This window comes from Pinus tabuliformis, chromosome 6 (genome assembly GCF_031772625.1).
Source record: "Pinus tabuliformis cultivar Carrire ecotype Pingquan chromosome 6, CPIR1, whole genome shotgun sequence".
Taxonomy (NCBI): Eukaryota; Viridiplantae; Streptophyta; class Pinopsida; order Pinales; family Pinaceae; genus Pinus; species Pinus tabuliformis.
Window position 1 is genome coordinate 996,127,054 of NC_142292.1, and position 288,358 is coordinate 996,415,411.

The window sequence follows — 288,358 nt, forward strand, 5'->3', positions numbered from 1 at the left end:
TACAAGGGCTTCATTTCCTAGGAAATTAAATGTTCGCTAACTGAAAGTACAAACAACAAAACCTGGAAATTTTCTAGTGGATAAAACCTTCAAAACATGTCCTTCGACCTTGCTGGTTGTTGGATCCTTCTCCCTTGTTGCCCCTTGTTCTCTTCCTTTGGAATCTGCACACTTGGATGAATTTCCTTCTCCACCCAAACACTGATATCTCACTCTCTCATTGTTGTGTGCTCTCTTGATGTGTCTTTTCCCTTAGCATAGCTTTCATATTATAAGTTTGAGTTATTGATCGAATCCACAACCCTAATCTCCTAAGTGATTGAAGGTTGAGATAGATCTCATATTTCACTTGAGATCAATGGTTGAGATTAATCTAATTCAATAATGAAAATAACCATTGCATTTCATTCGATTAACTCATTTTTTCTTTTAACCGGAAATTTATTTATAATTCCTTTAATTAAAGTATTTTTCTAAGCTTAAATGTCCTTGGATAACTTCCACATGTATAGACACTTAAACTTGCACAGAAGTACATGCCTGATGCTACTGTCATCCACATTGCAACTATAAATCAATTATCGAGAAGGAGCTACAGTAGTTAGAGGGTTTAAAAACTAATTTTTATGTAGTACATCTCAGAGATAGCATCAATGAGTCTCGAGTTTGAAGATAGATTGGATGATGCCTTGAATTTAATATCATGGAAGGTGAAGGTTAAACTCTTACTGGAAGATAATTATCTATGGGATATTGCCAAAGTTGTTCACCTATAAATTTGTATAAATTAGCAACTCACAAGAAGAGGGAAGTGAAATCCATGTGAATGATCTTGAATTCCATAAAGGATATCCCTCGTATATTTGAGAAGAAGATAATGAAGGAGATATTCAATGCCCTAATAACTCTACCAAAGTGAAAAGATAAATAGGAATATGATCTTGTGTAACAAACTTGGATCCATAGAGATGACAAGATTAAACCCAACCACTAGTGACCTTATAAAATTCACACAAATTCATGATCAATTTGCAATAGTTGGGTAGAAGGTTGTAGATGAAAAGCTAATGAATATGGAAATGAATGGATCCCCACCTTCTTGAAACCATTTGCCAAAGGGAACCAGCCTAAATTTGAGAGATTGTGGGATGAAAATATCCAAGAGACTCAGATGAATTCAAATGCGAGCAAGAAGGTCGCTGATGAGTACTTGTCTTTATTTGGTCAGTCAAATAAGGGCAAAGGTAAAGGACCCAAAAAAGGTAAGGAAAAAAATGAGGAGTCAAACTCACAACTAGGAAAGAACGAAAGTGTTTCATTTTTCATAAACATGGTCATGACGCATCATGGTGTCCAAAAAATAAATAGGGTAAAGGGAAGCAACAACAAAAGCAAGTAGCAAGCTCTACAAAAATTCAAATGGATGAGTTTCCTACCAAGTTTGTGAAGGATTTTTTGATCATATTTTTCCGTCTACCAACACAGTTTTGAAGGATGTATGGTATTTGGACAGTAGGGCATCTCAACATATGACACTAGCCCAACAGTTACTTTCTCGTCTGAAGATGTGGGAAACCAGTGTACAGGTTGAGCTTGGTGATGACGCCAAGTACCCAATTGCAAGACTTCTATTATTCCCTTCCAACTTAATTCGGGGAATTCTTTAGATTTTCACAATATTGTGTATGTTCCAAATCTCAAGAAGAACTTGCTTTCATTGGTCATGGAGGATAATGGGTTTGTAGATGAGTTCAAGAACTAGCAATTCCTCATCATATCAAAGGAATATAGCCTGAATACAACTTAGGTAATACGGGTTAGAGAAGGTAATTTATAAATATTGCAGGGTAAACCTATTTGAGCATTGTGCATAACAATGACAACTTGTTAAGGTGTGGCATAAGATGATGGAGCACCCGCATCACCAGGCATTACCTATTTTGATTGAGATGTTCATGGGTCCTCCAAAGTTCTGTATTAAGCAACATGGCATAAGATGAAGGTGCACGCTCCACAAGCATGCCAAGGTTTCTTTCCTAAGTAGCAAGAACAGGTCTAAGGAGATTCTAGATCTAAACACATTCAGATGCTTGTGGAGTGATGTTGGTAGCATCAATTCCAAGAAGCAAGTACCATGTTTCCTTCATTGATGGTCTTCTCTCGCAAGACTTAGATCCACTTCCTAAACACTGAGGGTGCATGCTTTAGCAATTTTTCCAAGTTCAAAGCTATAGTTGAAAACCGCACATAAAAGAAGATCAAAGCCTTGAGATGGAACAATGGTGGAGAGTATACCTCAAAGGAGTTCGCATTAGAGGAAATTTCAGCCTAAAAGTGCCCATGTAATTTTCATGTAATTTCCATGTCATAATATGTAAACCAATCAAAATCCTTTAAATTTAAAAAGAGGTTCATGAAAATATTTTGGAGGGAAAAGAAAAACACTATTTTTTTTAATTATATTTTTAGCTTATCTCCTTGTAGGTTTACTCAAATTTGAAGTGTAGACACTCGCTGGATGTAGAATTAAATTTTACATTCAGCAAGTACCCATTGTGCATACTTTTGAGAAGACCCGCATTGATAAAAATTGAAGATACATTAAAAAAATGTGTTCAACACATTTTTTTAATGTAATCTTGAATTTTTATCAACATGGATCTTCTCAAAAGTATGCATAATGGGTACTCATTGGATGTGGAATTTAATTATGCATCTAACGAGTGTCTACACTTGAAGTTTGAGTAAACTTATAAGGAGATAAGCCAAAAATATAATTCAAAAAAAAATAGTTTCCTTCTATTCCCTCCAAAATGCATAACTCTTATTTTATTATTTTAACTATTATTTTTCCTTAGGAGGTCACTTTTAGGCTGAAATTTCCTCTAATGAGGGTTTCTACAAGGATACAAGAATCAAGAGGGCATTAACTATTCCCTACAACCCACAACAAAACTGGGTTGCAAAGCAAAAAGATTGATCCATCATAGGGGTTGCTAAAGCCATGACACATGACCAAGACTAGCTAATATATCTTTAAGCAAGTGCATGTAACACAACAATCTAAATCCAAAGCGGGTGTCCTCACAAGACATTGAAGAACAAGACATCAAAAGAAGCATTCACTAGTGTGAAGACAAAGGTGAATCATCTCCACATTTTTGGTTGTCTAAACTATATCCATATAATGATAAAAAAGAGGACCAAGTTGGAGCCCCCCAAAAAGAAGGATTTATTTGTGAGTTACAATGAGACTTCAAAGGCTTACAAGGTTTATATTCCAAAGTAGAGGAAGACAATCGTGAGCAAGGATGTAAATCTTAAGGAAAACTTTGCATTCAAGAAGTCCTATGATCCCATTCCAATCACAAAGGATGAAAATCAAGAAGCTCTAAAGGTTGAGCCAAGGTCACAAATAATTTCTAGAGCAATATAGCAACAGAAGGGTAGCAATGGCAACTTCCACTTTTGTTAAGAGACCTTGATGGTTCACTCAAAAATTGAGGGATACTCAAGAATATCTTGAGACTCCTAGGAACAAATTTAAATAGAATAAACCTTTGACGAAGTTTCCAAGATAGATGGACATTCTAAAATTATGAACCTTCCAGTGTTCAAGTGGTAGTAGACCTATAGGTATGGTGAGATGCCATGGCGAAGAAGTACACTTCTATTATGAAGAATAATGTTTGGCACATAGTGCCAAGACCATAGAGGAAGTTAGCTATGAGTTCCATGTGGCTCTACAAAATCAAGCATGCAACATATGTCAACATTGAAAGGTTCAAAGCAAGGTTTTAAGGCAAAAGGTTTGTCTCAGAGAGAGGAAATGAACTATAAAGAGATATTTCTTCCAATCGCCAAGTACAATACACTTATATTAGAGTTTTTTTCCTTGGTTTCATTAATGGGATGGTGAATACATCAAATGGATGTGAAGACAACTTTCCTTAATGGAATCATCAAGGAAGATGTGTACATAGAGAAACCTTAAGACTTTGAGGTAAATGGGAAGGAGTCCCATGTTCGCAATCTTATGAAAGACTTTTATGGACTCAAGCAGACACTAAAAAAAGGGTATTTCGATATTGATAAATATCTACAAATTATGGGCTTCACTAAAGGAAAACCAGATCCTTACTTATATTACATAATTGTTGGGGTTGATTTGCTTGTTTTGGTTATGTATGTCAGCAACTTGTTTCCTACAAATGCAAAGTTCATTGTAGGGTGAAAAAAAAACATGGCAACTAAGTTCAAAATGAAAGACATTGACATGAAGCATTACTTCATGGATTTGAAGGTTTCACAAAGACTAGAATAAATTTTTCTTAGGTATGTTGTGTTGAAATTTGGGTAGCTTGGAAGATATTTCTGAGTGGAGAAAACCCACAAAAAGTGAGTGTGGGGAAAATTACCCAAGTTTGGGGTTTTGACCCAAAGGAGTGGGTTTGGAACCCAAGATAATCAATTTTATAATCTAATTAATTGTTGAATGGTGAAGTGGGATCTTTTGAGGGACCAAGAAGGCTCCTAAGTCGCCTAAAGGAAAACTATAAATACAAGTCAGTGGAGAGGCTAAGATATCATCACAAGTGAAGAAGGACATTCATCTTACAGAGTGAGGCTAAAAGGGGCCCAGGCACAAATTTAAGGAAGAAGGGTAGTTGTAGGAGCAAAGGATAGCAGAAAGAGGTGAGTTTTATGTGTTTTGGTATGTCAAAGGAGTCACAGCGAAGGAATAAGACAAGCTAAGTTCTATGGTTGGAATAAGGCCAAGTTGAGGTCTATTTTGTGAGCTAGAATAGGCAGGGTTGAAGGCCTATAGCAGCAAATAGACATGGCCAAAGTTTGTGTTATAGATAGCTCGAGGTCTAATATGAGTATTGTGGCTTGGTCCCAGATGTGCTAAGGAGTGGGCCTATATCAGGGCTGGTAAAGGAGCCCTGTAATAGCTGGAGAAACTAGCTGAGTGATACAGGAAAGTGGATCAGTGAACTAAAGGAGTAGTCTACTAGTAGATAGCAAGTAGGCAAGTGGACAAGGTATAAAGGAGTAGATCTTGTGGATTGAAGAGGACTGAAAGGGTTGGTTTCCAAGGAAAACAACAAGTAGTATATTTTTATATTCTTTGTATGAGGGCAGATGAGAACCTGATGGACTAGGCCTCAACCCTGGTTATTGGTTAAAGTATTGATTGTGTATTATAGCATTTTACTGGGGTTTGTAAAGGGCCATAATCCCTAGTACGAGAACCCTATGGTTTCTTATTAAAGGACAAATAAGGAATGTGTTTTGGGCCAAAAAATAGCGTATTGTTATTCGTCTAATTGTTGTTATATTCCATTGTGCAAAGTTGTTTAAATTTGGGAATCTCTAGTGTGTTTGTGTTCCTAGTTAGGACATGGACAAGACCAAGGGTGCATGGAAATTCCAACATGGTATCAGAGCTACTTTGAAGGGAAGTTAGATCAGAGTGTGCACAAGTGTCAGTTCTAGGAACGAGTTGTCAAATTGTTGCAAGAAGCAGTAGTGTTGCCAAGTGAGTTGGCTAGACATGGAGCAAAAGGTTCAATAGAGAACATGGAGATGTGGTCTTGACTGGTTTGGTGATGAGATCATATGGGAGTTTTGGTGGATTGGTGGAGAACTCAATGCACAACAATATATTGTGTGGTAGGTTGTTGATGATGGACTTCCATTAACTTGTCAAAGTATGTTAAGACAACGCAGGTGCCTTGGAAGGGAGTGCTTTGGCATGGACGAGGTAGCTCTATGTGGATGGCAGGTTTATCATGAGACAGTGTCTTCATTGGTTGCAGAGTTGCGCATCTAACAATGGATCCATGTGCATATGAAGTATTTGACCTGGGAGGATGAGGACACTTGCATGGTTGAGTTGCAGTGGTCTAGAGTGGACTAGGCCCAGTTTTCAACCACAACTTGGGACTGACCTTGAAAGGACACAAGTTCAGTTGCAGCACTTTCCGAGAGGGAAAGCAGAGTGATCCAAAAGGAGGTTGTGTAGGCTCAAAAGGAGTTTAACTTCAAAGGGAGATTGCAAAGAAAAGTCAGTCACCCAATGGAAGTCTAACCCTTAGGGTTCAAGGAGAGAGTGGAGCCTTCCAAGCCATGCAGAGAAAAACACAGGCCATGCGAGGACAATTGTGGTGGTGCAAGGAAAGTCGTAGACCATGCAAGGACAATCATGGTGCAGGCAAGGAAATTCATGGTACATGCAAGGATATCCATCCACCATGCAAGGAAAGCCATGATCATGCAAAAAGAAGGCATGGCACATGCGAGGACAATCATGCCCATGCAAGGAAAAGTCATAGTGGAGATTTCAAGGAGTATGGTATCTTCAAAGATCTAAGTCTTCTAAAGGGGAATGGTTGTAGATCAAATTCAAAGGTAGGGCTACTTCGAGGAACTAGTGGAAATACCTTTGTCACTAAGAGGGAGTGTTGAAATTTGGGTAGCTCGGAAGGTATTTCCGAGTGGAGAAAACCCACAAAAAGTGAGTTTGTGGGCAAAATACCCAAATTTTGAGTCTTGACCCAAAGGAGTGGGTTTGGAACCCAAGATAGTCAAATTTATATTCTAATTAATTGTTGAATGGTGAAGTGGGGTCTCTTGAAGGACCAAGAGGGCTCCCAAGTCACCTAAAGGAAAGCTATAAATACAAGCCAAAGGAGAGGCTAAGATATCATCACAAGTGGAGAAGGACATTCATCTTGTCGAGTGAGGCTAAAAGGGGCCTAGTTGTAGATCTAAGGAAGAAGGAAAGCCGCAAGAGCAAAGGACCGCTGAAAGAGGTGACTTTTTTGTGTTTTGGTATGCCAAAGAAGAAGACAAGCCAAGCTCTGTGACTAGAAGAAGGCCATGTTAAGGTTTGTTTTGTGAGTTGGAACAGGCAAGCCCGCAGACCTGTAACAACAAATTGACAGGGTTGAAGTTTGTGTTATAGAAAGGCCGAGGTCTAATACGAGTGTTATGGTTTGGTCGCAAATGTGCTAAGGAGAAGGCATGTATTGGGGCTAGTAAAGGAGACCTGTGACAACTGAAGGGACTAGCTGAGGGATATAGGAAAGTGGATCTGTGGGCTAAAGGAGCATTCTATTGGGAGACAACAAGTAGGCTAACTGGACAAGGTCTAAAGGAGCAGATCTTGTGGATTGAAGAGGACTGAAAGGGCTAGTTGCCAAGGATGGCAACAACAAGTACATTTGTATATTCTTTGTATGAGGGTAGATGAGTACCTGATGGACTAGGCCTAAGCCTTGGTTATTAGTCAAAGCACTGATTGTGTATTATAGCATTTTATTGGGGTTTGTAAAGAGCCATGATCCCTGGTACGAGAGCCTTATGGTTTTCTTATTGAAGGACAAATAAGGAACGTGTTTTGGGCCAAAAAATATTGTGTTTCTTATTGATCCTATTGTTGTTATCTTTTGTTGTGCAAAGTTGTTTAAAGTTGGGAATCTCTAGTGTGTTTGTGTTCCTAGCTAAGGAATAGACCAGACCTAGGGTGCATGGAAATTCCAACAGTAAGTATGCAGTTGAGAGCTTGACGAGGTTTTATATGGAGAATTACAAATGTATGGCCATAGCCATTATCCCTAATCTTAAAAAGGTGGCAACTTCCTATTCAGAATTGGTAGATCCCACTTACAAACAATTGATAGGCTCCTTGTTGTATTTGGTCAACACCAAGCGAACTATATGTTTTATAGTGAACACCTCAAGTTAGCTCACGGTGGAGCCAAGGCAAGAGCATTAGGTAGTAGCAAAACAGGTGGTTAGGTATTTGACGGGTATAGTAAAGTATGGTCTAAGATATATTGGAGATGGTGAATTGAAATTGTAAGGGTACTTAGTCTCAAATTGAGTAAGTGCAATAGTCAAGAAGAGAATCGTACGGTCTTGGTCTAGTTTGAGATCAAACATGATATCCTAGTTCAACAGGGTGTAGACTTTAGTGGTGCTTAGCTCACAAAGGAAAAATGTGTGCCAGTATGTACAATTGTTTGTGAGGCCATCTAGCATATTAAGTTACTTGCAAGATCGTTTGATCTGGAGTTGGGTCCCATAGTCACTTATTGTGATAATTAGAGTTGTATCAAACTTTGAAAATCCAACGTCTCATGATAGGTTCAAGCATATAGAGATCAAATATCACTTCATATGAAATAGAGTTCAGAAAGGAGCGGTGAAGCTCCATTATATTCCCATAGATTTGCAGGCAATTGATATTCTACCCAAGCCCTTGACGAAAGATAAGTTTGATGCAGTCTGAGACAGTTGGATTGGTGCAAAATCCCTTCCTCACTAAGAGGGAGTGTTGAAAAATATAGCTTGTATAAGAACTTTCACACAAGTTCAATATGAACATGCACGTAGATTAAGATACTTTCTATTTTCAAAGAGTAGTTACATTTTGCAAATCACTTTACTAAAAAATTCGAAAATGTTATATTTAGTTGTTAATGTAAAGTATCTCATGCATGACTTAGACTATGAGTAATCTCAAACATATACTAGGGTTTTGGTCTCAAGCAGTATTACCAAAACTAGAATGGACAGGACTGAACCGACAATTCCAAACTAGTGTCACGGACCAAAAAACCTTGGTTCGATACCGAACTTACCAGCTATGTACAATGCTACCAAGGACCCTTTGAACACAAATTTTATTTTTAAACACTAACTTATGAGTGGGGAAGCCTAGTATTTGACCATATTTCCTTACTAATGTTATGCAATTAATGGTAATGTTAAATTCTTAAAGTAAAAGTGACATTTTGTTTTATTTTCATTTTCATCATTTTAACATTACCATTAATAGACTCGGGATGTTTGAGTGTGGTTCCGACCTCATTGGATTTCATATCGAGAAAGTGGAATTTTATATCCCACTCAAATCTAGCAAACTTAATAGTTTTTCAGGATTTCAGAATTGGGGCAAATGCAATGTTTCCATTGGATTGTCATGTACGAAGGTAGAACTAGCAATTAATCAAGAGCACCAAGCCCTCTATGTACCTTTATGTTAGTGGCATTGATTGTTGAACTCCTCTATCATGACACTACTAAATGTAACCATCACTCAAACAAAATATTAACTTGACATGCTAAGTTGTTTGTGCCTTATTTTAATGCTTGGATGGTGATATTGATGACGAAGATTCCAATATAGGCAAAGATTTTGTTGATATGTAGGTATTTGTTGTATCATGATGTTTTGTTGATGCTAGAGGCCATCTAGGGCATATTTGTTGATGTATTTTCAGTCCAAAGATGGATTGCACTCTGTCCTATTTTGGTTATGTGCATCCTTACATGTTATAAAAATGAGAATTTCTGCATATTTGTGTATAAATGGTTTAGAGTCATATGAATATATATATATATGTTTTTCTTTAAAATTTCAATATTTTGTGTTTTTGGTTGCCCAATTCTTTTACCAGTTCAGTCAACAGTTTGGATCTGATAACATTGGTCTCAAAGATAGGACAAGATAGAGCGTTAGACACAGTTGAACAATTGAATAGGTTTAGCAGCCAGGGGTGACAGAAAGAGCAAAGGTGATTCAGAAAAGAGGCAGTTGTACAGGAGCAGGTTCATATACGTTGTACAAGCTTACCCATGTAGGCTTGCAAATCCATATAAACAGATCTGCGCAGTTCTATATACAGGTTTGTATAAACGTACAATTAGGTTGTACAGTATGTCATATAGTAAGTTTCGGGATGTTTTGCTGATCATGCAGCCGCCAGTTTTTAGCAGATTGTGAAGGTCTCCTTGTAAATTTTTCAAAGGAATGAAAAGTTGATTTGGTGTGTGTCTGAAACTGTTTATGCTTCCACTATTTAGTTTCCAGCTATTGTGTGATTGATTCTATGATCTGAAATTTCATTTCTAGTAAATTAAATTCAGCAATTTCCTGCTTAATTGATTTCATAAGGGCATCAGTCATCTACGCTTGGAATTTTTACAATCGAAACAAATAATGATGATAAGTGAATTTCTATATCTATGGTCAAAGGGTCAACATGCATAGACCATCATCAAAAAGCCCTATAAATGAAGAGCAGTTTCTAGATGTATTTCTAAGAGAACTTTGATCATAAGAGACGATAAATGTTTTTTAATGGAAAACAATTTCATTACTTTTAAATATGCGCTGGGGCAAGCAACCAAATAATTGAGCTCAACCTTTTTCTCTTTGGCCACTTAATATATTGTAGATAAAAACATAAGCAAAGTGCAGATTCTGGCATGCTCTAAACTATTAATGGACTGGGAAAACAACAAATATCAAATGAAGAACATTACTCACAGTGCAATTATGAACAGGATTTTGCAAGTAAGGAGAGTTTTCATAAATTTCCTCTCATTATTATAGAGGATTAATGTTCAAGCTGATCATCTTTCTAAAGAAGTATTTATCTTTGCATGAAGAGACTCTTGAAACAAGAATTCATTGAAGATTAATTTGTTTTGGAATTTATTTGATCCTTTTACAATATTCAAATCTAGTCTAGTAAGAAGATAGACTCTTTGGGTCTAAATTTGCATGGAAATCTAGAGCAATGATATGTAAAGGCTTTCTATGTTTCTGATGTAAAGATGTTTAATAGCAAGCCAAATAAGGCTATGGAAGACTGTAATAAGCAGGCATAGGATAAGATAGGCAGATCAACAATATCCCTTTTTGTGAGTTGAAAGGAAAATATATGTATATTTTGATTTCAAACTCTGAAATATCAGATATAATGATTTTTTCCCTAGAAAATAAAAGAGAAGATACAAGGAATTTTGGGGAGGAACACATACTATTTTTTCAAATTGGTAAAAATAATAGATAAATGCAACTACTATAATAGGCATTCCCATGAAACATATCGATGATCACAAGCACACCAAGAAAAAGAAAAAGAAAAAGTAATTATTATTTGCATCATCGATCTATTCTCTGACTTCCTTCTGTTGTTTGGACAGATTTATATGTTATAACATTATACTTCGTTGAATATTAGAATTATGTACAAAACATGCATTGACATAACATTTTCATGTCCACATAAACTCTGTCAGTTATATTACTAACATCATATAAAGCCTTTCTCTTCCAAGTAAGCAATTACTTGTTCTCCCATATCTTTTGGCGTTGGACAAATTCCATTGATTAGTTGCATGACCATCTGCAGACACCACTCCATCAGCTCTAACAAAAGATAACCTCAAGTGACTAATATTTTAACAATCCCAACAAAAAAGAAAACTTACAATATATTACAATGAAAACTTATATATAACGCTCACTTCAAGACTTCAACTTTTGAAAATTGAAATAGCAATCATGGCCAGGAATTAATATTACCTTATCACAGTAAAATCAATGATGCATCTGGTAGACAGAAGCAACATGGTACACCTAACGGACCATCCAATGCAAAGGTGGAATAATTCCAGTAATACAAGACAATGCATTTAATGAATGCATTCAAGTAATATGGAAAGTTCCCCAATTGACCATGTCATGACACTAATGGGGGTAGGTTACAGCACTCTTAACTATATAAGTATTACAACAGCAGGTTCATCACACCTTGGGATCTTTTGTAGACAGTCAGTCAATAGTTGAGAGTTGATGAGGAGAGTTGACAAAGAGGTCAACTGAACATTCAACTGGTCAAACACGTCAACCATGGTTATCAACGAGCGTGCCGTTCCATGCAAAAATCAAGGAGTTCAGTGCATACCCTAGCCAATTAAAGTTGACCATGACTTCGTCACTTCGTTACACTTTAGGGCCCTATGTAGATGGTCTCATGGATCAATCTACCATGGAAGTTTTTGTGTTTTATGTGTTTCTATGTATGTTGAGCTATGCTCACTTGTGCTTAAGCATTGTAACAGTGCCTTTCGAGTCTGGACACCACCTCTTTTTGGAATTTATGACTCCTTGATCTTTTAATTCATGGTTCCCCAACATGGTATCAGAGCTATTGGTTTGAGAAGTAGCCTCTTGCCTACAAGTCTTTTGGAGGCTATCACTTGCACGTGCTCCTATTGAGTCGGAACTCTCTAGTAGATTGACTCAGGGTTTCAACTTGAAAATTGAATCAAGGTTTAAATACGTAGATCAAGATCATGTGTTCCAAGCAAGAACGTGTGGTTCTGAAAGACCACAATTATGGAATGTGGGCACAAGATATGGTAGCACTATTAAAGAATAAAGCATTTTCGCAGTTTGCAAAGTCTGCAGTTCCATAATAGGGGATGGTTAGCAAAAGTTTGTAATTGAGAGGAAGAAGGTCACGGTTGTGGGAATTATAACAACCTAAATCTCCAAAGAGATTCTCATAAAGTAGGATTGATTGTCCAAATCAGGTCTAGAGGAAGTTGAAGACTCTATTAGATAAGACAGACAAAAGCTAGCTTATGCAAATTTGATTCTGTTGATCCTCTCTCCTTTGACAGAATTGAAGATTACTTGGCTTATGTGAAGGAGATACAGTTGAAATTGGGTGAATGTGGAACAAGTTTTCAAAGAAAGATTGTCAGCACTTTGAACTGATGTTGATGAATCTGAAGACATTCTATGATGTATTTTGTTCGACATTATATGCTAGTTAGGTTTCTAGAAAAGAAGATAGTAAGATTATTCCTTTGATTCTTTCTATGGTTTGCTAATTAAGGCACAAGAAAAATTGCTTGATGTCGGAAACTTGAAGTTAAGCAATGAGCCCATTTACTTAAGTGAAAAAGTCAACAAAACTACAAAGAAAGAGGTCAAGCAAGCAATCATGAGAAAGAATGGTATTGCATCGACTAGACTATTAATAGCAAGCATGACAATCAGACATCAACAAAGAAAGGTAAGAAGAAGATGACCTGCCAATATTGCAAGAAATCAGGACATATGGAGAAGGTTTGTTTAAAGCCAAGACGCTTGAAGGAGATATGTCAACCAGACAGACGACCAACTTGCAGCACTGAATTTCAAAAGGTAAGGCAAAAAAATATGTGTTCTATGTCAGTACTTCTCCTGACTTTCATGCTCACACTTTAAAAAGAAAGTGGATAGTCGGTTGTACCCCTCATATGGCTAAGGATGATTTTCTTTTTTCTTCATTAAATAAAACTATAGAATAAGAAACCTTTGTTGTAAATGATTATGCTCTTACAGTTGTTCACTGTTAAGTGAATGTCAAAATGGTGTGATCACCAATGAGTGTCATGTACCAACTTTCAGTGCTAATTTGTTGTTTGCGCCCCAACTAACCCAAACTGGCAAGAAAGTTGAATTTTGACTATATGGGTTTATTGCGAAAGTTATGAACTATAAATTTGTTTGCTGTTGTGAGTGTATTCTCCACCCTAAGGACAGATTGTATTTCCCAAGAAAGATCCAAGGCCAACTGCATTCATAGCAAAGGCCAGTGACTAGAGCAAAATTTGACATGAAAGACACAAGGATCTCAATTTCCAAAGTAAGAAAGTGATGGTAAAACAAAATATGGTTATTGGACTACCTAGGTTTGTTTCCCCAGTGATGTGTGCGAAGGACGTCTGCTTCAAAAGCATCACTAGGCTGCATTTGAAACAGGGAAGGGTTGGAGAGCAAAGACTCAACCGGTACTTGTCCATAGTGACCTATGTACCCTTAACAAACCATCACTAGCAAGGTATGATTTGACTTTGACAGATGATTTTTCCACATATACTTGGCTATATTTCTTGAAAAATAAGGATCATGTCTTTGAAAAATAAAACAAATTTAGGGTACTAGCTAAAAAAGCAATACAACCAACCTATAATATGTTTAAGATCAAACAATGGAAAAGAATATGTGGTTAAGGCATTTGAAATCTACTTGTCATAGAATGGTATCTCTTGGCAAAGATTTGTACCTTACACACCTCATCAAAATGGCAATGCTAAAAGGAAGAATCGAACCTTGACAAGCCTTGAATAACTCCAACATGAAAAAAATTATTAACGTGAGCTATAAATAAATGCATTGAGATTAAACCTTTAATTTCATCGTCCAAGAGGTTTGATAATTGTTCCTATTCACCTATGACTCTTCATATTTGTCCAAAATAAAAATATTTACAAGACACCATAATCCCTATGATTAGGAATCTAACATTTCCTACCTTAATCCAAATTGGTGTTTGCGAGTCCAAGCATCATTTTGAACATTTCAAACTTTTCTCTTATAAGCACTTTGGTGAAGATGTATGCAATTTGCTCCCCTGTGGAACTATGTATCAAATGAATGCTCTTGGCCTTTACATGAGGACAAATGAGATGGTACTTTATGTTGATGTGCTTTGTTCAATCATGGAATTTAGGATTATTGGCTAACTTGATTGCAAAAGTGTTGTCAAACAAAAATGTAGTATTCACCTATTTCTCCTACAAATCCTCTAGGATATCCATGAGCCACACAATCTCTTTCATTGCCTATGAAGCAACCACATACTCTACCTTTATAGTGGAATCCGTCAGAATGGACATTTACGTAATCTCCAAGAGAGGGTTGTTGATCCAATACTCATGAGGTATCCTAAATTAGACACTCCACTCTCCTTATCTTCATCAAAGTGTGAATCTGTAAATGGTCTAAATTCCTCCACATTAGAGTATTTGAGCCCAAAGTCTTGAGTTCCCTTCAAGTACATTAGAACTATCTTTACAGCACACCAATGTCCTTCACAAGTTTTTTGCACAAACCTAGAAAGGATCCCAACAGAAAATGAAATATCCAGTCTAGTATTGGTAAGGTAGATGAGACTCCTATTGATGTTTGTAGCTTGGGTAGGTATTTCTTCCAGGCCTAAGTCTAGTAATGTGGAAGTGGCCTAACAGACCCTTAACCTTAGCAATTGTTTTAGTGATTAAAGTAATTTTTTTAATAACATAAAGTGAATTAATCTAATGAAATGCAACGGTGTTTTCATCAGTGAATTAGATGAATCTCAATCGTCAACCACTTTGGAGATTAGATTTATGGATTTAGTGAATGACTCAAACTTCTAAAAGGAAGGTTGGCTAAATTAGAAAACATCTAGCTATGTCAAAAAGACCCATCCACCGCCATAGGCAAACCGCGGGGTTGAGGAGAAAAGGTGTGAAAATTTGGAAGACCCAAATTTCTACTGCAACAACTGATTAACTATCTTCTATTTGTTAATTTACTTAACAAATTATTTACTGCATCTTACAGCAAATACCAAAACTAATACACTGTAGCCTTCACCAATTAAATTTAATGCGGAAGCAAGAAACTGAGCAAGGAAGAAATACACAACACATGACACAGTTATTTTTGGACAAATGTCCCTAGAAAAACCCAATGCGGGAAAACCGATGCAGCAGCTGAGGGTTTGTATTATTAAGCAGTAGTTTTCTGAATACAATCTTTGGATGCCTTATTGGCTATCCAATACAGAGAATCTGACTGGCAAAAGATTAGTGAGAAATATCTCACACTATCACTGGCGATCCAACACTAATCTAGGCCCTGGATGGCTCGCCCCACACTGTCTCTGCGCAGCTACTGCGTCAGCCTCTTTGGGGATCTGCGTCATCTCTTCCCGGATCTCCTACTATCTCGAGCTTCGTTCCTCTGTCTCTCTGGTCTCACACCCCGGCTTCTGGCTCAGGAACTCGACTTCCCAGTTGAATTTTGGACTCTCACTGAAGCTATGTCCTGCCTCTGGGCTTACGTTGCCCAGCGTGGCCTCTGTGCTGCCTCTTCTAGATCTCTCTCTGCCTCCTCTGCGATGTATTCCCAGATCAGGAAACTCTCCAACCGGAACTATCCCTACCCCTCACTGCAAGAAATCACTTTGACTTCTCTCTAGCAACTAATGCACTACTCTCTCTGAGAATTCAATCTCTTGATCTCTCTCCGATGTGTTTTCCAAATGCCCATCGAAGTCCTTATAATCCTCTAGTTGAGTAATCAACGGCCCAGATTAGATTCTAATCAATGGCTCAGATCATTTGGACTCGATCTTCGTCTTCTTCTAGAAGTTTCACCCTCAGTTTGATTAATACCCTTTAATTATTTTAATTTTCTAAGTTTAGACTTAGGCACCCATTAAAAATAATTAATTATTTTAATAAAACTGTCTCCGGTTAGAATTTCCTAAAACAATTTATGGGTATTGTGGAATACATGTGTCCTAGCCTCCCTGCAAATTTTGAGGCTTAGAGCACATCCGATGCTACCAGAAATCAACACTCCCTCTTAGCGAGGAATATGCTTTAATAATGCAACCTGTTGAAGCATTACCCTTCTCTGTAACATCTCCCTCTGTGATGCTGAGGTTTGACATCGCTGCCCACCAATTATTGCGCAAATGTTGCATCTGTATTGTTGTAGACCCTGCCACTGCCAACACTGCATCTATACTGCAACCCTCATAAGTTATGCATCTGTGTTGTTGCTGGCATTGCCTGTGTTGCTGCTGGCACTGGCACTGCCAACACTGCAACCTTCTCCAACTGCTGCTGCTATTGCACGAACAACAGAAAAGCATCCAAAATTACTGAACAAGTGTTCAGCATGATGCATTTGTTGTTGGATTTTTGGCTGCTGCTAGTCTCTGCAATGACCCTCTGAAGCCTCTGCGTTTTTGCTAACTCTGCACTATGACAACTGCACTGTTGCCAACTGTGCTCTACGCTGCTCAGTCTCTGGCACTCCTAGCCACTACAATTGTCACTCTGACACTCCTCTACATCAACTAATCCTGGTCCATCCTGCTACTTTTGATATGGGCTCCTGTAGCAAGGTATTGATCCAAGAGGTGGACTCCTCAAGGATCTTGCCCATCAGCAGTTCATTCGAACTACAGTACTAGATCACCCCACCTCTCCCCTGAAGGTCTCTGAGTAACCATGGCAAACTCCTCCTCCTCCTCGATCTTTGCGGATGCAACCTTTGGATCATGCTTCTTGTCTTTGTCCTTCTTCTTGAGAGGACACTATGTAGCGTAGTGACCGAATTCACCACATTGAAAACTCTTGATCTTCGAGACGTCCTTATTCTGCCTCTGTTGCTCCTGCTACCCCTTGGATGCAAGAGCTGCATTCTCTTCCCCCTCCTTGGGCTTCGTCCCATCGTTGTTGCTGCTATCAAGTTTGCACTTGACTAAGTCTCTCCTCATTTCTTCCTACTGAAGAGCGACCCACATTCCTTCCCAATCCGACAATCTCTCTCTGCCCAGGATACTCTAGACAAACACTTGCCATTCTTCTAAGACTAAATTCAGGGCCAGCCTCACCATCTCACTCTTGTACTTCTTGAGTGGATATGGATCTGTGGGTACAGCTACTGCACTGTCAACAAAGGTTTTGAGATCGTGCTCATCCAGAAGGCATGAGATCCTTGGCTTCCAGATCACATAGTTGGATGCACCCTCCAACCGATCCTGATCTCTTAACCCACTAGCTGCCATCTGTGCCAACGAAATGTCGAACTGCCTCCTCTCTCCTCTGTGCAGCACTAGGCTAGCCTACGCATTCCCTGCTGGAGTTAGTAGATCTGCTCCTCTCTGCTACTGCTTAGCAATAGAGAAATCAAATTCTTTGGTTAGGAATTCTCTGAGGAAGAAATTCCCTCAACAGTGTCTCCTTCTTCCTTCTGATGCTTTTCTACCCTAGCAACTGCTGCAGAAAAACTACGTCTCACCAGAAAACAACTTTGAGCTTATGCTTCTGCGCTGCTCCCTTTGACATTGGCAAACTTCGATCTACAAATCTCTCTTTGTCTACTCACTCGGAGAGAGATTTTCCATGAAAATTTTGCCTTCCTAGCCTGGACTACGCAATCCCTCTAGGATTCGATTTACTGCCTAAGCAGCACTCAACTTCCCTCCTTCTCTTCAACGTTGGTTTCTTCTGGCTCTGCTCTCTTGCTTCACTTGCGCTCTGATACCATGTGAAAATTTAGAGGACCCAAATTTGTATTGCAGCAACTGATTAATTATCTTGTATTTGTTAATTTACTGAATAAATTATTTACTGCATCCTACAACAAATACCAAAACTAATACACTGCAACCTTCACCAATTAAATTAAATGTTGAAACAAGAAACTAAACAGGAAAAAATACACAACACATGACACCGTTATTTTTGGACAAATGACCCCAGAAAAACCCAATGCGGGAAATCCGGTGCAGTAGCTAAGGGTTTGTATTATTAAGCAGTAGTTTTCTGAATACAATCTTTGGATGCCTTGCTGGCTATCCAATACAGAGAATCTAGATGGTAGAAGATTAGTGAGAAATACCTCACACTATCACTAGCGATCCGACATTGATCCAAGCCTTGGATGGTTGGCCCCACGCTGGCTCTACACAGCTACTATGTCAGCCTCTCTGGGGATCTGCATCACCTCTTCCCAGATCTCCTATTGTCTGGAGCTTCGTTCCTCTGTCTCTCCGATCTCACACCCTGACTTCTAGCTCAGGAACTTGACTTCCCAACTAAATTTCGGACTCTCTTTGAAGCTCTGTGTTGCCTCTGCGTAAATATATGCTGCCCAGTGTGGCCTCTGCACTGCCTCTTCTGGATCTCTCTGCCTCCTCTGTAATGTATTCCCGGATCAGGAAACTCTCCAACCAGAACTATCCCTGCCCCTCACTACAAGAAATCACTTCGATCTTCTCTCTAGCAACTGTTGTGTTGCCCTCTCTGAGAAATTCGATCTCTTGATCTCTCTCTGATGTGTTTTCCAAATGCCCATCGAAGTCCTTATAATCCTCCAGTTGAGTAATCAACAGCCCAGATTAGATTCTAATCAATGGCTCAAATCATTTGGACTCGATCTCCATCTTCTTCTAGAAGTTTCACCCTCAGTTTGATTAATACCCTTTAATTATTTTAATTTCCTAAGTTTAGACTTAGGCACCCATTAAAAATAATTCATTATTTTAATAAAACTGTCTCCGGGTGGAATTTCCCAAAACAATTTTTGGGTATTGTGGAATACATGTGTCCTAGCCTCCCTTCAAATTTTGAGGCTTAGAGCACATCCAATGCTACCAAAATCAACAAAAGGAACCGCGAAGAGCTAGACAAGCCATGGGTGCAAGGTCGTTAGTAGCACAAGAGTAATGCAAAGTCATACATAGTCATATAAGTTCTATGATAGTTGTAAGAGCACAAGCAATGTGCAAAACAACAACACAACCATATTTGACAACTGATACAAAGGACGGTGCCAATGCAGCCAACAATATTGGTGGTCAAAGGTAGAGAGGGAGACAATATCAACGAAGGGTTTAGTAGCAAAAAAATATTTCATGGGTTTTTCAAAGGACTGACGCACAAATCCACAAGAACGATCCTAGCGGATTATAAACCAACATTTTTTATTCCTAAGGGTGCTAGAAGGACTTAGCATAAGGCAAAGTATTAGATTTAGAAATGGCGGCATCTAGTCCCATATTTGAGCACCGGTTGGATGGAGCATTAAATTTCCTACCTTAGAAGGAAAGGGTTGCCTTGTTGTTGAAGCGGAATGACCTTTAGGAGATTTTAGATAAGGAGATCCAATTGTCAATTGGTCCAACACAGTTGGCAACCCACAAAATGGACATTGGAGCTCAATAAGTCATCATGGATGTTATGAAGGATCTCCAGATTCCTCACATGGCAGAAAAGAAGACAATCGAGGAGATATTCAAGGATCTAGTGGTCCTATTCCAGAGTGACAACAATGAACATGAACAGGAAGATGATCTTGAAAACAAAGCTTAGATCCATCTAGATGTCAAGGTCAAATAATGTTACCAATTACTTCATGATGACCACCCAAACACAGGATCAACTTACAGCCATTGGGAAGAAAGTTGAGGATGTAGAGCTTGTGAATGTAGCAGTGAATGGTTTTCCCAAGTCATGGGAATCATTTGTCAAGGAAAATTGCAAAGGAAGAGATTGAGGAGGAGTCTAAAGCTAGCAAGGAGGGAGATGGAAAGGATAACCTAGCACTAGTTAGCATGGCCAAGAAGGAAAGGGAATGATTCCAAAGGTAACAATGAGGGGACAATCTCTCAGCCAGGAAGAAAGAGTTGAGCAAGCTCAAGCGCTTCATCTGTTGCATGACTGTGCATTATGCATCACAATGTCTAGAGAAGAAGGGTAAGGGGAAGTCACAACAGACAGCAATCAGCAAAGATGTTGCTTGATCAGTTAGTAGTAAAGTTCGATAATGAGTTCTCATTTATCGCCTTTCTATCTACCAGCACCATCACAAGGAGTGCTTGGTATTTGGATAGTGGTGCATCACATCACATGACAAAGGCATGGGAGCTATTTAACAGTCTAACTGAGAGTGACTCGAATTTGTCTGTGTTGAAATATGCAACTAGGTTCGGTCTTCATAATAGCATATGTAATCGCGATTTTATGTATTTAATGAAAAAAGAAATATAAATTTATTATTTGTATTCTTGAGGCATGGGTTTCATGCTCAAGGGAAATTTATTTTTAGGTCAAGCACCCATTGAGTGCTTCTAGGTTTTGTAAGTCAATTGAGTCATTGTGTTAAAGTTGGCAACTAGAGCGAAATTCCACCTTGGGATAGCTCATATGATGGAGATGATTATTGCATTCGATTCCTGAGGTCCAAGTTTGATATAAAGATCATCTCATTCGGACAAGTAGAAGTGTGATTTTGAATTTATTCTCTCACATGTACAAATTGTTAAGGTCAGCCTTAGCTTAATGCAGGCTCAAGGAGCCCAATAGATGTGTCTCTTCACCCACATCAAAGTGTATAAATAGAAGAGACCTCTCTCCTCATTTGGAAATCACTCACTTCATCATTCTTCTCTCTCTACTATAGATGGGTTTGTATAGCATGAGAATCTTCTCTCTCTCTCTCTCTCTCTCTCTCTCTCTCTCTCACATGTGCCACTAGGAGAACTGTTTTTCTGGGCTGAAACAGGACGAAAATTTTACACTGTTGACCTATGTTGACCACTGTTGTTTTAACTGAGTTTGATTGCATTTTTTGGGGCTGAATTTCGCTCTCTTGAGGCTGCATTAATTGGCACAAAAATCGAGGTGTTTGGGACTGTTTGACCAGCGTTGACTTCAAGGTTGTTTGATTGCAGGGTTGACAGCTATTTGACTGAATTTGCCTAGCATTTGTGGCATTGTTTTGGGTTGACTTTGACTCTTGATGGAGGCCGAATTAATCTGCCTTTGACCGAGCTTCAAAGGAGATGACTTGCTGTTGATTTGACCAGCGTTGACTTTCTGGTTAGGGCTGAAGTTTGACTGCAGGATTTGACAGGGCTGATTTGACTTTGTATTGGGCTAATCTATTTGACTTTTGTACTCTCTCTGTGCTGAATTATTGAATAATAATAAGAAGATTTGATCAAAGGGTTTTCCCCACATTGGGGTTTTTCCCTGGCATCCACCAAATCTAGTGTCCTCTTGTCTTGGCTTGTCTTCTGCATATGTTTTTATGTTCTATCTGCATATACTGTCAATGTGATTAATGGTTAATGTGATTTCTATTGGAAATTATTGGAAATTGTCATTGGGTTGCTAAAGGAACATTGAAGTAAATTGTGCTAAGCATAGAACATACTATTGTTAACTAAAATTAACACATTGTCATGTATTGAAGACCCATTTGGGCATGTTACATATTGTAAAGAAAATTTTATTGAGTCAAAATAGAGTCAAAAGACCCTCCAAGGCCTTGTCATGGCACATAGATCAAGTCAACCTACATGAAGGGAAGAGTCGGCCTCAAGATAGCAATTCATACCCCTCACAAGCCTATAAATAAGAAGGAATTCGACCACATTTGTACACTCACTTAAGCAAGTTCGATCTCCTCAAGATAGAAGTTGGAAAAGGGCGAAGAAGAAGATCAAGATCGAAGATTTTGGGCCTCTCTCCCTCTCTCTCTCTCATTACGGTTTCTACAGTTTATGTGCTAGACGAAATTCTGAAGTTGCATCGTAGTTGTGAAGCTGCAAGGTCGAAGCTGTTAAGTTGCATCGTAGTTGTGAAGCTGCAAGGTCGAAGCTGTTAAGTTGCCTCTAGATCAAAGTTGTGAAATTGTTAGGTCGAAGATGCTTAAGTTGCATCAAGGTCGACACTGTGAAGCTGCTAGGTCGAAGTTGCGGAAATTGTTGTTGGGGTTGAAGTTACTAGAGAAGTTGTCGGAAGGCCAAAGTTTGTTGCTAGAAGTTGTGTAAGGAAAGCTCATCAAGAAGGAAGGATGATTTGTCTAGAAGGGTCTTGTTCAAGGGTCATAGGTCTTGGAATTTGTCAATTGAAGTTCTATAAGAAGAGAAGGATTATGGGTGGGTTTTCCTCACAGTTAGAGAGGTTTTGGCCCTGGCTGATCACCTATATCTTGAGTCCTATTATCTCATTTTTCTTTATGATTTGGTAGTTGTTTGATGATAGAGAACACTAATAATAATAAGGAAAGAAGACGTTAATCAAGTAAAGTAAAAATACATCATAAGTAATTATCAAAGTAAGAGAAATCACCTACACTTGTTGACCCCCCTAGATTTCTCAACATGGTATCAAAGCTAAGGTGACTACATCAAGGAAGGGCACAGCGAAGGAGGATACTCTAGGGCTGAAGTATAAAGAGCTCATCTTGAAAACATCAAGAGCATCAATCATCAAGAAGGACTAACCCTCTCATCATATTGAAAGAGAACAATTAAGAGCATCAAAGAAGATCTCAAAACCCTAGCTCATCCAACGAAGGGTTCCACACTTGAAGTGTTTTTGGGAAACTCACACTTTCTACAATCATTATAACAAGGAAGGAAGAGCAAAGAACTTTTGGGTCTGTTTTTTCTAGGCTATATTCTCCACACATACGAATTATTAAGACATCCTTATGCAGCAGCAAATATCGAATTGCAGCGACCATCAAGGATCAAGTTTTGTGCAAAGAAAGGTCTCCTTTGCAAGATGAAATAACTAGAAAAAGAAGTAAAGTCAAGAGAAGTAGAAAGAAGGAAAATTTTTCCATCTTCTAGCCACACATGCGAACTAGGGTTATTGCAGAAATGGCTAAAATTACATAACTGCTACAAAAAGCCAAAATTCTAAAGAAGGGCCGAAATTTGAGGTTGTGAAACAATTTTAACTAGTGTTGTCTTGGAGGAAGAAAAGCAGGAAAAATTGTTGTCATCATCATCAAGGAATCAATGTGATCTTCCTTTGAGCCAAGGATCACTTTTGAAGAAAGACATTTTCACCAAGAAGACATCTTCTATTATTTACATTATCATCAAAATCAAGAAGGCATCAAGTTGAAGATTTCATCATCTAGGAGTATCTTCACTTGACAAGTAAGTATTTTTCTATCTATATTTGAATATGTCAAAATGCCTTGATATTGCAAGGAGACGAACAAATAGGTTGGGTCGTCAAACTTTCTTGCATGGAAGAATAGGATAGATTTGATCCTCATAGAAAATGAAGTCGTTGGTCATGTTAAGGGTTTAATTGTCGAACCGCCGAAAGAAGAAGCTCAAGCTCTACAAGATGAAGATATCAAAAGAAGAAGGAATAGCCTCATACTTTATGAGGATGTTAGAATAAGAGACCAACTCCAAGAGTTTGGAGAAATAATGTCTTACAAGGAAATGACTACCATAGTACTCAATGCACTACCACAGGAATGGGACAACTTCACAGCAAGCATCTATGGGAAGAAGGAAGCTACTCCATTCAATGAACTATGGTCATTGTGCAAAATCAAAGAAACAAGGTTGAAGGAAAAAACGATGTAGGATCAAGCGAGCAAGCTCAAGCATTTGTTGCCATGGCTAGAAAAAAAGGGAAGCTTGGGAAGCTTGGTCCTCAGAAAAAGAAGAAGAACATGTCGAAGGTTCAATGCTATGGTTGTCATGAATATGGGCACTACAAGAGAGATTGTCCAAAGCTCAAGAAGGAAAACAACAAAAGAGGAAGGGAAGAAGCCCATATCACTGAAGAAGTGGAAGAAGCTGAAAAGAAGAAATTCAAGGAGGAAGTAAAAGATCTCTACTATGATTGAGATAGTCTTCCTCACTTAGTTCTTTTCAAGTTTCTGTTTCAAGTTTTATGTTGTAAAGTATAACTATCATGGTAGGAATCATTAGAAGCATGATAGGATGCATCATGTTAGGAGATGGCATCATAGAAGCATACGATTGAAAGCAAGAGATCGTGACATCATCATAAAGAAGCATGAAAGATAGTTGAAATAGAAGTCTATGGTTGTCACCTATAGAAGGATGTAGCTCTTGGTAACCTCATTAGAAGCATAAGTAGTACTTATGGGAAAAGAAAGTCATCTAGTATAGAGTTCATCATACATCATTCAAAAAGGAGCATTTGCAAGATGAGGATGATCAAGATCCTCCATTGGAATCTTCATCTGAAGGTTCACCTACTGGAAGAAGCGTCTTGCCAAGAATCCCACCTTGTATGGGATTCATGGAATGATGGTATGATGTCAAAATAAGTGAATTGAAGCAGGTCAAGGTGATTGAAGTTCTTTCAATCAAGAAAGCTATTGAAGAAAGTCTAGATGACCAAAAGAAAGAGATGAGATCTTTATGCTTGTACTTGATAAAATAGAGTCATGTCATATGGTTGCAGATACCATGAATGAGTACTCTACCTCAAGAGCATGATCAAAGGAAGGATCTCCTCCTGTGAAAGGATGCATGAAGGCAATCATTGAGAGTTTTTGTAGCATTGGATGTGTTCTAGCCTTGAAATTTTGTGGAGAGGTTAGAATACATGAGATCTCCAAAACCCAGAAATCGTTTCTGGAAATTTCACCTAGAAATGACTTAATTAGATTATTAACCGGTTTTAAATATTTCCCAAGTCTAAACTTAGGGAATATGGTTAATTAATCAGTGTTAATTAAGTCAAGGCGAGAATCATCTAGAAACTCACACGGATAGATCCAAGATGATCCTAGCCATCAATTATGTTTTAATCATTGTTGTTGGTGCTCCAACAGAGGATTATAAGAGGAGGTTGATGTGGTGATGGAGAAGACACTTGAGCAATTTGATTTCCTTGGCAGATCGATTTCCTAAGTAGCAAAAGTCAGTTGCCGAGAGAGAGCTAGAGATCGAAGCAGTGAGAGAGGGGCAGAGACAATGAGGTTGGAGGATGCATTCCAGATCTAGCGAGTGCATTTGCAGAGAGGCAAAAGAGCCATAGAGAGGCTGACATTGGGGCAGCACAGCAGCCTCTAGAGGCAAGATTGATTTGCTGAGAAGGAGGGACGTCTTCAATTCCAGAAGCCGGGAAGGAGTCCCAGAATGCCGGAGAAGCATCTTGCTAGCCAACGGAAGGCAGAACGACTTCATCAAAAACCGGTTTGAGGCTAAACGTCCAACAGGCTACATAGAGTAGCGCAGACGCTTATGCAAAGGGTCAAAGGGCCAAATTTCTTAAGGCAAGTCGTGTCAAGAGTTTGCCTGTGGGTGAGGAAAATTCCTCACTAGATTTTTGCCAGTATTTTTCTCTATAGGATTGTCATATTTTGGCATCCAGTTGTACTCAGAATTTCTCACTGTTGCATGATAATAAAACCATCAATTGATGCACTGATTTTCCCAAGTTGGGTTTTTCCGGGGACTTTTGAACAAAAGTAATTGTGTTATTTTTATGTGTGTGTGATAGCATTTCTCAGATTCCAGCATTTTATTTTTCCGCAGAATTTTATTTGTGAAGGTTGCAGTGTATTTATTTCAATATTTGTCATAGCAGATAAATTGTTAATTAATTAACAATTAGGAGAAATAATATCAGTCGCTGCAATAGGATTCTGGTTATGGAATTTTCACATGGTATCAGAGCACAGTTGATCAGCCGGAGAGCTTAGAAGCGAAAGAAATAATTTCATTGCTCAGTGTGGGCAGAGGGTCGAAATTCCCAAGGGCAACGCAGTCATTCTGCCAGGAGGCCGAGTTACTTGTGGAGGTTCTATTTTTTCTAACTGAGGGGCAAGGAAAATTCGATCTTTCCAAATCGAGTGATTTCAAAAGCAAAGGGAGCAGCTCAAATTTTTTCGTTGAGCAGATCTCTAGCTGGACGCAATGGTTTTGGCAACAGTTTGCTAGAGCAGATCTAGTGTCGAGGTGGAAGAGAGAAGAGCACACACAGAGGGAAAATTTTCCCCAAGGAACTTCTAGTCTCAAAAAGTTCAATTTTCCTTGCAAATCGGTAGTCGTTGTGAGCAAATCTTCTCACTCCAGAAGTGAGTGCGAATAGCATAGCAGCGAGCGAGTAGAAGGAAAGACGAAGTTTCGACAGTTCGTTGAGATGGCCACTGCTAGGCTTCATGATCAGGACAGGTTGGATGGAGCTTCCAACTACATCATCTAGAAGGCAAGGATGTCCTTCCTTCTAGATGAATATGTCCTGAAAGCCTATATTGATGTAGTGGTGGCAGTTCCTCAGGATGCAAATCAACTGAAAGAGTACAAAAAGGAGATGGTACGGGCGAAGCGGTTGATCCTAGACGGAGTCCAGGATCATATAGTCTCGCATATAACTAGCAAAGATACTGCCAGCAGATGTGGGATGCTCTCGCCACACTATATTAGGGTACTTCTGAGCAGCAGAAGATGTACCTTGAGGAGAAGATGAGGCTCATCCGGATGCAAAGGGGGAAGGCATAGACCCCTTCCTCACCAGGATTTAGGAGGTCCGAGACCAGTTGTCAGCTGTTGGGGTAGCGCCTCAACCCACAAAGCTAGTGAGATTGGCACTCAACAGTGTCTCCAAGGACTGGCAGGTCTTTGTCCAAAGCATATTAGGCAGAGACAAGTTACCAGAGTGGGAAAAGATGTGGGCTGACTTGCAGCAAGAGGAATCGAGGCGAGCTCTTCTAAAAAGCTCCATTAGTGGCAGCAGCAGCAGACAGAAGTCGGTGAAGGAGGAGGAGAATGTGGCCCTTGCATATAAGGGTCCCAGTGAGGGACAAGGGGAGCAGAGAAAGAATAAGAAGGACTTGTCAAATGTCAAGTGCTTCAAGTGTGGTGAGCTCGGTCACTACAGTACCTAGTGTCCTCTCAGGAAGAAGGCCAAGGAGGAGAAGCGGGACCAGCAGGCAGCTTCTGCAGCGATCGATGGGCTTTCCTCCAGGCTAGAGGAAGACTTCGCGATGTTTGTTGATATACCTCCAAGATTGAGATGGGGTAACTTGGTGTTGTAGCCCCAGAGCGCTACAAATGGGTAGGATCCTTAAGGAGTCCACCTCATGGATCATTACCTGGCTACGGGGGCCCATAGTATTTAGTAGCAGGATCGATCAGTGGCAGTTGATGCAATCAAAGACAAAGTGACAGTTGCAGAGACTAGTAGTAGTCAGATGTTGAGAAGTGCAGTGCAGAGTTGGCAGCAGTATAGCAAAGTCAACAGCAGCGCAGATTCTTCAGTGACAGTGCAGATGCTAGTAATACTCAAGACTCGGGTGACAAATGCATCACACTGATCACAGTTGATTCAATATTTTGGATTCTTTTCAGTTGCAGATGTTATAGTTGCAACAACAATAGATGAAATGGAGTTGCAGTACTAATGCAGTGTTGGCAGCAGTATGGCAGTGTCAACAGCGACATAGATGCAGCGTATATCAGAGTTGCGCAGTGGTTGGTGGGTAGCAGCAGCGAAACATCAGCAGCATGACAAGAGATGATGTAGAGACAAGAGTGTTGTTGCAGGATATGCAGCACTAGAACACAGTCCTCGCTAAGAGGGAGTGTTAGTTTTGTAGCATTGGATGTGTTTTAGTCTTGAAATTTTGTGGAGAGGCTAGAATACATGAGATCTCCAAAACTCATAAATCGTTTTTGGAAATTCCACGTAGAAATGACTTAATTAGATTATTAACCAGTTTTAAATATTTCCTAAATCTAAACTTAGGGAATATGGTTAATTAATCAGTATTAACTAAGTTAAGGAGAGAATCATCTAGAAACTCACACGGATCAATCCAGAGATGATCCTAGCCATCAATTATGTTTTAATCTTGATCATTGGTGCTCCAACAGAGGATTATAAGAGGAGGTCGATGTGGTGATGGAGAAGACACTTAAGCAGTTCGATTTCCTTAGCAGATCGATTTCCTGACTAGCAGTCGTCAGTCGCCGAAGAGAGAGCCATACATCAAAGCAATGAGAGGGGCAAAGACAGTGAGACTGGAGGAGGCATTCCAGATCCATCGAGTGCATTTGCAGAGAGGATAAAGAGCCACAGAGAGGTTGACGTTGGGCAACGCAGCAGCCTCTAGAGGCAAGATCAATTTGTTGAAAGAGAGAGACGTCTTCAGTTCCAGAGGTCAAGAAGGAGTCCCAGAGTGCTGAAGAAGCATCTTTCCATCCAGCAGAAGGTAGAACGACTTCATCAGAGACCAATCTAAGGCAAGCGTCCAGCAAGTTGCACAGAGCAGCGCAGAGGATGACGCAAAGGGTCAGAGGGCCGAATTTCTGAAGGCAAGTCGTGTCGGGGGTTTGCTTATAGGGTGACGAAAATTCCTCACTAAATTTTTTCCAGTATTTTTCTCTGTAGAATTGCTAGATTTCGGCATCCAGTGGTACTCAGAATTTCTCACTGCTGCATAATAATAAAACCCTCAGTTGTTGCACCGGTTTTCCCAAGTTGGGTTTTTCCGAGGACTTTTGCCAAAAATAGTTGTGTTATTTTTATGTGTGTGTGCTAGCATTTCCCAGCTTCCAGTGTTTTATTTTTCCGCAGAATTTATTTGTGAAGGTTGCAATGTATTTATTTCAATATTTATCGTAGCATATAAATTGTTAATTAATTAACAATTAGGAGAAAGAATATCAGTTGCTGCAATAGAATTCTGATTGTGGAATTTTTACAATCATGAAAAATGCAACTATGGAGAAGGCAATCAACATCCAAGGACTAGAAGATTTGATTATGGTATCTCCATGGGAAAGATATGAATATCCTGATAAAATCTGAAAAAGAAAGGGACCCTTGACGTTGTATATATTTTTGGAGATGTGTCAATATATATGCAAGATGTTGATGCAAACAAGGAGATGTCATGATGAAAGACCATCACAAAGGTATTTTTGATTTAATGTTCATTTTCTATTTTTGAACAATATCTGGATGGGCTAATGTAGGGCTACCAAAGGAAGAGTTGTAGATGTCATCTACAACTGACACTCATGTGGTAGGATGAAAGATCCTAAAGGAAACATGATGCGAAGAAGGTAGCAAGGTATGAAGGAAAGGCCAGATATGGACTAATGGATCACTTTCCAATGAAAGAAAGGATGACATGACTGACATGATTCATGAATGAAAGTGATGGATGGTCAATGCCCTACGAAAAAGTCCCAAAAAGATGAAGACTCTTGAATAAAGAAAAATAAGTTCATGACATCGAAAGGAGGAGCTCTTCAAGCAGCTGGTTGTCCCATGATCTCCACCTAAAGAGTTGTTGGAAGCAAGTCCCTAGTCAAGAGGGAGCTTGGTCAAGTCCCTAATTAAGAGGGAGCTTGGGTACATTCCTTCACTGGAATGGGCATATCCTCCCTAATTGAGAGGGAGAGATAGACACATCATTCTTGTCTTCACCTGGGAAGATAGAATGGAGGATTGGGTAAGCATCTGACATTCGATACTCTTCGGGGATGTGGTAGGGCATCCAATATAAGAGTAGTCGTAGAGGACCAATATTCTTTAAAGACTAGGAATCCAAGATAAGAATAGTTCTGGTGGAACATACTCTGAGATAACACGGGTTGGGTATGTTCTGAGAGAGACAATGACGAGGGTGTCTATAAGTCATTGGTTTCGCCAACAATATGCTCTGATCTTTTGGAGAGATAAAGTTGTTAGTCAAGGCCTTGCTATGTGACAATATTGGATGATATGATGCTAGACAGATGGGTTACCAATCCAACTATTCTTATGAGAATTCTTCAAATTGAGAATGTCCAAGTACCTTGTATGGATTATGAATACCTCCCTAGTTAAGAGGAGTGTTGAAATATGTAACTAGGTTTAGTCTTCATAATAGCATATGTAATCGTAATTTTATGTCTTTAATGAAAAGAGAAAAATAAATTTATTATTTGTATTCTTGAGGCATGGGTTTCATGCTTAAGGGAAATTTATTTTTAGGTCAAACACCCATTGAGTGCTTCTAGGTTTGTCATAAAGTCAATTGAGTCATTGTCATGTATTGAAGACCCATTTGGGCAAGTTATATATTGTGAAAAAAAAATATTGAGTCAAAATAGAGTCAAAAGACCCTCCAAGACCTCGTCATTGCACATAGATCAAGTCAGCCTACATGAAGGGACAAGTCGGCCTCAAGATAGCAATTTGTATCCCTCACAAGCCTATAAATAAGGAGGAATTTGACCTCATTTATACACTCACTCAAGAAGTTCCATCTCCTCAAGATAGAAGTTGGAAAAGGACGAAGAAGAAGAGGAAGATCAAGATTGAAATTTTTGGGCCTCTCTCTCTCTCTCACTCTTTTCCGTTAGGGTTTCTACAGTTTCTGGGCTAGACGAAATTCTAAAGTTGCATCAAAGCTGTGAAGCTGCAAGGTCGAAGTTGTGAAGCTGCAAGGTCGAAGCTGTGAAGTTGCCTCTAGATCGAAGCTATGAAACTGTTAGGTCAAAGTTGTTGAAGTTGCATCAAGGTCGAAGCTGTGACGCTGCTAGGTCAAAGTTACAGAAATTGTCGTTGGGGTCAAAGTTGCTAGAAGGTCGAAGTTTGTTGTTGGAAGCTATGTAAGGAAAGCTCATCAAGAAGGAAGGATGAATTGGTCTTGAAGGGTCTTGGTCAAGGGTCATAGGTCTTGGAATTCGTCACTTACAGTTTTATAAGAAGAGAAGGATTCTGGTGGGTTTTCCTCTCAGTTGGAGAGGTTTTGACCTTGGCTGATCGCCTATATCTTGAGTCCTATTGTCTCATTGTTCTTTATGATTTCGTAGTTGTTTGATGATAAAGAACACTAATAATAATAAGGAAAGAAGAAGTTAATTAAGTGAAGTAAAAATACATCACAAGTAGTTATCAAGTAAGAGAAATCCCCTACACTTGTCACCCCCTAGATTTCTCAATAGTCTGTGGAGCTTGGTAATGATGCTAGGTATGCAGTGAAGGGGGTTGGAACCTTTAAGTTCCAACTAGAGTTATGAGGGATGTTAGAGGCCAAGGACATGTTATTTGCAGCAAGATTGAAGAAGAATTTGCTCTCAATCTTAGTGATCGAGGACAAAGGATATGTAGTTATTTTTAGGAATGGGAAGGTGATCATTCGTCTAGAGGAGTGTAGCCCAAACACAATAGTGGCCACCAAGGTTAGAGAGAGCAACTTATATAGGTTGACAGGTAAACATCTTCGAGTATTGGTACATGAAAATGACAACCTGTGTGAGCTATGGCATAGGAGAATATGACATTTGCACTACAAGGCGTTGTCAATTCTAAGGGGATTGTTATCGGCCTCCTAGAGTTCAACATTGAGTAGCAAGGCATCTGCAAAGGATGTGCATCTGGCAAAAATACCAAGATTTCTGTTCTCAGCAACGAAAGTAGATCCAAGGGCATATCTTGGATCTCAATCACTCAGATGTATGTGGGCCCATGATAGTGGCATCAACACAAAGAACACAATACTATGTCATGCTTATTAATGACTTTTCCAAGAAACGCTGGATCTTCTTCATGAAGAACAAGAATGAGGTTTTTAGTTGGTTCTGGGAGTTCAAGGACCAAGTAGAGAACTAGACAGGGAAGAGGATCAAGGTCTTGAAGTCAAACAGTGGGGGAGAGTACACCTCCAATGACTTATGGATTTTTACAAGGAGGTAGGGATCAAGAGAGACATGACAGCCTCATATAACCCTCAATAGAATGAGGTTGAGGAGAGAAAGAATCAATCCATCATTGTTTCTTCCAAGGAAATGATATATGACCTGGAGTTGCCTACATTTCTTTGGGAAAAGGTGTGTAACACAATAGTATATGTGTAGAACACGAGTCCCCACAAGATATTGGGCGACAAGACTCTTGAGGAGGCATTCACAAGGGTCAAGCTAGAGATAGGGCATTGACAAACCTTTCATTGTTAAGTATGCATACATGTTCCTATGAAGAAGAGGATGGCGTTGGAGCCTCCAAGACAAAGTGGAATTTTATTAGGTATAGTGAGACCTCAAAGGCTTATAGGATCTTCATACTAGGCTCTAGCATAGATAAAGATAGTTGTGAGAAGGGATGTAAGGTTTGAAGAGAACTTAGCATCCAAGAAGTCGTCACATGAGTTGCCACCAACAATGATAGAGGATGAGGAGCAAGAAGCTCCGAAGGTGGAGCAACATGCAGAGGCTTCTAGTTATGGGAGTCAACCTTCAAGTGGGCAGTGTTACCGCTCAAACTAGCAAGGGTCCTAAAGGTTATCCTAAAGGGGCAACTACTAGGCCAAGGGCAACAATGGAGAATTATCCCACTATCACCTCAACTAAGGCTCCCTACTTTTTACAGACTTTCACTAATGGGAGGAGACCCAGTATGAGGACTCACTTACAAATAATATATCAATGTAATGGATAAGAAGTGATTCCAATCACCATTTCCAAGGAGAAACTCAAAATTAGGGCTTGCTTGCTTTGTAAGCAAGGTGTAGGGTTTTTCTAGGAAAGGTTGATGAGGATTTGAGGGTTAGGTTTAGGGAGTATGTCATGAAATGGAGCTTCCTATTCCTCAAAATCCTTATGGAACTTGGATTCCTAAGTGATCCTTGAAAAGTTAGCTTTGATAGGAAATAGGACCACACAGGACCAAATGGACCCCAGGTTAGGTCAGGGGGGAGGGTTTAGCAACCAATGATGAGCTTGACCTAATCAAGGAAGAGAAGGGGATCAAAGAAAAAAATTCAATGAAAGGTGGCACAATGATCCCTATGAGGTAACTAGCTTAAGGAAAACCAAGGGCAAGAATTGGTCTTTGAGCTAGGGCTTGCAATATCTCAAGATCCCACTGTCGGAATCTCATGAAATTTGGAGGGCTTCTTGAGGACACACCAGCATCGTTGTAGACCAGAAATCGAAGTATTTGGATGGCTAGATTGTGAGATATTCGATGCCCTATGTGACCTATGGGGCTAGACCTAGAAAGAAGAGGAGAAGGTGAAGAAAAATAAGTTTTAGGGTTATCATCTATTGTAGACCAGTGCCTAATCCTTTGGGGAGATTGGAGTCAATAATGATTATGAATTTGGATTTGATTTTCTTGGTCAAGGAGGCCTTAAAGGCAACTTCACTTAGCACTAGGGCAAAAGAGAGCAGCTTCAAAGACTTTATACTTCGTTTTGCAAAATAGATGGCTTATCAAGATAAATTTCAACCATGAAATATCCCTAGGAACATTCACTCATCATACATGGCCCATACATGAAGCATCACTATCTAGAAACAAAATTTCCACAACTTCAAAATAATAAATGCAGCAAATTAGCCCTAGAATAGCGAAATCCCAACAACAATGTATGTGACAAAAATAGAGCAAAGAATAGCATTAAAATTGCACTTACATGTATTAGAATATATCCAACCATCAAAAATTTGCCAAACAAGAAGCTCCAAGACGAGAAAATGATCCAAACATCAAAATTCATACCATGCTCCAAAATTTCGTCCACCAAGAAGGATAGCAAAGTTTTCTAAAGAGATACAAGTCCAACCAAGTGATGATGCTAAAATGAATTCACATCACTTGTATTTATACACTTCTAATGAGTTTGATTTAGCTAATTAGGCCTACATTAGCTCCTACAATAAAATAATGTGCAAAATAACTAACCTTTGGTGACAAGCCCACCAAACTAGCTCATAAACAAATTAATAAGCCTCTCAAGAGGTCGAATAATGAATAGTGCATGTCATTGGGCGTTGGAGGAGGCCTAATGAATTCCATAAGTACCATAATGATGAACAGGACTCCCAAAAGCAGTGGACAAGGGGTTGGCCCCTTGTTCTCCAAATAATAAACTTGTTGTGCTCCCAATGGGTGTGGGGGCACACAAGTAACCTCATGGGTCTCCAAATAGATCAAAGATGCATGTAGATCGCCTGCAAGGGCTAGGATGATGGTGTAGGGATGCCACATCATCATGCAAGTCCTAGATCATCTACCAAGTGTATGGTGCAACTTTTGGGCCAACTAGGCATGATGGATCAAGTGCATCTTCCTTGTCTAATACGTGAACCACGAGCAATCTTTGAATAGATGTGGGGATCCATGGAGTGTTGTCTACTATTATGGAGGCCATGGCTCTCTAGAGTCTACACACACCCTACATGTGCCAATGTAGCCTTTGCGTTCAGGACCCCGTATAGGGAGACCAAACCCAAATGGAAACCACCTGCAATCCTGCATAAGATCCAATATGTCCCCGTGCCTTCCAGCACACCAAGTCATTAAAGAAATCAAGTAAAAGATTTTAAAAACTATGGATAACAAGTGAGCACTTCATAATGGCATGCCCTTCCATAGAGGGCTTTGGCATGTGCTAATGTCTCCCAGCTCCAAATAGGGTAAACCAGGCATCCTATTAGGTGGTTTCTAACTCTAAAGGGGGGGGGGTATGTCCGTGATACATCATTCAAATGGTGGTGGCATGTGGCGTAATGATGGAATGGAGTAGAGAATGAAAGGAGGCAACCTCGATCACATGCCATGGTACAAGGGTAGTTAATAAAAGGGAAGCCCACACTTGGGTAAATAATGTGTCGGAGTGCATGAGTTTCCTTGGCCTTGATTTTTCCACCCTTCTTCATATGCCTTTTTCCTTTTTATGATTTTCTTTGGTTAACTGCTCAAGGCTCTAGGTAATGAGAGCATGATGTGTAGAGTATAGCAATGAATACCCCCTTATAAGGTGGGTAATTTCATCGCCCACTGAGGGTTGGGACAATCATGGGTTCCTAAATGATAAAGGAGGCTCATCAAGGGCCATGTAGGAACCAGGGTGATGGCCATGGAATGGGGTAGAGCTCATGTCATGGATTTTGCCTACGTGCTAAATGCTTTTGTCCCAACCATCTTTTGCATTTTGTGGTACAATTTCCTGTTGATTGTGGCCAATTATACTTTTTCTTTTTCTTTTAGCTGCATCAACCTTCGGGCATCATTCTAGGCTCAACCCAAGATGTGGGGCAAGGGGAGGGGGTGGCTAACCCTATGTGGACCCAGTGGAGGAATGTGGACCCAAGTGAGAGGAGAGATGACTGGGGGTGTAATGAGCAAAAGGGGAGTAATATATGCAAATTGAGGAGTGGGACCAAGCAACCAAAATTAGCGTTTCCCATGTAATACCATCCCTAAAACCAATAGGTTAGTAAAAGAGATCCCACGGGACTAGGGTGCAAGGTTAACATCCCAAAAGAGACCTAGGGGACAAGAGCACAGACCTAGACCACTCTTTCCACCAAATCCTCCCATTAATCCATGCCCAAAGTTTCCATGATAAATAAACTAGAATACTCAATTACCAAATAACAAGGCATACCTTTAGGTTTGGGACGCCCACCTTCAAACATACGATCATTACAGACGGGTGAGGGACCACATGGCTGGCTTAGGTGGCGGAGAAATGGCACATCGAGCTAGTTGGTCGTTGTGAGGGGATGCTAGCTGTCAGTTGAGGACCATTATGGAGAAAAATTTTCTACTAGGGATATCACCCACAAAATGGTGGGTAACGGGCAGGAGTCAATAACACCTTCCAATTCTATCAAGAGACCTAGGTGGTTTGAGTAGACATTGAAGGATGCTCAAGAGCATGTGGAGGCTCTTAGGAGAACATTCAGGAAGAGAAAGCCTTTGAAAAAAATTTAGAACTATATGGCACTGATAAGTAGAATCCTCAAAGAGGCAGTAGACCAAGAGGTTTGGAGGAAAGCCATGGTGAAGGATGTTATGTTGGATTGTAATTGGACCAGAGGAACAACCAATTCCAAGTGGCTCTTCACAAAGTACCTCTCGCTAAGAGGGAGTGTTCATCTCTATAACTAGGGTCGGACTTGCGCATAGGCCTAAGTGTCTCGGCGTGTCGAAATTGCTTAATAGAGCCTTAACCTTAGCAATTTCTCTAGTGATTAAAGTAATCTATTTTTATAATATAAGTGAGTTAATCTAATGAAATGAAAATGTTTCGCATTAGTGAATTAGACAAATCTCAATCATCAATCACTTTGGAGATTAGGGTTGTGGATTCAATAAATGACCCAAACTTATCAAAGAAATGTTAGGCTAAGGGAGAAGGCACACAAGACATACAGTGAGAAAAATACATCAAGAGAAGGACATCTTAGTGATTGTGCAGAGGACTTCCATTCAAGTGTGTCAAGTTCAAGGAAGGTGCAAGGGTCAACAAGGGAGATCTAAATTAGACAAGCAAGATCAAAGGACAGATCTAGGGCTTGATCAACCTTATCAGTTCCAGGTTCTTGTCTGTATTTTCCTCAATGGACCATCAATCCCCTTGTAATTTTTGAGTTGTTCAAATAAAGAATCGATTTTGAAGGGAAAAAATCTATTTGCATGAGATTTTGATATTCATGTATTTAATTTTTCTTCAATTGATTAATTTGTTTATGTTAAAACTCTAATCGTGTTATTATTCAGTAGATTTGATCTGCTAGTAAGTAATTAACCAAGTGCTAGGGTTACGGAAATTTAGCAACTCCACACAGGCTGTCTATATTTAGTTGCATCCTCAAATTCATTCCCTTCTTTTGATGTTAGTTTCAATTTTTTCTCTAGTGGAGTAGAGAGAGAATTACAATCGATCATGCCAAATTTATTCAACAACTCTCCAATGTACTTCTTTTGGGAAATGAATATATACCTTGGATTCTAAGTTACTTCAATACCTAAGTATTAGTGAAGATTTCCCATGTCTGTCATCTCAAAACCCTTCTTCAATTCTTTCTTTATGGATGCAATATATGCTTCATTGTTCCCTGATACCATAAGATCATCTACATATACCACAAGATATACAACAATTTTTCCAACTTTCTCGTAAAACAAAGTTGCATCATCAAGATTAGAGGGCTTGAAATTGATCTTCAAAAGATGTTCAATTACCCTTTCATACGATGTGTGAGGTACATTCTTTAGGGAATGTAAAGACTTGATGAGCTTGCATACCATATGTTCTTGACCCTTTACAAAAAATACTTTTGGTTGACATGTAGACGTTCTCTTTCAAATGTCCATTCAATAAAGTTGTCTTCACACCCATGTGATGAATCTTTCATCTATTATGCAATGCCAAAGCCAACAAAGAAATAATGATAACCCATTTTGTTCTAGGGGAAAAAATCTCCTCATAGTCTATGTATTCTTTCTATGCACATTCTTTCACCACAAGCCTCACCTTATGCTTGTCAAGTGAACCATCTAATTTGTACTTGTTCTTATAATCCGATTTGCAGTCAATTGATTTGGTTTCAAAAGGAGGATCCACCAACATACATGTCTCGTTATCGATGACAGCATCATACTCCTTTTGCATAGCTTCTTTCCACTAATCAATGGTTCAAAGGAAGTTGGTTCAAAGCTAGTAAATAAATTCAATTCATGGTCATATGAAATTTCCATATCATTCACATCATATGAATCTAAAATTCTAAATCATCTACTTCACCCCATCATTTTGTGTTGCTAAACTTCTAGTTCTTGTCTATCCAACCTCATTAGGACGAACACTTCTTTCCAACCTCATTAGGACGAACACTTTCAGATATCTTCATGAACCATTTTGGACATTTTTGTGATGGTCCCAGTTGCTCCATTGATTGAGATGGGGTTGCATTCCCTTCAAGATTCAACTTTTCAATCTTCTCACATCATCCAATTGAACCTCGTGTTCTAATGAAGTTCCTGGATCTTCTACATGAGGGGGAGATGGCACTTCAAAAGGAGATTCCAAAGATTGATCCAAGATAGGGATCCCCCCTTCAAGATGTGGAGCCTCATTTTTAAACTCATGGCATGTCTTTACATGGGTAGATTTATCAAGATGATTAAGCTACAACACAACAATCTTGTCATTCATAGTGGATTCTAGAAAATCGCATATTTCGAAAGAATGAGTTTCTTATTTACCTCATCATAAAGATGATATGCCTTAGTGGTATATGAGTACACCAAGAATATGCACTTTCAACTCCTGGCACCTAGTATGTTCTTTTGCTCCTTGGGAAATAAGGCATAACAAGTGGAACCAAATAATATGAGATGCATCACCAAAGGAATGCAGTCATACCAACATTTCATAAGGAGTATTGTTCCCAAATGCATGAAATGGACTTATGTTTCTTAAATACACTACACATAGAACTGCATCAGCCCAAAGCATCAATTTTTTACATTCTTGAAAAATAACATTGAATGTACAATATTCAAGAGAGTCATGTCCATTTTTTTTTGCTACACCATTCTGATGAGGATTGTATGGAATATTGGTTTGATGTTTAATCCCATGTTGGCGAAGATAACTTTCAAACTCATCAGATTTTGGCTTGAGAGGATTGAAGAGGCACTTTGATTGTTGGTTTTTTGAGTGAAAATGGGATTGGCGAGAACCAATAACCAGTGGATGGAAAACCCTAGGAAGATAGTTATGGACGCGGTGGACAGCACGTGGGGCAAGCAACTTCAGCCTTAGAGGCGAGTCAGTTTTTGGAGGACCCCGTATGATCGGCCGCTCGCGGACCACCATGCCCCTACTGAGCTCAGAAATTCTAAATATAATGGAGGCAGCAGTTGGTTTTTGAAATCCCTTATTCCCATAGAAAATAGTACGGGTAGGTTCCTCTCTAGCAGGAGTCGGTCGAGATTTCTTCTCTTTATTATTCTTCAATTGATGGCAAAGATGAGAACTATTTGGGTTGGGGTCTAGCATACTCGGGGTGTTCGCAACAGGAGATCTCATATGGGTTGTGGTCCGAACTTCGCTTTCTTTCTACTCTGGGCTCTTCCACTTGCTCTGCCTTGCTGGATTCGAGGTCAGAGGAGTTGAAGTCGCTAGCACTCAAGTATGATTTGACCTCACAACGAGATCCCTCACTCATTCCCATTTATGAACTGGACAAAAGACAACCAAAGTCAGTCCAGGAAACCTTTCACATTTTCATCAAAAGTATTAATGGGAAGTCCACCCTCTTCTAGATTAGGGGCTCGAACTTGGTGGAAAATCTGAGGCAATGCATCGAGAATAGATTGGGCATCTCTGTAAAATATCAATACATGTCTTTCAAAGGGAAGATACTCCAGGACCCCTTAAAGATAAGGAACTATTGTATCTCACAGAACTCTTCCATTATATTGAGCCTGAGAATGTGTGGAGGAGATTTGGGTCCCTGAAATTCTAGCAGATCCGCCTCTTTCAAGGATGCGATGCAAGGGAGGATTAACAACCCTGCAGATCAGTTTCCTTTCAACCCAACTCCCTATATTGTAAAACAAATGGAACAAGCACCAACCATGGAGGTTAATCATCCAGAGGTAAACTCTCTTTTTTCTGCTCTCCAATCTAAGTTTGTAATATGTAGGACCAATGGCTTTTGGCCTAGATCAAATGCTTTACACAAATCAATCTTTATTGTTAGGAAATCAGAAACGCAGAAAAATTTTCTTATGTTGATAATTACTTGTGTTATTCTTGTATTCTTGTTATTTTCTTTATGTTATTCTTTTATGTTTTTTTCATCAAGCAATCATCAAATTAAAACATGAAGATCAACGACACAAGATGTAGTCACTCAGCCAGGGCTGAAACCCCTCTCTAGGGGAAAACCCAGTCAAAATCTTCCACTAATCAAATTGAGATAGACCAAGACCTTAGACCTGATCAAAAGAACTTCCTCCTACACCAAGTCAACCTTCCAATATGATTCAGCAACCTTCAGTAGTCTCTTCTTGTCTAGCAGCTACAGCCCAGCAACAACCCAGAATTTCGACCCCCTACAACTCTAGAATTTTAACCCAGCTACAATATTGCAATTTCAACCCTTCAAGCAACCCAACAACTTCGCACATTTGAAACACGGAGAGAGAGTATTCGACTTCTTATGCTTGACAAATACTTCCTTCTCCTTCGCTAGGGTTTCCTTCCTCTTCCTTGAATTTCGCACCCATTTTCTATCTCCAGCAACTACAGATCGAACTTATTGTGGATGTGTACCAAATGAGTCGAGTTGTTGCCCTTTTATAGTGGTTTATGCCTCTCTAATTAGGTCGACTTGTCCAAGTTGAGGCTGACTTGGTGGAGGAGGCCTAAATGACCTACTTTACATAAAAATAAATTTCTTTCTTGATTGACAAAGCCCAAGAAGGGTCTTTTACATTATGACATGGACAAGGACACTTGACATAAACCCTACAAGCCTACAATGGAGGCCTTGACCTAAGAACCATTGACCCAAGCATGGAACCGATGCTTCAATAAGTCAATTTCTTTTATAATAAAATTTATTTTTCTTTCTTTTGACAAATACATTACATCATAATTCAAATACAATTAACAGACACTAGTTACATTCGTCAACACTCCCTCCTAATTAGGGAGGTATTCATAATTACATATATACAGAGGTACATGGAAGTTCTCAAAGTGATATAATCCATGAAGAGTTCACAGCACACTCAGTGCTACAGATTAGATACCTAACCAGGGTACTCTAATCGGGTGGAACTAAGGTGTACTCAACCTTTAGCCACTCTAGCTAACATCAGGATTTTAAGCTCTAATACCAACCTAGGGATACTAGGGATCTAGGTGTGTATCCAAGGTCGGAGCTCCATGACCAATGCCACCCTCCCTACTTTGGGATCTAGACATCAACACATAGACTGGCCAAATGTCCTCCCAAGCATCTTGTTTCCACAAGATGCTTCATCTCTCCTTATCAACTAAATCAGATATACCTACCACTCCAAGCATGCTTCAAACATCCAATTTTTTTTACGAAGAGATCCTGCACAATCACAACCCCAATCAATAATAAACCTTAAGTATACACACAAGTAAATGCAAAACTTCAGGGTCCTCAATCATTCTAATGCTACTTATATCATCATCAAGTTATCCATATACAACTTGTCGAAAGCTTTCTTCTTCTTTCACTTCTTCAATAGCACCAAATATAGCTTCAGTACTTTTCAAATCTTTTGTTTTCAAATCCATCTATAGTACTTTCATTCATTCTTCATTTTCGTTTTTTCTTTAAGGTATTTACTTATGACTGTCATAATATGCCTTCCTTCTTAACTGGGGAGATATACCCTTTCTTTCATCCAAGCTCCCTCTTAGGTTAGGAGATCAACAACATCATAACTTTGGAGAAACTTCATCCTTTGAAGGCTTCATTTCTTTCTCATCGCATCAAGCTCATCTTAATCATCAACATTCTTGTAGCTTCCTTCATCATGCTCATCATTATTATCTTCAACTATGAACATCTTCAACATCTTGAAGATCATGTACCTGCAAAACTTTAGTAGAAAGTACAACCAAATACAAATATACGAAAGCATGTATCAATCAAAATCATGTCATTACAATGGAAGCACCAAAGCATTCAAACTTTAGACATCAAATACATAAACCAAGTTAGGTTCATAATCAACAATGGTTACATCTTTTATATACCAGACTTCATCATCAAGATAGGGTTTTGTCATAAACCCTAGACTCCATCTTCGAGACACAAGGCCTTAGATTCAACCAAATAACAATCCAATCATAGTACTAAGGTTTCAACAATATGCTTTTAGAATTACATGTCAGACTCTACTAGGGTTTGTTAAAAACCCTAGATTTTATCATCAAAGCTAAATCATATCAATAATCAAAAACAATATCATCATGTCCTAGAATATCAATCTCTACTAGGGTTTTGTTACAAACCGTAGATTTCACAAACTAAAACATGAGTATCAACAATTAAGTTAGCATATTCACGTATACATATCTAGAATACGGTAGCATTTCACATCAACATCTACTAGCGAAACCCAAGATCAATACATCAAAGAATTTTGACCAGGCCATGGTTTCGATCAAATAGACGAATATACACCTAGGGTTTCATTCCTAGGATCTTACTTTAGTTACAAGGGTTTTGTTTATTAACCCTAATTCACCAAACCCTAAAAATCTAGGGTTTCATTATATAACCTAGACATTAATAGTAAAGCCTAAAGGACTAGGGTTCTTACCATGACATTATCAAAACCCTAAACTTCAAAAGAATAGGAATTCAAACAAACCCTGGGGTTTCATTATACCCTTAGCAACAAGAGGCTAGGGTTTTACAGTGAACCCTAAAGGTTAGGGTTTCACAAGAATAGCTAAATAACAAGAGATAGTATAACAAGGGTAGATTCAATCTAATGATTAATCACTCTAACAAGAATATTTAAGATTCAAAACTCTAGACATAACAATGTTAGTAATGTAAAGCAAATTTCAAAAGAAGAATGATCATGCCTTTTGTATGAAGAGAACCTTGTAACAAAACTTGTAATCTACGAAATACCTTGAGTTGTTCTTTAACAAACATTGTAGGACTTTAGTTCTTGAAGGGATTCCTTTGCAACAGAACTTCTTCCATGCTTCAAGTATAACCTTTGTGCATTCTACAAGCTTTCCTAACCAAGGAAAATATAAGGGAAAGATTATTATTATAATACAAACAAATCTCGATGTGAGGAGAAAAACAAACATGAAAGATGAAACAAAGGAGAATATACTTATCTTTTGGTAAAATGGTGAAGGCCTCCTCTTAATCCAATCATTCTGAGGGATACCTACAACTTAAACTAATCAAAAAGTTTTAACAAGATATATCTATGAACTCTAGAAATCAAAACATAAAAGAAAATGTTGTAGAAATTAAAGTAGAAGGATATGCAAGGGATAGTATCCCTAAGAGTCTCTAGAAAATAGATCTTTGACTTCAGATTCTTCAGTCTTGTTCTTCTTTGGTGGAGCTTCATCAGCAACATTTGCATGTCCTCTTTCTCTCTTCTTATTCCTTGGATCTTCAAGGCAATGAATTTTGTAATGACCCATCTTATGACAATTGTAGCATTCAATCTTGGATAGGTCAACTTTCTTCCTTGACCCTTTGAACTTCTTGTATGTTCTCTTCTTCTTGTGATGAGCAGGGTAGGCATTTGAAGTGTTGTCTTCTTCATCCTCCTTGTTACTTACTAATGAAATGTGGGCTTCTTCTTGATTCCATGCATTCCACATTTGTTCAAAGGTTAGTGTATCCTTCCAATTGCTAATCCCTGAAGCAAAAGAGCTCCAAGACTTCGGTAGACCTAGTAGTGCAGCAATCACAAGTTCTTTCTCAAGTATATCTTCATCAATCGCTTGGAGTTCATTTCTTATTCTATAGATCCTTACAAAATATGATGACATAATATCATCTTTTCTCATCTTTATTGTTCTTAGCTCATTCTAGAGACTAGTTATCTAACCAATATTTTTGATGGTGAACAACTTGGAGAGGGCTTCATACATTTCTTGAGAGGAATCTATATTGGATATGTATGGGATTAGATTGTCCTTCATTCCATCTACTATTAGATTCATGGCCAAGAAATCGGTTTCCCTGAATTTCACCTTTCCTGCATCATTTGTAGGTTTCTTAACTTTTCCTTGAACAAGATCCAAAACTTTATGCTTAGCAAGAATAAGATCTATCATCTTCTTCCATGCTCTGTAGTTGGTGGCTCCTTCTAGCTTGTTTTTAGACTTAATTGTCATGTTTGCTTTTCTTGATATAGATAGTAGACGGTTAGACCTTCCTCTTATATGATCCTTTCTTTTAACCCTTTCAGTAGATCTTCAAGCTTCCTTTTTCTTCGTTCTTCACCTTAGCTCTGATACCATGTTAGAAAATCAGAAAGGCAGAAAGATTTTCTTATGTTGATAATTACTTTTGTTATTCGTGTATTCTTATTATATTCTTTATGTTCTTTTATCTTCTTTTCATCAAGCAATCATCAAATCAAAACATGAAGATCAACGACACTAGATGTAGGCACTCAGCCAGGGCTAAAACCCCTCTCTAGGGGAAAACCCAATCAAACTCTTCCACTAATCAAATTAAGATAGACCAAGACCTTAGACCTGACCAAAAGACCTTCCTCCTCCACCAAGTCAACCTTCCAATATGATTTAGCAACCTTCAGTAGTCTCTTCTTGTCCAACAGCTACATCCCAGCAACAACCCAGAATTTCAGCCCCCAGCAACTCCAAAATATCGACCTAGCTACAACACTACAATTTCGTCCCTTATAGCAACCCAACAACTTCACACGTGTGAGACAAGGAGAGAGAGAATTCAACTTCTTATGCTAGACAAAGATTTCCTTCTCCTTCGTCAGGGTTTCCTTCCTCTTCCTTGAATTTCACACCCTTTTTCTGCCTCTAACAACTGCAGATCGAACTTGTTGTGGATGTATTCCAAATAAGTCGAGTTGTTGCCCTTTTATAGTGGTTTTTGTTAGAAAATCAGAAAGGCAGAAAGATTTTCTTTATATTGATAATTACTTGTGATATTCTTATGTTTTCTTATGTTCCTCTTTTATCTTTTAGTTCATCAAGCAATTACCAAAACAATAGCACAAAGATCACAGACACTAGATGTAGGCGGACAGCCAAGGAAAAACCCCTATCTAGGGGAAAACCCAGTCAACAACTCTTCCTTAATAATTTCACGAGATGATCCAAGACTCTTGACCTAGACACGGACTTCCTCCACACCAAGTCATCCCTTTCTTCCTTTTGTAGATGATAACCCTTTCAACAATAACTTCGACCTAGCAGCAACAACTTGTAACAGTGACAAAACTTCGATCTAGCAGAACTTCAACCCAGTAGTAGCCCAGCAACAACTTCGACCCAACAGTTAGCCCAGCAAAAACTTCGACCCAATAGTATCTTCGTCCTTCCAGCAAATATCCCAGTAAATCCACACGAGTGAGAGAGAGACAAACCCAGAAACTTCGATCTTCCTTCTTCCAGCAACTTCACACTTTTTTTGCTCTTCTTCTCTTAGATATCGAACTTGTGTGTGTGAGTGTTCCAAATGAATTCGAATTGCTCCAATATATAGGCTTCTGGTGAGGTCGAATTACCCTGTTTGAGGCCAACTTGGTGTGGAGGTGACAAATAGCTTATTTGACTCAATAATAAATCTTTTTACATGATTCAAAAGCCCAATAAGGGTCTCTTTAAATGGACAATGACTCTAATGACTCAGTATAAATCCTAGAAGTCCTCAATGAGGACTTTGACCTAAAACATGATGACCCAAGCATGAAACCCATGCTTTAATAAGTCATATTAATAATAATAATAATAATAAATGTTTTTCTTTCTTTTGACAAATACATTTCAAATATAAGTTATGAAGACCGAACCTAGTTACATTCTTCAACACTCATTCTTAACTAGGGAGGTATTCATACATACATATACAAGTACATGGAAGATCTCAAAACACATGAACCATGAAGATTTTAGGCACTTACGGTGCAAGAACTAGATTCCTGACCAGGGCAACCTATTCGGGTGGGACTAAGATGGACTAAAGCTTTCAGCCAGTCTAGGTACCATCAGGCTTACTTGTTAACCATCAACCCACAGATCTAGGTGCGTATCCAAGGTCAGAGCTCCATGACCAATGACACCCTCCCTCTTCGGGATCTAGGCATCAATACATATGCCAGCCAAATGTCCTCCCATGAATTTTACACACATAACACCACAACACATCAAATCTCTCTAACCTAAAGCATGATTTTCAAAAAAATTGAGAGATTTACCTGAACAGTCGCAACCCCAATCAGTAACAACCTTTCAAATAATCATGAGTAAACATAAACCTTCGGGGCCTTTTGACTTCTTGATGCTGCTTCACAATTCATCACAATAGGACTTCGAGGCTTCCCAAACGAATCTTGGCAGAATATTCCTCTATCATTCAACTTCCTTTCCTACTTCACATGCAGCAACCAAATCTTGCTTTCTTTCTTTCATCAACACCTCAATATTCATTCTCCAATTTCTTCTTCAAGGTATCCATCATAACTATAATATGCCCTCCCTCTCAACTTGGGAGATATCCTTCCTTTTATCTCGACTTCTCTTAACTTGGGGAGATCAACTTCTTTCTATGACATTGGAGAATATTTCATGGCTTCCATCCTTTTTTATCATCATCATTCATACGACTTTCTTCATCATGCTTATCAAATCAACTTTGCTTATGAACATCTTCATCATCTTGAAGATTATGTACATACACAACTTAGACAGCAAGTACAACCAAACATATGTATAGAAGCATGAACTTAACTATATCAGAATCATACAATAATGGAAGCGTTAGACTCTAAACTTAGTTAGGTTCACAAACAACAAGAGACATACTTTTATACTTCAACTTCTTTTGCTCGGGTTAGGTTATAATCCCTAGATCACATTAGTAACTCAATCAAGATATCAGTCTCATTATATCTAGGGCCTCAATATTTCTTCCAAAGATATGACATGCTCTACGATAATATATTGCAAACCCTAATTCAAACAAGTACACTTACAATGCATCTAACAACTTTAGAGTTCATATGTTAGACTTCTACTAAGATTTAATGCAAACCCTAGATTCCATTTTTGAGACACTAAGCCTTAGATATCAAAAACCAATCATAGCACAAACTAAGGTTTCAACAATATGACCAAACCCTAGATTTCATCATCATAATCATATCCTAGAATATTAAACTTCTACTAGGGCTTAGTTACAAACCCTAGAACAATGAGCATCAAAAATTAAGTTAGCACATATACACACATAGGACTTCATAGTCATGCACAAGCATATCATAACAACATATATCAGTTGAACCTAAGACACAAATATCCAAACATTAAAGTTAGACATATAATGGTTCCAATTAGGCTAGGGTTTCGATCAGACGGACAAGCATACACCTAGGGTTTCATTCCTACGAGCTAACTCTCGATACATAATGGTTTTACTTATAAACCCTAATTTACCAAAACATCAAGGTCTAGGAACACATTACCGTCCCACCCTAAAGGGCTAGGGTTTCCATAACAATACTAAGACACCAAACATGACATTATCATCAAAACCCCAAAACATCAAAAGAATAGTATTTTCTAGACTTAATCAGTAACCCTAAGTAGACTAGAGCTTTCACATTAGCATTGACAGACCCTAAGGTTAGGGTTTTACTTATTAGGGTTCCACAAACATGATTTTTTTAATGAGGGTAGATTCAATCTAATGATTAATCTCCCAAACAAGAATCTTTATGATTCAAAGGTCCTAGACATAACACTTGTTAGTAATGTAAAACATATTCATTTAGAATGAGTGAGTATACCTTCATAACGAAGAGAAACAAAACTTATAATCTAAGACATACCTTTGATTTTAGACAAACCTTATAGGACATCAATTCCAATAGGACTTCTATGCTTTGCCTTGTGAAGTCTTCTTCATAGCCTTCTGAGCATATCAGCAAGCTTTTCTTAAACAAGGAAAATATAAAAGAAATGTTATTAGCATCTAGTGTAAACATATCTAGATAAGAAAGGAAAACCAAATATAAAAGATAATACAAGGAGTAAGATACTTATCTTTGGAAAAATGGTGAGAGCTCCCTCTTAATCCAATCTCGAGGGATACCTATATCTTTTGCAAAACAATTCAACAATATCTTTCCAAAGAATGTTAAACTTATAAGTGCTAGAAATCAAAATACAAAACAAATCAAAAACTAAAGTAGAAGGGCTTAGTAGTATAAGTCCTTTATTTCTGATTCTTCGGTCTTGTGCTTCTTTGGAGATCCTTCTTCAACAACATTTGCATGATCTCTATTTCTCTTTCTATTTCTTGGATTTTCAGGACAATCACTTTTATAGTGACCCATCTTGTGACAGTTGTAGCATTCAATTTTGGATATGTCTATCTTCCTTCTAGGCCCTTTAGACTTCTTGAATGATCCTTTGTTCTTGTGATGAGCGGAATAGGCATTTGAAACTTTTTCTTCTTCATTCTCCTTGTTGCTTACTAGAGAAATTTTGACTTCTTCTTGACTGCATGCATTCCATAGTTGTTCAAATGTAGGAGTCTCCTTCCAGTTGTTGAGACCTGATGAGAAGGCACTCCATGATGTTGGTAAACCTAGAAGTGCAGTGATTACAAGTTCCTTCTCTGGTAATAACTCATCAATTTCCTGGAGTTCATCTTTTATTCTGGCTATTCTCACAAAGAAAGATGCCACAGTGTCTTCCTTTGTCATCTTTATAGATCTTAGTTCATTTTTAAGGCTTTCTATTTGACCAAGATTCTTGATAGTGAATAATTTTGATAATGCCTCATGCATCTCTTGAGCAGAGTCTATGTTGGATATATAGGGGATGAGGTCATGCTTTATTCTATCCACCATTAAAGTCATGGCCAATATTTTTGTTTCCTTGATTTTTTCATTTTCTGCATCACTTGACTCATTAGTAGGCTTCTTTACTTTTCACTTGACTAGATCCAAAACTTTATTTTCTCGAGGATGAGGTCTATCCTCTTCTTCCATGCCCTGTAGTTAGATGCTCCTCCTAGCTTTTTTTCTCCCTTCATTGAGTTAGACATTGTCCTTGAAGATGATAGACTTGACTTCTTATATGTTCCTTTTGATGACCCTTATTCAAAGCTTCTTAAAACTCCTTATTCTCCTTTTAATAGATATTTGAGCTGCCTTCTCCCCTTCTTCACCTTAGCTCTGATTCCATGTTAGAAAATCAACTTGGCAGAAAGATTTTCTTTATATTGATAATTACTTGTGATATTCTTATGTTTTCTTATGTTCCTCTTTTATCTTTTAGTTCATCAAGCAATAACCAGAACACAAAGGTCATAGACACCAGATGTAGGCAAACAGACAGGGAAAAACCCCTATCTAGAGGAAAACCCAGTCAACAACTCTTAATAATTTCACGATATGATCCAAGACTCTTGACCTAGACACAGACTTCCTCCACACCAAGTTAGCCCTTTCTTCCTTTTGTAGATGATAACCCTTTCAACAATAACTTCAACCTAGCAGCAACAACTTGTAACAGCAACAGAACTTTGACCCAGCAGTAGCCCAACAATAGCTTCGACCCAGCAGTTAGCCCAGCAATAGCTTCGACCCAACAGTTAGCCCAGCAACAACTTCAACCCAGTATAAATCCTAGAAGTCCTCAATGGGGACTTTGACCTAAAACATGATGACCCAAGCATGAAGCCATGCTTTAAAAAGTCATATTAATAATAATAATAAAATTATTTTTCTTTCTTTTGATAAATACATTTCAAATATAATTTATGAAACTCGAACCTAGTTACATTCTTCAACGGTTTTTGCCTCTCTAATTAGGCTGACTTGTCCAAGTTGAGGCCAACTTGGTGGAGGAGGTCTAAACGACCTAATTTACATAATAAATTTCTTTCTTAATTGACAAAGCCCAAGAAGGATCTTTTACATTATGACATGGACAAGGACACTTGACATAAACCCTAGAAGCCTACAATGAAGGCTTTGACATAAGAACCATTGGCCCAAGCATGAAACCCATGCTTTAATAAGCCAATTTCTATTATAATAAAATCTCTTTTTCTTTCTTTTAACAAATACATTACATCATTACTCAAACACAATTATGAAAATCGACACTAGTTAAATTTTTCAACATTTACATCCTAGACCTCCAACTGACACATCTATTTATGTTCCAAAGATTTTTTTATTGTTCAATTCGATACACAAAAAGATTTGGAGAACATCCTGAATGATGGGCCCTGGTTTTGGGGAAGAGTTAGGCTCTTCATCACCCCATGGTTCACAAAGTTTGAAGCCACAAAAATGGTGGTCTCAACAATGTCGGTATGGGTGAAACTATCAAATCACCCCAACAATGTCGGTATGGGTGAGACTGCCAAATCTCCCCCTCCCCTTCTGGCATCACAAAGTACTAGAGGAAATTGGAAACACCCTAGGAAAATTCACAAAAATGCACCATGAAATATTAGAGAAAGGAATTTTTTCCTTTACCATAATATGTGTAGAGATAGACCTCACCAAATGTCTAACTGATCATATTCAACTGAAACACAAAAGTTTTTGTAGACCCAAGTAATATATTATGAGAACACGACATTCAGATGTCGAATTTGTTTCCAAACAAGACATTTGCAAAATGTGTGCCCATAGACAAAAAAGTATCCCAAAAATAAAAAGAGGCAGACCCATAAACCAAAAGGATGGCAGTCTTCCGATCCCCACCTCTCAAAAGAAGAAGAAGAAACCATGGAGAACCAACCAAACCAAGCAAAAGTGGATGCATCAGTCCAGCCTAGTATTGTATCCCACATCCAGAATGACATTGAACCACAAGAGACCCAAACCCCAAATCAGCAAGAAATGAAGGCCCTTGCAGAAAATGGGATGGGGGGTACAAAGAGAACTTATGTTTTGGAGAGTTCAGACTCAGACAAAGAAGTCCCTCAAAAGACAATAAGTTGGGAACTAGCAATGGTTCCAGTTGGTCTGAACTCAAGGGGATGGTAGAAAGTACAGAAAAAGAAAGGAAAGAAAGAGAAGTTAAGTGATTATTATCACACTTAACTTTGATGTTTCATTTGTATCTTATCTCAGTTTTTTCTTTTTAGCTCATAAGCCGAGAGCCTTAGTTTTTCAGAATGTTTTTTTAGCATATGCAGAATGTAATTTTGTTCTTTGTTTCACGATGAATAAAATTATAGGTCTTTTTTCTTCAGACCAAAAGAAGAAAAAAAAAACTTTCAAACTCATCAAAAACGTATATCCCCCTCCATTATCAGTATGAAGAGTGCCAATATGGCGTTGTGTTTAATTTTCAAGCCATACATGAAAAATTTTAAATGTTTCAAATGCTTGAGATTTTTATTTCAGCAAATAAACATCACACATCCTAGTGTAGTCATCAATAAAATGCATGATAAATTTATTACCAAAAGCAAATGTAACAGGGATGGAGATACACATATCAGAGTGTATCAATGTTAGCTTTCTACATGTTCTCAAAGTGGAATCATCATAAAAATATTTGCTATGTTTACCAAGGATGCATGATTGCTTCAAATTCTTTAAAATTGATGTTTGTAGCTCAAGCAGGTACTTCTGCACAGGCCTAAGTATCTAGGCATGCAGAAGTCGCCTAATACACCCTAAACCTTAGCAAATTACTTTAATAAGATAAAGTGAGTTAATCTACTAGAATGCAGAGGTTTTTGCATTAGTGAACTAAATGAATCTCAATCGTCGATATCAAGTGATGTTGAGATCTAATCCCAATTGTCAATCACTTTGGACATTAGGGTTGTGGATTCGATTATAACTCAAGCTTATAAAATAAAGGCTAGGATAAAGGAGAAAACAAAACAATGAGTGAGAAAAAGACATTTAGAGAAGGACATCTTAGCAGTTGAGTGGAGAAGCAATTTCATCAAGTGTGCTAGGCTAAAGGAGTGCAAGGGGCAGCAAGGGAGATCCAAATCAGCCAAGTAGTGTTTGGTCAGCTAGATCAAATCCAGGTTCTTGTTGTATGTACTTTTCCTCAGTGGGCCATTTTCCCAGTAAGGGAGCCCAAGTAGGTTCTAAAGTAATTTTTAATATAGAACAATGTGATGTGAAAATTCCTGAATCTAACACATCAGAAAACCATACTACAATTTCTGGTTTACTATCTCCTACTTGTTTTTTACATTAACAAGTTATTGAATTGCATAAATATCGAAGTAAACACAAATGCAGCGTTCACAGATACACAGATCATGCATTGAAGTAAACAGAAACAATAACACAAGGGACACCATTATTTTGGATAATCGTCCCCAAAAAAACCCAATGCGGGAATACCGGTGCAGTATATATGAGGATTTGTATTTTTCAGCAGATTCGTGAATACAACTAGGGTGCCAAAAATGGCTCACCCAACAGAGAATATCCTTGGCATTGGTACCTCTATCTAGAGACAGATATTCCAACAAATCAACAACCAGATGATCAAACCCACAGTGACTCCGATTGTTACTTGTGTTGGACAGCGAAAGCTGCTCCAAGCACTGCCTGCGTCACTCTTTGGGAACTGCGTCACCCTCTCCCGGCTGATCTGCTCTCAGTCTGCCCCACAGAATCTCCCAGCGCTGCCTTTGAGGCCCAGCGTCAATCTCTGCAGATTTTGCGCTGCCTGCGTCATCCTCTACGGCCTTTGCGCTGCTTGCATCAGCCTTCTGCGTCCCCTGCGTCAACTTTGTTGGCATCTGTGTCAGCCCTTCTAGGGCCTGCGCTGTCTCTCCTAGCAATGTGCTACCTCTCTCCTATGTATTCTTCAACCTTGGATGGAAATCCCTTACTAAACTGCCCCTCGCTGCAACTGATCACTAACCCGCACCTAATCACTAACTCGATTTCCTCAACAAACCTCGCCCCAGAAAATCGAATTCTTGATCTCTCTTGGTGTGTCTCCAACTAACCCTCTAGCCTCCTCTTATACTTTTCTTGTTGACGATTCAACAGCCGATATTAAGTCCCTAATCAACGACTAAGATTAGATCTGGCTTGATCCTCGTTATTTAGAACTTTCTCACCCATTTTATATTAATACACATTAATATTTTAATTTTCCTAAGTTTAGACTTAGGAACCCCATTAAAAATATTAATTATTTTAATATATCTTCATTCGGGTGGAATTTCTCCAAACGATTTCTGGGTCTTGGAGATCTCATGTGCTTTAGCCTCTCCACCAATTTTCATCGCTAGAGCACATCCGATGCTACCAAAAATCAACACTCCCTCTTAGCGAGGAATGTGCTCTAGTAATGCTTCACCATAGAAACATCACACTAATCCTCCGCATCGGTACCTGTGTTGATGCTTGGCCTGCTGCCTCACATCCACTACACTGTTGCTTCCTGTACTGTTGCCCATGACACTGCCACTACCACTGCTACATCTATACTGCATCTCCCTCCCAACATGCCACATCATGTTGCCCATAGCACTGCCACTGCTAACTTTTGCACTGCAACTCAGTTACCGAGAAGTAGGTAACTCACTTCCCCCAAATACTGACATCCCGGTCAGTCTAGAAGCCTCGTGATGCTGAAGATGACCCTGCTGCTATCATGTGCTCCCTCTGTTGCAATTGCACTGCTGCAAACACCTTTGTGCCTCTCGCATTGCTGCGCTGCTACAGACTTCTGCACTCTAGCACTACCTTGTCGCTCCATCACACCTTGCTCCACTCGACACCTGTCACCATGTTACTGTCATTAAGGGCTCTCGTAGCCGGATCTGATCCAAGAGTTTGGGTACCTCAAGGATCCTGCCCCTTTTTTGTAGTCCTCTCGACTACAGCTCTATGTCTCCCCACCTCTTCTCTAGAGGCGCATGAGCACTCATGGCACAATCATCATCAGTCTCGACATCCTTCTCCGCCTTTGTTGGAGCAGCCTTTGAGTCGGAAGCTTCTCCCTTGCCTTTCTTCCTGGGGCACTGAGAGGCATAATGTCCCAACTCCCCACAATTGAAGCACTTGACCTTGGAGATATCTTTCTTCTTCCTCTTCTGAACCCCCTGTTGTCCCACAGATGCTAGAGTTGCATCCTCCTCCTCCTCTTTCTTGATTTGAACTCCCTTACCGCTACTCCCCACCTTGGTCAATCTCTTGAGCTCTTCTTGTCGAAGAGTTGCCCACATCTCCTCCCAACTAGGGAGAGTTGCTCTACCCAAAATGCTTTGGAAAAATGTCTCCCAGTCCTCGGAAACTGCATTCAAAGCAGTCCTGACCATGAACTCTGGATCCAGTGTAGACCCCATGGAAGTAAGCTAGTTGTGAATTCCTTGCAACCTGAGAAGGAAAGGATCTATCTCCTCTCCTTTCTGCATCTGATATGACCTCAACTGATTCTCTAATAACATCTTCCACTGCACAGAAGAGCCCTAGTATAAGGTGGTCAACGTCTGCCACATTTCCCTTCTTGTGTTCTTCTCAGCAATATGTGGTATGACATGATCCTTGACCCCATTTAGAATCATGATTTTCACCTTCGCCTCGGCCTCCTCATACTTCTCATTTGCATTAGGGTCAACTGGGGCAACAACTGTTTTCAAGGCATAGTCCTTGATGCGATGTTTATCCAGTATTGCCAGGATCCTGGCCTTCCAAATGACAAAATTGGAAGCCCCGTCCAATCTGTCTTGATCCCTCAATCCGTTCATTGCCATCTCTGCTCTTCTTTTCTGTACTCCCTCTGAATCCTTATTTCCCTCTCAAAAATCCTCCCACCAACTGTCGAATCACTCCTCTCCAATCCTCCTTTGTCGTTGCAACTCAGATCTAGATTTCTTGGCTAGAAATCTGTCGAGGTAGTGCTTCTCTCTACCTTGGTTCAGTCTCCTTAGACATTTTTCTGCACTCATAGAAACAGTGTCCCACCAGCTCCACAAATCCAAATCTGCTCAGCTCCTTTATCCCCCGCAACTAAAGAATCTGAACCCTTCTGGCTCTGCGCAATCACAGTGAAAGTTGGATCAGGTCCTCCTGGCCACTGTGTCAATCCGTCCTGGCTGAGAAAGATGATTTGGCACTACGTAGGCCTGATCTACCCCCCTCTGCCTCTGCACTGGCCTGGATAGCTGACGCAGCTACTGCGTGGGCCCCTCCTAGCTACTGCGCGTCTTCCTCTCCCGGCTCATAATGCTGATGCAGGCACTGCGTGAGCCTCCGCGTCAGACTCTCTGCCCTGCGTCACTCCTCTTGCCTCTTCAACTCTAGAACAGCGTTGTCTCTCGGGACAGTTGCTTCTCTGCTGCAAATTCTTAGATTTTCTCGGCTAGTGCCTTCAGTCGCCTCAGATCTGCAATCGTTCTGATTCCATGTGAAAATTCCTAAATCTAACACATCAAAAACCCCTACTACAATTTTTGGTTTACTATCTCCTACTTGTTCTTTACATTAACAAGTTATTTAACTGCATAAATATCGAAGTAAACACAAATGCAGCCTTCACGGATACACAAATCATGCACTAAAGTAAACAGAAACAATAACAGAAGGGACACCTTTATTTTTGGACAATCGTCCCCGGAAAAACCCAATGCTGGAAAATCGGTGCTGCATATATGAGTGTTTGTATTATCAAGCAAATTCGTGAATACAACTAGGGTGCCAGAAATGGCTCACCCAAAAAAGAATATCCTTGGCAGTAGTACCTCTATCCGAAAACAGATATTCCGGCAAATCAGCAACCGGATGATCAATCCCACAGTGACTCTGGTTGTTCCTTGTGCTGGGCAGCAAAAGCTGCTCCAAGCACTACTCTGGAACTATGTCACTCTTGAGGAACTGTGTCACCCTCTCCCGGTTGATCTGCTCTCAATTTGCCCCACAGAATCTCCCAACGTTGCCTCTAAGGCCCAGGGTCAAGCTCTGCAGCTTCTGCGTCAGCCTCTACGGCCTCTGCGCTGCCTACGTCAACCCTTCTAGGGCTTGCGCTGTCTCTCCTTGCAATGCGTTGCCTCTCTGCTATGTATTCTTTAACCTTGGATGGAAATCCCTTGCTAAACTGCCCCTCGCTGCAATTGATCACTAACTCGATTTCCTCAGCAAACCTTGCCCCAGAAAATCAAATTCTTGATCTCTCTTGGTGTGTCTCCAACTGACCCTCAAGCCTCCTCTTATACTTTTCCTGTTGACGATTCAACAGCCGAGATTAAGTCTGTAATCAACGGCTAAGATTAGATCTGGCTTGATCCTCGTTATTTAGAACTTTTTCACCCATTTTATATTAATACACATTAATATTTTAATTTTCCTAAGTTTAAACTTAGGAACCCCATTAAAAATATTATTTATTTTAATATCTCTTCATTCGGATGGAATTTCTCCAAACGATTTCTAGGTCTTAGATATCTCATGTGCCTTAGCCTCTCCACCAATTTTCATGGCTAGAGCACATCCGATGCTACCAAAAATCAACATGTGGTTGGGAAGAAAACTTGTATAATGTGTCATTGAGATTGGTTGTGCTTCTGCTGAATATTTTTGTTTATGTTAAGATCCCAGTCGTGCTTTTATTCAACAGATCTAAGAAAATCTGCTAGGAAATAAATTAGCCACATTTACTAGATTCAGAAATTAACATTTGTATTGGTAGGAAAACTAAAAATACCATTTTTCCTCAACATAAGAAGACTCTCATAATTGATGTGCCCAAATCTAACATGCCACAAGAGATTAGATGACAATGTACCCTCATCATGTTAAGAGAGGTTTGCAAAATTATGTGCCCATTCAAATGTCCCTTTAAGCTTCAACACTCTCGTTCACCCATCCTATCATGACAACCATGTTGTCAGAAAACCTCCTTATCAACTTTTCCATCAAACATGTGAATAGTATGACCTAGCTATTGAATGTGCACAAGAGCCAACAAGTTCCTTTGCAACTCAAGAAGATAGAGAACAACATGCAAATCAAATATGAAAATCCTAATAATTTGAGCATCATGGTGCCAATTCCTGTAGGTTTGAGGCTTTTGCTATCTACAAACTGTATAGCACCCTCTACATTGTAATTCAATTCCTTAGAGTTGTTGAAAAATCTAGGGGCGGCTAATTCTTTGACTTTTAAAATTGCTTGTGATGTATTTTCACTTAACTTTATTATCTTCTTCTTTTACTTGATTATAATTAGTGTTCTTATAATCAAACAACTACCAAACTGTAAAGAACAATGAGACGAGGACACAAAATATAGCCTATCAACCAGGGCCAAAACCTCTCCTCTTAAGAGGAAAACCCGCAAGAACTCTTCTCTTCTTCTAGAACTTCAAATGACAAATTCCAAGACCTATGGATGGAAATCCCTTGCTAAACTGCCCCTCGCTGCAACTGATCACTAACTCGATTTCCTCAGCAAACCTTGCCCCAGAAAATCAAATTCTTGATCTCTCTTGGTGTGTCTCCAACTGACCCTCAAGCCTCCTCTTATACTTTTCCTGTTGACGATTCAACAGCCGAGATTAAGTCTGTATTCAACGGCTAAGATTAGATCTGGCTTGATCCTCGTTATTTAGAACTTTTTCACCCATTTTATATTAATACACATTAATATTTTAATTTTCCTAAGTTTAAACTTAGGAACCCCATTAAAAATATTATTTATTTTAATATCTCTTCATTCAGATGGAATTTCTCCAAACGATTTCTAGGTCTTGAATATCTCATGTGCCTTAGCCTCTCCACCAATTTTCATGGCTAGAGCACATCCGATGCTACCAAAAATCAACATGTGGTTGGGAAGAAAACTTGTATAATGTGTCATTGAGATTGGTTGTGCTTCTGCTGAATATTTTTGTTTATGTTAAGATCCCAGTCGTGCTTTTATTCAACAGATCTAAGAAAATCTGCTAGGAAATAAATTAGCCACATTTACTAGATTCAGAAATTAACATTTGTATTGGTAGGAAAACTAAAAATACCATTTTTCCTCAACATAAGAAGACTCATAATTGATGTGCCCAAATCTAACATGCCACAAGAGATTAGATGACAATGTACCCTCATCATGTTAAGAGAGGTTTGCAAAATTATGTGCCCATTAAAATGTCCCTTTAAGCTTCAACACTCTCGTTCACCCATCCTATCATGACAACCATGTTGTCAGAAAACCTCCTTATCAACTTTTCCATCAAACATGTGAATAGTATGACCTAGCTATTGAATGTGCACAAGAGCCAACAAGTTCCTTTGCAACTCAAGAAGATAGAGAACAACATGCAAATCAAATATGAAAATCCTAATAATTTGAGCATCATGGTGCCAATTCTTGTAGGTTTGAGGCTTTTGCTATCTACAAACTATATAGCACCCTCTACATTGTAATTCAATTCCTTAGAGTTGTTGAAAAATCTAGGGGCGGCTAAATTAGGTGATTTCTTTGACTTTTAAAATTGCTTGTGATGTATTTTCACTTAACTTTATTATCTTCTTCTTTTACTTGATTATAATTAGTGTTCTTATAATCAAACAGCTACCAAACTGTAAAGAACAATGAGACGAGGACACAAAATATAGCCTATCAACCAGGGCCAAAACCTCTCCTCTTAAGAGGAAAACCCGCAAGAACTCTTCTCTTCTTCTAGAACTTCAAATGACAAATTCCAAGACCTATGACCCTTGTCAAAGTCCCCTCCAAGACCCAGTCAATCCTTCCTCCTTTATGAGATTTTCTTCCAACATTTCGACCCCAGCTATTTCTGCAACTTCGATCCCCAACAGCTTCTTCTGCAATTTTGACCCCCAACAGCTTCTTCTGCAATTTCGACACCTTGAAGCTTCTTCTGCAGAAATCCTAGTTGGCACATGTGAGATAATTTGCTTCCTTTCCTTCTTCACTTGGATGGCTTCCTCCTTCTTGATTACTCAGCTTGCAAGCTTAGTCTTTTCACACTTGATTTTAGTCTCCTAAGGTAGTTGCAATTTCAGTCTTACTGTTGCAATTGATGCCCTAATTTCCTCGCACGTGTGAAGGATATTAGCCCAAAATTAATCTCCAAACTTCGCTTTCTCCTTCTCCTTCTTTATTAGGTATTTATCTTACTTTTTCACCCTCTTCTCTTCTTAGGTCAAACTTCTTGAGAGTTGGATAGATGATCTCCAACTGAGGTCGAAGTCTCTTATATATAGGCTTCCTTCTAGGTCGAATTGTTGCTTTTAGGCCGACTTGTCCACTCATGAAGACCGACTTGTTCTTTTGATGATGTCAAGGTCTTGGTTGGTCTATTTGACACTTTTGACTTTATTTAAAAGTTCTTTACAAAATGTAACATGCCCGAAAGTGTCTTCCATACATGACAGTGACTCAATTGACTTGTAGACTCAATGAAAAGCCCTAAAAGCACTCAATGGGTGCTTGACCTATAAATAAATTTCCCTTGAGCATGAAACCCATGCCTCAAGAATGACAATAATAAATTTATTTTTCTCTTTACATTAAGCACATAAAATCATGATTAAATATGTCATTATGAAGTCAGAACCTAATTACATATTTCAACCAAAGTCTCTCTAAAAATTCATGTGGTAGGTAGCACCAATCTTAAGCAACCATGAATCTCTCCCAAAAGCAAATGAAGTTTTGAACAAACCTTCATTTATGCCAACATTGCAATGAGCAATGACAATGAAAATTAAAGAGCTTTACTTTTTTCTTCGTTTTGTTCCTACTTTTCTTTGATCTTCTCCCCTGAGATCCTACATGCCTTTGCATCATGTTCATTCTTTCCACAACAAACAAAATGGAGATCAAATCTCTCACCTTGATTATGCCTACTCCATGTCTCTGAAATAGTTATATCCATGTCCTCTCTTACTACCCTCTCCTCTCGAAGAATCATGTGATTGATTCTTCCCTTTTTGAGCAAGGCTCACAGTCTCTCTAGTGGGATGAACTTTCTTCTTCCTGAAATATTTCTCGTGTTCTGCAATTTTCTCCACCAAAAATTCAAAATTGAAGGACTTCATTTGGCCAATAGCTTGAAGTGATTCAAGATAGTGAGAATATGTGGGGTAGAGAGCCTTGATGAAGGCCATGAGAGCAATGTCTATCTTCAAACCAGAAGAGTCTACATCATGCATGATGCCTTTAATTTCAAATGCTAAAGCCATGGGATCATTATCCTTCAACTCTAGGTTGAAGAGCTTCAACAACAATTGAATTAGTTCCAATTCTAAATGTGAATCATACAATTTTTTCAACTTATTCAAAGCACACCAAGAATCTTTGATAGATTTGATGTGATGACTCACATCCTCACTTACAAAAGTAGCCATAAAGGCATATGCTTTCTTACCCTTATTCATCCATATTGCAAGCTCTTTATTTATTGTAGGTGATCTGGATCTTCACTTCAAAGATGCAAATAGAATTGCTTTTAAAAGGGCATGTAACCATAAGATGCATATACATAAAAGAAGCAGCAATAAACGACAACCATAAGAAGCAAAGACACAAACAAAGTTTATAACGGAGTTCACCCAGTGTGGGTTGCGTCTTTGGGCCCTGCTCAATGTGGGGAGGCCTCTTTCATTAATCTCCAATGGAATCAAATTACATGCATGTACAAAAGACACCTTATACCTCCACTTCCGAGGATGGAATGAAATTGCACACCACTGCTAAAGAAATGGACTACACTGCTGAATTTATAGCAAAAAATCGTGAAAAATGACTGTAAACTTGACCCTTCTCTACTCAGGTCAAAATTTGGACCCTCGAGAATCTCAAAGATTCCCCAAAGATTCCTTCTCACGAGTTGACTGGAATTCGGCTACTCAAATGAAGGATCTAATCACACCATCACATTCTTTGTGAAAAACTAAGAAGAATGAGTATAAAGTCGGCTTGGTTCTGCAATTGTCAATTTCGGGCGCCCAGGGAATCTCAAAGATTCCTCAAGATTCCATAAAGATTCAGTTCTGTAGGGTCACTGAAATTTTGCTACTCGGATCAAAAAACCGATTGCGCCATTAAACACCTGGCAAAATTCTAGTTCGTTTGAGTATAAACTTGGCATGAATCTAGCACTTTGAAATTTTGGCTACAAGGGAATCTTAAAGATTCCTCCAAGATTCCTCTGCTCTTGGTTCCACCTCCTCAGTGTACGTGCCAGGCATGGTTCCCCCGCCTCGGTTTGTGTGCGCACTCTTCGTTCCGGTTCGGTCCTCACGGTCTCCCCCATTGAAGGAAATGAGCATGGTTCATATAAAATCGTGTCGACGGATGCCCCAATGTTTGCCTCACTGGTAGGTTGGTTGATTGTTTGCAATTAAAACATATTGTTCAATGGGTCGCAAGTTCGGGCCTCCCACCGATCTATTTTGAAACAACTTTGAAAACCCATCGTTGAAACTGTTAACAATTTTAACATAAAGTTTGTTTGAAACGGATATGGGTAACAGTTGGATTTTAATGGCATATATTACCAACAACTATGCCATAAATATTACATGCACATTTGTTTTTAATACCATTCTTTTATGTTAAATTATTTTTTTTTTGTTTTTATATGATATCCGTTGAAAATCATAATGGTTATAACTTATAACATATGGTATGAACCACTTTTATAATATGGTTATTTTATTTTAATAACCATATTTCTTTAATATATGCTTTTTGTTATAACCATAATATATTAATAACCACTTTTTAAATATTGTTATTTTTTTAATATTTCCTTTTTGTCTTTTATGGATTTTGTTTTCTATGGGATTTTACATTATTTTATTTTTGTCTTTTCTATAGGGACAAGTGTTAAGAAATCTAGGGCATAACAATTAGGTGATTTCTATAAAATATAAAACTGCTTGTGAATGCTTTTTACTTCTTAGAATAGGATCTTATTTTACTTATGTTATCATAGTGTGCTTCATCAAACAGTTACCAATGCATAAACCATAAAGAAACAAGAGACACAGAATATAGGCTATTATTCAGGGCCAAAACCTCTCCCACTTGAGAGGAAAACCCAAAAAATTCGTCTTCTTATAGAGACTCCAATTGACGAATACCAAGACCAAGACCCTTGAACTATTTTCCACTCCAAGACCAAGACACAAAACTTCCTTGATGAGATCCTTAGTCAACGATAGTCAACCTTCTGCTCCTTCCTCCTTCTCAGCTTCTCTTCAACTTCGGCTTCCTTCTGCTTCAGACCTGCAACTTTCTCGACCTCCTTGGAAACCCTAGTTGCAGCACATAAGAGAGATATATGGTGAATTAACCCCTCAATCTTCTTCGCTTGGACTGAATGGCCTTCTCCTCCAACTCAGCTAGATGAACTGACTTATATCCTTCTAGAATCGACTTCTATCACAGCAAGACAGAATTCATCCTTTCCTGCAGCAATAGCAGTCCTCTCCTTTGCACGTGTGAGGGGAGATCAACCCTAAAACAATCCCAAAACACTCCCAAAGACTTCACTCTTATTCCTTCATTCTTCATTGATGATTAGGCTTCTTCTAAGTGACGTTCGCACTCCTTATTTGAGACTTGACCTTGACCGGAATTTTGCTTCTGAAATGAGGCCAAGTTACCCTATTTATAGTTGTTCCTAGTCAAATTAGGCCGACTTCACTGAGGATTAACCGACATGTCTTTTGGGGGAGATCTTTTATTCCATCTTGTAGTCGACTTGTAGGAGGTGTCTTTGCTTGGTCTTGGAGGGCCTTCCTATACATTTAATGACATACAAAAATGTAACATGCCCAAGAAGGGTTCTTCATGCATGACATTAACTCTCTTTGACTTTTATGACTAGATGGAAAAACCTAAAGGTTCACAATGGGAACCTTAACTAAAAAAAAATTCCTTGATCATGAAACCCATGATTCAAGTACTATAAAAATAATTTTATTTTCTTCTCTTCATCAATTACATAAAAATCACAATTACACGTCATTATGAAAATATAACCTACTTACACTTTTCAACACTCCCTCTTAACTAGGGAGGTATTCATAATGGTACTTGGTCATTCTCAATCTGAAGAATTTCTCATAAGAAGAGTCTGATTGGTAACCCATCTGTTTAGCATCATATCAACCAGCGTTGTAACATAGCAAGGCCTTAACTAACAGCGCTATCTCTCGACGAAATCTAAGCTCAATGCTGGCGAGACCAATGATGTATAGACCCTCATCATTGTCTCTCTCAGAACATACCCCACCTGGGTTCTTAGGATGTGTTCCACTAGGACTATTCTTATCTTGGATTCACAGTCCTCAAAGAATATCAGTCCTCTACGAGTACTCTTATCTTGGATGCCCTAACTCATCCTCAAAGAGCATCGGATGCCAAATGTTTACCCAATCCTCCATTTTGTCTTCCCAAGTAAGGACAAGAATGATGTGTCTATCTCTCCCTCTTAATTAGGCAGGACATATCTATTCCAATAAAGGAATCTACTCATTCCTATGGAAGGAATGTACCTAAGCTCCCTCTTGGCTTAGGCATTTTGCTTCCAAGTTTCTTCCAAGTAAGAAACGTGTTTCCAATCTCCCTCCTAATTAGGGACCTACAGCAGCTCCTCAGGTGGAGATGATGGGATAACCAGTTGCTTGAAGAACTCCTCTTCATGATGTCATGAACTTCTTTTCATTATTCAGGAGTCTTCATGTTTTGGGACTTCTTTATAGGGTACAAACCATCCATCACATTCATCCATGAGTCAGTGATGTCACCATCAAAAAGTGATCCATCAGCCCATATCTTGTTGGAATTTCTAAGTCTAACTGTTAGAAATCCTTCCTGTACTTTCTGATTTATTTCTTCCTACTTTTTCTGTTAATTAACAAGTTATTTACCATGTAAATACTGAAAATAAATACAAGTACAGTCTCAACACACCCAGATCATCAACTGAAGGAAAAACAAGCACACAAGTGACACCGTTATTTTTTGACTAATGTCCCCGGAAAAACCCAATGCAGGAAAACCGGTGCAGCTATCTAAGGGTTTTATTATTAAGCAGTTTCAGAATACAACCTGGGTGCCAGATATGGCTTATCCAACAGAGAATGCCCTTGGCAGTAGTACCTCTCAGTCGGAGACAGATATCAGCCCCAATCTACCCCACGAAATCTCCCAGTGTCAACCTCTAGGGTCTGTGTCAGCCTCTCTGGCCCAACATTAGCCCCTCTTGCCCATCATAAGCCTCTTTGGCCTCTGCGTCAGCCTTTGGAGCCTCTGCGTCTCCCATGTTGGCCCTCCTTAGGCTCTGTGCAGCTCCTGGCTGCCTCTGCGTGGCCTCTGGCTGCTTCTGCGTGGCCTTTAGCTGGCTCTGCATCAACCCTCTCCCGGCTTCTGCATTGATGCTCCTGGTACTATCTCTGCCTCTCTGCTACTGCATTCACTGCCCCTCAGTTGCAACTCTGATCACTCCTTTGATTTCCTCAGCAAGCCCTGCCCCAGAAAATCGAATTCTTGATCAACTTGGTGTATTCTCCAAGTGACCCTCAAGCCTCCTTTTATACTTTTCTCGTTGACAATTCAACGACCGAGATTAAGTCCCTAATCAATGGCTAAGATTAATTTTGGCTTGATCCATGACTTTTGGACCATTCTAACACAGTTTTATATTAATACACATTAATATTTTATTTTCCCTGAAAGTCTAAACTTAGGGACTCCATTAAAAATATTAATAATTTTAATATCTCTCAAACTATTTAGAATCTGCCCAAACCATTTCTGGGTATTGGAGATCTCATGTGTTTTAGCCTCTCCCCCCATTTTCGTTGCTAGAGCACATCCGATGCTACCCCAAATCAACATATTTGGCCTTCCTTCATGCTGCGTTGCCTTATTCATGCCATGTTTCCTTAAGGATCTTTTATCCTACTACATGGGCAACAGTGGTGAAAGATATCCATAGATCTTCCTTCTACAGCCCTACATAAGCCCATCCAGATGTTTGTAAAAATAAAGGAATGAACATTAAAATTAAAGTTACCTTTGTGATGGTCTTTCATCATGACATCTTCTAATTTGTATCAGCATCCTGCATATATATCGACACATCTCCCAACAATATACATTGTCAAGGGTCTCTTTATTTTTCAGACTCCATCACAGTCTCCATATCTTTCATGGAGATATCCTAGTCAAATGTTCTTGGTCTTTGGATGTTGATTTCCTTTTTCCATGGTTGCATATCCCACGATCTCTTCCTACCTTTCTTCACACATTTCATTCCCAAGAATTTCTAATCAGAATTCCTTCAATTGTTGTCAACCACCTCATATTACATATGAGGTCATATTATGTTGATTTCATCTAGACAATGTGTGACTCATGTTTTCTTGCACCCTATCAGAGGAGGAGATCCTTTTTCTTGTGATCATGCTCTCAAGATAGAGTATTGATCCATGTTACCTGCAACCATATGACATGACTCTTCAATATCGAATATAAACATACATACCTCATTTTCCTTTGGGTCATCCATACTTCCTGCAACAGCTTCCTTGATTGAAAGAGCTTCAATCCCTTGATCCGCTTCACCTTTTATGTCATCATACCATCATCCCATGAATTCCACAAGTTTGAAATTTTGATGAAACACTTGCTTCCTCTCTTGATCGGTGAACCTTTCGATGAAGATTCTTCCATCAAAGAATAATGAGGACCTAGAGTATCCCCATCCAGCAGATGTTTCCTTTTGACAGATGTATGATGAGCCTTGTACTAGATGACCTTTTTCTTTCTTTTCCATAAGTACCACCTATGTTACTAGTGAGGTTTCCAAGAGCTATATCCTTCCATGGGTGACTGCCATAGACTTCAACTTCAACCATTTTTCATGCTTCCCTATGATGACGTTATGAGCTCTTTCTTTCAATGATTTGATGATACCATGATGCATCCCATCATTTTCTTAGTGAATCATAATAGTCATATCTTACAACAGAAGACTTAGGAACTTGAAAAGAACTTATGTGAGGAAGACTATCTCAGTCATAATAGAGATCTCTTACTTCCTCTTTCTTGGACTTCTTCTTTTTAGCTTCCTCCACTTCTTCGATGATATGGGCTTCTTCTCTTCCTCTTTTGTTATTGTCCTTCTTGATCTTCAGACAATCTCTTTTGTAGTGCCCATATTCTTGACACCCATAGCATTGAATCTTAGCCATGTCCCTTTTCTTTTTCCGAGAACTAGACTTCCCAAATTTTCCCTTTCTTCTTGTCATTGTAGCATAAGCTTGATTTTTCTCACCTACTCCCACATCAGATTTGGCCTTTAGTCTAGATTCTTCAATCTTGCGCAGTGACCATAGAGCCTGGAATGGAGTAGCTTCTTTCTTCCCATAAATACTTGAAGTAAAGTTACCCCACTCCTCCGATAGTGCATTTAGTACAATTGTAGTCATTTCTCTATCAATCATGACTTCTCCTAGATCTTGTAGTTGATCCCACATTTCAGATATCCTCATAAAGGATGAGGTTATTCCATCCTCCTTAGACATATTCATCTTGTAGATTTCTTGTCTTAACGAGATATCTTCTCCAGCAATTCTTACGGAATACAACTCTATCAGTTTGTCATAGATATCTTTTGAAGTTTCGAGTTTTGATACGTATGGGTTGAGGGGATCCTTGATGGATTCTATGAGAATCCTTTGAGCCCTAACTTCCCCTTTCATATATTTTGCAAGAGCTTGAGCATCTTCCTTTCTTGGTTTAGTGATAGATCATTTGACATGTTCCATAACCTCATTTTCAATGAGATTCAGATGTCCTTTTCTTCCATGCAAGATAGTTTGAAGCCCCAACCAATTTGTTGTTTTCCTTGCAAAAAGACATTTTGACTGATTCAGATGTGGACATAAATATACTTACTTGATAGGATGCTCCTTCTTCTTGCTGCTTTCTTGATGTTGATGATGATATATAGGATAGAAAACTTCTCCTTGATGAAGATAGTTTTCTTCAATAATGATCCTTGATCTCACAGAGAGGGAGATCCCTTTGGATCCTTTGATCGTGGAGTCTTTGTTGATGAAGATCAATAATGAATTCTTGATGATGTCTTCAGTGGTAGGGATCTTGCTTCAACAAGAGAGAGATCGCCTTAGAACCTTGATGATAACGTCTTTTGATCTAGCTTCCTTTGGATGAATAGTCTTCATGACACTTCAATTTCAAAATTATTGAGAGTGGATCCCAGGAATGCTTCTTTGATTGATCTATGGTTTTTGATTTCTTCAAGATGATGATATAATATTGATCTTGAAGTGGTTCTTATGGATGAATAAACTTCAAGCTTAACTTGATTCGTAGATCTCTTCAACTTCAGTAGATGTAGGGTCTTGGCCTTCTTTTCTTGATGATGATCCCAAGACTTCTTTTGGTGTAGATTTCTTCTTTGATCTAGGGTTATGATGCTTCTTTTGTAGATCTTGACTTCAAGATGATCTTCGCTTTGATGCCTTCCTTTAGATTTGATCCTTGAGTGTTCCTTGATAAGATGCCCTTCCTTCACTTCGTCGCCTTAGCTCTGATACCATGTTGAGAAATCTAGGGCATAGCAATTAGGTGATTTCTCTATAATAGATAACTGCTTGTGAATGTTTTTTACTTCTTAGATTAGGTTCTTCTTTTACTTACCTTATTATAGTGTTCTTCTGCATCAAACAATTACCAACGCATAAACCATAAAGAGACAAGAGACACAGAATATAGGCTATCAGCCAGGGCCAAAACCTCTCATACTTGAGAGGAAAACCCAAACAAATTCTTCTTCTTATAGAGACTCCAATTGACGAATACCAAGACCAAGACCCTTGACCTATTTGCCACTCTAAGACCAAGACACAAAACTTCCTTGATGAGATCCTTAGTCAACGATAGTCAACCTTATGCTCCTTCCTCCTCGACTTCTCTTCAACTTACGGCTTCCTTCTGCTTCAAACCTGCAACTTTCTTGGCCTCCTTGGAAACCCTAGTTGCAGCACATAAGAGAGATGTACGGTGAACTAACCCCTCAATCTTCTTTGCTTGGATTAAATGGCCTTCTTATCCAACTCAGCTAGATGAACTGACTTATATCCTTCTTGAATCGACTTCTATCACAGCAAGACGGAATTCTTCCTTTTCTGCAACAATAATAGTCCTCTCCTTCACACGTGAGGGGAGATCAACCCTAAAATAGTCCCGAAACTCTCTCAAAGACTTCGCTTTTCTTCCTTCACTCTTCATTGATGATTAGGCTTATTCTAAGTGACCTTCGCACTCCTTATTTGAGACTTGACCTGGACCGAAATTTTGCTTCTGAAATGAGGCCGAGTTGCCCTATTTATAGTTGTTTAATAGTCAAATTACACCGACTTGAGTGAGGGTGAGGCGACATGTCTTTTGGAGATCATTTATTCCATCTTGTAGCCGACTTGTAGGAGGTGTCTTCGCTTGGTCTTGGAGGGCCTCCAATACATTTAATGACTCATACAAAAATGTAACATGCCCAAGAAGGGTTCTTCATACATGACATTGACTCTCTTTGACTTTTATGACTAGATGACAAAACCTAAAAGTTCACAATGGGAACCTTAACTAAAATAAAATTCCTTGATCATAAAACCCATTATTAAAGTACTATAAAAATAGTTTTATTTTCTTCTTTTCATCAATTACATAAAAATCACAATTACACATGTCATCATGAAGCTAAACCTAGTTACACTTTTCAACAACAAGAGCCAATAATGGAGTGCCATGTGTCAATGCCTGATGGGTTGCCATGTACCTTGTGGGTCCCACCTGCTAACTAGGATGCCATGTGGCATATTGTTGGGCCCCCTTTTTGCATTTCTTGTCAAACTTCATAATGTCATCCCAAAAATCATCGAAGATAAGGGTATGGCCATTCTTTCTTGAACATTCTGGATAGTTTTCTTTGCCATTGAGCACCACACCCACAATTGAGACAAGGGAATGCATTTTCATAAACAAAATAAAGCCCAATCAATAGAACACAAATAGTGTTGTAGGACTAAGGTACAAGGCAACCTCGATAAATGATTAACTTACTTTTCACAAGAGCCTCTATGTTTGCTCCAATAAACATACCCCAATATTGTTTGTTGAACATCCAAAACTATGCACTCAAAAATTAGATAGGTGACCCTGGAAATAACATCTCAATGTTGGAATGATAAAATAGAAAAGAGAGCATTGATAAGTCCTAAATCTTGTGGTAAGATACCCCCAGAATCCCTATAACAATGCTTCCAATCGCTTTATGAACAATGGACCAACAAGGCTGAACTGAACCCAATGGAAGGAGTCTTCTGAATTGCTTGAAATGATGGAATGATTGTTGCTCATGAAATTCAAAAGGGATATTTCCCCTTGCAACAGGAACCAGAATTCCTTGAGAACCTCTAGAATGTGTCTAAGATCTAAATGTGAATGATGTGTGTTTCTTGCCCTAAAAACATCCATAATGGCCCAAGGAGAATAATAATGACATTCACGAGGCTATAAGCCCTTTAGAAATTTGTAGGGCAAGTGGATTCGACGAACAAATGTCACCTGGAAAAGCATTGGACCTTTAAAGATGAGGTAACAACTTTACCTCTATTGAAACATTACAATTTAGCAAATATGCCCACTCAAGCCACTTGCATGCATCCATGAGCTACAAGATAAAAGGTCAAGCAGTTCAAGTCACAATGAGGTGCAAGACAATGGATTAAAGATCAAATCGTTCTCCTCCACTATCGCACGATAACGTTATAATTGACCAGATTTTTGTTATGCAACACAACCATGGAACCGAATCGAAAGGTTGTGGTGTTCACATCAGAAACCTATGGATTGGATCTAATCAAGGCCAAATACGAGCATTAAGTGAAACCAAAAGAGCTCATTGTCATGAACAAAGATGGCATGAACAACCTAGGAAGCAATAAGTAGGCAAGATCATGGAGTTAAAAAACACCAAGGCTCTAATACCATTAACAAGCCCTGAATAACTCCAATACAAAACAAAAAGATAAAGTGAATCATATATAAATATATTGAGAGACGACCTTTGGTTTTATCTTCCAAGAGATCTATTAACTATATCTATTCACCTATGACTCGTCATATTTCTCCTAACTAAAATTATTCCCAACAATACTTACAAGACACCATAATTCCTAAGATTAGGCATTTAATAGACCTTGGTTGAAATGGCATAAAGGTTTCTTTAGGCCAAAGGAATGTTTGAGTAAATTTAAATTTGGGGCATAATCTTTCTACTACTCAAACTATATTCCAAACATGATTTTGACCAAAGTTGTTTGAGACATGACTCCCCTTAAGAAATGGAATAGAAGAAAACCCTTAGTCCAACACATCAAAACATTTGGATGCATACTGTGGGCTCATATTCCATATGATAAGAGAAAGAAGTAGGATGCAAAGAGTCATGCTTGTATTATGATGAACTTTAAAGAGTTGAAAGCCTACTGGTTGTTTGATCCTGTCAAATAGGAGATTATTTGCAAAAGAGATGGTGTCTTTGATAAGCAAACTTCAAGTATTACTTTGTTGAAATTCTCTTATGGCTTGTTAAGCAATGATCCACTAGAAATTTTGAACAATGTTGTATCCACTAACTAGTACATATGTTTGTTGATTGGACTATCAATTCATGTATCAAAATCAACTTGCTATTGACCTTCCACAACAAAATCAACCACAAGTTTTGGAACACCTAAACAATGAAGTAATGGTAATTTTGATATAGGGACTCCCTCTAGAAGGAACCTTTGTCTTCCAAGATGGGAAACTAAGGCAATTGAAGCTATTGATGTTGATGCAATAGATATAAATGACTCACTCATAACAAGAAATCAAAAACAACGAGGTAAGTGTTGCTCTAATGAAACACGTGTTAGAGGCATTTGGTCAGCCTACATGGAGAATGTTATGGTTGATGAGTATCATTATTTGACGAAGAATAAAACATAGGCCTTGGTTCTTTAACCACAAGGAAAAAGCAAGGTGAAATGTTGATGGGCCTACAAGATCAAATTTACATCTAAAAGTGTTGTTGAAAGGAATAAGGCTCACTTGCTAACAAGGGCTTTTATTATGAAGAAGGCATCAACTACATTGAAACCAATGCCCCTTTTGCAAAAAGGAACAATGTCCCTATAATTCATTTTCTTTTTGCTCGCTTTGGATGGGAGGTAAATCAAATGGATGTCAAAAGTGTTTTCTTACATGATGATCTCACTAAGGATATTTATATGGAGTAACCTCCAAGCTTTAAGAAGCATGGTCGTCTTATATGTTGACTAAAGAAATCCTTGTATGGTTTGAAACAAGCCCCTATGGCAATGGTATGAAAAGATTGACCTCTTTTTCCTTAATCTTGGTTTCAAATGTTGTTAATCAAGTTTCAATATCTATGTTTTACATGAAAATGGTGACACTTCAATTATTGCATTTTATGTTGATGATCTAGTCATTATTAGAAGTAATGATGCTATAATTTTGTGTTTGAAGAAAAAGTTAGTAGATACTTTTGAGTCATTAACCTTGGCCTATTGCATTTCTTTTGGGCATCCAAATATTACAAAATGAATGATGGTAACTTTCTTTCTCAACCTAAATATGTATTGAATATATTGCAGAGGTTTGAGATGAAAGACTATAAATTGTATGCAACAACTTGCCAATCAAGAGTGAAGCTAACTAAAGAGTGTGATTCTTCAAAAATAGATGCTACTCTCTACAAGCAACTTGTTGGTGGCCTTATTTATCTAACTCAAAGTTGAACTAATATTTCTTTTACTATTAGTGTGGTCTCTCAATTCATGTCGAATCCATAGGAAAGCCACTTGAAGGGCGCAAAGAGAATTGTTCGCTATATCAAGGGCACTTCTCAACTTGGTATAAAATACTATGGTAATAATAAGAAATAATTGGTCAACTACACCTACTCGAGTTAGTTTAGAGATGGATATCGTAGCAACTCCATGTCTAGGTATGTGTTTCATCTTGGCTCTGAACCTATACTCTACTCTTCTAGTCTTGTAAAAGTAGAAGGGGTCTCTTTTTCAACAACAAAGCATAATATCATGGTGCAATTAATGCTGGCATAGAGGCAAAGTGGAGTTTTAATCTCATGAGTGAACTCAAATTACCCATCAGGGAATCCACCATAGCATATTAGGACAATCAAAATGCAACACAAGTTGATGAGAATCTTGTTGCTCATAGTAAAATGAAGCATGAGGAATATTATGCTCATTATTTGAGGGCATCGATACAGAATGTCACATCTCTTGTTTATTGCAAGATAGGTGATAACATTTTGACATCTTTATGAAGCCTTTAACAAAAACTTAGTTTGTGAGACTTTGGGCCATGGCTGGGCTTTAGGAAACTATAATTATGGGGGTGTCTAGAACTAATTTCACCTTATGAATTTGTAAAGCATTATGTTGATGTGGGGGTGTCAAAACAACAGGTTCGTCCAACTTCTAGATTTTCCAGCAACAGCCAATGGACAGTTGACAGTTGACTAGGAAATTAAATTAAGAGGTCAATTAAGCGATCAACCAAGCATTGGCTTGCCCAATCGAATCAATCATCGCAATTGACTAGTGCTCAAGTTGAGGGAGAAATCAAGGAATTTATTGCACACCTTTGCTAGTTAAAGTTGACCATGTATTCCTCACTTCTAAAGGCTTTAGTTACACTTTGGGGTTGTATATAGTTGGTCTTATGGACGATATATTATGCAATTTTTGGGTTTTATATATTTCTGTGTATGTTGAATTATGCTCACTTGTGCACAAGTGTTGTAACAATGCCTTTAGACACCATCTCTTCATAATATGTAGAATTCCTTGGTCTGCCAATTCCTTGGCTCTCTAAGAATAAGGAGTCAAATGTATAATGAATAGTAGGTAAAAACTAATATATATATAGGAGATGAATAGAGCCATTATTAGAGAGATGGGCATATGATCATGGTATATACATATCTGGGGCTATTAGGAGCTCTATTATCTTTAGATTTATTGGGCAACCCATCATCATCAATATTCTTGGGAGTTGTGCTCCACATCTATTTTTGGTGTGTTCAAGTATATCATGTTGTTTTGGGCAATTCACTTCATAACAAAGGGTATCAAAGCAAGGCATTCTCAGATTGACTCCTTCAAGGAGTGCGCTTTAGTCTCAAAGCCATAGCATACCTTCATTAGGGTCATAACAAACTAAAGGTCAAATTAAAGGAAAAAACTGGAGAAGCGGAGGTAGTATGTGTTGCATTTTCTACAAGATGAACAGTAGAAACCAATTTTCTGATCTGATAATTACTTCCTAACGAACTTTAACAGTTTTATCCTTAAGCCACTGATATCATTGAGCAATTATACATAGAAAATCTCAACAAGAATGCAGTGAAAACAGTAAAATCATAACGAGACAGTCATGCACAAAAAAGACAACAAATTTTCCCTAGGAAACCCAAACTTGGGAGAAAACCTAACAACTTTTCTTCTAGGAGAAATTGCTCTTCAACAAGGTTCACAATTGCATAAATTGTTTAGAAATCGGTGCTGAAATCCAAGTCCAAGATACCAGTCAAATTTGGTCAAACACTAGCTAGTTAATGTTGGTCAAACCACCCAAAAACAGAGAGGTCAACGTGGTCAACAATTAGAATTTCAGCTTGTGGTCAAGCTCGGACCTACGGTCAAATCTATTGAAATTTCTAAGTCTGACACATCAAAAATCCCTACTTCATTATTTGGTTTATTTTCACCTACTTGCCATTTTCATTAACAAGTTATTTATAAATATAAATACCGAAAATAAACACAAATGCAGCCTTACAGATTAGCAACTGAAATAACTAAGACAATCACACAAGGGACACCGTTATTTTTGGACAATCGTCCCCGGAAAAACCCAATGTGAGAAAACTGGTGCAGCAGATATGAGGGTTTTATTATTCTGCAGTTTCTAAATACAACTAGGGTGCCAGAAATGGCTCACCCAACAGAGAATACCCTCGACAGAGGTAACTCTCCTCGGAGACAGATATTTCGGCTAATCAGTCACCGGATGATCAATCCCATGGCAACTACGGAAGCTCCTTAGCTGGACAACAAAAGTTTCTCCAAGCTTCTCCAATTGCTCTGCGTCACTCTGCTAGGGACTACGACACCCTCTCAGCTTCAGTCTGCCCCACGAAAATCTTCAGCGCTGCCTCATGGCCCTGTGTCAACTCTGCTAGCCTCTGTGCAGCTACTGCTACCTCTGTGTCAGCGACTTGGCTCTCTGCATCAGCCCTCTAGCCCTCTGCATCACCCACACTGGCCTCCTCAGCCTCTGCGTCAGCCTTCCCAAGCTCTGCACTGTCTCTCTAGCACTATCTCTGCCTCTATACTACATATTCTCGACCTCGTGCCGAACTGCCCCTCGCTGCTACAGATCACTGGTTCGATTCTCTCAGCAAACCCCGCTCCAGAAAATCAAACTGACTGATCAATTTGGTGTTATCTCCAATTGACCCTCAAGCCTCCTCGTATACTTTTCCTATTGAGTCTTCAACGGCCGAGATTAAGTCCCTAATCAATGGCTAAGATTAAATTTGGCTTGATCCTCGTCTCTTGGAACCTTCTAACCCAAAATTATATTAATACACATTAACTAAGTTTATACTTAGGACCCCATTAAAAAATACTAATTATTTTAATATCTCCTGATTCGGGTAGAATTTCTCCAAACGATTTCTAGGTTTTGGAGATCTTATGTGCTTTAGCCTCTCCACCAATTTTCATGGCTAGAGCACATCCAATGCTACCACAAATCAACACTCCCTCTTAGCGAGGAATGTGCTCTAGTAATGCTTCACCATGGAAACATTACACTGATCCTCCGCACTGGTACCTGTGTTGATGCTTGGCTTGCTGCCTCACATCATCTGCACTACTGCTTCCTGTACTGTTGCCCATGACACTGTCACTACTACATTTGTATTGCATCTCCTTCTCAATATGCTACCCATGCTGCCCCTTGCACTGACATTGCTAACTGTTGCACTGCAACTCAGTTACTAAGAAGTAGGTAACTGACTTCTCCCAAACACTGACATCCCAATTAGTCTGGAAGCCTCGTGAAACTGAAGCTGCCTCTGCTGCTATATTGTGCTCCCTCTATTACCATTGTGTTGCCTCATATTTCTGCACCCAAGCACTGCCTTGTTGCTCCACTACACTTCGCTCCACCTGACCCCTGTCATCCTGCTACTGTCGTTAAGGGCTCCCGTAGCCGGATATGATCCAAGAGTTTGGGCAGCTCAAGGATCCTGCCCCTAGTATGTAGTCCTCCTAACAACAACCTGATGTCTCCCCACCACTTCTCTAGAGGTGCATGAGAACTCATGGCACAGTCGTCATCAGTGTCAACCTCTTTCTCCGTCTTTAGCTAGAGCTGCCTTAGAATCAGAAGTATCTCCCTTGTTTTTCTTCCTGGGACACTGGGCATAATGTCCCAACTCCCCACAATGGAAGCACTTCACCTTGGAGATGTTTTTCTTCTTCTTCTTCCCTTGTTGTCCCGCAAATGCTAGAGCCGCATCCTCCTCCTCCTCTTTCTTGATTCGACCTCCCTTGCCACTACTCCCCATCTTGGTTATCCTCCTGATCTTTTATTGGTGAAGAGCTGCCCACATCTCCTCCCATCCTAGAAGAGTGGCCCTGCCCAAAATATTTTGGACAAATGTCTCCCACTCCTCGGAGACTACATTCAGGGCAGTCCTAACCATAAATTCTGGATTCGGTGTAGACCCCACGGAAGTAAGCTAGTCGCGAATCTCCTGCAATCTGAGAAGGAATGGATCTATCTACTCTCCCTCATGCATCTGATACGACTGCAACTGATTCTCCAATAGCATCTTCCACTACACAGAAGTGCCCTGATACAAGGTCTTCAAAGTTCAAAGTATCCCATATTTCCTTTGTTGTGTTCTTTTCAGTAATATGTGGTATGACATGATCTTTGACCCCGTCTAGGATCATGCACTTCGCCCTCGCCATTGCATCCTCATACTTCTCATTCTCAGCTGGGTCGACCGGGATAGCCATGGTTCTCAAGGCAAAGTCCTTGATGCGATGTCGATCCAGGATTGCCAGGATCCTAGCCTTCCAGATGACAAAGTTGGAAGCCTCGTCCAACCTATCCTAATCCCTCAGTCCGTTCACTGCCATTTCAGCTCCTCTTCTGGACTCCCTCTGAGTTTTGACTTCCCTCCTGGAAATCCTCTGGCCAGCTGTCGAACCGCTCCTCTCCAATCCTCCTTGCAACTACAACTTGGCTCTGCATTTCTTGGCTAGAAATCTGTCAAGGTAGCGACTCCCTCTACCTTGGTTCGTCTCCTTAGGTATTGTTCTGTCTTGACAGAAGCAGCACCCTACCAACTTCTCATTCACAATCTGCCCACAGCTCCCCAAGCCCCGGCAACAGAAGAAACTGAACCTTTCAGGCTCTGCGCAATCCCGGGAACGGCAGAATCTGCTCCTCCTGGCCACAGCGTCAATCATTACTGGCTGAGAAAGATGATCGGGCACTGCGTAGGTCTGATCTACCCCTCTCTGCCTTTGCGCTAACCGTCCTCCTAGCTCGAAATGATGACGCAGGCCCTCTGCGTCGCTTCTTCTCTGCTGCTTCTGCTCTGGAACAACGCTCTCTCGGGACAGCTGCTACTGCTGCAAATTCTTCAAATTATTGTTGGTGCCTTCAGTTCTCCTATGATCTGCAATGCTCTAATACCATGTTGAAATTTCTAAATCTGACACGTCAGAAATCCCTACTGCATTATCTGGTTTATTTTCTCCTACTTGTTCTTTTCATTAACAAGTTATTTATAAATATAAATACCGAAAATAAACACAAATGCAGCCTTAACACATATATAGATCAGCAACTAAAGTAACTGAGACAATCACACAAGGGACACCGTTATTTTTGGACAATCGTCCCCGGAAAAAACCAATGCAGGAAAACTGGTGCAACAGATATGAGAGTTTTATTATTATGCAGTTTCTGAATACAACTAGGGTGCCAGAAATGGCTCACTCAATAGAGAATGCCCTCGGCAGAAGTACCTCTCCTCGAAGATAGATATTTCGGCTGATCAGTCACCGAATGATTGATCCCACAACAACTACGGCAGTTGTTTACCTGGACAATGAAAGTTGCTCCAAGCTTCTCCAACTGCTCTGTGTTACTCTGCTAGGGACTACGTCACCCTCTCAGCTCCAATCTGCCCCACGAAAATCTTCAGCACTTCCTCTTGGCCCTGCGTCAGCTCTGCTAGCCTTTGCGCAGCTATTGCTACCTCTGCATCAGATACTTGGCTCTCTGTGTCATCCCTCTGGCCCTCTGCATCACCCATGTTGGCCTCCTCAACCTCTACGTAAGTCCCAGCTCCCTCTGTGTCATCCTTCCCAGGCTCTGCACTGTCTCTTTGGCACTATCTCTGCCTCTCTGCTATGTATTCCCGGCCCTGCAACAGATCACTGGTTCGATTCTCTCAACAAACCCCGCTCCAAAAAATCGAACTGACTGATCAATTTGGTGTATCTCCAATTGACCATCAAGCCTCCTCTTATACTTTTCATGTTGAGTCTTCAACGGCCAAGATTAAGTCCCTAATCAACGGCTAAGATTAGATTTGACTTGATCCTCGTGTCTTTGAAGCTTCTAACCCAAAATTATATTAATAAATTAATATTTTAATTTTCCTAAGTTTATACTTAGGACCCCATTAAAAATACTAATTATTTTAATATCTCCTCATCCGGGTAGAATTTCTCCAAACGATTTCTGGGTTTCGGAGATCTTATGTGCTTTAGCCTTTCCACCAATTTTCATAGCTAGAGCACATCCGATGCTACCACAAATCAACAAAATCCATATTGCAATCAGCCTCAATCAATGGTCAAACTTAGTCAAAGCTTAGAATCGATCAAACTTGGTCAATTCATCCTCCTTTTTGCTCCTTTCTACGATTGTTTGAGAAGATATGTTGTGTTGAGTGAGTGGCTAAAATGAGGAACTCTCATTATGTATATATACTAGTCAAATGGGGTGAATTTGACCAAGAGTCACACCTTTTCATGGTGAGGTTGACTTGACACTTTGGAGCCTACATGAAGTGTTAAATTATGGTATGTTATATGCTTAGAGCAGTTTACTTATTTTTCTTCTTATTAGCCACAGATTAGCAATCACCTATACATTAAGTAAAGTGCAGATAGAACATTAAATGATCAACAGAAAACAAGCCAAGACAAAAGACACAAGATGTGGCGGCTAGCCAAGGACAAACCCCAATGCGGGGAAACCCTTTGATCAAATCTTTTTTATCTTCAATAGTTCAGCAGAGAGAAATAGTACAAAATCTGAATTCTGTAATTTTATATCAGCAGTAGCAAACCTTAGATCAGCAAAGTCAAACTTGATCAAACTAGTTGAAATTAACCTCTAAAATGCTTGGTCAATTTCCGGTCAACCTGTCCTCTAACAGCATGAAAAAACAGCCCTTGAACAGCCCCAAAAGTACAGTCAATTTGCAGATTTCTAAAGTCAACTTGCAACCCTAAACTAAGGTAGTCAACACCGATCAAACTAGAGGTCAAATCACTTCGGTTTTCGTGCCAAAAATTGCGGCTTGCCTAGGAGAGTCAGCCACACCCAATCCACACCCCTAGATGGTCAACACTTGGTCAACACTGGTCAAAGAGATGACCTGTTGCCCTAGCGTCCTTCTTTCTACGTCTTCCTTGCCCTAGGACGTCTTCCTTTCAGCCACACATGTGAGAGAGAGAGAGAGAGGCTCCCTTTATGCGTAGGAGAGAGAGAAGATGAGTGAATGAATTGTCCAAATGAGGAGGAGGCACCTTGTATTTATATGCAAACATTGAGGATGAATAGACGTGACTGTTGGGCTTCTGAGCCTACATAAGTTTGTTGGCCGACCTTGACAATTTGTCCATAATCAAAATAAATTCATATCTCCATAAATACTTATCGGAATCGGGTGATCTTTAGATCAATCCTACACCTCTCGATGAGAGGAATCTAGGAAAAATATCAATAGCCATAAATAAGGTGACCCCCATGGAGTTTGGCCCTAGTTGCCAATTTTAACACTCCCTCTCAACTAGGGACAACTTCATCTGCAATCCGTCAGACCGTCGCTGCTATCCATCCATCAAATGCACTGTCCTGCACAGCTTGACCCTACTCTGCTATGCTCTGCTCTGCTTTGCTCTGCTCTGCTCGAGCTATGAAGAAGAAGAAATGATCGAGGATGTATCATACCATCCTCCACTGAACCGAAGTCAGTCTCAGAGTGTGTACCACTCTCACTGATCCCAAATCAGTATCATTTATCCCAAATCAATGGTGGTCATCCTAGCATAGGGAGTACGATAGATACAACGATGCATCCATCGATAGTACTACTATGGTCCCTATCCTCATTTCCCTGCTTATTGATCAAATGAAAGGTACTTCCCATGAGTCCCAGACTACATGGGTGGGATGCCTCGACAGGAGAACTAATCATCCTGTCCACAGGAGAACGAATCATCCTGTCCAGTGGATGCCACGGAGAACTAATCATCCTGGCCTACAGAGGAACTAATCATCCTGTACCACAGTTGCCACGGAGAACGAATCATCCTGGCCCATAGGAGAACTAATCATCCTGTTCCATAGTCACCACGGAGTGTCACAGGGGAAGGTTGAACCTTTTACCCTGTACATAGTGCTCCACCAGGGGATGGTGAGTCGCCCTGTGGTCACATGTCGCTCCAAGAAGTACCCCGCGCCCCCCTGGAGCTCCCAGAGCTCAATACATCATACTTGACCCTCATAAGAGGGTCTCTGAACGACACCAAGTCGTTCTCGGAAAGTCAGGAATTTGACCTTTCCTTGGGGCTTTGTCAAAATCTCAGCGACCTGTTCATCTGTACCGATATGTTGGAGCCTTATTGCTCCTCGCTGCACCATATCTCGAATATAGTGGTACCTGATATTGATATACTTGGAGCGATCATGAAATACGGGATTCTTTGATAAATGGATCCCGCTCTGGTTGTCACACAGGATCACGGTGGTATCCAATGTAAATCCAAACAGCTCACTGAAGAGCTTTCGCAACCAGATTGCCTCACAGGAGGCCATGATAGCAGCAATGTACTCTGCCTCGGCAGTGCTCAAAGCCACTGAATTCTGCTTCCTTCTCATCCAGGATATCGAGGCAGATCCCAAAGAGAAACAGCACCCGGAAGTGCTCTTTTGGTCCACCACACTGCCTTCCCAATCAACATCAGTATACCCAAGTAGTCTCACATCTCCGGCAGTATATCTCAACCCATGAGTGACTGTGCCATGAAGATATCTCAACAGATTCTTGGCACCAATCCAATGTGAGTGGTGAGGCTCAACCATATGCTGACTCAATGTGTTGACTGCAAAGCATATATCCGGACAGGAGTTCACCAAGAATATCAATGCTCCGACGAGTTGACGATACTCGGTAGCATTTCGTAAAATAGGTCCGGCAGCACTACCGCTTAACTTCTTGAAGTCAAGCTCCATCGGGATAGTTATGGGCTTGCAGTCCACCATGCCGAATCTCTCCAATATCTTCACCACATATTTTCCTTGAGATAGGAAAATCTCCCCTAGTTTTTGCCAGACTTCCAGTCCTAAGAAGTAGTGCGTAAGTCCTAGGTCTTTCATCTCGAACTCAGAAGCCAGCTCCCTCTTGCATTTGCGAATGAGGGGGTTTGCACCTGTTAGAAAGAGGTCGTCAACATATAGCACCAATATGAGAGGCTTGTCATCTATAACCTTAAAGTAAAGGTTATGGTCGGCTTCACTCCTAGTGAATCCTAGCTTGATCAAGTAGCTATCGATCCTCTCATGCCATGCCCGGGGTGCTTGCTTAAGCCCATAGAGGGCCTTCTTCAACCTGCACACATGAGATTCTTGATCATAAATCTCAAATCCTTCGGGTTGCTCCACATAGACCTCCTCCTTGATCGAACCATGTAAGAACGCAGTATTGACATCCATCTGATGTAGGTTCCATCCTTGCGAAGCAGCAAGGGCTATGATCAAGCGGATGGTGGTATATCAAGCAACAGGTGCAAATATCTTGTCATAGTCTATACCTTCCTTCTGGGAGAAGCCACGAGCGACAAAACGAGCCTTATATTTTTCCGCACTTCCATCAACTGCATGCTTTATCTTGTAAAGCCATTTTGAAGTGACAATTACTTTGTCCTGGGGTCTGGGGACCACATCCCAAACATCGTTTTTCATGATGGACTCATATTCCTCAATCATAGCATCCTTCCATACTTGATGCTTGACAGCATTTGTGAATGACGAAGGCTCATTTTGGATGATCGTGCTCATGATGGTCAGGTATCCCTAATACCTGTTCGGCTTCTTACTTTCACGGAAGGTTCCTCTGGGTGCAATGTGTCCTTCAGCATCATCAAGTGTCCCCCTAAGCCATAAAGGCCTCTTCCTAGAAGAGGAAGGCTCTTGCGGAGGAGGATCAATAGGATCCATAGGTTCTTCCACATCGGGCATCGTCTCATCTTCCTTTTCCTTCGGTTCCCCAGTGTCAGCTTCTTTAGATCCCCTTAAAGTAGGAAGATTATCTACTTTGCTAAGAGCCATATCTTCGTCAAAGGTGACATCATGACTAATCTCGACTTCCCTTTGACCAGCTACATAGATTCTATAGCCCTTAGTATTTTCGCTATAGCCCACAAAGATTCGTTTCTTTCCAGATGCACCCAATTTATTTCTTTTCTCTTTTGGCACATGAAAATATACCGGGCTTCCAAAAATTCTAAAATGAGATACGTTAGGTTTCTTACTGGTGAACATTTCTTCAGGAGTCTTGGAACCCAATGCTTGATGAGGGCATCGGTTTTGTACATATATGGTGGTATTTGCAGCTTCGGCCCATAGAAACTTCAGAAGTCTTTGATCATGGAGCATATAGCACAGACAGCTTCCACAATTGTATGATTCTTCCTTTCCGCCACACCATTATGCTCAAGAGTATATGGTGTAGTAGTCTCCCTTTTAATGCCAGCCTCTTTGCAAAAGTCATGAAACTCATTGGATTCATATTCAGTCCCATTATCAGTCCTTAAGGTCTTGATCTTCTTTTCGGTTTGATTCTCGATCAAGGCTTTGAAGTGTCGAAACCAGGAGAACACTTCATCCTTCTTTTTCAAGAAGTATATCCAAGTCTTGCGAGAATAATCATCTGTAAAATTGAGGTAGTATAAATATCCTCCCAAGGAGTTCACGGGCATCATACCGGATATGTCTGAGTGAAACAACTGCAATATATCGGAGGTCTTGCTTTGGCTTGAGGGGAATGGTCCCCTTTTGAGCTTTCCTTCGACACATCTTGGACATACACCTTCTTGCTCTAATCTGAACTCGGGCATCCCAGTAACCATTTTTCTCACGTCGGGTAGAGCTTTATAATGAAGGTGAGCATACCTCCGACGCCATAATTTGGACTGAAGAGATGTGTCACAAGACATGACACCCAGCGGACTTTCTCCGACCTGATATAATGAATCAACTAGAAACGCAAGAGTAAAAGCATCTTTAAAGTTCTTTTTCCATACACGTACCTTGCCATCATTGAAGGCCACCTTGTAGCCTTGGTCTTCCATTGCCAAAATGGACACCAGATCCTTTTTGAGATCAGGTACATATAATACATCTTGTAAGTGGATGGTATTACCCTGATTCAATTGAAGAGTGACATTTCCTACGCCTTTCATGGGATATTTTGAATTATCTCCAAGAACAATTTCCAGGTTGGTTTCCTTCTCTATCAGATTATAGAGAGCTTCTTTGTAACCAGTGAAGTGCCTTGAGGCACCAGTATCAATAAGCCAATTTCCCCGCGAGTCCGGGGGAGCAGTAGGAGATAGAGCTGCTAGTAGATAATATTCATCATGCTTATTGTTAACAGTGTTAGATTCATACCTGGAATTTCTTGCCTTCTTGAATGGTTGTCCTCTTCCTTGATTTCCGCACTTCTTTTACCTCTTCCATTCCTTTGATTGCCTTGAGAGGGATTTTGATCATCGTCTCGATGTGAGTCCCTTTTATCAGGGCACTCCCTTGCATAGTGACCTGTTTTATTGCAATTGTAACATCATCCTTTTCTTCCACCCTTAGGTTCAGCCTTTCCTTTGAATTTAGCTCCGGAATTGTTTCTTCATGAGAAGAAAAGGCAGAGGAATGACCTTTAAGTATGGGCATTTCTTGCTCTTCCATCCTTGTTTCTTCTTGAATGCATCTGGCCATTAATTCCTCAAATCTAGGAATTACGTTATTGTTGAGAAGAGTAGCCCTAAATATATACCATTCAGATGGCAGTCCTCCAAGAGTTGTGTCATTTCCCTATCAAGAATTACTTCCCCAATAGATAGGAGATCGTTCTTGATCTCGGTGATCCTTAAGAAATATGTTGGCATACTCTCATCTTTGCCCTTCTTAATTTCTTTCAGCTTATTTCTAAGAACCAAGACTTGATTTGCATCATTAATTTTAAATAAACTCACCAGTCTATCGTAGATTTCCTTGGAGGTGTTCAGCTCGAAAACATAGGCCACCAAACGCTTGTCGATAGAGTCCCGGATGATCTTCCTTGCTTTGACTTCTCCCTTGGTCCATTTGTTCCTAGTAACAGCGGATGCATTTGATGGAGGCTCAACAATGCCGCCTCTCACATGGTCCAACACTTCCTGTTCTTCTAATGTTAGATCGAGAGACATCTTCCATCCGTGATAGTCAGACTTCTCACAGAGTTTGTCTTCAGCAGGGAAGTGTGTTGAGGACCCCATGATTTCTTTAAGATAGCCTTGGGAACCTTCTGTTCGGTGATTGCTCTTGCTCTTGCTCTTGCTCTTGCTCTTGCTTGGGCTTTATCTTCACCTTACCTCTGATACCATGTTAAATTATGGTATGTTCTATGCTTAGAGCAGTTTACTTATTTTTCTTCTTATTAGCCACAGATTAGCAATCACATATACATTAAGTAAAGTGCAGATAGAACATTAAATGATCAACAGAAAACAAGCCAAGACAAGAGACACAAGATGTGGCAGCTAGCCAGGGACAAACCCCAATGCAGGGAAACCCTTTGATCAAATCTTCTTTTATCTTCAATAGTTTAGCAGAGAGAAATAGTACAAAATCTTAATTCTGTAATTTTATATCAACAGCAACAAACCTTAGATCAGCAAAGTCAAACTTGGTCAAACTAGTTGAAATTGACCTCTAAAATGCTTGGTCAATTTCCGATCAACTTGTCCTCGAACAGCCTGAAGAAACAGCCCTTGAACAGCGCCAAAAGTACAGTCAATTTGCAAATTTCTGAAGTCAACTTGCAGCCCTAAACTAAGGTAGTCAACACCAGTCAAACCAGAGGTCAAATCACCTCGGTTTTCGTGCCAAAAATTGCGGCCTGCCTAGGAGAGTCAGCCACACCCAATCCACACCCCTAGATGGTCAACGCTTGGTCAACACTGGTCAAAGAGATGACCTACTACCCTAGCGTCCTTCTTTCTGCGTCTTCCTTGCCCTAGGACGTCTTCCTTTCAGCCACACGTCTGAGAGAGAGAGAGGCTCCTTTTATGCGTAGGAGAGAGAGAGAGAAGATGAGTGAATGAATTGTCCAAATGAGGAGGAGGCACCTTGTATTTATATGTAAGCGTTGAGGATGAATAGACGTGACTGTTGGGCTTCTGAGCCTACATAAGTTTGTTGGTCGACCTTGACAATTTGATTTTGTCCATAATCAAAATAAATTCATATCTCCATAAATACTTATTGGAATCGGATGATCTTTAGATTAATCCTACACCTCTCGATGAGAGGAATCTAGTAAAAATATCAATAGTCATAAATAAGGTGACCCACATGGAGTTTGGCCCTAGTTGCCAATTTTAACATGAAGCCCAAAGATTAGAATTTTAAGTTTAATTTCCATAATCTTCTAAGTCGACTTAGGAGGCCTCTTGGCATGCCGGAATACCTCCTGATGCTACAAAAAAATAACACTCCCTCTTAGCGAGGGAGATATTCTCCTTCGCTGCATCAAATTTCCCCTTAGCTAAAATTTCTCCTTCATAAGAAAATTTCATGAGCTTGCTATGTTGATGCATGTCTATAGATAACTCCATGCTGAAGTGGGCAATGTGAGTACCAAGGCATTTTACCTATGGCCAAAGTCCTTTATGGCTCCTCAAGTAACATATTAGTCTCTTCTAGTCAAATTCCTTTATGATCTAGTCAAGCCCTTATGGCTTCTCAGGAGAGAATCTACCCTTGGAGAATTCACCCATCCAAAGTCGTTTATGGCTTTTCAAGTGAATTACATCTATCGCCTCTGGTCAAAGTCCTTTATGACCCAACCAAGTCCTTATGGATTTTTAGGAGAAGATTTGTCCAATCTTGTAATTGCCCTAGGCCATTCACCTTTGGTCAATGTCCTTTCTGACCCAACCAAGTCCTTCTAGCTTCTTAGGTGAATGTATCCATCTCCCCTGGTCAAAGTCCTTTATGGCTTCAAGAGATGGTCTGCCCTAATCCTGCAAAGCCATCAACACTCCCTCTTAACGAGGAAGACATTTTGCATCACGCCAAGCTTGTCTCTGAAATATACAAACTTCATTCTAAAAAAACGCTTGGTGAGAATGTCTACAATCTAATCATCTATGAATATGTACTGGAGCCCCACTTCTCGTTGCACCATGTCTTGGATGAAGTGATCTGATCAAAGAGTCCTGCAAGAAGCTTCCCAAGTCATATTGCTTAACAAAGTGTGACATTGGTTGTGATATACTTTGCCTTTGCTATACTGAGTACAACAAAAGTCTGCTTCCTGCTAAACCAAGATATCAAAGATTTCCCCAAGCTAAAGCAGCACCATGATGTTCTCTTTATGTCCTTTGCACTCCCTGACCAATTTGAATCCATATATCCCTGCAGCCTCACTTCACATCCTGAGGCTTATCTCAAACCATATCCAACTGTACCACATAAGTACTGCATGCTTCGCTGCAACCCAATGTACATGCCTCAATTCAACCATAAACTGGCTCAGGGTGCTCATTGCAAAGTAAAAAAATAAAGCTTGGTGTTAACAAAGTACATCAAGGATCCGATCAACATCCTTCTCATCATTGTTGATTTTCTAGTGCAATTAGGGTTAGCACATTATATCTGAAATTTTGATAATTACTTTTGATGTAGATCTTTTTTTTAACTTTTTCTGATATATATCATTCAACAATTATACTTCAGAAATTCAACAATAAAGAACAGTAGAGATCACAATGCACAAAAGAGAGACAAGATTTACCTTGGGAAAACCCATCTACAGGGAAAAACCTAGCAACCTTTTCAATAGAGGAATTCTTCTTGTTCAATAAGGGACACACATAGACCTATGGTCAAAACTAGTCTTCTCCTCCAAGTCACCGAAACTGATCCTGCACTTCGTTTTGCCTGTCTGATCCAGAAATTTCAACCTCCCAACAACTGTCCAGTAACACAGAATTTTGGCCACCAGTAACTGCCTAGTGACCCAGAAAATTTCAGCCCTCCTACAACAGTTACCCCAAAAAGATGTGAATCACACACAGAGAGAGAGACTAGACCACACCAAAGAGATGCTAGAGAGAGAAGATTTCGTCCTTGTCCTTTGCTTCCTTTTCCCAGAAACTATCTTGAGAGAAGAATGTGAATTGCCCAAATGAGGAGCTCGAGCTACCTTTATATAGTAGTCTGTCTAGGGTGAATGGATGTGTCTCTTGGCCAGGGCCGACTTGACTTGGAGGGAAGCTGACTTGTCACTTTTGGAGCCAAAAATTTCATTTTAAAAATTCAAATTTACATCTTTTAAAAGTCGCATGGGACTTTGACTCAAAATAAATTTTCCTTTGACTCAAGCATTTATAAATATGCTTTACAATGATAAATATAATTACATCAAGTGACCAAAAGTACATTATGAATACCGACCATAGTTACAAATTCAACACTCCCTCTTAACTAGGGAGGTATTCATAATCACCGTCATAGATGTTCTCAAATTGAACAAATTTCTCTAAAGAAAAGGTTATCCATTATTACCAGCATCATCATATATCATCAGCATCCGCTAGTGGCCATATCCGAGGCGATACCAAACCCATGGCAATGTCATCAGCATATCAGGACTCACTCCTCTAGAGTGATCAGTCCTCAAATCCCATGGCCACCACCTAGGCCAAAATGTTGAGACCCTCAACTAGCAAGCACTCACTCACCCTTCCTAGTGAGAACTCTGGGCCAAGACCTCACTCGACCCATGGAAATGTCATCAGCATATCAAGACTCACTCCTCCAAAGTGATCGGTCCTCGAATCCCATGGCCACCACCTAGGCAAAAATGTTGAGACCCTCAACTAGCAAGCACTCACTCACCCTTCCTAGTGAGCACTCTAGGCCAAGACCTCACTCAACCCCTTCCTGATTGGTGATCGAGTCTAGATGTTGAATCAGACCTCACTCCACCCTTTCAGCGTGTGATCAAGGTCCAGATGTTGAAGGACCTCAGTCCACCATGCCTGGTTTGTGATCAGGGTCCAAGACCTCACTCCACCATTTATGGTGTGTGATCAAGGTCCTCCTCCAAGAGACACTCACTCAACATTCTCTGTTGAGCCCTTTGGGTCTTTTGGACCCATTCTCTCTTTTGGGAGAATGTCCACCCAGGTTGTAGACAAATTAGCACTCCCTCTCAATGACAGGGGTGATCTCCACGAGCCCTAACATGCCTCTAAACTACATGAACTTGTCCCTTGGCAATGGCTTTGTCAAAACATCAGTTGTCTACTCATCAGTGGAGATGTACTCAAGCCTTATTGCTCTCCTCCGCACCATGTCACGAATGTAGTGGCACTTGATCTCAATATGTTTCGACCTGTCATGGAACACGAGGTTTTCTGAAAGCTTCACACAGCTTTGATTATCACAATGTATCACCGTCAGTTCCAAATCTTGGTCAAACAATCCTGCAAACAAATTTCAAATCCATACTACTTCAGTACAAGCCTTATTGGCTGCAATGTATTCTACTTCAACAGTGCTGAGTGCAATCGACCTCTGCTTCCTGCTCATCCACGATATCGTAGAGGATCCTAAACTGAAGCATACTCTCGAGGTACTCTTCCTATCTTCAGCACTTCTTGCTCAATCAACGTCTGTATATACCTAAAGTTGTACATCCTTATTTGCAACATACCTCAAGCCATAGTTCATTGTACCACACAAATATCTCAAGATGTGCTTTGCTGCAATCCAATGCCCGTGTCTTGGTTCTACCTGGAACTGGCTCAAGGTGTTCACAGCAAAGAAAATGTTCGGCCTGGGCCCTGGTGTTAACCAAATACATCACAATACCAATCAATCGTTGGTACATAGATGGATCTACCAATCTGGATTCAGAGCCTCTTAACTTTTTCAAATTAGTCATCATAGGAGTCGACATGGATTTGCAATCCATCATACCGAATCTTTGAAGGAACTCTAACACATACTTTCCTTGACCAAGGAAGACTTCACTAGGTTTCTGCCATACTTCTAATCCCAAGTAATAGTGCATCAATGCAAGATCCTTCATGTCGAACTCAGAAGCCAACTACTTCTTGCACTGAATGATAAGTGGCTCGCCACCTGTCAGAAACAAGTCATCTACATAGAATAGTAAGATCACAGGTGCATTCTTCACAACCCTGAAGTAAAGGTTTGGATCAACTTCGCTCTCAGTAAATCCCGGTCTCGTCAGATAGTTGTGTATATGAACATACCAAGCTCTTAGAGCTTGCTTGAGTCCATAAAAGGCCTTCTTCAACCTGCAAACATGACACTCCTTTCCATATACCTCAAATCCTTGAGGTTGCTCTATGTACACTTCTTCCTCAATCAAACCATTGAGGAAAGCAGTCTTCACATCCATCTAGTGCAAATTCCATCCCAATGCAGCAGCAAGAGAAATGATGGATCTAATGGAGGTGTACCTGGCAAGTGGAGAAAAAGTCTCATCATAGTCTTCTCCCTCTTTCTGGGAGAATCCTCTAGCCACAAACCTTGCTTTGTATTTGTCAATACTGTCATCTGTAGCATGTTTTATCTTGTAGATCCACTTAGAAGTCACCACGGACTTCCCTTCAGGCATTGGCACAATTTCCCAAACATCATTCTTCATGGTTGATTGGTACTCCTCATCCATTGCTTCCTTCCACACATGCTCACTGGCTACTTATTCATATGTGGAAGGTTCTTCATTAATGAGTTTTGTCATGAGCGCTACATAGTTGGAGAACCTTTTAGGTTTCTTCACTTCTCTAGATGTGCCATCAGGAGTTGCATGTCGTTCTGCCTCTTCTAATGTGGATCTAAGCCATATTGGTCTCTTCTTGATCTTTGGAACTATGACTGGTTTTGCTAGATCTTGAGGCCCTTCTGGCCTTCCGATACACTCTGTAGAACTTGAGTGTTCCTCCTTTGACGCTTCCTATTTAACTTCTTCTAAGGAATCTACGCAGACTTTCTTAGAGCTCCAATATGCTACTTTCTCATTGAAGGTGACATCTCGACTAACCTCAATTCGGCACTACTCAGGAATGTATATTCTATAGGCTTTTGAAGATTCATTGTATCCAACAAATATGCTTTTCCTTCCTGAAGGCTCAAGCTTGTTCCTCTTCTCTATACAGAACAACCAAAGATTCTCATGTGCCCAACCTCTGGCTTCCTTTTGGAGAAGGCTTCTTCAGGAGTCATACCTTCTAGAACTCTATGAGGACTTCGATTTTGAATGTACAAGGTTGTCCATGATGCTTCACCCCATAAGAACAACGGCAAGTCCAAATCATGCAGTGTGGCCTTGATAGATTCTTCAATGGATCTGTTCTTTTGTTCTGCTACACCATTCTATTGTGGATTATAGGGGAAAACTAGCTCCCTCTTAATCCCAGCCTGCTTGTAGAAAGAAACAAGCTCCTTTGAGGTGTATTCTCTTTCATTGTCAGGTCTCAGTATCTTGATCTTTTTACTAGTCAAGTTTTCCACTTCCGCTTTGAATTCCTAGAACTTGTCGAATACCTCATATTTTGTCTTCAAGAGATATATCAATGTCTTACGAGAGAACTTATAAGTCATCAATGAATGTCACGTAGTACAACGAACCACCAAGTGATTTTACAAGCATCGAACCACATACATCAGAATGAATCAGGGCTAAAGCTTTCTTAAATCTGTTGTCACTATTTGGAAGTGATTTCTTGATGTGCTTCCCAAGAGCACAACCTTTGCATACACCATCGTTTTTTATCTGTAGTTCAAGAACCCTGACACTATTTCACTTAGCTCAGGTAATGCTCTAAAATGTAGATGTCCATACCTTCAGCGCCATAACTCACTTGGATCCATTTCATCATGTACTAATGCTCGATCTGGTTGACTCACAAGTCTATAAATTCTTCCATCACAAATCCCAATAACCCTAGTATCATCTATACTAGAGCCCTTTGACCACATAAGTATTTTTCCATCCACAAAAGCAACCCTATACCCTTTATCTTTTAAACAAGAAACAGAAACAAGATTCTTTTTCAAAACCGGTACATAAAGGACATTGTGGAGATGTACGTGGTTATTAGGATCCATCTCTATGGATGCCTTTCCAACTCCTTTGACTGCACAGTTGTTATTTGTCTCCCAATTCAACCCTTTGAGACAATTTCTTCTCTTTCATGCTTGAAAGATTCCCACACTCTATTGTCATGTGTCTTGATGCTCCACTATCTACCAGCCACATTGCCATCATCATCTGCAAAGCAACCAATCAAAGCAAAATAGTAGAAGAAATCCTTTTCACCTTTGGGCTTCTTCGGCTTTTCATCTTCTTCAACTTCTGCTGCGGAAGCATGTTGTTTCCCTTTTCTTTTCTTGTTTGCCATATTAGGACAATCTCTCTTGAAATGTTCATATTCTTGACAACCATAGCATTGTATCTTAGATATGTCTTTCTTCTTCTTAGAGGAAGAAGATCCCTTTCCTGACTTTTTGTGATGAGTTCCAAACTTCTTCTTTCCTTTGTTCTTGAAGCGAGCTGCAAGGGCTTGAAATTCTTCATCTTGACAATCTGTAGTCATCAATCTTGCTTCTTCTTAAGCACATGACATCCATAATTGCTCAAATAAAGGAGCTTTTTTCCAACTGCTTATGCTTACTACAAATGCATCCCAAGATCTAGGGAGATCACAAGTTCTTGATCAAAGATAGTTTCTCCAATAGCTGAAATTTGATCTCTTATTTGCGAAATCCTCACGAAGTATGAAGCCACAATGTCGTCATTAGTCATTCTTGTATTTTAGAGCTCATTCTTCAAACTCATGTACTGACCAACATTCTTGATAGTGCAGAGATTTATTAGGGCATCATACATCTTCTTGGAGGTATCGTTCTTTGCAATGTAGGGAATAAGATGATCTCTAATGGAATCCACTATTAGACTGATGGCAGTAATGTCATCCTCCTTGAACTTCTCTTTTCAAGCTGCATCAGTTGTTTTAGTAGTCTATCCTGTCATAGTATCCAACACTTTGTTCTTGGCAAGTATATGATCTATTCTGACTTTACAAGCTCTGAAGTTTGATGCTCCCTCTAGCTTGTTTTCAGATTTCATGGAGAGGGCCATAGATGCCAATGTATAAGGACTTTAATAGACTGCTTTCTCTAGTGTTTCTACAAAAGTGATCTCAATGTACCTTCCTTCCGTTGCCAAAGCTCTGATACCATGTTGATTTTTTAGTGCAATTAGGGTTAGCACAATATTACTGAAATTCTGATAATTATTTTTGATGTATATCTTCGTTTTAACTTGTTCTAATATATATCATTTAGCAATTATACTTCAGAAATACAACAATAAATAACAGTAGAATAGTAGAGATCACAGTGCACGAAAGAAAGACAAGATTTACCCTGGGAAAACCCTCTATAGGGAAAATCCCAACAACCTTTTCAATAGAGAAATTCTTCCTATTCAATAAGAGACACGCCTAGACCTATGGTCAAACCTGGTCTTCTCCTCCAAGTCAAGTCACCCAAAATAATCCTGCACTTCATTCTGCCTATCTGATCCAGAAATTTCAGCCTCACACCAACTGTCCAGTAACCCAAAATTTTGACCCCTAGTAACTGCCCAATGACCGGCCTCCTACAACAATTACACCAGAAAGATGTGAATCACAAAGAGAGAGAGACTAGACCACACTTACGAGATGTTAGAGAGAGAGAGAAGATTTAGTCCTCCTTTTTCGTCCTTGTCCTTCGTTGCCTTTTCCCAAAAATTGTCTTGAGAGAGGAATGAGAATTACCCAAATGAGGAGCTCGAGCTTCCTTTATATAGTAGTTTTTCTAGGGTGAATGGACATATCTCTTGGCCAGGGTCAGACTTGACTTGGAGGGAAGCCAACTTGTCACTTTTGGAGCCAAATTTTTCATTTTAAAAATTCAAATTTACATCTTTTAAAAGCCACAATGGGACTTTGACTCAAGCATTAGTAAATATGCTTTACAATGATAAATATAATTACATCAAGTGACCAAAGTACATTATGAAGACCAACCATGGTGACAAATTCAACAATTGTGAGATCCACCAAAAAATCTAAACCTCCAATCCCAAGAAATAGTGTATATGGCCATAATCCTTCATTTCCCTCCGAGGCCAACTCCCTTTGACATTGAAGCAAGTCTTCCTGTGGTAGTCCTGGGCCCTAGCTACTCCCTCTATCACGAAAGCAAATCCTTTTGCCATTGTTGCTCCCTCTATCAAGTAAGCAAGTCCTCTGCTCTTGTTGCTCCCACTGTCACATAAGAAAGTCCTTCTGCTATTTGACATGGTCTCGTCAAAGAAAGGCATACTTCTCATAGAGACCTTCTGTCTCTAAGCATCTTGACAATCTCAACACATGACATCCTCTAGGAAAGTTTCTCCTTCCACTTTGTCTGACGGTTTGCTCCCTTAGAATTGGAAGCTCTTCCTATCATCTATCGCAATCCTAGATGTCTATGCAATTTCTTCCTCTCGAACACCGATCACTTTTGCTGAGTCTATGCTCGAGCCCTTAGGCCATACAAGAACCTAGCCATCGAAGATTGGAACAAAAATATCCTTGTAGTCCACTCCCTCTTATTGGGACAACCCTCTTGCCAAAAACTTCGTTTTGTTCTTCTCGGTGTTGCCGTTTGCTACAAGAATCATTGCCTTGGTAGCCTTCATGATGTTCCTACAAACCTCATTCAAGAGGCCATGGAAGAACAATTATAACCAAGCAAAAAATACAAAGACAAGAAGTTGACCAAGGAATAAAAATAATAATAGTAATCAAGGGAGAAATATATGAATTACTTATATTTTGATTAAATAGTTGAGTTGTAGGAAATTATCCACTCCTTCTTTATCCTTGCCTCCTTGCAAAAATGAATGAAGTCCGTCAACAATCTCATCAACCTTGGATTCCTTTGTCTTCTTCTGAGGTGGATGCTCATCCTCGTTCTCAACATCATTTATTAATGCATGTTGCTTTCCTTTCTTGCTTGATCTGAAAGGGCTACGGTTTCTTCATCCTGAAAAGCAAGCTATTCATTGAGCTATCTAGCCAAACAACAAGCTAACATCAACAGCAAGTCTACCCTTCTTGTACAATTTCAAGAAATCCCTTGGTGGATGAATCAGAGAGGTGTACAACTACTAATCAAATTAACAACTTCCCTTTGGTCCAAATTCTAAATCAAGTTAACCACATATAATGTGGACCATAAACAAGGATTTGACTCCATGTCAAATGCAGGTTCGTGCTTTTACCCAACAACTTCAAATCAGTTTTTACATATCACATGCCATGATTGAAAATATGTCATCATCCATACTGTAGATCGTGTCAGGTCATTCCACAAGGACAAATGATGTGGCACCAATCTTTAGATCATTCCCTGGAGAGGTTGTCCTTTGAATCCAATGCTCACAGAGATTAGCTCCTTTTGATCACTGTCAATTGCTTGTTGTAGCAATCCTTCCATTGAAGCTACAGGCTCCTTTTCCTCTTGCTGTCAACTCCTTGTTTTGCCCAACAAACTTCACTCCAGCCCTTAATCAGCCCTCAAGGCTTGTTGTCCACTGTTCCAGACCACTCCTAGAGCCTTGGCCTGGTCTGTTATTTCTGCCCAACTTCAGTCCTGGTCTTTTCTTGACTGCAGCCCAGATTGGTCACAGACCAGCCACAAATCACCACAAACAGACTGTGTCCCTATTCTAAGTCACTTCAGCCCTTCTCAGTTGCCTTTTGGCCAGGCCCTCAACCCTCTTCTAGGGCTGCGGCCAGGATTTTGCACAGAAAAGGCCCTACAGAACCCACGGCCAGCCTTCTCCTGCACACAGAAGCAACACAGAGCTAACTTGGTGTTGCTTGGATGCTACTCGGCTTCTTCCAACAAACAAACTATCCCAAACTCGACCTCCCTTAACAGTTGTGGCTATCTTCTAGGGCTTCTTGCTCTCTCCACAAGATGTCTTTCTGCCCTCAACAAGCCTCAGATCAGCCCTACGTCAAATACAGAACTCGGCATACCAGCCATCCTTTGTTGCTGCCTCTCTAGCAACCTTAAACGTCCTTCTTATGCTCCAGCACTCTCCTTCTAGGTCAGTGGCTCACTTTTAGGCTTGTTCTCTTGCACAAGTGAAGTCACATTTCATTGTTGATTCTGATGACTGCTCTTTTAACAAGAGCTCTGATACCATGTTGAATTTTCTACAAGATAAACAATATAAACCAATTTTCTGATCTCATAATTACTTCCTAATGATCTTTAACAATTTTATCTTTAAGCCACCGATATCATTGAACAATTATACACAGAAAATCTCAACAGTGACGCAGTGAAAACAGTTAGATCATAAAGAGACAGTCATGCCCAATAGAGACAATAAATTTTCCCTAAGAAACCAAAACTTGGGAGAAAACCCAACAACTTTTCTTCTAGGAGAAATTTCTCTTCAGCAAGGTTCACAACTACATAAATTGTCTGGAAATCTAGGCCAAAATCCAAGTCCAAAATACCAGTCAAATCTGGTCAAATACCAGCCAGTCAATGCTGATCAAACCACCAAAAATTAGAGGTCAACGCTGGTCAGCCTGTGGTCAAGCTCAGACCTGCGGTCAAAGGCCTATGCTCAACTTCAGCCTGCGGTCAAGATCTGCGGTCAAATCCATACTGCGGTCAGCCTCAGTCAACAGTCAAACATGGTCAAAACTCAGATTCAGTGAAACTTGGTTATTTCATCCTCCTTTCTGCGGCTGCTTGAGAAGATATGTTGTGTTGAGTGAGTAGCCAAAATGAGGAACTCTCATTGTGTATATATACTAGTCAAATGGGGTGAATTTGACCAAGAGTCACACCTTTTCATGGTGGGGCCGACTTGACACTTTGGAGCCTACATGAATCCCAAAAATTAGAATTTTAGTTTTAATTTCCATAATCTTCTAGGCCAACTTAGGAGGCCTATTGGCATGTGGGATTCACCTCCCAATTCTACACAAAAATCAACAGTATGGTAATTTATGGACATAAGTTACATTATGGTTATAATTGATCCAACATGCTTATAATAAAATTCTGTCACGCAAGCTCTCACTGTAGAGAAACCAGAGTATTATTGGGGGGTGATATCACTTCAAAGATAATTGGTCCAAGAAAATGTGGATAAGAAGGTATGAGAGATATTTTGCCTCACCAAAATCTCTTCACAAGAGACCTTAATATGGTTCCACCGACATAGTTGACCATCAATTAACTTTTCATTTAATGTAATTTCACAAAAGAAGTCTAATATAGTGTGGCTAATCACCTTCAAATTGATCCTACTCAGTTTTAGAGGGTGATAGATGTCAAGGACTTCATATTTGGATGGGGTGAGAGCTATCGAGCAGATTTAAGGGGAAAGAATGTTTGCAACCTGTCATGGATATTTCTATGCAAGATTATCATAAGATCAGTTTGGCTCTCTAGAAATAAAACCATTTTCAAAGAAGCTATTAGTATAGAATGGATGGAAGCCAGAGCCATGACTGGAGTATGTTCTGAAGCTCATCTAAGAAGAAAGTGAGCAATAAGGATAAATCGCATTAGCAGAAAATTCACATGGTGAAGATGCTGACAGTCAATTCTGGATTACACGTTCAAAGCCAAGGAAACTAATCTAAAACTCAGTATACCATTCAAAGAAGGTTTTCGCAGTCTGTGTTCCATGGGGACTCACAAAAGAGTTCAAGAAGAGCCAAATCCAAACAAATTATAAGACACAAGAAAAGTCAGAGAGATAACTCTTTCATGAAGTGCCTTGAAATTGCATTTTATAATGAAGCAGAATCTCAAAACCTTGTTTATGGGTCAAAAACTGCCATGGACAAAGTATCTGACAGTCATTATCAAGGGAGATTATTGAAGAACCGCTCAGATGCTTCAGTGAAATTCAATTCATCCACACCCTTCTAGACAAAAATCAGAGAAAATATGACAACCTAAAAATGGAAGTTAGTTTACAACAGATAGAACTGGTTAATAGAGAATAGGATGGTTACAAGGCTGCTCTGCCAATATTTACTTTGTTTGATGTTTTCATTTGTGAAAGTAACTATTCATGTATAAGAGCTCCGAACATTATTACTTTGTAATAATTTTGGCCTTTCTTCATTCAGGACCCTTAGTGAAACATGGCTGGGTTGACTGTCAATCAGATCCAATTTTGATCTGTCTTTGCAGTGTGTTGAAATTAATATAATCAAACGTTATCCTATTAAAAAGAAAATTGAGTAAAACCATTCATGCATAACAAAACAATTACGTTTCACACCAGCTAGACAATTGTAATTGGATAAAAACATTTAGAGAATAATGTAAAGTTTACTTATACAAATATTCACAAATCAATCGTAATGTATATGTATTCAAGATTAAGACAAAAAACTCATTTAAGTTACCGAATGCTCAAAATGAAACAAAATTCAGGAAAAAGACGCAACACATTTTAGCTCAAAGATAGATATATTGCATACCTCACAATTTACGGGTACCTCGTAAGGATCATCAATACCAGTGAAGCCTGCAGCAATAATAAACCAACAATCTTCTCAAAAGACTAATGCAGGACAGATATACATTTTGATTCAAAGGGTGTTGAATTTTGTAACTATGGTCGGTCTTCATAATGTAAATTTTTATCATTTATATATTTATTTTTAAGCATGTTCTTCATGCTTTGGTCAAAAGAAAAATATTGTAAAGCATGTTCTTCAAGTTCATTTTCAAAAGAAAAAAATTTGAATTTTAAGACAGAATTTTTGGCTCCAAAAGAGACAGGTAGGCCCCCTCCTAGTCAAGTTGGCTCAGCCTGGGAAGGAACCCAATGGACAAGGAAAAAACCTATATATTGGCATTTTTCCTCCACCAATTGGCAAGCAATTCGCCCTCCTTCTAGAATTCGGGTCTCTCTGAGGCAAGCAATCTGAGGTCAAGAAGAAGAAGAACCTGAGGCTAGTAAAGATGTCTTCTGAGGCAAATGTCCGTGGATAAATCTCTGTCATGAAAGGCGAACAAACTCCTGAGGTTAATTGCATGCGATAGCAGAAAGATCGAGGCACTGTTGCAGAGGATACTTGACTAGGAGGATGGACCAGGTCAGTCCTAGTGTTTGACTTTGATGTCTCTCTCATTGACTTGATTCTATAAGGAAAGGATTGTTGGGTTTTCCCCATGTGGGTTTTCCCAGGGTATATTCTTCTGTGGCTGTCTCTCTAGCATTTTGTTTGACTGTTGAAGTTCCTTGTGTAATTGTTTATGATGAATAATAAATGTAAAACAGGATTAATCATAAGAAACAATTATCAGATTAGAGAACTATTGTAAAATCAACATGGTATCAAAGCTATGGTGAAAGAACAGCCCTGGAAATTGAAGTCATCTTGCCCTAGTTGTCCTAGATCAAGCATCAAGTTCAAGATTTGACCTCCTGAAGAAATTCTAATTCTGCCAAGTAAATTGTCAGATCATCAATCTCTGTCTTGGCTAAGTAAACCAGGACAAAGAAAAGAGAAGGTATGAAGAAGGACCGAAAACCTCAGCAAGCCAGCATACCTTTGTTTTCAGGAAGGTCGAAAGCCCTAAAATATCGAGTCTCAATTCATGCCTCAGTAACGAGTTTCAGTAGGCCGAAAATCTCAAATGATTTAACTTAGTCCGAAAGTCTCAGAAATCTAATCATGAAGCCCTAAGCTTCAGAATCAAAATGAAGCCTTTGTATCTTTGTCATGTTGCAGGAGACCGAAAGGCCACAGAATCTATCTCAGGAAGATCAAATATCTCAGATGGGTCGAAGAACGGCAAATCTTGGCCTTAGGACCGAGTCTCAAATCTCTGCCATGCCTCAGTATCAATCTTAGGAGTCTGAACTTCCTCAAAAGCCTCAAACCGAATCACTGATTGGCTAAAGTGGTATCTTCGTTGAACCAAAAAGGATCAAATCTAAGAAGGTCAGTTAGAAGCAATCCTCAGAAGTGGGACCGAAACCCTAAACTCTAGCTTCAGGTCTATCTTCATAGGCTGAAATGTCCCAGTGATCAAAGGTGACAATTTTAGCAGGCCGAGTAAGCCTCAAGTCAACCTCAGAAGAATGAAAAATGTATGAGCATTTGTAATTATGATCCTGAAGTCTTAATAATGTTCCAGATCTGAAGACTACTTTAAGAGACCGAATCCTTCAAATTCTCGAGAACCTGAGAAGTTATTATCACCAGATCTGTTGAAGGCCGAAACTACTACTGTCTTGGAAGCCGAGTTGTAGATCAAATCAAGTTCCCTCAAATCCTGAAGCAGCCATTGACAAATAAGTATCCAAGAATTTTGTGAGAAATGAAGGGATCTATTCTTCAAAGATACCCTGGGACTGATCACAAATATAAAGTTTAAGTATTTGTTTCTCATGAAAGCACATTACAGTGTTGGATGCTCGAGAACTAGTCTAAAATCTCATGTGCACCTACTACAAAATGGCATGCTAACCATCTTGGTGTATTCGATCATGATATAGGCCAAAATGACCTATATGTATAAAGTGCTAAAATTGCAAATCCATAAATCCATACCTTACTGTAATTTTCCTTGAAGATGATGCATAAGGTAGGATGTTGAGGTTACAAAGACTGCAAAGCATTAACACCATTTGCTGACATAGACCTTATGCTATGACAAGGGAGTATTGAGTTAGGTAGACATGACAAGAGGTCAAGCTCCTCTTCAAAGACTGAAGACTGAAGTACACAACTTGATCAGATCATGTCTAGCAGAATGATTGATGAAGACATTTTGATCTCAACACAATCTGATATCTTGCTGAGGGATTGAGACTTGATGGCATTTGACTGTTGGACTTGCAAGAAAATCTAGGGTTTTGGCCAGATTCTAGGGTTTTGGATATTGGAATATCTAGGGTTTGTAAACCCTAGCAAGGGCTTGAATAAGAAAACCCTAGGGTTTGTAGACAAAACCCTAGGATGGATCATTTCCACTAAAAGAAGAAACCCTAGTCCATACAAGGAAGGTATGACACCATGCTGATGTTGAAGACAAGGATGATGAAGCAGCAAGATGAATGCAAGAAGGCTAAGATTAAGAGGGAGCTAACATTCTCCTATTGTTAAAATTGGCAACTAGGACCAAATTCCATGTGGGTCACCTCATTTATGGGAGCTGATATTTTTCCTAGATTCCTCTTGTTGAGAGGTGTAGGATTGATCTAAAGATCATCCGATTCCGACAAGTATTTATGGAGATATGAATTTATTTGTATTTACTTGACAAATTGTCAAGGTCGGCCAGCAGTTAAATGTGTGGCACACATGCCCAGTGAATCATATAAATACAAGAGAGGTTGATTCATTTTCTCATCATCTCATCTCACTCATTCTTCTCTCTCTCTCCTTAGCTTTGGGTTATACAAGGAGCAGCTCACACGTGGGAAGAAGGAGGACGCATTAGGGCAAGGAGGACGCTGAAAGGAGGACGCAGAAACAGCTGAAGGTATCTTTGACCAAGTGTTGACTCATCAAGGGTGCAGTTTTGGTGTGGCTGCCTCTCCTAGGCAAGCCGCAGATTTTGGCACAAAAATCGAGGCAATCCGTCCACAGGTTTGACCAGCGTTGACTGCCCTAGTTTTGGGCAGCAGGTTGACTTCAGTCAACAGCAGTTTGACTGTGTTTTTGGGGCTGTTCAAGGGCTGTTTCTTCAAGCTGTTCGAGGGCTACTTGACTGGAAATTGACCATGTATATTGGAGGTCAATTTCAACTCGTTTGACCAAGTTTGACTTTGCTGATCTAGGGTTTGCTGCTACTAATATAAAATTACAGAATTCTGATTTTGTATTATTTCTCTCTGCTGAACTATTGAAGATAAAAGAAGATTTGATCAAATGGTTTCCCCACATTGGGGTTTGTCCCTGACTAGCCACCACATCTTGTGTCTCTTGTCTTGGCTTGTTTGTTGTTGATCGTTTAATCATTAATGTTCTATCTGAACTTTACTTAATGTATATGTGATTGCTAATATGTGGCTAATAAGAATAAAAGAATTAAACTGCTCTAAGCATAGAACATACCATAATTTAACACCTATAGTTCTCAAAAGATAAGTAGTCTATATTTCTCCTCCTTGATTATCACTATTGTTATTGTCTTTTTAGTCTTTTGTTTTTGTATCCTTTGCTTGGTTTTAATCGTTCTTCCATGACCTCCTAGTGAGGATTGGAGGTCAATGCAAGGGTTGCTTAGGCTTTGGCAGCAAATGGAAGAAGTGGAAGAATGAAGCAAAGCAAGAGGACTTTCCAGAATTGCTACTTGAAGGATATTGTACTAGATGAGACCCAAGTTCAGAGGGAGTGGGCAGTTTGAAGTATGCCTTGATTGTGCCTAAGAAAAATCAAGATTTAGCATGGAAGCAAGATTTGAGAAGGTTCTCCCAAAAAGAGGGAGAGGATCATGACAAGACATTTGCCTCAGTTGTAAGAACTACCTCAGGTTTTTGAAGAACATGAAAAGAAGTCTCATGATTGAAGAAGACTTTGTAATTTGGGCTTGGTTGAATGGATCAAGGATGATCCTGTATGATTTTTCTATGATGAGAGGAGGAGGACTCATGTGTCAAGGGAGCAGTAGTGGAGAAGGTATTGCTTCTAAAGGGAGAAGTTAGCACACCTTGTTTTCACCTCAGAAGGAATTGATCTTAGATTCCTGGATAATGAACTATCAATATGAGAGTGAGCACTCAGTCAGGGTGACCTGAAAGCATCTATGATGATGGATCATGTGAAGTTACAAGGATTTCCAAATTCAGTTTGAGAGAGTGCTAAAGACGGAAAGAGTTCATCAAGATATTGGTTCAGTTTTGGCTCTGTTATAATTTCTTGGATGAGCATGAATCAGTATGGCAAAGACCGAGTATCTTGTAGCTGAATTGGCAAATTGAGAAGCAGTATAGCTTTAGAGGCTACTTGCAGGTTTTGATCAAGTGTAGGTGATGACTGTTACCGCTCAAATTAGCAGTGGTCCTAGAAGGGGATCTTAAAGGGGCAACTGCTAGGTCAAGGAAAACAATGGATCAATAGCCCACTGTCACCTCAGCTAAAACTCCCTACTCTTTACGAACTTTCGCCGAGGAGGAGATCCAGTATGAAGGGAATCACTAGATGAATGAATCAATAAAGGGAGAAAGAGTGATTCCTAAAGGCCTATTCACAAGAGAGACTCAAATTGTGGTTTTCTTGCTAAAGGTGAAAGGCTCTCTAAGAAGGGCCAAGGGAATTTCAAGGGCTAGGGTTTGCAAGTAAGACTTGTAATGGAGGGGCCTTGTTAAAATTGGAAACTAGGGCCAAATTCCACCTTGGGACAGCTCATATGATGGAGATGATTATTGCATTGGATTCCTCTTTTTGAGAGGTCCAAATTTGATATAAAGATCATCTCATTTGGACAAGCAGAAGTGGAATTTTGAATTTACTCCTCTCATGCACAAATTGTTAAGGTCAGCCTCAACTTAATGTAGGCTCAAGAAGCCCAATGGATGTGTCCTTTCACCCTCAACGAATTGTATAAATAGGAGTGACCTCTCTCCTCATTTGGACATCATTCACTCACACATTCTTCTCTCTCTTCTTTTGATTGGGTCATACAACTATTGGGCAACTTCTCTCTCTCTCTCACACGTGTGGCTGGAGGACGAGTTTTCTGGGATAGATTGCAGGCTGAAAATTTCAGAGTTCAAGGATAGTTTGACCAGCATTGACCAAGGTGTTTTTGACCAAGTTTGACTTCGATTTTGGGTGGAAAAGTTCAATTTTTGCAGGCCGTACAGTTGGGCACAAAAAACCAAGAATTTCTGGGCTAAATCAGAGAACCAAGTCGCAAAAATTTCATACTGTTGACCAACATTGATCGAGACCTTCCAAGCATCATTTGACTTCAATCTTTTGGGGAAATTTCTGTCTTAGCAGGCCGCAGCTTTTGGCACAAAAACCAAGGTTTTCTGAGCACTTTGACTGCAAACCAAATTGCAGGTTGACCGCATAAAATTACAACATTTTTCTCTCGAGTTTGACCAAGTTTGACTGAACTATTTTGGGCTAATTTTTACCTTCTGATGAGGTCGAGTTTGACTGGAGAAGACCAGGTTGTTCTGAGGAAAATTTATTGTTGCTTTGACCAACATTGACTTTTTGGTTAGGGTTGATTTCACTGCAGTTGACTGCAAAATTTGATAGGGCTAATTTGACTGTGTATTGGACAAGTGAATTTGATTTTTGCACTCTCTTTCTCTACTGAACTATTGAATAAGAATAAGAAGATTTGATCAAAGGGTTTTCCCCACATTGGGATTTTTTTCCCTGGCATCCGCCAAATCTGGTGTCCTCTTGTCTTGGCTTGTCTTATGCATTTGTTTTAATGTTCTATCTGCATTTACTGTCAATTTGATTAAGTTAATGTGATTGCTACTGGAAATAATTGGAAATTGTCATTAGGATGCTAAAGGAACATTGAAGTAAATTGTGCTAAGCATAGAACATACCATTGTTATCTAAAATTAACATGGTATCAGAGCTCAGGTGAAGGCAAAGCCCAAGCAAGAGTGAGAGAAAAGCAATCACTAAGATCTGTTGGACAAGGACCAAGCCTCAATGGCTTCTACATCTTACTTCAAATCTGAGGATAAGCTCAATGATAAATCTGATTATCATGCATGGAAGATGTCTTTGGACTTGACTTTGGAAGAAAATGATGTCATGGATTATGTGCAGGGAAGTGTGGTGGAGCCTCCTTCAAATGCACCGGCTGCTACTAAGACAAAGTATAAGAAAGGTGAAGTCAAAGCTAAGAAGATCATCAGAGACTCCATTCAAAAACATTTGGTTGCTTACATTTCTGATTTGGGCACATCTAAGGAAATGTATGACAAGTTGGTTGGGATGTTCAAAGCCAACAATGCAAACCAAATCCTCTTTCTCAAGAACAAGCTAAAGGACATCAAGATGGATAGAGGGGAGTCTATCCAATCCTACTTCATGAGGATTACCGAAATCAAGAATGATCTTCTATCCATTGGAGAAGTTATTTTTGACAGGGAGCTCACTCTTATTGCCCTTGGAGGTCTCCCCCGAGCTTGGGATGTGTTTAACACCACTATTCTTAATAATGACAGGATTCCGGGATTTGATGAATTATTGGCTAGATGCACTCAAGAAGAAATAAGGATGATGGAAAGAGACAAGCCCTCAAATGGAAATAATCCTACTGCCTTCTCTACTCATGCTAAAAGAAAGAACAATGTTGGTCCAAGAAGACAAGGTCAAGGATTCAAGCAGGGATTCAAAGAAGGAAGAAAAGGAAGATGCTTCAATTGCAACAGGTTTGGCCACTTTGCTAGAGAGTGTCCTCACAAGAAGGATACTCCAAGAGATGATGACAACAATAAAAACAACTTCACAGGCAATGGCAATCAAAGGAACAACAGGTTCAACAACAAAGGAAAGAGGAATGCTCCCGTTGCTCAATATGGAAATGGTTGTCCTCCCAAGAAGTCAAGAAACTCTAGGTATGAAGAAGTTAATGTTGTAGAAAAGCAAAAAGAATTTTATCTTATTTATGCCCTCACCACCACCTCTCCTCCGGATACATTAGATCATTGGTTGATTGATAGTGGTGCATGTTACCGCTCAAACTAGCAGGGGGCCTAAAGGGGAATCCCTAAGGGCAAATGCTAGCCCAAGGGAAACAATGGAGTCTTAGCCCACTGTCACCTCAGCTAAGGCTCCCTTCTATTTACGGACTTTCACCGATGGGAGGAGACCCGATATGTATGGAGTCACCAATGAGTAACAAGTCAATGGATATGAGTGACCCAAACCCTTTCCGAGAAGGTTTTGAAGAATGGGGCTTACTTGCTTTCTAAGCAAGGGACTATGTGCTTCCAAGGAAAGGAGGATTTTGGGGGTTAGGTGTATGAGAATAGACTTTGAAAGGAGTTTCCCACACCCTAAATCCTTGTTAAAGTTGGTATCCCGGATGGTTATTGAAGAATAGTCCTTTGAAGGAGTGGGACCACACGGGGCCAAGTGGACCCGATCTAGGGTATCACGAACGCATGAAATAATCAATGATTTTCATACCCTATATGTAATGCTCCAAACATAAATAAATAGTGATATGCAAAGCAAAAACGATTTACAGCACAGAAATTTTAAACAATCAGCAAATGCTCATAAAAACTCTGGAATTAAGAACCAGTTGAGCCATTATATTAATCAATGGAGCAAGTACAATAGTATGGAGGAATGCACCTGGGCTTGCCTCAATGGTAAGTGTGACAGAACCCAGGTGATAATACAATGATCTCAAATGTTGGAAATGACTGCTCCTCTAATGCTCTACACTGCCTAGAAAACTTCATTGTTGCCTGGAAAAGGACTGCAAGAAGCTCCTCCTCCAGTGCTCAGAAATGATGAAACTTTAGCCACAAACTCCTTGGCCAAAACCCAGAAATGGTTTGGCTTGATTTGAACTTCCGAAAATCGACCCCCAAAGGCATTATTCAATCCCCATCAATTCTACATTGTCTGTTGCAAAGATACGGCTGAAAACCCCACCTCCGTTGCTCAAAAAATTATGAAACTTTATATTTGGGATCCTTGTCAAAAACCCAAAAATGGTTTGGTCGGATTTTGACCTCCCAAATTCGACTTCTTCTATGGCCCACACCCTCCAAACATCTCTAGAAATACGGCCTGCAATGAATGACCACAAAGTCCTCCTGCAAGCTCTGAAATGGAAGCAAACACCACTCCAAATATCTCCTCTAACCTCCACAGCAAAGCTCAAGGACTGATACTCTACCCACCAAATGAGCTCCCACACACTGCCTCTGCGCTAGTCGAGGTAGTGCGAAAGTCACACTGCCAAGCCAAAAGCTCAATCAACTCCCAAACTCTCCCAGATGCTGACAATCCTCCCTAGCCTCCTCTCCAGAAAATCTCACGTCAAATCTCCACTGCTAAGCACCACCAATGAACTCGGCCTCCTCTCCACTACGTCCCCCAGTAATATGCACAACTTGGAAGGGAATGCTATTGCTGGGAATCACAATGTGATCCTCCTCCTGAAGAAATGAAGAAAACCTTCCTAGGGTGGCACTCGAAGTCCCCCGAAGAAAGGGTGAGCTCTTCGCCTGAAGAACTCGTGCTAAACAGCCAGTGACTCGGCTAAGCAGCTCAAGCAACCAAAGAGAAATCGATATACTCCAATAAGATGAATGAAATGAGGAGAGCTACCTTCCTTATATAGATTTTGTGGAGCACTTTTCCCTCCAATTTTACCTCCATCATGGGCCCTCACTTAACCACCTACATGCAAAACTTAACCACCTTCATGCAAACCGAACTAGGGAGTGCGTATTTCCCTAGTGTGGGTGGCCCCCATGTGTAATTTAACCACAACAAAATAACTTCTCCTAAGTCTAATCTCCTAATAAAAATCAAATAGGCCCCACTATCTCCAAAATTGGCCCCAAAATGCAATAATTAGTCTTGTTCCAAATTAATTTAGGAAGGGACATGACACTAGACAAGGTGGGAAGGATCAAAGAAAGTAATTCACTCAATGATGTTGTTTTGACCCTGGGAAGTGCTAACCATGGGGATGGCAGGGCAAGTTTTGGTCTCGGAGCTAGGGCTTGGCTTTTCTCCCAACTCCGCCATCGGAATGTCTTCAAATCTGGAGGAGGGCTAGAAGAGAGGCAAGCATAGGAAATCCTAGGAGATCGAACTTTTTCAGTGTCTAATTTGTTGGGAAATTGATGCCCTAGGCACCCCAATGTGGCTAGACTAGGGAGAAGGTTAAAGAATAGGAGTTTTGGTGACCACCATTGGTAGATCAGAGCCTTAGTACTTCGGAGAATGGAGTTTATGTTGATTGTGTGTAGGATTTCTTGGTTTCCCGTCAAGGCCTCAAAATTACTTCACAAACCCTCTAAGTCAAGTGAAAGAAATCTTGCAAATTTTATACTTCAAATGTACAAGGGGAATGGCTTGTCAAGGTCAAATTTTACCTCTAGAAGATTTCGCTCGTACTACAAGGGCCAATGCATGGAGAGAACGTTATAATAGAGACAATCCCACAATATTAAGCAATAATTTGCACGCAACAATTAGCCTTAAAACAAAAAAAAATCCCATCTAGCATATATGACAAAAAGTGACAAAGAATAGCATCCAAATTTCGTACTTACATGCAGTAGAGTATATCCAACCATTCACAAATGACAATAAAGAAGCTCCAAGAGAAGATAAACCAATAACCATACATCAAAATTCATCCATAAATGCTCCAATTCATCCTCCAGCAAAAAGTGCGAAATTCTCTAAAGAAGAGAGAGATCCAATCCAAAGTAATGATGAGAAATTATCTCACCTCACTTCTATTTATACACATCTAAGGAGTTTGAATTAGCCTCCTTGGCCTACATAAGCCCCAAAAATAAAATAATGTGTTAATAATACAACCTTTTGGTGACAAGCCCACCAAACTAGCTCACAAATGAAAAAGTAAGCCTCTCAAGAGGTCAAATAATAATCTATGCATGTCGTAGGGCCCTCTAAGAGGCCTAATGAGGTCCATGGGTGCCACAATGAAGAATAGGACCCTCAAAAGCAGTGGACAAGGGGTTGGCCCCTTGTAATAACCTGTGGTGCTCCAAATGACTGTGGGGGCACACAAGTGTCCTCATGGCTCTCCAAACAAATCAAAGATGCCTATAGGTTGCCCTCAAGGGCTAGGATGATAATGTAGGAGATGTCACATCATTGTCGATGTCCTGGATCATCTGCCAAGTGTATGGTGTAGATCTGGGGCCAGCTGGGCATGGTGGATCAAGTGCATCCTCTTCGTCCAATAAGTGAACCACGAGCAATCTCTAAATGGTTGTTGTTGGGGATCCATGAAGTGCAATCTGTTGTTGTGGAGACCCATGGCTCTCAACGCTTGTTGATCCTCTGTTTTGTTCCTATTAATACCATCTTCAATCCCCATTTTGACCTCTTTTTGACACTATGGAACCTATTTGCTTGTTATTTTGCTACCCTATCATGATCCCAATCCCTATTTGAGGTAAGTCTTTTTATGGTTACATTTGGCTATTTGTTAGTGGATTTAAGCAGATATAGGTAGCTGATTCCTAAAACTAACTAATTATTATGATCAAGTGTAGACTTCTCAGCAAGATGTGCAGGAGGATAATGGAAAGAAGCAGTTGGTGTACCTTGGCTCCTTACTACTGTACTCAAAAGTTATATTCGGATTTGGTACTCAAACAGTGCAATGGATAAGAAGTCGTGCGCTTCTAGATGATGAGATGTCACCAGCCTTGCAATGAACGCATTTGATCCCAAGATCTTCGTTTTCTTTCTCTGGTTGCGACATACACCAAGTTTGGGAATTGGTTACAAGTTGTTGGACCAATTCGGGGTAGCTGTTCGAATTTATTTGCTCTGGAGTCGACTTGTTAACACTGTTATAAATTGCCATTTTTAGTTCAGTGTTTAACTATAATTAAATGCCTATAAAAGGCAGGGGATGTAAAATGTCAACTTAGTGTTAAAAACAGTGAAGTACTTTGCCGAGAATTCTATAACTCATCTTTAATAATATCGAATGGTTCTGCTTTGAATTTGAGAGTAAGCATTGATGGATTGCTGAGGATAGTCGATTGATTGCATTTGAGATTTCTTCTTTACTGTAAGTTTATCTAGCTCCCAGGTGTGGCCGGGCCCACCCATCTGGGTTTGCTTTGTACATTGCAGATAGAACCACTGTGTGACTAGTCGCGGTTAGCTTTACTTTCATTACGAATCGGTTTGGCTTGCTACATATGAACTGCTTTAATTTGATTGTTTAAAAGAGTGTCGATGCATTCATGTTCTTCAATTCTTTCATTTCCATAATTCACAGTTGAACTTTTGTTTGAACCTTGCTTTGATTTCGAAACAGAGTATGCTTGCTATCGCATTGATTTATAGTCAACCAAGAAGTGCCACATGATCATCTAACGAGTGAAATGAATTATCTATACATTGAGAGTGCTGAGATTGTTTTGATAGTTAACTCTATTCGCTAAATTCGAACTAATTAAGAACGAGATTTGTCTGACTATCAAACTGCTCTTCGTTCCCTCAGGAACTGGAATGGATTGACTCTTTATTTGAATTAGTTTACAAGCAATACCTCATAAAAGAATTCTCGTTGATCGTTTTCGGTCTAGTTTCAAGTTGTTTAGATTGAAGGTCGCTTTCATGAATATTGGATGGTTTACGATCAATCAGCTCTGTTTCAATTGATGAATAGACTCTTGGATTGCGTAGTGGATTGCGTGGATTGAACACAGTATACCCATGAGTGCTGCTGATGATTAGTTGATAACTGTGATTCCATTGAGTTTTGATTCCCCCGTTTTGTGTGTGGATTGATTTCATTGAGTTTAGGATTTTCCCCTGTTTCGTGTGAAGACCAATTCCGTTATTTGTCCAGATAAACGATTTCCTTTGCTTTGTGAGGTGATTGATTCTAGTTTTCAGGAGTCAGATATCAATCAGATTTCAAACAGCAGTACAATGGCTCCAGGTAAGGATATTTGCCAGTAAGAGTTGGTGTGATTACAGAAGGGTTTAGAGTACAGTTTCTTAAGGGTTGTTTGGTTGAATTGCTAGGTGTCGAATAGGCTAAGGGTTTGAGTTGTTTTCATCAAATTGAGACCTGTAGATTACTTGATTGGAAGTATAACAATAAATTAGTAAGCGATAGAATAAAATAGAGTGATTGCTCCAGATTAGTACTTAACTTTCAAATCTTTGTTAATAGAAAACAAACCATTAGGTACAGATCGATTGTTGATTGAGTTGCTATCAGTATAGATTGCTGGTTTGCTTAAGAATTGAATTGTTATAGACTGCTCAGTTGCTCAGGAATGAATTGTTGTTTGTGTAGATTGTTTAAGGATTAAAGGGTTATTAGTACAGGTTTGTTTGTCTGCTCAAGGATTGGATCTCTATCATTATAGATTGCTTGCTGAGTGATGAATAAACTGTTAAAAAGTCTGGTACTAGCATTTGGGGATTTGATTGAGTAAAGTTTTGTGTGAGTAGAATTCCATTTTTATCGCTTGAGCTTCATAGCTCAATGGTTTGTTGAGTTCAGATTTGAATGCTAGGGTTTGTAAAGGCTTTTGAAATCTCTAGATTAAATTTGATTGTTGGGTCTGCTTTTGACAACTAAATGTTTGCAAGTGTTAATTTGTTTATTACTCCACGAATCATTATAAGTTAATGTTAAACTCTAATTTAGCCCTAAGCTAAGAAATCGCAAGGCAATTCGTGTTTACAAACCCCGGGTTGACAATTAATATTAAGGGATTTAATCTGACAATTTAATCTCTCAACATTTTGGCGTCGTTGCCGAGGAGATTGTCATTTCTTATTGAGGTAATTATCATCATCTGAGTTTCAGGATCTTGCAGGGTTGTCAGAGGGTGGAGAGAGTACGGTAAGACGTGAGTGAAGAGCCACGCATCCACTTTTGTTGGGGTTGCTCCAAAGTCTGACCAATCACTGCTTATCCTTGAATATTTTTTTATTTTTTTTATCTTTATGCGTAGGAGTGCAGGTAGACCTAGGGATAATAAGGGTAGATTTATTTACAGTTCTAGATTTCCTTCAACTTTTGGATCAGTTAATATACATATTCTCGCCGCTGCTAATCAAAATGCAGGATTGAGACAAGGAGGAAGTGTTGATGCTAACGTGGTTTCGGACCAGGAATTCCTAGATCAAGGAGAAAGGATCACTCAATAGATTGTCTACGATGACCCTGTGGAGGAACCACTAGAACAACAAAACCTCGTGGACAAGCAATCAACCAACATCTACCGTGTTCCAATACCCCTGGGCCACCCCATAATCAGCAAACCTCAGCTGGTGTCGGTCGTAGATGGATCACCTAGATGGAGAGGATAGACACAATGAAGAACGTCAAGAAGAAGGCGAAGGCCCTCGACGCAATGGGAATCTCTTTGGAGGAGGCAACCAAGGTGAGGAAGAAGTCACCTTCGAATTCCCTATCTTAGATGTGACACGTGACATCACAATGAAGAGCATTCCAATGGCATCTCTCCCATTGTTCTACGGTAAATCATCTGAAGATCCCGATGCCTTTCTTTTTGAATTTGATATTCTATGTCGCAGTTATAATTATTATGACAATGCTCATAAACTCAAACTGTTTCCCGCCACATTAAAAGATGCAGCCCTTAGGTGGTTCATGAGTCTAGGGCAACACACTATATACACATGGGATGACATGAGATCAGTTTTTCTTAAAAAATATCAAGACTTTTGTAAGAGTAGGGACATCAATGATATCCTTAGGATGCAGCAAAATGAAGACGAAAATCTAGAAGAGTATCTTGAATGGTTCCTATACAATTTCCACAAATCTCATGGGTCCAACCTAGATGAAAATATTATCAGAACTGTTTTCCTAAAAGGGCTGAGAGACGATTGTATTGAAACATTAAACCTGCTCAATGGTGGAGACATTTATAAAAAGCAATTTGTTGAAGTCATTGAGCTGTGTCGCACTTACTCTAGAAGCCAAGCCAAAGTAGGTAAAAAGCTTCGGGAACTTAGAGACAATTCTAGAGACTATGTGCAAAAGAAAACTGCGACTAATGCTGTTACAAGAGTCGAGCTAGGGAACCTATTAGAAAATTTTAAAATTGATATTCTAAACACAATCAGCGCCCAGCTAGATACCATGAAAATTAAACAAAAGCAGGAAGCTCAGAACGCAGCCATGGTAGTGTTTTGTTCCAAGTGTAGGCGTAAACATGCAGAAAGGGAGTGTCTGTTAAACACCATCGAGGTCTATGGAATCTGTACCTTAGAACACCCGACCGAGAAGTGCCCATCACTTCCTAGCTTACAAGCCATCTACAAGGGGAATGCTGAAACTATCGACCAATCACAAGCAACCAAGAGACCTACCTCGAGGGGCCAAAGTCATAATGTGTTCCCAGATCCAAACCTTCAAGGTTATAGCCAGACCCAGCCACGAACCTTTCCTACATCCTACCCTCCTTGGGTTGCTCAGCAACCACAAAATACTACCTGGGGCTAGAATTGGAGGTCAAACCCTTATGCTAACAACTATCAACCTCCACCTCAATTCTATGCGCCCTATCCAAACATGCCAAGTACTTCATATAATCCGGCCACGCAAACCTATCAGCAAGCGTATAACCCTAATATGTATCAACAACCTACGCTGCCACCACCTCCTTTACATCAATTATTACCTACACCTACTAACACATCATCTTCGCAGGCACCAACCACCATAAACCCCCCACGACCAACATTGTTGCCTGCACAACCCGTACCTAACCCTAATCACAATAGGTTACCTCAACCCGTGCAAAACATAGACATACAGCCCTTTCCTACATACATGATCACTGCCATTCCTGTAAACGAAATTCAATTACGATCAGGAAGGACAATTAACAAAGGAAAATCAGTTGTCGTCATCCAAGAAGAGGTACCCTCCACGTCATCCGAAAATCATTCACCAAATGAAAAACAACAACAGAAAGAAGAAGAATCACCTGAACCACCGTACTCGGAAAGACTGATAGTAAAGAAAGAGGAAGTCCCGCTTGAATATGAGCTGGAAAATGAACTTAGGAATGTCGATATTAAAATCCCACTTTTACAAGAAAGTAGAGACATTCCCATATACACTAAAATTGTCAAGGACCTTTGCATTAAGAAGTCGGGAAGAAAGAGGCATAAGAACCAAAATGTCAAAATCATGAGCCAGATGTCCACAATGATCTATGACATGCCTGCCAAATACAATGACCCCGGGAATCCTATTGTCATTATTGAAATAAATGGAGTACTTCTGCCTAACACCCTTATAGATTTAGGAGCGGCCATAAATGCAATGACTTATGAAACGATGATATCACTACAGCTACCTGGATTGAAAACCACCCCTATCCTCTTAGAGATGGCAAATAAATCCATTGTCAAACCAATAGGATCCTTGGAAGACATAGTAGTCACTATTGCCTCTTGGCAATACCCTATAGATTTTGTAGTCATTTCTCCCAAAACCTCTACACCTGGACACCCTGTGGTCTTGGGAAGGCCATGGCTGGCAACTGCTGATGCCGTCATTGGATGCAAGAATGGGGAAATGATTATTTCAAATGGTTCTCACAATCAAACCTTGTCCATCTTTCCACCTGCTCAGACAGCTGCCGAAGTACCATTATGGCTCGAAAACCCATATGGAGACGAAGATTGCATGTTCCCCTTGCTAACATTAGATCAATCTAGAGGTCTCTAGGAGCATTTTGATTAGCATGTTTTGCAGCAATTTTTAGCAGATAGCTCTTGTATCAATTATCCTATCTCTTTTAACAGTTATCAGCATGTGTTTAGTGATGAGTTTCAGGAAACCTGCCACCCAGCTGTCTTTGCCTCATTTGCAGCAATGGAGGAAAGCCATGAGCTCACCACAGAACCTGTGGAAATATTCGAAGGGAAAATTTTACACATTGGTACAGGATTGACTACAGAACAAAAGCAGTAGTTGATGAGTATGGTTCGTGAACAAACAGGAGCATTTGCATGGGATTACTTGGATATGAGAGGTATACATCCAGACACTTGCATCCATCATATCTACACGAATGAAGAAATGAGACCTGTTCGGCAACCACAAAGGCGTATGAACCCAGCATTAAAAGACATCGTTAAAGAGGAGCTTCAGAAACTTTTGGCCGCAGATTTCATTTACCCCATTTCTGATAGTAAGTGGGTATCACCTTTGGTAGTAGTTCTAAAGAAGAACGGCAAGTGGCGAATCTGCGTCGACTACAGAGAATTAAACAAGGCCACATTGCGCGATTATTTTCCATTGCCTTTCATTGATCAAGTTCTCGACACGCTTTCAGGTAAGAAATATTTTTCTTTTCTAGATGGTTATAGCGGGTACAATCAAATTCAGATAGCCGAAGAAGACCAAGAAAAGACTACTTTCACATGCCCATGGGGTACTTATGCATATAAAGTCCTTCCCTTTGGTCTTTGTAACGCCCCCGCCACCTTCCAAAGAGCTGTGCTTGCCATTTTCTCTGATCTGATCCATGACTATGTGGAAGTCTATATGGATGACTTCACAGTCTATGGGGATGACTTTCTACAGGCTTTGGGGAATCTAGAAAAGGTATTAATCCGTTGTCAAGAAGCCGATCTAGCCCTTAGTAGCGATAAATGTAGAATGATGCAAACTAAGGGAATTGTTCTAGGCCATCATGTGTCAATTGAAGGGATTCAAGTTGACCCAGCAAAAATCGAGGTAATTTCACGTATCCCTATTCCGAGCTCACAAAAAGAGGTAAGAAGTTTTTTAGGGCATGCAGGATATTATCGACGATTTATTGAGAATTTCACTAGAATTGCAGCACCATTATTCAAGTTGTTAACTAAAGATGCTAACTTTGTATGGAATGTTGATTGTCAACAGGCTTTTCAGGTACTGAAAGAGAGATTATCTACCGCTCCGGTGCTAAGAGGACCAAATTGGTCCTTACCTTTTCATATTTGTACAGACGCTTCGGACACTACACTAGGAGCAGTTTTGGGACAAAGGGAAGATAACTTTCCCTATGCCATTTACTTTGTTAGCAAAAATCTCTCTCCCGCTGAATTAAATTATACGGTTACTGAAAAAGAACTTTTAGCAGTGGTGCATGCTATCAAAAAGTTTAGACATTATATTACCGGATATGAGGCATTTGTCCATACCGACCATTCTGCTATTAGATTTTTAATGAATAAACTTGTTACTAACGGTAGGATAACTAGATGGTTGTTGCTTCTACAAGAATTCAATATAACTATAATTGATAGGCCTGGAAGAGACAACTTGGCAGCTGATTTCTTATCTCGTTTGAATCTTACGCAGGGAAGCATGCCAACACCAGTGCCCGACGAATTCCCAGATGAAGCTCTATTTGCCATTTCTACTATTACTCCTTGGTTTGCTGATGTCGCCAATTATCTGGTATCAGGAAAACTACCTCAAAACCTGTCGGCCCGAGAGAGGCACAATATAGTGCAGCGCAGTGCTAGTTACTCCTGGATCGAGGGAGATCTATTTTATACAAGGCCGGACTTGATTATGAGGCGGTGTGTGCGGGAAGATGAAATGCACGATATATTAAGTGCCAGTCACAACGAGCCTTGTGGTGGCCATTTTGTCGACAAAAGAACGGCATATAAAGTTCTCCATACTGGATACTATTGGCCGACCTTATTCAAAGATGCCAAGAAGTTTGTTTTGAGTTGTGATGCTTGCCAACGAATGGGGAGACCAATTGCCTCCGATGAAATGCCTCTTCAACCACAAATTGCTATTGAACCTTTTGAGAAGTGGGCATTGGACTTCGTAGGGCCCATCTCCCCAATGTCAAACAAGAAGAAATATATTTTAGTATGCACTGATTACGTCACCAAGTGGGTGGAGGCCAAAGCATTGTATGCTGCCACTGAGAAGGCAGTAGTAGAGTTTTTGTTCGAAGACATCTTTACAAGATTTGGGGTGCCTCGTGAAATTGTCACTGATCAAGGAACCCAATTTACATCAAAGTTGGTCAAGGCACTCACAGAGCAATATCAAGTTAAGCACCGTAAATCAACCCCCTACCACCCCCAAGCTAATGGGCAGGTGGAGTCCACGAACAAAGTGTTGGAATCTATCCTTACGAAAACAATTCAACTGCATCACAAAGATTGGGCAGAAAAGTTACCAGAAGCACTTTGGGCTTACCGGATCACTTGGAGGAATGTGACCGGACACACACCTTACGAATTAGTTTATGGTAAACAAGTGCTCTTGCCCATCGAATTCCAAGTAAAAACATTTAGAACTGTCGCTCAGTTGGGCATGAATTTAAATGAGGCTCAAGAACAGAGATTGATGCAATTGAACGAGCTTGATGAGATCTGACAAGATGCCTACCACAGAACTGCATTAGTACAGGACCAAAGAGCCCGATGGCACGACAAATTTATTAAGAAGAAAATCTTTCGTCCAGGTGACTGGGCCTTGTTATACAATAGTAAGTTTAAGCATTTCAAAGGTAAATTTTTCACTAGATGGTTGGGACCATATGAGGTAACTGAAGTCTTTAATAACGGTTCAGTTCGTATTTGTACTATCGATGATGATAAGATTTCTTTTGTAGTAAATGGCCATCGACTTAAAGTTTATCATAAACCACTTTCACGTGATCAGTTTTTGCAGGAAGTTCGAGAGGATCCAGGATTGGAGCTGATTCATGTCAATAATCAGCCCCTTGCTAGTTCAGTTGATTAGTTTTATTTTTATTTACATATGTATGTATATATATATAAATAAACCAGTGGGTTGTCACCTTTTATATCTACAGGCAGTCCTCCCCACAGCCCATGTAGAATAAAGGAGGAATCCATCAGAAGGAAGTTTATTCCTTTATCCAGGTCTAGTGGATTATCTATGGAAAAGGAACTGGTGGAGTCTCCTTTGGAAGCCTTCAGACTCTCTAAATATGAAGCTCCCGAGCATCGACTGATCTAGGCTCGTAAATGAAATGGACCAGTATTAGTCTAGGGATTCCTTGAGCATAGAATTGTTCTTTTCCGAGCTCAAGGAAATGATTACGGAAAGGAAACCTGTGGAGTCTACTTGGGCAATTCAGACTCTCTAAATAAGAATGCCTCGAGCACTAACTACTTTAGGCTCGCTAAAATAATAAGGTAGTAGTAGTACAGGGATCCTCTGGGTTGTGAATTATTCTTTTCCAGGCCCAAAGGAATAAACTATGGAAAAGAAGCCCCCTTGGAGCTCTCTTCTGGCCATTTCCAGCTCCCTAAAGAAGAAATGCCCCAGGCAGCTATCATTCCAGGCCTGGTTAAAATCCATGGATTGATAAGTAGTCTCCTTTTCTGAAATAATTGAGCAGCCTGGTCTATGACATTCAATCTGAAGGTTCCGAAATCAGTACAGATAGCCGATATCTTATACTCTATCCAGCTTCAGTTGTTCTTTCATGAGGATCTCAGAATTTGATTCCACATGTTGTTCAAGATACCTATGTTTCATGTTTTGATCAAAATATGATGTGTCATTTTCTGTTAAATGTCTATGTTCTATGCTCTGTCCAGAATGCAACTCATATTGCATACGAGGATCCTGAGATCTTGCCTAAAAATTGGGGCCTATAATCACACAGTGCTGTCACAATATGCGCAAGAAATTTTTTGTATCATAAACAAAATCATCTTGTTTTTGTTAACAAGAAACGATCAGGACTACCAGCTCACTCTGAGTTAAGTACAGGTTCATGGCATCAGTACTCAACTCGCCAAAGGCACAGTATGGCAATTCTCTAAAATCAAGGCAACGGGCACATCATTACAGAAGACGTTGCTTCAGCACATCAATTGCACACTTGACACAAATCATTTGAGTGGTAAAGGTACGCACTTGTATTTTGCTTGAGTTTAACTGACAAGTAGTTAAAATGTTAATCATTGAAGGACGCCTCTAAATCTATCCTGTGATCACCATGATCATACATCCTACGACCTCACCTGTCTATTCCCGATCTCGTAAACACTTATCCTCCAGCATGCTAATAAGACATCACCACCACCGCCATGATCTATTCTTGCTATGATGACTGCTCGCCCGCTTGACCATCGGTTCATGACACCCTCCGTCATCATGGTAAAGACGCGTCATCTCACAGCCGAAATGCTCACACACTCCATCCATGGATCGCACACTGCAACCAATTGCCCACGCTCTAAACCAGTCGAAGACGGGATTATCACCATCATGGCAATCGATCCCTTGTATCCGATCCATCATTGCGACGGTCATTCATCTGCCATTAAAACAGAGATCGATTGTGAGCATGGGTGGAGGGATAATAAGGGACCAACAACGCAATCAATTGAAGAAAAAAGCGGAATTTCAACAGAACATAGGCGCCATGGGAGCAGACAGACATGAACCCACTTTTGTTCAATTTCTACGCAGCCCAAAATATGAACAATGTAAGGGAATTCTAGAGGAGAAAGGATGGATGACCTTTTTACGAAAGTTTCAGGGCTTTAATGATCAAGTTGCAATGGCATTCGCTTGAAGTTTTAATGGCGAGCACGCCCAAGTCGGCGACCTCAACTTCAGCATCACAGAGGAATCAGTGAGTCGGGGGATTGGGCTACCAGCTGTTGGTGAGCGATTTTTCAAGGGCGGCCAGTTAGACATACCGAATTGCACCATGTTCTTGAAACCAGCCTACAGGTCAATTAGTTGGACGAAGGGAGTGCTTCGTAACTGCATAGAGGACCAATGGCATCCACTCCTGACAATGCTACAGCGCTTCGTGACCTGTGAGGGAAGGTTTGTCGTTCTATTCCTTTATCATATCTAGCTCATGGTTCATTTTATTGAAGATAGGCCACTAAACATTCCTTATTTCTTAAGATTAAGCTTGCATAAAATGGCAAGGGGTGTACAGTCTCAGGGCAAGAAGCCCGAAACTGCATTGTATCATCATAGTTTAATTAAAATTTTACTGGTTGCCGAGCTTAAGAAACGGAAGCGGTCGTGGGAGGACTTCCTTATTGAGGCATTTCCTGGACAAGAGACACAAACCAAGGGCAGGCAACGCGCAGTGGGCTGCTCCCTAAAAATCGACGACGCAATGCGCCCATCTATGTCTGAGTTCACAGCTACCCATTCCCCTACTCCTGGTTCCGAACCCCCTCATATAGCTGCAGATAGTTTAAAAGATGGCACAAGGAAGGGTTCGGTGGAAATCCCGTTGGGATCGCAACGAAAAAGGAAACATGATCGGGCAAAACCCACCCAGCTGGAACTAAGTCCCATGGCAGAGAGCAACGCTCTAGAATCTCCAGTAGAACCCTCCTTCAAACCCGAAAGCACCACCCCTAAGGCTAAACACCGGCGACCCCTGTTCCCCTACAACACTCCCCAATTCCCGTGGCTGAAACCTCAACTCAAGGCCGCAATTGGACCCGCAGCATGGCTCCTACCTTGCAGACCAATGTTGAAGGCACCGACCTCGCACATATTCCTATTTCATCCTCCCATGATGACGATCCTCTGCAATCAAAAACGCCCCTTGAGGAGGAGCCCACTACTACGACTAAGCTTAAAATCCCGGAGGATATCACACAGGATCTAGAGGCTTTGTCTGCCACTGGACCGACAGCAAGAAAAGACACTACACAGGCTATTCCGCATCAGTCATCATCTAAGAAACCGAGAGGAAAATCGTCGGGAGGAAGTACCTCGCAGCAATCAACAACCCCGACTAAAGCCCCCACACTGGATGCTGAAGAAAATTTAAAAATCAGGCTTATCAAGCTACGGAAGACAATCGCCAAGCTTAGAGAGCAAGCAAATAAATACAAGGTCTTATTTCATTTTGTAAAAGATGTGAATCAGCAAGTCAGGGACTCTAATATGAAACTGTATGCCCAGAATGATGCCTTGACAAGGAAAAACAAGCACCTTCTGAGATGGAAAGCAGCCCGAAACAAGCCTGCCAGACGGTTGAATGCAAAGAGATTAGCACTGCAATTTCAAAAGTGTTCGCCACCTATCCGACAAGGGATCGAGGTTTTAATCAAGACTGCTGGTCTCTGACCACAATCTTCTTCAGTTGAATGCAGTCTCCTTTTTGTTGGATGCATGAGGGCATGCATCAGGATCGGCATGGGAGGATGTTGATCCTCTGTTTTGTTCCTATTAATACCATCTTCAATCCCCATTTTGACCTCTTTTTGACACTATGGAACCTATTTCCTTGCTATTTTGCTACCCTATCATGATCCCAATCCCTATTTGAGGTAAATCTTTTTATGGTTACATTTGGCTATTTTGTAGACTTTCTTCAGGATTCATCGCATTAGGTTTCTTTATAATCGACATTTCGAACCAGTAACAATGGTTCATCTTCAGGATGTGAATGATTGTTAAAACATTGATCTCATTTTTCAAATATATATGGTGTATGAGATGTTTAACCGACAATTATTAGTATTTGTTAATTATAATTTTAATTGTTTTATTATATTCTGTCAATTTTGATTTTATTTGTGAAATTTAATTATTATTATTATTATTTTTTATTTTTTTTAATTATTATAGAATTGTCATTTTTATTAGGGTTATCGTTATATTAATTGTATTTATTTTACACATTATGTATTTTAATTATATTTATTTTGAATTACTATTGTAATTATTTAAATTGATTATTTGTTTTGATTATTTTAATTAATTATTTTGATTATTTTAATTCTTTAATTTTATTAATGATTTATTTTAATTATGTTCATTATATTATTTTTAATTAATTATTAATTTTGATGTTCTAATACTATTTGTTTTAATTTATTTTAATTATTTGTTTTGATTATTTTAATTAAATATTTTGATTATTTTAATTCTTTAATTTTATTAATGATTTATTTTAATTATGTTAATTATATTACTTTTAATTAATTATTAATTTTCAATGTTCTAATTATATTTATTTTGATTACAATTGTAATTATTTTAATTAATTATTTGTTTTGATTATTTTAATTCTTTAATTTTATTAATGATTTATTTTAATTATGTTAATTATATTACTTTTAATTAATTATTAATCTTCAATGTTCTAATTCTAATTGTTTTAATTTATTTATTGATTATTTATTAATTGTTATTACTTTTTTGTTTATATTGGTTGTAATCATGTTGAATATTAATTAGAATGAATTTTTTTGTTTTATTGTTCATGGTCATAATAATTAATTTTGTATTAATCTTATCGTATTTTAATTATAGTTATTTTGATTAATTTTATAATTATTTTAATTAGAATTATTTTACTTTTAATTATTTTGATTATATTTATTTTAATGATGTTTATTTTAATTAATTGTTAATTTTAATTGTTATAATTATAATTATTTTAATTAATTATCTATTGATAGTATATATTCTACTTATTTTAATTATAATGGATTAGATCTTTTATGTTTGTTCTAGGTTGATTAGAGGAGGATTATAGTAAGGTGGGGGTTGATCTGGATGAAAGGATTGGAATCCAGTTTTCACTTATGGTCCATCCGTCGTCTCTATTGAGGTTATTAGGGTGTTTGCTAATTTCTATGGCTTCTCTGAATTTCCTTATGAAGTAGTGTTCACTTCTAGCTAAGATACGGGTATCTTCTATACAGATTTGGTGTTTAGTTTTATCAGAATGTTCAGCTAGCGCCAAGGATTTGGAACGATTGTGTTTGATGTCAGCTGCATGTTCTTGGATTCTTGTGTTGAAAGATCTTCCAGTCTCACCTACATAGGGTTTGCCGCATGAGCAGGGGACTAAGTAGACCCCTTTATGGCATTTAGGATCGATTTTGTCTTTGACTGGATTAAGGCAGTTACGGATAGTGTTTAAGGGTTTGAAAGTGGTTAGAATTCCATTATTTTTCAGGATGCGGGAGATTTTGTCTGTGGTTCCCAGAATGTAAGGGAGGTTGACTTTTCCTATTATGTTATCAAAGTTTTTATTTTTGTTAGGTCGAGTTTTTGCCTTATTTATGGCTTTGATGGCTTGATGTTTGTTGTATCTGTTTTTTAGGAAAACTTTAATAAGGTGTTCTATTTCTTTTTCTAGGTGTTCCTTGTCAGAGATTCTAAGGGCTCTGGTTGCTAACGTGTTGAGGACTCCTAGTTTATGGGTAGGGTGATGATGCGAGGAGGCATGTAAATATTGTTCAGTATGAGTCTTTTTTCTATATACTTGGTGGGATATAGAGCCATCATCATTCCTAGTGATGAGGATATCAAGGAAGGGGAGGCTTTTGTTGACCTCAACTTCCGTAGTGAATTTTATGGAAAGGGATAAACTATTTTGTTAGTGGATTTAAGCAAATATAGGTAGCTGATTCCTAAAACTAACTAATTATTATGATCAAGTGTAGACTTCTCAGCAAGATGTGCAGGAGGATAATGGAAAGAAGCAGTTGGTGTACCTTGGCTCCTTACTACTGTACTCAAAAGTTATATTCGGATTCTGTACTCAAACAGTGCAATGGATAAGAAGTCGTGCACTTCTAGATGATGAGATGTCACCAGCGTTGCAATGAACACATTTGATCCCAAGATCTTCGTTCTCTTTCTCTGGTTGCGGCATACACCAAGTTTGGGAATTGGTTACAAGTTGTTGGACCAATTCGGGGCAGCCATTCGAACCTATTTGCTCTGGAGGAGTCGACTTGTTAAGACTGTTATAAATTGCCATTTTTAGTTCAATGTTTAACTATAATTAAATGCCTATAAAAGGCAGGGGATGTAATATGTCAAGTTAGTGTTAAAAACAGTGAAGTACTTTGCCGAGAATTCTATAACTCATCTTTAATAATATTGGATGGTTCTGCTTTGAATTTGAGTGTAAGCGTTGATGGATTGCTAAGGATAGTCGATTGATTGCGTTTGAAATTTCTTCTTTACTGTAAGTTTATTCAGCTCCCAGGTGTGGCCGGGCCCACCCATCTGGGTTTGCTTTGTACATTGCAGATAGAACCACTGTGTGACTAGTCGCGGTTAGCTTTACTTTCATTACGAATCGGTTTAGCTTGCTGCAAATGAACTGCATTAATTTGATTGTTTAAAAGAGTGTCGATGCATTCATGTTCTTCAATTCCTTCATTTCCGCAATTCACAGTTGAACTTTTGTTTGAACCTTGCTTTGATTTCGAAACAGAGTATGCTTGTTATCGCATTGATTTATAGTCAACCAAGAAGTGCCACATGATCATCTAACAAGTGAAACGAATTATCTATACATTGAGAGCGTTGAGATTGTTTTGATAGTTAATCACGATTTTATCGTTTAATCGCGATTATTTCAACTAAACGATAAAATCGCGCGTAGTAATCAGATAAAAAAAATTTGCTTGATTTTTTGGGAAAAAATCGTGGGATAAAAAAAAATAATAAATAAAATAAAAATTAAAAAATAAAAATAAAAATAAAAATAAAAAAAAAAATTGAGGACGAGGTGACCCAAGCTACCCCTGTCACAAGTAGAGGATGCGGTCTACCTCCTGTAGGTCCTAGTTCTTCAACTTCTAGAGCACAACAGACTCCATAGTTTACTGCGCCCTGCCAACTCCACCGACATCTACATCTAGAGGGGCAAAGGAAATCAGTAGTATTAGACTTTAGTTATTTGGTTCATTTCATTGTATATGACATTATGACTCATGATATGAAATACATTATTATATTTTTTGTTGATATTTTGAGGTTGAGTTGGGACTCGGGAGTCAAGACCTACTATTCAGGACATGATTCACTGTTATGTGTGATTTTAGCACTAGAAATGATATTAAACATCTTATATATTAATTCTTTTATCATATTTATGTGTCAATGTATTTATTTTATGTCGTAGATGGTTTAGATATTTAAAAAATTGAAAAAAAATGAATATTTTTGTACCAAACGATTTTTTCCCGATTATTACCGATTTTTTCCCGATTATTACGATTTTTTCCTCGCACCGATATTATCCCAATAACAATTAGTGCAACATTGCTCTATTCGGTGAATTCGAACTAATTAAGAACGAGATTTGTCTAACTATCAAACTGCTCTTCGTTCCCTCAGGAACGGGAACGAATTGACTCTTTATTTGAATTCGATCTAGTTTCAAGTTGTTTAGATTGAAGATCGCTTTCATGAATATTGGATGGTTTACGATCAATTAGCTTTGTTTCAGTTGATGAATAGACTCTTGGATTGCGTAGTGGATTGCGTGGATTGAACATAGTATACCCATGAGTGCTGCTGATGATTAGTTGATAACTGTGATTCCATTGAGTTTTGATTCCCCTGTTTTGTGTGTGGATTGATTTCATTGAGTTTAGGATTTTCCCCTGTTTCGTGTGAAGACCAATTCTGTTATTTGTCCAGATAAACGATTTCCTTTGCTTTGTGAGGTGATTGATTCCAGTTTTCAAGAGTCAGATATCAATCAGATTTCAAACAGCAGTACAATGGCTCCAGGTAAGGATATCTGCCAGTAAGAGTTGGTGTGATTACAGAAGGGTTTAGAGTACAGTTTCTTAGGGGTTGTTTGGTTGAATTGCTAGGTGTCGAATAGGCTAAGGGTTTGAGTTATTTTCATCAAATTGAGACATGTAGATTACTTGATTGCAAGTATAACAATAAATTAGTAAGTGATAGAATAAAATAGAGTGATTGCTTCAGATTAGTACTTAACTTTCAAATCTCTATTAATAGGAAACAAACCATTAGGTACAGATCGATTGTTGATTGAGTTGCTATCAGTATAGGTTGCTTGTTTGCTTAAGAATTGAATTGTTATAGACTGCTCAGTTGCTCAAGAATGAATTGTTGTTTGTTTAGATTGCTTAAGGATTAAAGGGTTATTAGTACAGGTTTGTTTGTCGACTTAAGGATTGGATCGCTATCATTATAGATTGCTTGCTGAGTGATAAATAAACTATTAAAAAGTCTGGTACCAGCATTTGGGGATTTGATTGAGTAAAGTTTTGTGTGAGTAGAATTCCTTTTTTATCACTTGAGATTCATAGCTTAGTAGTTTGTTGAGTTCAAATTTGAATGCTAGGGTTTGTAAAGGCTTTTGAAATCTCTAGATCAATTTGATTGTTGGGTCTACTTTTGACAACTAAATGTTTGCAAGTGTTAATGTGTTTATTACTCCATGAATCATTATAAGGAAATGTTATACTCTAATTTAGCCCTGAGCTAAGAAAGCGCAAGGCAATTCGTGTTTACAAACCCCGGGTTGACAATTAATATTAAGGGATTTAATCTGACAATTTAATCTCTCAACAACGCTCACCCTATATGTGCCAATGTAGCTCTCTAGAGGATTAGGACCTTGTATAGGGAGACCAAACCCCAAATGGAAACCATCTGCAATCCTGCATAAGATCCAATGCATCCCCTAGGCTTCCAATACAACAAGTCATTAGAGAAATCGAGCAAATGAACTTACTTAATCATGGACCACAGGTGGGGACTTCATAATGGTCTGCCCTTCCATAATGGGCTTCGGGATGTGCCAATGTCTCCTAAACTCCCAATGGGGTTAACCAAGTACCATATTAGGTGGTTTCTGCTTCTAAAGGGGATAATATAGTCAAGGTACATCCATCAAAAGGTGGTGGCATGTGGCAAATAGGTGAATGAGGTAGGGAATGAGAAGGGGCAGCCTTGGGTCACATGTTGGGGCACAAGGGTAGCTAATAAGAGGGAAGCCCACACTTGGGTTTATAAGGTGTAGGAGGGAGCAATCGTGGTACATGAGGTGCCCCGACCTTGATTTTTCCACCCTTCTTTATATGCCTTTTGCCTTTTTATGATTTTCTTTGATTAACTGCTCGGGGCTCAAGGGGTTAGAGCATGATGTATAAGATATAGCAGTGAATTCCCCCTTTTAAGGTGGGGCAGTTTATCACTCACTGGGAGTTGGGACAATCATGGATTCCTATATGATGAAGAAGGCTCATAGAACCTGTAGGAACTAGGGTGATGGCCATGATGATGGGGTAGATCTCATGTATTGGCTTTTTCCCACGTGCTAAATGTATTTTGTCCCGGCCATCTTTTGCATTTTGTGGCACATTTTCCTGTTGAATGTGGCCATATATGCTTTTATCTTTCTTTTCAGCTACATTAACTTGTGGTTAGTAAAAGAGATCCCACTGGACCAGAACGCAAGGTTAATATCCAAAAGGGGTCTAGGGGACAAGGGCACAGACCTAACCCATTCTTTCCGCTGAATCCCCCCATTAATCCATGCCCATAAGTGTCCATGATAAGCAAGCTACAATACTCAATTACCAAATGACAAGGCATACCTTTAGGTTCGGGAGGCCCACCTTCAAACATATGATCATGGCAGATGGCGAGGGATCTCATTTATAAGACATACTCAAAACCTAACCCTTGAAATTCTCCCCAGGCCCTTCCTAGAGAGCCTTCCATCTTGTTTTCCAAGACAAGCAAGCCACAATCTTGAGCCTCTCTTGTGAATAGGCTTCTAGGAACCCTTCATCCTATCTTTGATCTATTCATCTTTGTGATCCTTATCATACTAAGTCTCCTCCCATCAGTGAAAGTATATAAAGAGTAGGGAGCTTTAGTTGAGGTGACAGTGGGCTATTGCTCCATTGTTGCCCTTGACCTAGCAATTGTCCCTTTAGGATTCCCTCCTAGGACCCCTGCTAGTTTGAGCGGTAACATTTTGGCGTCGTTGGAGGGGACACGAAACGTGTGTTTTGTTCCCAACACGACATATAGAAGTATCATTATTGGCGACTCAATTAGAAGAACGAAGCCCTAGTTCTTCATTGAAATTTAAGGTTGATGCTTGTAGGGTGAAGCAAGCATTTTTCTAGGCATCTTTAATCTCACCCTGGAGACTCCTACCTCTTTTTCATATATACCTCAAATAGGTTTTCATTCTTTGATAAATTTCCCGCTTTGGACATTGCTAGCATTCCTGGGCATCCTAATCATGTCGCAAGAAGGATGGTATGTGGTGTGCCCGTGTTTGATGGTGATCCACTCTCCGCAATTGACCACGTAGAAAGATTTAATGCATATGCTTCAAGAGAAAAGGTTGTCCACCAAGATGTCCTTATGTTATTGTTCATGGGATCTCTCGGTGGTCATAACTCATGGTTGCATGATCATGAACCTAGGAGCATCTGATCTATTGAAAAGTTCGTTGATGGCTTCCTTAGACATTTTCAAGTACACCCTGCATTAAGCATCCAAGAGGAAGCCTTCATTGAGCATCATCAAGACATTAAGAATCTAGGCAATGAGCAAGAAGAGGAGTCCTCCTTGGGTCCACATAATGAAGATGACGATTTTGAGGACATGTGCTGGGAAGGATGCATTTATGGAAAGTGAAATTGAGACCAACCTTACCTTTCTCAAGGATATTACTCCCGATGAATCCTCTTTTGAAAACCTTGAGAGAGATAATCCCATTGGCCCCTTGGAAGATGACATTGAAGATTATTTCCACATTGAAAAGGAGAAATGGGAAATTGTTGGTCCTCAATTTGATTGTGCTCCCATTTATGACACCAACAAGGAGGATGAGGATGAGATTGGTCTTCCCTTCCCCTCAGGCACTATTTATGATGACATACCCATTGATACCCTTGGGAAGGAGAATCTTCATTTTCCTTTGCATAAAGAGGGGTAGTTGGAAGAAATCAATTTTCCTTTTAGGAGAGACCCAACCTTTGATACTAAGGAAATCGATAAAGCTTCTTCTTCTCCTAAGTATGATTCTATGTTTAAATTGCTTGAGCCTTTAGATTATGATTCTGGGGAAGCACAACCCGTTGAATACAATATTTCTTTCTCCCTTTTTCCTATTGGTCATCATCTTGAGTCTTCATCAAGTGATTCCCTCACCCCTGGTCATATGATCTCAAGTAACTGTGAGCCCTTCCCCCCTCTCAAGTATAGTGTCAAGGAGAAGCCCTTCATTGATTATACTTTTCCTCCTTGGACACACCCTTAGGGTTTTGATCACTCCATAGTCTCCCCTCTCCAGTGTAATCATCATGTGCAACCTACTTGTGTTTCTCCATCTCGTCGGCCTCCCTTTCCTACTAATCATAACCCAATGAAGGCCATAAGCCATGACATAAATAATAAGGACAATGGTGGAAGTGATATGCCAGAGGTTGCCATCCATCAAAAGTTTATGAGCTTGGTTGTTGACATCTCTATATTTTGGTTGCAAGAGAAGATCTCGCAAACTAGATTACATCCTTTTCTTAACCCTTCTCACATAATCATCCATGTGGGGGCATCGTATTTTCCCACCTCCCGCCCACAACATCTTCCATGTGTTTGGGGTTGCATTCGCTTTGGGATTTGTTGCATGTTTATATTGACTTGATGATATGTTGGTTGCACTGACTTTATGATTACACTTAGTATTAGCCTTACTACATGCATGTTAGGATAGGATGCATTGCATGCTCATTTTCTCATTAGAACTAACATCATATGATATTTCTCATGGTAAATTAGATGCGCTTAGATTGAATTTGCATTATTTTCAGTTGATTTTATGGCCTAACATATACAATGTGTACGTGAGACACCACAAAAACATGTTGCCCCGTGTTTTTACATCTACTATATGTGCAGGTGACAGGTCTATGGTAACCAAGAGATTGTTGGATTTCTCATGACCTCCCGTTCGAGTAGCTTCGCCCACGTCTTCGAGAGATCACATCCCAGTTGGACCCAGATGTTACCCACTATTTTGTGGGTGATATCCCTAGGAGAAAAAAAAATCTCCAAGATGGTCCTCAGTCGACAGCCAGCAACCCCTTGCATCCACCAACTAGCTCATTGTGCCATTCTCTGCCACCTGAGCCAGCCATGTGGTCCCTCGCCCATCTTCCATGATCATATGTTTGAAGGTGGGCCTCCCGAACATAAAGGTATGCCTTGTCATTTGGTAATTGAGTATTGTAGCTTACTTATCATGGACACTTCTGGACATGGACTAATGGGGGATTTGGCGAAAAGAATGGGTTAGGTCTATGCCCTTGTACTCTAGACCCCTTTTGGATATTAACCTTGCATTCTAGTCCCATGGGATCTCTTTTGCTAACCATTTGGCTTTAGGGATGGTATTTCATGGGAAACCCTGATTTTGGTTGCATGGTCTTGCTCCCTTATCCACTTATATTAACCCCTTTCCACTCATTATTACCCCATTCATCATCTCTCCCACCTAGGTCCACATAGGGTTAGCTTGCCCCTTCCCCTTGCCCACACCTTGGGTCATGGCCTAGAATGAAGCCCGAAGGTTGATGCAGCTAAAAAGAAATATAAAAGCATATATGGCCACATTCAACAGGAAAATGTACCACAAAATGCAAATGATGGCCAGGACAAACACATTTAGCACATGGGAAAAAGCCAATACATGAGCTCTACCCCATCCTCATGGCCATCACCCTGGTTCTTACAGGTTCTATGAGCCTCCTTCATCATATACGAACCCATGATTGTCCCAACCCCTGGTGGGCAATGAACCGCCTTGGGAAAATTCCTACACTGAAGGAACCCCTACTGCAGCAAATCTGAATCTACTTCATCTACTTGATTTTAAATTACATTCATCAAGTTATTCTTCTGAATGCTGAAGAAAATTACTTATGCAACCTACACTAATTAAATATTTGATCTCATGAAACAGAAAATAGAGCAAAAAACAAGATACATAGGACACACTTATTTTTGGACACAATAGTCCCCAGAAAAACCCAATGCGGGAAAACTGGTGCAGCAGTTCTGATGGTTTATTATTATGCAGGAGAAATATCCGAATACAAATCTAGGATGCTCATCTAGCAATCTTTTAAAGAGAAAATACTGGCGGAAAATCTGAGTGAGTTTTACCTCACTTCACCCAGCAGAATTTCGGCTGCTCCGGCAACAAGATTGGCTAACCCCGGCTACTTCTGCGCTGGCCCTGCATAAGCCCTGCGTCATCTCTTCTACCCTTTGCGTCAGCTATCCCGACAGTTTCGGCTTTTGCGAGACAGGCAGCTTTTCCCTCTGCGTTGGCCCTTCTGGCTCTGTGTCAAGGCTGCGTGGGCCCAGACTAGCCCAGCGTCAGCTCTCTCAGCTACTGCGTTGTCATTCTGCAAGCTCTCTCCGCCTCTCTACTCAGTATTCTCCGAAAATTCCTTCTCCCGAATTCTCTCTACCCCTCTGCTGCTAAATGATCACCTAGTTCAAATTCCGTAGCTTCCTAGCCCCAGAAATCGAACTCGGGATCAATTCATTCTCTCCGTGTGTATTTCCAAATGAACCCCAAGCCTCCATTTTATACTTTTTTTATTGAGTCTTCAACGGCCGAGATTAAGTCTCTAATCAACGGCTAAGATTAAAACATGACTTGATCCGCCTTCTAGATCATTCTCACCCATATTTTGATTAATACCCATTAATATTTTAATTTTCCTAAGTTTAGACTTAGGAACCCCATTAAAAATATTAATTATTTTAATAAAATATAATCCAGGTGGAATTTCACCAAATGGTTTCTGGGTTCTTTAGAACTCATGTGCCTTAGCCTCTCCACCAATTTTCAAGGCTAGAGCACTTCTGATGCTACCAAAAACTAACACAACCCACCTTTAAAGGGGGTATTCACTGCTATATCTTGTACATCATGCTCTTACCCCTTAAGCCCAAAGCAGTCAATCAAAGAAAATCATAAAAAGGCAAAAGGCATATAAAGAAGGGTGGAAAAATCAAGGTCGAAACACCTCATGTACCACAATTGCTCCCTCCTATACATTATGAACCCAAGTGTAGGCTTCCCTCTTATTAGCTACCCTTGTACCCCAGCATGTGACCCAGGGTTGCCCCTTCTCATCCCCTACTTCATTCACTTATTTGTCACATGCCACCACCTTTTGAAGGATGTACCTTGAATATAGTGTCCCCTTTAGAAGTGAAAACCACCTAATAGGATTATTGGTTAACCCCATTTGGAGTTTAGGAGACATTGGCACATCCCGGAGCCCATTATGGAAAGGTTGTTGAAAAATGTGTAACTAGGTTCGGTCTTCATAAGTATGAAATATATTTTTGTAAATTATAAAATGAAAAGAAATTATTATTATTATTATTATTGGAGCATGGGTTTCATGCTCAAGTTCTTTTATTTAATAGGTCAAGCACCCATTGAGTGCTTCTAGGGTTTGTCCTAGGTCTAGAAGTCAAAAGAGTCATTGTCATATATAGAAGACCCCATTGGGCACATTGTAACTTGTAAAGGAATGTTATTTTTGTCTTTAAATAGTAGAAATACCCTCCAAGATCAAGTCGGCCTAGAAGTTGTCAAATCAGCCTAATTGAAGAGCCATGTCTATCCCCTTGAAGAAGCCTATATAAGGAGAGGAATTCGTCCTCCAAAAGAACACCCACTCATCTCTCATTCTATGCGAAGAAGAGGACGAAAAGAAGGATGAAGAAGAGGTCGAAGAAGGACGAAGTGTTTTGGACTAGTTCTCTCCCTCATGTGCTAGAGAAAGTTAGGGTTTCTATGCAAGGGTTTCATCTAGTTCGATCTTGGAAGGAAGGAAGGAAAGAAGGCAAGAAAATGCTACTAAGGGTATCTCTCAAGCCCTAAGTCACAATGAAAGGCAAGCGAAGGACATAAGGCTATAGGAAGAAGATCGAAGTTCCCACGTGTGGCAGCAGCAGTTGCAGGGAAGTCGAAATTTCAGATCTGCAGTAGGAGGTCGAAGTTCTTGCAGCAGGAGGTCGAGTTGGTGCAATTGGAAGAGATTTAACTGGGTTTGGCTAGTACAAGGTTTGCACATTATCTCAAGTGGTTGATCTTGATCTTGGAGGGTATTGGTCTGAGTCATAAGGTCTTGGTATTCATCAATTGAAAGATCTATAAGAAGAGAAGAGATTTAAGGGTTTTCCCCTCAAGAGGAGGGGTTTTGGCCCTGGCTTGCAGCCTATATATTGTGTCATTGTTCTTATTGTTTTGGTAGTTGTTTGATGTTTCTCACATTATAATAATAAGGAACAAAGCTAATAAGTAAAAAGGTAACACAAACAGTTATCAAGTTGAAGAGAATTAACATATTCATTGCCCTATTGAATTCTCAACATGGTATCAAAGCTAAGGTTAGCTAAGGGCATCATGAAGATCTCCTCTACATTGAAGAAGTTCATCAAGAAGTGTTCCAAGATAGCAAGCCATTTCAAGAAAGGTATCAAGAAAGCATGGAGTCTTATTTTCTTCAAAGAAGGCATCAATCAAGGAAAAGGATGAAGGTCTCTTCTCGGCTCTCTCTGGCACATTCCAAGATGAAAACATTTGGGTAATTGATAGTGGTGCATCAAGACACATGACTGGCCATCCCAAACAATTGAAGACCTTATCAAAAGGAAAATCCACTTATTCAGTGGAACTTGGAGATAACAAGAGCTATCCCGTAAGAGGTATTGGATCGACCTCTATAGAGCTGGAGAATGGAAGCAACATCCACCTCAACAACATTCTATTTGTTCCAGGTTTGCATAAGAACTTACTTTCCATTTCAAGTTTAGAAGATAAGGGTGATAGAGTAGCTTTCATTGATGGAAAGGTTGTTGTATGGAGTAAAGACTCAAGTATAGAAAAAGCTAAAGTCATTGGCATTCGAGAAGGAAGACTTTACAGGCTAATGTCTCCTTTAGCCCAAGCCTTAGTCCACATTGAAATTAGCCCATGTGAACTTTGGCATAGAATATTTGGTCATCTTCATTTCAAAATTCTTCCATCTCTAAGCTCAATAGTAGATGGAATCCATGAATTAAAAGAAGATCACAAAGGAGTATGCAAGGGATGTGCATTAGGAAAGAATACCAAAAGACCATTTGAAAGCAGTGCTTCGCGGTCAAAAGAAATCTTGGATCTTATTCACTCTGATGTATGCGGTCCTATGACTCCTAAATCTCTTGGAGGACATCTATATTATGTCACATTTATAGATGATCATTCAAGAAAGACCTGGGTTTACTTAATGAAAACCAATGACGAAGTATTTACAAAATTTCAAGAATTCAAAGCTGAAGTAGAGAACCTTACAGAAAGAAGAATCAAGATACTCAGGTTTGATAATGGAGGAGAGTATACATCTAAGGAAATTATAGCATTCTGTAAGGAATCAAGGATTAAGAGGGAGCTAATAATCCCATAAAATCCAAAACAAAATGGAGTTGCAGAACGAAAGAATAGTTCCATTGAAGAAAGTGTAAAAGCAATGTTACACAATTAGGATCTACCAAAGTTTTTGTGGGGAGAAGCCACGAAAACAGTTGTTTACATTCAAAATCCCTAGACAACAAAACTCTGGAGGAAGTGTTCACTGGAAAGAAGCCATATGTAGATCATCTTCAAATCTTTGGTTGTCTTGTATATATCCATATACCAAAGGACAAAAGAAAGAAGCTAGATCCATCAGGCATGAGGGGAATGTTTGTTGGGTACAGCGACTCATCCAAGGCCTATAGGATCTACATAAAAGAAGGACATCACATAGAATTCAGTGGAGATTTCATATTTGATGAAAGTATAGCATTCAAGAAATCAAAGCAACTTCCCATGGACTCCGATGATGAAGAACTTCCGGTATTTTAAGAAGAAGTTGACAGGGAAGAAGAAGAATCTCACCATGAAGAAGAAGGTCCTAGTGAACCTATTCAACCTATGGTCATCTCATAAACAAGGAAAATACCTAATTGGTTGAAGTCCACACTACTAGATGCAGAAGGTCATGGAGCAAATCAGGGCACTTTCAAAGAAAGCAAGAAACCCAAACGATATTTTGGGTATGCAGCATACATGACTAAATTGATAGAAGCATAACCATCCACTTTTGAAGAAGTTGTCAGCCATTAAGAATGGAAAGATGCCATGAATGAAGAATATCAATCCATAATGAAGAATGGAGTCTGGGAGATCATGCCTTGGCCCAAGAATAAATATGTGGTAACTTCGAAATGGATCTACAAGATCAAACATGTGGCAGATGGAAGTATAGACAAATATAAAGCAAGATTTGTGGCTAGGGGTTTCTCCCAACTAGAAGGCATTGACTACGAAGAGACATTTTCTCTGACTGCAAGATATACGATGATTCGTTCATTAGTCTCTCTAGCAGCATCGATGGGATGGAACATCCATCAAATGGATGTCAAGACTGCATTTTTGAATGGCACAATCGATGAAGAAGTCTATATTGAGCAACCCTCGGGATTTGAAGTTAAAGATAGGAAGGCATATTTCTGCAGATTAAAGAAAGCACTATATGGCCTTAAGAAAGCCCCAAGGGCATGGTATGCCAGGATGGATGCATACCTTCAAAGGCTAGGCTTCTCTAAAAGTTCTGTTGATCCAAACCTCTATATCAAGGTTGTAAGGGGAGAACCGGTGATCATTCTTCTATATGTAGATGATCTTCTCTTAACAGGTATAGAAGGTCGAATTGAAGAATGTAGGAAACAACTAGCAGCAGAATTTGACATGAAGGATCTTGGGCTGATGCATTATTATTTGGGTCTAGAAGTCTGGCAAGGACCCGATGAGATTTATCTAGGACAAGGGAAGTATGTGATCAAGATGTTGAAAAGGTTTGACATGTTAGATTGCAAACCAATGACAACTTCGATGATCACCAACTTGAAAAGACTAAGGAATTCTGAGTCAAGCCCTATGGATCCTTCCAAGTATAGGAAACTAATTGGCTCACTAATGTACCTTGTGAATACTCGACCAGACATGTTTTGCAGTAAACATTCTCAGTCAATTCCAAGTGGATCCAAGGCATGATCATTGGATAGCAACAAAGCATATTCTGAGATATCCATGAGGAACCATTCATTATTGTCTGACTTATGACAGAAGAAATAATGTCCACCTAATAGGATATACATATTCCGACTGGGGAGGCAATGAACAAGATGGAAGGAGCACTACTGGAGGATGTTTCAGTTTAGGATCCTCCATGATCTCATGAATGAGCAGGAAGCAAGACACAGTTGCGTTGAGTAGTGCTGAGGTTGAATATGTTGCAGCCTGTGAAGTAAGCAGAGAAGCGGTCTGGTTAAGGAAGCTGTTATCCAACTTGTTTGAAGGACCGATGAACCCTATAGTGATACTTTGTGATAACACCAATTGTATACGTTTGTCTGAAGACCCAGTATTTCATGGAAAGACAAAGCATATAAACAACAAGTATCACTATATTCGAGAGCTAGTACAAAATGGTGTGTTGCAGCTACAATATATCTCCACTGATGAGCAGGTAGCTGACATATTGACAAAATCTCTTCTGAACAAGAAGCTTGTGTACTTGAGAGACAAACTTGGCTTGGTTGATGTATCCTCCCTAATTGAGAGGGAGAGATAGACACTACATTCTTGTCTTCACATGAGAAGAAAAAATGGAGGATTGGGTAACCATCTGGCATTCGATAATCTTTGAGAATGTGGTAGGGCATCCAAGACAAGAGTAGTCATGAACCGATATTCTTTGAGGATTGGCTATCCAAGATAAGAATAGTCCAAAGAAGGTCATACTCAGTGAACACCCGCGTGGAGTATGTACCTTGAGAGACAATGATGATGGTGTCTATAAATCATTGGTCTCACCAGCATTGCGCTCTGATCTTGTGGAGAGATAGAGTTGTTAGTCAAGGCCTTGCTATGTGACAATGTTGGTTAACATGATGCTAGAAAGATGGGTTATCAATCCGACTCTTTTTATGAGATCTCTTCAAATTGAGAATGACAGTGTACCTCTTATGAATACCTCCCTAGTTAAGATGGAGTGTTGAAAAATGTGTAACTAGGTTCAGTCTTCACAAGTATGAAATGTATTTTTGTAAATTATAAAATGAAAAGAAATTATTATTATTATTATTATTGGAGCATGCGTTTCATGCTCAAGTTCTTTTATATAGGTCAAACACCCATTGAGTGCTTCGAGGGTTTGTCCTAGGTCTAGAAGTCAAAAGAGTCATTGTCATATATTGAAGACCCCAATGGGCACATTGTAGCTTGTAAAGGAAAATGATTTTTGTCTTTAAAGAGTCGAAATACCCTCCAAGGTCAAGTTAGCCTAGAAGTTGTCAAGTCGGCCTAATTGAAGAGCCATGTCTACCCCCTTGAAGAAGCCTATATAAGGAGAGGAACTCATCCTCCAAAAGAACACTCACTCATCTCTCATTCTATGCGAAGAAGGACGAAGTGTTTTGACTAGTTCTCTCTCTCATGTGCTAGAGAAAGCTAGGGTTACTGCGCAAGGGTTTCATCTAGTTCGATCTTGGAAGGAAGGAAAGAAGCAAGTGAAAGCTACTAAGGGTATCTCTTAAGCCCTAAGTCACAAGGAAAGGCCAGCGAAGGACAGAAGAAGGCTCTAGGAAGAAGATTGAAGTTCCCAAGTGTAGCAACAGCAGTTGCAAGGAAGTCGAAATTTCAAATCTACAGTAGGAGGTCGGAGTTCTTGCAACAAGAGGCCGAGTTGGTGCAATTGGAAGAGATTTAACTGAGTTTGGCAACTACAAGGTATGCACATTATCTCAAGTGGGTGATCTTGATCTTGGAGGGTATTGGTCTGAGTCATAAGGCCTTGGTATTCGTCAACTGAAAGATCTATAAGAAGAGAAGATATTTAAGGGTTTTCCCCTCAAGAGGAAGGGTTTTGGCCCTGGCTTGCACCCTACATACTGTGTCATTATTCTTATTGTTTTGGTAGTTGTTTGATGTTTCTCACATTATAATAATAAGGAAGAAAGATAATAAGTAAAAAGGTAACACAAACAGTCATCAAGTTGAAGAGAATTAACATATTCATTGCCCTATTGAATTCTCAACAAGGGCAGACCATTATGAAGTCCCCACCTGTGTTCCATGAGTTGGTAAACTCATTTACTCGATTTCTCTAATGACTTGTTGTACTGGAAGGCTAGGGGACGCATTAGATCTTATGCAGAATTGCAGATGGTCTCCATTTTGGGTTTGGTCTCCCTATACGTGGTCCTAATCCTCCAGAGGGTTACATTGGCACATCTAGGGTGTGCGTTGAGAGCCATGGGCCTCCACAACAGCAGACAGCACTCCATGGATCCCCACAACCATTCAAAGATTACTCGTGGTTCACTTGTTGGACAAGGAAGATGCACCTGATTCATCATGCCCAGCTGACCCCATATTTGCACCATACACTTGGCAGATGATCCAAGACTTGTACGATGATGTGGCATCACCTACACCATCATCCTAGCCCTTGCAGGTGATCTACAAGCATCTTCGATTTGTTTGGACCCATGAGGACACTTGTGTGTCGCCACATGTCATTTGGAGCACGACAGGTTATTACAAGGGGCCAACCCCTTGTCCACTGCTTTTGAGGGTCCTAATCTTCATTGTGGCACCCATGGACCTCATTAGGCCTCTTAGAAGGCCCTACGACATGCATAGATTATTATTTGACCTCTTGGGAGGCTTATTCTTTCATTTATGGGCTAGTTTAGTGGGCTTGTCACCAAAAGTTAGATTATTAGAACATCATTTTATTTTTGGGGCTAATGTAGGCCAAGGAAAATAATTTGAACTCCTCATTAGTGTATAAATACAAGTGAGATGAGTTCGTTTGCTCATCATCACTTGGATTGGATCATATCTTCTTGTGATATTTTCACTATCTTTTGAGGATGAGACTTTTTGGATGAATTTCGATGTTTGGTTATTCTTCTTTGTTTTGGAGCTTCTATGATTGGCATATCTTGGTGATTGGATATATTCTTCTTACATGTAAGTACTATGTTAATGTATTTTGATTTTTTATTTTGATGCATTCATGATATTGGGATTTTCACTATTCTAGGGTTAATTTGTTGCTTTTCTTGGAACAAAATTGTGGAAATTAAATCTCTAAATAGTGTTGTATCATGATTGGGCCATGTTTGAATGAATGAATGTTCCTAGAGACATCCTTGTCTTGACAAGTCACCAAATATTGTTGAACGAAGTATAAATGACCTTGAAGCTACTTCCATTAAGCCCTAATGCCCAACGAAGTTGTCTTTTAGGCCTCCTTGACAAGTGGAAATCAATCCAAACTCTAAATCTTCCATGACTCCATCTCTCCCAAAGGAAAAAGCACTAGTCCTCCTCTAGTGATCACTTTAAAGCTTATTTCTTTCACCTTCCCCTCTTTTTCTAGGGCCTAGCCTACATATGCACTTAGAGCATCAATTATCTCACAATCTAGCCATCCAAATACTTTGATTTTTGGTCCACAACTACGTTGGTGTATCCTCAAGAAGCCCTCCAAATTTCATGAGATTCCAATGGTGGGATCTTGAGATATCGCAAGCCCTAGCCCGAAGACCAATTCTTGCCCTTGGTTTCCCTTAGGGTAGAAACCTCACTAGGATCCTTGCATTGTCTTTCATTGAAAATTCATTCCTTGATCGCTTTCCTCTCCCAAATTAGGTCAAGTATATCATTGATTGTTAAGTCCTATCCTCTTGGCCTAACTTCGGGTCCACTTGGTCCCATGTGGTCCCATGCACTATCAAGGTCAAATCTTCAAAGATCACCTGGACCCCCAATTTCCACAAGAATTATAAGGCTTAGGGATCTCCTTTATAAGACACATACTCAAAACCTAACCCTTGAAATCCCCCCCAAACCCTTCCTAGAGAGCCTTCCATCTCGTCTTCCAAGACAAGCAAGCCACAATCTTGAGCCTCTCTTGTGAATAGACTTCTAGGATCACCCTTCATCCTATCTTTGATCTATTCATCTTTGTGATCCTTATCATACCGGGTCTCCTCCCATCGGTGAAAGTCCATAAAGAGTAGGGAGCTTTAGTTGAGGTGACAATGAGCTATTGCTCCATTATTGCCCTTGACCTAGCAATTGTCCCTTTAGGATTCCCTCCTAGGACCCCTACTAGTTTGAGTGGTAACAGGGCCGACTTGGTGGAGAAGGAAAACATGACATTTTGACTCAATAAAATTTTCTTTCTTAACTTTCCAAAAGCCCAAGGAGGGTCTAGACAAATACTATGACCCTTGACATAAACCTAGAGGCCTACAAAGGAGGCTTTGACCTATTGACCATTGACCCAAGCATGAAACCCATGCTTTAATAAGTCAATCTTTTACAATAAAATCCATTTTTCTTTCTTTTAACAAATACATCACATCATGACTCAAATACAAATATGAAGACCCACACTAGTTACATTCTTCAACACTCCCTCTTAACTAGGAAGGTATTCATAATGACATATATAAATAGGTATATGGAAGATCTCAAAATGATATGCTCTGCGAATAGTTACAGCACACGCAGTGCTACAGATTAGATATTTGACCAAGGTGTCTAACTGGGTTGGACTAAGGCGTGTTCCAAGCTTTAGCCACTCTAGGTACCATCAAGCTTTAGCTCTAACACCAACCCAGGGATCTAGGTGTGTATCCAAGGTCAAAGCTCCAAGACCAACACCACCCTCCCTACTTCGGGATCTAGACATCATCACAGGCCAGCCAGATGTCCTCCCAAGCATCTTGTCGCCCCAAGATGCTTCATCTCTCCTTATCAACTAAATCAGATATATCCACCAATCCAAGCATGCTTCAAACGTTCAACCTTCTTATGGAGAGATCCTGCACAATCACAACCCCAATCAATAATAAGCTTTCAATATATACATATATGTGTAGCCCAAACCTTCAAGGTCTTTAGTTATTCTGATGTTACTTAAATCATCATCATATTCTCCAAATACATCTCGTCGGAAACTTCCTTCTTCAATTTTTTTAGCAACACCAAACTCATCCTCAACACTTTTCAATGTAACCAAGTTTTTTGTTCACCACTTTATCAATCACGAATAACCATTAGTAGTACTCCAGCTATTCTCCAGTCTCAAACATCCTCATGGTCTTTTCATCAAGTCATTCACTTCTCTTCAAGCTCCCTCTCAATTAAGGAGATATATATTTTCCTTTATTCAAGTAACTAGGGGACAAGTTCATCAACCATCTTATTCTTCCAATCACACAGGCTCTTCTTTTTGCATCAACAATTCATTGGAGAATCTAGACCTTCCAAAACTTTATTCCTTCACATGGCAACAAGGTTATCTATGTAAACTTTAATGTCATCGAGGTCTCACAACTCCCTCTTTCCATCATCATCAACTATGAGGTAAGCAACTTCATTATCTTGAAGACTATGTACTTGTAAATCTTCCACAAGAAGTAAAACCAAACACACAAATATATATTACAAGAGCATGAAGTCAACTTTATCAATATAGGGCTAGCATGTCATTATAATAGGAGCATAATAGATCAGATTTTAGACATTCAAGACCTAAACCTAGTTAGGTTTTATAATCAAACAAGAGATTCATACATTAGACTCCTTGCAACAACATTTACTAGGGTTTCGTCACAAACCCTAGATTTCATCATCAAAACTAAATCATATCAATAATCAAAAACATTATACTTTTAGGATTTCATTATGTTAAAATTGGCAACTAGGACCAAACTTGATGTGCGTCATCTTATTTATGGTAGTTGATATTTTTATTGGATCCCTCTCATCGAGAGGTGTAGGATTGATCTAAAGATCATCCGATTCCGATAAGTATTCATGGAGTTATGAATTTATTTGTGTTATAAGACAATTCGACAAGGTCGGCCAGCAACCAAACTGCCCCCACTTGTGCTCAACGTTTTAGTATAAATAGAGGTGGCCTTCAAGTCATTTCTACACACTCACACTCTTGTGATCTCTCTCTTCATTCTGTTTTGGGTTTTGATGAAGGAGAGATCTAGAGGGAGTGCCCTAGGCTCTACGCTGCCCTAATGAAGAAGCCCTAACGCAGTCAATGAAGAAGCCTTAACGCAGTCATGGAGGAGACTTCTATAGCGCAGCAAGGAGAAGTTCTAACTGCCCTAAATCAGGTCTAGAAGAGACCCTAAGCAGTTGTCCTTAAAAGCCTTGAACATTGTCCTAGGAAAAGACATCTAACCACAAAGAAAGGAGGGTCATGTTGTGCCCTAGCCACAGAGAATAGAAGGACTAACGCAGCACTATAGACGTAGATGAATGATGTATAAAGGAGGCCTCAACGTGCCCTAGCTGCAGCCAAGGATGAAGCCTAATTATATGTGGAAGACAGACCCTAAACGTTGATGTATGAGGCCTAAGTTTGTGCCCTAGTCACTGTCCAGGTGTGCCCTAACTGCAGGCCTTATGCCGCAGCAATAAGGATTGTTTTAGGATCATTTGGAAGAGTGTTGGGCTGCCGCAGTCAAGAAGAGACTTGATATAGCAAGCCGCAGCAAACAGAGGAAGGCTGAAGTTGTTGATGAGGGATAGACTGCCCAGAAAATGCAGTATAGGGTCTCCTCCTCTCTTACAAGGGTAGCTGCAGTAAAGGAGGGCAATTCTGGGCAGATTGAAGGGTTGTTGGAAGTACCCTAAGCAGTCCAAGATTGCTGCAGTCAAGGACCCTAGAACTGTGAGCTGAAGGAAGTATTAAGGGCTGCCATATGCCCAGAACAGCAGTGTTTTGGGCATGATTGTTAGGTACAGCAGTTACAGGACAGCTAGGCAATGGTACATACATATTTAGAGCAGCGTAAGTATGTTGAGACAGCAGCAATGTTGGGTTGCTATACTGGGATAACAAGCCGTGATGGGACAGCAGTGCTAGCAGCATGAAATTGTGCCACAATGTTCAATGGGACAGCAAGGGACATAGCGCTGCTAACATGCATGGGACAGCAAGGTGATATAGTGATGCTAACATGCATGGGACAACAAGGTGACATGATGCCGCTAAGACACATGGACAACAAGAAGGTATGCTAAGACATATGGGACAGCTGCAAGGTATGGCAAGGCAAAGTGGGACAACAGTTGTGACATGGCAAAAGGCACATGGTATAGCAGCAAGCATGGTACAACAGCAAGCATGGACAGCATGGCTATCATGGCACATAGGACAACAGTGCAGCATTAGGTGCAGCAGTCATGAGGTCCAGCATTATGATGGTGGGTGCAGCATGGTGCAACACGGTGAGGTGCAACATGATGACGAGATGCAACACAATGATAGGTGGAGTCACCTTGAAGAATCAGTTGAAGCAGCATGTCTTCAACTGATCTCATGTATCATCTTCTTAGAGATGATCTATGCTCTTACCTAGATAATTCAAAGTGTTGACTTCTGTTGTAAATGTACTATCTCTCTCTCTCTGTGTGCTGAACTATTGAAGAACATATAAGAAGAATTGATCAAGGGTTTCCCCACATTGGGGTTTGTCCTGGCTAGTGCCATATCTTGTGTCCTCTTGTCTTGGCTTATCTTCGGAGATTTATGTTTATGTTCTATCTGTGGTTTACTTTAATGCTGATGTGATTGCTAATCTAGAAAAGATATTAAGCTAACTGTGAAAATTGAAATAAATTGCTCTAAGCATAGAACATTCCTAAACTTAACATGGTATCGGAGCTGAGGTGAAGACAATGCCCAAGCAAGAGTGAAAGAGCAATCATCAAAGACAGTTGGGTAAGGACAAAAGGATCAATGGATTCCTCGTCCCTCTTCAAATTCGCCAAGGGTGAAGACGAAGCAGAGAACATTATCAAAATGGCACAACGGAAGCTTCTAATGGCCTTCCTACAGATCACTTCAATGGGAAGTCTGGATCTCAGGGTGAAAGGAAAGGTAAATGCCTTGCTTGAAATAAGTTCGGCCATTATGCGAAAGAGTGTCCGAATGACAGGGACACATCACTTGATGATGATAACAATCATTCAAGGGACATCTTCAATGATCGAAGGAATGACAAGTAATGCAGGTCATCGAGGAAACAGCCGACTCTTCAAGAAAGCAAGGAACATCAGGTATGAAGAATCAAATGTTGTTTCTGATAAGATAAAGAAGCGTTATCTTGTATTGGCCCTCTCCTTCAGATTCTATGGGAATCTGGCTTGTTGATTGTAGTGCTTCAAGGCAATCCATCGGATAGAAGGGTGCTCTCTCTAATTTGGTAGAGATGGAAACAATCGTGGGATTATACTTGGAGCCGTTGCCACCTATCCCGGAAAGGATGTAGGGAATGTCACCCCTCAATTGAATGAGGGTAACTCGATTCATTTACAAAAATCTCTTTATGTACCTGATCGCAAGAAGAACCTAGTGTCCATTTCGGCAATGGAAGTCAAAGGTTACAGAGGGTGGCATTCATCGATGGAAAGGTATGTGTTTGAAAATGAAATTTTCAAAGATGCTTTTACTCATGGGTTCAGGGTTGGCAATTTGTATCAAGTTGCAAGATGGTCCATTGGGGATCATGTCAATTGACATATCTCAAATATAGTATCAGAGGTCTACTTATTATAGGACCCTACCCGATGTGAGTCAGATGGTGACTGGGATACCCGAATTCAAAAAGAGCGTTAAGGTACATGTCTGAGATGTACCGAAGGAAAATCTTACAAGGGGACCATTCCCCTCATGTAGAAGGTCCACAGGTTTGGAACAGCCGAAGGGGTTTGAAATTCATGATCAGGAATCTCATGTATGCAGGTGGAAGAAAGCCCTTTATGGCTTGAAGCAAAACACCCCGGGCAGAGTATGAGAGGATTGATAGCCGTCTGATGAAGCTAAGATTCACTAGGAGTGAAACTGATCCAAACCATTGCTCGAAGGTTGTGGATGATAGACCTCTCATACTGGCACCTTCTAAGGACGACCTATTTCTGACAGGTGTTGACCCTCTCATTTGCAGAAGTAAGAGGGAGTTTGATTCCAGATGTGGAATGGTAAACTACAAACCCGTGACTACCTCGAGGATCTTAACTTTCAGAAGTTATATGGTAGTGATACCAGACCAGATTTTGGAAATGCCTCTGAGTTTCAATAAACTCATTCGCGTTGATGTTCTTAGTGAACTTTCGTCCGGAAATATGTTTTGCAGTTAGCATGATGAGCTCATATATGGTTGAGCCTCACTGGATTGGTGCCAAGAATCTTTTGAGATATCTTCAGGGCACAATCTCTCATGGATTGAGATACACTACCAGAAATATGAAGCTGCATGATTATTCGAATACCAACTGGGCAGGCAGTGTGGAGGATCACAAGAGCACTTCCGAGCGCTGGTTCTCTTTGGGTTATGTTCGATATCTTGGATGAGCAGGAAGCAGAAGTCGGTTGCTATAAGCATTGCTGAGACTGAATACATAGCTACGAGTATGACCTCGTGTGAAGCTGCCTGGTTGCAGAAGCTCTTCAATGAGTTGTTTGTACACATGATAGATACCATCGTGATCTTCTGTATCAACCAGACGAGGATTCGATTATTGAGGAATCTCGTATTCTATAATTTCTCCAGCATATAGACATCAGATACTACCTTATCTGGGATATGGTACGTCGATGAGCGAGGAGGCTGCATCGCATTGAGACTGATGTACAAGTCGCTAAGCCCCGGGGAAAGGTCAAATTTGTGACTTTCCCGAACGACTTGGAGTCATTAAGGGACTTTATAAGGGTCCTACATGATGCATGCATTGAGCTCTGGGAGCTCTGGGGGCTTGGGGTACTGCTTGGAGCAACAAGCGACCATAGGGCAACTCACCCTCACCTAATGGTGCGTTGTGTACAGGGAGAATGGCTTAGCCTTCCCCTATGATACCTCGAGGCGACTTAAGGACAGGATGAATGGTTCTCATGTCGAGGCATCCTACCCATGCAGTGTGGGACTCATGGGAAGTGCCTCTCATCTGGCCAATGAGCAGGGAAATGGGGTTAGGGACCATAGTAGTACTATCGATGGATGCATTGTTGTATCTACCGTACTCCCTATGCTAGAATGACCTCCATTGATCTGGGATAAATGAAACTGATCTGGGATCAGTGTGAGTGGTTTGAGACACTCTCTTGTGATATTGATTTGGGATCAATAAAACTGACTTCAGGTCAGTAGAGAATGGTATGAGACATTCTCGATCAATTCTTCTTCATGGTTCATCAGAGCAGAGCAATGCGGGGCACTAATGGCAGAGATAGTATAGTCGGACATATGGATCAGTGGATGGAGTTCTCCCTAGTTGAGAGGGAATGTTAAAATTGGCAACTAGGGCCAAACTCCATGTGGGTCATCTTATTTATGGCATCTAATATTTTTCTTGGATCCCTCTCATTGAAAGGTGTAGGATTGATCTAAAGATCATCCGATTCCGATAAGTATTCATGGAGTTATGAATTTATTTGTGTTATAAGACAATTCGACAAGGTCGGCCAACAACCAAACAGCGCCCACTTGTGCTCAACGTTTTAGTATAAATAGATGTGGCCTTCAAGTCATTTCTACACACTCACACTCTTGTGATCTCATTCTTCATTCTGTTTTGGGTTTTGATGAAGGAGAGATCTAGAGGGAGTGCCCTAGGCTCTACGCTGCCCTAATGAAGAAGCCCTAACGCAGTAAATGAAGAAGCCTTAATGCAGTCATGGAGGAGACTTCTATAGTGCAGCAAGGAGAAGTTCTAACTGCCCTAAACGCAGGTCTAGAAGAGACCCTAAGCAACTGTCCTTGAAAGCCCTAAACATTGTCCTAGGAAAAGACATCTAACCGCAAAGAAAGAAGGGTCATGTTGTGCCCTAGCCACAGAGAATAGAAAGACTAACGCAGCACTATAGACGTAGATGAATGATGTATATAGGAGGCCTCAACGTGCCCTACCCGCAGCCAAGGACAAGGCCTAATTATACATCTAAGACAGGCCCTAAACGCTGATGTATGAGGCCTAAGTTTGTGCCTTACTCACTGTCCAGGTGTGCCCTAACCGCAGGCCTTATGCCGCAGCAATAAGGACTGTTTTAGGATCATTTGGAAGAGTGTTGGGCTGCGGCAGTCAAGAAGAGACTTAATATAGCAAGCCGCAGCAAACAAAGGAAGGCCGAAGTTGTTGAGGAGGGATAGACAACCCAGAAAATGCATTATAGGGTCTCCTCCTCTCTTACAAGGGCATCCGCAGTAAAGGAGGGCAATTCTGGGCAGATTGAAGGGTTGTTGGAAGTACCCTAACCAGTCCAAGATTGCTGCAGTCAAGGACCCTAGAACTGTGAGCTAAAGGAAGTATTAAGGGCTGCCATATGCCCAGAACAACAGTGTTTAGGGCATGACTGTTAGGTACAGCAGTTACAAGACAGCTAGGCAATGGTACATACATATTTAGAGCAGCGTAAGTATGTTGGGACAGCAACAATGTTGGGTTGCTATACTAGAATAACAAGTCGTGATGGGACAGCAGTGCTAGCAGCATGAAATTGTGCCACAATGTTCAATGGGACAGCAAGGGACATATTGCTGCTAACATGCATGGGACATCAAGGTGATATAGTGATGCTAAGATGCATGGGACAGCAAGGTGGCATGATGCTGCTAAGACACATGGACAGCAACAAGGTATTCTAAGACATATGGGACAGCTGCAAGGTATGGCAAGGCAAAGTGGGGTAGCCGTTGTGACATGGCAGAAGCCACATGGTACAGCAACAAGCATGGTACAACAACAAGCATGGACAACATGGCTATCATGGCACATAGGACAGCAGTGCAGCATTAGGTGCAGCAGTCATGAGGTCCAGCATTATGATGGTGGGTGCAGCATGGCTATCATGGCACATAGGACAGCAGTGCAGCATTAGGTGCAGCAGTCATGAGGCCCAGCATTATGATGGTGGGTGCAGCACAGTGAGGTGCAGCATGATGACGAGATGCAGCATAATGATAGGTGAAGGAGTATCCTTGAAGAATCAGTTGAAGGCTTGAAGCAACATGTCTTCAACTGATCTCATGTATCATCTTCTTAGAGATGATCTATGCTCTTATCTAGATAAGTCAAAGTGTTGATTTCTGTTGTAAATGTACTATCTCTCTCCCTCTACTGAAATATTGAAGAACATATAAGAAGAATTGATCAAGGGTTTCCCCACATTGGGGTTTGTCCCTTGCTAGCGCCACATCTTGTGTCCTCTTGTCTTGGCTTGTCTTTTGTGATTTATGTTTATGTTCTATCTGCAGTTTACTTTAATGTTGATGTGAATGCTAATCTGGAAAAGATATTGAGCTAACAGTGAAAATTGAAATAAATTGCTCTAAGCATAGAACATGCCTAAACTCAACACATTATTATTTCCTAGAAACTTACATCAATCTCATGCTAGGGTTTTATTGTAAACCCAGATACAAACATTAGATTCTAAAATTAGATATACAGAAAAATTTTGTCTAGGCTAGGGTTTCAATTATACGGAAGCACATACACCCAAAGATCTATTTCTAGGGTTTTATATTGACTATTACAAGGGTTTTGTCATAAACCCTAATTTACCAAACCCTAAGAAAACTAGGGTCTCTAGACATCAACAACAAACCCTAAAAGACTACAGTATTATCATAACATTACCAGAACTCTAAATATCAAGATTGTAGGATTTCGACAAGAGATCTAAACTTTATCAATAAACCCTAAGAAGATTAGGGTTTCATCATTAGCATACCCTAAGCATCGAAAGGCTAGGGTTTTATAGTGAACCCTAAGGTTAGGGTTTTATCAAAGAAAAATGACAAGAGATAGAATGATAAGGGTAGATTCAATCTAGCGATTAATCATCCTAACAAGAATATTTATGATTCAAAACCCTAGACATAAGAGAGTTAGTAATACAAAGCAAATTTTAAATGAAGAATGATCATACCCTTTTGATGCAAAACTTTATACATACCTAGAGTTGCTCTTACAAACCTTGCATGATTATTTATTGAAGGACTCCCTCTAAAACTTCTTATGAGTTTTCTTTTGGATACTCCCTTTGAATCCAATCATTACTTTCTGCAGGTTTTCCTTCAAAGGGAATAATACAAGAACAAGAATAATAAAGCTAAAGAAATCAAAATTGAATACTTATCTTTTATGAGAAGAGTTTTCTTCAGTGTTGCTTTATGTACCTGCAATAATTTTCTCAACAAACACCATCAAAGGTATGCAAGTACAAGACTATGGTCTTGGTTCTTAGACTTTTAAGTACAAAACCTAGACATTATTCCATTTCATTCTTGCCATTAATTGGCATATAACTTGAACTACTTATAAACCCTAGACATTATGAAATAGGGTTTCTGAATGAGGTTTTCATGTGTACTATTCTCATTCCCTATATATAATATTGCAAATCCTAGGGTCATGCAAACAACTAAACCCTAAGACATTAACCTTTTAACAAATGAACCATGATATATTTACCTCAAGAATTACATACCTCTGTCTTCCATTGAATTTATTGTTCTTCTTGCAAACTGAAGACATATTCCATGATTGAGAAACAAGAAACAATACTTACCTAACTTTTGATAAGATCCTCAAAGCTTCTTCCATAAGTGCAAGATAAACAAGTTCTTTGTTGTTGTAGACTTCTTCCTTCCTTGAGACTAAGATCCTAAAAGTGTTGTTTTTTCAATGATAAGTTATGTATTGAATACAAATTTTTACAGTTCCTTCTCAATTTCTGATTAAAGTAAGTCCTCGGATCCTTCTTTGCCTTTAACAAGAGGGCTAGATCCTTTAAGGCTTTTAATACTCCTTCAAAAGATGCAAACTTGATCCTTTTTATAGTTGCTTCAGACCTTGTCAAATACTGATATGTCTAATTATGACCATTTGATTAGGATTTCTTGGTTCCTTTAATTTGAGGTGATTGAGGCTTTGTAACAGACTTGTAACTCCTTCAGGCAGTTCAGTCTTGATTCTTCGAATTGTGGCTTGTGGATTATAATTTGGTCAACCTTAGAAAGTTTTATGTACAAAACTTTCACAACTTCATGGATCCTATACCACAAGTTCTTGTCATCTATGCCACTCCACAGGTATGCAAATTATGTTTTGAACAAGGTGATTATAGCTTGATGATAACACTTCCAGGATAGGCCTAATGAGCCTCCAATCTATTCGATCTAATGCCTCTTCAGTCAATTCGGACTTGGGTTCCTTTTATATACAGGTAAATAGGTCTCGATCCAAAGATTTAAAATTTCTGAAGTTGCACAAATTTTCGGACCTTTTGATGAGGATACCAGACCTTGTAAGGTCACTTTAGACCTTCACTCTCCTTGTCAGGATGCTCAGCCTTCCTTGGGCTGCTTAATTAACCTTTCGGTTCTCCAAACACAGTTTTTATGCCTTCCCTCTTTTTGTATAGATATGCGGTTATAGACACTATGATTAGGGCCAATAGAAGAGCCCAAAATTCGTTAGACTTTCCTCTAGGATCTCGGCGTTAGGTATTTAGGTTTTCCTTGATGCCTTGTAACATTTATTGACCTTCTTCCTGCCCTTACACAAACGAACCAAGCTCTGATACCATGTTGAGAAATTTGGGGTAGCATAGTTATGGCTTCTTATTAAATTGATTTCTCTATTACTTGACAATTTCTTGTGATTAGTTCTTATTTCTTCTTCTTTGTTATTACATGTTTATCATCAAGACAATTGCCAAAACTTCAAAGGCAGCAAGAGAACACAAGATGTCGGCACTCAGCCAAGGCAAAACCCCCAAGGAGGGGAAAACCCAGTCAAACTCTTCCACTAACAGTTTCAAATCAGATTGAGACAACCAAGAGCCTTTAGACACAACAGAGAGATCTCCTCCACCAAGTCAGCCTTCAATAGAGACACATCATCAATCTTTCCAAAAGTCAAACCAAGTCAAAAGTGCAACTCATCTAGAAACATCTCGAACCTGTAACATCTTAGATACCTCGGACCTGCGACATCTCAAATACCTCAGACCTCGAACCTATTGTTATAGCATCATTCAACACTCCTATAGACTTGATGCTCTTTTATGGCCCTGGGTAGTCCCTTTACCCATGTAGACTTGACTTTATATTAAAAACTATATTTCAAATTCCATACACGACTCTGCCCACACAAAAGCGCGTACATACGCGGGTCCAATAATACTATACCCGCATATACATTTTTAAATATGAAAAAATAAAATAAAATGCTATTTTTCAAGTGGGGTTTACGGGTTTTACCGAGAGCCCACCTACAGGAGCTTGTGGCCTAACTAAAATAACCAATTTGAGGTGGTATATATACACCCCTTGGGTAGGCCTAATTGATAAGAGAAGAGAGATATTGACATGATACTCGATTTACCCCATATCAAGTCTGTTTTTCTCGTGCTCCTGCAATCCCAAACTCTAGGCAACCATGGTTTCCTTTGCAAAGATGCTCAGTATCCTTATCTAGCATCTTCTTGCACTTATTAGAGAGGTTGTCTTCGTGGCTCGAGCTGAACGGATTTGGAGGAAGGCTTCATCAGTGTCTTTGGCCTGGATCAGGTTGTATTTATCTAATACTTCTTATTGTTAATCAATAAAGAAGCTCATGTCTTGTTCCCGATATATGTTGTCATCTTATGAATGATAGTCTAAATTGTTATATATGATGATCTAACATATTCTTATGCATGCACATTGAATTATATATTATGTATATGCTTTTGTGATTGATTTGCAGGTTTGCACATCTTGGAGGAAGCAGAGGGTTTGGACCCTACAGGAACATCTTCAAACGTAGGACCCTCAGGTATGTCTCTAAGTCCAACTTTGATAATTTGAATGTTTGGCATGCTTGATTGAGTGTTCTTTGTTGATTGTTTTATCTTGCTCTGTTGAGGTTTTCAACCCTTGCCTTAGGGAACTTTTCCTGCCAACAGAATTGGTGACCATACTGGGGAGTACCATCAAGTATTTCCTAGAAAGGTTGTCCGTTGTTTTCTTTGATCTAGGTTTAGTTTATTGTTTCTTGGTTTTTTCCAGTCTATGGGCTTTCTTTTTATTTTTCCTCAATTTTCTTTTTATACGCACTTTTTGTTATAGACAATTGCATACATACGCAGTTTCCTCCAAAGAAAACTGCATATACGCTTGTTGCTTCACATACAATCACGTATATACGCTAAATTGTATTTGAACAGTCGCGTACATATTTGAAAAATGAAAATTTTTCATTTCTTGGTTTTGTTGAGGTTTTGACCAAGTTTATTTATGCTTTCTTGATCTTTGAGAGGTTTGGAATCACATTAATGACTCTTTTTGTTGACGTCTTTCCTCTTGTTGGAGAAATGCTTTTGGTAACCTGTAGTAGCCATATCTGACCTGCAACATCTCAAAATATCTTGGCCCTCTAATAGCATGTGTGGTAGAAGCAAAATGTTGGATGCTTAAGATTTTGTCTCTTTTCCTTCTTAACTTTGCACTTTTATTTCTACCCAAACTGCGGACTTGAATTGCTTGTCATATGTCTCATCAAATAGGTCGAATACCTCTTTATTTATATCTCCTTGAGCTAGCCGAATTCTTCATGAAGCCAACTTGTTCTCTCTTTGGGGCCGACTTAGTGGAGAAGGAAAACATGACATTTTGACTCAATAAAATTTTATTTCTTAACTTTCCAAAAGCCCAAGGAGGGTCTAGACAAAGACTATGACTATTGACATAAACCTAGAGGCCTACAAAGGAGGCTTTGACCTATTGACCACTGACCCAAGCATGAAACCCATGCTTTAATAAGTCAATACTTTACAATAAAATCCATTTTTCTTTCTTTTAACAAATACATTACATCATGACTCAAAAACAATTATGAAGAACGACACTAGATACATTCTTCAACATCCCCATCCCCAGAAATTTTATATATATATATATTAAAGGAAGTTCGGCCTAAAAATGGCCTCCTAAGGAAAAATCAAGAAATTAATAAAAAAATGTCATGTAGACATTTTTTTAATATTACTTTACTTTTATCTATGTTCCACAATATTTATTAGCACGAGATTTAATAAAAAATTCAATATAGTATCCCTAATCTTTTACTTTTATCGAAATCCCTCAACATATGACACTTTTATTAAAATAATTGTGTATATATATTTTAAATTTAAATTTAAATGTCTATATTTATATTTTGTATTTAATTGCCTATAAATATTATATTTAACTAATTTTTTTGGTGTTTTTTTAACATCGTTGTCTACTGAAACCATAATTTCACCCAGAATATATTTTTTAGACAGAATCCAGTAATTTAACCTTTATGAAATACATTTTTAACTATCTTTTAACTATTTAATTATTTTATATTTAACTATATATTTTATATTTTTGGCAAGAATCCGGTAATTTCTCCATGGAATATGTTATTTAACTATTTAACTATATATTTTATATTTTTGGCAGGAATCCGGTAATTTCTCCATGGAATATGTTATTTAACTATTTAACTATATATTTTGTAAATAATATTGTCTTTCGGATTAATCACATCATTAGGATTTGGTTGACGTTTCGAACCAACTAACGTGGTTCATCATCAGGACAAAGGTGAAAAAATCAATCAATCCTAAAGAATAAATAGCAAGGATGCATCAGGGTCCAGAGCTAGCTGTTAGGAATTAGCTGTTAGTAAATTAGTTATTAAATTAATTAAAATAATAAATTATTATAAACTAGTTGTTAGGAATTAGTTATTAAAATAATATTTAGTTATAAACTAGTTGTAGGGAATTAGTCTATATTTATTTTAATTATATATATTAAATAAATTAATATATAATATATAGGAATTAAATAAAATTAATAATATTACAAGGGTTAAAACTTAGGAATTAGCCGTTAGTAAATTAATTATAAACTATCTGTTAGGAATTAGTCTATATATATATATATATATATATCTTACATTAACTAATAATATTATAAGCATTAAATAAAATTAATAATATTACAAGGGTTAAAAATTGTATAAAAAGAATTAGAATATTTATTAGAATAAGATTAATAATTTTATTAATATAAATTAAAAATATATAATTTATAATGAGAATTCAAGGGTAGAAAAATAAGCCAGTATTCTTATTAAAATTGAATATAATAATTAATAAAATTATTAAAAAAAAATTATGTAATTTATGAAACAAATTATTAATTTAAAAAAAAAAAGGAGAAAGAGGAAACAGGGGGTGAAATCAAGAAGAGAGGGTCATAATCCAGCTCTTACTTAATTTCCAACCATCATCCCTATTGAGATTGATTGCATGCTTCTCAATCTCAATAGTCTCTCTAAACTTCCTATGGTGGAAGTGATCAACCATAGCAATGACTCTAGAATCCTCAATGCAGACATGGTGCTTTTATTTCTTCGCATGTTCAGCTAGAGCTAATGAGCGAGAATGATTGGGCCTAGTGTCTGTTGCATGCTCTTGGATTCTTTTGTTAATGGAGAGACCAATTTCTCCAATGTAGGGAATCCCACAGGAACAAGGGATCGAGTAGACCCCTTTCATGTCCTTAGGGTCTACAGGGTCCTTAACAGATCTAAGAGAATTTATGATGGTATTGAGAGGTTTGAACAAAGCGGAAACACTATTCTTTTTAAGAATATGGGCAATCCTGTAAGTGGTCCCTTGGATAAAATGGAAGTTGAACCTTAGAGATAGGATCAACACAAGTCTTGACGTTTGATTCTTTACAGGCTCTTTGAAAGGCCTTGAGGCCTTGAGTTCTGTTGTATCCATTAATTTCAAAAACTTTAAGATGAGATTTCTCCTTCTCCAAGTGGTTTCATCAGAGATTCTCAGAGCACGGGTTGCAAGAGTACCAAGGACCACAAATTTTCCACTGGAAAATGATGAGAACTGGCATGAAGATACTATTGTGTGTGAGTTTTTTGTGAAAAACTTGGTGAGATACAAAACCATCATTCATTCTAAAGAGGAGGATGTCAAGGAAGGGAAGACACTCATTCACCTCAACCTCCATCATGAATTTGATGGAATCTGATTGGGAATTAAGATGGTTAAGAAACAAATCTAATTTCTCGCGTCCATGGGGCCAAATGACGCAAGTATCATCAACAAATCTCTTCCACCTTTTAGGGTGAAACTGAGCTGAGGCTAAAGTCTTGGTCTCAAAATCCTCCATGAATAGGATTTGTTTCTTAACCATCTTAATTCCCAATCAGACTCCATAAAATTCACGATGGAGGTTGAGGTGAACGAGTGTCTTCCCTTCCTTGACATCCTCCTCTCTAGAATGAATGATGGTTCCGTTTCTCACCAAGTTTTTCGCAAAAAAACTCATACAGAACAATATCTTCATGTCAATTCTCATCATTTTCCAGCGCAAAAATTTGGGGTCCTTAGCACTCTTGCAACCCGTGCTCTGAGAATCTCTTATGAGAACCACTTGGAGAAGGAGAAATCTCATCTTCTTAAAGTTTTTGAAAATAATGGATACAGCAGAACTCAAGGCCTCAAGGCCTTTCAAAGAGCTTGTAAAGAATCAAAGGTCAAGACTACTCGTGTTGATCCTATCTCTAAGGTTCAGCTTCCGTTTATCCAAGGGACCACTGACAGGATTGCCCATATTCTTAAAAAGAATAGTGTTTCTGCTTCGTTCAAACCTCTTAATACCATTAGAAATTCTCTTAGATCTGTTAAGGACCCTGTAGACCCTAAGGACATGAAAGGGGTCTACTCGATCCCTTGTTCCTGTGGGATTCCCTACATTGGAGAAATTGGTCGCTCCATTAACCAGAGAATCCAAGAGCATGCAGCAGACATTAGGCACAATCATTCCCGCTCATCAACTCTAGCTGAACATGCGAAGAAATCCAAGCACCATGTCTGCATTGAGGATTCCAGAGTCATTGCTAGGGTTGATCACTTCCACCATAGGAAGCTTAGAGAGGCTATTGAGATTGAGAAGCATGCAATCAATCTCAACAAGGATGATGGTTGGAAATTATGAGCGAGATGGATTCCGGCCCTCTATTCTTGATTCCACCCCCTGTTTCCTCTTTCTCCTTTTTTATTGAAATTAATAATTTGTTTCATAAATTACATAATTTTCTTTTTATTAATTATTATATTCAATTTTAATAAGAATACTGCCTTATTTTTCTTACCTTTGAATTCTCATTATAAATTATAAATTTTTATTAATAAAATTATTAATCTTATTCTAATAAATATTCTAATTCTTTCTATCCAATTTTTAACCCTTGTAATATTATTAATTTTATTTAATGTTTATAATATTATTAGTTAATGTAATTAATATAGATATATATATAATTAAAATAAATAAAGACTAATTCCAACCAATAGTTTTAAACTTTAGTTAGTTTACTAATGGCTAATTCCTAATTTTTAACACTTGTAATATTATTAATTTTATTTAATTCCTATAATATTATAAATTTATTTATTTAATATATATAATTAAAATAAATAAAGACTAATTCCCTACAACTATTTTATAACTAAATATTATTTTAATAACTAATTCCTAGCAACTAGTTTATAACTAATTATTATTTTACTTGATTTAATAACTAATTTACGAACGTCTAGCTCTGGATCTAATGCATCCTTGCTATTTATTCTTTAGGATTGATTGATTTTTCTACCTTTGTCCTAAGGATGAACCACATTAGTTGGTTTGAAACGTCGATCAAATCCTAATGATGTGATTAATCCTAATGACATTGTTATTTACATTATGGATCACAAAAGTCTACGATCTAATATATATTTTGTATTTTTCGCCAAAATCCGGTAATTTCTCCTTTATGGAATATGTTATTTAACTATTCTATATCTTTGGCAAGAATCAATTTCCCTTTATGAAATACTTTTATTTATTCTATATTTAACTATATATTTTTATATTTTTGGCCAGAATCAGGTAATTTGTCCTTTATTTTAAATATTTAACTATTTTTTACTATTTCACTAATATATATTTATCTATATATTTTACATTTAACTGTTTTTTAACTATTTATCTATTTTATATTTAATTATAATTATATTTTATTTTTAACTATTTAACTATTTTATATTTTATATTTAACTATGTTTTTGGGGGGCATGGTTATTAAAGTCAAATGGATTTGCACTTTTAATTTATATTTTTTTACTAATATCAAGATTTACATGCATTAATATTTTTTTTTGATATTCTAATTCATATGGGTAAGGTAGGTAAATAATATTAATAAAATATTTCACAAATACCCAAATTAATAATAAAATATTTTATTGATACCCAAATTAATAATAAAATATTTCACGGATACCAAAATTAAACAATTTAAAATTATTTAGGACATGTGCCTCCTTTTAAATTTAAAGGATTTTGAGTGGTTTTCATATTATGACATGGACATTACGTGAAAAAATCATGGGCACTTTCAGGCTGAAATTTCCTCTAATGTATATATATAAACCAAAAACAAAACCTACAAGTATCCTAAAGCTTGATTTTCATCTATTTAATGAAGGCCCCCAATTTCTTGAATAGACTTATTAGGAATGACTCGCAGCCACTTCCACTACCATGGGATATGGAAATTGTTGTTGGACTTGTTACCCACCACTAGTGGGTGACCCCTATAAGAGAAATTTTCTCCTGAATATGTCTTTAACTGGCAACCAGTAGCCCCATGCAGCCACCTGATAGCTCGATGTGCTATTCTCGGCCACTTGAGCCAGCTATTTTGTGCCCTCGCTCATTTGTTATGATCGTATGTTTGAAGGTGGGCCATCAAACCCCGAAGGTATGATTTTTCATTTTGTGATTGGGTGCTTATGTTTGTTTTTCTTAGGCACATTTGGGCATGGATTAGTGGGGGAATTCAGCAAAAAGAATGGGCTTTAACTGTACTATTTTTCCCTTACCTCAACTTGGGGGTTAATCTTGTATCCTAGTCCCATGGGATCTCCTTTGCTGGCTCTATTAGCTTTAGGAGTGACACTACATGGAAAACCCTAATTTTGGTTGCATGGCCCCGCTTCCTAATACCATATATTTCACTCCCCTCTGCCCATTTACAAGCCCTGTTCACATTTTCCCTATCTAGGTCCACATTTGTCCATTGGATCCACAAAGTGTTAGCCTACCCTTCCCCTTGTCCACACTTTGGGTCAGGCTTGGAACAATGCCCTAGAGTTTGATGTAACTAAAAGGAAAGATAAAAGCATAATATGCCCACGTACAACAGAAAATGTACCACAAAATGCAAAAGATGGTCAGAACAATAAAGTTTAGCACGTGGGCAAAAGCCAAACATGAGTTCTACCCCATATCATTATGGTCATCACCATGGTTCTTAGGGCCCCTATGAGTGCCCCCTTACATCATTAAGGAACCCATGATTGTCCCTACCACTCATGGGTGATGAACTACCCCACCTTAAGGGGATATTCATTGTTATATTTTATGCATCATGCTCTCATCCCCTTGAGCCCCGAGCAATAAAATGAAGAAAAATCTAAGTCACCTAACACGGGGACATGCAAATTCGAATGTCTGACATAGGGCATGTAGACCCCCTGGAATAGGACACGTAGGACACATTATATATTATTATATTCAAAAAAATTATATATATATATAATACTAAATATTTTCAATGATTTCGTATTACACGAATTCTCGTGATGATACAAATTCAGACATAGATTTAAATTACATTGTAAATTAAAAGTTGTGAGTTGTAACATTATGCATACAAATACAATCATGAGAGATTCATCAATGATTCAATAAGAGAAAGACAAGAAACTGCAGCTTTCTCATTAAGTCATCAAAATCAAAATGTGTTACATAGGTACTAAGACTTGAGGACTCCTAACTAGCAATGCTAATGGCAAATAGAAATAGGAAATACAAAACAACTACTAGGTAGCTCATCAATCATCATCATCAAAATCAGCATCACTATCATGGTCACCACTGCTCTCCTTGAGCCATGAATGCTATAACAAAGTAAAGAAAAAATACACTAGCATGTAAATGAAACGGACAGGCAAACTATTGTAGCAAAAATGGAAAAAAAGTGGAAACAAAATGCACTTACCGGTTGTTTGAATCACCTCCAAAACGCTCCTAAACCCTTTGCTACCCACTCCCACACACCGACAGCAAGAAAGAGACACAAGAATGAAGGGAAAGCAGCCCAAATCGAGCTTTTAAAGACCTGTAGCATGCTTTTCTAGAGGGACATGTGTCCCAAAATTGGGACACGCTAATTGGGAAAATCTGGTTCACGAGCCCAGCGAATCCCACGTGTTCGAACACGCTCGACCCACGAATCGGACACGTCCCTCGAGAATCGAGTCTGACATGTGGGATTCATGACACAAAATGGGGGGAGGACAAATCTGCTTTCTTAGAGAAAAATCAATAAAAGGCAAAAGGCATATGAAGAAGGGTGGAAAAACAAAGGTCAGGGTAACTCATGTACCACGATTGCTCCCTCCTACATTCATACACCCAAAGTATGGGCCTCCCTCATCATAGCTACCCTTGTACCATGGCATGTGGCTTGGAGCCTCCCCTGTTGCCCCCACTCTGTTTCATCACTATTTCACGTGACACCTGCCATTTGATGGATGTACCATGGACTTGTCACTCCGTTAGAGGTTGAAATCATCTAATAGGGTCCTTTATTAACCTCTCTTTTCAAGGAAGGTAACACCTATACATGTTCAAAGCCCATTTGGAAGGGCATGCCACTATGAAGTGTCCATTATTGCCCCTAATTAGCAAGCTTATTTACTTAATTGCACTAATGAATTATTGTTCTGGAAGGTGAGGAGATGCATTGGATCTTATACAGGATTACAGGTAGGTTTTCATCTTGGACTTGGCCTCCCTATACGAGATCCAAGCCCTCCAAAGGGTCATAATGGCACTTGTAGGGTGAGCGTTGGGAGTCAAGGGCCTCCAGCCTTATAGAGCATTGATTATCACACCGTGGGCTTCTTCAGCACCACCACATTGCTTGTTCGTGCCCCAGTTATATAGAGATGATGATGCACTTGGACCACGTTGCCCAGCCAGCTACACATTACACCCAACACTTAGCAACTGATCCAGGGCCTATAGGAGGTTTTGTCTCTCTCGTGGAGACATGGGAGGGCATGTGTCATCTTCTAGCCCTCATTGATGGAGCATTGACTTGATCTGAAGCCATTTGGAGACCCATGAGACCCATTTGGAGCCCACAAAGCCCAAACTAGGGTTTGGAGATGTTTTGCAGCTTTTGAGGGCATCCCCTTGTCATTCATTATTTTGTAGGCCTTCTCTCTCATCCTTAGCACATGAGGCCTCAACGTTGTCAATCTAGGCCTCCATGTCACCCTAGCGTGGCCCTAAGAAGGCTAATTCGACTTGTTTTATGAGTTATCATGGTTGGCTTGTAACCATGGGTGGGTTACTAAACATTTTAAGCGTTAGAAGGGCTTCTTTTATTTTTGAACTTATATGGCATGTATAAATAAGAAAGAGTTACACACTCTCAAATCATCACACTTTGGATCTTCGATGTCTCTCTAAAAGAATTTGGACCTGCAATTAGAGGATGAAATTGGATGTTATTGATCAACTTTGATGTTCAGATAAATTCGCTATCATTCTTGGAGCTTCTATCTGGCAATCTTGTGGACGGATATATTCTTCTTTGTCTTGTAAGTGCTATTTGATGCTATATTTCTGATTTGGTGAATGTCTAATGCATGGAATATTTTCTTATGGTAATTAATGTGCCCTAATTAATGCAAATTATTTAAAGCATTGAGAACTATTGGAAATTTTTGCATGTGTTACTCATTGAGCAATGAATGAATGAATGTTCCTAGAGGATTGATTGCATTTGCATCCTTGAAACTCCACAACAAGTGTCATCAAAGTACAAAAATCTAGAAGTCATTTTGTTGTTGCTTCCATCAAGGGTAGCGAAAATCCCTTCTAGGTCTCCTTGAAGAGCGAATTGCCATTTATTGGTTTATTTTGACTCCATTTCTCCCAATAGGCAGGCACTGGATCTTAGATCCTTGGTGATCACATCATACTTGAAATATCATTTTTCTTTGACCTCTCCTTCACCTCTTTCTTCATCCCCTTAAGGATAAGGAGGCCTCCCTAGCGCTTGGTGCGATTTTCATTGGGGAAGAGCTTTTGCTAAACCACTTAGATAGTCTTCTGCGCTAGTGTTTCCTCTAGCTCTCCTCATAATTTGAGGCAATTCTCACAGTCAAATCTCAACATAATTGATGTCCTAGCTATCACACCAAGTGGGAACCCTAGGTGCTATCCTTCAACTTGGGGATTCTTGAAGGCTTGAGATTAGGCACTTGTTGAAGTGTATCAATCATAACCTTTTCCCTTGTCTACCTGGACCTTGGATGAACTTCTATCTCGTCAAATATCTCAACCCTAGGCCTCGGGTAGTCTTTCTTTCAAAGGGTTTTTCTTGAAAAGTCCTCCTAGCTTCTCCCAAAGCTCGTACTTTGATTGAACCTTTCCATTGAATGAGCCACCTTGCCTCACTTAAAACCTATCCTAGAAACATCTATCACAAGTGAGGGATACTGGGACTCCTCCCATCTGTGAAAATCCGAGAAAAGAAGGGGACATAGGCCGTGGTGACAATGTGCCTTTGTCTCAGGGTGTTGTTGTGCCTTCTAGCTTTAGCCTATTTACTAGGCCTGCTAGTTTGTGCAGCGACAAGACCTTCAGAGCATCAAGTCAAGATGCTGAGCATGCCCATGCAGAGAATGTATAGGATCTAAATTCAAATAATTATTTAGTTTTATTTGATAGTAGACCATAGAATGATTATTTTTGGACTCTAGAAGCCAAGTAGAGTCTCAATCTTTATGCATTTTGGTTCAGATATGAATTGCACTCACTGTCATTTTGTTATATTCACCCTTACAATACTATATTCATGAGAAAAAATTGTATATTTGGTACTTTGAATTTATACTATGTACATGATAAATAAATAAAAACATATATATAATCAAAATTTGAATATTTTCATATATTTTTTGTCAACTGATTTTTCCCCAGCTCCAGTTTTTAACATCGACCAGTTATGATAACATTGATTTATACTGATCTGACCCAGTCCTAAATAATGTAGCATTCTGAAAAATTTATACTATATAACATGATCCAAGGGTACATTATTCAGCATGTGAATCAACTACAGATCAGAGAAATACATATAACTCCTGGTATGCTAAGAGGAAAACTGGAATACTTCGAAAATGTTGAATTTCATTCTAGGATTTGTTTTGTAGGTTATAATCACTTGCACAGGGATGCCAATTTGTTCAAATGGTGCTAGTTTCAAAAATCAGTAAGGAACTTAATTTTTGTCATGGTTAGTGATGGTAGAATACAAAATCTTTATTTACTTCCAAAAAGATGAAACAATAAATTAGATAGTCAAATTTGCAACAAGAAGCTAGTGTAGACAAAGTAGCAAACAATTAGTTGCTCTAGATTGAATTTTAAATTAAACGTAATATTTTTCTTGAACATGACATGCAAAAACACTACTATTAGTAATCGGCTCACCTTTAATTTTTCCTGCCCGTGCAAGCTTGTACAGACCTTTTGCATCCCTTTCTTCACAAATCTCCAGCGGGATATTCATAAATATCTGCAAAGTGTAGTGTGTGTGTGTGTGTGTCTATCAATACTTTGTTCACCAAATTGATTTAAACTCGCCAAGAGAATATTTTAATTTGAACCCAAGATAATTTGCACGCAATTTCCACAGAGAAAGAGAGAGAACCTCGACAAATTCTCCTGCAGGCAAAAGTGCACGACATGCTTCCCTATCCCTTTGGTAGGGAGATATTAAGCTAGCAATGCATATAAGACCAGCATCCACAAAAAGCTTTGCCACCTCACCTAAATATTCAGTGAATTCTCTAAAATACTGCTTTCAAGCATTTTACTGTTAAGAGCAGAACTGAAAAAATATACTAAGTTTAAGGAAATGGTATAAACTGCATCTCAGTTGTGTTAAGAAAGGTTGTAGTATGAATAGCCCATGACTACCTAATGCATTAATCATCTAAAAGGCCTTACCAACACGACGTATATTCTCTGCACGGTCTTGTGCACTGAAGCCAAGATTCTTGTTAAGGCCATGCCTTATATTATCACCATCAAGAACATAAGTGAGCTTTCCTCTAGTGTGCAATATACGACTGATTGCGCAAGCCAGTGTACTTTTGCCTGCATTGTTGCTCTATTACTTCAAATAATGTTCAATGAACAATTATTGAATGTACATTAAAAAGGCTATGAAGCATGCTCCATTTATAGAATAAAATCTAAGAAAAAAAACAAGCAGATTTTGCACTAAGGGCAGACCTGAGCCACTCAGACCAGTAATCCAAATAACGCAGCCTCTCTGCCCAAGTAGCTTCTGCCTTTCTTCCCTGCTCACCAAGCATTCTTGCCATACAATGTTTGTTGCTTTTTCTGCATTTGAGAGTGGGGGGAGGACTGTACCTGAGCATATAGGAAAGAATAAGATTCAACAATACCATTAAAAGCTGCAGTTATACAGGAATTAAAAAGGGCAATACTTGCACTGTAGAATTTAATTATCCTAAGTCTCTCGGTTCCTTCATACTGTTATAACAATTTTATATGTAAATACTATATTATTTTGTAAACATTTCCTTTGCCTGAGGCCAGAGTGGAGATTAGTCCATTAAGAGCTTTTAAATAAAGAGACTGAGAACTTTGTTGGGTTTAAACTTCAAATTTGAAGAAATACATATCTTTTCAGGACAGCGGGAGAGAAAAATCATGAAACAAACTAGGTGATGCAAACACTACACATTCATTGACAACTAGGATCATGGTATTCCCTTTAAACATCACTGTATTTATTTAGATTAACATCTTTTGCAATACCTGGAACACCACAACTTCAATGTAAGCATGAAAAGTCTCATTTACTACCACTAAATTCCTCTAAGATCTTGTAGAAGAAGGGTGGATAATCAGGAAGCCATGGTGAATACAGAGAATCATGTGCACGCAAACATGTTTAATATTGTAAAAGAGAGAGTCCATACAGGTGAGTTGTTTTTTTAATATGTGTGGAAAAACCTGTTAAGAGATTTGTAACACAACATTTCGGACTTCAAGGTGAGTCCATTATCAGGGGATCGCAATTTCCAATTGAGATGTCTTAAACATGATGGTTGGAGCTATTAATAGTCATGTGTTGGAGATTTTATTTCATGTCAGCACATGATGACACAATCATTGGGAAGTCTTGAATTATCAGTAGGCTGGGGCACTCCAAAACGGCCAGGTATGGACAGTACTCATTAGCAGTGCCTCTCCCGGTGTTAGGCTTGGATAATATCATTGGGCCTTACTGATACACTCACAGCTCAACCGAGATGAGTTGACCTTTACCGAAATGCCACATTATCTCGCATTACACTAGCCATTGAAAATGTCATCCTCTTGCTTCATTTATACCACCAGTATCACAATTTGCCACAATCTAAGGGTAAGGCACAGTGACTGACATTTTGTCGTATAACCATGCAAGCCAAATCTGAATCAGGCCACATTGAAGGAAAACCTCACATGAATGATTGTAAACAAACTTGGAAGCATGAAAAAATTATTTATGTTATTTGAGAATCGTGGCATCTAGTTCTCAGTATCTGCAAACTAAATAGAAGCCGGTAGAAGCGTGCATAGACGAGGACATACTGTACGGAGGCAGGAGGAAACTTGCAATTTAGTATAAGACAAAAATGGTAGTTAAACATAATGGGGTACAAAGTTGCGTGTTTACAGTCAAGATACAGTCGGATTTCATCTGTCAGTAAGAAGTGGCACTTAGACACCAAATTTGCAACACGAGGGTATTTCCTAACAAATCCCCAGTGCAATTGGGCAAAGAATAGCTCCCTGCTGCATTGGCAAGTCTCTAAAACCTACTTCGTGCACACGTGTTTCTGTCCTTCAACCCACGTTCGGATTATTATTATATTCAAGATATACAAAGGGATAAACAGCAGCAATACACCTGCACCCATAGCATGGGAATTCTGTGCTGATATCACATGATATTATAGCTGCGATGAAAAGCAGAGGAGTTGAAGGCTGTAACAAAAGTGACCTCGAAAATCATCGAGGTCACAGCTACTGCCCCAGAATACTAATGCTGTTGACATTGAGGTCTGCTTTACAGATTCAACTAATAAAACTAGGCAAGAATTGACATCTTGATCCATGGACAACAAAATCACTTCTAATCATAAATAGTCAATACCTGGATTGGAGGACTGGCTTGAAGGCAGATCATGCATGACATATTGTGGATCCATGGGGCCTTTCCCTCCTCCAGCTTTCATACCTACTTCTCTGTAAAAATCTCCGTTATGTTTAATCCCATCATTAAACATCATCATAAACTCAGAAGAATTAGCATTCGCCATTTTAGTGCTGGAAAAAATGGAACTTGGTACTTTTGCACTTGCCAATGAAGTGCAACGCACAGTTCCTCTAAAGTTATCTGTAATTTTCACCCTTCTATACCCAATCTGTTTATTTCTCAAATTTTGAAAATTGGCATTAGACGCTTTCCAGGATTCACCAATAGTTGAATGAGGAATTGCTATCTCCAAGGGAACCAAACCAACTGTCTGCATCCTTTAACGCAGATCTGCTAGGGATTAACCCTCCAGCCTATTTACTAGTAGTCTCTTGTTAGCAATTGTGCAGCTCTGAACCTCCTATATCTCGATCCGGGTCTCCAGATCCCGCGGTTTTGCAGCTAGAACATACCAGCTTTGATCAATCAAAAACCCAGGGTTTGGGTAATGGCGTTTCCCTCGTTTTAGATTTTAAATAACTCAGAATGTAGTTATTGAGTGCCAAATATAAATCAAATTTGAAAGGGTGAATTGAGAATTAATTTGAAATGGAGAATATAAAGAGAGCCTCCCAAGGTGAAAAGGAAATGATGTGTCCCAGACTCTAGTTCCCTACATTCTCATGCAATGGGGATGAAAGGTATTGATAACTGTTTGGGAAAGGTGGGCAAGAATAGCATGCTTACAACAATGTGGGTGGCATGCTCTGATCACAATATATTACTCTCTGTTTCTCTCACACACACACAATCAGTCGCTCCCTGTCAGAAACTCACCGATAGAGATGGAACTTATTTTATCTGGCTGATGAGTTTTTTCTTTTTCAGAAGTAGGAGGTAGTACCTGAGACATTAGAAGATTCAGAACCGGAATCCTCATTGGAGGGTAAATGAATTTGGTGAGAATCCTCCTTACCACTCTGAATATGCATAGCCTACGATAGTCGACAACGGTTGAGATTTGCTCACACGCCTGCGGAAATCTGAATTTAACATTAGATGGGCTGTGAATGAATCGAATGAACGCAATTTGTGGCAATCGAGATTCGAGTTTGAGAAATGCAAAACGGTTGTAATCATCGAAAAGGGAAATTTGATGGATATCGATATTAACATTAAAACAAATATCAGTATAAGAATAGTTAGAGGATCTTCATGGTATTATTAGGATGCTTAATAATAGGATCTTCATGGTATTAGGATATTTAATATATTAGATGTACTAAATGTTCAGAGAGAGTTATGTGGTTTGGTATGGTGATTATATTCATATTAAATGGACGTCAATAAATATTTTAAATCTTATTAAAGAAATTGATAATATTAATAAATTATTATTAAAATATAGGGAAATAAAATATTTTAATAATATTTATAAATTATTATTTTTTATTTTAATTTTGAATTATTCCTAACACCTAATTTTCAACTGAATATATTCTATTTAATAACTCAAATAATATTATATAAATTAAGTATTTTTATATAATATTATTATATAAATTGATATCATTAATTTATTATTTTAAATAGGATGATAGTTAACCAATAATAAATAATATTCATATTAAATGAACAATATCAATAAATATTCTTATTAAAGAAATTGATAATATTAATAAACTATCATTAAATTAATATAAATTCATACTAGTTCTTAATAATATTATTTATATTTTTAGAAATAATAGTATTGTTATTTATATAGAAATGTAAAAATATTCTTATTTTTTATTTCATTAAAAACTTGGTAATATATATAGTGAATATTGAATTTTTAAATTACTATTAATTAAATTCAAATATGAAGTTTTGAAATACAATGATTACGAATATAAAATATTATTTTAATTTATATTGTCAAATAAATCATAATTTATAGAGCTATTATTCATATTAAATATACATTTCATTTTTTTATATTTAGAATTATTTTTATTTTTAAAGATATGTCAAAGATATTTTATTAGCCATTGTTTTGATTTATTTAATTAATGAATATATATTTAAAAATCAAATTATTTTTTATATATTTAAAAAATTTAATTATATTTTGATAGAAAATAAATTAGCTTATAAGAAGAGTTTCAGCGTAAATCACATGTAAAAAACCTTTGTCAACCCGTTTCAAACCAATTAGTGTGGTTCATCATTAGGACAAGTTGGGGAGTCAGATCATGGCTGCAAATTAAATAGGGAGAGCAGATCTTCCAAACTGCTAGGTTGACTAGGTTGACCATCAACGGCTATATAAAATGGCTAGATTATATAATAATATTAAAATGTTAATAAGTCAAAGGTAATAATAATAGAATAATAATATAATTATAGTAAATAATTTACTTCTAATAACTAATTATTACATATTAGAATGTTATATTTATCTAATTAAAATATCTTTCTTAAGTTATTAAGTTAATTTATTTAATTCTTTTTTAATTTATTTAATCATATAAATACTGGGGATAAGTAAAAAGGAGTTCTAAAATATAATTTAAATGTTAAAAATATATATAATTAATAATGATTTATTATTTTATAAAATATTATATTATTTTCTCATAATTTAAATTAATAGTGTAGGAGTACATTGTTAATATACTCTTTGTGATTCTCGGATGCGGGTGACACGACAGGTAACGAGGACGAGCCACATGACATTCATGTGCCGCCACAGTTGTAAGGGAGGCATTCAATGCCGGTTCGCCGCCATGGAATATATGTCAAGGCATATTGCAGGTTGGCATTCATTGCTGCATTCAAGTCGCAGGCTCGACTGCATCAAGCAGTTAAGGTGTCCGGGGTTCGAGGTTTCGGTGCAATGGCTAGAAAAGAGGATGAAGGGGCTCAGCAAATGCTGCTCCACGCTCATCGTCTGGCATCCTGCGGTCTGGAAGTCGCCTGGTCTTCGGCTCTCTGGGATTCATCACCCGACGTCCCTCGCCTGGTCTTCGGTTCTCTGCCTAAGGTATATCATCTCGCATTTGAGGGGCCTCTGTGTCATTTACGCCTCTGGGTCCTTACCTGTTGCCCGCTCGCCTCTTTGTCATTTCCGCCTCCCCACCCCGCTCTGCTCTTCACCCTCGACGCTCTGGAAAACATGGTCAGGCCTCGGCAGCGTTTACTCAGCCGTCGAGGCTCTGCACGCGGAGGGTCCTCTCGGCCTTCTGTGGAAGCTCCTCACCCCCATTGTTGTTGCTGCTGTTGCCATCGTTCTTCTACAGCCAATCCTATTCAACCTAGGAAATTCTTGGACTCTAGCAGCCCTGACCCTGACTCAGTGCCTTCGCCAGCCTTCGGCTCAGCCATTTTTACCTTCAACAGCTCGACTGACAGGCCCCGTATCAATGCCCATGTCTCAGTATTATTTCTGGAGGAAGCTCCATCCGACAATGAAGATCTCCGCGGCAAGGGAACGCATCAGGGTGAAAGGCCCGAATTTGACCAGGCCATGCCTGGAAAGGAAGCAGAACAGACCCCCGGCCTTCCCCAGCCTTGGGAGGCGTCCACGTCCAAGAAAGACGACGTCAAATTGGATCCCCTCCCTTCAGCGGAGGATTTGGGAGAATTCGGGTGGTACCCGATCGTTGAAGAGCAGCCGGAGGAGTAGCTGGTCCTCTGTGCAGCATTACCCTCTCCAGCATCACTCAGGTTCTGTTTCGGCTTTCGGCTCTCGGCTTATGTCTTGTTTAGTGCATGTTTGTGTCTTGATGTCTGAAGCCCCTACGTGGGAAAATGTTGTTGGCTATCTGCTGCCCCTGGGCGGGCTTTCTAGTTTGAAATTTTTGCTCTTTTTTGAAGTATACGGAACCCCTGCGTGGGATGTTTTGGCTAGTTTGAAAAGGTTGCTCTGTTTTGAAGAAACTGGAACCCCTGCGTGGGATGTTTTAGCTAGTTATGGCACCTCTGCGAAGGTGGCTCTTTTGATATCTTACAGTCCAGAGTGCCAAAGTAGGGCCTATGGGGATGAAACTCCATGGTTGTAATGTTTCTACTGTTACTGTAAGTAATAGATTAGTTTTTTAGCGAGAAAAAAAAATATACTCTTTGTGATAAGTTGTCAATTCAAATTAGGGATGATTCATTTAATTAACTATTTATCACAATTCAAATTATGGATGATTCATTTAATTAACTTTTAAAAAAGTATTATATTTTTTTAAATATTATATTTAAGTATTTAATTAAATTATTATGTTGTAAGTGTATACATTCATAGTATTAAGACACTTAATATATTAGATGTACTAAATGTTCAAAGAGAGTTATGTGATTTGGTCTAGTGTTTATTTTTCAATTATTTTTCCCTCTCGCATCTTTGGATGGAATCTCCCAGAGCCAGCTTTCGGTCAATCAGAAGTCGGCCATTCAGACATGGGTTTGCAGCGTTTCTAGCTCAACCTATCCGCCTGCGATTCTTACAGAATCTTTGAGGCTTGTCGAAGAGGCCTGCCCCCATGGCAGCCTCCATCTGTTCCCCGTCATTACAAAATCTAACCATGCGTCCGGTGGTCATGTCTTACCTTCAACCGACAGCCAAGTCCCTTAAACGTTGTCCAGCTCAACCGCAGTGCAGTCCTCTCTCAGCCCTTCGAACGGGCCTTCCAACGAGCCCAGTTTCGGGGTTTATGTCCCGCCAAGCTCCTCAGTGACTATAGCGCCATCACCCTGTCGTCTGTCTGTGTTATGCTCTTGACCTGCAAGAAGATACCATAATACCAAATATGCGAAGAAATATACCCATAACACAGAACAGTAAGAAATAACAACAAGTATTCTATTATTCAGAAAGGAAAGCAATGTTCACTTGCCTCTTCGAGGGGGCAACCTCCAATAGAGCTAGGCTCAGTTACAAAATAAGACACGATGCTCCTCGAGGGGAGTCTCTATCCTTTATATAGGATTCATGCATGCAATACCATGGGTCAATACCATGGTTCTTATTAATACCATTTATCTAATACCATGGCCCATTTGCAACTAATTGTGGTCCCTTCTTTAAATGCGGGTCAACCACTTACAATTATTAATATGGGCTTTATTGACTCTTTACTTAACTATAACTATGACTCGATCCTATTACATAAATAAGGGGTTAGGGTTGGACCCTAACATGCCCTCCCCCATAAGAATAGCCTTGTCCTCAAGGCTGAAGCTGCTGAAATTGCTGAAGGATAGTGGTTAGTTCCCAGGTCACATATTCCAGAGAGGTGTCTTTCCACTTGACGAGGACTTCCTTGATCGTGCGGCCACGCAGGTGCCGTTCTCGCGTGTCAAGAACCTGTTCAGGTTGGAGCCAAATTGAACCTTCTTCATCCAATTCAGGTAGACTGGTTTGAATTCGGCAATGGTTCCCAATCACTTTCTTGAGGCATGAGACATGGAAGACTGGATGGATTTTTGCAGTGGGTGGCAAAGCTAGCTTGTAGGCGACTTCTCCAATGCGCTGAAGTACTTGATACGGTCCATAGAATTTTGGAGATAATTTCTGACAACCCTTGTCTTTGAGTGATGTTTGCTTATATGGTTGCAGCCTCAAAAATACCTGATCCCCTTCTTGAAATTGGCATTCTGAATGATGTTGATCTGCCTGTTGCTTCATGCGGTTTTGAGCTTGATGGAGATTCTCTCTGAGGTGAGCTAGCATGGTTGTGCGGTTCTATAGGAGTTGATCCACTGCTTGTACCTTCAAGCATCCCTTGATATAAGAAGTAGGTGAAGGAGGGAGTTGACCATAAACTGCTTCATATGGAGTCATTTTGGTGGTGGCATGATAGTTGGTGTTATATCACCATTCGGCTAGAGGTAACCACTATACCCATAGATGTTGCTTTTCTGAAGTGAAACACCTAAGGTAGGTCTCCAGACATTTGTTGACTGCTTCAGTTTGACCATCAGTTTGGGGATGATAGGAAGTACTGAGTTGTAGTTGGGTACCTTGTAGCCTGAAGAGTTCCTGCCAAAAGTTACTAGTGAAGATCGGGTCACGATCAGACACAATGGAAGTGGGCATGCCATGCAATTTGAAGATCTGGTCCATGAAAGATTGAGCTACCAAAGTCGATGCAAAAGGGTGGGGTAGGGCGCAAAATGAACATACTTAGAAAGTCTGTCCACAACCATCATGATGATTGACTTGTTGCTTGACTTCTGAAGACTCGTAATGAAGTCCATAGAAACCTTCGTCCAGATTGAGGTCGGGATGGGCAATGGTTGTAATGTGCCTGGGGATTTGACTGTTTCTCCTTTGTGGCGTTGACATACGTCGCACTCAGCTGCAAAAGTCAGAATGTCCTTTTTCATGCCTGTCCAAAAGAATGAACGTCGAGTGCGAGCATAAGTCTTCTGAAAGCCTGAATGGCCTGCAATGGGCGATGAGTGCAACTCTGCCAAAATGCAATTTTTGAGGGTGTATGTTGGTGATATCACGAATCTGTCCTTGTAGTATTAGAGCACTTTCTTGGGCAAAGTGGAGAATATATATATAATTTTTTATTTTTTATTTTTTTTATAGGAATTCTTTGGGGCGGCGAGTTTGCAGATTAGATCTGTATGTTTTGGTGCAAAATTTGCAAAATCTAACTACAGATCTAGGTTGTTTGTGAAAAAATACCCAATTTGAAAAAAAAAATTAGCCAAATCGAAGTCCGGATGAGGGAGATATTGCTGATTTATAAATCAGTTGGGTTGCAGATATTTTTTCGAGGCGGTGAGTTTGCGACGCAAATCTGTAGTTCTAGTGCAAAATCTACAAAATTTAATTGCAGATCTGGCTTGTTTGTGAAAAAATACCCCGAGTTCAAAATAAAAAATCAGTCGAATCGAAGTCCGAATGAGGGAGATATCGCTGATTTAAAATCAGCTCTTTTTTCAGAAATTTTTTGTGATGGCGGGACAGTTGCAGTGCGAATCGGAAATTCCAGTGCCTAAATCGGGATTTCTATCACATGGGAAGATGTAGAATGGTTGTTCCATTTCCGAAAATAGGGTATAATAGGGATTCTGAGCAATATTGACTAAATTGTAACAATTGCAAATTTTCACCAAGTAAGTGAATTTTTCCCAAACCCTCTTCATGGCGATTCTATATTTTACAAGAAAAGATAATGGTCCTACTACTGAAGAATACATAAAATCAAAAAAATCAGTATGGGCATGTTGGGTGAAAATATTATCGTTTAATTCTGTTGTAGTATTTGCCCAACTATTTAATTTGTCAATCTGAGGTTCGTAGACTTACGAGACACATGCACTATATATGCAGGACTGAAGTGGAACTAATCTAATCTAATCTAAATTACTGAAATCAAATTAATCTAGAAAAGCATTGAAACACTAACTAGGAAAGCAGGAAATTGGAAAAGCAATACAACATGTGAAGAATTGAATGACAAACATATGTGAGCTCACAATCCTTTCCATTATTCATTATTATTCAAACGAAGAAAGAGCACTCTCTTATATACATGAGGAAGATAACCGTCTCATAATTACATATCCAATATTCTCTCAAGCACTCTCAACTAATTTCCCATTATTACAAGATATGATCCCTTTGAATCCTCCACAAATCTCTCAAGCATTTTCAACTACTTTCCCATTATTACAAAATATGATCCCTTTGAATCCTCCACAAATCTCTCAAGCATTTTGGATAAGATATGTTATCCAAATCCTCCATGATTTTCTCCTTAGGAATAGGCTTGCATAATTATCTCCTTAATATGGTGGAGGAGATATTAATTCTTCACATATTTCCTACACATCACAAAACTCACATATTCTTGAGATATATATAAAAATATGTATATTTTCTAATATTTAATCATAAATTCACTTGTAATACAAAAATGAATAAAATGGAAAATAAGAAGGTGAAACCCAAATGTATGTATGAAAATGATATGATAAAAGGTTAATGGGATGATGAAATGTAAGGAATAGTGAAGAAAAAGGTGGATGAAAATATGACATTTCTGAGTCCCAACATCCTCCCCAACCGAACTTGTTGCATGTCCTCATGCAACCATGCATGGGTCTCTTTAAGAACATTTGGAATTTTGAACTTTGGCTTTACATGATGATGTCTTTTAATAATGAATGTTTCAAGGATATATGAAAGACATGAGTAACAATTTACATTTTCTTATGGTTGGTTCTTGTGTGACAACCATGAATACAAAGAATGTTGGTTCTTGTGTTAACAACATTCATTTCATTTTCTATTCTCTTTTCTTCAATAATAATGTAAACACTCACTGGAAATCATAATGTGCATAAGAAAGCCCTTTTGTAATATTAATGAAGCATGCTAATATTGCGTATGAAGCAAAGTGCAACAAAGTATCATTGGAAAATAAATGTTGGTGAATGGTAAATGGAGTGATAGTGGTGAAGAAATGGAATCATGGAAGTGAATATGTAGTGAATATAGTTCTCCCCCCCTCAACTAAATTGGTTGCATGTCCTCATGCAACTTGACATGGCTCATGAAAGGAAATGTAGCATGGTGAGGGAATTTTCCAAAATATTCAAGTTAGCATATAAGGAATTGCATGATTAAAGATTAGAAAACAACATACCTCTACTTACCCAAGAATGATGAATTATGCAATAGGAATGTAACTGCTGCTGCTGCTGGATCAGGAAAATGTGACTGATGTTGTTGTAACTGGATCCTGGGAAATGAAGGAATCTGAACTGCTGATGCTGAATCATGGAAAAGATAAACGCTGAAAGTGGAACTGTGGTACTCTCATAGATCATAATTCATGCTGCTGTAACTGCTGAGGGAGTCGTGAAAAAGTGTATAGTCTTCACCCGCTACAAACCCGATGGTACAATTCTAAACATGCGAATGAATATGTCGATGTCAAGCATGAATAGAAATCATTGGATTACCAGCCATTGATGCATGTTGTTAACCAATGCGAGGCAACTCACCATTGATGTCAATGAGTGCCAGGGTACCCGAGTATATCTTACGAAGTGCGAATGGATGTGCTGAAGTCGAGTCACTTGCAAGATCTGAAGATCAAGGGACATTGATGTATTCCCATGATCGTCAGCGAGAGAACTTTCCATTAAGGCATGCAAGCCTCTAGGTACTCAAAAGGAACTCTAGCCTATTTCCCAGATAAGGTGTTGATGTCGATGGGGCAAGACTTGTTGAAAGGTGGGCCTTAAGGAATCCCACATCTGTCAACGCAAGTTTGTACAAAAAGATTTGGTAGGACTATAAATGGAAAGAACTCATGGAAAAACAGTGTGGATCAGCATGGCGAGGAAAACAAGGCAATATAATCATGGAAAGGGAATGAGTTTTATTCAAAAGGAAAACTAGAAGGCAAAAATAAACTGAAAAGGATAAAGGAATGTATGCAATTCAGAAAATAGGCGTGCATGAAGTCGTGAAAGATAAGGAAATGGAAGATTGCTGCAACATAAGGATGATTTAGGCGCTTGGAAGGAAAAAGGTGAGTAGTTGTGACGCAAAAGGATCTTTGTGTAGTGGAAAATGTCATGATATGTGCAGTGAAGAATTAGTTCCTTCAAGCGTCCAATGATGCATGTTTCATTGTGATTTCAAAAAAAATCACTTTTGCTTTAGATTGTCTTCAATTCTTAGCACCATTCCTGCATAAAAATTGTCACCTTTGTGTGCCATCTCCATCGAACATTCCTGTATGAAGTGACTCAAAAACAAATTAGCTCATTTTCAAGAATTTATGAAATGTCCATTCTTTAATTATTTTAACCAGCAATAAGATAATTGGATGCATGTGTGTGCTTGTGCTTGTCAATACCTTCAGGAATAACTGCTCGCTCCCCAATATCTATGGGGCAAACCCTTTCCCAATACATGTATATGTTTTCTATGGTTGCCTCATGTGGATATAAAAGGAGAAAATCTCGCCACTCTTCAAATGTTATGATTCCATTATTATCCTTATCTATGTGCTCCACGAAACGCGCAAGTTCTTCATCACTCATTTCAATGCCTGCTCTAACGAGTGCTTCCCATAGCTCTTCAGGTAAAATGCAGCCATTGTGTTCCACATCTATCACCTGAAAAATGCGGTAAAGCTCGAGTTCCTTGTCATCCATATACCGCCGAAACTCCTGGTACTCGACACGACCATCCTGATTAGAATCGCAAACTTGAAGCAGATCTTTGGCATACTTGTATTCGACCGGTATCCGCAATGCCTGTAGACCCCGCTCAATTTGCGAATTTTCAAGGTGCCCACTGTTCATTGCATCAAAGAAATTAAACAGACTTCGGATCCTCAATTCCCTCTCCTCTTTCGTCTCCCTCAAAGCTAACATAACATGCTCTAAGGACACCTCACCTGTATTTCTCACGGGATTGCAACATTCGGCCCGACGATTATCCCGCTGTGTCTTTGGCATAGATTCCATTTTGGAGAAGGGAGCAAGGTCAACGGCCTGGCCAGCACCCGACATGAATTTTCGAGCTTCGATGCTTGCAATTAGGGAAATTGCAACGACTTGCAACTAGAAATGCTTAAGATTTGCTCGAAAATTGAAATCCTCTGGTTGATCAAACCCTATCTATTTACTTCACTAAACAGCCAGAAATGCTCAAATATCCTCAGAAATTAATCTCCTGGACCGATCAATCCATGCACCTTTAATTAACTACAAACAGCCCAGAAAAGACTTAATTGGCTGGCAAATTCAAATCCTAGGGCCCATGTCTTTAATTCACGAGATATGCTCAAAATTTGCCAAGAAGATGAAATATGGGGCCGATCAAACCTTGTATCTTTAATTCAATACAAACTACCAGAAAAGCATATGTATGAGAACGCATATGTAGGTGCAGTGATTGAATTCCAAGTTTATTATGCAGCAGAAGCAATGGTTTTTTTTGTGCCAGTAAGATACGCACGTCTCTGTCCTGCCGTAGCAAGGCCTGGTGAAGCGTTGCCACCAAAATTCATTGAAAAATGTTGAGAAATGGACACAATGATTTGCATATTGAAAGATGTTTTTGATGAAGCATATTGCAAAACATTAATTTATTTATTCCTGAAAGCAGTCTAAATCATCCCTATTTTCTAATCCTCACGATCGCACTAAGCGCAGAGGAGAGCATACTTATTCTAAACAAAACTGAAAATGAAAGCAAGAACTCAAATTGAAAGCCTACCTACTCTATACTAATTAGAAAAAAATTAGTTACGTGTAATTAAACTTCCAATGAAGCCATTCACATAGCAGTAACAACAATATATCCAGTAGCATTTTTTTACATGATGGATGAAAATATTCGAAAGTGAATGAGTCTAGTTGTTGTAACTGCAAACCAACTATAAATAAATAAAAAGACGAATCTAATCTAATACTTACCTGGAACCATTGTTCGATAAAGCTTTGATAAGCACAATTTCTCTCACTTAGATCATGTTGTAACTCCTGTTCTTCTACTCCGATCTGTTGTTCTTCTTCCTCGATCTCCTGTTCGAATGATTGTTCGCCATCAGATATGCAAGATTCTTCATATGTTGAATCTTCGTTTATTTCTTGGGGAGTAGTTGAATTGTCAATTCTTGTCAAGATCTCTTTTTCCAGGGAAGAAGAGATCCCGACTTCTGCAAGGATCTGAGTGAGTAGTTCCAAGCTGACACTCATTATAAAACCATGTGGAAAGAGATTCTAAAAAAAATTAAAAAAATCAGCACACTAAAAAAAAAAATTGAATTAAAAACAAAAGGACCACAGAAATAATCTTGAATTCAATACTCAATTAAACCCTCTTACAAGGACTGCTCATTAATTGAGTAATCGAATGCTTCAATTACAACCATGAACCATGAATTCATCAAACACTCTTCACAGTTGCGAAAATCAAACACACCTGCAGAAATTGAAATTCACACTTGCATAAATGTAAACACACCCTACATGCCCTGATCCATAAGAGGTCGAGCCCATTACGGTATCTCGAATGCGATGCGTAGGTTGTTCCCCACGTCTTACCGCCTTAACACCTCGGAGTTAGGAACATGTCTAAACACACTTGCATGAAAAATCAAACTAAACTTCAATCCATCGTGCCTCCCCAGCAACGACGCCAAAATGTTGGGTGAATATATTATCGTTTAATTATGTTGTAGTATTTGCCCAACTATTTAATTTGTCAATCCGAGGTTCGTAGACTTACGAGACACATGCACTATATATGCAGGACTGAAGTGGAACTAATCTAATCTAATCTAAATTACTGAAATCAAATTAATCTAGAAAAGCATTGAAACACTAACTAGGAAAGCCGGAAATTGGAAAAGCAATACAACATGTGAAGAATTGAATGACAAACATATGTGAGCTCACAATCCTTTCCATTATTCATTATTATTCAAATGAAGAGAGAGCACTTTCTTATATACATGAGGAAGATAACCATCTCATAATTACATATCCAATATTCTCTCAAGCACTCTCAACTAATTTCCCATTATTACAAGATATGATCCCTTTGAATCCTCCACAAATCTCTCAAGCATTTTCAACTACTTTCCTATTATTACAAAATATGATCCCTTTGAATCCTCCACAAATCTCTCAAGCATTTTGGATAAGATATGTTATCCAAATCCTCCATGATTTTCTCCCCAGGAATAGGCTTGCATAATTATCTCCTTAATATGGTGGAGGAGATATTAATTCTTCACATATTTCCTACTCATCACAAAACTCACATATTCTTGAGATATATATAAAAATATGTATATTTTCTAATATTTAATCATAAATTCATTTGTAACACAAAAATGAATAAAATGGAAAATAAGAAGGTGAAACCCAAATGTATGTATGAAAATGATATGATAAAAGGTTAATGGGATGATGAAATGTAAGGAATAGTGAAGAAAAAGGTGGATGAAAATATGACATTTCTGAGTCCCAACAGGGCACAACATTGGAGATTTTGTAGTGGCCATGAGAAACATGTGGGGTATCTCCTTATTGCAGGTTCATGGATTGATTCAGAAGGAGAAGATGATTGTGTCTATAAATCCTAGCTGCAAGCATAATTTTATCAATGTTAATTTGGCAAAAAAATTGCAAGTTTTAGCAAAACACATTGAAAATACACAGGTTGATAATGAGCATGTTCAAGTTTATAAAGATTTGAAGCTTTCTATGGATAAGTAAGTGTTGCATTGTGATTTTTATACTTCAGATATGGATAACATAGATGTTGTTTTGGGATATCCTTGGATGGAATCTGTGGGTACTGTCAATATTAATGTGCAGAAGAAATTCCTGAAGCTCTGGTATAAAAAGAAGAAAATGCATTGCAGGATATTTCCATTAAGACCCAAGTTGAGACTATGGAGGAAAAAGCACAAAGCTCTAATGACACTTACACATCAGATGATGAGCCTTTGATGGTCGACAATCAAACAAAAACATCAAACCAGGTACCAGAAAAACAGGTAGTGTCCAAGGAGGCTAAAGCATAAAAGGTTACATGTATTGAAACATCAGATGAGGACTCAGTGGTTGAAGTAATATTGGAAGATAAGAAACAACAACAGACACCACAACATGTACCAGATACCAATCAGGCTCCATTAGGTGGTGAATTACAGAAAGCTACATTGTTCGTTAAAACATTAGCATATCACCACCCACATCACCCCGCAAGAAAACAACCAACAAGATGGCAACGAATCAGCAACAAGGACAACAACCCCCGCATGATAGATAGAGAGGGGCGACGATCCACCTACTATACATCACCACAAAAGAGCTACGAAGGTCAACTTCCATCTCAAGCGAGCGAGGGACCAGCTAGATCGAGAGCTCACCTTTCTCTGGGATGACTAGATGCACAAGCATGGTACCAATGGACTAATTTTTTTAGTAGATTTTATTATTTGTGTTCTTCCCATGTTTCGGGGATGAAACATGTTAAGAGGGGTGGAATGTAGTATACCCAGGGGGGACAATATGGAGTACAAAGGGAGGTACCCAAGGGAATAATGTAATAATGGAATGGGCCATAGTAATAAATAAGGTGGTTAACCCATATCATGTAAGGGACCACAAGTAGTTAGCAATAAGGTAATAAGCCCATGGTATTAGATAGATGGTATTGAGCGAACCATGGTAATGACCCATGCTATTGTATGTATGAGGCCTATATAGAGGCTAGAGACTCCCCATTGAGAGATGTCAAGGATTTGTTGTATGAATAGGCATATGGCTTGTGGAGTGTTCTCCTTTGTTAAGGAGTGAATGTATGGTGTTGCCCTCCCTTAAGGGTTTGATATTAATAAAGTGAAGCATTTTCTATATTTTAGATCTTATTATTTCTTGGGTTTATTTCCATTATCATATATTTTCAAATCAGATCTATAACAAGTGGTATTAGAGCTATAACAAGTGGTGGTTGGGTCCTTGGGACCAAAGTAATGCTATGATCATGTTCCCCTCTCGAGAGTGGAATCTCATGAGGCTTGTCAAAGACTGGTAGATGGTTGTTTAAGATCTATTGCATCTCAGGATGAATATGAAGAGAAGTGGGTTCAAATGCCTGGATGGCATTAAATTGGGTTATAACTCCATGGTGGCCCTTTTTAAACAATTTTTCCATCTTATGCGAGTTGATGATAGAGGGATCACCCCCCTGGAGTCCGCGGAGGGTATGGGTGTGGTTGTTTTGCTCAAAGCTCATATATAACTCCTGTAAATCCACTGTGATTGGGCCAAGTGTGCGGAGCCATTCGGCACCGAAGACAATGTCACACCCTCCCATGTGTATGGCAAACATGTGGGTCTTTAACTGATAATCCCCCATTTGAAGTTTGACATTTTCACAACGCCCTTCACATTTTATTGTCCCCCCATCAGCAATTTGGATCTGGAAGTTAGAGACTGCTCTGACAAAACAATGCACTGCTTCTACGACTCTTTGATGGATAAATTTACACGTACTGCCACTTTCAATCAAGACTACTACAGAGCGATGCTTAATACAACCTCTGATTTTGAGAGTTTGGGGAGAAGAAATCCCTGCCAAGGCATGAAGTGTGATAACTGGTTCTTTAGGTACATTGTCCGGCTGGTTGTCCTGATCTTCCTCCTCTGGTTCCTCGAGTGGTGGGGCTTCCTCCGATGAACAGTGATCAGTAGCATCAATTTGAAAGAATTTGGGCTCCTTGCATTTATGCCCCGGGACTATTTCTCATCACAGTAGTAACACAATCCTTGCTTTCTTCTTTCCACCATTTCCGCTGGTGACACCTTCGGAACCTTGAGTGTTTGGGTAGTGCTTTGAGCCTGGGTGGGGCGACCCTTGGCTATGAAATTTGGGCAATTGGATTGGGCCGCTAACGCATGTTCTACTTCCCAAGCTATCTTGCAAGCATCCAGCCATGAGGTTGGGTGTTGCGGTCGGGCGTGGGCTTGTATGGCTTCTTTGAGACCACTGACAAAACATTCCAAGTAGAACTAATCGTGTAGACCTCCTGTGCGGAAGGCTAAGGCTTCAAAAGCTGTAACATATAAATTCATTGTTCCTGTCTGTCGGAGCTTAGTGAGATGACCCAAAAAAATAGATTCATGGTCAAAGCGATCCGTAAGAGCTTTTGAGAATGTTTGCCAAGTCACGGGCCTTCCATAGCAACGTTGATGCCACTGCCACCATTGCCATCTTTCATTGTCCAAGTACATGCTACCCACACTAAGCTACGTTGCATTGTCTCTGATGTGATTCAGAGTGAAATATTGCCCATTTGTGCTAGCCATGTGGCCGGATAAAAGCCATCAAATTTATACATGTCCAGCTTGGGTGGTCGCATCTGGGACTATTGGTGGTTGCCAAAGAGGTGAAGAGAATGGCTAGACTCGCCCTCAATGTTTTCATTGAAAGCATATGCCTCCGAGTGTTCCTCCGACTTGCCCTTTGTGAGTGTGTCAGCTAAGGTCTTGAGCGACGACAGTACTGCGTCCAACTTTTGTTCAAGGGTGTCGATCTTCTCATTGGCCATAGCTTGAGCTCTGGTTTGTACCATGCACCGATCCGGTGCACTTAAAATTTGGGACCACCCGAAATTTTTGACGCTAACAAGTGAATGGTACCACCTTGCTCAGCTCGTCGACTTGATTCTTATGGGCTAAGTCTCCTATAAGCGTCCTGGGAGGGTCTCTAATTGGCAAATCTGATAGATCTGAATGGTGGATCTGAGAGATCTAAATGGCGGAACCAATTTTTGCGGTTGCAACAGAACCCCACCTGTTAGAGCTAATCTGGCAAAGATGATGCATGATCTAGAGAGAGACAAGGGAACTATGGTCTCAAGGAGTGTCAGGTGCTACAGATTGCAATATATATAAGGGTCTGACAGTCGTACTCGGCCCAATCTTTCAGGGCACTAACCAAGGAGGATCAATCATACCCTTAGCCGTACAACCCGACTACCTTATCGTATGTGTGAGTAATCTCCCCAAGTGTTGTTCTCGATGTACTATAGTAGCAAGACGATCGACAATTTATCTATGGCGAGGTTTCAAGAGAGCCTGGGGGGCTTCCGATATACCCAGAGGGTACTTGGAATACAGTTCGTGCGCGGTTTTGTCTAATGCGCTACTACTCGAAGGGGTAGCCACTGGGGTTACATGGGAGTCCAACAAGCGTGACCACCTCTTGTATTTCTTGCGTGCATGCCTCCCCAAATCCGCAGGTTTATGTGCTTAACGACAGATCCCATGGTTTAAAGACGCCGGAACACGTCTCTAGCCAAAATTTTTTTGCTAAAAATGGAGATCCCACCGGCCTTGGAAAGTGATTTGATACCACTGGTTATGCTCTTGACCTGCAAGAAGATACCAAATTACCAAATATGCGAAGAAATATACCCAGAACACAGAATAATAAGAAATAACAACAAGTATTTTATTATTCAGAAAGGAAAACAATGTTCACTTGCCTATTCGAGGGGGCAACCTCCAATAGAGCTGGGCTCAATTACAAAATAAGACACGATGCTCCTCGAGGGGAATCTCTATCCTTTGTGTAGGATTCATACATGCAATACCATGGGTCACTACCATGGTTCTTATTAATACCATCTATCTAATACCATGGCTCATTTGCAACTAACTGTGGTCCCTTCTTTAAATGTGGGTCAACCACTTACAATTATTAATATGGGCTTTATTGACTCTTTACTTAACTATAACTATGACTTGATCCTATTACATAAATAAGGGGGTTAGGGTTGGACCCTAATAGACTGCCCTCATCGCTGAGTCAAGCCGCAGGGCCATCTCCTCGCCTAAACCAGGTCCATCACATGGCTCTGTTATTAATTCTCACGCGAGTATGCAGTTGCCATCGCCTGGTCATGGCCCTCTCCCTTCTGGTCCGCCTGTCCTCCTCACCGAGTCCAGCAACCAAGTCATATCCTCAACTAAGCCAGATCCGAATAATGATTTATACACAGGTTTGTTAAGCCTTATCAATGGATGCGGTCAGGACCGTAATATCTATGAGAGTGTTATTAACTATAACCATAAATGAGGTAATAATCCTTATGTCGATAAAATGGATGTAGGTGTAATAATAATAATAATAATAATAAAATCAAATATTAATAGTTTGAAACACAATAATGAGAATAAGGATAACAATATTGATAAAAATAAAGATTATATGATTTATTATGAGTGTGATTCGACCAATAAGAATCGTAGTAATTATAAGAAATGTAATGATAATAATAATAACTATAATCTTCCCCCTCCCTCTTGGAATAATAAGGTTATCAATCTTTCTAGTTTCTCTTTTCCCCCTTCCGTTTTTAATCTTCTGGGTAAAGGTTTAAATTTTTCCCTAGCCCCTAAAAAGATCCCAGTAGAAGACATTATTTGTGACGTAGAATTTGGGATTAGGGGCTTACCTGATAATATTAAGGACACTATAAGGCAAGATTGCGTTGTTGTCCTTAGGAAGGCAAAACCCCCCAGTAGCAACATCAGCAAGGATGAATTTGATGCCCTCAGATCCTTAAATCGGAATACATATGTCGTGGTTCTAAAAGCTGACAAAGGAGGGGCTGTTGTCATCCTAAACAAAGAGGATTATCGTCAGAATATGTTAGATCATCTATGTAATAGTGGAAGCTATAAAAAGCTTTCCAAGAATCCCCTGAAAAAGATCTCTAGGATTGTGGCTCTTGCTATCAAGTCCAGTAGCTCTGTGGGTTCCTTGTGCCATAAACTCATTGAGAGTAGCCCCATCACTCCAAGGATCTATGGGCTTCCAAAGATTCACAAGGAGGGGGCTCCCCTGAGGCCCATTATCAACACCATCGGTGGTCCTACCTACCTTCTTGCTAAATACCTTGCCTTGAAGCTTAGACCCTTAGTTGGCCTTACAGAGTCTTTCGTCAAAGACTCTGCGTCCTTTGTTGAAGAGCTTAAGGGCATAAAGCTTGACCCTGGGGACATTCTTGTGAGTTTCGATGTGGTCTCCCTTTACACTTACATTCCTATAAAGGAGGCTATGGAGGTTATCAACTGACTTACGGACCCTGATACAACTCGATTAGTAGAGATCTGTCTCACTTTGACTTTTTTCAGCTTCGAAGGCGAGTTCTATGAGCAGGCCTGTGGTGTTGCCATGGGATCCCCCTTGTCCCTTGTTGTTGCTAATCTTTTTATGGAAGATTTCAAATCCAAGGCTTTGGTCTCAGCCCGTCTCTTGCCCAAGCTTTGGAAGAGATTTATAGATGACACGAATGTCATCTGGTCTCATGGCCAAGATGAGTTGGATCTTTTCTTCAAGCATCTCAACAGTCAATCCTCCGCCATTAAGTTCACTATGGAACAAGAAGTCGATGGATGCCTTCCTTTCCTCGATGTTCTTATTTCGAAGAATAATGAGGGTTCCTCTCCCACTATGTGTTTCGAAAGAAAACACATACTGAGCAATATCTTCATGCCAGCTCCCATCATTTCCCTACTCAAAAGTTGGGCGTCCTTAACACACTTGCTACTTGTGCACTGAGAATCTAGAGCCTCAATAAAGAGAAAGCCATCTCTTTAATGTCTTTGTTAATAACGGTTATAGTAAGCACCTTGGTCAGAGGGCTTTCCTTAAAGCCAACAAGAATTCGTTGGTCAAGAAAGACCCTAAAGATCGAGTCTCAGGGGTCCATCTACCTTTTATCCAAGGGACCACTAATAAGATTGCAAGGATTCTTAGGAAGCATAATGTTCCCTCGACCTTTAGACCCCTTAACACCATTCGTAATTCCCTCCGATCGGTAAAGGATCCGGTCGACCCTAAGGACATGAAAGGTGTCTATATTATTCCCTATTCCTGTGGGACCCCCTACATTGGCGAGACTGGTCGCTCTATTAATTAGAGGATTAATGAGCACTCAGCAGACCTAAAACATGGGAGGACCCAGTCTTCCGCTCTTGCAGAGCATGCTGAGAAGACTAAACATCATGTTTGTATTGAGGAGGCCCGTGTTATTGCTAAGGTTCCGCAGTTTCATCACCGGAAATTTAGGGAAGCCATTGAGATTGGAAAAAGGCCGAGCAATCTCAATAGAGATGACGAATGGAAAATCAGCAGTTGCTAGATCTCTGCCCTCTCTTCCTAGTCGGTTTTCCCCCCTAGTCTTCTGATTCGTTGTTGGTTCCCCTTTTTATCGTCTCTTTGATTTTTATGGTGGCTTGGTCTCTCTCACCCCTTCTCAATTAATGATTTAATATAATTATCAATTCATGGAATAAAAGTCCTTTTTCTATACCTTAATATTGATGAGTTTGGTTTTTAACTAACTAGTTAAATCAAACCATTTTCTTTCTCCTTAGTTCCTCTTTGGTTTTAGTCGTTTAAGGAAAGTTCCCTTGTATTCTTTTCCTTAAATTTATTAGATGGTCCCTTACATAACTAACTTAATGGGTTTAATTTTTTTTTTATCTATTATAGATGGTTATTAATCTAAAATTTATTAGAAAGTTTAAGTTTACATTAGATAGCTTTAAGTTTATATTTAATTAATAAGCTCTATTAATAAGTTATACAAACCATAAATAATAATAATAATAATTAATTTTATAATATTATTATAGTAGTTATAAGAATATTAAGAGTAATAAATCCATACTATTATTGATATTAATAATCCCTAATTCTATTAATAGATTACTATTACCATATTAACATAAATATAGTTAACATTTTACTTAATTAATAAACATGACTAACATTATAGTATTAAAATAAATATTCATAAAATTCAGAACATTAAAAAAATATTATGATAATATGTATTAATACATTGAATAAATTTATCAAATAATATTATTATAATTAAATAATATTATTAAATATAATATTGGTCTAGTTCGGTTGGCTAGTCAAATTTAGCCGTTTCATGGTCAAATATAGCCGTTGGTCCGATCTAATTGCCCAGTCCGATATAGCTGTTGGTCCGATCTAATTGCCCAGTCCAATATAGTCGTTGGTCCAATCTAATTGCCCAATCCGATATAGTCGTTTCCAAGTCAAACTTAGCCATTGAAAGATCTACTCTCCCTATTTAACATGCCATGATCTTATTCTTCAACTTGTGCTAATGATGTACCACACTTATTAGTTCGAAACACGTCGACAAATATATCATAATGTGATTTACACCAAAAAATATTCTCATAAACAAAATAAATATATTTTATTAGCCATTGTTTTAATTTATTTAATTAATAAATATATATTTAAAAATCAAATTATTTATTTATATATTTAAAAAATCCAATTATATTTTTAAAAAAATTCAACCTAGTCGTCTTGAAATACAATCTAAATGTTAAAAATATATAATATAATAAAAAATTAAAAATATATATAATGGTTTGTTATTTTATAAAAATATTATATTATTTTCTCATAATTTTAAATTAATAGTGTAGGAGTACATTGTTAATATACTCTTTGGGATAAGTTGTCAATTCGGATAATTCATAAAATTAACATTTAAAAATATTATTATTTTTTTAAATATTATACTTAAGTATATAATTAAATTATTATGTTGTAAGTGTATATATAAAATAAGTAGGGTAACTATATAGGAAATAAATTAAATTGAACAATTTAGTGAAAGTAGTGTATTTTGATTTTTCTTATTAGGGAAATAGGATATAATTTTATACATTTTTTTATTTTCCTAAGTTGGTATTAAGTGATGAGAGATATAATCTTACAATTATTTTTTATTTTCTATAAATTGGATTTGAGTGATGAAAAAGACATGTTATAATCTTGCAAATATCAATTAATATAAAATTAACATAAAATGAGTGGCAACTTGGGGTTTTTTTGGTTCCAATGAACAAATTGAACTGGAATACTCATGGAGTCTAGGCATAGCCTCTAACAACCTGGCTGAAATGTATACTCTCTTCCAAGGCATCACTTTAACACGATCTCTACCAATTAGATCTCTAATTATAATAAGTGACTCTAATAACTCCATCTGTCATGTTGCTTCGGTAACTTTTCCTTTGGACTCTACGCTTCACTATCTATACACAAGAATTTTGAGATCCCTAGCTTGGTCTCCTCACATTCAAGTTAAACATTTCTTAAGAGACTTGAATAGGGCAGCAAGCAAGTTGACAAATCAATCCCTATCACTTCTTCTTGGAACTTTGAGCATTAAGAGAACCTTATGAGAAATAATGCTAACTTAGAAATATGATGATGGATACCAATTTACAATATTTTATTATAAGATTTTTTGCATGATGTAAACATGGGAATTCAAAGGCACAATGAGATTATGCAGAGGTCATTATTAGCTGCCAAATTAAGATGGAGCGGTATAGTCTCAATTGTAACCACGTCATGGGAAACGAAGGTGATTGGAATTCAACCACTTAGAGAAATGTGGTCTCTCTCCATGCAAGCAGAGGCTTAGAGACAAGATCGGTGCACTACCTAAGGAAAACCCTATGTGTGATTCGGTACACAACACCCTTTGAACTCAAGTTGCTACATGGATCATGGAACATGGGGTGGAAACATAATATTATGGTAATTTTTAAGTGCCCATGCAAAATTGTCAACATGCATAGAAATCATAGTGAGAGATCAGGTGCAGGAGTTTCATTCCTTGTCCTGGGGGAATCAAGGTTGATTTGTCCTAAGGAGGTGGACAATCGAGAAGCTAATTACAACATAGTGAAACTAAAAAGGGTGTTGAGTACCCTAGTAAGTAGTTACCAATAACTATATTGTATTGTGATGGAGGACATGAAAGGTAAAGGTGTAACACTCCCTCCCACCTCTTTGGACTTTCCAAGATGAATGGGAGGTGTTACTTTCCCAACCTCTGTGGTCAAATTATGGAAATTAGTTACATCATTTCTCCTTTTTCCAAAGTAAGTGGAATTAACTTTGGATAACACCATCACTTTCAGCTTGTTGAGAGCTTTCCGGTGATTTAAATTTCATCGTGATCTGATACCCCAATCAAAATTTATCATCATTTGAAGTTTACACCTTCAGTCCCTTGCCAAATAAGTAAGGTTTTGCCACGTGGTAACCCCACCTCACCCAGATGGTTCCTCATCAACTTGACTTCCAACATGGCCATGGTTAAGTCCATGTCACCAAACCCATAGGCCCACGAGTTCGACCTTAACAGGTAAACCTTTGCTTTACATTATGTACAGGTTATAACAAAATTTGATGTTCTTATAACATTCCACTTGACAAAGGTTTTAGACTCCCAGATCTCCGGACTACCGTCTATTCGTGCGCATATCTAAGCTTTCCAACCTCACCTTTTTGTGCTTCCCTCGGATGCCTCTGACTTCCAGGTGCACCTGCCTTCCATATTGAAATATGATTATGTGCCACATTTCTACTATAGGGCCCCACCCTAGATTTCCGTTGAAATATGGCTTGTGATGGAGGCCTCTTAACACTATAACATGTTACCTAAGAAGGGCCCCATTGCGAACATGGCTTATTCAAGTTTTTCATGTCTAATTCATAGTTGTATCTAGCCCATCAAGACCTGATCTTGCCACAACATATCATGTAACATTTCTCTTATTCATTCAGACTCCCATATATCTCCAAATAGCCCAAGTCTAACCCATATACAAAGGTGATTTCTGCCTTACTAACTCGTAATGATTTTCTGGGTTTTCTTCGAGCGTTCAAGTTTTCAGCCAAGGTTCACCTAAGATCATGGTTCTACTAAAACATGCATAACCACATAAACACATCAACACAACGAATTCAAGTGCTAACCATTAATAAAATACATTCACGAAGATGTAAATTTGCCTACCACTCAAGCGTTGAAACAAGCCAATCCATGGCTACTGTACTTTGTAATTCCAACTACAACAGTACTATACCTTTCTAAGATTTGATCTGGACAACTCCATCAAATCCTATGATATATCTATGTGTATATTTTATTATTTCATTCATTACTCCATGAGTAAGGAAAGAAACGATTAGTGATTCACAACAGAGATCCATGTTAATTCATAACAAGCCATGTGTAGCTCTTAAACAACAAAACTCTTTAATTCTCAAACATAAATACGCTTTGATAGTTATAGCACTAAAACCATGGAATTTCACACACCATAGCAGTTTAATTGGATTCTTAAACAGTCATCAGAAATCACACAAGTTGCTAAGAGTATTTCAACAGTTACAGGGATCTTCAAGTCCTTCATACTACGAGAATAATCATACAAATATCTCATTACAAACACACATGAAAACATATTCATAATTAATGGTGCTAATACACTTATGTCATATAATAACATCAATTGTCATTTGCACTGCACAAATATGCATAAAAATACAAGTAAGCAACTTATCTTATTAGTTAAATCACTGGAAACTAAGAGAGGGACTTTAACTCTCCTCCCAACTGTAGGCCAATTGCTTATTGTTCTTTCTTGCAGCTAACCACCCTCGAGCCAGATTTAGAGCATGAGGAGTGAAGTGCTCAAGGAAAATTCACACTAGTCAAGTTACCAACACATGGGAATCTAGAGCTCACAATGCCTACACCTGATACCCGAGAATCCAAAGTGCACAATGTCTCTAGACAAACTACACTTCAGGGAATCCAAAACACACAGTGCTCCACCCAATAAACACTATAGGGATCCAGAGCCCATGACGTCTCCACTTGACTCACACTACAAGAATTTAGATCCCACAGTGCCTTTAGCTGCAATCTGACAAGAATCCAGAGCACACCATATATCCACCTGATATCTTTCATGGGAATCAAGAGTCCACCTGTAGGGTCTCCGCCTATGAAAACACCAAGAGAAGTCCCAAAGTACCCAGTGTCTCCACCTACTAAGTAAGAGTCCAAAGTCCATTGTTTCTCTACCTTCTCAACACCACAAATTCACCTTTCTTCAATGTCCCTTAGCTAGCTCACAAACTTGAGCTTACAATGATCCTCTTCTAGTGCTTCACACACATTGTTCTTACATAGTATCCTCTTGTTGTTGTGCTACCATTGCACTTGAATCTTCATGTGCCTTTTTCCTCATGGTTCTTGCTGATACCACCTTGTGATTCTTCTTGTTTGAATGCTCTTCTCTGTGCGAGTGTTTTGCCATCTCTTCTGCTATTGGGTGCTCCTCCCTTGCAAGAGTGTATCTCCCCCTTTTCCATTCTTCCCTATTACATGTTGACCAAAGACAACATGTCCCACGAGAGCAGGATTGGATCATCCTTTGCTCTGGTGCTCATACGTTATTTTAATGCTTGTACATTCTACTCTTTTAATTCAATGGGGATATATGTAAAAATTTAATGCAAAATCTAAGCTTAGTTATTTCCCCAAGCAATTCCCAAGTAGCTTCTCCTCTCAGACTTTGAATCTGTGTCCTCTCTTTTGTCCAGTCATTTTTACATTTTTCACAATTATTTACAATTAGACATGAAAATATTTACATGAGGGGGCAACCAAAAAGGGTTGTTGCAAACCCCACCCCCTTAGAAGAACACCATCCCCAATGTTCTATAACCGAAAACAAAATTTACAGAGAACTTTAAATACACGACTCTTTTACATTCACATTTACATTTACATTTGCTTACCTAGCAAACAAAAATGGGTATGATACTCTCATTTGATTAGCCATTTTCCAAGTGGCTTCATCTGGTCCAAGGTGCCTCCGTTGCACCTTGACCTGCTCAATTACTTGATTCCAAGGCATGATCTGCCTCTAATCCAAAATTCATTGTGGTTCTAGTTGGAATTATTCTCGGGATTTTTCCTGTGTCACATACCAATCAACAATGTGATTAACATCATGCACATATTTTTAAGCAAAGAAATATGGAAAACACCACGTGCCTTCATTGTGGGTGGCAAGTGTTAGTTTTTGTAGTATCAGATGTGTTCTAGCCACGAAATTTGGTGGATAAGCTAGAATACATGAGATATCCAAAACCCAAAAATTGTTTATGGAAATTCCACCTAGAGATTACTTAATTAGATTATTAACCTATCTTTTTAATGTTTCCTAAGTCTAAACTTAGGATAACTAGTTAATTAATCAAAAGTAATTAAGTCAAGGTGAGAATAGTCTAGAAACTCACATGGATCGACTTCAAGATGATCCTAGCCCTTGATTAAGTTTTAATCTTGGTCGTTGGTGCTCCAATAGAGGATTATAAGAAGAAGTCAATGGGCACTTACAGAATACACCAAAGAAACTTGAGAAACAGTTCCTTGTGCAGATCGAGCTAGCAGCAAGATTTTGAGCCAGAGAGGGACGCAATGTCAGTGAGGGGTAGAGACAGTGATCTGGAGGAAGATTTGCAGATCCGGAGAGGCAGTAGCAAGAGGTCGAGTTATTCCTAGTATAGGCAACTCGAGTGCAGGCAGAAGCCCTAGTATGGGCAACAGTATGAGTATGGGCAGAAGCGTGAGTAAAGCCAGCCGCGCGAGTGCAAGCAGTGTGAGTTGTCGGGGTTTCTTGTGGAGGAAGGGAAATTCCCTTAGATAATTTCAGCCATATTTTCTTGCTATGGATTGCTAGTTTCAGGCATCTAGATTGTACTCAAAATTTCACTATTTCTTTATAATAAAAATCCTTAATTGTTACAGCAGTTTTCCCAAGTTGGGTTTTTCCGGGGAATTTTGTCCAAAAATAATTGTGTCATATTTTATGTGTGTGTGCTAACATTTCTCAATTTCCAATGCTATTTTCTTCCATGGTTTATTTAGTGAAAATCACAGTGTGAGTTATTTGATATTTGTCATAACAGATAACAAATACATTGTTAAATAAATTAACAATTAGAAAATAATTTCCAATTGTTGTGAAAGATGAAATTTTCACATGGTACCAAAGCGAGGTTGGATTGGTAGCTCAAAGACAAAGAGGGAGAAATTCGTTGTTCAGAGGGAGCAGCAACATAATTTCTCCAGTGTTTACGCAGAGCTTGGCCAAGTAGTGCGAGTGGTAAAGTAGAAATTCAATTTCCAGTTTCGGCAAGCAACAAAAGTTCGAATTGCTGAGAGCAGGACTCCAACAGGTAGAGGTAGAGTCGAGAAGTAATTCCATAAAGCAGTGCAGTAAAATCGTTGAGAAAATCTGAGTGAAAGAGGAAGAGAAATTGCACACACAGAGGGAAAATTTCTCTCATGGATCTTAATTTTAGAGACCTATTTTTTCCGAATGCAGATAGGCGGTAGTTGTGAGCATATATTCTCACTCTAGAAGGGAGCGCGAGTAGCATATCCAGCAGTCTAGCGAGGAAGAGAGGGAGCTTCCATGTTTACTTTCTCTAGTTTTGAGTTTTCATATTTTGCATCTTTGTGGGGATGATCATACGAGATTGCCAAGGAGGTCATGCGGGTTAGCCCGAATGCAGATATGGGTAGCAGATCGACTTCCAATTGCCAGAGGTAGGTCTTGGAGGAAGTATGAGTTACCTAGTGTGAGTTGGAAAGAAAGGAAGGGTCCCAACCATGGACTAGCAGATAGTGGGGCACCAGATCCAAGAGAAGGAGTATAAATCTCTAGTGTGCCATATTGTGCAGGGTCCAACGTAGTTGAAACAAGGAGGTCAGTCAGATCAGTTCTTGATTGTTGCAATGGGATCATCACCTTTGATACGAGGGCCCAATGTATTTAGTAGCAGGATGGATCAATGTTAGTAGTTGCAGTCAATACCAGAGTGACAGTTGCAAACTAGTAGTAGTTAGATGTTGAGGAGCATAGAGCAATGTTAACAAAAAAGTGGCTGGCTCAGTGCAGAGTTGGAAGCAGCGCAAATTCTTCAGTGACAGTGCATATTCTAGTAGCAGTCAGGACTCAGGAGACAGATGCATCACACTGAACACAAGTGATTCAATATTTAGGATGCTTCTTAGTTGTAGTAGTTATAGTTGCAACAACAACATATGATAGGTATTTGCAGTGAATATGTGGTGTTGATAGCAATATGGTAGTGATAGCAGCATCAAAGATGTGCAGTGGTTGGTGGGCAGTATGACCAGACATTAGCAGTGCGATAGGAATACTGAGACAGGGTGTTGTGACAGGGTGTGCAACACTAGAACACAGTCCTCGCTAAGAGGGAATGTTAGTTTTTGTAGCATCGGATTTGTTCCAGCCACAAAATTTGGTGGAGAAGCTAGAATGCACGATATCTCCAAAACCCAAAAATCAATTTTGAAAATTCCACCTAGAGATGACTTAATTCGATTTTGTTTTTTAATGTTTCCTAAGTCTAAACTTAGGATAACTGGTTAATTAACCAAAATTGATTAAGTCAAGATGAGAATATTTTAGAAACTCACATGGATTGACTTCAAGATGATCTTAGCCCTTGATTAAGTTTTAATCTTGGTCGTTGGTGCTCCAACAAAGGATTATAAGAAGAAGTCGATGGGCACTTGGAGAATACACGAGAGACACTTGAGTAGCACTTCCTTGTGCAGATCGAGCTAGCAGTAAGAGTTCAAGCCAAAGAGGGACGTATTGTGAGTGAGGGGCAAGGACAGTGATCCAGAGGAAGATTTCTAGATCCGGAGAGGCAACAACAAGAGGTCAAGTTATTCCTAGTACAGCCAGCTCGAGTGTGGGTAGCACGAATGCAGGCACAACCCTGAGTATGGGTAGAAGCACGAGTACAAGCAGAAGCGTGAGTACAACGGCCACGCGAGTGCATGCAATGCGAGTTGTCGGGGTTGCTTGTGGAGGAAGGGAAATTCCCTTAGATAATTTTTGGATAGAATTTCTTGTTGTGGATTGCTAGTTTCAGGCATCCAGATTATACTCATAATTTTGCTACTGCTTAGTAATAAAAACCCTCAGTTGTTGCACCGGTTTTACCAAGTTGGGTTTTTCCGGGGACTTTTATCCAAAAATAATTGTGTCATATTTTATGTGTGTCTGCTAGAATTTCTCAATTTCCTGCGCTACTTTCTTCCACATTTTATTTAGTGAAAATCACAGTGTGATTTATTTGATATTTGTCATAGTAGACAACAAATAAATTGTTAAACAAATTAACAATTAGAAAAATAATTTCCAGTTGCTGTGATAGATGAAATTTTCACAATAAGGCCAATTTGTAGGACACTGGCCCCACTCTTTCGATAATCTACAGTGGTCCATAAAATCTGGGTGCTAGCTTTGCACAAGACCCAATTTTCAGTAAACTCTTCCTTGATCTTATGCATAGATAAACACGTTCCCCCACTTGGAACTCTTTGCGCATTCTTTGTTGATATACATAGCTCTTTTGTCTATCTTGATCTGATTTTAAATTCTTCCTGATAGCAACTATTTCATGTTCCATTTCATTTAGCATATCAGGTCCAAGAAATACCATATTCACTAAATCATCCAAGTTGATGGGTTTATTGTGTTTTATGCCATGCAGAGGCTCAAAAGGGATCATTTTCAACGATTCTTGATAACCATTTTTATAGGAAAACTCTGCCAAATGAATAAACTCTTCCCACCATTTAGGCTAATTCATAACATACATTCTGAGCATGTCCTCCAGCACCCTGTTAATTCTTTCAAACTGCCCATCTTTTTTAGGATGGTACTCTGTGTTGAAAGCTAACTTTGTCCCTTAACCAGCCAGTAGTGCTTTCCAAAAATTAGAGGTGAACTTAACATCCCTATCCATGATAATCTTCTTGCGTATATCGTACAAACTAAATATTTCCTTCATAAAAATTTGAGCAATATCAATTGCCTTATGAGTGGATTTAATAGCTATGAAGTGAGCCATCTTGCTAAGTTTTTATACCACCACCATTATGGTATCATGCTACCTAGATGTCCTTGGAAACCCAGTGATGAAGTCCATTGAAATAACTTCCCACTTCCACTCAGGAATGGGGAATGAATGTAGTAATCCGACAGGATGCCTACATTTCACTTTTACTTATTGGCACTCCAAGCACCTAGTGATATATTCAAACACATCCTTTTTCATACATGGCCAATAATACATCTTTTTCATGGTTGTTACCATCTTCTAATAACCAAGATGACCATAATATGGCTTTTTATGAAATTCATCCAAGATGACCTTCTTTAAGTCGCTAATGCAATGTATATACCACCTACCCTTGAATTTCAACATGCCATCCTTCGTGAGGGAGTATTTCTTACTCAATGTCTCCTCTAGCTCTTGCTACAAACATTCATTCATTTTTTGGTAATGCTCATCCTGTTGTATTGCCTAAAGATTTTATTCAATGTTTATTTCGTAAGTACTAATGGCTACTACATGATCCACTTGTAACCCCCTACTAAGTGCATTGGCTACTTTGTTTTCCTTACCTTTGTTGTACTTGATTTCAAAATCAAATTCACTAATCAAGGCTATCCACCTTTCTTTTCTTGTGTTCGTCTTGGGTTGGTCAAATTGATACCTCAACCCTCCATGATCTGATATCAAAACAAACTCTCTTCCCAACAAGAAGCACCTCAACATTTTCATTGCATGCACTATCGTTGTCAGTGCCAAGTCTTGAGTGACATATTTTCACTCCTGTTCATTTATCTTCCTTAAATCATAGTAGATTATATGTCCTACTTGCTTTAGGACTCCAATCCCTTCCTTGCAGACATTTGTACAAAATACAAAAGATTCTCCTAGTTCTGTTATTCTCAATATTGGTGCATGTGTGAGCAGATGCTTTAATTGCTCAAAGTTGGTCGCACATTCTTCTACCCATTAGAATTTAGCTCCTTTTCTTTGTAGCACTATGATTGGATGTCCAATCTTTGAGAAATCATGGATGAACCTCTAGTAATAACTAGCCAATCCCATGAAGGATTTCACTTTTGTCACAATATGAGGAGCATGCCACTCCATAATGGATTTAATATTCTCCAGGTCTATTGCCACTCCTTCCTTGGAAATAATATGTCATAATAATCAACCTGTGATTGGAAGAAGCCACACTTGTTGAGTTTGGCATAAATCTTCTGCTGTCTCAACAATTACAACACAATTGCTAAATGTTTTTCATGGTCCTCCTTGGTTTGTGAATAAAACAATATGTCATTGACAAAAACCAATACAAATTTTCCCAAATATGGACTTAGAACATTGTTCATTGTTAGTCCAAAAGGCACTACCGCAAATTCATAATGCCCATACTTGGTTCTAAATGTGGTCTTGTGAATATCCTCATCTTTGATTTGTACCTAATGGTACCCACAGCTCAAGTCAAATTTTGAGAATATGGTAGACCCTCTAAACTAATCAAACAGGTCGTCAATCCTTGGAAAATGGTGCCTATACATTATGGTGGATTTATTTAATTGAATGTAATCAATACACAACCTCGATGTGTCATCTTCTTTCTTTACAAACAACACAAGTACTCCCTAGGGTGATAAATTAGGTGTGATGTATCACATGTCCAACATTTTCTTTAGTTGCAATTCTAATTCCACTAAGTTTGGTGTACTCATGTGATACGAGGTTCTTGACACAAGTGTTGTTCCTAGAAACAACTCTATCGAGAAATCGATTTCCCATCATGGCATCAATCTTGGGATCTCTTCAGGAAACATGTCCTTTAGTTGGTTTAAAATTAGGTGTTCTTCCAAATCGTTGCTTCTAATTTCTAAGTCATTGGTCACTTGGAAAGTGTACAAATAACATCCCTTTCAATTGCACCACTTTAGTTGTAATGTTTTATTCAATTAATTGTCATTGGTTTTAGCTTTCCTTGCAGTGTCACCTTTTCCCCTGTCTAGATGAGACATGTTAGTGTCAGTATTTGCATACTGCCATCAGTGATCAAAACTCCTCTTTTCATATTCGTATTAGGGTCTCGCTCAGAAATTTTTGTCATTCCATCTAGGTCCTCATTAAAAAATTTACTCACTGATGGTAGCCCTAGTGAAAAAACCTCACTCACCTACACTCCATCTACCTCCCTTGACCTTTTCCCATGCCCATTCCTCTCATTTCCCTCTCCCAGGGTTTTGAGGACATTTTTCTTGGTTTCGTGACCTCCATAGTTAAATCATCAACAAAAATTATATCCTGATGCTCTTGCACCTTCCCCTATCCTTAATATACCTTCCTAAACACTTCCCATCACTCTTATCCCTCAAAATCATCATTTTTCTACAAAACCTAGCCTATTTCTACACTTTTGATACTTTTTTAGACTAGGCCTGTGTTTTGCCCTTTTGGACCCCTTCCCCTCATTCAATCCTTAAAATTATAGTTTCTATTACTTCCTAACATCCCTCCATACCTCCCAAAAATTTCCTAAGAATTTAGAAGCCCCCTATCCCCTTTATTTCCTTTCATTCCTATAAATTTCCCAAATCCCATGTTTTGCCTACACTAAACCCTAATTTCCTCTCCCATTGAGCTAGGGTTGGCTATGGAATCAGAGACATATGAGAAGAGGAGGCCTAAGGGAGGTCATTTCAGCAAGTATTAGGCCATTTCAACTCATAAACATCATTTCTACATCATTTTTCAAGAAGTCATTCCGAGGGACAAATCACTTGCCACACATAGGGCCAGTTTTGCTTCAAAGTATTTTTCCAACCATACAGAGATGAATTTTACAAAAGGGAGAGAGGTTTTTATCCATAATAGTACAAGGATGAAAAAAATCCTTCAGTTTTTACACAGGTGTTATGGTTTTGGATAAATGTAAAAAATACAGTTGCTACACTTCTGGAGTGACCTTGGGAAAATCATTTTTTTCTCCTAGATGGAGTGTCCAAATGACTTTCTTAATGAGTCAAATGATAACTAGACAGAAATATATTTCCAATGAGATATCATGAGCTCAATTTTGAGTTGAGGAAGACCTCAAAATGTTTCCTGCAAGATCAGACTTCATTTTTTCACCCTCATTCTGCACTTTTTGACCAGTCATGGGAGAATTGATTTTTAGGGGTTACACTTTATCATTTTTAGTTCTTGATAGGTACAATGTGTAGCAAAGAGAGAGATATTTCCAACGATCTATCATGGGCTCAATTTGGACTTTGGTAAGGCACTCAAAAGTTGATTTTAAGTTGGCGTTGCACGCTTGCTTCTTGCACTGTGCACTTGCCAAAAAGGCACTTCCTTTTGGCGTTGTGCATAGACCAATATTGGGAGAATGAAATTTTGGAGCGTCAAATAAATTCAATTTTGGAAACTTAATGTATATATAGAAACTGGACAGGGTAAGATTTCCAACGAGCTATCTTGGGCTCAATTTGGACACCGGCAAGGCAGGAAAAAGTGGGTCTGAAAATGGTGCTGCGCACTTAACACAGGCACTGCGCACTTGACAGTTGGCCTAATTTTTCACTATTCTTCTCCAGATTTTATTTTCACCTATGGTAAGTCACCTTTTTACCGATTTAATTGATATGATAAATGTAATTATGGTCTTTTACTATTACCTAGGGGTACATACATTAAGTTAATATTCTTCATCAAGTCAGATGAATTAGTTGCAATGTAATTAGGGATGAGTCACTTTGACCAGCCTAAAATCTAGCTATCAGTTTAGATTTTGATGGAATTGCTCATCTTCTCAAGGATTCGACCACTGAGGTGGGGAGGAGTTTGTTTGAGGTATATATCTTCCCTTTCTTCACTTTTTTGAGAGGTTGGACTCCACTGGATGTTGTACTAGTGTTTCGAACTTTGGCATGGAATATATTGGATGAGTTGCAGCTATTTTTGTGGGATTCCTGTGGCATGGTATTTTGATATTGTTTCTCCTTCAGTTACATGTGTGTGAATTTTTTGTATCTTCCATGATCCATTTCACTTCTAAATATGTTTGATTTTCAAAGTGTGATAAGCAGAATTCATCTTCTATGCTATGTGTTGGGAAAATCATCATAATTTGTTTTATTTCTTCAGTTTAAAAAGAATTCATGATTTCCATGCTCTTTTTAGCATTTCATCAGTCTAAACCATTCCATCAATATACTACAAAGTGTTAAAGTACTTGCCTACCTTGCCCCATCAAATGTCTACAATTCTGATTTTCTTTTGCCCTGACCTAGTTCACTTTCTGACCTAATTCATTGATCCAGTGACTACCCCAATCAAATCAAATCAAAACCCTGAGCTACTATAGCTAGCCTAAAACCCTAATCCACCCAGCCCTCATGGTTGTGATCCTTTGGAGAGAGGCCTCTCCGGCTTGGTAGGGCTAGCTACCAAGTCAAAAGATTGGTCTATGGTTACCTCAGGTGGACTCTTCCTCAGCCTTGGAGATCCGGAGGAGCGATAACAAGACATTCAAATGATTTACTAAAGCAATCAATTTTGTTCTTACAACCTACCAATCCATCCATGCCAACAAACACGTCGTATGATCCCAATGATAGTAAATTCAATTTTATGTGTGTGGGCATGCTATTCATCTCTATTGGGCATGACCTCAACAAATTTTCGACTCGCCTCGTAGTCCCTATTGCTAGCTTCAACAACCATGATTTTTCATGGGCTATATTCTCCAGTGCACATTTCTCTACATCATTGGGGCTAACATAACTAAAACTAGAACATGGGTCTATCAAAATTGAAACTAACTTATTATTAACCATACATTCCATCTCAATCACGAATGTTAAGTGATAGGCCTACTTATTGTCCAATGCAACATAAATATGAGGTGCACTTTGAGCCACATCCTTTATGGTATCTTCTTCTTGCACATTGTACAAGCCTGAATTATTTTGTTGTTGTTGAAGACAGTCTCTCTGCTGATGGTTTTCTCCACAAGTCAAACATTGCATAGGTCCTCATTTGAACCTATCATATTTTTGTCCTTCAATCTCGGTAAATCGGTCCTTGTTAGCAGTAGTGGATTTCTGCTAAAGCTCAACCTTGCTGAAAGTGGAAAACTTCACATTTTCTCATCCTAACTGATGTCCTGCCAACTTGTTTCCTTTCCTTTTAGAACTAAATTTGCCCTACATTTTCCAATCAGCCCTAAAATCAGACTTGTGCTTGGATTGTTTGTAACAATACCTCATCTTCCTAATGGAATCCTCCAATGTTTTAGGCTCTTCAAATTCTATTATGTCCTTGAAAGTTTGTGGTAGTCCACTGAGATATCTTTGAATCTTTGTCTTCTCATCCTTGATGTAAGGCACATATCTCAATAACTTCAAAAATTTGGTTGTATATTCATCAATTGTCAATTGCCATAGTTTGTGCTCATATAATTCCTTGGCCTTACTGTCATAGTACATTTCATATAGGTAATTTTCTTGGAAATACCTCTGAAATCTCCTCCAGGACAATTATTTTTCTCTGATATATTTTACATTCCTAAAATCTTGCCACTAGATAGCAACCTTTCCCTTCAAGTTGGAAATGGGTACACTTGCCTTCATATTCTTAGAGTAATAATGTAGCCTAAAATACTTCTTCATCCCTAGAAACCATGTCTTTTCTTCCTCAACCTTATTCACATCTCCATCAAATGTAGGAGGCTTTTCCTTCTTAAATTCTTTTGGCATGAATTATTTTCCTTTCCTTTTATGTTGATAATTCCTAGACAATTGCTCATGGCTACATTTCCTCTCTGAAGTACACAGTGATTTCCATCTCTCACTATATCCTTACTTGCCTACCTATGAATTTTCTTATATTTGTTGCCTTTAGCACCACCGGCCTTCAACTCATGCTTCCAAAGTCATAATGAACTCTACCTAAACGTGTAGATCGCACCTAGTTCATGTTGGTTTTGTCTTTGTAAATATGATAGGATTTGTAGTCTAACTGCATTTAGTTCTATTACTTTTCTTGAGCTCTAATAATTGTTTCATTTTCATCCTTGTGTTGACGGTGCTGGACCCGCCAACATGTCAGGGAATCTCCCCGATAAGAATTCCCAACTAGACCTCAGACTGTTTGGTGTAGGAGTCCCAACAGTGGGTCGTACAGTATCGCCTTGACCGTAGTTGCGTGCAGAGGCAAGTAAGATGTCCCTGTTGGTAGCAAGGGTGTGACATGCGCAACAAGACAAGGAAGGTGCATGAATGGTTCTAACACGCGGAGAGTGAGGTGAGTGCGCCCCTTGGAAACCTGTGAAAGCACGCAGCTAAGAAGGGAACACACGAGCGAATATGCATCACAAACTGGAAAGCAAGTAAGCTAACAATCCAAAGTGATGGTTAAACCAACAACACATTTCAGTAAGATTCATACATACATATACAGAAAGAGTCTATACACACATGCGTAAGCAAACAGATACATATATCATTAGAGTAAACAAGATAGCTAAAATACAATAAAAACATATGCATGAAACTTGCTGGCTCTGTTATATTAAGAAGTGAAAGTTTCAATTATATAGTACAATCATGACCGACCACTAGTCTCGATAGCGGAACGTTACAGTCATTGCCTCCTGCTCCTCTAAAGAGATGTACTAGCTATACACAGTGGAGAAGCCAAGGCTCATTACAATACTCTCCAAGCTTTCTCTAAGCTAATCCTATCGGAATCTTGGCTGAACAAAAGCCTCTACAATGAGTTATGAGGGGATATATATAGCAAAGGGTGGGATGACACATGACATTCCCCTTTGTGATTGTTCACCTACCCTCATGACTCTTCAACTACTCTATGAATGTTACATTCAACTATTGACACTTGAAATTCCACTTGACAAGACGTTACATACAATCTGCACATGTACCCATGTGAGACAAAATAGGCTTGAACAAGCCATGCAAGACATCACTATGACTCAGACAACTGTGGGAAGACTAGCTCTTCGACATCCTCACGATGATCGACAGTAGCGAACTGATGCCAAGCTCTGTAGTCTGCGATGGTGTCCGTGTACTCTATGGTGACATGTTTTTGGAAATGAACTCTTTCCTTTGTTGCATCTGGGTACACTACTCTTGCTCCTTTGTCCAACTCGTCTAATAAAATGCACATCATTGTCTTGAGTGCAACCGGACCAACGACATACTAATGCATGGTATCTGCACTGATTGCCAAGTTTGTGCTGGTGGCTATGCGCATCAACTCGTCAAAGTATGAGTCAAGCTTAAGTCAGACTTGTGCCTTTGTCTTTTCCTTGGTGAGTGTCCCAACAGATGGGATCGTATGTGCGCGCACAACAACATCCATGCTTCTAAATACCTGTGCATGGGATGCCTGCAAACTAGTGATGAATTGTGAGAGTTCTTCATAGTTCCGGATCTGACTCCGGATACATGCCTTCTCAACTGCTCTAGGCTTCATCATCTTGAGCAAGTGTAACGGGGCTCCCTTGTATCTCATTGTCCATGTTTTCATGTGGTCAACAATAGTATGTAAGTTTGACAAGATACGTGCTCTCCTAGCACATCGTTGCTGCCAACTGTTGAGATGGACAATTGCCTTATGCACGGTACCAAATCTAGAATACAACGCCCACATGACTATCTCAAGGGATGATACTTCATCCAGTATCGCCTTCTTCAACTCTACTCAGTTGGATGTTGTAACTAGTTCTCCTCCTTGCTTCGTTGTCTATAACTCCTTAGCCATTTGCTCGTTCTCCGCTATCAAGAAGTGAACACTCGAGCTAGTGGCTTTGGCATATGCTCTGGTAGCATCAACTAATGACGTTGGATGCTTGCACACGTCAAATACTATCACTCATTCCTCAAACTGCGCAGGAGATGTGTGGTCATCTGGAGTAGACACTTTGCGTGATTGCATAGCTCTATGTTACAACTAATCGAATAATATGTTGTGCATCTCTTCTTTTGGATTGTCTCCAAGGATCTTAGTATCTCCTTGGTCGCTTGGGACCTGCTTGCTTTCAGATATGGTGAAGCTGGTGGGTCGACCTCATGGTGGTAAGGCATGAGGTTGATGTCTTGCTCTAACTATGGTTTCTCCATCTCTGTATCCATTTGCTCAAGTGCTCGTTCAATCTCTTGAGTGAAGTCCTGCGACTGCGATTGCTCACCATGTCTATTTCGTGCCAACTGCTCGGATGAGTCTACTACCTGTACGGGCATAGTTTCATCTATTTGTACATGTTGCGCCCCATGTTGTACATGTCCTTGTTGCGCTAAATTCTCTTGTCTGCGCAGCTCCTGTGCCTTCCGGAGTTGCTCCTTCAACTCATGCAACTCCTTCATTGTTTCCTCCATCCTCTATTTTTCTCTCTGCCTTTGTGTGGTCCTCCTATCGCATTGTTGCCTCTTTGCCTTTATTGCCAAAGTTGCTTTCTGCATAAGTGGATCTGCTCTGAACTTGTAGCTTTGCTCTGCATCTGCGTTGTCAACAATCTTTCTCTTGCCTTTGTCGTGCGTCGATACGTTTACCTCTGCTGCTGTTGCTCTCCTGGATGCTGCTTCACTAACCATTCCACAACGATGTCGACTGGTTCATTGGGCCTGGAGAAGCTATGACAATATCTCCATGGGTCTTCCTCAGCCCAATGACACGCCCTGTGGATCAATGAAAATTGTACTCTATAGTGATCCTTCACAAAACAACGTGGGTCATACAGATTATAGCTTCGGGTGCCTAAAGGATATTTCTTTAACTCTTCTGTTTTGGAATCTGCATGCTTGATATTCCGTATCTTGTACAATCCGATACGTAATGGAAGAATAGGCCAAGGTGCCTTCTTCTTCTGGTGCAGCCTATCTGACAGTCCTGTAGAGATGTGGTATGATACTTCTTACATTACGAGATTATCCATGGAAAACTTTGGCAAAACATGCGGAGGATTCTCCACGTTGTACATTTGTATGAAGGTGCCAGATGGTGAGGCATACCAATCTGCTATTTTGATTAGTGCCTCCATCGCTGCCTTCGACATGTAAGGTGGATCTTGCTCAAATATCATCTTGTACACCGAGGTGACAAAATGATATGACAGTTGTGTGATGACTCCTCGAAAGCTTCATTCAGACAACAATTTACAATAAAACAATGTAAACTTTGAAACGGGAACTGATACTGTTACCCGTTTTGTAGAGGTGGCAAAAAAATGACCCGATTTTCAAAAGTGTTGATGCAGAATACACATGTTTTTTTTAGAACATGGTTTTTGGAACTTTAATTTTTTTCATGTGCATTAAGTTTTAGAATGGTGGTGAATGGTAGTGATTTTCAGCCTGATTTTAAAAAGTGAGTATTCTGCATCACACCCTTTTTTTAAAAGACCTATTTTTTGACTTTAAATTTTCTAGTGTGTGAAATGTAAAAAATTATTTTCTAAATTTGATAGTTTTTGAAGTCGTCATTGTATTCATATTTTCTTGTTCTCTATCTTAATTTTTTTTTTTTTAGTGGGGTTTTTATTGTTTTGCGTTTTTAAATTAGAAAGTTGATAGTTTGAATTTTAGATAATCTACATATTTAGACATCCTTAATTAATTTTTCAATCCACATGAAATAATTGTTTCTAAAAAACAACATTTTTTAACAATGGACATAAAAAATAACCATTTTTAACATAAATATAACAAAAAACTAAACGTTTTGATAATTTTTTGCTAGAATTAACATGTCAAAATCACAATTTTTATACAAAAATATTAACTAAAAATGGTCAAATAATAGTTTTTTTTATGAATTTCATGTCAAAAAAATAATAATAACAACTTTTTTTTTCAAAAAATAATAATTAACTTAAAAATCAATGCGAAAATCACAGTTGTGCTCTCTCTTTCTTTCACAGTTGTGATTTTCACAGGGGTGCCGCTGCGTGGAATTGGTAATGTGGATTTGGTAATGGGTGGGCTATATTTTGAATTAAGTTCGTTAAGAGTCCGTGTTGCGCAATTCCCAAACTGTGTGTGTTTATCGAATTCAAACCCTGTGCAGTTCTTGTAGTTTCCATGTAGTGGATATTGTATATTTTCCCAGAAGAAATGAGAGTTTATTGAGGGTTTGATGTCTTGTTTTGTGTTGAAGCTGGAGAGGAGTGAGCTAGTTGAGGTGGCTTCGAGGAAATTCTACCTCCGCTACCTGTTGAGATAACACATAGTGAATAGGAAAATCTTAACCCGAGTTGCAAGAAAATGGCCCAGTCCATTTCTCAATCTATGAACCCAAACTCTCGGCAAGTTCCAGTAAAGAATGACGTGTTGAAGAATTGGAGGAGATCGGTACATGAGAGAAATTGGGTGCATTGATAATTCACAAGTAATGAAAGTAAGAAAAAACTCAAATTCCCCCAATTCAAGCATTTGGGCTTCAATATAAAATAGGCATAAGGAATAGTGCTTGAATCCTAGAGTTTGTTGGAACCCGGCATAAGAAAGATGCATCCATCCGCCATTTCTATTATTATGTAATAAGATAAATTTGGTGCACTCATAATTCGAGAGCAATGAAGGGAGACAAAAACTCAAATTCCTCGAATTCAGGTTCGCGCTTTAATATAAAATAGACTTTAAGGAATACTGCATGAACGCTCGAGTTTGTTGGGACCTGGAATGGGAGAGCTGGACTCGTGTGTCTGAGCCCTTAAGTTAACAAATGGTGGAGATTGTTCAATGTGGGACCATACTCGAGCCTTCAGGACAGAAGGGAAGGAAGACTTTAAAAGATAGACTTTAAAAGATAGTGGAGTCATAAAAATGGAAGGAAGACTTTAAAAGATAGTGGAGTCATAACAACATTGTGCTATTTCACAATCACCATTTTTATTTAGTTTGAAAAATCATATTGACACCAACCATAACTCCTATTTTATCTAATCACTATTTTTATTTAGTTTGAAAGATCATATTGACACCAACCATAACTTCTATTTTATCTAATAAAATATATCCAAATTATGATAGTTTGAAACCATATTGTAACCAATTATAACTTTTTATTTTGTCTTTGTGAAATACCTTTTGAAAATAATTTTAATAAGATTATGATAATCTGTATTATAGTTATCAAATTTTAAAATTTTGAGCAGTTAGAAATTTTTGATGATGCTGAATCAATTTCCACTTAAAAAAATATACTTCAAACACAAGTATTTTGATTTTTAAAATTTTTTACTGGCAAGAAAACTGCCCTACAAACAAATTTTTAAGGTTGGTAGACAATGTTTTTTTTTTTAAATGCGTGTGGAAGGGCATTCTGGTCGAGTCTCAAAGAAATTTAAATCCCCGGTTCTTTTATAAAATGAAAATAAAAATTATCAATCAAATAATACTATAACTTACGTCTAAATTGTAAACTCTGAATTAAATTTTGTATACCGCTACCTTTCCTGATTCGTTATTTTATTCTCACCGAATGTTGAAGAATTAAGACAGTTGAATTTGCTATTTTCAACGCGGCTGTACATGGACGTGTTCCTTCCTTCAATTCCGTGATTGTATGTCGAAGGTTCGCGTCGGCTTCACTCCAGGCTCCACAGCTACCACGTTATTTGACTTTCGCCACCGTCCATGCCTTTTTGTAACGGTTATCTAACGGTTGTGGTGGCCCCATTTTAATACTTCTGGTCTCACCAAACATCGTACTTCATATTCTCGGAAGTTTCTCTTTCAGCCACTTATGTACACCATCTGTCACCATGCCACCGCAAGTTATGGAGGTTTATCCACAAACTGTAGAAGCTATTGGCTGAGATGGAAGGTATCTCACTTGAATATTCCTTCAAATTTTCCTATAAATTCTGCCATGGTGTTGGTCGTTCGGATCATAACCAGTACCACCAAACTGGAAGAGTTGTTCATATGTGTCTGCTGCTTTTTGCACGAGAGATATTCTGTCATTTTTGTTTTCTATTTCTAGAGACTGGTGAAAATGGGTGTGTTGGCCCTTCTATCAAGCTGGATTGATGCTGCCACTACTCCCAGGCCCAAGAAGAAGTTCAAACAATTTCAGGTACTTCATGTTTATGCAATTCAGGTAGATTTATTTTTCTGACTCAATATGGCACGCAGAGGGTTGTGACTGTTAGCGGAGCTAATTAGCACTCACGCCTGCAACTGTTTATGTACAGACCGTGGAGTTGAGAGTTCGAATGGACTGTGAAGGATGCGAAAATAAAGTTGTAAAGAGAGTGAAAGTTTAGAAAAACTTCCAAACATAGAAAGTGAAAGGAAGACTTTAAAAAATATTATAGCCATCGTGATATTTGACGATCCTCATTTTTCTTGAACCTTTATTATTATTTATTCTTTCGATGCCTCTTCTCCTCGGATAAGATTATACGTGTGAATTCCTCCACACATTTTTTCAACGTGACCATGATTTGTTCAATACCTCCTGTACTCGCTATGAGGTTGCATTTACCAACGCTTTCTTCGTCTCTATGCCCCACTTCATACGCCAATTTCTTACCGTCTTTCAATTTTCCAGCTGGCTGGAATCCTACACGCGGCTTTGTCCGATAATAGAAGTAGTAATATATATATATCCATATTTCCAGAACATAATTCATATCTGGAGTGTAAGAGGGAGAAATGGATCATATCGCTGTTTTCCTAAAGCTGCTGTGCTTTGTAATGGCAGAGGTCTCTGTTGCTGTAGATGACGGTCATCAATATGTGTATGCTGGTCCATTAAATTCACTACAACCTGATCCTTCTCATTATGTTATGAAGGAATATGGAGGAATTCGTTAACTGTTAGGTACGTGATGATTTTGACAATGGAACCTCCAGAGCGAATCCGCCGCGCAGCGCCACCCCCGGGCCGCTCCGCCCCGCCCGACCCGGCGGCGGGTCGATTCGCTCTGGAGGTTCCATTGTCAAAATCATCACTACCTAACAGTTAACAAATGCTGACCCATTTCTTCAATACGTTCCAATAGTTCCTTAAAACCCTCGGACTCCGCGTTTAGCTTTTGGTCAATGGATGCATAGTCATGTGTGGACAAGCTCAAAAATTAATTTATCCCGCGCTGCGCTGTTTGTTTGAAGTGCCGACTGTTACAGGACTTGAGGTCCCGCTCTCATACGACCTCTTGACAACTTGGATAAACGGTCTGCCAATATGCATGCATCATCATTTTGCAAATAATCGTTATATTTTGTATAATACTCTACTGGGCATTTGGAGACGAGCTTTTAACGCATTCCAACGCCTTCTCAGTGTTGCCTGCTTCTACCTTCAGAAGCATAGGCTTGGGTTTCATGATTATTCACCAGGTGAGAAAATACAATATGTAAATGGGTAAATCAAAGCCATCTTCATACAAACAAAGATTATAGTTTCTCGTTTTTATTACAATATGTTAGTTTAGGAATATGTTTCTCTTTTATGGATATTGTAAGATTTGATATAGGATTTATATGAAAAATTATTTACATTTACAATGTTGATCTATGATATCATTTATTTCAAAGATATTTTCACCGACAATGCAGTCAAATTTTAAAATATATTGATGTGTTTGACTACAGGCAGTTGCCTTTGGGCTGTACGTGATGCCACTGAACTTCATGTGGGAAAAATTGCTGGGTGTACATCAATCACGTTATCTGGTCAGAATCATAGCGAGGCTCCCGGTGGCAATTTTGCTGTGGTTATTCGCATTGTTGTTTCCTTTCTTTGGGCCTCTTAACAGCGTAATTGGCTCTTTGATTATGAGCTTCTCGGTCTATATTATCCCATGTACCGCCTATCTCTTTGTCTTCAGGACAAAAACGTCCAGACAGGTATAATTTTGAACGCAATTCTCAATGCTAAGTTTAATTGAGTAAATTACAACTTATCCTATTGATAACCATAATATAAATTGAATTTCCGCTGGTCTGGCGCATGTGCAGGACGCTTCGGAAAAGGGAGGAAAGTGGATGCCAAAATGGAAAGGGATTTTGACCATGAATTTGGGCATTGTCATCCTCGTTGGAGTTGCATTTACCAACGCTTTCTTCGTCTCTATGCCCCACTTCATACGCCAATTTCTTACCGTCTTTCAATTTTCCAGCTGGCTGGAATCCTACACGCGGCTTTGTCCGATAATAGAAGTAGTAATATATATATATCCATATTTCCAGAACATAATTCATATCTGGAGTGTAAGAGGGAGAAATGGATCATATCGCTGTTTTCCTAAAGCTGCTGTGCTTTGTAATGGCAGAGGTCTCTGTTGCTGTAGATGACGGTCATCAATATGTGTATGCTGGTCCATTAAATTCACTACAACCTGATCCTTCTCATTATGTTATGAAGGAATCTGGAGGAATTCGTTAACTGTTAGGTACGTGATGATTTTGACAATGGAACCTCCAGAGCGGCGGGTCGATTCCCGGAATCGACCCGCCGCCGGGTCGATTCCCGAAATCGACCCGCCGCCGGGTCGGGCGGGGCGGAGCGGCCGGGGGTGGCCGCCGCGCAGCGCCACCCCCGGGCCGCTCTACAACCTGATCCTTCTCATTATGTTATGAAGGAATCTGGAGGAATTCGTTAACTGTTAGGTACGTGATGATTTTGACAATGGCGCCGCCGCGTAGCGCCACCCCCGGGCCACTCCGCCCCGCCCGACCCGGCGGCGGGTCGATTCCGGGAATCGACCCGCCGCTCTGGAGGTTCCATTGTCAAAATCATCACTACCTAACAGTTAACAAATGCTGACCCATTTCTTCAATACGTTCCAATAGTTCCTTAAAACCCTCGGACTCTGCGTTTAGCTTTTGGTCAATGGATGCATAGTCATGTGTGGACAAGCTCAAAAATTAATTTATCCCGCGCTGCGCTGCTTGTTTGAAGTGCCGACTGTTACAGGACTCGAGGTCCCGCTCTCATACGACCTCTTGACAACTTGGATAAACGGTCTGCCAATATGCATGCATCATCATTTTGCAAATAATCGTTATATTTTAATACGCAGCCTTCAAATGTACAGTAATGATAAGGGACATTTTTCCACACCCCTTTAGTGTGATATGTCACTTCACCTCACGCGTTTATAATGGTCACTCTCATATATGCTGAAAAGCTCCCTCGTCTGAATTAATTTTGTGAACTCGTTAGATTCCGTATTCTTTAGCTCTGTTTCAATGGGTCCAAATAATAAAAAAAGGCTGACCAGCCGAACAATAATGTGAAACCATACACCTCTATTGTAATTAATTTTTAGCAACAACAAAACAGAAAAATCTTCGAAAGTTTTAACATATTTATTTTATTACAAGAATGCACTATTGTGTGCCAGTTTCCTAACAAAGCTGGAGGTGGCCATCAACTTTTTTAATTTAACCATTAAATATAGCAATTCTGAATGGATTCTTTATAATGCAATTAAATATTTCTTCTGAAAATCCAGCAATGTCCTGGCATTGAGGCAAGGTAAGTATGCACACATTTGAGAAATAAAATATTTTGCTGCCGAGAGATATTGTCACTAATCACAAAATCGCTCAAAATAGGTGGCCAAAATGTGTGAAAAAGTTGTCGTCTTGTTCAAGTAATTTAAGAAAGCCTACTTTTTGGAAATTTATGGTTGATGTGATCAACGAACTATTGGTGCTTTATAAATATTGAAGACGATGGGTTGCGGAATAGATACGAACGAGAAATCGGAGTGTATTTTTTGCGTGTTCACTTGTTTTCCCTTTTTGACCATTAAAACTGTGCAAGGAGCATTCTCATGTACTTTTGCATGGCTACACAAGTTTTTATATGAAAGTTAGAAGATGAGGATGGCATCTCTGAAAACACATTTATGTTAATATAATTATGATAGGGTGTCAAAATTTTAATTAAGAAATTTAACATAATCAAATTAATTAATTAAAAATTGTTATATAAATATGTTGTATGAATATGAATTATTATTTTTTGGGTATGAATATGAACTATGATTTTTTAGACATGTAGTATTAGTAAGTCATTGTATTAATATATGATATTGTAATGAACTTTGTTTTTAAGAATAGATTGTTACGTGTTTTCTTTTTCTAATTTTAATGTTTAACTCATACATTAATTATTGTTACAATAATAATAATATTAATAATAAAGTTATAATATAGTTAATTTTTATAATTTTGGTGATGTGAGATGTATCACGAGATAAGTGTTTTGGTGCCTAAGGAAACAAGATACTACTTTTTGTTTTTATGATATAAATGTAATTTCATGAATGTGTTTTGCCATTTATACATAACACTTGAATAAATTGTTAATTTTATTATTTAATTTTAAAATAGGTTTGTAACAACATTAATCAATGAAATTGTATTTATTCAAATTGAAAATTTATTTGGTGCCTCTTTACTAAATCAAGAGTTCACTTCAAACCTTTGCTCTCTAATCCCTCAATCCAATGTAGAACAATGGGTAAGAATACAATAGCCAACCACAATCACAAACTACCAACAATAGCCAACCACAATCACACACTACCAACATGTCATTGCTATTTTACTTCTTTTCACCTTTCTTTAATTATAAAAATCCAATCAACAAAGTAAAGTTCCAATTAAGTGTGTCTATCCTCCTCTTCTTCTTCTTTCTTTTTGGTCGACATTTATCAACGTAGGCTTCTCTATCATATGACCTATCCCTATCAACCTAGATTTCTCTATCAAATGACCTATTCCTCTACCCATTGTTTTGACGTTGGTTCATGTTATATGATAAATACTTTGGGCATGTCTCTTGCATCTTGCATGATACACAAACTTGCATCTTGATTCCGGGAATCGACCCGCCGCCAGGTCGGGCGGGGCGGGGCGGCCCGGGGGTGGCGAGGGAGGGCGGGCTGGGCCGGGAGGGGGAGGGGGAGGGGGGGGGGGGGGGGGGGGGGGGGGGTGGGGGGGGGGGGAGGGAGGGGGGGAGGGGGTGGGGCGGCCCGGGCGGGGGGGCTGCGGGGGGTGCGGGGGGTAGGGGGCGGCCCAAAATGATATTCTACCAAAAACATTAATGTGTTTTTTCCTTAAAATTTAACTTTGTTTGAGACATAAAAAATTGGTTTTATTAGCATTTTTTAAAAAGTATGAAAATTGACCCTAAAAAAAAAAATCATTATTCCAGTATCAACACTTTCGTTCTGAAGCTATATTTTGCAGGAAAATTTCGTAGAAAATTTCGTAGTCACTGCCATTTTTAAAACAGCCGCAAAATTGACACCTAAAAAAAATCATTATTCCAGTATCAACACTTTCGTTCTGAAGCTATATTTTGCAGGAAAATTTCGTAGAAAATTTCGTAGTCACTGCCATTTTTAAAACAGTCGCAAAATTGACACCTAAAAAAAAAAAACATCGTTCCAGTATACACACTTTTCGTTTTGAGCACTGTTTTTGTGGTTTTTTTGGGGTTTTTGGGCCAGAGTTCCCGTTTTGAGTTTATAGTTCCCGTTTCAAAGTTTACATTGTTATAAGTGTTCACAGAGGTTTTCGTTGATTTCCATGCCCATTTCAAACCCGGGAACTCCTGATGAGCACATATTGCATCCAAGATGTAAGCGGACATGTGGATTTCTGCTTGCTGACCTTTGGGCGGCTACCAAGCTCCTGTTACCCATTCCTTCAGCCTGTGAGCCAACATGTCAGACCAGTTGCATGCTTTGCCTTCATTGGCCAGTTGGTCCAATGCGATCACCCAACTCCATAGGAAGGTCTCCGTGCTCTCTTGGCCATACAAGCGACATGCAAAGTTGACCAAGTACTGATATGCCTTCCGCAGTATCTTAGTCTTACAAATCTGGTTGGGTGTCATCCTGAATTTGGCTAGCTCCTTCACCCAGTTCTTCAAGATATCCCTGGAGTTGGTATTGTTGCTGGGTATGCTGAAGGGTGTCTCCATGGTGATCACTGGCTTTAGAAAGTGGTACATCTGTTGATAGTCTTGTGCCCTAAAGGTAACAATATTTGTCCCGCTGACACTGCTTAATGTCATCGTCTCGGGGTCAGTGTGCGAGATGATCCAATGTATCATGTCCGCGCATGGGAATGTGGGATACCTACATGCAATCCGGTACAAGCTGAACTTGTGAATGTTCACATAGACTTGGCAATCTTCAAGATTTTCCCCAAATGTGCCTAAGAATGCATCATTGACCTCTTGTCATTTCAACTTGATGTCTTTGTCTACGATCAACTTGGTGTCTTCGTATATCGACAAACTCATAAACACTCGCTCAACTACTACTCCAGTTGCGCTTTTGTCGGTGTCCTTTGATCCTACTCTCTTGGAGGCCATTGATCCTGAACTGCTGAGAGACAGACGAACACCTACTATATTTGGAGACATGGCGACATGCATGGCAAGAAATTTGTCAGTTAAAACCAAAGCAAACTTGAGGGACGACATGCAACATACCCGAGGAACTGCTGGCAAGGATTGTGCAATTTTCATTGGGAGGTTGGGAGACTGACTGCCGGAACTGCGCTAAAGGAAGTCCGGATTATTGGGAGGCATGTTGACTGCTGGAATTGTGCAATGCGCAATCCATGCTGGTCTGTTGGGTGTTGAGATTGCGCAATGCACAATTTCAGCTGGCAAGTGATGCAGGCCTAGGGCTTGCATCACGCAATTTTCTTGGCCAGAAGTCACTGCCTCTCAGAATTACGCAAAGCAAGACTCGAGGGCAGTGATTGGCCAGATTTGCACATTTTCTGGGAGGAAGGTAGAACCTTCCCTCTCATAATTACGCAATGTTGTTTGGGCAAGCAGAGTCTGGGCCAAGGTTGCCCACACTCGCCAACGAGCAACTGAAAGAAAATGAAGATGTGAATGCATGGCGATACCTAGTGTAAGCAGGAGTGAATTATCATGCATGAAAACAGTGAATGCAAGATTCAAAAACCGGAAAAATATGCATATGTGTGAAACGATTCGCCGAATCGGCAACTATTTGTGCAAAACAGTGTCATGCATGTGACAGCAGTGAGATGCTAACAAAAACTGAAATGGTTCTTGTACAAGCTAACATGCATGAAAACGATAGCAAGCATTCATAGAAATCAAGCAGGCATCACTCACAAAAGCCAAAACACAAAAAGCGACACAATTGCTGCAAAAGACAAGTAAAGCACACTTACTTGGAAATAGATGAGCTGGATGTGCCGAAGACTCGTGGATGTACTGTGGGATGTCAGAGCTCCAAGTGTTGAATAAATAAATTTGAGGCTCATGACGTGCATGCCACAAATGTAGGAAAATGTGACACTTGGAGGAAAGTTTCTAAAACGATTTTTGCATGTAACCTCTGACTGCTAAAAATAGCTCCCTAAAATATAGGGATGCTTTTTGCATGTTGCTTTTTTTTATTTTGGAAAAAATCAGCCCATGCATGCAAGTTAAGTTTTCTCAGTCTCGAAGAGAACCGATCAACCTGAAGGCACATGCAACAACCTGCTTGCCTGAGAGGGATTTTTGCGCAATTTCTGGGAGGAAATTGGGCTCGCTATCCAGAGAGATTGCATAATTTCTAGGAGGAACATCTGACTGCTACCCAAAATTGTGAAATTTTTGGGCTTAGCTACACTGCTGGGCCATATTGCCCAATTTTCCAGAGGAATTCTGTTTGACAGGATTGTGCAATTTCTGAGCCCAGCAGGCTGCCAGCTAGATTTGCACAATTATCGAGGGGAGGTTGGTTCCCCTCGAGAATTGTGAAATTTTCTGAGGGAGTTGCTCAAACAGTAGTTGGACCAAGTCTAGAGAGGCAACATGTGAGGGGAATGAAACAAACCATCTTGCACAGGCTAGCAAGCTGCTAAAAAACAATGAAGCTTATGTTCTTGACCATGCAAGACATGCTGCTAAGGATGGTTGGTAGGTAGGCTCCAAAACGAAGCTAAGGAAAAATTTTGGAGGGTGGTTGTAGCCGCTACAACACTTGGCGACTCACTGGTAGAACTCCAGCTCTCTGAATGGACCTTGTTTGTGAAAATCAAGTCTAACAACTCCGAAAGTGTTGTTTAGTTCTCTGTTCATTTTGGTTTCGACACTTGCTTGATTGTAAGATGTAGCATCTGCCAAGCTCGTGGTTAGTCGACACACATTCCAAGCCAAGTCAACATAGTTGTTTCGATTGGGGTGAGGGGTATGATGGTGCACAAGCCTTATGGTCGTCAGAGTTTTAGTTTAATCTTTGGTGTTGCTCCACTACCAGCAGGCGTGGACAGTACCCCAGTCGAGTCACGCATGAACACAAGCATCACTCTGCTACCAGCGAGCTTGGTTAGTACCCCAGCGGAGTTACTTGCATCACTTCTTTCCATAGGAAACCTTTCTCTTCTTTCGCCTTATTCATTTTTCATTTTTTTTTGAAAATTTTCACTTTTTCATTTTTCATTTTTCGTAACTGTGCATAACACTTATTTATTTCAGAGGCAGAAGAGGGATCCTGACTTATTCAGAGCATAAGAGGTTGTTCCTTCAGAGAAGTATTTAATATATACCTCTAACGTGCTTGTTAAGGTTTTCCCCTTCACCTTACTCTACTTGATTGAGCTAACAAGGATTAACCCAAAAACAACCGACTAGAGTAGGTGACACTAGTTAGCGCACAAGCGTTGTGTTTTCACCAAGGTTCATTTTGAACAATACGTATTTTCCATCGACGTATCATGGAAGAAGACAACAATTTCTTCATACACAGGCAGGATGACAGGTAACCAAGTATTGATAACTGCACAAGTCCTCTTGTACTTTACCCAACTTGTTTCAAGAGTTGCACATAGTTTCATGTGAAACTAACCTACGAACCTAAACAAGAAAACAAGCAACAAAACAAAGCAAAATCAGAAGTAAAAGCATAAGCAAAGCGAGTGAGCAAACAAGCAAGCAAACAAACATACATGCGAAGTAAGAAGCAAACATGCATGCAAGCAAACAAACCAAAAGAGAACACTACTCCTACTCCTAAGCTAATGGTGCATGGGTCCGCTCACGTGAAGTGATACTTCCAATGCAGCCACTGGCACATTGGTCGACCCATGTTGGTGAAGGCTTGGTTTGCGAACAACACAGCTATGTGAACCAGCAAACATGAAAGATATAACAATGAAGACAAACACACTAAAAGTTTAAATGTTTCCACAAAACATACGTGAGTGCAAGTGCATGACATGGAATCTGTGGGCTTGCCATGGTGCTGTGTGACATTGCGTGTAGCTGTTAAGCATATGCATACTCTTGACTGTGACATGCAAGCAACTAAAGAAACAAAGACAACTTGCGTCGTGCATGTGTGCTTGCTATGTAAGATTCCTCCAATGCATGAGCGATGGGATTGTGTAGTTCGAGTGGAGGAAGCATAATCTGTGCGTGATATTGATCTTCAATGCATACAGATGAGTGATGAAGAGCCTCGGGTGTTTCAACAATTTCTTGATTGGAAGTGAAACTAACCTCATTACAACGAGGGCCTGACATAACCATCAGCTCGGGTTGAAGTGCCTTGACAATCTGCGGGGTTTCGACTTCGTCGACAAATAGATCATCATAAACAAGTAGCTTCGAAAAATCAACTGCGATAGAATCATCATCATGATCGAATATGGGAGTAAATAGATCATGGTAGCTACGATAAGAAAAATCAATGATTTCATTGACATCCTCATGATCTGATGAATCAAACAAAGGGGTAGATGAGAAGCGAAAAAATTCACCCTCTGTGTTTCCAGAAAAAGTAGATGAAAAATCAAGTGGATTTTCAACAAATAACTTGCCCTCTCCATTGTTGGATGATGGACTGACATCCGGTGTGTTCTGCAAATGATCAACAATGGATGCATCCGTAGACGAAGATACACATGCGTAATCATGGATGGAAAAATCACAAAAGATATTAGGAAAACACGGAGGAGTCTCGAACAAAAGGGATTCATCCTTCGCCAAGGATTGATGCTCAAGCTCCCAGTCATACTCTTCATGAATAACAATGTAGGTTGGTTGTGCAACACCAACTCCATCAATGGCTTGATCCTCGTTCAAAACAAGTGTAGAATCCGGAATGGAAAAACACAAGATAGTGCAATCCGAAGGATCAACAGAACACGAAGATGGAGGTTGAGGTAAAACAGGCACGTGAGAACCCATGGGCTGTGTAACCAAGTCTGCGCGAAAATTGAGAGAAGTGATGTTAGGAGGATGTGACAGTTGAACAGATGTGTGTGCCTATTCTCCCACATCACTCTGCAGTGGTGGAGCTGTTTGATGAGGGGACAACAGACAGTCACTTGTGACAACAATTGTGTCCTTATGTGATTGCGCAGCTCCATCACCAAAGTATGCTAAGCGGGGCTTGGGATTGAAATTTATTTTAGGAACATATTTGGTAATACAATACTCAAATCTTTCCATGAGATGCTGGAATTTCATCTGAATTTTCGGAGCTTGAAATTGCAACACACGGAAGCGGTCCCAAAATTCCATAGGCGATTCATGCTGGGCCTTCTGTTGTTGTAACAATTTTTTATCAAGAGGTTCTAGATCAAAATTATGGAAAGTAGATTCAATAAGATCACAGAAATTATCGAGTGAGTGCATGCTGCTGGGAGGCAGACTCTAGCACTACCGTTGTGGGGATTCACGAAGTGTGTATGAAAGCAGCAGGATGACCTCTTCTGCATAGAACTCGTCTTCATTCTCAAGGAAGACATAGAGGTATTCTAAGTACTCAGGCTAGGTTAATTTACCTTCACCATCATATGTGAATTTGGACAAGAGATCGAAGAACTCCCTCATGATGTTGAGAGGTTCGGCATGCGAAAGACATCGCAAGGAATGAGTGTGATAGAATCCATGATAAATATGTAAAGGTTCAAAACATGATGAGTGGACACAACTTGTCATTTGGCCCTCCTTCTATTGCTAGAAATGTTGATGGTGTTGGACCTGCCAACATGTCTGAGGATCTCCCTTGTAAGAAGTTCCAACTAGACCTCAGACCGTTTGGTGTAGGAGTCCCAGCAGTGGGTCGTATGGTATCGCCTTGACCGTGGTTGCACGCAGAGGCAAGTAATATGTCCCTCTTGGTAGCAAGGGTGTGACATGCGCAACAAGCCAAGGAAGGTGCATGAATGGTTATAACACATAGAGAGTAAGGTGAGTGCGCCCCTTGGAAACCTGTGAAAGCACGCGGCTAAAAAGGGAACACACAAGCGAAGATGCATCACAAATTGGAAAGCAGGTAGGCTAACAATCAAAAGTGATGGTTAAACCAACAACACATTTCAGTAAGATTCATACATATATATACAGAAAGAGTCTATACACACGAGTAAGAAAACAAATACATATATCATTAGAGTAAACAAGATAGCTGAAATAAAATAACAACATATGCATGAAACACGCTGAATCTATTATATTAAGAAGTGAAAGTTCAAATCATACAATACAATCATGACCGATCACTAGTCCCGATAACAGAATGTTACAGTCACTGCCGCCTGCTCCTCCAAAGAGATGTACTAGCTCTGCACTGTGGAGAAGCCAAGGCTCGTTACAATACTTTCCAAGCTTTCTCTAAGATACTCCTATCAGAAGCTTGGTTGACCAAAAGCCTCTACAATGAGTTATGAGGGACTATATATATCAAAGGGTGGTGTGACCCTTAAAATTCCCCTTTGTGACCATTCACCTACCCTCATGACTCTTCAACTACTCTATGACTGTTACATTCAGCTATTGACACTTGAACTTCCACTTGACAAGATGTTACATACAATCTGCACATGTACCCATGTGAGACAAAATAGGCTTAAGCAAGCCATGGAAGACATCAGTATGACTCAGACAACTGTGGGAAGACCAACTCTTCAACATCCTCACGATGGTCGATAGTAGCGAACTGATGCCAAGCTCGGTAGTTCGTGATGGTGTCTGTGTACTCTGTGGTGACATCTTTCTGGAAATGAACTCTTGCCTCTGTTGCATCCGGGTACACTGCTCTGGCTCCTCTGTCCAACTCATCTAATAAGATGCACATCATTGTCTTTAGTGCGGTCGAACCAACGACATACTGATGCATGGTATCTGTAGTGATCACCAATTCTTCGCTGGCAGCTATGCACATCAACTCGTTAAAGTACGAGTCAAGCTCCAATTAGAGTTGTTCCTTTGTCCTTGCCTCGGTGAGTGTCCCAATAGATGGTATCATATGTGCGCACACAACAACATCCATTCTTCTGAATACTTGTGCATGGGAAGCTTGCAAACTAGTGATGAGCTGCGGGAGTTCTTCATAGTTCTGGATCTGACTCCAGATACGTGCCTTTAGCGCAACCGCTCTGGGCTTCATCATCTTGGGAAAGTGTAACGGGGCTCCCTTGTATCTCAAATTCCATGTTTGCATGTGGTCAACAACAATATGTAAGTTTGACAAGATACGTGCTCTCCTAGCACATCATTGCTGCCAACCGTTGAGATGGACAACTGCCTTATGCACAATACCAAATCTGGAATACAACACCCATATGACTGTCTCAAGGGAAGATACTTCATCTAGTATCGCCTTCATAAACTCTGCTTAGGCGATGATGTAACCATTTCTCCTCCCTTCTTGCCTGTCTGTAACTCCTTAACCATTTGCTTGTTCTCCGCTATCAACAAGCGAACACTCGAGCTAGTGGCTTCGACATATGCCCTGGTAGCATCGGCCAATGCTGCTGGATGCTTGTGCACGTCAGATATGATCACTCGTTCCTCAAACTGCGCAAGAGATGTGTGGTCATCCAGAGTAGAAACTCTGCGCGATTACATAACTCTATGTTATGACTCATCGAATAATATGTTGTGCATCTCTTCGTCCGAATTGTTCCCAAGTATCTCAGTATCTCCTTGGTCGCCCAGGACCTACTCTGCTTCCGGATCTGGTGAAGCTGGTGGGTCGACCTCTTAGTGGTAAGGAATGAGGTTGATGTATTTCTGTAACTCTAGTTGCTCCATATCCATATCCATCTGCTCAAGTGCTCATTCAATCTCTTGAACCAAGTCTTGCTCCTGCGACTACTCACCCTGTCTGCTTCATGCCAGCTGCTCGGATGAATCTACTACATGCACGAGCATAATTTCATCTGTCTGTACATGTTTTCCCCATGCTGTACCTATTCTTGTTGTGCTTCCTTCTCCTGTCTTCACAGCTCCTTTTCCTTCCAGAGTTGCTCCTTCAACTCATACAACTCCTTCATTGTTTCCTCCATCCTCTATTTTTCTCTCTGCCTTTGTGCGGTCCTCCTCTCGCGTTGTTGCCTCTTCACCTCTATTGCCAAAGCTACTTTCTGCACAAGTTGGTTTGCTCTGAACTCGCAGATTTTCTCTGCTTCTACGCTATCGACAATTTTTCTCTTGCCTTTGTTGCATGCTAGTATGTTTACCTCTGCCACTGCTGCTACTGTTGCTTCACGTTGCTTCACTAAGCATTCCACAATGATGCTGACCAGTTCATTGAGCTTGGAAAGGCTGTGAGAATATTTCCATGGGTCTTCCTCGGCCCAATGACATGCCCCGTGGATCCATTGAAACTTTACTCTCGCGCAATGATCCTTCACAAAATAATGCGGGTGATACGGATTATAGCTTGGGGTGTCGAAAGGATATTTCTTGAACTCTTCTATTTTGGCATTCACATGTTTTAGATTCTATATCTCATACAACCTGATCTATAATGGAAGAATAGGCCAAGGTGCCTTCTTCTTCCAGTGCAACCTATCTGACAGTCCTGCTGAGATGTGGTATGATACTTCTTGCATGACAAGCTTGTCCATGGCAAACTTCGACAAACACATTCAAGACTTCTCTGCGCTGTAAATTTGTATGAAGGTGCCAGATGATGAGGCATACCAATCTACTATGTCAATTAGTGCCTCTATCATTGCCTTCGACATGAAAGGAGAATCCTGCTCAAATATCCCCTTGTACACTGGGGTGACAAAATGATCTGACAGTTGTGTGATGACTCCTCGAAAGATGCATTTGAACAACAATTTACAATAAGTGTTCACAGAGGTTTCCGCTAATGTTAATTCTCATTTCAAACCTGGGAACTTCTGACAGGCACAGATTGCATCCAAGGTGTAAGCAGACATGTAGGTTTCTGCTTCCTAACTTTTGGGTGGGTGCTGAGCTCCTGCTACCCGTTCCTTCAGCCTGTGAGCCAATATGTCAGACCAGTTGCATGCTTTGCCTTCACTGGCGAGTTGGTCCAATACGATCACCCAACTCTGTGGGAAGGTCTCTGTGCTCTCTTGGCCCTAAGATGACCAAGTACTGATATGCCTTTCGTAGTATCTTCATCTTGTAAATCTAGTTGGGTGTCATCCTAAATTTGGCTGGTTCCTTCACCTAGTTCTTCAAGATATCCTTGGAGTTGGTATTGTTGCTGGGTGTGCTGTAGGGAGTCTCCATGGTGATCACTGGCTTGGGTAAGTGGTACATCTGTTGATCATCTTGTGCCTTGAAGTAGAAATCTCTGTCCCGCTGACACTGCTCAATGTCATCGTCTCAAGGTCAGTGTGCAAGATGATCCAATGTATCATGTTTGCGCATTGGAATGCAGGATACCTGCATGCAATCCGGTACAAGTCGGACTTGTGAATGTTCACATAAACTTGGTGGTCTTCAAGATTTCCCCCAAATTTTCCTAATAATGCATCATTGACCTCTTGCCATTTCAGCTTGATGTCTTTGTCTATGATCAACTTGGTGTCTTCGTATATCGACAAACTCATAGACACTCGCTCAATTGCTGCTCCATTTGCGCTTCCATCGGTGTCCTTTGATCCTACTCTCTTGGAGGCCATTGATCCTAAACCACTGAGAGACGGACGAACACTTGCTATATCTGGAGACATGGCGACATTCATGGCAAGAAATCTGTCAGTTAAAACCAAAGCAAACTTGAGGGATGACATGAAACATACCCAAGGATGTGCTGGCAAGGATTGCACAATTTTTACTGGGAGGCCAGGAAACTGACTGCCGGAATTGCGCAAAAGGCAGTCCAAATTGTCAGGACGCTGGTTGACTGTTGGAATTGCGGAATGCGTAATCCAGACTGGCCTGCTGGTTGCTGAGATTATGTAATTTCAGTTGGCAAGTGATGTAGGCCCAGGGACTGCATTGCGCAATTTTCTAGGCTAGCAGTCACTGCCTCTTAGAATTATGCAAAGCAAGACTGGAGGGCACTTACTAGCCAAATTTGCGCATTTTCTGGGAGGAAGGCAGAGCATTCCCTCTCAGAATTGCGCAACGTTGTCCGAGGAAGGCAGAGTCCGGGCCAAGGTTGCCCAGACTTGCCAACGGGCAATTGAAAGCAAATGAAGACGTGAATTCATGTTGATACTGAGTGTAAGTAGGAGTGAATGATCATGTATGCAAATAATGAATGCAAGATTCGGAAAATGGAACAATATGCATGTGTGTGAAACAAGTCACTGAATCAACGACTGTTCATGAAAAACAATGTCATGCATGCGACAACAGTGAGATGCTAATGAAAACTGAAACGGTGCTTGTACAAGCTAACATGCATGCAAATGACAACAAGTGTTCACAGAAATCAAGCAGACAACATTCACACAAGCCAAAACACAAAAAGCAACAAAAAAGTTGTAAAAGACAAGTAAAGCGGACTTACCTGGAAATAGATGAGCTGGATGTGCCAAAGACTCCTATATGCACTGTGGGATGTCAGAGCTCCAATATCAATGTGAAGAATGAGCTCTGAAGTGTCAAATAAATAAGTTTAAGGCTCATGACATGCATGCCACAAATCTAGGAAAAAGTGACACTTGGAGGAAAGTTTCTAAAACGATCTTTACATGTAACCTCCAGCTGTTAAAAATAGCTCCCTAAAATCTAGGGATGCTTTTTGCATGTTTCTTTTGCTATTTCAAGAAAAAGCAACCCATGCATGCAAGTCAAGTTTTCTTGGTTCCTAAGGGAACCAGTCAACTTGAAGGCACATGCAACAACTTGCTTGACTGAGAGGGATTTTTGCGCAATTTGGAAGGAAGCTGGGCTGATTGTCCAGAGAAATTGCACAATTTATGGGAGGAGCAACTGACTGCTACCCATAATTGCGCAATTTCTGGGCTGAGCTGCACTTCTGGGCCAGATTCCGTAATTTTTCCAAAGGAAGGTTGTTTGACAGGATTGCACAATTTCTTAGCCCAGCAGGCTGCCAGTCAGATTTGCAGAATTTCTGGAGGGAAGGCTAGCTTCAATGGTTTTTAGCAGCTTTCCAGCCTGTGCAAGATGGTTTGTTTCATTCCCTTCACATATTTCCTCTCCGGACTTGGTCCAGCTGCTAGCTAAGCAGCTCCCTCAGAAAATTGCGCAATTTTCTAAGGGAGTTGCTCAGCTAGCAGCTGGACCAAGTCCGAAGAGGAAATCTGTGAAGGGAATGAAACAAACCATCTTGCATAGGCTGGAAAGCTGCTAAAAACCATTGAAGCTTATGTACTTGACCATGCAAGACATGCTGCTAAGGATGGTTGGTAGGGAGGCTCCAAAATGAATCTAAGGCAAAATTTTGAAGGGTGGTTGTAGCCACTACAACACCTTGCAACTTCTTATCTCAACCCTCAAACTTCTAAGAGTTTCCATTCAATCAAGGGAGCCTTCCTCTCTTCTTTTATCAATTGACTGTTCCTGCTGAGCATGCTAAGATCTATCAATGTTGTACTGCACCATTCAACTACTCATTGTTTTGTTCCTTGGTGTCCTCTTTTGTGTTGTTACACACACATAACTGCCATCCAATCAAAAATACAATTAAAACATGCTCATCATCACTTTGATAAATCTTACATAAGCACATAGCTCTGAGGCTATCTAAAACACCAAATTTCAAGTTAGTATGTTGTCAGAAGACAATTGACGTATCAGAAAAAACACTTGCATAAAACATGCAAACCATAACCAAAATGCTACAAGAAACACACATCAAACTATCATTATCAATTACTACACTATAACAAAGTTCACGAATAATCCTTCTAGACCCATTCAATTCAAGTGTTGAACCTAGGCACTATGTTGCCACACTATAATAGAACTCCAAATCTATTTATTTTTGAGACCATCTAGGTCCAATGTTGAACCATGCTCTAATATCACTCTGTAATGCTCCCTCCCATCCCCTTAGACTTTCCAGGTTGAATGGGAGGTGTTACTTTCAATTGACACAACCTCCATGGTCACATTATGGAAATGGGGTTACAAAATTCCTCCTTTTCAAAAGTTAGTGGAATTGACTTTGGATAACAACAACGTGTTTGGCTTGTCGAGAGATTTTTGACAATATAACTTTTATTGTGATTAGATACCTATATAAAAGTTATCCTCATTTGAAGTTTAAACCTTAGTCCCTTGTCACATAAGCAAGGTTCTTCCACGTGGCAATCCCACCCCACCCAGATGGTTCCTCGTCACCCCATGCGCCAACATGGCCATGGATAAGTCCATGTCAACTAAGCCACGGGCACATGAGTCTGGCCTTAGCGTGCAAACCTTTACTTTACATTATTTCTAGGTTATAATGAAATCCAAAGTTCCCATAAATTTCCACTTGACAAAGGTTATAGACCATAGAAATTTGAACTATTGTCTATCTGCATGCACATCTAGGTATGCCCATATCTAATATTCCCAACCTTGCCTTCTTGTGCTTCCCCTACTTTCCCTCAACTTTTGGATGCACCTGCCTTCCATACTGAAATATGGTTCCACACCACCTTTCTATTAGAGGGCCCCACCTCTAATAGAAATATGCATTGCAATGGAATTCAACCTTTGAATACTATAACGTGTAGCTCCATTCTGGACATGGCTTATTCAATTTTTTTACATCCAATTCACAATTGTATATGGCCCATCCAGATTTATTCCTGCCACGACATACCATGTGAAATTTCTCTTGGACATCCAAACTTCCATATATCTCCAACCAACCTAGCTATGACCTAGATACAAAGGCGATTTATACCTTATTAAATCATAATGATTTTACGGGTTTTCTTTAAGCATTCAAGAATTCAACTAAGGTTCACTTGAAAGCCAGGTTCTACCCAAAACATGCACAACCACATAAATACATGTTTACATCAACACAATTAATTCAAATTATAACCATTAATAAAATACATTCAGAGAGATGTAAATATACCTACCACTCAAGCGTGGAAACAAGCGAATCCATGACTAATGTACTTTGTAATTCCAACTACAACAGTACCAGACCTTTCTAAGATTTGATCTAAACAACTCCATCAAATCTCTTGATATGTTTATGTGTATAATGCATTATCTCATTCATAACTTTATGAGTAAGGAAAGCAACGATCAATGATGCACAACAAAGTTCCATGTTAATTAATAACAATCATTATACAAGTCTTAAACAAAAAAACTCTTTAATTCTCAAACATATAAATCCTATGATAGTTGTAGCACTCAAACCATGGAATTTGACACACCATAACAATTTAACTGGATTCTTAAACAATCATAAAAAATCATGCAAGTTTCTAAGAATATATCAATAGTTACAGGGATCTTCAAGTCCCTCACACCATGAGATTAATCATACAAATATCTCGTTACAAACACACAGGAATACATATTCCTCATTAATGGTGCTAATACACCTATATCATATAATAACATCATTAATCATTCACATTGCACAAATATGCAAAGAAATACAAGCAAGAAACTTATCTTATTAGTTAAATGATTGACAATTGAGAGAGGGAATTCAACTCTCCTCCTGACCATAGGCCAATTGCATTGTTGTTCTTTCTTGCAGTTAACTACCCCTGAGCCATATTTAGAGCCAAAGGAGTGAAGTGTTGAAGGGAAATGCACACTAGCCAAGTTACCAACACATGGGAACCAAGAGCTTACATTTCCTCCACCTTACACCTAGGAATCTAGAGTGCACAATATCTTCACCCAAACCACACTTCAGGGAATCTAGAGCATATAGTGCTTTACCCAGCAAACACTACAAGGATCTAGAGCCCACAGTGTCTCCACCTAATTCCCACTACAGGAATCCAGATACTGTTGTGCATTCACCTGCAATCCATTAAGAATCTAGAGCACACCATGTGTCCACCTGATAGCTTTCACGAGAATCCAGAGTCCACCTATGAAACCACCAAGAGAAGTCCCAGGGTACCTAGTGTATCCACCTACTAAGTCTAGAGTCTAGAGTCCACTATTGCTTTACCTTCTCAACACCATAACTTCACCTTTATTCAATTTCCCTAAGCTATCTCACAAGCATGAGCCTACGTTGACCCTCTTTCAGTGCTTTACACACATTGGTCTTACACAATCTCCTCTTGCTATTGTGATACCACTGTGCTTGAATCTTCTCGTGCCTTTTTCCTTAGCGTGCTTGTTGATACCACCATGTGATGCTTTCCTATTGCATGTTGACCAAAGCCAACACATCCCATGAGAGCAGGATTGGCTCGTCCTTTGCTTAGGAGTGCATACACCAATTTAATGCATGCACATTCTGCTCTTTTAATTCAACATGGATATAGGTGGCAAAATGCAAGCTCTGAGCTTATCTATTTCCTAAGGAAATTCCCAAGAAATTTCACCTCTTGGACTCTGAATATGTGTTCTCTCTCTCAAATCAAGTTATATTTATATTTTTTACAATGATTTACAATTACACATGAAAATATTTACATGAGGGGGTAACCAAAAAGGGTTGTTATAGAATGCATGAAGCAAATAAAGTAGAGAGGATGCTGATGAGAATGTTAGTATGTAAATTGTAGTATTGAAACATTAATAAAAATTCTCTCTTCACATCGCCTGCAAATGCAAAATATGAGTATTAACATGTAGTGTCTTCAGTCCCAAGAGTAATAGCTCTAGGCAATGCAACAAGGAGATACTCAAGGTAGTGAACACAAAATTTCTTCTACAAACTCAACCCAATCTGCCCTAGCTAAATTTCCTGATCTTAATTGGGTAGTTGTTGATGAAAATATAATCATTATAGATGATTAGGATTTAGTTCTTGTTATATTTTGATGTCAACTAAATGTTGTTGTGTTAATGGAATTTTATATAGATTGTATATGTATGAATTTTTTTGGAACCTAGTAATAGAATAGAGGCGCATCAACTCTAACCATACAAATACAGTTTTAAAATACTATGCAATATATTCTCTTAGATTGACCATAAGTTCATTAAGGTTTGAAAGCGTTGGGGGAGCACTAGTGAACTCATGGACTCGGTGGATTCAGGGGAGATAATTAGGTGTACTTTTGAGGTGGAAAAATAATATGCTATTTGAAATAAACTGGACAATTCTAATAATGGAAATCCTTTTGGTGGTTGTAAGAAAGGTAAGAAAAAAGCTGTGAAAGTTAATTCAAAAGTTCAAAAGCTGAGATTTAGGGGCAAGATTACGTTGGATTGAATCTTGATTTTATCTAAGACAACTCTCATGGGGAGGTGGGAATTCGATGTTGTTGACCCTAGAAGCATGGTTCAATGGGTTTCTAAGAGTTGGCAATTTATTCTTGGTTGCAACCCTAAGATTAACATTTTCCTAAATAGTTGGTACAATTTTCATTTCTTGCACTTGGAGGACTCTGAGAAGATACTTAAAATTCCATGGGTTAAAAGTTGATCATTCTTGTGTTTACACGGTGGACGATCCAATTCAACCCTGTTCACGACTTCCCGAGGAGAAGGTTGGTGTTATTTGAATTGTCTGGCCTTCACTTAGAATTGTACACAAGGTAGGATCTGGAGAAGATTGGTAATTATGTGGGAAATTTTATTTTCCTAGAAAATAAGAGCTTGAATGTCATTACAAGCTTGTGACATGGCTTTTGGTCAAGGTGAATTTCTCCGGAGCATTAGTGGCAAAACTGGATTTGGTATGGTAAGAAAATATCCACAAACAAAGGTTGGACTATTGGAATATTCCCTTTCGTTGCCTAGGTTTTCATAACACGAGACACGTTATTAAACAGTGCCCTTAAAGAGTTAATCATGCATCAAATGATAGCATATCGTCGAGAGACTCAGTGCAGGTAGATTTGGGGAAGATGTTGTATATTCGGGCCTTTGTAGCGTCCTCTCTTCGAAGGCGTAATCCGGGTATGGAAAATTTATCTTTATCTTTCTCCCCTCCTATTATTTCATGCCCTTCTCTTGAAATTAGGGAGGAAGTTAGGGGTTTGTTGAGTCAATCTACCACCTTGGATGAAGGGGTTTCTCCCATTGTGGACCATATCTCTTCAATTTTCCTTCCACTTTCCTGAAAACTCCCTTTCTCCTGATAAATTTTACGTGCCTCATCTCCCAGGTTGGTAGATGGCTTGGATATTGGAGGTGAGAGGAGACACCTCGGGGGGGGGGGTTCCTTTTCCCCTCCATGTTCTAATACTTTTCATTGTGTTTTTTGATTACCCTCCTTTGCGTCACCATTTCCTACTGCACCCTCCGAGTTGTTTGATAATCCAAAATCTCCTTTCCCTTCCCTACAGTTAGATAATTTACCTATTTTCTTCCTTTTCCCTTCCCCTACCACTCCCTCCCCTTTGGCTACTCTAAATGCAACTATCAGGCATAAAGGCAGGAAGGCTCGCATTGGGGTGGCTCTGGAGCCTGGAATTACTAATTTAAATCCACCAGTGAGTTCTTGTTCTTGTGGCTTGCCTTTGGACATGACTTCTCCATCTAAGTTTGGGGCTCTTAGAGAATTTCCCTATGTAGAGAACCCACCATGACTCTCTTGACACTCAATCTGAGAGGCCTGGGGAGGGAGGGTCTAAAAAATCCTCTCTTCAACACCTCATTTAAATATGTCACCCTTTTGTTGTCTTTTTCCAAGAAACCATGGTCGATGTGGTGAAGAATAGACCCTTTTTTCTAGCATTTGTCTAGGCTAGAACCTCTATGTCATTGATTCATATGGCCTTTTTGGAGGTTTGGTTTTCTTGTGGAGTCCTTTGGAAGCAAATATCCTTCCATTTTTTTTCATTTTTGGCATTTTCCTACTGAGATATTTCTGAGGACATAAGGAAAATGTGCATATTATAAACTATTATGGTCCTTACAGAGATAGATTGAATTTTTTGCAAAGTCTGGAATGAATTGCTTACTTACAGGTGAATTCTTTAATTTTTGCAGGGGACCTAAATTTGACCCTATCTTCTCAAAAGATTTTGGGATGTCATAGTAGATTGGATCTATTGGAATACTTTTTTAAGGACCATTTTTTTCCTTGATCATCTAGTGGACATAGCCCCTTTACCTCTATGTTGACTTGGAGGAATGGTCGTAGTGGGGAGGATGGTATTGTAGAGTGATTGGATTTCTTCCTGGTGAAGGAGGATTTGTTGGAGGTTTGGGGTTCTTGTTGTTCTTGAGTTCATTAGTACAGGATTTATGATCATCAACCAATTTTTTTACAATGGCAAGAGAATCTGATGTTGTACATGTATCTATTTAAATTTAGCCACACTTGGTTAGGTGATCTTGAGTTTCATTCTATTGTTCATGGGGTTTGGAGTAGATACGATGGTTCACATTTAGAGTCTCACATGAATCGGGTCACTAATAATATAAATATTCTAAAGGCTGGAGTAAAACATTGGGAGAGACTAAAAAAGAAGAAAAATTTGATAGAGTTGGAGGATATTAATAAGAAACAAGAACTCCTGGAAGATAGATTTATTCTCTGTGGAATAAAAACAATTATTTATGGAACTGGTTAGGAGACAAAAGTATATTCTCAGATTGCAAGAGGAAGAGAGGAGGTTGAAGAGCTGTGCCATTTGGATTCGGGCGAGAGATAGAAATACAATTTTTTTCATAGATTCGCTTCCCATAGACGAAATACCAATATTATCTGGATGTTAAATGATGAGGAGGGAAATATATTACACTCCTAGGAGGATATCCAGAAGGAAGTTGTCAGGCATTTTTTTTTTTTTTTGCAGAGATAGAGATGATTTGGAGATTGAACATCAACTAGATTTGGTCAACACTTTACCTATAATGTTCAATGTGGATGACTCCTCTCTCATTGGAAAATATTCTATTCTTTTTTAGATTGAATATGTGCTGAAGAATTTCAAAAAAGAGAAGAGTATGGGTCATTACGGTTGGACAATGGAGCTCTTCCTTTTCTTTTTTCATGAGATGGGGAAGGATTTACTTCTTGTTGTGGAGGAATCATGTATGCGTAGTTAAATTTTTTGGGCTCTAAATTCAACCTTTATCATTCTCATACCGAAATTCTCCAATCCACAGACCTATACGAACTTTAGGCCTATTTATTTGTGCATCTTATTATACAACTTGACCTATAAGCTTATTACATTGAGACTTCTAGACAGGTTATAAAATTCCATCTCCTTGGAGCATTTTGTGTTTTTGAAAAGGAGGTAGACTCATGATGTTTTTTTGGTGGCCCAAGAGAGCATCCATTCTATAAAAACAAAACATGTTGATGCATTGGTCCTTAAACTTGACTTGCAAAAAGCCTATGATAGTGTGGATTGGGGTGCTTTTAGGATGGCTCTAATGAAAGTGGGCCTCACTTTGGATGTGGTGGATTGGATTATGGCATGCATGTCATATGTTTTATTTGTGGTGCTTATCAATGGTATTCCATCCAAATTCTTTAAATCTTTCAGAGGTCTTCAACAAGGTTTCTCTCTCTCACCCTTACTTTTTCTTTTAGTCATTGAAAGCTTTAGTAGATACATTCACTCTAAAAAAAGGAGCAATGCTATCTCGAGTATCAGAGTGGCACAAAACTTTATGATTACACACCTATTTTTCGTTGATGATGTGTTCCTTTTTGGTAGAGGAAATTTGGTAGAATGGAAAAATATCCATCAGATGATCAAGAAGTTTGAGAAAGCTACAGGTCTATCGATGAGTGATAACAAGTCACTATTATGGGATTCAAATGTCAACCCTGAAGTGATGTAGCAGATCAATGACATATTCTCAGTGGATTCTAAGCCTTTAACACAAGGCTTCAAATATCTAGAATTTTACTTGAAGCCTACTAAATATATGGTTTGTGATTGGCAATGGTTATGTGATAAGTTAAAATAGAAATTGGAAAATTGGACTCATAGGTGGCTCTCTTTGGGAGGTAGACTCATTCTTGTACAAGTTGTTCTACAAAGTATACCCATCTATTGGATGCATATTGCAAAGCTCTCAAAATCAATCATCAAAAAATTGAATTCTATCATGGTGAGGTTCTTGTAGAGCCTCGTGAATGCTTCATCTTGACACTCTTCTTTACTCATTTTCCTTCTCCTTGACCATTACTTTTGACTTGATAGGCATCATAATGCAGGTTTTTGAAATATGTAAGGTACTAATTATCCTCTATTTCATATTCCAAAAATGTTCCTTATTATTAAGTTAAATTTTGCATTGCTATCGGATTCGTGCAATTCTGTAGCTAACATCCGTTTCTGTAGCTAACTCCATTGTTGAATAGGGTCCGAGGTGCCTTTCAAGGAAAGAAATATATGGGTAGAAAGAGGTTGATCCCCTCAACGATCTCCTCCTATTTATCTGCACCAAATCATTAGAAGAAATCCCAAATTGTGTGGTCAAAGGAAAAAGTCAACACGTAGCTGGAGCAAGCGAGTGAGAGTCCAAGATAAAAATGCCTCACGATTTTCTTTGCCGAATAGCAAATCATGAGCGAATCACTATCTGTTAGAAGCTAAAATTAGGAATCTTAGTTTGATAGTTTGAATTAGAACTTTGTTAGCCGAAAGAGGACATGAAAGCCTCATACATTTATTGAATGGACTTTATAAATATCGTAAGGCACGACAAAATAGATGACGACTGTGAATGAATATTTTGTGATTGTAATCATTTTGAAACTCTGTGTTTTTATTTAATGGAAGCGCCTTTGAAGACTTGATGTGTAGTTAGCTGTTCGTTGAAGCTTGAGACCGCCTGTTTGTGGAGGGCCCCTGCAATAGTGAGGGTTTTTAACTTGTAGATTTTCCTTTTTGTTATTATTTGTTGTAGCATTTTCATGTATGCTCATTATCTTCTTATGGTAGCTTTAGAACTCTCTTTTATAGTTTCTGAAGCTGATTTGAATCATCAAAATTTCTTTGGAATTTCATTAAAAAGAATTTCAACTTCATAGCATAAGATGTTTCTCTCTATAGATTTCGGTATATAGATTTCTTTCAGCTTTATGTTCAAAGCATTTTTATTCAAAAGTCTTCTTAGTTTAATTTCAGAAGAAGAGTATTTTGTTTGCAGTTGCTTTCTTAAACTTTCAATTTTGAAGCAAGAGTGAGTAAGTATAGTTTCCATTCAGCAAGGGAGAGTTAATTTAGTTTTTATTTTTGCAAGTGTGAGTTAATACAGTTTTCATTCTGTAAGTGTGAGTTTATTTTTGCAAGTGTGAGTTCTTTATGGTTTCATTTTTCAAGTAAGAAATATTGCTTTAAATCCAAAATCATTTATTAGATAGCAATGTTAATTTCATTTTGAAATAGGAATTCAAAACTTAAAGACACATTTCCAATAACTCAATCAATCAATAAATCCAACTTAATAAAAAGGCTTCTAGCACATATTGTGCACTTGCACTTCACAAGTTTACTAACTCCGGTCGATAATTTATGTAATCAGTTTAAGATAATTAAGTTTACAAACATTTTGGCGTCGTTGCCGAGGAAGTGTAAATAAAAGTCTTTATTTCTTTTGGATAAAAAAAACCAAACAACAACAAAAACAAAAACATGATATGCATAGGGAAAGAGACTCTAGGGGTAGATTTGTAGGTAGAGGAAAGAGTTTAATTCCAACAAAATCACTTACCCCACCACGACCTCGTAGTGCCACACCACTTCCATTCATAGCAGGCAAAAACAAACTCCTTGAGGTATTAAGATCCGAAATCCAACCTAGAGATTCACCAAATTCATCAACAAAATCCATAATAGAAAAAGAAGATCCCATATCCCCAACAACAGGAGTAATTTTCCTATCTTCAACTGGAGAATAACTTCTAGCTCAAGAGCTGGAAGTTCCTACTGAAGAAGAGGAAGACGAAGCCTATTTTAACAAACCATTGATAAAAGAACCAGAGGAACTAGAGGAAGTTGAAAACCCAATCTTGGAACTAAAACCCTATATTAGTTTTGAAGAATCTACAATGGCTGGAGAAGTGGAAGGAGAGGTACATAATTTGAATGGTGAACAACCTAGGATTGGAGGAGGAAGAGGAGCAAGTAGGGGAGGTGGAGGAAAAGAAAGTGGAAGAGGAGAAGATATAAATCCAGAACCCTTTGGATTTCCTATCCTCGATGAAGATACAACCATGACAATGAAAAATATCTCACCCTCTATCCTTCCAAATCTTCATGGACTAAGGAGTGAATATCCTAAAAGATTTCTCTTTGAATTTGAAGTTTTGAGTAGATCATATGATTATCTTCATGATGCTCAAAAGTTGAAATTATTCCCTGCAACCCTTAAATATGCAACATTAAAATGGTTTAAGAGTTTAGCAGTAAAATCCATAAGGACATGGGAACAAATGAAAACTACATTCTTAGAGAAATATAAGGACTATTGTATGCCCCATAATATTAAGGATGAAGTTTTAAAAATGGTACAAAAAAAAGATGAAAATCTTGAAGACTTCGTTGAAAGATTTGCTTATAATGTTAAAAGGGCAAAAATGAATAATCTAGATGAGGAAACTTTGAAAGCTATATTATTGAAATCCATTAGAGATGAGTTGATTGATCTTCTCAATCTAATGGGTAAGGGAGACATTTCTTAGTTGTCACTGGGATAAATTTGTGAGTTATGCACACATTTCAAGAGGCAAAGCAAGAACCGGGAAAAATCCAAGAGATCCTCTTTTATCAAGGATTAATAAATCTGCAGTTGGGACAGTAAGTAGAGAAGAATTAGGAAATTTGCTTGATAATTTTAAAACAGATATTTTACGGAGGCTTAGTGAACAAATTAACACCCTTAAAATACAAAACAAGCAAAAAGCTGAAAATTTTGCATTGTCCATTTTTTCCCCTAAGTGTAGAAAGAAACGTGCCTTGAGAGAATGTCCTCTTGATTTAAAAAGTGTATAAACTTGTGTTATATGTGTGGAAAATCATGATACAAAAGAATGTCCCTCCATACCAGGTCTTAAAGCTGTCTATCAAGAAGAAGGAGTACCAAATTAGGTCGATCCTCTTTGTTTTATTGCTAAAAGACCTTGGCAGAATCCATGGCCAAATACAACTCAAGGCTTTAACACTCAACCATTTGCACAATCATCACAAAGTAATTGGATTGCCCCAATGCCTTGGAAATCTTGGCAACAACCTTGGTCACAACGATGGAAAAATACTTATGGAAAGTACCCTCAATATCCTCAATTTCCACAATTTCAACAATCGTATCCTACTTTTCCTCCACAATATTATCCTCAGTCCGTTCAACAAACTCAACCTCACAATTTGAATCCACAACTTTCATTACCATTTCCTCAAAGACCAAACCAATTTCCTGCCCAACCACTCCCAAATCCGAACAATAATAAAAACTCACAACATGTTTAAAATATGGAAGGACAAATTTTCAAACTACATGATAACTCCACTAGATCTAATCAATGTTCAACTTAGATATGGTAGAATATTAGAAAAAAAGTCCCCATTAGTTGTTATTCAAGAAAGTGAAAAAGAAAAGATCTCTGAACTCTTAATGAAAAACAAAAAAACTCAAAAACAAGTTACTCCAACACATTCAAATAACTCAACTCCTATTATGGAACAACCTTCAGTATCTGTTTCAAAACCACCTTTTCCTGAGAGATTAAAAATTGATGAAGGGGTAGAAAAATAGCTTTTATTGCCTGATTACGAAGTGTTAGATGAATTGAAGAATGTTTGCATAAAGATTCCTTTGCCACACATCATTAAGGAAAGACCAATTTTCATAAAGACAATTAAGGAATTGAGCATAAAAAAACGAGGAAGAAAAAGAAAAGAAATCAAAAGAGTCCAACTAGTTGGAAAAACTGCAGATATCATGATGGGCAAGACAACAATTCAAAAATATCTTGATCCAGGAAGTCCCATTGTGAAAACACACATCAATGGTGTAGAGATCCCAAATACATTGATTGATCTAGGAGCAACTATAAACATCATGAGTAAACAAACTATGAATCAATTAAAACTTTCTAATATTCAATATACACCTACACTGTTACAATTGGTAGATAAATCCGTAATCAAACCTGATGGTGTATTAGAGGATAAACATGTATCCTTAGATTCTTGGGAATACCTTTTCAATTTTATGATTTTAACACCCAATAATAACTTAGGAGGGAATCCATTGATTCTAGGAAGACCATGGCTAGCTACAACCGATGCTTTTATAAGTTGTAGATATGGTGATATGTTCATTTCTGATGGGAGCTCAACAAAGAAATTCACACTGTATCCACCTGCAAAAACAACAATAGAGGTTGAAAATGAAGAATGGATAGATGATGACATTGATATAAAACCAATCTTTGCTACTTCACAAATAGACGAGGAAGATCAAATTTTGAATTTAATAGAAAATAATGAATCTTCATCATATTATGAATCTAGTCAGAGTTTTAAAGAACAAAACAATATTGAATATTTATCATCTTGTCAACTATCCTTGCATTCTATGGAAAATTTTGGCAATCCTACAATTGAAATCTTTCAAGGGAAAACTTTGAATATCAACAATAATTTGGGAGAATTTCAAAAGAAAAAAATAATAAAGATGTTACAAGAACATTCCTCTGCCTATGCATGACAATATACTGACATGAAGGGATTTAATCCAAATACTTGTATACATCATATCTAAATTGAAGAAAATGCCAAACCAATTCGACAACCTCAAAGAAGAATGAATCCAATCTAAGGGAAATTGTTAAGGAGGAACTACAAAAGCCGTTGAATGTCAATTTCATCTATCCAATATCAGACAGTCAATGGGTTTCACCCTTAGTAATTGTTCCTAAAATGAATGGAAAATGGCGAGTGTGTATTTAATATAGGTAATTGAATAAAGGCACTTTAAAAGATCACTTTCTACTTCCTTTCATAGATAAGGTTTTAGATACATTGGCAAGAAAGAAATATTTTTCATTATTAGATGGTTTTAGTGGGTATAATCAAATCCAAGTAGCCCCAGAAGACCAAGATAAAACTACCTTTATCTTCCCATGGGGAACTTATGCTTACCGAGTACTTCCTTTTGGATTGTGTAATGCACCTGCAACATTCCAAAGAGCAGTATTAGGCATTTTTTTTTTTTGATCTAATTCATGATTGTGTGGAAGTGTATATGGACGATTTTACAGTTTATGGAAATTCATTTGGCTCTTAAAAATTTGGAAAAAGTTCTTATTAGATGTAAAGAGGAAAATCTCTCATTAAGCGATGAAAAATGTTTTATGATGTTTACCGAGGGAATTGTTTTAGGACACCATATTTCAGGAAATAGAATTAGAGTGGACGCTTCTAAAGTAGAAGTTATTTCTAAATGATCAATTCCAACCTGTCAACGAGATGTTAGAATTTTTCTTGGTTTCACTGGTTATCATAGAAGATACATAGAAAACTTTTACAAAAATTTCATCTCCACTTTTCAAAATGCTCACAAAAGACTATGAATTCATTTGGAATTCTGATTGCCAAAAGGCCTTTAAGACATTAAAAGAGAAAATCTCTGAAGCACCCATTCTTAGAGGACCAAATTAGAGATTACCTTTTCACATTTAAACTGATGCGTCAGACACAACTTTAGGAGCTGTACTAGGACAAAAATATTTAATTCCTTATGCCATTTATTACACTAGTAAAAATTTGACTCCTGCAGAGTTAAATTACACTGTAACAGAAAATGAGTTTTTAGCTGTTGTCCATGATATCATTACTAGCTATGAAACTTGTGTACATACAGATCATTCTGCAATTAGGTACCTAATGAATAAAACTGTCACTCATGGTAGAATTACAAGATGGTTGATGTTGTTGCAAGAGTTTAACGTCAGTATTTTGGATCGACCTGGGAAAAAAAATACAGTTGCTGACTTTTTGTCTAGAATTCAAAATGATAATATTGATGCACCTGTAGCAGACAATTTCCTTGATGAAAATCTTTTTGCAGTATCTACTAAATCACCTTGTTTGCAGACACTGCTAGATATTTGGATACAAGGAAGTTACAATCATATTTATCTCCTCGAGAAAAAAGGAAGTTAATTCAAATTTGTGCATCTTATTCATGGATAAATGAAGAATTGTATAAAACAGGGCCAAATCTGATAATCTAAAGGTGTGTTAGACAAGATGAAGTACCAGAGATATTGAAAGCTTGTCATGATGAGCCATGTGGAGGACACTTCACTAACAAAAGAACTTCCTACAAAGTCCTTCTCTTATGATACTATTGGCCTTCCCTTTTTAAGGATGCCAAGGAGTATGTCAAGAGATGTGATAGTTGTCAAAGGATGGGGAAACTTGTTCCCTCTAATGAAATGCCTCTACAGCCTTCGGTACTTATTGATCCTTTTTAAAAATGGGCTCTGGATTTTGTTGGTCCAATCAATCCACCATTGAGACAAAAAAGGTACATTCTTGTTTGCACTGATTATGTTACAAAATGGGTAGAAGCTAAAGCACTTCCTTTTGCTACTGAAAATGTTGTAGTTTCATTTCTTTTCGAGGATATCTTTACTCGTTTTGGTGTCTCAAGGGAAATTTTAACAGATCAAGGTACTCAATTCACATCCAAGTTGGTACAGAAGATAATGGAGGAGTACAAAATCAAACATTGGAAGTCCACTCCATACCATCCACAAGAAAATGGACAAGTGGAGTCCACCAATAAAGTAATTGAAGCGATTCTCACAAAAACTGTGCATCTACATAGAAGAGACTAGGCAGAAAAGTTTCCAAAATCTTTATGGGCATACCGTACCACATGGAGAAACACTAAAGGGCACACTCCCCATGAGCTTTTTTATGGGAAGCAAGTCCTGTTTCCTATTGAGTTTCAGGTAAAAACTTTCAAGACAATAGTTAAATTGGGTCTTAACCTTTCAAAAGCACAAAGACAAAGGATGGAGTAGTTAAATGAACTTGATGAAATAAGAAAACATGCAATCCAAAGAACTAGCGTAGTTCAACAAGAGAGATCTAGATGGCATGACAAATATATCAAAGAAAGAAAGTTCCAGCCAGGAGATTGGGCATTACTTTTTGATTCAAAGTTGAAAGATTTCCAAGGGATATTTTAAACTCATTGGCTTGGGCCCTATGATATTTAAACAATCTTGGTCAATGGTGTAGTTAGGATCATAATTATTGATGAAGAAAGAACCACTATTCTTGTGAATGGTCATCAATTAAGAATCTATCATAAGCCATTGAGAAAGGAGGAGCTTATCAAACATTTGCAAGACAACACTGATTTCCATTTGGTTAAGAAGGATTTTCCTTCTCCTCAAACTTGACTTATAAGTCTTTTTCTTTTCTAAAAAAATATACAATTTAAAAAAAATGATAAAAAAATCTATAATTTTTTTTTTGTATAAACATGAAAACCAACATTGTTGGCATGTTTATACAGAAAATTTAGGGTGAAAACCAGGTAATTTTGGCATTATAAATTTTCTTTTTGTCCTTCTTTTTGTTTTCAGAAATAAAATAGCTACAGAATAGCAACAAATTTGGATCTTTCATAGAATTCTGCAGCTGATGTTTAACAGGAACCACCAATTGGAGCAATTGAAGCAGTGATCAAATTCATTCTTGAAAGCACCTGAAGATAATGAATAAAGGAGCAAACAAAGGTCAAAAACATCAATGTAAGGGTATGCAAAGGTATGCAAACATTTAATTTAGTAATAAGGATAAAAAAACATTAAGTATATGAATTTTATGATGATTGTACAACCGGTTAAAAACAATCATTGCCTAAGATTGAAATATATTTTGGCCATATCACCATAACATCGCCATTTGTCTCCAATCATTTCACAACACTCCCAACTCAAATTTGAATCCATTGAAGAGATCGCTGAAATCACCAACTCACATTCATTAAATACTTTAGAACAGTCACTTCACTCATTCATCTCTCGTCCTCATTTTCATTTATACCCTTTTCGAAACCCCTCATTTTGAAACCTTGATCCATTTTCTATCAAGAAGAAAGTCAGAGCAAAATTCTCTGATCATGGGGATCATTGTGAGGTCTGAACCGAATGGAAAAAAATTCATGGAAGGTTACCCGCAAGTGAAAGAGATGTTGCAGAAAGCGCAGTAGCTACATTTCGTGGAGAAATTTGATGGTTTCAACAAAGAGGTGATCAAATCTTTTTGCCAGAGCTTTTGATGGAGTAGAAGTTGAGATTGGAGATATTAAATTTGCAGTGACTGAGTCCCTTATTGCTGAAGCTACCGGCCTATCTAGAGGAGGAGAATGATGGTTTAAAAACAAAGGCATAGAAAGTGAAGAATGGAAAATTTTCTTAAAGAATCCAAGTATAGATACATCCATTTTTAAGAAAGGAATCCAAAGCACTGCACTTAAAAGTAAATGGAGAAATCTGTTACTGGTTATTCAAAAATTTACCTCTTGTGAAGGAAGGTTTGGCTACATTTTATTTTATCACATTCACCTAATGATGCATTTTCTAGAAGGAAATGAGATCAATCTCCCATAATTTTTGTTGAATAGCTTAAGAAAAATGTCAGGAAATGTACAGAAAAAGATTCAATTTATAGAAACCACTATGTATCATCATGGCCTCATCAAAATGCTTATTGAATTCCACCTTAAGGGTTTAGGAGATGATTGGGAAAACTTCTTACTTAGAAACCATTTTAAGGAAGAAGAAGAAGAACAGGCCAGTAGTAGTAAAGGAAAAAGAGGGAGAAAAAGAGTATCTGAAAGCCCTATTCAAAAGTTACCTCAAAAACAGTCCCAGGAACAATCAGAGGATGAAATTCCTATTGCAAAAATTTTAGGAAGCATAAAAAAACAAACTGTTAGAAGAAATAAATTCAGCAAAGAAGAAGAAAACACATCCAAGGAGATAGAGGAGGTCAAAATAGAAAAGAAAAGAATTCAAATAAAAAACCCTCCTCCATCAAATGTGAGAAGAAGTAAGGCTTAATCAAGCATTGAAGGAATCATCTCTAAAATTCATGGAATATGTTAATTTAGAGGAAACAGAGAAACAAAGGACTCCCTCACCTACTATCATTTCACCCATTCAAAGCCCAGGCCGAGGAATACCAAAGATAGGTCCAATACAACAAGAGATATACGATTATATCAAATCTATGGAAAAGAAAGCTGCAGAAAAGACATCTGGTTCAATAGTGCATGAAAAACAAGATTAGTCTAGTAGCCCACAATAACCTCCAGTCATAAATATTTTAAAACAATAAATCTCTAAGCTGGAGACACTAAATAGACACATACAAAAGGACCATGAAGCCTTGAAGATGCAAAATAAAATACAAAGAACCCATAACGACAATATTCTCTTACATTTGAGCCTGTGGTATAAGAAAAATAAGAAGCTAAAACAAAAGAATAAGGTCCTTAAAAGAAAAGTGATAAATATGAAATACAAAATTCTGATGAAGAAGCCAAGGATGGCAATAGAAAGGAAAAATGTGAAAAAGATAAATTTAGATGTGCTAGCTCGAGTTTCAAAGGAGATGGAGTAGTTGACAAGGGCACTAATTTTTTTCATTTTTGCATGAGGACATGCAATGACCTCTGTGTGGGGGAATGTAGAGCCTCATGAATGCTACATCTTGACACTCTTCTTTACTCATTTTACTTCTCCTTGACCATTATTTTTGACTTGATAGGCATCAAATTGCAGGTTTTTGACATAGGTACGGTACTAATTATCCTATATTTCATATGTCAAAAATGTTCCTTATTATTAAGTTAAATTTTGCATTGGCTACCCGATTCATGCAACTCTTTAGCTAACATATGTTTCTGCAACCCAATCCATTATTGAACTGGGTCCAAGGTGCCATTCAAGGAAAGAAAGATATGGGCAGAAAGAGGTTGATCCCCTCAACAATCTCCTCCTATTTATCTGCACCAAATCATTAGAAGAAAGCTCGAATCACATGGTTAAAGGAAAAAGTCAACACGTATCTAGAGCAAGCGAGCGAGAGTCCAAGATGAAAACGCCTCACGATTTGCTTTGTCAAATAAAAAATCGTGAGCAAATCGCTATGTTTTAGAAGCTAAAATTAGGAATCTTAGTTTGATAGTTTGAATTAGAACTCCGTAAGTTGAAAGTAGGAATGAAAGCCTCAAACATTTATTGAATGGATTGTATAAATACCATAAGGCAGGACAAAACAAACGACGACGATGAATGAATATTTTGTGATTGTAATCATTTTGAAACTTTGTGTTTTTATTTAATGGAAGCATATCTTTGAAGACTTGATGTGCAGTTAACTATTCGTTGAAGCTTGAGACTGCCTGTTTGTGGAGGGCCCCTGCAAACAGTGAGGCTTTTTAACTTGTAGATTTTCCTTTTTGTTAATATTTGCTGTAGCATTTTCAGGTATGTTCATTATATTCTTATGGTAGCTTTACAACTCTCTTTTATAGTTTTTGAAGTTGATTTGAATCATCAAAATACCAGCGATTTCTTTGGAATTTCATTAAAAATCATTTCAACTTCATAACATAAGATGTTTCTCTCTATAGATTTGGGTATATAGATTTATTTAAGCTTTATGTTTAAAGCATTTTTATTCAAAAGTTTTCTTAGTTTAATTGTAGTTTGTTTGCAGTTACTTTCTTAAACTTTCAATTTTGAAGCAAGAGTGAGTTAATATAGTTTCCATTTAGCAAGTGAGAGTTAATTTAGTGTTTATTTTTGAAAGTGTGAGTTAATATAGTTTTCATTCTGTAAGTGTGAGTTTATTTTTGCAAGTGTGATTTCTTTATGGTTTCATTTTTCAAGTAAGAAATATATCTTTAAATTCAAAATCATTTTATTAGATAACAATGTTAATTTCATTTTGAAATAGGAATTCAACACTTAAAGACACATTTCCAATAACTCAATCAATTAATAAATCCAACTTAATAAAAAGGCTTCTAACATATATTATGCACTTGCACTTCACAAGTTTACCAACTTTGGTCGATGATTTATGTAATCAATTTAAGACTATTAAGTTGACAAATAGTTCCTATGGTCAAGGACATTTAGAAAATAAAAATTACACTTGGTAAAGTTTGAGGATATCTGCATGCCCAAGAAATCAGGTGGATGGGGTTTGATAAATCTTGAAGTTCTTGGCAGCGCCTTTACATTAAAGTCTTTATGGAGAGTGTTTTTTGATGAGGGAATTTGGAAAAAGTTGATAAAAGAGAAATATTTGAAACAAACTTTTGTTATGGATTGGCTTAGATCCGAAAACCTATTATAGAAGGGATGTTCCTTTACATGACAAAGCATTATCGGTTCTAAATCATGGTTACTTGAAAATATTAGGTGGGAGGTAGGGGATGGTATGCCAATTAGAGTGGGAGATGATCGTATTGATGGTTTCTCTAATACCACAATCCTAAATGAACAACTTAGTAGAATTATCAGGGATAAGGGGATATATTTACTGAACCAGATCACGAAAGAAGCAGGGAACTTTGTCATTGAATCAAAATGGATATCTGTTAGCGAGATTGGTTTATCAGGGGGATCCTTCTCTTCATTTGGAATCTCTTAGATTGGACCTATTGCATGCAGGGGTCTATTTATCTAGGAAAGCAGATAAGTTGGTATGGAATGGCACATTCTTGGAGGGTTATATCAAGGTGTTTGACGCTTACATGCATATCAAAAGAGAGAAATCAACAAATGCTCCATCTTAGGGGTGTTTGAACATTTAGAAATGGCATTTATCTATAAATATTACTCTATTTGGTTGGTTAGGGATTAAGAAAACAATTCCTTCATAGGAGAAACTTCTGAACATGGGCTTCTTGGGACCAGGAATGTAACAGCCTTGGTGAAAATTCCATGTAATAAAAGTTAAAAACAATAACCACGGATGAATGGGACACTTATTCCAAGATGAATTTTGGGAAAGACATCCTATGGGGTGTTCATTTGGTTGTTTATGGCTAAGGAAATTGGCAAAGGCAATGGCTAAGGCATTAAAAGGCAAAAATTCAAAATTAGGAGAAAAAGGAGGTGAAAGGTCACATGTTGCATGTGAGGAGGAAAATGAAGGAAAATAATGGAAAATTAAGAAACTAGAGGCCTCATCCATAAAAAGGCTTCTAAGGATCAGTTGACAACCTTTTGTCAGTTTTGTGTTGGACCTTTCTCATTATTCTTTCTCTCTCTCATACTCTTGGATACTTGGAGTTTTATTGGAGCACTCTTGGAGGGTGTGGCATACTTGTATTCTTGGAGCAAGAAGGCAAAGGAAGAGCAGGAAAGCGCAAGAAGGCATCAACGTCAAAAACTACATCAAGTTTGTTTGCAGGTACCGAGTTTCATGTATGATATGTCAGTTATATCTTTTACAATCTCTGCATAATTTAGAATAAATCTCCTTAGAAAATTAACCTTGCCTAGAAAAGCTTGAATCTCCTTCTCGTTTCTAGGTAAGGTCAATGTTTCAATGGAAGATACTCGTTTGGGGTAAATTACTACTCCCTCCTTTGAAATTATATGGCCCAACAATTTTCCTTCTTTGAAAACAAACAAGGACTTCTTTGGGTTCAATGATATTCCAAATTTTCTACACCTGTCAAAAACCTTCATCAAGTGCTTTAGATGTTCCTGATCAGATTTAGAAAAAACAGTTATGTCATCAAGATAAATAACCACAAATTTATTTACCTAACCCATAAAAGCTATGTCCATAGCTCTTTGAAATGTTGCTCCAGCATTGGTTAAGCCAAATGGCATCCTAGCGTACATGAATGTACCCCAGGGTGTAGTAAAGGTTGTCTTCTCTCTGTCTGCTGTATCAACATTCACCTGATCGTAACCTGAAAAACCATCAAGCATAGAAAGTCTTTGTGCTCTTGAAACCATTTAAAGTAATTGATCAATTTTGGGCAAAGGATAATTATCTTTTAATGATGTATTGTTCAAATTTCTAAAATCCACACAGAGTCTTATTTCTCCATTTTTCTTTCTAACAGGAACTAGATTTGCAACCCAATTAGAATATCTAAGAGGGAGGATGATCTGAGCATCTAGCATTTTCTTAATATCCCTTTCTAGAGTTGATAGAAGGGTTGGATTTATCCTTTTAAGTTTCTATTGATAAGGTTTTGCTTCTGGCTTCAAAGGAATCTTATGCTGTATTAATGAAGTATCATAGGTCTTTAGATCAGCATAATTCCAAGCAAAAACATCCTTATAATTTTGCAGTGACTTAAGATATTGAGCTTTGATCTCAAGGTCTATAGATGCACATATTTTGATGTTTTTGATATCTTCATCAATTCCAATGTTAATCTCTTCTATGTCATCTTTGAAGAAATGGACTAAGGGTTTCGGAGGACATCATTTTGATCAAACAATTTTTCTAAAGGAATGAGTCCTTTTGGAATAAAATTATTAGATAATTGAATAATGTCATGATTAGCAATTTGGGTTTTAAAATATGAAGTATCATTTCCGTCTGCATTTTCATTTATTTTAGTTCTATCTTCATCAATTTGTAGAAATGAAAAATCATCTATTACCTGCAGAAATGATTTCAAATGTTCATCATCTTCGAATATTTGCCAATGTTTCAGATTATCTGGGATATATGGCCTATATTTGACTTGTATCTGATAGAGTACATCAGTATGATCAAGAATTTTAAAAGAGCTAGCAGAGACAGCTAAGGCATCTGCATGAATATTCTGATCTCTGGGAATATGAGTCAAATTAAAACAATCAAAGAAGTTTTCAACAGAATCCCATACTTCATTTCGGTAGGACCTAAGTATAGGGTGCTTGGTCTGGCAAACATTTCTTACTTGCTTAACAATAAGTTCTGAATCAGTAAAAACACTTAAGTTTTGAACTTTTAAGCTTTTGGCTAATTGCAATCCTAAAAGGAAAGCTTCATATTCAACCACATTATTTGTAACTTCGAAGTCTAATTTACATGATTGGGTTATATTTTCTTTTTCAGGTGAAATTAAAACTACTCCAGCTCTTGCCCCATCTTTCGTGCAAGAGCCATCAAAGAACAGTTTCCAAATATCAGTTTGGTTTGGTTCAAGACTTTCAACTACCTCTTCAATTTTGACTTGAGTTTTATGTTGGTTTGAAGTGATTTGAAAACAACCAAAGTCTTGATCTATTGCATAATTTGGATGGCTCCTTCGTTGGTCAGTCTTACAAACAATATGTACAAATCTTACCTTTCTATACAATGTTAATTGCTCTCCTCCATAAATATGAATAGTAACATATGACATATCCATATGTAGAGTTCCCCCTAATTTGGCACAGTAAGACCTAGAAAGGAGCATTCCAAACTTGGGAGGGATATTTGTGACAACAATATCAAGTAATACACTTCTCACTGGAATTTGGGCAAGGGTAACCACTAGATCCTTGATGAATCCCAAACAGGGCACCCTTTTAGAATCAAAGGTGTACAGGTCATGGTAGGATCTAGTTATGTCGAGTTTCAAATGGTCCAAGATAGATTTTGGCATAAGGTTGTGTGATGCTCCTGAATCAAGCATACAATTATACAACATGGAATCATTTGTTTTAAGAGTTACATAGAAAGGAGGCACTATCTCATCTATCATGTTTGAACTAGGGCCAAAAACTATTGCTGGTTTTTCATCTTGCAGACTTATGACATCACCTTCAGCATCAACGAGGTATTTTGTATCCATCTTGTGACTTGGCTTTTGTAACCAGGGTTTCTAGAAAGTTATGACAATGGAATTGGGATCTTAACCCTCTCTAATTATTTTTCAACATTAAATGTAGTCAAAATGTTTTTACCAGTTTGGGTAGTATCAATTGACTGATCTAAGGGCTAAATAAGAGTTGTTTGAGCTTCAACAATTTTGATATGTGGTTCAATTATTGGAGTTTCCTTTGGAGGTCTCCTAGGACCAGGCCTAGACCTAAGATCATACCTCTTGTTTAACTCTACAATTAAAAATTCAGAGAAAGCGTGATATTTAGAGACCTGTGAAGCTTCCTGATCTTCTTGAACCTGATTTTGTTGTGAGAGAGGAATGATGACTATTTTATTGGAAGAAGAATCCATACTATTAATATCTTCAGTAATTGTCATAGTATTATCATTAGGTTGTTGGTCATATATCAATAGAGGAGTAGGAACCTGTTGATTATTGCTAGGTCTCTGAGGAATTTGTAGTGGTGGATTTCTTTTATACTGGCCTTGATTTTGGTTTTGGGGTCTAATAACTGTTTGTTGTATTTTCTTAGGTTGGGGTCTCAATCTTTGAAACCCTATTTGACAGGTTTCTAAGAAGAGATGTTATTTCATCTATTTTTGAGTCTTCTGATTTAGTCTTAGAGGAACTAGAGGATTCTTGAATAGATTTGAGTTTTCTTTGGGCCTTTTCTTCCTTAAGTTTTAAAGAAGTTGAGGTTGCCCTATTTGCTTCTACTTCTATAGAATTTGTTTGCATATATTCAAGATTTATTGAAGTTCTCTCTCATAGCATAACAACAAAGTCATCATCAAAAGCTTTAGAAAATCTAGACTTAGCTGCTGCTACAGGGGGCTTATAATCAATAGGAATTTTGTGATATAGTTTATTAAATCTTTTGATAAAATCTGATACTGGTTCACTGAAGTTCCTTTTAAGCTCTTCAAATTCCGTGAGGAAGTAAACAGGATCCTTTTTCACACCCCATTGATTTTTAAATATGGTTGTAAGCTCTTCCTAATTTCTAATGGAAGCTATTGGTAACTGCCTAAACCAAATCCTCACATTTCCTTCAAGTGATTATACAAACAATCTCATATAAACGTTTTCTTGTTCAATATTCATGTTGTCTGTAAAGTCTAGGAAAGCTTGAAGATGGTCCTCATCTAAGGGACCAATTTCTCCATTGTACTTGGGAAGGTATTTTAAGTATCCCACTGGGAATGCATCAAGGTTATTAGGTAAGACTAAGGCATCATATCTAGCCTATACAATAGGTCGGAAAGCCATGACAATAGGTGGTGTATGAGGTTGTCCAAGTGGAGTATGTGGTGTTTGTGTGGATGTAGAGGATAAAGAAGAAGTAGAGGAAGAAGATGGTGATTTAGGGGTTGATGAACTAGTTGGAGGTGAAGGAGGGGGAGATCTCCTGAAAAACTTCAAAGGAGTCTTAAGAACTAACTTTGGGACCTATAAAGGAATACCTTCTTTTGTTTCAAAGAGAGGATTGGAATATATAGAGAAGGTCTCCTTAGGTTGTTCAGAAGAAGAAGCTTCAGGTCGGTCAAAAATGGAAGGAAATGGATAGGTGGTAGGCGATATGAAATCTGTGGGTTTATATTCTGGTATATCGACACCCAAATCAGATTCAGTTTTAGGTGATCTTGGTGGTAGTGTGGGTGTTGGATGATATTCTAATGAATGAATAAGGTAGGCTGACTTAAAATCAACTCCTCTATCTAGAAGTTCAGCCACCCTAGCTGATAAATGGGAGTAATTAGGATCAGATGGGATATTACTATAGGGGTCAAATGATTCTAATTCTTCAGACCGTAGGACTGAAGAGGAAGAAGAAGATGGTTGGTGTCCCCTTTTAGAACTGTCTTTTCTCAGAATCCTTTCAGGATCTGATAGAGGACTAACTATGTCAGCTTCTGAACGAGATCTAGTATGTTTAAAAGGTGCCAGCTTGGGAGTGTGGAGTCGTCTAGGTGAATGATTTTAACCTTTCTAAACCCTTTAATCACCTTAAAGGAAAAGAATGAATGAATATCATTGTCCCAAGGGAAACTTAAAAGAAATTCGAATCCCTGGCAACAACGCCAGTCTGATGTTGTATCTCTGAGATAGTAGTAGGTCAGCTACCAATGCCAGAGCATCTAAAATAATTGTTTTGGGGTTTTTGGTTTTAGTTTTGAAAGACCAATGAATGAAAACAGATGTAGAATTGAAATACTTAATCCTTTGGATAATATTAATATCTCAACAAAGGGCTGCTATAAAGCTTTACACAGTGATATAGATCAAATAGTGGTGAGAAGAAGACATAAAATAATATGATTATCACAGTTTCCAGACTGTAAAACAGAACAATCATAAGTATGAAAACCTTCTAAACTACGTTCCAAAGATTCAAGGCAATATACTTAAGCTTACAAAAGATACTGATGATTTATTGATTAGAGGGGATTAGCTAAACAGATAGTTCATTAATCCATTCTCTTAATAGATGATCACTTCAGGAGTTTATAAGAATAAATTGAGACATAATTATTCCTACCTAGATATCTCTATAAGTCATAAGCATATGAAGAAAAACATAATGATTGATAACTGGAAAAACTTACAGGATAACACAAACTGTGTAAAACCAAATTCAGAATCCTCTGCTTTGTATTAAGGTTCCAGAAAGACTGAGTACATCAAGTGTCTAGAAAAGCTTCCTTCAAAGGTGCAACCAAGTTCAAAGTAGAATGAACAGTCACGACTTAACAAACAATGAACAATAAACCTTGAACCCTTAACAACTCAAGAAGAGAGTTATTTATACAATAATGAAACTAAGAAAATATCCTAAAACTGATTAAGATTTATTCTAGGAAGGGAAAGATTTTCATGCAAGAAGATAGGGGAAGCTATTGAACTACTTCTTGCTGTCCCTTTTATTCAGGTTGTGTTGACTTTGTTGTTTGATATTTTGCCCTTTAAGCAGCTTGATTGTTTATATCCTTTACGCTGGTTGATTCCTTCATTTGATCTTTCATTTGATACTCTTTAAACTCTGTGAATATCCTTTAACTCTGCTGAGTAACCTTTACTATGTTCTTTTTACCTTTACTGTGCATTTCAGGTTTTTACTGTGTTTTTCAACAGTAAATCGTTTTAGATTTTATGTTACAGGGTAAAGTGATTTGATATGATCTTCGTATTTGTCTTCTAATTGTATGCAGAATTTTTTCTTTATAAGCCTCGAACATGAATTTTTACCTGCAAAACACAGAAATTGTTAAGAAAAACATAGGTGATAGAGAAGGTCGTCAATGGCTTTATTGAGCTCGAAAGGATATTGGAAGGAGTCCAAAGCGTATCGGAAGGTAAAACAATGGTTTTATTGGTCGCAGAGGTTTATGGAGGTTTCACTGTGTAAATGGGTGAAACAAAGCAAAATGGTGATTTTTAGGTTTTAAACAGAAAAACAGTTTACTTTTTGAATTATGGCGCAAAGTGGACAGTGGCCATTTTGTCGTTATGCGGGAGGTGGTTTTGGTTTTCATCGCACCACTTATGAGGTGTGGGCGGTTTTTGGGAGGGGTCACCCGATATAGTCTAGAGCCTGACACGTAGCAAGGGGAGGTTAGTGGAATACTACTTTTTTGGGTGGGTAATGCTTGGATAGAGAGCAAACCCAAAATTGCTGAGGGTCGTTGTATTTGAATGCATTTGATCGGATGGTGGTGGAGCGAAAGATTAATGTGGAGGTAAGAGGAAAGAGAAACGTAGGGGCCCAATAATTAATCATGGCGATATGGGCTTTATTATGGTTTAAAAACTAAGATTAGCGAGGTTTTATGGTTAAATAGAGGTTTAGGTTGGTTCTTTGTTTAAATCATAAAAACATTTTAACAAAGAAATCCTTTGCAAAACAAGGTATGGCAGACTTGAAATAGTATGAATTCGGATAGATAAATGACGTCGGGTCCAGGTTCATCGCATATCACAATTGCAGTTTAGCGAAGGAAGGCCCATCGCAAAGGAATGCAATAGGGGCTAGACACGATGTGGAAAATAAATCATGGATAATACTGCGATCGGGTCCGGGTTCCCATCACATATTGGAGATCACAATGGAGGAGGGTATATGTTTCAGCCGGGACTTGCGATGAAGGGCGGATGTGAAATGGGCAATGAATTATGAAATATATTTGTGTCAGGTCCGGGTCCATCGTGCATCGCATATCACAATGCGGAGGAGAGTGCATGCACGTTGAAAAGTTTGCGATCCGCCGATATGCGATGTGTTATGGAATACATAGTTTTATAATAAAACTTATGGTTTCGAGATATTTAGTAAAGGGAGTTAATAATATACGGGAAAGGGACTTTTAGGGGTTTAATACTCTAAGTTAGCGTTAATATGAAACATGAGCGGAAAGGGGAAATACACTAAGTATAATGCCTTTTCATGAGTTATTTTCTTTTCACATATATACATCAATACTTAGGCTAAACATCTTTTTGTGGGGTTTTTGGGTAAAAGGGGATTTAACATGGGGTTTTCACTTTTCCTAAAGGATTTTAACCTTAGGAAAAGGGGTTTTTATGGAAAATGAATGAATATGAACTGTATGAAGGTGGGAAGGGGAAATTAGTAAATATAGGGATGAATGGGAATGAGGGAAGTTAATTAATTGATCTTGTAGACCTTCATTTGCTTTGTGTAATTGCCTCATGGACATAGAAACATATGGTAAAACATGATAATTGTACATTTTGTCCAATCAGTCATCATACTTCTACAACCTTTCTTCTACTTACCCTTTGCTTATCCTATCATTTTTTCTTCACTTAATGGGTGCATTTAAGCTAACAAACCCTTTTCCTTTCTTTTTATTTTAGAAAAAGCAAACTATCTAATTCTAACCTTATAACATCCAAGGGCTCAGATTAAGCTGATGAGCCCCTTATTATTCTCTACCTAACTACTGATATGCCAAGATTAAACAGTTTGGCTAGATCTTTATTCTCTAATATAACATCAAATTTAAAGCCTGAAGCAGTCAAGATTAAACTATTTGACTGTCATGGGTTGTGGCATTTATGACAAGATGCACACAATCATTATTTTGCGGAAAAATAGCAATGGCATTTAAACTTTCTCACTTTCAAAGTTTATTTGTTTTCTTTTCTTTCTAACCTAACATTTTCTTTTTGTCTTGATTTTTTTTAGGGCATCTAACCTAACATTTTCTTTGATATGGACATCATCATCAAGATATTTTCAAAAACATTTTATTCAATATTGTTATGTCCATATCTTAACTTAACATTTTTTCAAAATATTTATTTTTATTTTTTTGACTAATTTATTCTATCTTATCAAAGCCAAAAAATGCTAAAACACCTGGCACCTGGGAATAACCTTTTGCTACCAACCGAGCTTTGTATTTCTCCACCTTTCCTTTTACATTTGTCTTCTTCTTGAATACCCATTTGTTGCCAATGGGTTTCCTTTCAGCCAGCAACTCCACCAGATCCCAAGCCTCATTTTTGTGCAAAGATGCCATTTCATCAACCATGGCCTCTTTCCAGAGTTTGCCATCCTTTGAATCTACTACTTCCTTCACAGTTCTGGGATCATTAGTAACAAATAAATCAAAATTTGAACATAAAGCAGATGGACTATACCTTTCTGGTTGCCTTCTTTCTCGAACTGATCTTCTCACACCTGGAGTTTGTGGCTCTTCATCTTCTGATTCCTCCTCCGCTGTAGAGTCTGATTCTTCCTCCTTAAGCTCAAATTCTATATTCTCAAGTTCATTTGGTTGGACTTCATGTTTAATAACATCTTTCACCTCTCTGAACACCACATCTCCGCTGTACACAACCTTCCTTGTTACTGGGTTCCTAAGCTTATAACCCTTTGAACCATCCTTATACCCAATAAAGATGCACTTTTCAGATTTACTATCCAACTTGGTTCTTTTCTCTTTTGGAACATGTACATATGCATCACATCCAAATACCTTCAGATGTGAAAGAGAGGGTTTCTTACCAGTCCATACCTCTTGTGGAGTCTTATCCTCCAACGCTGATGAAGGTGATCTATTAACTAGGTAACATGCTGTCTCCATCGCCTCTGCCCAAAATTCTTGTCCCAACCCGGCACCACTGAGCATGCTTCTTGCCCTTTCCATCAATGTCTTGTTCATTCTTTCTGCAACTCCATTTTTCTTAGGTGTGTATGGAGTAGTCTTCTGCCGTGCTATACCACACTTCTTACAAAATTCTTCAAATTCCTTGCTGCAAAACTCTCCATCGTTATCTGTCCTCAACACCTTTATCTTCTTCTCTGTCTGGTTTTCCACTAGAGCCTTAAATTCTTTAAACTTGTCAAAGACTTCAGATTTCTTCTTAAGGAAATATATCCATGTATTCCTTGAGAAGTCATCTATAAATGATACATAATACACAGAATTACCCAGTGATGGAACCTTCATAGGTCAAAACACATCATTGTGCACAAGTTCTAATATATGTTGCGCCCTTTTACCACCAGAGGGGAAACTCACTTGATTCTGCTTCCCATATGCACAATTTTTACAGAACTCAAAATCCAGAGAGCTATTACTCATACCTTCTACCATACCTTTACCATGAAGTATTCGAAGGTCCTTCTCTCCAATACCTCCAACCTTTGATGCCACAACATGGTCTTCTCTTCAGAGACCACTATATTTTCTGCTCCACTTTCAGGAACCACAGAACTGTCGCACCCATCAACAACAGTGCTACTTTTCAGCTTGTACAGAGTTCCAATCTGAACTCCCTGCATCAATACCAGTGCCCACTGAACCATCTTGCAGGTATCCTTCTCAAACAATGTTTTTACACCTGCATCATCCAACTTGCTTACAGAAATTAGATTTCTGGCTAATTCAGGAATATGCAGAACACTCGGAAGTGTTCTAACCCTTCCACATTGCAACTTCAACTTTAATTTTCCGCGACCAACGATTCTAGCCTTCCTGTCATCCCCCATGAAGACATGAACACCATCGTATTTCTCATACTCACAAAACCACTCTCTATGGGGAGTGAAGTGAAAGGATGCACTTGAGTCAACCAACCATGCCTCATGATCTACATGTGTACTTGAAGAAGCCAAGTACACATCCCTACCTTCATCTGAGGTGGTTTTCGCTTCTGCAAAAGGAGCATCATTAGATCCCTTTCCATTATCAGGAGCTTTAGATTTACAGTCCCTTTTGTAGTGCCCTTCCTTTCCACATTTCCAGCACACCACCTTTACAAGTTTTCCTGGAGGTTTAGATCTCCCTCTAGATTTAGACCTCCCAATCAATGGCTTATTTTTGTTTCTGTTCTGGGACCGTCCTTGTATAGATAAGGCATCATGATTCTAGCTCTCCATATTTTTATGTCTCATTTCCTCCGTCAGCAAGGTTGAGACTATTTCATCAAACTGATGCAGTTATCTTCATCAGTTAGAGAACACAACAAACTGATGCAGTTATCTTCATCTGAAATTTTAATATCAACAGATAATAACTGAATTACCACCATATTAAATGTGTTCAGATGGTGTCACCGAGTCTCCATCTTTCATCCTCAGGTTATACAACTTTTTCCATAGGAACAATTTATTCACTAGAGACTTAGATTGGTACAAAGTCCCTAACTTGTCTCACAAATCCTTCGACGTAGCTTCCCCTGATAAATTTAGCAATACTGAATCTGAGACACACAATCGTATTATGCTCTTTGCCTTCCGATCCAACTTCTTCCATTCTTCATCAGACACTCCCGTTGGTTTAGTACCTAGATCTACCGTGATCCACTGATCTTTATCCACCAACAGATCCTCCATATTGAGTTTCCATAACTCAAAACTTTGACCATTAAATTTCTCAATCTCTATCTTTCCACTGCTCACCATCTTCTTTCACCACCAGAATTGATGCCGCAAATCTCCCACTGAACAGGGTTTACCACAGGCTCGAGCGAAACCCCTCAGCAACAAAATCATCCTCTTGAAGCCAAAACAACTCTGATACCAAATGTAGGTTTTAACCTTGTACAAAAATTACCTGCATACGAATTCTAAAACACAGAAAATAAACAATGCGAGATCATAACACATCAAAACACATATACACAAATATTTTCCCTTGGATCCTAAAACTGGGACTACTAGCTTGATTTTTCATTATTTTCCTTCAATGTTACAATACATATTTATACATGCCGAAGCATCTAATACCATGGACCGAAAACCATGGCGTCCAAAACCATGGACCGAAAACCATCGCATTCAAAACCATGTGTGAAAATCATGCAAAAAACCATAGGTAGGTTTGTCCAACCTAATATAGGGTCCAAAAAGCAAAATTTCCTGGGGGTTACCTACACCCCTCAAACCCCCTGTGACCCCCCCCACTACGCAATCAATGCAACGAAGAGGGCGCTCCGCCCCCCCTCTAACCCCTCGGTTAACTATGTAGGCTAGTCGTGAATATAACACAACCCAACAATTCAAAGATTCATTAGTGGACTATCAGTTGCATGCAAAGATAGGATTGAATTCAATGAGCCTAGATCATTGGAGGAGGCCATTTGAAAGCTAAGGCATTTCTATGAACAATTGAAGCGCAACACTGAAACTAAGTTAAGATGGAGAGGTAATGGAAAGAAAAAATGAAAATGGGATAAAAAGTGAGCAAGGGCATAGGGTACAGATAAAAAGGAGAATGTTGCACCACCTAAAAGGTTCACTGCATCAGATAGAGGAAAGGGAAATTGATTTGAAGAAAATAATAAGAATGGAGGATGGAAGCCTACATAGTGTTGGACTTGTGGCATAAATCATCATAGGAGAGATTGTCCGCAGAATCAGGGTGTTAGAACTCAGATATACAGTGCATAGGAGGCACATATTGTTGGAGATGTAGGCCAGATTATTCCTCATATCTATGAAGCCATGGACAATAGGCAGGTAGAACACCAGTCATCTGTCATTGAGATGGACGGTAAGCTTTGTGATCAAGTTATTTCTATTTTGATTGACCCTGGATCTAATTATAGCTATGTTAGTCCTGACATGGTGGATAAATGTGGTTTGAATAAGGAGTTTCATGCAAAGTCTTGGTCAGTGCAATTGGCTATATGTACAAAGAAATGAGTACATCATTGGGTAAGAGCTTGTGCATTGACTTAAATGGTATGCCTACAACAACACATTTAAATGTATCACCGTTGGGTTCATACAATATGTTATTGGGCATGGATTAGTTGTATATACATAGAACCAAGGTAGACTGCTATGATAAATCTATTGAGTGTGTTGATGACAATGGAGAACCAAGAGTCTTGGAAGGTAAGAAGAAATCCACATTAGTTAGGATGGTTATAGCTATGCAAGCAAACCGTAGCTGCAGGAAGGGGTGCAAGATATTTGCAGTACACATGGATGTGGATGTGGGTGTGTTGAAAAAGTACCCAATTTTGTAGCAGTTTCAGGATGTATTTCCTGACGGCATTACAGACTTTCCACCTCAAAGGGAGGTAGAATTTTCTATTGAGTAGTGCCAAGGGCAGCGTCAACATCTAAAGCACCTTACAGGATGAGCACACTTGAGTTGGTTGAGTTAAAATTGCAGCCGAAGGAAATGTTGGACAAGGGATACATTAGGCCAAGTGTATCACCTTGGGGCACACCGGTCTTGTTTTTGAGGAGGAAAGCTGGTACCCTCATATTATGCATTGAATACAGGTAGTTGAACAAAGTGACTATCAAGAATAGGTACCCTTTACCGAGGATTGATGACTTGTTCAATCAATTGAAGGGAGCAGAAATGTTCTCGAAGATTGACTTGAGATATGGATATCATCAGGTATGCATCAAAGAGGAGGACATTTACAAGAATATGTTCAGGACTAGGTATGGGCATTATGAGTTTGTTGTTGTTCCATTTGGCTTAACTAATGCTCCAACTACATTCATGTGTTTGATGAATAATGTGTCGCATCCATATTTGGATAAGTTTGTTATTGTGTTCATTGATGATATACTAGTATATTCTAAAAATAAGGAAGAGCATGTCGAGCATTTAACAACAGTGTTGAGTTTGTTGAGGGATCATCAATTGTATGCTAAGATTAGCAAGTGTAGCTTCTTTCAACTGAGGTGCACTACTTGGGACATGTTGTCTCCAAGGAAGGCATTACAGTAGATCTAGAGAAGATAAGGGCCACCACGGAGTGGGTAGCTCCTAAGAGTGTGGACGAGGTGAGATCTTTCATGGGTCTGGTAGGTTATTACAGGAGGTTCATCAAGAAATTATCACAGATTTCTTATACCATTACATCCTTGTAGAGGAAAGGTAATAATTTTGAATGGAATGAGGAGTGTGAAGCTAGCTTTGAGCAACTTAAGTAGTTGTTGACGCATGCACCAATACTACAGATTATAGATCCGGACAAAGAGTTTGTGGTATGCACAAATGCTTGCAAGAGAGGGCTTGGTGGATTCCTTATGCAGGATGGACAGGTGGTATGTTATGAGTCATGGAAACTAAAGCGAGAAGAACTACCCGACACATGATCTTGAGTGAGAAACGATTATACATGCACTGAAGATGTGGAGACACTATCTTCTGGGCAAGCAGTTTGTGCTTATGAGTGATCACATTGGGTTGAGGTATTTGTTTGACCAACTGAATCTGAATGATAGGTAGGCTAGATGGTTGGACACGATCATTGAGTTTGATTTCGAGATCAGGTACATCAAAGGTAAAGATAATAGGATGGTAGATGCTCTCAGTAGATGGATACAAGTACATCACTTGGAAACTATGAGCTCCTATGGAACAAACTTACATGATAGGATCTTGCAGGCAGGACAACAGGATGTCAGGTATATGGATATTGTGCACATGTTGCAGCAAGGCAATATTACAGGTATAGGTACAGGTCATGGTACATGTACAGGTATAGGTGCAAGCAGAGGTACATGTAGTGGTACAGGTGTAGGTGCACAAGTTATGGATTATTGTCTTACAACAGATGGATTGGTCAGGTTCCGAGACAGGATATATGTACCAGATAACAGTGAGCTCAAGAAGGTGATCTTGAGGGAGTTTCATGTGAAACCATATTTAGGTCACCCAGGTTATTAGAAGACACTGATAGTAGTGAAGAGATATTATTATTGGCCGAATTTGAATAGGGATGTAGCAGTGTTTGTGGCGAGGTGTTTCAACTGTCAGTGAGTGAAAGCACTGTAAACATCCAGGTCGACTATTACAACCGATTGCAATTATATAATGGAAATGGGAGGTCATTTTCATGGACTTCATCACAAGGTTGGAAAATATAGTGAAGTAGCATGATTCCATCATGGTCATGTGTACAAGTGACAAAGGTTGCACATTTCATTCTAGTGAAGTCTACATTCTCAGCTAGTGATGTAGCATAGGTATTCATCTAAGATGTGGTTAGACTGCACGATGTTCCAAATAAGATTGTATCAAACAGGGATGCGAAGTTCACTTCCAAGTTTTGGAAGGAGTTATTTGTAGGTTTGGGCATAGAGTTTTCCTTCAATACAACTTATCATTTGAAAATAGATGGACAGACAGAGAGGGTCAACAGGATATTGGAGGACATGTTGAGGATGTATGTGATGCATCAAGAGTAGAAGTGGGAATATTATCTCCCTTTGGTAGAGTTCGCATACAACAATGATTATCAGGGGTCACTAAGGATGAGTCCTTTTGAAGCATTGTATGGGCGGATTTGCAACACTCGTATTAGTTGGAGTGATTCGGTTAGCAGGGTATTGATTGGACCAGATATGTTGGTAGACATGGAACAGGAAATGCAGGTGATCAAGAAGAATCTAAAGGCAACACAGGATAGGCAGAAGAGTTATGCAGACAAGAACAGGTTGTTCAAGGAGTTCCAGATTGGGGAACATGTGTACTTGTGCATCAAACCGAAGAAGAGCTCCTTGTGGATTGGCTCATGTGCCAAGATGGAACCACGATTTTGTGGACCCTTCAACATCATTGAGAGGATTGGTCCAATATCTTATTGAATTGCACTACCTCCGAAAGTGAAAGTCCATGATGTTTTCCACGTATCTTTGATTAAGAAGTATGTTAAGGATGTTGATCATGTGATTGACTGGTTTGTATTGCAAGTGGAACCAGATGGAGAATTCCAGCCGGAGCCTCAATGTATATTTCAGAAAATGTGCTCATGCTCTGGAACCGAGCAATTGAGAAAGATAAAGTGTAATGGAAGCACTTTGGGTCCGATGAAGCTACATGGGAGATGGCAGATTAGATGCAGGGTATGTATCCGTGTTTTCCGTTTGAGGTAAAGCAACTTGACATGGTGGTTTGGTATTTTCTCATGGTGGTTTGATATTTGCTTTATGATGGTTTGATATTTGCTTTATGGTGGTTGGTATATGCTTTATGATGGTTCAATATGTGCTATATGATGTTTTGATATATGTTATATGATGTTTTGATATATGCTTAGACGTGGTGTTTAGTACATGTTTTGATATATGTTTTGGTATATGATTTGGCATATATTTTGGGTTCTATATATATATATTTTGATGATGTTTCTATACGTACACCTGCGTATGGATGTAAATATCATAACAAGCTTTGTTATAAACCTCCACTATGCGGTATGGGTGTCATGTTATTATGCTATCACGTGGTTATGTTATCATGAAGTTATGATGTTATATGAGTTGGCACTAAACATGATGAACATTGTAAATACCATAATGAGCTATGTTACAAAGCTCCACTATGTGTTATGTTGTTATGGTGTTTTTCTTTTGAGCAGATCTCTCATTGTAAATAGTGCACCAAGTTGTGTTATAAAGCTCCATGAGTAGTATGTCTTCTTTCAACAGGTTTCTGAGGTATGTGTGTGATTGAACACCAAGGACAGTGTCCCCCAAGGGGGAGGGTTCTGTAATAGCCTTGGTGAAAATTCTAAGTAATAAAAGTTAAAAACAATAACCACAGATGAAGGGACACTTATTCCAAGCTGAATGTTGGGAAAGACATCCTAGGGGGTGTTCATTTGGTTGTTTATGCCTAAGCAAATTGACAAAGGCAATGACTAAGGCATTAAAAGGCAAAAAGGCATTTAGGCACATTTATTTATGAAAATAATGAAAATTATGAGAAAAAGGAGGTGAAAGGTCACAAGTTGCAAGTGAGGAGGAAAATGAAGGAAAATAATGGAAAATGAAGAAAATAGAGGCCTCATCCACAAAAAGGATTTTGAGGATCAATTGGTAACCTTTTGTCAGTTCAGTGTTGGATCTCTCCCATTATTCTCTCTCTTTCTCTCTCTCATACTCTTGGATACTTAAGTTTTCTTGGAGCACTCTTGGAGGGTGTTTCATACTTGGATCCTTGGAGCAAGAAGGCAAAGGAAGAGAAATAAAGTGCAAGAAGGCATCGACATCAGTAGCTACATCATATTTTCTTGCAGGTATCGAGTTGCATGTATGATTTGTTCACTAGTTTTGGCATGCATGGAATATGCATGTGGTTTATTGGTTGTGATCTGTCATTGGAATAGAGGATTGCCCGGATCAACAGTGGATTGCCTATACTTTCCATTTCCTGGATAGCCATGGTGATTGTGGGTTCACTTTCATTATTTGTTTTTGGTTGGTTCTCATGTTCCTTAGATTGGGTTGAGTTATTAGCCCTGGAAGTCCTAGTTGAACAAATGCTCTAGAAGCCTTGCAACAACTTGGGTTGAGTTACTAGTCCTGGAAGCCTTGGTTGGAAAAACGCTCTAGAAGCCCTTGGTGGGTTGAGTTACTAGTCCTGGAAGCGCTGGTTGGACAAACGCTCTGGAAGCCCTAGAAGGCTTGGATGGAGACCAATCTGATGGTGGTTTTGTGATGTCTGATCATGAGGTGGAATCACTGTTTTATGGGTTGAAGTCGATGGCCTCTGGAAGCCTTGGATGAGTTTTGATGGATGTGTTCTATGAGATCCCACATTTGTGCTTGGAATATGGAACGGGGGTGAATGGCTGAAGAGAGATTTGGCTCAACCATTCTATGATCGGGTGGAATGTGGTAGTCCCATCTCCAGTTGGTTTATTGCATTCATTAATGAAAAATTCATTCCCTTGATTTTCATGTGAAAATGTACTGATGTATATACAGATTTTGATGGCTGATATGTTCATGGTATTTTTGTTCCTATTATGCTGGTCATATGTACATTTTGTGACAAAAACTATGTATGGATCCCAGCATATTTTTACTTGTACATGAATGAATAATGTGTCTATGACCTAATATATGATAATGCAGCAAATGGCATGAGGGAACAATAGTTCATAACGATTTTTAGATAAGTATGAGACCCCTACACTTCATTCTGCTGTTTACACCTGTAGGTTACATGTCAATGATATGTTGAAGAAATGCCTATCATGGCTAGTAAGGGTTTGGTTAAGGTCTTGTTGGGCTTATTTCTTTTGCTTCATTGTTTCCCTGTACTTTTCTTGTTTCAATATATCATTCCATTCTAGGCAGTGGCCTGGGCTCTAGGCTTGAAAATTGGCTTAAATCCCGGGGTTGTTGGCACAAAACTGGCAAGATTGGTCCACGGTCGCTGGCATGTAGGCATATGAGAGAGACATTGGGTTTTTGGTCGCTCCCTTGCCCATAACATGAGAGTGACTATGGCCTAGGAGGTCCATAATAACAGTGGGACCCAGGGATAGGCTATCACAGTGGTTGACTTGTCTCCTAAGGGTTCTGTTGATGAGCTTGGATGATCGTGTGTGATGTTTCGTCGATTCCACTTCCTTAAGGTCACATAGGAGGCTGAATATGATCATAGTAGCCTCTCATCTCATGTTTACCCCGGTTGGCATGGTTACTTTTTGTAGGCCTGGGAGGAGGGTGTTACAAGGGATTTGTCTTCTGTGCCTCTCACAGGAAGAGACCCATGTTCACTTAATTCTGACATGACCATTCTCAAAGAGGATTTGGGATGATAATTTAAAATTTCTAAAGATAAATAAATGTTGGAAAACTAGCTCAATTGAAGAATGCTTAAGAGATTGGTTCCAAATGGTGCCAGAGTTCTTTCAATTACCCCTCTTCATTTTTTGGGGTATATGGCAGTGCAGGAATAAGCTCACTTTTGAAGATAAAATTTCAAATATTGGAAAAAATTGCTTAAAGATAGTTAGATACTTTTCGAAACATAGATTTCTCCCAGTGCCTTGCAGAGATAGGAACATACAGGTATTGATCCATACCCTACACTTTCCTAAGGCATATTTTGATGGAGCTAGCAAAAATGACATTTGTGGATGCGATGGGGTGTTATTCATCAATAGGGGGCACTTCTACAAGCTTTACTGAAACGAAGGTAATGGTACAAATATGAAGGTTGAATTGGTGGCATTGTGGGGTTTACTTTTATTTGCAAAACATGTGAAATTACCCTCCTTGTCCATATTTGGTGATTCAAAGGTAGCAGTTGATTGGGTAAGATATGGATTTCTCATCAAGACTTCTGCTTTAACACATTGGACCAGAGGGATCATAGACCTTCTAAAATATTTCCAAGACATTTCAGTGTTCCACATTTTCAGGGAATTAAATGATCTAGTTGATTCCTTGTCTAAGAAGGGACTTAATTCATAGTTGGGAACTCTACATTATGAAGAGTACAAGGATGGAGCTAGTAATCTTGGAATTTTTCCTTTGGTTTAGTTTGTCCTCGTTTATCTTTTACAACAGACCATTGGTGGACTATTATTTTGTGATTTTTGAAATTTTGGGGTATTGCGAGGCAGTTAATTACCTCCCTATTTTTAGTTGACTTATGTTATATGGGATATGTTGCTGGGAATTTTGTTAGATTTTTGTTTGGCTACTATGTAAGTAGATTGACTCTTTTTGGGCGGGAAAATGGTTAGTAAATGTTGCATATACTTGGTTTATTTATTTGGTGAATACAGAAAGATGTAACTACTTTTTTAATACAAAAAAGAAATGGTTTTTTCTTTGATGAAAAAATTATTTTTAAAGAAACCTATGGGTATAACTCACCTCTACTTTGACACATTTTTTGTTAATATAATTTACCCCTTATTATTTAAAGAATGAAAATATAAATTAATTTACGTAAACATGATTATAATGGAGGAGGGATTATGATCTCACCATTCAAAATTAGAAAGTAAAGAGAAATGACCTATCACTTATTATTTTTTAAAATATATTATAAAAGTTATATTTATAAGTTTATTTTTCATTTTTGGTTTAATTCTTATATGAGTGAACTTTTGATAACATTATTTATAGTGTTGTACTTCATTGTTATTGTTATTGATTATGTAATGGTTGGGGATAGGTTTATAATTTCAAATATATTTATCAAATGAAAGTTTGAAGACATGTGTTTGTTTTTCATGCCTATGATTTTAGGTTTTAAGAAAATTTATGGTTGTCCAATTATTAGTGTGTTGTTGTAGGTCGATTTTACTCATTTAATTTTTTCCCTTTAAATTTTGAACACACAAATTTTTACAAATGAACATGAAAAAATATATAAATAAAATATTGATAATAATAATCATGTCATAATCATAGATGTTGTTGTATATAGTATTATCACAGTAAAATACTATAAAATAGTAGTGAAATTTACAAATCTCATTTTAAAGAGTTATCAAGGCTTCATAAAAATAAATCTCTCAAATGTGATGGATCCCAACATGTGTTAATCACCTCAAACAATAAAAAACAACAACAAATTCTTCCTACAGCACGTTGAAATGCAAAAATGTGACAACATTAAACAATAATTAAATTTCTTTGCCTAAATAATTAAATGAGGGAAAAAGAAAATAGGTTATAAACACACATGCCCCCTAAAAAATCATTCTCAAATCATCAAAATATTTTCTATTTAAGGAACATAAAACTTACTGATTTATTTCCCATGGAAATGACCAACAATATTGCAACTTCCATGAATAATGACAAATAATTCCACCTAAAGATCAAACTTATAAAAATTTACCTTCTTGCAAGAAAAAAAATAGATTAGCAAAAATATATGAAATATGAGTACATTATTAATTATAATTTACTACATATTTATATGTTGTATATATAATATGGCAACATATACATTGTTTATCTCCTGATCGGGATGTGGAATAAGGTAGGTGAGGGTGGCAGGTGAGATTATGATCACGACAGGACAGAGGGACGAAACCACAGGTATGACGCCGCCCTTCCAGCCAAAACAATGAGTAGCATGTCAGCGCAATTCTCAAAAAATCGGAGTGGGGGAGGTGGAATGAAGGAGATTAGAAGTAGTGGCGGCGGTAGTGGAAGAATGAGAAGGATGGTGAAGATGCATTATATGAAGGTGGCGAAGTGTAGAAGAAAGGGTAAACTAAGCAGGGCGAAAGAGGAGCAGAGCGCAGCGCAGCCAGAAGGAGCTATCAAGGAGGTTAGTGATTCTGGGTATGTTAAACCTGAGACCCCTTCACTCCTTTTCTCTGTCATAATAGGTAGAATGGACAAATTTAATACATGTGAAGCCCCTGAGGAAGAAAAGGGCTGGTGTGAGTTCGCCCTCCACTCAGCAATACATTGTGAGGGTCAATCGGGCCAGAATCAGGGGGGGATTCTTGATGAATGGAGGAATTGTGGCCATGAGCACAGTCCAGGAAGAAACTTGGGAGACTGTTTCAATCAATCCACTGCAAAAGCAGAGGGGAAGTCTGAAAGAGGGGATACGAAAATCCTGCCCCTAGCCCATCAATTGATTCGCATGACAGAGGGTCTTCTTCGCTTCTTGTATCCTGAAAATGACGAGCAGCGTAACACCCAAATAAATGGCGGGGACTGTAGCAGGAGTAGAGGAATAACCACAGAGAAAATTGTGGTGGAAGACAATGATGAGAAACTTCAAAAACTGACCCCTGTGAATGATAATTGTCAACAGGATAAGGTAGAAAGCAGGATGGCGCGCCCGGGTTGCGGCAGAGGACGTGGAAGCCGAGGACGACCGAGGCAGGGGAATCAAGAGGATCAGCCAACAAATGCTCCAAGTAACCAGGGCAGAGGGAGAAGATCTACTTTGACAGCAGTCCAGGAAGTTGCCAGAGCTTATAGGGAAGGCACGAGTGAAGACATTCGCCAAATCATTCAAGACATGGAAGCCAGTGTGATGGAGGAACAATCTGACTCCGAGACGGAAGAATGGGCTGAAATGATTAGAGATCCGGGGAATACGCGGGGAAGGTTGACTCTGTATAGGCAGTCTCTACACATCTACTGGGTACTAAAACGCCTCCTTGCAAAGGCTCTGGAGCAGGTGGCGAAGGAAATGGCGGAAATTGCAAATGGCGTGCCAAATTTGCAAAAAGAAATGAAAAATTTCCAGGTTATCATGATCAGGCAGAACAACAAACTGGAGGAGATGTATCAGCTCGGATGGATCGTACAGCCCCAAGTCAGGATGAACCAATGGATACTCCCATGGACATGGACCAGAATACCGACATCAAAAAGGAATGATCCTCTTGAGTCTCTTATGTGTTTCAGTGAACCTTTTTATTTTCACAGTTTTATGCATGTTAGTAGATTAATAGGTAGTTTCAGTTGTATAGTGCATACAGCCAGTAGCAAACTAAGGTGGCCAACAGACCTAGTTTCCCTTCGGGCAGGTTGAGGCCACCACAACAATGTATCTGGTCTCTTTGTTTGTTCTAAATAGAAAAGAAAGGCACTACCTATACTTACAAAAAAAACATATACATTGTTTATATTTGATTTATATTATAGTTTAAACTTTATACTTTCAAGCATTAAATATTATAGTGAAAAATGATAATGAAAGTATTGATTAATTAATTAATGTTACCTCATCTTGTTCAACCTTTTTATAGCGAGAGTCTTCCACTATGGATTGCAATTATATATCATTGGAAATCAAACATTTTCTAGTATATTAGAAAAACATCATCAATAAGTACATCTTGATGCATAGGTCCTAAACCATAATATAATTTGATGTGAAAATATAAACTTAAATTTCTTCCTAAAATTGAATTTCAACATACTAAAAGGTATCTTGGCTTGAATTCTCCACTCAACATGCCCGAGAAGATTACACACACATTCATATTTACTTTGCAAGAGAAACACAAGTCACATCAAAAGAATAAGAAGTGTAGCTTCTTAATTCACAAAGCACAAGAATTCTTTTTGACTTTGTACCTCTCCATATCCCATATATTACATTCCAATTAATACTAGATAATTCATGTCCATTTAAAGATATTCTCATTAATGCATATAGTGTATTCAATCATAGCCTTTATTTTCTATTGCCCTTGATTATGTTTTTTTTAGAAAATCCTCTTATGCAATTAACTGTACTTGCAGGAATATTGAGTATAGCTTGTCATAATTTCATCATATAAGGATAAGTTTTGTGCCATTGTTTTGTGTTATGAAACACCTTCCATGCTTCTTTCATGGAGAAATCCTCACAAGCCAAATTCAATGAATAAAAAAAAGGCACAACTCTATTTTACATTATTTAACATCAAATAAAGTTACAAACCCATCGTCCTTTGACATGGTATGTTGATAATGTTGAAAAGTTTTTAAGATCCAACACTCTAATTTTTTCTCATGAATATGACACTATTCTGGATACTAACAAGGATTGAAAGATTTTGTTGTATTAAAAAGATAAATATATGGAAATATTTCATTCAAAGAGTCTAAATTCAATATAGCCTTCTATGATATGGTGACAACTCTCTTATGCACTTTCACTATGAGGCTTCATAGTTTGTTTCTTTAATCTCTATTGTTGGGATAGAGAGGTATTGTGACTCGTGCCTATCTATGACTACCCCTTCATTTACAATTTCAATATATCCATATTGAGAATCACTTAAAATTTTTGAGATGGTATCTTCTGCAAATGTTTCTTTTCTCAAAAACCATCCAGACAATGTATTTATAATTACTTCAAACACTAATCCAATACTTGTAATGTCTACATTATCTTATTGAAAAGTATTTATTCAAATTGTTCAATTCACCTAACATGTGCACCAACATATGACAACAAAATTGAATGGAGTAAATTCGTATCTTATCATATCATGATGAAATTTTCCTTTCATTTTTCCAAAAGTTAAAATTGTCGACATAAACTTCACAAGCCTTTTAATAACTTCTCCCCTAAACAACCATCTCACTGAATGTATTTGTAAAACATCAAGATCATCAATTTGCACGAATTTCAGTAAATCATTCAGTTCATTACTTCTCTTTGGTGAGTTTTGAACCCACAAATACACTTTGTTTACAATTTTTTCGACATATAATAGCTCGGGTACTTTCTTAGAAGCATCCACTACTACTAGAGACTCACTATGAGCTACATGATGAACTACAATAAGATTTGGAATGTCATTTGTTTAAAATGAAACAATTTCCTTTTCATGCCCAATCATTGTTGAAACTCCATCTATAGAAACAAGTATCAAATCATTATACTTAAGGCCAAGCTATTATTTATTAATTAATTAGCACTATCATATATTATCTTTCCTTTTCCATCCATTACATTCTTAAGCTTCATAAATTGTGAAATAAGTGGTCCAAGATCCTTTGCATCTAAATATGTTGCATAAACAACAAGTTGTTGATATAAGCTTCAATCAGTGCTTTCATCAACTATTAATGAGAAGAAAGGACTTTCCAACATGTTATTAATTTGAGTTTACTCAAAAAGTCTTGATATGCAATACATAAAATCATTTGTGGATTTACAATTTGTGTATGAAGAATACTCTCGAGACTTTGGTATATATGGTGTTTTAACACCCATGAGAAATTTGCTAAGATTTTCATATTTCGATAAAGATATTTTTTCTTGACAGAAAATATATGGTATTTTCATTGCATATTCACCCTTTCTTTATTTGTATTTTCCATCTCTCTAACATGATCTGAAATTGGCTTTATCTTTCTCTGTAATGCACTTATCCACCTTACCTTAGCATCTTTATGTACCAACGATTTTTCATGAGTAACAAGAGCATCATGTTGTAATGTAATACAACCATTCCCTAAACCCCATGGTCCGCTCATCCTATACTTATTATAATAACTATTTTTATAGCTATTATACCATCATACCTAACATAATTCAACCAATGAAACTTATCTAACCATTCCATACAATTTTACTTTTTTGGCACTTTCATTTTTGTTTGATCATTAACTTCTTACATAACTTTATTTGTTTCTTTATCTAGATCTTTGTTAGAAGAACTTCCAAAAAATTTGTGTGGTTGATGCTACGATTGAATATTATGGATTTCTTCATGTGTTATCGAATGATATTCAATCTTAGAATTTTGTGCTTTTGTCCATCCATACATTTCTCCAGTAGTAGGTTGTATTTTATTTTTTTAAACATTTATGAATCTGTAAAAAAAAAGCTAAAACAAAAGAAATTAACTCAATCACATATCCTAAAAAAAACCATATACAAAGTAATACTTTTCGTATTACTTTTTCTTCTTCTTTTCAATTATAAAATCTTTAAACACAAATACAAATATCTCTAAAAATTTATCATTGTTAATATTTACAACAAACTCGAAATTTATTAATCATAAAAAAATATTTTTTCTTACAAACCATAAAACATGTGTATAAAAAACTATATACTAATTATAAAATTAAAATTTATTGATAATAAAAATTGAAATTTTCTAAAACACTTTAAAATACATGTAAAAAAAAAACCTATATCAAAGCATATCAATTCAAATATCTCCATTAAATATATTTGGATACTTGAAAATAACTTATTCAAATGTCTCCATTAAATATATTTGGATACTTGAAAATAACTTATTGTAGTAATAAAAACTCTATCTTCCACTAAATTTAAATTCCAACATAGTAGTTGAAATGTCTCTTTTACCAAAAAAAATAAAATAAAATCCTATTTGAATATATTTATATAAACACAAAAAATAATAATACATCGAAAATAATTTTTTAATAAACATTCCATACTAAATATATAGTAAAAAAATAAAACAACGAAAATAAATTTAAATTAAAAAATTAGTATACCATTTTGAGTTTTTTATTAAAATATAAAAAATTCATATATTATTTTGTACGATATAAGTAAATAACTATAAAGAACCCTAAATATATATGGAATACAATGGGAAATTCTAGACTAAACCCAACCAAAACCAATTGCATTCAAACATATTTTTATAAATTTTAATTATATTCAATATAATTTTATATGGAAATTTAAATGAACATCTATTTTTTAATAGAGATTCAAATGATCATTTTTTATGTGATAAGTAAATAATAATATAAATAAACAAGTGTTACATAGTATTTATTTCTACTATTTAGTTTAAATATAGTTAAATTACAGTAAAATATTGAATTCAAATTACTACATAGTATCTATTTTTACTATTTAGTTTAAATATAGTTAAATTATAGTGAAAATATTGAATTCAAATCGCTGTTAAAGTTTATAATTTCTCATTGATAAAGTTCTCATTTATGCAATGAAAGAACAAAACTTTAATTTTAATGCTTATGCAAACATAGCTTTAAACAATTATAATATATTATGTGTGCATTCACATTTGAACTACATTATTTGCTCAAATCAAAGTTCTCTAACCAAATCAAAAATTATATATTTTATTTCTTAAAATTTGAACTAAAATATTCAATAAAAATTTCTTTTAATATAATTATTAGCTTATAAAAATACATAAATTCTATTTTTAAAATTTTAATTTATATTTGAAAACACTAATAATAATGCTGAACTCAGCATTATTTAATTTATAAAAATGCATATTCCAATCTACTGAATTCTCTTGTATTTTCAAAAAGATAACTTTTGTATTTTCTAAAAAGATAACTTTTAGCAGTGGTGCATCGAAGAGAAACAAGGTTGATTGACTCCCTCTTTCTGACATAGAGGCTTAAAAACACAAAACTCGAATCAAATTATTTTCTCTATGAACCTCCCTGCATTTTAGAACCTTACCATTACCAAGGAAATAAAGAAGTTGGGACACCCTGGATCGTTATTTCTAGGCGCTGGACACCATTACCCGCTGCCATATCGTTTTCCCTAACCATATATGATATACTCATAGCCAAGCACAAATATGAAAAACTAAGAGCTAATCACGTGCACTCTTAAAACTTCTCATTTAAGTTTACATCATATATTTGTTACATCATATATTTCACAAGATCATCTCAGATCGTATGAATAGGCTTGGGACATGTCATGCACAATTTTGGATTGGGAGTGTTTTTAATTTTAAAAGCCATTAAATGCTCATTTGCTCGCAAGCCACGGTAGACACCTAAGACTTAGATATGATGAGATCATATGAATCGGCTTGGGACTTGGAAGTGAAAGTACATTAGAGTTTTAATTTTAGATTGATTTAACTTTAGTAATTTATTAATTTTTTTATTTCTCACTATAAATTAGCTTATATCTATTTTAATCTCGGATTTATCAAGCCCAGAGAAGGATCAAATCTCTCGAGGTGCAAACCTCTTTTATGAGTGCAAAATTTGAGGAAATGTTTGCACCTCGAAAGGTTTGATCCCCCTCGGCGCTTGATAGATCCAGAGTTAAGATGGATCTAAGCTAGTTTCAGTCATGTGCAGTCATACAAAATTTGTTGAACATATAGTTATTTGATCATTTTAAATATGCTAACTATGTCTATATTAATTTGGTCAATTGAACTTTAACTTTAACTTAGTTTCCTCAGTTTGTTGAGATGAGAGACACTGTTACTAACTTGAACGATGAAATAAAATTTTTAAGTGCAAAGTGACAATGCAATAATGTTGAACGATAGAAAATGTGAATAATAAGAATATAGTGAATTACAAACAATTTTCATTTGCGATCAATCTCAAACTATTTTCTTCTACTATTCTTATTGTCACACCTATTAGTTATTTTCTATTATCGTGTTTGAATGCAAAGTGATTAACAATGTTGAATGATGGAAAATGAGAATAATAAGAATGTAGCCAATTACAAATAGTTTACAATTTTAAGAAGAAGACATTTTGGGTAAGTGAACATTTTATTTAGGATGAAAATTCAAGTATTGTATTTATGGTTGAATTACTGTAACAAATAAGTCAATTCACGTTATGAATAATGTTTATGTGCGCACACTGAGAGAGAGTTTGTATGTTTTGGGGGTGAGATAGAGATATAGATGGAGGGGGGGAGAGAGGGAAGAAGAGAGAGGAAAATACATGGAGGGAGGAAGAGATATAGATATGGAGAGATAAGTGTTAGAGAGAGAGAGAAGGGGAAGAGAGAGAGAGGGTGGAAAAGGGAGGGAGACAGAGATAGATAGATAGATATGGAGAGAGATAACGAAGAAAAGACAATGGGAGATAAAGATATAGATGGAGGCGAAAGAGATGTGCTTACACTGAAATCAATCCACATTATTAATCTAATTACTTTGAAATTAATGTACATCATACATATAATTGCATCAAATCGGAAATCAACATCTACATTGAAATCAATGCATCTAGTGCAAACAATCGAATAGGATTAGAAATCAACATATACACTAAAATCAATGCATCTAGTGCAAACGGTAAAATAAGATTAGAAATCAACATCTACACTAAAATCAATGCATCTAGTGCAAACAATCAAATAGGATTAGAAACCAATATTTACACTGAAACCAATGCATCCAATGCAAGCAATCAAATAAGAGTAGAAATCAACATTTACACTGAAATCAATGCATCTAGTGTAAGGTATTAAAAAGGATTAGAAATCGACATCTACACTGAAATCAATGCATCTATTGCAAGAGGTCATATAGGATTATAAATCAATATCTACATTAAAACCAATGCATCCAATGCAAGTAATCAAATAGGAGTAGAAATCAACATCTACACTGAAATCACTGCATCTAGTATAAGGTATTAAATAGGATTAGAAATCGACATCTACAATAAAATCAATGCATCTAGTGCAAGCGATCAAATAGATTAGAAATCAATATCTATATTGAAACCAATGCATCTAGTGCAAGCAATCAAATAGGAGTAGAAATAAACATCTACACTGATTAATGCATCTAGTGCAAGGTATTAAATAGGATTAGAAATTGACATCTACACTAAAATAATTGCATCCAGTGTGATCAAATAGGATTAGAAATAAACAACTACACTAAAATCAATACATCTATTTTAGTGAAAAACCAAAATATTCATGACTTTCTATATCTAACTTCTATGTTTGTATTTGTCTCTGTGTGTCTCTTTCTTCTTCCCTCTCTCTGCACCTTCGATTCTGTGTCTATCTCCCTCCCTCTCTCCTTCTCTCTCTCCACCTCTCCCTCCCTTTCTCTATCTTTCTCTTCTTCCCTCCCCCCAACCATCTATATCTATACCTCCCTCCATCTCACCTTATTTGTCTCTCTCTTTTAGTGCCCTAAACTCATCTCTCTCTCTCTCTCTCTCTCTCTCTCTATATATATATATATATATATATATTCCTCCCTCACTTTCTTTGTCTCTCTATTCATCCCTCTTGCCCCCTCCATTTATATCTTTATCTCCCTCTATCTCTCCTTATTTATCTCTCTATATCAGTTTGCATACACTCTCTCTCTCCATATCTATCTCTCCCTCTCTATGTTCCCCTTCTCTCTCTCTCTCTCTGCCCCCTCCATCTATATCTCTATCTCAACCCCCAAACATACACACTCTCTCTCCATATCTATCTATCTATCTCTCTCTTTCTCCCTCCCTCTTCCTCACCCCCCCTCTCTCTCTTTTCCCCTTCCCTCTCCATATCTATCTCTCTTCCTCCCTCCCCCTCTTTGCCTCTCTCTTCCACCATCTCTCCCACCTTATATATATCTCTATCTCCCCTTGTCTATCCTTATCACCCCCAAAACATACACTCTTTCTCCATATGTATATATATCTCTCTCCCTCTCTCTCTGCCCCTCCTCTCTCCCTCTCTTCCCCTCCTCTCTCTCTCTCTCTCTTCCTTCTTGCTCTCCTTTCTCCCTCATCATCTCACCATCTCTCCCTTGTAACTCCCTCTCCCTATCCACCTTTCTCTCTCTATGTCTTTATTCCCCTTCCAACTCCATCTCTCTCTCCCCTCTCCCTCTCATCTCTCTCAAGTTCTCTCTCTCTTCCTTCCTCTCTCTCCCTTTCTCTCCCACCTCCCTTTGTCTCTCCCCCCATCACACACACACACCCTCTCTCCACCCTCCAATTCTGTCACTATCTCCCCCTCTCTCTCCCCTCCATATCTGTGTCTCCCTGTCTCTCTCTTTCCATTCTTTCCCTATCACTATCCTTTCCTTTTCTCTCCCTTCCCTCATTTCCTTTCTCCCTCATTCCATCTTCATCTCTCCCTTTTCACTCCCTCTCTCTCTCCACCTCTATCTCTTAATGTCTTTGTTCTTCCCTCCCTCTCTATCCCCCCTTCCAAATCCATCTCTCTCTCCCCCTCTCTCTCAAATCCCCTCTCTCTTCCTTCCTCTCTCTCCCTTTCTCTCCCACCTCCCTCCGTCTCTCCCCTCCATCACACACACTCTCTCTCTCTCCACCCTCTAACTCTGTCACTATCTCCCTCTCTCTCCCTTCATCGCTCTCCCCCTCTCCCCCCCATCCATATATTTGTATCCCTATCTCTCTCTTCCCCTTCTTTCCCTATCTTTATCATCTCCTTTTATCTCCCTTCCCTCGTCTCCTCTCTCCCTCATTCCATCTTCATCTCTCCCTTATCATTCCCCCCCTCTCTCCACCCTTATCTCTCAATGTCTTTGTTCCTCCCTCCCTCTCTTTCCCCCTCCAAATCCATCTCTCTCTCCCTCCTTCCCTCCTCCTCTCTCTCCCCTCCTCTCTCTCCCTGTCTCTCCCACCTCTATGTCTCTCTCCCCCACTCTATTCCCCCTCTATCTCATTCTCTCTCTTAAATATGATCCCATTGTATTGTATTTAAGAAAGTATCTAAATTAAAAAAAAAATATAATTGGTTGTAAAATATTAAACCTATATTTTGGTTCAATCATGGCAAAGAAAATCCAATAATAAAAAACTTAAAATAATCATGCACTATCTTCCCTCTATCATTGCTAGCCACTTTGTTTTCTCTCTCTGTTTGGATCCTTGGTTAAAATGTATCTATCCTCGATTTAATCTCTATGGGAATATTTTTAGTACTGATGAGGATGGATGGTTTAAATATACCTCAAAAGTAATTATAACATTTTAGATTTAATTAAAAAAAGCTATAAAATTAAGTTAAAATAAAGTATTTGTAAAATATTTTGATTTTGAAACAAGTTATGGTTTTTGGGCATGTGGTATTGATAAGCCATCGTATTGTAACAAAATAATTAAAAGTCTAGATCCATAACATAATATCAAAAGCATAGATGGCCCATGGTATTGATAAACCATGGTATTAATATGATTTTCTTCCCTCCTCTCTGTCTCTCCCTCCCTCTTTCTAATTTTCTCTTTTGGGTATTGGCCCATGGTATTGTAAAAAACCCTATCTATATTAATTAAATTTAAAGATGGTTATGCAATCATTATTTTAATTTATATGATAAAATGGATATTAATTTATAAGTACTATTTATATGTTATATATTTTAATGTGATATGTATATTATACTTTCTTTTATCTAAAAATATCTCATCTTTCATCTCGTGCTCACCCGTCCACCCTAAACTCGAGCGCCTCTCGGCGCAATTATGGCATCTAAATGACAATTTTACGGTTTAATTATTATTATTATTATTTTATTTATATGTGGTTCATGGACTCGGCGATTAATATTTTATTTGTATGTGGTTCATGGACTCTAGAAATCGGTGGCTATGGCATTTAAATGGCAATTTTACGGTCTAATTATTACTATTATTATTTTATTTATATGTGGTTCATGGACCCAAAGGAATCGCTTCCTACCAGCTCAACCACGAACCCTAACCCGGAGAGTGTCAAGAGAATTAAACCCATGACCTCTCAATAGCAAAAGTGCTTTATCATGGAATATTTGTACCAAGTAGAGCCACCCAAAGGAATCAGAATTAAACCCATGACCTCAATAGCAAAAGTGCTTTATCATGGAATATTTGTACCAAGTAGATCCACCCAAAGGAATCACTTCCTACTAGCTCAACCACGAAGCCTAACCCAGAGGGTAAGAAAATTAAACCCATGACTTCTTAATCGCAAAATTGCTTTAACGATAAAGACTCAACCAATTAAACTAACCCTAAAAACTTTTAACCTATCACTTTTGATGTGCTATTATTGTAATTATGTTTCAAATATTTTTTAAATTTAAAATTTTGATGTGATATTATTACAATTACGTTTCAAATACATTTTTAAATTTAAAATATGTTTTACGAAATGTCAAATTCTAGACTTGGAGAATGAATATTTATAAGATGATTCAATGAAGGAAGAGACATTTATGACATCATGTTAAATTATATGCTAGTTAATTTCTTACTCATAATAAAGATCAGAGTGATGAGTTGAGATAAAGGCATGTTGTAATAATGGTTGATTGACATCCTTACCTTATTAAATTTAAAATATGTTTTACAAAATGTCAAATTCCAGACTTGGAGAATAAATATTTATGTTAAGATATTTATATGATAATTCAATGAAAGAAAAGACATTTATGACATCATGTTAAATTATATGCTAGTTAATTTCTTACTTATAATAAAGATCAGAGTGATGAGTTGAGATAAAAGCATGTTGTAATAATGGTTGATTGACATCACCTTACTAGGGAGGTTGAAAAGGATATGAGCTTTTCCTTGCTCTCGAAGGTATCTAATGAATGTTTGAACTAATATATTGCAACATTGTTTTATATGTATATAGAGAAAGAGGGAAAGGGAAAGGGAAAGGGAAAGGGAAGAAAGGGAAAGGGAAAGGGCTATATTTTCATGTATTTTTAGAGTAGGTTATTTTTTAACTGAAATGATAATTTGTAACTTTTTTGATTTAGAAGCCGGAGAACCCACATTATTAACCATTTCTTTTATCAACGTTTCAAATCTCAATCGGGATCAATCATCAGGACAAACTAGAATGATGATAGCAGAAGAGCTTTAATGACGGTTTAAATAGTTTATAATAGAGATATGTCTGCCGTCATAACTAGCAGACATATCTCTATTATAAACTATTTAAACCCTCATTAAAGCTCTTCTGCTATCATCATTCTAGTTTGTGCTGATGATGGATCCCGATTGGGATTTGAAACGTTGATAAAAGAAATGGTTAATATTGTGGGTTCTCCGGCTTCTAAATCAAAAGATATAAACCACAGAGGTCTTAAATCCAGGATAATTTGTATTATACGAATTTGTGAGTATTTTTAGAGTAGGCTAATTTTTTTAATCGAAATGATAATTTGTGTTATACAAATTTGTGATTAGCTGACATCAAATGCATCAAATACAATTATGCAAAGCATTGGGTAAGTGATATAAGAAAAATATAGTAATTTCCACCCAATAAGATACTTCTTCTTGCCAACCATAAATGACCATTAAACTAAAATTATGGAAAGTGAATATTTTCCTGTATACTCCAAAAATTTTCAAAACCTTATGCTCCATACAAATCAAATTTTATAAGAGAGGATCAAATGATCCTAGGCGTTGCTCCATATTTGCTTCCAACAAACAAGTTAATTTTTGCAAGGGATGTTGGCATGTGCATAAACCAATTAATATACAATGTGTTTGAAATAAAAAAATATAATGAGTGAATGTTATGGGATGGGGAAAAAGTGCCTTGTCCATTAATAACTATTTCTCCAATTGTTAACGAGGTTCCTTTATTGTCCATGACATCTACATCTTGATTATCAAACCAAAGGATATGAAATAATTTTAAACAGGATAAATAGGCTTGCAAACTTCTAATTCTCTTGATCAAATGACATCGTTTATTTTCACATGGAAGATAATTAGAAACAATATATTGAATGATCAACTAAGAGTCTCCTAACACCAATAAGGACATTATATGTCTGCTCTTTGCTAAGGAAAGTCCTTGTAGGAGAGCATATGATTCTGCTAGATTATTAGATAATGAGCCCATACCTCAAGCATAATACAATTATTTATTTCCTCCAGGGAAAAAGATCACCCCCGAGCTCCTGCCACTTGTGGATTATTTTTAGAATCTGTGCTAAAGAAAAGGATATGTAAATATTGTGAGTCAATCAAGTTTGAAAATTCATCTTTTAACAAGCGCAGATTCCATGATTTCTGAGAGGTAATATGAAAGGAATATGGAGGAAGAGAAATATGAAGAACATTTTCTTCACACCATCCAAATACTGCTCATCCAACAAAATGGAATAAGGGCATTGGTGAGATTTATGAGAACAAAATTCCTTGAAAAGGGACAAGGAATTGATAGGCACACTTCGTGGAGAGAATTTTTGATCTTGAAAGATAATTTTATTTCTATTTATCCAAAATTTCCAACAAATATATTTAGGCAAAGCAGCCCAAGGATGCTTGAAGAAACTTTTACCTTGCATTGATCTCGAATAATGAAAATCCCAAGAGTAGAAGTGATCACTTATTGTGGATGGTCAAATCAATCGATACTCCGGAGGATGAAAAGCATTTTTCCATACCGAATGAATGAAGGGACATTCCAAGAACAAATGATAGATGGAATATTCTCGAGAATAAAAAAGAGGGCAACAAGAGGGACCAATTATTACCCTCTTTTTTAGATGTTTAGTAGGTAATATCTTTTGTTGCAATAAAGTCTAACAAAACATATTCATTTTAGGGGGACTATTTTGAGTCCAAATATTTTACCACATGCCAGATTTTGGAGGGATTCCTTTTAGGAAAAGTAGTTGCAGATATCCTTGTTTGATAGAATATTCATAGGCTTGCCATCCTCCCGTGTCTTCCTCCTCCTTGTGCTTAGGAGCACAACAAGAAAGCCCGTTTTTTAGCAAGAAAGCTAATTATTGTAAAGGTGGCAACACATTTTGAATATTCCATCCTTTCCAGCTACCTTCATGCGCCCAACAAGAGATATCTACTAGTGAATGTTTACCTTGAGAGGACAACAAATCTCAAAGAGGCCTGAATTTTGGATTTTGGGCTAGTGGAGGGTTGCAGAGGATCCCATTGCTCCAAATATTTATCTTCATCCCATTACCTGGAATCCAAGTCAGATTCTCCTTAATGAGAAAGACAATTGGTTATACAAGATTCCAAATGGGGGAACCTCCTTGATCATAAAAAGGAGAATCCAAACATCACAATCGATTTCCATATAAGTATTTAAATTTAATAAGTTTATTCCACCAATCATCAGACTGAGATATTAAACTCCAAACCAAATTTTCCCCTGTCGCCATGTTCACTAGCGATGAATCTCTAATACCTAAGTCACCATGCAATTTAGGAATGCAGACAATGAGCCGTTTGACTAGATTAAATATTTTTATGTTAAATTGGCCTCCTTCCCATAAAAAAATGTGGATCTCTTGACACATTAGCTTTTGAATTCCCAATGGAGCTAAAAGAGTTGAGAATTGGAACAATGGAAGTGTTGACGAAATAGCTTGAACAAGAAACACACATCTAGCTAGATTAAGACAATAAACTCCTCATTGGTCAAATTTAGACTTGAATTTAGAAATAATAGGAGCCCAAGATTTAAAAGAGTTGGAATTTAGGCATACAAGAAAATCCAAATACTTAAACTCTTGCTAAGTGTTTGTTGTTGAAAATCCTAGAATACGTTTTATTTGGTCCAAGTGGGATTTGTTGACATTCCATGAATATATTTTACTTTTACCTTTGGTTATATGCCCTCCAGAGACTTGTGAATAAATTTTTGTAGAACTGAAAGAAATCTAGAAGCTATAATAATTAAGGCACCCCACAATAATAATTTGTCATCAAAAAATTTAGCATGATTTATATTTTTAATACCTAAACCAAAGTGGATACCTGGAAGCATTTCTCTTCACAATTCAAGGTATAACCTTCTTCTCAAGGAACTTGCCATTATGATGAATAAGAAAGGAGGAAGAGGATAGCCTTGTCTTAGGATTCTTGAAGCTTTAAAAAAACCCATGGTTCTCCCATTGACCAAAGAAGAGTTCCAAGGGATTGAAATGCAAGTTGCTATCTATTACAACACATGTTCTTTAAACCCACACGTTCTCATCACTTCAAAGAGAAAGTTTTATTGAACTTGATCAAAAGCTTTAGCCATGTCAAGTTTAATAATCATTTTTTTTCACCTTTAGCTTGACTTGAATGGATCACTTCTTTAACAACGACTATGTTATCTACAATTTATCTATTTTCCACAAATCCTTCCTAGTTTTACGATATCAACTTTGATAAGAGAGGTTTGATTCACACCTCTAGAATTTTAGAAATAAGCTTGTAGGACATATTATAAAGGGAAATATGTATAAAATGAGAGAAGGACGAACGATTGACCTATTTTTGGACCAAAGCGAGAACAAATGAGTTGATAGCCCCTCTAGTATACTTATGCTTGATGGAATTATCTATCATTCTGCAAAGGTAAAATTTAACGATATCCTAACATTGCTAATAAAATTGTGCTGAGAAACCATCCAAACCTATAGATTTATATGGGTTGAAAGAAAGTGATACATTCCATACCTCCTCTTTCATGATAGGGCATAACAAAGGCTCTTTGTCCTCTTTGAAAACCAGATGAGGAATATTCTCCAACATATCACACACAATGCTACCCTCATGGCTGCCTAATTCTTAATAGAGAGAACATAAGTGATGAAGGACCTCCTCTTTGATTTGTGAGAAATATGAAATTATTTTCCTATCCACATAGATTGAATTTATATTATTTTTCTAGGTTTTCCTTATGGCCCGATAATGAAAAAAAATTGTATTTTTATCTCTTGCTTAAAGCCATAAGCTACAAGATTTGAGCTTTGATTCTTACTCTTCTTCTCTTAGAGCCTTGTGATATTTATCAAAAGTTTCTTTTTCCTCCACCACGATATTCTTGGAGTTGAGGAGCTACTTCATTTGTTGTTATATTGCCTCTAATTGGTTTTTATGAATAAGAACTTGAATTTTTAGATTTGAAGCATTTTAATTGGTCCATTGTTTTAAAACCATTATTAGATATTTAATTTTATGTTCCCAAATAAAAATTGGATAACTTGTTATCCCTATCCCCTAAGCTTGTTGAACAAGTTCTCAAAATATAGGCTTATGAAGCCATAGTGGATTCAATCTAAAAGGTAAAGGGCCACAATCCACTACAAGCTGGATTTCTAAAGAAATAAGCCAATGATCAGAACCAATCCAAGATAGTATTTTGGAGGAAAATAGCAGATTTTGATTACAAAAGATTTGCCTACAAGAAAGCGACCCATTCTCACAGTTATGTGACCCAGGCCTATACTTTGATTACTCCACATATATTTGTTTCCCCGAGGCTTGATATCTATCAGGCCCAATTTATTGATAAGGTCTTCCATCTGCTCTTGATTAGGGTCTCTAATTGGGGATCCTCCTTTATTTTCCCAAAGATGGAGAATCGTAACAACCTCAGATTGATTTTCTATGTAAATAAATAAAACCAAGGTTTTGGTACATGTATTCCAAGCTGAATGGAGGGAAAAACACTATAGTAGGCATCCCTTGTGGTTAATTAATAGCTATGGAAATTGGTAAAGGAATTTGCAAAGGCAAAGAGGCAATACATGACAATTTTGATATGAGAAATAAAAGAAAATAGGAGAAAAGGAAGATGAAGAACACAAATATGCATGCAAGGGAAATTAGAGAGAAAATGAAGAAAAAAGGAAAGGAAGAGACTAGACATCAATAATAAAAAGGCATCAGAGAAACAATTCACAACTTTTGGCACAACGTTTGTCAGTTCTAGCTTTAATCACTTTCAGAAATAAATCTCTAAGAGAAGAGAGAGGAAGCACTTGGGAAAGCAAGCAAGCAAGCAAAGGAAAACAAGGGAACACAAGGAAAATGTTGGTTATTTGGTTTCTTTGTTGTCATTGGCATGGGCCTGGATTAAAAGTGGTTTTCAACCTTTCCTTGCCATTTCATGGATAGCCATGGTGTTGTGGGTTCCTTTTTGGTTTAAGCTTTGGATGGTTGATAGACTTCAAATTCTGGTGAGGTGATCTCGGGAATTACCAAGGGTAAAGGGTGGAGATGGGATTTCTCCTGGAACTCTTGACAGATGGGTGGCGACATGAAAATTCCTTTGGGTATGGTCAAGAAAGTTGAAGGCATCCAAGCTTGTTTGGTGTTAGTAATTTCTGGACCGGTTTAGGTGAAATCACTATGGTTGAGGGTTGAGGTGGTTTGGCCTCTGGAATCCCTTGTTGGTTATGTTTTTATTTATCCCATGAGATCCCACATTCATGCTTGGAATATGGCATGGGGATGATTAGTTGAAAGAGAGATTTTGGTTCAACCCAATCTATTTTCAGGTGGTACGTGGAAGTCCCTGACTTGGTTGGCATTTGCATATGTTAATATGAATTATTTCCTTATTGTGATCAATGAGCACATGTATTGGTTATTGTGTTGATTTTATGACTGATTTTTCATGGATTCATTCTGGTTATATGTTGGTTATAGGTTTGGTTAAATGATGTGCTCTTGTTAATGATTTAATAAGTTATTGACGTTGAAATTATAGCAAGGAATGACTTTTTTTTGACACGTGCCTTAGTCAAAGTTGCTAATTTAAACTCAGTCTCATAGACACTTGAGTTAGTTTTCAATTAACATGTGTGATGTGGCCTACCATTAGTTTATTGTCAGTTAATTCAAGTTAAATGGCTTTCAGTGAGTTGTGCACTAGTTGATAGTTAAAATTTAGCTATCTAGTGGATTTAAACTCTAGTGTCTGTCAGTTAAATGATCTCTAGTTCTAAAATAGAGACAGACTTGAGTTCTTGAGTTTAGTTGATTGGTTTAACTTTTGTTAACTCAATTGACTCTCAGTTAATTAGTTGCGACTACTAAATTTATCCCTAGTAGGTCATGCAATTCGAATTTCCTATTGAGATTGAATGAAGTCACATATCTATTTATTCATTGTACACAGGTTTTTGTGTAGAAGTTTGAGAAGAAAACAAAGAAATTTCTCTTGGGAAGTTCAAAAGGAAATAAGAAAAATTCCTATTTTTAGGGGCAAAATTGCGCTAGGAAACAAGAGGCTTCTAGTAGGGCTAATTTGCCTAAGCGTTGGGCAAGAATTGAGAGAGAGTTAATCCATATTGCAGGGGCTTCACGATTGAAGCAAATTATTTGTAATATATCAAATTGCTCATTTGATTTTATACAAGCAAGAGGGGTTTTTCCCAGTTGGTTCCCCAAATAGATATTGTGTTCTATGTGTGATTGTGTTTCTATTCATTGTTTTCTTTCTGCAGAATTTTGGTAGAGAAATCTTATGTATTTTGTAGATCAATTTTTTCTCATTAGTAGTTACAAGATTTCAAGGATTGTCTACATGGTATTAGAGATGAAAACAAGATAGAGACCAAGTTCCTTGATCATATTCAAAGTGCATTGGAGAGGAGATTAGTTAGTGCATGAATTATATAAGTGCGGGAATCATGTCATCCTATGGTTTGAGGACAGAGCATTCCCTAGAAGGAACTTCAAATTTATGTGCATGGAAGGATAGAATGGAGGTTGTATTAGATGATAATGGGGTTTTGGAATACATCAAGATTGAGATTCCTAAACATCCTACATTAGATGCACAACAATTGGCTCAATGGAACAAGGACATTGCCAAAGCCAGGAGGACGATCCTAGAAGGAGTCGGGGACCATATTGTTCCAAATTTGCATGGGAAGGAAACACCATTCTAGATGTAGAAGGCCCTTATTGATCTTTTCAAAAGTAGTAGTGATGCCAAAAAACATGCTTTGAAGAAAAAATTGAGGAACATTTGAATGGTAAAGGATGGGCCCATTGTTACATATCTATCCAGGTTTACTCAAGTGAGGGATGAAGTTGGAGGTGTTGGAGAGATAGTTCCATCAACAGAGGTTATGGGCCTTGCTCTTCTTGGGCTTCACAAATCTTCGTAGAGTTTCCAGGATACAGTGAAAGGCAGAGATAAGCTCCTTAATTAGGATAGATTGTGGTCAGATATTGTGCATGTAGAGATAAGGAGGAACATAAGGGATGGAGTGTCATCTGGGACATAAGATGAGGAGAACTTTCCTTTAGCTGGAAAAGGGAAGAAAGCTAAGGAAAAGAAGGCCTAAGGTAAAATTGAGTCTAGTCAGAATGGAGGCAAGGAAAAGAATGATCTTAGCAAGATCAAGTGTTTTCATTGCCATGAATTTGGAAATTATGCTACAAAATATCCTAACAAGAAATACAACAAGCATGTTGCAACAAAAACACGAGGAGAAGCACTGTCTTCTCAATTCGAATTGGTTTTCTCTTTGTTAACTGGGATGGAAAGCTCAGTACAAGGTAATTTGTAGTACATTGACTTAGGGGCTTCATTCCACATGTCAGGGAACAAAGATCCCTTTAGTAGTTTGGAGAATAAAGACATGCAATTCCATATTGAGCTTGGAGATGATGGAAGATACTTGACCAAAGGAGTTGGTACAGTGAGATTTAAGAGGGAGTCTGTTTCCCTTCTCCATCTCAAGAATGTGATGTATGTTCTAGGATTGAAGAAAAAACTTGTCTCAATAGCAGTCCTTGAAGACGAAGAGTATGATGTTGTATTCAACAAAGGGAATGCCTGCCTCAAGCATTCAACTTCAAGACAGGTCAAGAAGATTGGTGTAAGGATTGAGAACCTATACAAATTTGAGGTTGATGCAAGTGCATCGTTGAGTAGCAAGGAAGAGAGTTCTAAAACTAGAGATGTGGTGGCTGAGTGAGAGCCGGATAGAGCTCTCAAAATGGAGCTAAACCTGTATCTCAATTTTAGTCTAAGCTACTTGGTAGTTGGGCTAACTAGTAGGATGATGATGATGAGGACCATATCCCAGGGCCAGTTAGACAACCACTTAGTCAGAGACTCCCAGTATTGGAAGAGTACAAGCCAAGTGGCCAGAGGATTTGGTTAAGGGAGATCATAAAATAATTGAGTCCCCGAACTTCAAGAAGCAAAGCATGAGGGGAAATAATGGGGCTTCAAATAGGTTCTACAGAATAAAGTAGAGAAGTATTCTAGTTTAGTTACTATGTTTACAATATATTTGACAAAATTTTCTCATGTGTTTGGTAACTTCTGAGCAAGATCTAGCCTTAGTACTTATCATATAGACTTGTCATCACCTTAAACTTGATTCTGGAAAGTTCTAGGTTTTTTTTGGCAGTGGCCTATAGGCTAGCCGTAAAAATTTGGCACTGATTTTGTGGCCACATGCATGGAACTGGAAAATTTTAGCTGCAACCGTATAAAGGGATGCTTGTGCATGTTGTCGGATCCTTCTAGCCACACTCACAATGGCTTATGAGTGTGACTAGGATTAGAGTTCTATTACAAGGAAGTTCCAACTCAGGGTCTGATCACTAGGGGTCATGGTCTGTCACCTAGGTTATCTGCTGTCCGTGAGAGGTTTCAGTAAATTTTCGATTAGTAGACCCCATTTCCATAACTAGAACTTGGATGTTGGGTCACATCATAGTAACTCTTAGTTCTTGTTTACCTGAAGAGCTTGTAAAAGTGGGTAAATGTGGGATGGGGTGGTTACAGGGTGGTATAAGAGCAAGGTTACAACACTAGACCTCAGGGCAAAGGTAGATTGTTATGCATGCATGTTAGTTGTTTATATTTTTTAGCTATTTATTGTTATGGTTATTATATCCATGTATGAGATGATATGCTTGTGATGTTGTATCATGCTAATTTGGATTGGCCTGTGTAGATGCAATAGCCTCCCCTGAGATACCTTGAGGTATGTTTTACATAACCAACAATGGCATATTGTAGGACATAGAAGGCCAAGAGATGAAGAGCAGAATAATTGAGTACAGTTCATATGAATCTCCATACAGGCTGGAAGGGACATTGGTAGGATGTGAGAGATTAGTTGAGCAACATGGAGAGGGGCATTCTCCTGGTTTGAAAAACACCTTGAGAAGTTTAAAGGTAGAAATTATGAGTTGAAAGGAAGACAACGAGTAGTTGATGGAGGCAAAAAAAAGTCTTGCTAGAGCTTAGGAAAATCGAGCAGAGGTTAATGTAGTGATTCTTTAGAGCCTTTCATATTTGTAGAAGTAGGGACAACTAGGGATCAGTCAGGGATGGGAAGAAAAGAAAAATGGTGCAGATGGAAGCAAGTCTTGGAAGGGGTACATGATGGACAAGGATGATACAGTGAGAGGTGATAGATCCTTGGGTACACCTTGATAGGAGGGATAACACTCATAGATTTTATTCTAGCTTTGGTTTCGAAAGACATCATCGCCATCACTGCCAACATCTTTATAAGAGGAGTGAGAGGGGGTACTTTCTAGAGGAGCTCAAGAAAGAGATGCCTCCTACTTTTGATGGGGAAGTGAAGAAATCAGAAGATGTAGAAGCATGGCTGCTTGGGATGAAGGAATTCTTCAAATCACATGATTACTCAGAGAACATGAAATCCAAGATAGCTACCTTCAACCTCAAGGGAAAATAAGATATATGGTGGGAGGATGTTAAGCATGTCAAAGGCATCAGGGATGAAGATCTAATTTGGAATGAGTTTGAAAGTATTTTTAGGAAGAATTACATGTCTGAGAGGTATTATGATGGAAAGGACAAGGAATTCTATGAGCTCAAGATGGGTTCCATGACAGATGAAGAGTACATGACCAAATTTCTAGAGTTTTTGAGGTATGTGCCCTATCTCAAGGATGAGAAAACAAAGGTCCAAAGGTGAATTATTGAATTACTATTAGCATTCAAAGATCAGATTGAGTATGAGCCTGAGTCATTGGAAAGCTAAATCATTGTTATGAGTAGTCTAAGCGCAAGCCTGAGTTCAAGCAAGACTCGAAAGATAATGAGAAGACTAAAGGAAAATGGCCTAAGAAGCAAGGAATATCTCAAGATGCAAGTGATAAGGAAAATGTGGGACCTCATAAGAAGTTCAGTGCAACTGAGAGAGGACATGGGTCTCAGCCTGAGGAGTAGCGTAATAAATGAGATGGCATGAAACCTTTGAGGTGTTGGACTTGTGGTGGAGAGCATCACAGGAGAGATTTTCCATCACATATGGGTGCTAGGTCTTAGATTTATAGTACTCAGGAGGCACAAATAGTTGGAGAAGTAGGCCAGAGTATTCCCCAGATTTATGCAAGAAGATCATTTGACATTTATTATCAAGATGAAAGGTAAGTTTTGTGATCAAATAGTTTCTATTTGATTGATCCTGGATCAAATTATAGCTATATTAGTCTTGAATTGGTGGATCAATGCCGACTGAATAAGGAAGTGCATGCATAATCTTGGTTGGTGTATTTGGATACAAGAACCAAGAGAAGAGTTCATCGTTGGGGTGATATTTTGTGCATTTGAGCTTAATAGTATGCCTACATCATCACATCTAAATGTGCTTCCTTTGGGATCGTATAACATGCTTTTGGGCATGGATTGGTTGTTCATTCACATGACTAAGGTGGATTTCTATCGCAAAGCCATTGAGTGTCTGGACGATAATGGAGAAAATAGAATCTTGCAGGGAAAGAAGAAGCCTACATAAGTGAGAATGGTAACAACTATGCAAGCCAAGAACAACTAAAGAAAATGATGTTTATTATTTGCAGTACATGTTTCAAATGAAAAAGGGTAGGAATGTGAGGATGATGAAGTCTTAGGAAGTATCCTATCCTGCAACAGTTTCAGGATGTGTTTCCTGCAAAGATTCCAGAGTTTTCGCCTCATAGGGAGGTGTACTTTTCTATTGAGTTGGTACTAGGAGCAACAGAAACATCTAAGGCACCATACAAGGTGAGAACTCTAGAATTGGTGGAACTAAAGTTACAACTTCAAGAGATGATTTATAAGGGATACATAAGGCCAAGTGTGTCTCCTTGGGGTGCACTGATGTTGTTTGTAAAGAAGAAGGATGGTACTCTAAGTTTGTGCATTAATTACCTGCATTTGAACAAGGTGACTATCAAGAACAAGTATCCATTGCCGTGGGCTGATGATTTTTTTGATCAATTGAAGGGAGAAAAAATATTTTCGAAGGTTGATTTGAGATTAGGATATCATTAAGTGCGCATCAAAGAAAAAGACATATACAAGATTGCATTTCGTACAAGGTATGGGCACTATGAGTTTGTGGTGGTTGCTTTAGGTCTTACAAATTCTCCAACCACCTTCATGTGTTTGATGAACATTGTGTTATGCCCATACCTGGATAAGTTTGTGATATTATTTGTTGATGACATATTGATATATTCAAAGAATGGAGAGGAGCATGTAGAGCACCTGGCAACGATATTGAGATTGTTGATAGAGCATCAATTGAATGTTGAGCTCAACAAGTGTTGTTTCTTTTAGACTTAGATTCATTACTTGAGACATGTTGTTTCCAAGGAAGGGATAACAGTGGATTTGGAAAAGATTAATGCTATCATGGAATCACCAACTCCAAGGAATGTGTATGAGGTCAGATCATTCATGGGACTAGTAGGTCAGCACAAGTAGTTCACCAGGTACTTCTCAAAGATTAGCTATCCTATTACATCTTTGCAGAGGAAAGGGAAGAAGTTTGAATGGACTGAAGTGTGTGCAACTATTTTTGAGCAGTTGAAGAAGTTGCTTACAAATGCTCCAATTCTGAAGATTGCGGATCCTAATAAGGAGTTTGTGGTTTGTACAAATGCTTTCAAGGAAGGACTTGGTGGAGACTTGATGTAGGAAGGGAAGGTGGTTTGCTATGAATAAAAGGAAGTTGAATGAGCATAAGAAAAACTATGTGACTCATGATCTTGAGTTGGCAGTTATCATTCATTCTTTGAAGACGTGGAGACATTATCTCCTTGGAAGGAGGTTTGTCTTAATGACTGATCATAGTGGATTGAGGTATTTTTTTGACCAACCGAATCTAAATGCTAGGCAAGCTAGATGGATACACTCAATGAGTTTGATTTTGAGATTAGTTACGTTAAAGGCAAGGAGAATAGGGTTACATATGATCTCCATAGGAGAGTATAGGTGAATCACATTTCAGCTGTGAGCTCTTATTGGAAAAACTTGCAAGAGTAGATATTGCAGGTAGGGAAGCATGATGAGAGGTATCAAAAACTAAATTAGAGATTGCAACAACATGTTTAGGGTGATAGGGATGAGAAGTATCACCTCACAACAAATGGATTGGTCAGGTTCAAGAACAAGATTTATGTGTCAGATATCAGCAAGTTTAAGAAGCTTATATTGAGAGAGTTTCATTTAAAGCCATATTTAGGCCACTTGGGATACCAGAAGATTTTGAAAACTATCAAGAATTTCTACTATTGGCCAAATTTGAAGAAAGATGTGGTTGAGTTTGTTGCAAGGTGTTTGGAATGTCAACAGGCGAAAGTTGAATGCAAGCATCCAACTAGTCTATTGCAGCCTATTCCAATTCTAGAATGGAAATGGAAGGTCATTTCCATGGAATTTATTATAGGATATCGAGGAAATATGATTCCATAATGGTTGTGGTTGATAGCTTGAGAAAGGTAGCACAATTCATCGCAGTGAAGTCTACTAATTCATCTACTGAGGTAGCTCAGATCTTCATCAGGGAGATAGTGAGGTTGCAAGGAGTTCCTAAGAAGATTATGTCAGACAAAGATGCCAAGTTCATTGCCAAGTTTTGGAAGGAGTTGTTTATAGGCTTGGGGACATATTTTGCCTTCAGTATAAATTATCATCCACAAACAGATGGAATAACAGAGAGGGTTAACAATATTCTTGAGGACATGGTGAGGATGTAAGTCATGCATCAAAATGGGAGGTGGGAGGAGTATCTTCCAGTAGTGGAATTTGGTTATAATAATGGGTATCAGGAATCCTTGAAGATGAGTCCATTTGAGGATCTCTATGGGTAGAATTATAATACTCCTATCAGCTGGACTGATCTAGTGAAAAAGGTGTTGATTAGAACATATATGTTGGCTGAGATGGAGCAAGAGATGTAGGTTATTAGAAGGAATTTAAAGGTAACACAGGACAAGAAGAAGAGTTATGCAGATCAACATAGAGCATTCAAGGAGTTCCAGGTTGGGGAGCATGTGTACTTGCGCATTAAGCCCAAGAGGATCTCCTTGAGAGGATTGAACCAGTGGCATATAGACTTGGACTATTGCCAACAATGAAAATCCATGATTTTTTCCATATTTCATTGCTTAAGAGATATGTGCAGGATGTTGATCATGTGATTGAATGGTCTATATTGCAGGTGGAACCAAAGGGAGAGTTCCATCTAGAGCCATAATTCATATTATAATGGAAACAAATCATGCTCCAGATCAGAGTAATAAAGCAGGTTAAAGTGCAGTGGGAGCACTTTGGGCTCGATGAATCTACATGGCAGTTGGATGATCAAATGCAAAAATTATATACTTATCTATTTGTCGGTTGAAGCAAATTAGTTTTTGGTATATATCTGTGTGTGTAAATACTGCATCGAGTTGTGTTATAAAGCTCCAATAAGTGGTATGTTTCTCATGTTTTCATCAGTTGTCATTGTAAATATTGTATTGAGTTGTGTTATAAAGCTCCGTAGGTAGTATGTTTTGCTGGTCATAAGTGTCATAGAACACCAAGGATGACGTTCCCCCAAGGGGAGGGGTTTGTAACAACCCCAAATTGATTTAATTTCTATGTAAATAAAATAATACCAAAGTCATAGGACACATATTACAATCTGGATGGAGGGAAAAACACTATAGTGGGCATCACTTGTGGTTAATCAATGACTATGGAAATTTCCAAAGGAAAAGAGGTAATAAATGGCAATTTAATATGTGAAATAAAGGAAAATAGCAGAAAAAGAAGATTAAGAGAAAAAATATGCATGCATCGAAAATTAGAGAGAAGATGAGGGAAAATAAAGAAAAAAGGAAAAAAGAAAGGAAGAGACTAGACATCAATAATAAAAAGGCATAAGAGAAATAATTCACAGCTTTTGGCACATATTTTGTCAGTTCTAGCTTTGACCAATTTTAGAAATAGAGCTCTAAGAGAAGAGAGAGGAAGCACTTGGGTAAGAAAGCAAGTAAAGGAAAGCAAGGGAGCACAAGGAAAATTTTGGAAAAACAACTACAACAAAAGGACATTGTAGGTAACAGGGTGCATGTATGATTTCATTGTTGATATTCAGATGCATGGTATATGCATTTGGTTATTTGATTGATTTGCTGTCATTGGCATGGGATTTACCTAGATTGATAGTGGTTTTCAACCTTGGTTTTCCATTTCCTGGATAGCCATGGTGATGTGGGTTCCTCGTTTGGTTTAAGCTTTGGATGGTCGGTATACTTTGGATCCTAGTGAGGTGGTCTCAGGAAATTCCCAAGGGTCAAGGGTGGAGATGCGCTTTCTCCTGGAACTCTTGGGATGGGTGGAGACAAGAAAATTCCTCTGGGTATGATGAAGAAAGTTGGAGGAATCCAAGCTTATTTGGTGTTAGTGATTTCTGGATCAGTTTAGGTAAAATCATTGTGGTTAAGGGTTGAGGTTGTTTGGCCTTGGAAACCCTAGTTGGTTCAGTTTTTATTTATCCCATGAGATCCCAGATTCATTCTTGGAATATGGAACAAGGGTGATTGGATGAAAGAGAGATTTTGGTTTAGCCCATTTTATGGTCGGGTGGTATGTGGCAGCTCCTGACTTGGTTGGCATTTGCATATGTTAATATGAGTTATTTTATAGTGTGATTAAAGAGCACATGTACTAGTTATTGTG

The 288,358-nt window shown here is 38.5% G+C and overlaps 2 protein-coding genes and 1 pseudogene across 2 annotated transcripts; 1 reads left to right on the forward strand and 2 right to left on the reverse strand.

Annotated features, from left to right (window-relative positions):
- Positions 1 to 10,930: 10,930 nt before the first annotated feature.
- Positions 10,931 to 164,885, reverse strand: LOC149262348 (adenylyl-sulfate kinase 3-like). The gene is made up of 7 exons (XM_089424135.1): positions 163,649 to 164,885; positions 161,713 to 161,853; positions 161,425 to 161,574; positions 161,126 to 161,244; positions 160,906 to 160,990; positions 97,062 to 97,108; positions 10,931 to 11,207 (listed from the first exon to the last, which is right to left on the reverse strand). The coding sequence occupies exons 1-7, from the start codon at positions 164,025 to 164,027 to the stop codon at positions 11,115 to 11,117; spliced, it is 1,014 nt and encodes a 337-aa protein (XP_089280261.1). The 5' UTR covers positions 164,028 to 164,885; the 3' UTR covers positions 10,931 to 11,114.
- An 8,618-nt stretch (positions 164,886 to 173,503) lies between these two features.
- LOC149262349 (calcium-dependent mitochondrial ATP-magnesium/phosphate carrier protein 2 pseudogene) lies at positions 173,504 to 174,217 on the reverse strand (annotated as a pseudogene).
- A 32,091-nt stretch (positions 174,218 to 206,308) lies between these two features.
- Positions 206,309 to 207,467, forward strand: LOC149262350 (auxin transporter-like protein 1). The gene is made up of 4 exons (XM_089377879.1): positions 206,309 to 206,419; positions 206,675 to 206,929; positions 207,041 to 207,184; positions 207,357 to 207,467. The coding sequence occupies exons 1-4, from the start codon at positions 206,405 to 206,407 to the stop codon at positions 207,465 to 207,467; spliced, it is 525 nt and encodes a 174-aa protein (XP_089234005.1). The 5' UTR covers positions 206,309 to 206,404.
- The last annotated feature ends 80,891 nt before the right edge of the window (positions 207,468 to 288,358 follow it).

What these genes read in the sequence shown, in the direction of transcription:
- LOC149262348 (XM_089424135.1), bottom strand. Translation starts at nt 164,027, where the DNA reads ATGCAGACAGTTGGTTTGGTTCCCTTGGAGATAGCAATTCCTCATTCA. An exon ending in CTGCAGGAGAATTTGTCGAG is followed by an intron (nt 160,991 to 161,125) that starts GTTCTCTCTCTT and finishes TACACTTTGCAG; the next exon opens with ATATTTATGAATATCCCGCT. An exon ending in ACGGGCAGGAAAAATTAAAG is followed by an intron (nt 97,109 to 160,905) that starts GTGAGCCGATTA and finishes TTATTGCTGCAG; the next exon opens with GCTTCACTGGTATTGATGAT.
- LOC149262350 (XM_089377879.1), top strand. An exon ending in GGACAAAAACGTCCAGACAG is followed by an intron (nt 206,930 to 207,040) that starts GTATAATTTTGA and finishes GCGCATGTGCAG; the next exon opens with GACGCTTCGGAAAAGGGAGG. An exon ending in TCATACGCCAATTTCTTACC is followed by an intron (nt 207,185 to 207,356) that starts GTCTTTCAATTT and finishes GTAATGGCAGAG; the next exon opens with GTCTCTGTTGCTGTAGATGA.